This window comes from Lutra lutra, chromosome X, assembly GCF_902655055.1.
Source record: "Lutra lutra chromosome X, mLutLut1.2, whole genome shotgun sequence".
Taxonomy (NCBI): domain Eukaryota; kingdom Metazoa; phylum Chordata; class Mammalia; order Carnivora; family Mustelidae; genus Lutra; species Lutra lutra.
The window spans coordinates 65,411,146-65,660,980 of record NC_062296.1 but is presented as its reverse complement, the minus strand read 5'-3'; the positions used below and the strand labels follow the sequence as shown (position 1 = coordinate 65,660,980).

The following is a 249,835-nucleotide window of genomic DNA, read 5'->3' as shown; positions in this document are numbered from 1 at the left end:
AAGTATATATAATATGTATATGTGTACATATATATATAATGGCATATTACTCAGCTATCAAGGAAGAATGAAATCTTGTTATTTGCAATGACATGGATGGAACTAGAGTGTATTATGCTAGGTGAAATAAGTCAGTCAGGGAAAGACAAATACCGTATGACCTCACTCATTTGTGGAATTTAAGAAAGAAGACAGGTGAATATATGGGAAGGGGGAAAAGAAAAAAGGGAGAGAGGGAAACAAACCATAAGAGACTCTTAATGGTAGAGAACAAACTGAGGGTTGATGTATACGGGATGGGCTAGATGGGTGATGGGTATTAAAGAGGGCACTTGTGAGGAGCACTGGGTAGTGTATGTAAGTGATGAATCACTGAATTCTACACCAGGAACCAATATTGCACTGTATGTTAACTCAAATTAAAAAAAAAAGAGGGGTACCTGGGTAGCTCAGTCGTTTAAGCATCTGCCTTCAGCTCAAGTCATGATCACAGGGTCCTGCTTAGCAAGGAGTCTTCTTCTCCCTTTCCCTCTGACACCTGCCCCACTCATGCTCTCTCTCTCAAATAAACAAGTAAATAAAATCTTTTTTAGAAAAAGAATCTTGATGTCCATCAACAGGTGAATGGATAAAGAAGATGTGGTATATATATACAATGAAATACTATGCAGCCATCAAAAGAAACGAAATCTTGCCATTTGCGACGATGTGGATGGAACTAGGGGGTATTATGCTTAGTGAAATAAGTCAACCAGAGAAAGACAATTATCATATGATCTCCCTGATTTGAGGAAGTTGAGAGGCAATATAGGGGGCTTGGGGGTAGGAAAAGAATAAATGAAACAAGATGGGATCAGGAGGGAGACAAACCATAAGAGACTCTTAATCTCACAAAATAAACTGAGGGTTGCTGGGGGAGGGTGGTGGGGAGAGGGTGGTTGGGTTATGGACATTGGGGAAGGTATGTGCTATGGTGAGTGCTATAAAGTGTGTAAACCTGGCGATTCACAGACCTGTACCCCTGGGGCTAATAATACATTATATCTTAATAAAAAATTTAAAAAAATTTTTAAAAAGAATCTTGATCAGAGCAAATGGAAGTGAATTCCTGATATGGATGAAATCTTTTCAGTTTCAATAATGCCTGAGTTCTATCAATGACACCAGACTTAATTTCTAATCAATGCTTTTGTAAAGCTTGTTCCCAAAGAATGCAAGCATAACAATTGCCTTGTGGAGCAAAATCATTAGCCAAATGAATTTTTAAATTGGAATGAAGTTTAGAAATAAGCCAGACTATCCTTTCATTTTGCAGAAACAGGAAATAGGAAATAAGAACAAAATGTTCCTGGGGTAGAAATATATTCTATAAGAAGGGATAATGCCTATGTTTAATACCCTCTGCAAACTATCTGGGATCCTATAAATGTAGCCACTTGAGCTGATTTACCTTAGAGACTGAGTGGAGAACAGAAAGCTGGCTAGTCCAAGATTATTGTTCTGTAAGGCCAAGGGATAGAGAGGAGAAATCATACCCGAGGCAAGCATGGATATAGATACCCAGTGATATGAACAGAGATCCAAAAAATATTGAGGTAGTAGATACTGTTGGTGCCCCATCCAGATCCCTTTTATCTAGGTTTGCCCATCCCCCATCTGCTGTCAGGGTTGTCTTCTAATAGCTCAGAGCTGCCTTGAAGTGCTACCCTCAGCTATCAGGAGCCACTTGGCCCAAGAGATTAGACTCTCACCCTCATCCCACTACCAGTAGCCCACAGTCAATAAGAGACTGGGAGAGCGGTATATAAAGACTTGGCTCCCTTCCCTCCAGGTAGGATCAACTGTGGTAAAACTCATGCTCCAGACCTCCGCATAGGATCAGGTTGAAGTTAGGATCTGTTTAAGAATATGTCCTTTACGACTGCCTTCGGCTCAGGTCATGATCCCGGAGTCCCGGGATCGAGTCCCACATCGGGCTCCCAGCTCCACGGGGAATCTGCTTCTCCCTCTGACTTTCTCTTCGCTCATGCTCTCTCTCACTGCCTTTCTCTCAATAAATAAATAAAAATCTTTATTAAAAAAAAAGAATATGTCCTTTAAAAAAAAGAAGAATATGTCCTTGGTTAGTGTCCCCTACTGCTTAACCTGTGCCCTTTCTCCTGAGAATGCTTTGTCAATAGATTACTTGGACAAGAATCCCCATCTTGGGCTCTGCTTGTAGGGAATCTGATCTAAGATAATCCCTAAATAAGATATTTTAGAGGTCTATACTGTACTGATCATCCCTCAGACATCAAGGGAGGAGCAGGGAGTTAAGAAGCCATTAGAAAATGGTAAAGAGAGGCGCCTGGGTGGCTCAGTAGGTTGAGCCTCTGCCTTCAGCTCAGGTCATGGTCTCAGGGTCCTGGGATCGAGCCCCACATTGGACTCCCTGCTCAGTGGGGAGCCTGCTTCCCCCTTTCTCTCTGCCTGCCTCTCTGCCTGCTTGTGATCTCTGTCTGTCGAATAAATAAAATCTTAAAAAAAAAAAAAAGGAGGGGGCGCCTGGGTGGCTCAGTGGGTTAAGCCGCTGCCTTCGGCTCAGGTCATGATCTCAGGGTCCTGGGATCGAGTCCCGCATCGGGCTCTCTGCTCAGCGGGGAGCCTGCTTCCCTTCCTCTCTCTCTGCCTGCCTCTCTACCTACTTGTGATCTCTGTCTGTCAAATAAATAAATAAAATCTTTAAAAAACAAAAAAGGAAAGAAATGGTGAAGAGCTTGTGCTTAGCAAGCAAAAACTTCTCTGGTTACCAGGATCAGGCTTTCTTAGAAGGAAGCAGAACATTATACATAGCAAATAATATTTTCCTGCCCCATGTACAAATTCCTAATAAGGAATTTATTAGCCATATGGAATAGGAGACCAATTTGCTTTCCCCACAGTAGAGTAGAGCTAACTGGCACAATATTTCTGGTATATTTCTGTAACATTTTAGTATCTTTATAGACTTAGTTTAGTTAACCTGCCCTCTGTGTTTGCTTCTTGACTTCCCCCAAGGCTTCTTATTCAGCAGGTTTGGATTGGGACCTGAGAATCTATGTTTTTAACAAGTTCCCAGAAATGCTGATGCTGCTGGTCCAAGGACCACACTTTGAGAGTCATTGGTTTGAGGCGATTCTAAAGACTTAGTTGAAGTATTTTTATCCCTACATCCATAAGCAACCATAACCATTTTTATCCCCAGCACCATAAAGCATTTGACACAGCCCAGATACTCTATTAAATCTGACTTTGGAGCTACTGAGGCCTGGATTTCATATCTCCTCTGCTATGTAGCAGCTATCTCCCTGCTCTTCTTATCTGTAAAATGAGAATAATGATGCCCATCTCATTGTATGTTGGGAGGATTAAATGAAGTAACATATATAAGAGTATTTGACTTAGAGCAAGTGTTAAATAAATATTAGCCCCTTTTTATTTGGTCTATTATTTCTAATGCTTTATATTTGTCTTTGGCCCTTCATCACAAAATTATATTCCACCATCAGAAATATATCGAGTAGAATAGCTGGTGTCCAAAAAACAAAACAAAACAAAACAAAACAAAACAAAACAAAATGCAAGGAATGAGCTTGCCTTCTGAAGTTGGCAGAACCCAGATGATGCTTCAGTTGAGCTATGTCTCTCTAGGAGGTGGGTTGTGAATATGTTAACCCTGATGAGTGACCTGGCTCTTTACCATGACAAATCATTGATGCCAACAAGTTCAAAAATCTAATCAAAGTGACTAAATTCTTTGCTTAGGAAAGCATGATGGGAATGTACATTTGTGTGAAATAAACTAAAGGCTTTTGGCAATTGTTGGACTTGGGGTCTTGTCGATAAAAGGAGAAAGGGATTAGGAAGAACTCTTCAGGATTTCTCCATGTCTGAGGCTAGAGCTCCTCAAAGAAAGATGTTTTCAAACTGTTAAGGCAGCAGTTCTTGAACTTTTAGTCTCAGACCTCTTGACACTCTCATAAATTATGAAGATCTCAAAGAGCTTTTGTTTATGTGGGATAATATGTATCTCGTATACACAGTAGAAATTAAAACAGAAAGTTTAGAAATAATTATTTATCGATTCATTTAAAAATAACAATAGTGGGGCGCCTGGGTGGCTCAGTGGGTTAAGCCGCTGCCTTCGGCTCGGGTCGTGATCTCCGGGTCCTGGGATCGAGTCCCGCATCGGGCTCTCTGCTCGGCAAGAGGCCTGCTTCCCTCTCTCTCTCTGCCTGCCTCTCTGTCTACTTGTGATCTCTCTCTGTCAAATAAATAAAAAATCTTTAAAAAAAAATAACAATAGTAAACCCATTACAGGTTAACATAAATAATATATTTTTATTAAAAAAATTACTATGTTTTCCCCAAAAAAGTTAATGAATAGATTGGCTGACTCTATCTTATACTTCTGCACATGTCTTTGATGCCCACCTTAATAGAAGACAGCTGAATTCTCATATCTGCTTCTGCATTCCATTAGTAGTGCTATGTTGGTTTGAAGTATAGGAGGAACATCTAGCCCCACACAGATAAGTAGTTGAAAAGGGAGGGCTATTTTAACAGCATTTTCAAATAATCATGGATATTCTTTGATGCTACACTGAAACCCCTCAAGTGATAACTCCATGAAGATTAATTGCAATTTGGAATCTGAAACCACATTAATGAACCTGTCTACACTGTTACATTAAGCTTCCTGCCTGTATTGCACTTTGAATAGATTTTTATCCATGCGTGATTCTGCATTGGTCATTTGGAAAATATTAGTTCACTGAATTATGCAGATCTTCCCAAATGATGGCATATTACATTACATAAAATTTTAAATATCACATTTGTTAATATCACCACTGCTATGGTCTGAATGTGTCCCCCCAAATTTCATATATTGAAATCCTAACCCCCAAAGATTATGGTATTAGGAGGTGGGGCCTTTGGGAGGTGTTTCAGTCATGAGGGTTCTCCATTCATGAATGGAATTAGTGTCTTTTTTTTTAATATAAAGAGACCCCACAGAGCTCCCTCGCCTTTTCTACCACTAGGGCACAGCTAGAAGTCAGCTGTCTATGAATTGGGCAGTGGGCCCTCACCACACATTGAATCTGCCAGCACCTTAATCCTGTACATCCCAAGCTCCAGAATTGTTAGAAGTAAATTCCTACTGTTTATAAGCTACCCAGTGTGTAGTGGTTTGTTACAGCAGTCCAAATGGACTAAGATAACCCCCTCATCCATTAGAAAAATCTTTAAGTATTGCAAAGCAGACACAAGATTTACACACAAATCTAATTTTCTCTTGGAAGCTCAAATTTTATCTTTGGCAATAAATACTGTCAGTTTGTTTCCTTGAAGAAATAGGTTTACCTCATTCATTGTCAAGATATCTGCCAAATACCCAAGACCTAATGACCATAGTTTGTCAGTTGCTGAGTTTTTTTTTTTCCCCCAATTAAAACTGGTGTACCATGCAAAAGGCAGCTAGTTCAACACACAACTCAAGGAATTGCACAGGTGCTTTTCGTCAAGACCATTATAATATTTTGTAATGTTTATATCTCAGTCATTACACAGAATATTAAAGACGTGTATTCAAGGGTTGAAATTTAATATTAATGATATTTACTGCCTCATCAAGGATATTCATAAATGAATCTGGCTTTTAAGAATACTGCCTGAATGTGCTAGTGAAGAATAAAATGACTTTTGGTTCTACTGCTTTGATTTGTGCTAAGCTGTCAGCAGTTTTACCCGCCATTCCTTTTGTACCATCAATTGATACTGCTGGTCCAGAGACCAACCATTGTGAATCAAGGTCCTATACTGTGCTCAGGGATCCAAGGGAGTCATGTGGGAAGAACTCTGGAACGCTTATTCCTGATTAAATCACAGCAGCTGCTTGTACTCTGATTATATCTGTAATTAGTAGCATCCCTAAAAAGAATCTGGTGGAAAATAAAAAGTTTATGACTCACTTCTATAAAGCAAGTCTTAGCTAAACTAACTATGGATAAAATCCACATTGAAAATTTTTTTTATTTATCCTGTGCATAGCAAGCCATCTATTGTTTTGAGTGCCAGCTTTGTACCACGTGCTGTGTTGGGTACTGGAGATATAGTAACTGACAAGAAGGCCATGTCCCTCACCACATGGTGCTTATAGTCTAGCAGGGGACACAGACAACCAACCATGTGTAATTAGACATTGCAAGAGAGCTAAAGGAAACAAATGGGATGCTCTACTAGAGAAAAAAGGTATGAAAGGATGCATACACATTTGAATCAGTAGTTCTCAAGCTTTGGTGAGTATGAGAATGACCTGTAGAGCTAATACAGAATACAGAGGCCCTGACTTATTGAAGTAGGGAGGCCCTGAGCCTCTGTAGTTTTATCAAGTGATTTTCTAAAATTTGAGCAGTGCTGCTTTAAATACAGTGCCCAGAGCAAGCCTCTCAGAGAAGGTGATTGTAAAACTGAGTCCTGACTGATAAGAATAATTGGGGAGGTGGAAGTGGTGCGTTTTCAGTGGATTTGGGTCAGATTTGTCAGAGGTGATGCTAAATCTTCTACAGCTGTAGGCCAAGCTTTAGGGCTGGTAAGTTCATTTATTGCTTAAGTGAGCCCATTCCGTAACTTATTACAAAAATATTTTGTCTCTTTAGTGGACTACAAGTTTCTATAACATAGTTTTATGAGCATAAGTGGTTACCCTAGACATTTTGTATTTATAAGCCTTGTCATAGAACATATCTCTGAAGATCTTATCCCATTAACAAAGGACATAGCACATATCTTTATTTTTAAAAATTTATGTCCCTACTGGCTACTTTCCAACAGTGCCTTTTTACATGGTCACTGGAATGTAAATGTCCTCTGACTTCTCTTTGTTATCTTCCTGAGACTTGTACAGTCATCACGACAATTTGAATTAATTCTCAAAGTGCTTATGCTAATAAGATTAGCTCCCCTCAAGGCTTTTCATTAAATATAATTGTAAAAATTACATTTCTTTAACTAAAATCAGGAAAAGAAATTAAGGTATTTAATTTCCGATTCTCATATAATTAAGTGAAAAATGGAGGATAAAAGTATTTCAGCTAGAGGGAATAGTATACAGGTTCGGCCCTGAGGAGAAAAAGGGCTTGGCTTCTTCAAAGAACTGGAAGAAGATGGTTATAGCTAGCGTGTCATGAGTAAGGGAGAGAGGAGCACAAGACAAGTCTAGAAAGTTCAACTGGGGTTAGCCCATGTAGGTCTTTGAGGTCAACACAAGGATTTTGGTTTTTATTCTAAATGTAAAGAGAACCCAATGGTAGGACATATCCATTATGAGTGTTCTGTGATGACAGTTATGAGTTGAATGTATTATAAAGTAGGGTCATTATACACAAATATACTGTTATCTGGATTATCCATGAATCTCTTAGATATTTGGTAGGTACGAGTTAGTCCTGAAAGTCTACTCAACTATTGACAAACCAGTAAGATGGCATATCTAGAACTTGAAAGCTGCGAACTAAATATTGACTGAATTTGAGCCATTGAAGAATCTATAACAGATATGCTTCTAAAAGGAGGACCCTGGAAGACTGATGTTGACAGAACCAGCTCTAGAATCCTAAGCTGCATTTTATTGGCCCATGAGTCACTCCATCTTTTTATCTCTCCATTGTTAATTCTTGCCCACCCCTACTTCTTTGAATTCATGTTTTATTAGTCTTTCAATGGGTCACTTTCCCCAATCTCACTTTCTTCCTCCTTGAGAACACATCTTTTTTTTTTTTTTGAGAATACATCTTAAGTGCACTATAGCCTAATGATAAGAATATGGGCTTTTGAAATCCTACCTCTCTTCTTATTAGGTGGATGACCTTGTCTAAGTCCTATAACATCTCTAACCCTCATCTGTAAATAGAGGATAATAATAGTGCCTTGTTATAGATATAAATGTGCAAATTTATATAGATGTAAATGTGCAAATTTAGGTGTATGGCCTGCTGTATAGCACGTACTCAAACATGTTACTAATATATCTTTAATTTTCTAATTAAATTTTCCATTTATATCATCCTTTCACATTTTGAGCTCTTTCTGATCAAGAAGTATATATTTTCAAATCTACCATACCACCCTTCATTCTGTTGTTACTCTATAAATAATACACTGTATGTTTAATACAACTGTGAAATGCCACAAGACTTCAGAGAAGGGAGAAAATACCTCCCTTAGGGCTGATAAGAAAACCCTTAAGTCAGTAGATGGATATAACTTCATCACTGAAGGACTGACAACATTTGAATAGGCAAAAAAAAAAAAAAAAGGCACTCAAGTTGACAGGATTGTGATCAAATGTGTGAGATGGGAATGTGTAAGATAAGAATTCTTATTTGATGGTCAGTGAGTAGTCCAAATTATTAGAAATGGAGGATCTGTGTGTTGAAGTATTTGAAAAATTATGTTAGTGTAAAACTGAGGTCCACTTTCATCAATAAGGTACTAAGTTTAGAATTTTTCCATTGAACAGCTTGACATGAGAGAGGGACATAATGAAAAAGGTCCTTCATCAATATGGATCTGATGATACTGTGCAGATTTATTTGAGAAACTAATTTCATGGCTATATTATTGCCTGAATTGGGTAGCGGTTGGGGGAAACAGAAGATTTGATTCAGGAGAAATCGGATGGGATTTGACAATTGAATCTAAAAGTTAAGGAGAAGAATAAACACTTTGAACTTGAAATCATTACAAAACATATAAAAGCAGGTCACTTTGCCTCTTTGCCTCTGTAATTCTATCTTTAAAGCAGTGTTAATAACATATAATCTCTCAGCTACACAGGGATGAAAAGAACATAAACAAGATACTCAGTGTGAAGCATGACTATGATAATACATGTAAGGACCCCTAGCTCCTTACCAAGCACAGGGAAAGCAATGAATAAACACTTGTTAATTTTTAATTATTTTGATACCTTGGAAATAGAGCCTCACATTCAAATCAAGGCAGTTTTATACAGTAACACTAGATCAGGGAAAGGATTAAAGGAGGTGCTGGATCTATATTTCTTGACTTCAAATCCTGATTTACACATTAATAGATTAAATAAACATATTTCCTGCTCATGGGCCTAGGAGTAGAATAAAGCAGGGAAACTACTTAGTTATAATTATTAATGGTTTCCCCATCTTTCCTCTTTCATAAGTAAAAGCTCAGGACAGTGGAACCTCATGGATGTAAACATCTGTTTCTCTGATCTAACAAAGTCCAAGCTCTTTCATAATTAAATTATTAATCCTTTAATTGCCATTGAGAAGAAGTTATACATATTTAAGTAAAAGTGGACAGTTATTCTCAGTAATAAAATACAGGGTCCATTCTTTGAAGATGACTCCTTCTCTGACCCCTGAGGTGACCATTTCCCCCTTCATCCCACTACAATTTGGGCCAGAGACTTGTCTTTCAGTTTCCAGGAATACATTCCAGTGGCTTTTCTAAGGGCCTTTGGAATTGTAAATCTGTTACTTCTAGAGGTCTGTTTCCAAAGAACCAAGAATACTCCAATAAGTAGTCAATACAATAAGCCCACATCAAAACCCTGTGTATCTAGCATGGCAAAACCATGCCAAGCTCTCTAAGAGGTTCTGAGAGCATGGGCATGGCTTCTTCTTGCCAGATAATGGCCCAGTTAGTCTTACTTGAAAGTGGAGAATCTCCACCAGAATGGCTAAAATTTAAAGGAATTACAATACCTATTGTCCTTAAGGCTAGAATAGGATAAGGAATAAGGAATAGCTGGAACTCTCACATCTTGCTGATGGGAGGGTGAACGGATGCAACCACATTACAGAACTATTTGGCAATATCTAGCAAAGCCGAACATATGTACGTCCCATGACCCAGAAATTTCACTTCTGGATATGCACTCAAGAGATATGAGGGTTCATGTCTATCAAAAGACATGTTCAAGAATCCACAGAAGCTTTTTTCATAATAGCCCCAAACTGGCAATAACCCTAATACACATCAATAATAAAATGGGTCAGTAAATGATAGTATATTCATGCAATGTAATACTAAACAGCAATGAAAATAAATGAAACTCATGGACATAATGCAGAGTCAACCCAGGCACAAAGGAGCTCATGAAACTAAAGGACAGGCAAAGTTAATATATGGTTATAGAAGTCAGAAGAGTGGTTACTTTTACATAAATGGGTACTGACTGGAAAGGAGCATGAGGGAGTCTTGGGGTTTTTTTAAGTGATCTATATTTTAATCTGATTGGTGGTTCCATAGGTGTATGTGAAAGTTCACTGAACCATTCTTTTAACATTTTTGTACTTTGAAGCATATAAACTTTATCTCAATTACAATTATAAATTAATAAACAAATGTATTTATATTGTTGAACATTAAAAAAGGTAGGGGGATCCAAAGCACAGGAATTAAATGAGTTGCCCAAGATGATCCTTTGTCTGGATTTGGATATGTTTTCTACTGCATTGCTTTGACTATACTGCTTACCAAAGTGAAATTACATTTTGAAAACATTTCATTTGATTATAGAAACTGGGCATCTTCTTAATTAGAATGAAAGTCTGAACCTTCTGCAATTGGTAGATTGACCAACTTTCTCCTCTTCCAAACTATGAAACAAGAGAGGGCTTCAAGATTGAAAAGCCATTGCTGTTTCCCAATCCTAGTGCTAAAACTATCCCCAGAATGGGACTATTTTGGCTGTGATCTTATTGATTACCCATCAAACATATTTGTATTATTTATAATGTATTTGGTACTGTACCTTATATTATGAGGATATAGGCTCCTCCCTTTTTCTTAATAATTCTTTTTTTTTAATTTTATTTTTTTATAAACATATAATATATTTTTATCCCCAGGGGTACAGGTCTGTGAATCGCCAGGTTTACACACTTCACAGCACTCACCATAGCACATACCCCACCCCCCTTCTCCCAACCCCCTTCCCCCCAGCAACCCTCAGTTTGTTTTGTGAGATTAAGAGTCACTTATGTCCTAAGTGACTCTTAATCTCACAAAACAAACTGAGGGTTGATGGGGGGAGGGGGTTGGGAGAGGGGGTGGGGTTATGGATATCGGGGAGGGTATGTGCTGTGGTGAGTGTTGTGAAGTGTGTAAACCTGGCGATTCGCAGACCTGTACCCCTGGGGATAAAAATATATGTTTATAAAGCTGTAAAAAAAAAAAAAAAAGAAAGAAAGGATGAATCCCCAAGTTTTGTAGCAACATGGACGGGACTGGAAGAGATTATGCTGAGTGAAATAAGTCAAGCAGAGAGAGTCAATTATCATATGGTTTCACTTATTTGTGGAGCATAACAAATAGCATGGAGGACAAGGGGAGATGGAGAGGAGAAGGGAGTTGAGGGAAATTGGAAGGGGAGGTGAACCATGAGAGACTATGGACTCTGAAAAACGATCTGAGAATTTTGAAGGGGTGGGGGGTGGGAGGTTGGGGGCACCAGGTGGTGGGTATTGTAGAGGGCACGGATTGCATGGAGCACTGGGTGTGGTGCAAAAATAATGAATACTGTTATGCTGAAAAAAATAAAAAAAAAAAAAGTCACTTATGTCCATCAACAGATGAATGGATAGGCTCCTCCCTTTTTAATGAAGAGGCTATAATACATCCTTAAGAAAGTTAGTGTCTTTTGAAGATGTGTTGCTTGCCTTTCAGATAAAAGCCCACAGAAGTCTCTTGTTAAATGAGATCAGCAATAAATTCTATAAACTGGTGTTCTTAACCATCTATATGGTCCCATGAATGGACTTGAAGGGGTCCATGAATCCCATGAAATTACACACATTTTTCCATGTGTATATTAGTATTTTTCTGTGAAGGTAAAAAAGCTTTTGTGGTAGCCATGAAAATGGACGTCTCAAATCCACTGCAAGGACCATAAGTGACTAATGATCCCACCTGCTGCACTCCGAAATCCATCACTGTGTTGATGCCAAGGCCATGCTTCCCACAGCCTGCTCCAAGCCAATGATGTGGGACTTCTCTGGTGGTACCTCTAGTTCAAGGAATCCCTGACAGCTTTGCAGAATGCCTTCAGAACTGCATTACAGTCTTAGACCCAACCTTCCTACTTTCCTTCCTCCTCCTATCTCTTTCACCCAGAGTCAGATCTGCTTTGAGGGCTCCAGCCCCTCTGGGTTTGCTCGCTATTTCCTCTCATAGTCACAGACCCCAGTAAGTCTCATATGGCTAGTTCCATTATGGCATCTGCTTCTCATGAGGCCTGGACTACATAAATAGTACCAGGAGTCTGAGAATATAGGCACTAAGATATACAATTAAAACATGGTCATTCACTGCCCTGCCGGTGAACATGACATTGTCCTGGTTGGCAGGTGGGGCACAGACGGTCCCTGGCACAAAGTTGTGACTTAATTGTTAAAGATTTCACAGGTGATTATCCCAGCAGAGGAGTCCAGTGGTCACAGGCATGCTGGAATACTTTTTTCAAAGTATAAAATAGTGCTGTATCCTATATCTCCTATCACAGAAAAGCACAGCATCTGGGAGGCCTCTTGGGTTCTGGAGGTAGCACATTATACTCCTAGGAATATTCCTCCAACATGGAAGGCTGCCACCTTTCAGTAGGGTCCAGAGCAGGAAAATGTTCTGCAACAGGTCCAGGGTTTGTAACACCATATAGTCTGCTGGATTGTACCTCCCAAGTGGAAAGACTTTATGGTATTACAAATATCAGCAGTGGAAAATGATACGGTATGGAACTTATGGCAAGCTCCAGCAGAAGAAAAGCAATGCAGGCCCTGGGAATCAGAAGAAAGGGCCATCCACAGCAGAAAATGATATGCCTTTTGAGAAATGAGTTCTGATATGTTACTGGGCCTCAGGAGAGACAAAATGTTTGATTACAGGCACCGAGTGACCATGCAGCTGGAGCTACCCATTGGGATGAGTTTTTCTGAGCTGTCAAATTATAAAGATAGACTTTATAACCAAATAAGTTACATATTATAAAGACCTAACTTATAACCAAATAACTTACAAACTATAAAGGCCTAGTATCCATCCATAATAATATGGAAATGATGCATCCTGAATGGGACCTGGGCAAGATGAGAGAAAACAAGCAGACTGCATGAGCAGGCACCCCAGATGCCCATGTCACTCAAAGGAGTTGTACTAGTGCCCCACCAAGGCTTGAACCTATAATTATATGGGGGAGGGTTCTCATATGACCTGCTGAAGGAAGAGAATAAAGCTCTTGCTTGGTTTATAGTTTGTTTCAGTGTGTGAGTGAAAACTGAAAAGGGGTGGTGGCTATATTACACTACATTTAGGAGTATCCCTGAATAATAACGAGAGGAAAAATTTTCCCAATGGGTGGAAAATAAATGGTGCATCTGGTCATCCACTTTGTGTGGAAGAAATGATGGTCTGAGATGAGAATATTTGTATAAATATGAGAATATTTAGAATATTTAGATATTTAGAGAATTTTTAGATAAGTATCTAAATATCTAGAATATCTAGAATATTTAGAGAATATTTAGATATTTAGATGGGCAGTGACCAATGGCCTGGGAGGAAAGACTAAAAGATCAGATACAAGAAGTTCTGGGGTAGAGCAATGTGGATGGAAACATAGGAGTGGGTACAAAATGTGAAGATATTTGTATCACATGTAAATGTCCACCAGAAAGCATATACCACAAACAACCAAGGAGGCAAAATGACTCAGCTAGTTGACATCAGCCAGCCTCTACCATCAGCCACTTCAGAATTGGCATGATAGGCATATTCATGAAGTGGTCCTGGTGACCAAGATATAGGCCAGTTACATGGATTCCCACTTATCAAAGTTGATCTAGTTACTGCTGCCTCTGAATGTCCAATCTGTTGGCAACAGAAACCCATACTGAACTCCCAAGTATGGCACTTCCCTTGGTCATTTGGTGTTAAGTCAACCCATCCTGGAAGGGTCGGTATGGGTTCATCATTCCTGCCTATAGAGCCTCAGCCAATAGCACTATTCAGGGGATTTTGGAAGGCCTGATCCACAAGCATGCAACATAGCATCTGACCAGGGGACTCATTTTACAGTGAAGGTGGGGTTGAAGTGAGACCATGACCATGGGATCCACCAGTCATATCATACACCATATTATCTAGAAGCAGCCAGCCTCATAGAACACTGAAATGGATTTGGAAAGGAGTAACTAAAGTACCAGTTTTGAGGCAACACTAAAAGAAGGGGACCTTCGGATCACATTGTGCATATTAAATCAGAGACCTCTATCTGGTGCTATGTCCCCAATAGGAAGAATACATGGATCCAGTGGCACTTGAGTTGTGTATTTGGTTAAGCAACTGACCTGGTTTTGGCTCAGGCTGTGATCTCAGGATGGTGAGATCAAGCCCTGTGTCAGGTTCCACCCTCAGCGCACAGAATATACTTAGAGTTCCTCTCTTCTCCCTCTGCCCCTCCCCCACTCTAAAAATTAAAAAAAAATTAATAATTTAAAAAAAGAATACATGGATCCAGGGACTAAGGGGTGGAAGTATGAGTGGCTCCGCTTACCACTGAAGAACTCTGCTTTCAGTCCCATGGACTCTGGGCATGACAGAATTGGTGGTCATGGTCTTTAGCAAGGGTACAGTCTTGCCAGAGGATACAGAAAGGGTCCCACTGAACTCTAAGCTATGGCTACTACCAGGACACTTTGGACTTCTTGTGTCCAAAGATCAGAAGGCAAGAAGAGGAGTCACAGTCATGGCAAGAGTAAGTGACACTGATTATCAGGAGGAAGTAGGGCTGCTTTTACATAATGACAGTAGGGAGGAATATGTGTGTTAACTGGGTGATACAACTGGGTACCTCTTGGCATGCTTTTACCCAATTATGACTATGAATGGGCAAGTGTAGCGATTCTAGCTTCAGAAGAGTATGATTCCCAAAGGCTTAGATATCTCAGGAGTGAAATTTTTGGTTATACCATCAGGTAAAACCAGTAAGACCTACAGAGATGATACGTGAAGGTGAGAGAAATTTAGAATGGATAGTAGAGGAAAGAGATAATGAATTCTAACTGTAGCTCTAAGACCAACTGTAGTAACAGGGGTTACAGGTTGCCCCACTAGCCCTCCTTTTCTGAGATTCCCCCTCAGGAAAAGAGCCCCATGGTGGAGGACTGTTCTCTGAATTTGTGTGAGGTAGTTCTGTGCAGCACAAGAAATAGAATAAGAATCCCCTTTTCAGATCTCTGACTGTAGGGAGTAGAAGTGATACATAGCCCGTTGGCTCCCAGCCAGTGAGTGAGTATAGTAGGAATACTAAGGCAGGCATGTTCCTGGCAGACGAAGGATTCCTACGACAGGCCACCTTTGGCTCAAGGACTCCTGAAGGACCTTGTTGAACTTTCTGAAATGTTCAGTGAACTCTAAGACACTTCCACCTAACCTTCCTTCCCTTCCTTTCTCCTCTACAGGGGTCAGATCAGATATCCGCAGTCTGACAGCCCTCCTAGCCTTTCCTGTTCTGCCCTCCTCCCTCATATTTCCTCACAAGCCTTTCTCTCAAATATTTTGCACAACTAATCCCATTTTAGAGGACTTGACTCAACACAGCTTTCATCAGATACTCAAAAGTTCTGTGACCTAAAACAGGTTACGACCCAGATGCCAGATGCTGAGTTTGCACTCTTGTCTTGGAAGAACAAGGAACAGAAATTTGAAGAGTCCATGACTCAGATCAATGGTCTCATTCTTGCTATGTCAAGGTGAATAAGATTGTGCTGATACATCTTGGAAGATGAGTCAACATTGGGAATAAGTTTAGGCCAACAGTGATTTCTCTTCTCTCTGGCCAGACAGGTCACCCATCCAACAGAGTCAGCCTTATTATATAAATTATGGGAATTCAGTGGAATGTCACAAAAGCAATTAAGCTAGAGAAATTGTCTGCTTTAAATTTTTATTAAAATAATATATTAAAGAGAATAAAAATCCTTCCCAAATCATCCAAGTTGCAATGCTATCTGTCACTCCAAGAACTTGAAGTATACCACAAACACAATGGCTTTCTCCATCCTGAAAAATGCAGTGATAAGGGAAGATGATTGCAAACCACTTCTGGAGAAAATTAAATACATACATTTTAGGTTTTAGACAGTTAGCTTTTTTATAAAACGTGCACTCCCCAACCACACTTGAGCTTTCTCCATGACACTAATTGTGTTTTGCTGTCAGGGAGGGGGACAATATCTACCTAATAGCTCTATTATCCACGGGGGAGAGTCTCAGAGACTGGCAACATCCTCCTCTCTTATTAATGACAAGACTGATTCAGAGTACTCTTCCTTGACCCATTTATTATATTGGTATGTTATTAAGAATAATCTTAAGCTTTCTCTTTCACAGCATAATACAAAACAAATGGACTCAAGCAAAATTTGTACTCTGTCTGCTTTCTGTCCTACTCTTCTTCTGCTAAAGCTTCCTGGGTCTTTCCTCCTCAAAAGAGCAAAATAAAAACTTTTCTTTTTTTTTTTTCAAAAATTTTAGTGTCTGAAATCTCCTCAAGAGTCAGCCCAACTTAAAGTAGCTTTAAAGTACTTAAAGTATGACACATCTAGGGTAATGTGAGGGGAGAGGAGGGGCTGAAGTTGGGGTCCAGGATATAGGTGGAGTGAAGCCTTTTTCAAAGCACAAAAAGTCCCAAATGACCTTTCCTCAAAAGTGATGTCTCTGGGGGAGCATCCTGGTGTTCACAGCAGGATATCAGGATGACGAAACTGTAGATTGATTGGATGATTGGATCTTTTCCTCGTTTTTACATCCATAGCTGATCTAGTTGCCAAAATTATCCGGGCATTCTCTTACGGACCCACACACACAAATACTGGACGTACATGCCAGCTCTGCAATTTAATTAATCAGGAGACCCAATTCACCAAGTGACCCTAGTGGAAGCATTTAATTCCTTGCACCTAAACTTATCCATTTGTGGAACTGAGGTAATATTACTTATCTCTTCCTTATTCCATAGGTTCTTATGAAGGGGAAAGATACCTTGATTTTAATTTAATCAGGTTATAATGACCAAAATAAAGTATCAAGTATGATCCACAGGAATCTTTCAATATTAACCACGTTGGTTTTATCAAAAGAAAACTTAGTACCCTCATCAGAATGCCAATAGTTTTTGTCACAGAATTAGAATACTCCTAAAATTTGTACGAAATCACAAAAAAACCCAAATAGCCAAAGCAATCTTAAGAAAGAAGAATAAAACTGAAGGTATTACAATCTCAGATTTAAAACTATATTACAAGGCGACAGTAATCAAAATAGCATGATATTGGCACTAAAATAGGTGCATAGATCAATGGAACAGGATAGAGAACCCAGAAACAATCTCACGCTTATAATATCAATTAATCTGTGACAAAGGAGGTAAGAATATACAATGGGGGGAAGACAGTATCCTCAATAAACAGTGTTGGGAAAACTGGACAGCTACATGCAAAAGAAGAAAACTGGACCATTCTCTTACAACATACACAAAAATAAACTCAAAATGAATTAAAGATCTAAATGTAAAACCTGAAACCATAAGACTCCTCAAAGAAAATGTAGGCAGTAGTCTTTTTGATATCAGCCTTAACAACCGTTTTTTTGTTATGTCTCTTTAAGCAAGGGGAACAAAAGCAAAAATAAACTACTGGGACTACACCAAAGTAAAAAGCTTTGGCACAGCAAAGGAAACCATCAACAAAACAAAAAGGCAACCTACTGAATGGAAGAAGACATTTGCAAATGATACATCTGATAAGGCATTAACATCCAAAATATATAAAGAGCTAATGCAACTCAACACCAAAAAACCCTAATAATCTAACTTCAAAATGGGAAGGGGACCTGAAAAGATATTTTTCCAGACATACAGATGGTCGACAGACACATGAAAAGATGCTCAGCATCACTCATCATCAGGGAAATGCAAATCAGAACCACGATGAGCTCTGACCTCACACCTGTCAGAATGACTAGTACCAAAAGACAAAAAATAACAACTGTTGAAAAGGATATGGAAAATAGGGAACCTTGTACACTGTCGGTGGGAATGTAAATTGGTGCAGCCACTAAGGAAAACCGTATAGAGGTTCGCCCAAAACTCAGACATAGAAATGACATACTATCCAGTAATTCCACTAATTCAAAAAGATATCTGTACCCCTATGTTCACTGCAGCGCTATTTATAATAGTCAAGATGTAGAAGTAAGCTAAGTGTCTACTGATAGACAAATTAATAAAGCAAATGTGTACACACACACACATAAGTAATATCACTCAGTCATAAAAGAGAATGAAATCTTGCCATTTGTGACAACATGAACAGACCCAGAAGGTATTCTGCTAAATGAATTAAGTCAGACAGATAGAGACAAATACCATATGATTTTACTTATATGTGGAAGCTAAGAAAACAAACAAACAAAACACGAACAGAAATAGACTCATAAATACAGAGAACAAACTGGTGGTTGCCAGAGGGGAACAGGGTAGGGGGATGGGTGAAATAGGTAAAGGGGACTAAGAGGTACAAATTTCCAGTTATAAAATAAATAATCAAAATAAATAAATAATCACAAGGATGAACAGTACACAAAAAAAGGAAAGAATATAAAACGTGGTAGCTCTGACAGACTTAAAAGATGTAGCTTGAAATGTTCTTTGAGAACCCTGAGGCGGGGGGAAGGGACAAAATAAAATGCTACTACTTAGTTATTACTAGTTTATTTTATTTTTTTTTTAAAGATTTTATTTATTTATTTGACAGAGAGAAATCACAAGTAGGCAGAGAGGCAGGCAGAGAGAGAGAGGAGGAAGCAGGCTTCCTGCTGAGCAGAAAGCCCGATGTGGGGCTCGAACCCAGGACCTGGGATCATGACCTGAGCCGAAGGCAGCGGCTTAACCCACTGAGCCACACAGGTGCCCCACTAGTTTATTTTTTTAAAAGATTTTATTTATTTATTTGACAGAGAGAGACACAGCAGGAGATGGAATACAAGCAGGGGGAGTGGGATGGGGAGAAGCAGGATTCCCGCTGAGCAGTGAGCCAGATGCGGGGCTCAACAGACTCAATCCCAGGACCCTGGGATCATGACCTGAGCGGAAGGCAGACATTTAACGACTGAGCCACCCAAGTGCCTCTAATTATTACTCGTTTAAAGACAACAATGTTAGTGTTATAAAACTATTCCCCACATGGTGCTGTTCTCAAAAGTGCATATTTCATGCAACTGAAGGTAAATTTTGAATGGCTTAAAATATTTTTGCTTATATTTCAGCAACTCCATGAAGAGAAACACATAGTCCTCAGCAATGTCTTAAAATTCCTTTTTGTATTCCTTTCCCATACACTCCCATCACGCATCACAGGTGCTCCCTTATCTCTCTCCTTCCAACCAACATTTCGACATTAGCAACCAATGTTTACATGGATGACTAGTCCAAGTCTAGCAACTCATGATTCCACAAAACTCTTATCTACATACTCTGCTTCACCATTTCTTTCTGACTGCAGCACAGAAACTCTCAAACCTATTTGTCATTAGAAATCCTTCGCTGGAAGGCAGAAAAAGGAGTGAACAAGAAAAGAATTCATTTTAAAAGACATCAGGAGGGTAATGGCCATAAACTCTCAAATGTCAGGAATTTTTACTCTATTGCACTATAATCTGGCTTGCACCTACCACATTACATATTTAAAAATATTAAAATATTTCCTGAATGGTTTTTGCTACTAGCATATAAAGAGTAATTCTTCTCACTGGAGGGAGAAATGAGCCATTTGACATGGAAATAACAATAGCCTCTGTCTCTAGTTGGCCAGCTGCAGCTACACAAGTAATTGAGTTGAATGTTTTCCAAGGCTTCATTCACTAAGAATCGTTCTTAATGATGTCCAGGAAAGGAGTTTTTCCTTCTAAATTTCACAAGCACCTTTCAAAACAAAAAAAAAGAGAGAGAAATTTTGTATCATCTATCTATCTATATAGAGAGATGATTATTATCAATAGATGGTATACATTAAATAACTTCTTTGGATATGGCATGTGTGTGTGCGTACCTGTGTGTGTGTGTCTCATAATTGGCCATTTCAGATAGGTAGGTCAAGTTTGGGGAAAATATGTTCATGTGCTAGGAACTAGTTCTTATATTAGAGCACGTATTGTATTTTACCTTGTATTAATATTATTTGTTAACAGATGTGTCTCCATTAGCTCATAAATCTCTTAAATAGAACAGCAGAACCTTTTCTTTGTATTCTCTAGAACAGTGTTACACAAATGATAAAGGGAACAATCCAACAAAAAGATGTAATAATTATAAATATATATGCACCAAACATGGGCACACTCAAATACAATAAGCAACTATTAACAGAAATAAAGGAAGAAATTGATAGTAATTCAATAATACTATGGGACTTTAACACCACACTTATATCAATGGATAGATCTTCCAGACAGAAAATTGACAAAAAAAAAAAAAACAGTGGAATTAATGATACATTGGACTAGATGGACCTAATAGGTATATTCAGAACATTACATCCAACAACAGTGGAATACACAGTCTTCTAAAGTACACATGGAACATTGTCCAGAACAGATAACATGTTCAGCCACAAAACAAGTCTCAACAAATTAAAAAAGACTGAAATCATTATCATTTATCTTTTTCAACTACAATGGTATAAAACTAGAAGTCAATTATAAGAAAAAAATCTGAAAAGAACATAAATGCGTGGAGGTTAAATAAACAATGAATAGGCCAACCAAGAAATCAAAGAGAAAAATAAAAAAATACGTGGAGACAAATAAAAATGAAAGCACAAATGTCCTAAATCTTTGTGATACAACAAAAGCTATTTTTTTAAAGATTTTATTTATTTATCTGACAGAGAGAAATCACAAGTAGGCAGAGAGGCAGGCAGAGAGAGAGGAGGAAGCAGGCTCCCCGCTGAGCAGAGAGCCCAACGCGGGGCTCGATCCCAGGACCCTGAGATCATGACCTGAGCCGAAGGCAGCGGCTTAACCCACTGAGCCACCCAGGCACCCCAACAAAAGCTATTCTAAGAGGAAAGATTATAGCAATACAGGCCTACCTCAGGAAGGAAGAAGAATCTCAAAGTAATAGCCTAACCTTACACCTAAAGAAGCTTGAAAAAGAAGAACACACAAAGCCCAAAGCCAATAGAAGGAGGGAAATAAAAATCAGAGCAGAAATAAATGAAATAGAGACTTTAAAAATAGATGAATGAAACCAAGAGCTGGTTCTTTGAAAGAGTAATAAAATTGGTAATTCACTAGTCAGACTCTTAAGAAAAGAAAAAGAGAGAGACTCAAATAAAACCAGAAATTAAAGAGAAGAAATAACAAACAACACTACAGAAATACAAAGGATTTTTGTGAAATAAAAATCTATAATTATTTATAATCACTGAGAGAGATCTGCAATCTCTCTACAAAGAGAATATTATTAAAAAAAAATTATATGCCAATAAATTGGACAACCTAGAAAATGGATAAATTCCTAGAGACATACAACCTTCCAAAACTGAATCAAGAAGAAATAGAAAATCTGAACAGACCAATTAGAAGCAACGATATTGAGTCAGTACTTTAAAAAAACTCTCAACACAATTGATAATCCATTAGCCAGACTCATAAGAGAAAGAAAGAGACAGAGACTCAAATAAAATCAGATGGTGTCACAGGTGAATCCTACCAAACATTTAAAGAAGAGTAAATACATGTTCTTCTCAAAATATTTCAAAAAATAAGCGAGAGGAAGGAAAAGTTCCAAATTCAGTGAGGGCAGGATTATTCTGATACCAAAACCTGATAAAGACACCACTAAAAAGAGAACTACAGGCCAATATTCCTGATGAACATAGATGCAAAAATCCTTAACAATAAAAAAATAATTCACCATGATCAAGTGGAATTTATTTCTGGGATACAAGCGTGTTTCAGTATTTACAAATCAATCACCATGATCTATCACATCAACAAGAAAAAGGATAAAAACCACATGATCATTTCAATAGATTCAGAAAAAGCATTTGACAAAGTAAAACATCCATTCATGATAAAAAAAAAAAAACTCTGAACAAGTCAGGTTCAGAAGACACATACCTCAACATAATATAGGCCATATATGAAAAACCCACAGCTAACATCATACTCAATGGTGGAAAATGGAGAGCTTTTCTCCTAAGATCAGAAACAAGACAGGTGTGTCCACTCTCTCACCTCTTTATTCAACATAGTACTGGAAGTCCTAGCCACAGAAGTCAGACAACAAAAAAGAAATAAAAGGCATCTAAATTGGTAAGGAAGAAATAGAATTTTCACTATTTGCAGATGACATGATACTATATTTAGAAAATCTTAAACATCTCACCAAAAACTACTAGAACTGATAAATGAATTCAGTAAAATTTCAGGATACAAAATTAATGTACAGAAATCTCTTTCATTTCTATGCATGAATAATAAAGTAGCAGAAAGAGAATTTAGGAAAACAATTTCAATTACAACTGTATCAAAAAGTGTAAAATATGTAGGATTAAACTTAATCAAGGAGGTGAAAGACTTGTACTCTGAACATTAAAAAGCACTGATGAAAGAAATTGAAGATGACACAAACAAAAGGAAAGATGTTCCATGCACATGGATCAAAAATACCAATATTGTTGAAATGTGCATACCACCTAAAGAAATCTACAGATATAATGAAATCCTTATCAAAATACCAACAGTATTTTTCCACAGAAGTAGAACAAATAATCCTAAAATTCATATGGAATCACAAAAGACTCCAAATAGCCAAAGCAATCATGAGAAAGAACACAGCTGGAGGTATCATAATCCCAGATTTCATGATATACTACCAAGCTGAAGTAACCAAACAGTATGGTACTGGCACAAAAACAGACACATAGATCAATGGAACAGAATTGACAGCCCCAAAAGAAACTCCGGCTTTTATGGTTAATTACTCTGCAACAAATAAGGCAAGAATAACAATGGAAAAAAGACAGTCTCTTCAATAACTGGTGTTGGGAAAACTGGGCAGGTACTTGCAAAAGAATGAAACTGGACTACTTTCTTACACCATACACAAAAATAAACTCAAAATGGGCTAAAGACCTAAATATGAGACCTGAAATTATAAAATTCCTAGAAAAAAAACATAGGCAGTAAGCTCTTTGACATCATCCATAGAAATATTTTTCTAGTTATGTCTCCTTTGGCAAGGGAAACAAAAGTAAAATCAAACTATTAGGACTATACCAAAATAAAAAGGGTTTGTACAACAAAGGAAACCATCAATGGAACAAAAAGACAACCTACTGAATGGGCAAAGATATTTACAAATGACTTATCCAATAAAGGGCTAGTATCCAAAATATATGAAGAACTTATATAACTCAACACCAAAAAAACAAATAATCTAATTTTTTAAAAATAGGCAGAGGAACTGATTAGACATTTTTCCAAAGAAGATATCCAGATGGTCAACAAGCATATAAAAAGATGTTCAATGTCATTAATCATCAGTGAAATGCAAATAAAAACCACAATGAAATATCACTACACACCTGTCAGAATGGCAACAATAAGAAACACAAGAAATAACAAGCACTGGTGAGGATGTGGAAAAAACCCAAACCCTCATGCACAGTTATGGGATTGCAACTGGTGCAACCACTGTAGAAAACAATATGAAGTTTCCTCAAAAATTACTCAAAAAAAGTATGAAAATTCCTCAAAAGTTAAACATAGAATTACCATATTACTCAGTAATTTGACTAGCAGGTATTACCCAAATAAAATGAAAACATTAAATCAAAAAGATATATGCAACCCTTTGTTTACTGTAGCATTATTTTCAATAGCCAAGATATGGAAGCAATTCAAGTGTCCAGAGATAAATGAGTGGATTAAGAAGATATGGTATATATACACATATATACACAACAGAATATTACTCAGCCATAAAAAAGAATGAAATCTCGGAGAGCCTGGGTGGCTCAGTCGTTAGGAATCTGCCTTCAGCTCAGGTCGTGATGCCAGGGTCCTGGGATTGAGCCCCACATCGGGCTCCCTGCTCAACAGGGAGCCTGCTTCTCCCTCTCCAGCTCCCCTCTGCTTGTGTCCCCTCTCTTGCTATCTCTCTCTGTCATAAATAAATAAAATCTAAAAAAAAAAAAATGAAATCTTGCCATTTGCAACAACATGGGTAATCTAGAGGGTATAATGTTAAATGAAATAAGTAAGTCAGAGAAAGGCAAATACCATATGATTTCACTCAAAAGTGGAATTTAAGAAACAAATCCAATGAATAAAGTAAAAAAGAGACAAAAAAAAAAAGACTCTTGAGTATAGAGAATAAACTGGTAATTTCCAGAGAGGAGGTAGTAGAGAGGATGGATGAGATAGGTGAAGGAGATTAAGAGTACCCTTATCGTGATGAACACTAATGTAGAGAATTGTTGAATCATTATACTGTACACCTGAAATTAATATAATACTATATGTTGTAATATGTATATGTATATATATGTGTGTGTGTGTGTGTGTGTGTGTGTGTGTGTGTGTGTGTGTGTATACAGAGAGAGAGAGAGCAGTGCTACTCAAAATGTGGTTTATGGGGACGCCTGGGTGGCTCAGTTGGTTGGACGACTGCCTTCGGCTCAGGTCATGATCCCGGAGTCCCGGGATCGGGTCCCGCATCGGGCTCCCAGCTCCATGGGGAGTCTGCTTCTCCCTCTGACCTTCTCCTCGCTCATGCTCTCTCTCACTGTCTCTCTCTCAAATAAAAAAAAAAAAATCTTTAAAAAAAACATGTGGTTTATGGACCAGAGCTGGTCCCTGGCCTATGAACTCTTTGTTACCAGTCTGCAACAAGTACACAAACTGAGGGTATGTATTCACAAACTTTTCTAGAAATTTAAGATTTCCATATTGTTTAAGTGCATGATCATTGTAGTCATCTTGCTAAGCAAGGCATAGACTGGATTGGGTGTTAAGCTTGCTCAGATGAGTTGTATGTAGTAGGAGCTGTGTACTTGTCCTGGACAGTAATAAACAAAAAAAAAAGCTGTTTTTTTTTTTTTGTTTGCTTGTTTGTTTTTACCATAGAAAGTTTGAGAAGCACTGCTCTAAAAATGTAGTTGTCAAACTACGGTCTGTGAGACTAAAGCTACTGGTCAGCTATCTGGTTTTGTATAAGTTTTAGTGGAACAAGCTTTGTCCATTCATTTCCTTATTATCTATGCTGCTTCCACCCTACAGATACAGAGTTGAGTAGTTGTAGCACAGACACATGGCCCTCAAAGCTTAACATATGGGGCACCTGGGTGGTTCAGTGGGTTAAGCCTCTGCCTTCGGCTTGGGTCATGATCCCAGGGTCCTGGGATCGAGCCTCGCATCGGGCTCTCTGCTCAGCGGTGAGCCTGCTTCCTCCTCTCTCTCTGCCTGTCTCTCTGCCTACTTGTGATCTTTGTCTGTCAAATAAATAAATAAAATCTTTAAAAAAAAAAAAAAGCTTAACATATTTGCTACAGGATCCTCTAAAGAAAAGTTTTGTTGATCCTTGCTCTAAAGCTATGTGGATTTTTTTTGGACTATATTTGACTGTAATCCATAGTGAGAAGTACATTTTACTCTCGAAACAAGTAGACACAGATATATCTATGTATCTGAGACAAAAGTTTTACAAACAATATTTACTCACTCTACATTCAATGCACTCATATTTGTATTCTACTCAGCTTTGCTCTATTTTATTTAAAAAACACTGGACATACATAATAAATCAATATTACAACCTATTATAGATTTTTATCCATAATTAAAAAAATCACTGCTTGAAATCCTGTAGCATGTGCCTGGCACAAAGATGGCACATAGAAAACACTTATTGAACAGTTCACTGATGTTTATTCATATTGAGTTATTTTCCTTCCATGTCATATAGGGTTTACTGATATTGGGTATTATTTCCATCTTTCATGTTCTCCCTTGTACCACAAGGGCTGAAAGCCTGGAAACTGTATTTTCCAGATTCCTTTGTCATCAAGGTTCCAGTTAGATTTTGCTATGGCAGAATGAAGGAGGAGCTATTATTCCCTAATGGCAGGTACAGGGGGATCAATGGATGCAAGCAGTAAGCTTAGTGCTTTGCCACACTTCCAGTCATCCACCTGAGAATTGTTCTCTCCAGGGCTATAGGCAGCTGAAATAATTGGTGGCAGCTTCGCTGTGCTCTCTGTACTTCAACAAAAGGAATTTGAGGGGAAAATTATGCAAAGGAGGAGTTATAGTCAGGGGTATGCTGGTAAATGTTTAACACCTGACTGTCTTATTTGTAGGATGTGCCCATTTCCATGGTGTAAATACTATGCCACAATGGCCAATTTCATTGTGGAATCAATAAATGGTGGAGTTGGGAAGAGAGGCACATGATCAGGTCTATAAGCTAGTGGGAGCTGGCTACAACACACTAGGTATAGTGTTCCTAGTCCCAGTTTTCACCCACTGTCTAGGCATTCCATCTTTCACTTCCCAAAATATTTTATTATTCTTGTTATTCATAGTAATGTTCTATAAAGTCACTGCAAACATTGAATTAGCAAATACTGAACCAGTGCTCCTAAGGAGAATACAGGGTTAGGTTCCTGAAAGTCTTTAGTCACAACATTTTCCTCAACTGATCAGCACATAACTTTGTTTTATCTGTGTTTCTATTTAATGATACCTGATTTCATACACATTGTTGGTTCATTAACACTGAACTAGTAGCCAGAATATTATGTCTGAACGAAACATCCAACACACATATTTTCCTTATAAAGCACATCACAGCCTTCTTGCACTTAGGAACACTGGCCAGAACTTCAACACTTTGCTTGGCTGCCATTTTAAATAGCAAAATCACTAGCAGAAGCATGGAAATGGGGAAAACATGGCACTACATAGGCTGCAATAAGGACACTTGTTTATAGCATGAGATCTGAAGCAAGAAGGCAGAGCACTGCCATGTTCAATTTCGGCTAGGAACACGCACAATGAGCAAGCAACTCAAAATTTTTCACTGCTCTGCACAAGTCTGTGAATGACAGCAAAAGCACCACTAGCATTCATTTGGGTGTTACAAATAAATTTTAGTTAGTAGGCAGATTCATAAATAAAGAATCATGAATCCATTTGTGAATCATGAAGATCAACTATCTATTATGGTCACCCTAGTTATGAAGTGACAAAAATAATTAAGTCTTTTTTTTTTTAAGATTTTATTTATTTATTTGACAGAGAGAGATCACAAGTAGATGGAGAGGCAGGCAGAGAGAGAGAGAGGGAAGCAGGATCTCTGCCGAGCAGAGAACCCGATGCGGGACTCGATCCCAGGACCCTGAGATCATGACCTGAGCCGAAGGCAGCGGCTTAACCCACTGAGCCACCCAGGCGCCCAATAATTAAGTCTTTTCACGGATAGAAAGAATAGGAGTGCTGGAAGTGTTATTTGGAGAGGAGAAAAGATTTGGAATCTGGGTAAGATGTTGTTGAAGAAGATTGTTTAAAAATCAACTTAAAGGAATTGCAAGAGGCCAGACAAATTAGATTTGTTACAGGCTTTATCTTTCTCTAGAGCCCCAGGAGCTCAGAATTCTAATCAAATCTAGACTCTTACTATAGATGTTTTATTCTGCCAGTTGGCAAATGGGATGAACAACAGGGTCACTACCTTCATCCTGAAGACTTTATTGGAATTTATTGCAATACCAGTCTGCTTCTTATTGGTTTTCAAAATGAGGGACAAATTGAGAAATCCAGAATTTTGGGAGCATCCTTATGAAGTCTGATCTTGTGTTCAGGTCTATTAAAGAATTATACTTGTGCTGAAAGTGTTTATCACTTGTGCGTTAGATATTCCCTATTTATGCCTCTGGTTTTACTCTCCATTTTTCTCCATCTTGCTACCTGCCCTAGGAGCCAGCTTTTATAGACTGTATCAACAAACTTCTTTGTTCTCTGGCTCCTGGTTATCCAATGATAGACACCCATAAATCATAGAATGGTAAGAGAGTAAAGTCAAGGTATTCATTCCTCTGGTTGCTTCCCTGCTGGGTTGCCCAAGTGGGTAGTGGTTACATCTCTTTACCATAGGACATGGCTGCCATTGGGTGGCTTTCTCTTGCAGCTACAGCTCTCTTTTTAGATTCCAGGAGTGCTCTCTTTACCCCTCCAAGCCTAGGGTTAATGGTCCCTTCCCATATGAATTCTGGAGTACTTCATGTTTCCGTGTTGATTTCCCTTAACCATGCCTACACTTTGGTAAATAGTCTTTTCACTAAACTGCCTTATTATCTTTTCGGCTTGTATGACAATAGGGTCATAATGTTTCCTTCTGTGACTCAACTGATGACAGTGGGTTCAAGAGCTGTCAGCCTGATCCTTCCATTATAAAGTTCCCTACTGATGTCCACCTAATGATTTTTACAACTTTTGATGATTGCTGCTAGAATCTTCAACTATATAGTTAGCCTAAAATATAGCTTGTACAAGAAATAGAATAAGTATTTGATTCTTTCTCTTTATTAATCAATTTTTATTTAAAACTTTTTATTTATTCATTTGAGAGAGAGAGAGCACACAATAGCGAGCAGCAGGAGAGTCAGAGCGAGAAGCAGATTCCCTGCTGAGTAGGGAGCCCGACACAGGGCTCAATCCCAGGACCTGGAGATGATGACCTGAGCTGAAGGCAGATGCTTAACCATCTGAGCCACCCAGATGCCCCTTTATTAATCAATTTTTAAAACAGTGACTTGATGCTCTAGTAACTCCCAAACAAATTCATTTTTTTCAAAAATCATAAAATCAGAATTAGGAAATATATGCATTTTTAGAAAGTAAAAAACAAATCATGAGTTTATACTGATATTTCCAAGTCAAATTTAAAGTTAGAGTGTTCTTATTTGATTTTATTTTTGTATCCCTTTTCTCTTACAGTGAAACTCTTTGTTCCTAATTAAGTTAACATAATTAATAATTTGATTTATCTTTGCATACACTTGAGAACATTTGCATATCTATCTGTATGTACCTCTGTCTTTTTGAGAGAGGAGAGATTTGGATACTCTTCAAATTATGTAATATGAATGTGTTCTGTTAGGTTGCTAAGAAGCAGACCTTGAGACAAAGATTCATGTGTAAGTGAATTATTAGGAGGTATTTCCATTAGGCAAATGGTGAAATAGGACAAGGAAGGAAAAGAGGCCACGCTGGGGTGGGACAGCAAGCAAAATTCAAGGAATATTACTTTGGGTCAGTGTCATAGGGGTGTTACAGAGACAATGTAAAACACATCTAAGAATTGTCCTTATTAGAGGGAAAGGGAGCTATAATATTAATTTTCTTCACTGTCCATCACTGGTTAGGTGTTGTTCTCAGGGAATATCAATTCCCAGGTACTTCCAGGCTTCCATGTCTCCAGGCATATCAAGGTTCAGTTGCCTAAAGGTAGCCAACTAAGAGATTTAGGTGCTGACTACTGGGAGTGAAAGCCTGAATCAGGACAGAAAGCATGAAAATGTAAAGGGATTGGAGGAGTTAGGGTAGAGCATGGCAGCATCTGCTTCAATGAATAACTACCCATCCCATAATCATGAGGGGTGAGCACTGTACAAAAGAGACATTTATCAGACATGATTTCAAAATCAACACTGCTGTCTATGATAAATGAAAGAGCACCACTGGCATTTTATGTACTTGATTTGATTCCATAACTGTTTGCTAATAACATGTGTTAAAAGAAAAATAGGGTGTATTTTGTACACCCAGTTTTCCCTAGTCACACAATGTTGAGTCAGATGGCTCCTACGAGGCTGCCTTAGAACTTCCACAGACACCTAAGCTAATCCCTTTGTGTGAAATCAACACTTAGACGTGTGTTGGAATTAAACCAGGGTCCCCCTGACACTAGCATGAGAAATAAACAGAACCTTGTTTTCCCAGCTAATGAGAACAAACAGCTCTATCCCAGGTGGCCTTCCTTAGAGGTTTTGCAACTGTAAGATAATCACATGCAGGCCAGAGGTGCAGTTCAACAATCCTGAACGAGCAACCAGGAAAGGAATAAAACAAAATGCCTTGCTTGACACTATCTAGCGTATTAACCTGTGGCAAGAATTTTACTGGAAAAGCAACAGATTTTACCTGTTAGGCCTGTGACCCTGAACTCCATGTTTTGATTCACAAGAGGATCTAAAGAGCTGGAGAGCAGAGAGCAGTTCCTAATTTCAACTATTTTCTTTTTTTTTTTTAATTTATTTATTTAACAGACAGAGATCACAAGCTGGCAGAGAGGCAGGCAGAGAGAGAGGGGGAAGCAGGCTCCCTGCCCAGCAGAGAGCCCGACGCGGGGCTCGATCCCAAGACCCTGGGATCATGACCCGAGCCGAAGGCAGAGGCTCAACCCACTGAGCCACCCAGGCACCCCTCAACTATTTTCTTAAAGCTTAAAATTAGTGAGTGGAAACATAGACATTGAGCCAGAGCGTAATTTCCCCATATTCATATTTTTTCCTCCTCAGCTCTAAAGTTGAACATAGGCAAATTTTAGGGTGAGCCAATTTGTCTCAATTTTCCTGGACTGTCTTGGTTCTAGCACTGAAAGTCCTAAGTCCAGAGTAATCCCTTTGTACAGGGCAGACTGGGATACTTGGTTATCCTAGCAATTTCTTGAATAATTTTGGTTACATTAATGGTGTAGGACTGGGCTTCTCAAACTAAAGTACATCCAAATTCTCTGGATATCTTGTTAACACACTGATTCTGATTCAAGATGTCTGGGGTGGGGCTTATAAGGCTGCATTTCTAGTTCCCAGGTGATGCTGATGCTACTGGTCTACCCATGGACCACACTGAGGCTAGGGTCAAGGGCAAGCATAATACTGATGCTAAGGTTTTGCTACAAATCTCCAACATTTGAAATTTAATATTAGTTCATCCCTGCTTTTAACTAAATGAAAGAAAAGTCTTCGTGTGATAATATTATTTCTTTATGAATATTTGTAGTAAAGAGAAAGAAATTAATTTACTTGCCCATAGTGCAGTGGGTTTATGAAAAACAGTTTAAAGGAAGGGTATTCAAATTATAACTAAGCAAATTTTAATTGATAAGAAAATTATAGATGATGGTTGTTACTCTACTTTTTGTATTACACTAGTCACCTTCTATTTAGTTCTTTTTTTTGGATTTTGAACAAATTTTGAACATGGTATTTTTAGATAATTTTAATTTCATTAACAATTCTGTATTGCCCATTCCCATCACAACCACATTCAGGCAGCATATGTACCTTCTACTGGAGTTGTGTGTTTTTAAACTTACTTTCTTATTCTTACTTTACAGGGACATATTTCTTTATAAATCTTATATATTTCACATATAAGACAAGAAAGTGTTTAATAAGGATTACTCCTAGACTTATTTCTTCAACTTCCTATCCAAAAAACTTCATTGATTTACTTTTCTTTGGGTACACTTCCCAATGGCAAATCAGCTTTGTACAATACACTTCATCAATGCCATGAAACAGCTTTGATTCCAGGAAACAAAAGCTGAATTTGAGAATTCCTAAATACCACAGCAGCAGGGTTTCTTGTTATTAAACTCCATTGCTGTCATTAACATGATAAACAATATCAAAACCCACACCATACTTCTCCAATGAGTCGTCTAGCATTATTTTTTGCCAGATTTCTCAATTACAGGGTATCCACTATTAGTCATATTTGGTGAAGTTTCTATTTTAGAAGAGGATTCATAGAAAACAGCAAACATTTCATTTATTAGTCTTATCACAGTTAAAAGTTATCTTCTCAAATCCACCAACTTTATTGGACTTCTAAATCTATTAATGGTTAGTAATTTTGTGTGCATATGAACTAGTATGTGTGTAAGTATAGTAAAGTTAAAAGTATGTATTAACTTTGTCTATAATTTTAAAAAGCCCAAATAACTTAATTTACTTTTAATTTGAAAAATTAATACTCTACCTTGTACTAGAAATTATTTCACACATCTCAACATAAAAAAATAGCAAGCCTTAAAAATGAGGTGAAAAAATAAAGTGAAACTGGGAATAAATGCAGAAGTAGATACCATACTAATATTCACATCTAGAGTTTAAGTTTTTAAAATCGGATACAATAGTGTCCAAGAGATAAAAGCAAGCCAACTGATCTATATCTTGCAGGAGACTAGTTCCATATAATATTTCATCTGGTTCCACTGGCATCAGTGCCAAGAACAAACTGTTTGTCCTAAGAAAATGAAACTTTCAATCACCTAAATTGACATGTTGTTTACATACACTAAAATGTACCTATTTTAAGTGTATATTTTGATGAGATTTGACAAATTTACAAACCGGTATAAATACTACCATGAGTAATACGCAAACATTTCTAAAACCCCTAAACAATATTCTCATGTACCCCTTTCTAAAGAGCCTCCCCACCTCCAGCCCTGGGCAACTATTAATCTGCTTTCTGTTAATATGGATTAGATTTTTCTTTTTCTAAAATGTCATATAAACTAAAATCATAGAATATATGTTCTTTTATGTTGGGCTTCTTTCCTTCAGCATAGTATTACTGAGATTCAGCCAGGCTTGTGTGTATCAAAAGTCTATTTCTTTTTATTACTGAATAATATTCTGTTGTGTGGATATACAATTTGTTTAATAATTCACTGGCTGATGGACTAATGGACTAATATGAAATAAGCAAAACAAGACCATAGACCTGTCACTTTGGCTTTATGAATAACAGAAGATACAAAGAAAGTAGGATTCTTGCTTAAATATTCTTTAACTCAACAGCTAAACTTCTGGCTCCTTTTCTTTCTCTGGGCCGGTTGCTTTTCTAATAATCAGTAATAATGTTATTGTACAAACCTAAAATACTTTAGACTTATGTAAATTGTCATTGGTAGAAATCAAAGCATGCCATATTGATCAACTTTGGCTCACATATCATCCCTGAATGGCAGGCAGAAGGCAGAATCTATGATCCTCCCTCAATTGAAAAGGAGCCTTCTGGAAGTAAATATTTGGGGCTGTGGCAGAAATTTGGGATCAAAACCAGGAACAAAATACCGAGTTCCTAAGCCCCAAATTACTCTACTACTCTCTTCCCACACCTGAAATGTCAGCTGAGAAAAGAGGCAGAACGGAAATGAAACAAAAACACTTATTTGGGTTCTCATAATTATAATCAGGAGCACAGATTTGCATGGTACCCTAAATTGTGTCCCACTAGGGAACAAAATCAGTTTTTCTTTAAGATTTTATTTGCTTATTTGACAGAAAGAGAGAGAGAGACAGCAAGAGAGGAAACACAGGCAGGGGGAGTGGGAGAAGGAGAAGCAGGCTTCCCACCAAGCAGGGAGCCCGATACGGGGCTCAATCCCAGGACCCTGGGATCATGACCTGAGCCGAAGGCAGACTCTTTACTGACTGAGCCACCCAGGAGCCCCCAAAGTCCGTTTTTAAAGACAAAAGGAAATGCTTGTATATGCTGCTTACAAAGAATTGTGAATGGTGTTGGTGGCGCTAAACTAATCTCAGCTAAACATAATTGGTTGCTAAGGCTATCACTAAGCAAATATCTGTTACTATAGCAAGTTGCAGATGTTTATGCAGAGTCCTTGGAATAGCTGCAGCTTGGCCCAGTGCTGAAGTTCCTGGTTCCACCTAGTGAGAATGAGCAGAAGGCCCACCGCCTTAATGGCCTCCAAGCTTTATTTGAAAACACTGTTGACATAAGTGACTCCATTTTATTTCACCTGGTACATTATCCTGAAAAGGATGGAGGAGCAGACTGAAAAGGTAAGGCATGGCTCCCTTCCCCTCATCCTCCACCCAACCACCTCTTCTAACTTCAACCCAAGCAGCTGGTCTTTAACTTGTTTTATCTATTGAATTTCCATGTAAGATTTCATTTGCTAAAATGATTCTCAGGTTAAAAAAAAATTGAAAACCCACTGAACCAAATCATCCTAAGAAAATGAGGATTCTATTTTAAAATATAAACTTTAAGTAATATAATAATGCCTTCCACTTATATGATACTTCTACTTCTTTAAAGACTTCTCACACACATTTCATTTGGCTAGAAGAACAAAGTTAATCAATAAAGGCAATCAATTAAGAGTACACATTCACAAATGTGTTAAGTCCAGTTAACATTTAATTATCCTTGTTAATAAGAAATGAACCCTGTATGTGCATGCAAAATCCACACACAAACTAAAAACTTAATTAGAACAAGTAGTTTCTAACTTCTTTCTCATTAAACTTTGCCTGGAAGTCCTAAAAAAAAAAAAAAGGCAATGTGTGTGGGTTTCATTTCCTGTCTCTCCTATAGGAGTGTGGTGGTAGAGAAATGAAATAAGAATCTTGGGAAAGCAGAAATTTTTAAACCCTCAAAAATGACTTTCCAGGAGCGCCTGGATGGCTCAGTGGGCTAAGCCTCTGCCTTCAGCTCGGGTCATGATCTCAGGGTCCTGGGATTGAGCCCCGCATCGGGCTCTCTGCTCAGCGGGGAGCCTGCTTCCTCCTCTCTCTCTGCCTGCCTCTCTGCCTACTTGTGATATCACTCTCTGTCAAATAAATAAATAAAATCTTAAAAAAAAAGACTTTCTAAAAACCAATTGCCAAAATTTGACATGATAAAGACATATTTTTTAAAAGTGACTTTAAAGTCTTTCAACGGGCAAATATAAAAAGATCAACAAGAGCATGGCTTAACTTTGGGCCATTACTGCAACCAAGAGAAGAGGCAGGCCATAGGAGAGCAGACTAACAATTGATTCCACTTTGATTGGATAGTTACAGTTAACAACCATCAACCATTGCCCTGGCATAACTGTTTCTAGCACCCTCTTTCACTTTCACAAGTGTCCTGATTTGGATAATAAATTCTATAGTTATCCTATCCATGAAAAAAATGGTGCTAAGCACAAATGACCAAAAGTGGGGGCATTTCCTACATGTTTTCTATTTCTCCTTCCCCAAAAGAGGCTCAAACTAACATCTTGCATGACCTAAATTACAGATATAATGAGACTTCCGCTCCTCTTATTCATTTCCGCCATTGATTTGCAGCCCTGTGGGCTTATTCTAACAAAGAATAATTCAAAATACTGATGCCTTAGAAACATCTCAGTACAACTAAATCAGTGTTGCTAGAGGTTGGGCCTAGTCACTGATACTCTCTCAAAGCTTCCCGGATAATTCTAATGTGCAACCAGGGTTGAGAACGACTAATTCTAACAGATATCAAGCAATTATTTGTATTGTAATACAATAAGGCACCTGGTAATCTGAGTGATGTTTGAAACTTACTATCTCCTTGGGGAAGAAGCATACCCCTGTCTACCACCCTTAACCAAGGACCGTAGCTTACTCCCCTTGGCTCTGTACTCTGGGTGGCCAAAGGTCCTGCTCATTCTTGTTATTCTCTGTGAACACAAGAATAAATCATTCCACTTTTTCCTCTGAAATTTTCAATGCCCATAGTGACAGTACAACAAAGCTTGAATTGTATAAGCCCAATTGAAGAGCTGTTTTGCCCTGAGATAAAGCCTCTTGAAATAAGTGACAAAATCATTTGAAGGGACCTTCAAGTTGGCCACTCATTATTTGATGGAAGCTCTGACATTCTCAAAGTTCAGCAACTGAAGCTAGGTGGCAGTCCTGCTTAGGCAATTAAAGGAGACACCATTAAGACAATTACAAAGCTCCACACAGAAGAAAACTCAAAAGAAGTTATGATGTAACACCAGCATGGGATCAAGAGGGCACAACAAATTTGCTAACATCTTGCCTTTAAATATAATCTTCCTTATCAAAGTTGGAGAGTTTCCCTAAAATTATGACAACTCTTGAGTTGTCTGGATGCTTCTCAATATTTTTCATAACTCCTTCACTTTCCAGTTTTCTGAAGATTGCTGCTATCACCACCCCTCATCTATAAACGGGCACTAGCTAATTATTTATTTTCTATAAAATGAAATAATATGAAGGGAATATGGAGAATATTGAGAAACATTTAAAATAGTAATGTATAGTTGAAAAGTAGGCAAAGGTGATTCTTTTAAAAGAACATTACCTATATGTCTATAAGGATGTTTACCAAAATATGAATAGCATTTATCTCTAGGCGGGAGGAACTGTGGAGATTTTTATGTTCTGTCTTGTTCAACTTGTTTTATAATAACCCTATTTCCTCTTATTCTAAAATTTCACTATTTTTATGAGAGTTGTAATGTCCCTTAACTTACTAACGTCCATTAGTGATTAGATAATTAGCAGATCGTGACTGTTTTCTGTCATGTTTATTCTCAGCCCAAGGCCTGCTTTACTTTAATTGATGGGTCCCCTAATTAGAGTTGTTAATGGATGATGCCAGTGTGTGTTCATCCCAGACAATCAATAGATCGTGCTTGTACTCACTCTAATTTGGAAAGCTACCCAGAAGTTGATGTTTTTCTTTGTTTGCTCTTGTGTTGGGGACTACCCAGTATGAGGCTAGAGTATACTGAGTTGTGTAAATTTTATATATCCTAAAGTGTTTAACAAAGTATTTTTCAGAGCATATGTAATTTTAGAAATTAAAAGATAAATTGCTACATCAGAACTAAGATATCGAAAATATTTTGTGATTCTTCTAACCACATGTTTGTTTAGTTATTTGAGTTAAGCACAGTACATTGAGAAGAACAGTTGGGAATACAATTGACAGTAACAGTTGGGTAGCCCAATGCTTGATCAACCCTTCTCAAAAATAATGCTTTGATGTGTAACCAGATGTTGAGTGGGATTTTCCTGCTACACTTGCATTACAGCTAAGGCCCAAGTTTGATGATAGAAGATTATTTAGTACCCTCCTCTAAGTTCATTAAGCCATCTGTGGTTGGGGCTAGCCACACCCCTGCAAGAAATATAAACAAGAGATTAAAAAAAAAAAAAACAGACACTACATTTCCCACTCTACCTCATCCCTTTCCTAGGCAATATAAAAAGAAAACTGGGGGAAGAGCCCATGGGCTTTTAGTAAAGTAAGCTGTTTTGACCCTTCACCATTATCATACACCCTTTCTCTGGGTTGGGGGAGCATGCTTCCTGCATTCATTTTTCAAAGATGGGGGCTTTAAGAGACTCATAAAGTTATGGATGTTTTCACTCTCTCCTTGGATGTCTCCCTAGTCAGAAGACTTGTTAAACTGTCCCTGTACTATGGGGGGAGGGAAACAAGAATTAGGAGATGGCAAGGGGGAGGACTACCAAATAGAGACTATCAAGAAGGAAAAAACCCCATTTATGTTCATGTTTCCTGAGAGGTATAAAAGATGCATTCCACGTGGACGGAAAGAAGATGCAACTGGGAGTTCTAATCCTGCTCTACAACTACAGCATGGGAGGAGAGAGGCTTAGCCATCAGAAGAATGTGTTGTGGCAGTACCAACTTGAAGATCTAAGAACTATCTAGAATGTAGCCCAGAGACAAGAGATAAAATCTATAAAAGAGAGATTAAAAGACAAGAGGGAAAATAACCATTTAAAGAGATCATGGACGAGATTTTTTTTTTAAGATTTTATTTATTTATTTGACAGAGATCACAAGTAGGCAGAGAGGCAGGCAGAGAGAGAGAGGAAAGCAGGCTCCCTGCTAAGCAGAGAGCCTGATGCGGGGCTCGATCCCAGGACCCTGAAATCATGACCTGAGCTGAAGGCAGAGGCTTAACCCACTGAGCCACCCAGGTGCCCCCTGGATGAGATTTTTCCAAAATTGTTGACAGACACTAAATCTCATTATGAAATCTTAATAAATCCCAAACAGGATAAACAAGAAGAAATTCACATCTTAATATATCTTAAAGAAACTATGGATTAACAAAGAGAAAATATCAAAATCAGACTATCAAAAAGAGAAAAGACTAATAATCACTAATAAAGGAATGGCTATTAGATCATTAGCCACAATTGAAGCCAGAAGATGGTAGAATAATATCTTTAATATTCTGAGATTAAATAACTGTCAACTTAGAATTTTGTGCCCACAGAAACTATATTTCAAGGTTGAAAATAAAGTAGAAAACTTTTTTTAGAAAAAAATTACAAGGTCTTTATCAATAGATCCTTATTAAAGTAAATTCTAAAGGACTATCATTAAAGCAAAAAATAATCTCAGATGTAAGATCTAAAATGCAAGAAGGAAAGATAATGAATAAAATCCAAATTGAGTATATGAAATAATATAACAAGTGAATATACAGATAATAATATCTAATACTTAATCACATAAGGAAACTGAGAAAGAGGAGTTCGTTTGATGACATAGATGTAGTCAACATACAGTCATGATCATGATCATAACAGAAAACTAAAGATAAAAGGGACCTTCTCTAACCTGATAAAGGACATCTATGAATATTGATAGCAATTATTATACTTAATGGTGACAAAATGAAAGGATTACCATTAAGATCAGAAAAAAAGATAAGGAAGACTTCTATTACCACTTCTAGTCAACATTGTATGGGACATCATAGCCAGTGCAAGAAAAACAAGAAAAAAATTTAATATATAAGAAGTAAAAAGGAGGAAAAGCTGTTATTATGGTAGCTGACGTGATTATCTGTATAGAAAATCTGACAGAATTTATAACTTATTAGAGTTAAGAAGAGTTTAGCAGGTTTCCTGAATTTAATAAAAAAGTATGAGTCCATTGCATTTTTATAAACAATCAGCAATCTGTTAGAAAACGTATCTCCTCTGCTTCTTGAGTTTTATTAGTAATTTTATTGCTTCGTTTCTGTATTTTAGATTTGCAGTCTACCATTTACTTTAGTGTGAAGTTACTGCCTACTGCCTGTTCACTTGCCATGGAGTCTCCATTCACTTTTGAGAAAATTGATTTTAGTTTCATCAGGAAGATTTCAAAGGAATGTATGTCCTGAATTCTTGTGTGTATCTGAAAATATTAATCTGTTTGTTCTATACTTGAACAACATTTTAGATGTTTGTAATAGTCTTAGGATTCTTTTATCCTTAGACGTTTATAAGCATTACCGTACTTACTGTTTTCTAGGGTTGAATATTATTGTGTAAGAATCAGAAGTCAACCTGAATTTTCCCCTTGTAGATGGGTTTATCTTTTTTTTTTTTTAAGATTTATTTCGGACAGAGAGAGGTAACACAGGTGAGCAGGGGAAGGGGCAGAGGGAGAGAAAGAATCTCAAGCAGACTCCCTGCAGAGCATAGAGCACAATGTGGGGCTTGATCCCATGACCCTGAGATCATGACCTGAGCTGAAATCAAGAGTCAGATGCCCAACCAACTGTTTTAAGGCCAAAGGACACCCTCTTTATTTCTGAGGCCTAAAAATATTTGCTGAGATAGGTTTTGTTCTTGCTCACTCTATCAGCTAAGGTCCAGTCATTAAAAGAGACTTCATGCTAAGTATTTCAACAGAGGGAATTTAATACAGGAAAATCTTCACAGATGTGAGAGAACTGAAAGAACAAAAGGAGAACACGGGGAGGAGGGACCCGGAGATAATATCTGCAGGAAATAGCTATCCCTTGGAAGACTAGGAAAACAAAGGGAAGTGATGATCTGAACCTAGAACCTTAGAGAAGGGGACTCCAATCCCCAAGGAAAGGCAGCTGCCTGGCTGGTGCTGTCACTTAAGGAGTTTGAAGACATCAGGCAGAGCTGAATCTCAGACCTCTGAAGATTATGCACTTCTGACTGCTGCTGTTATCTTGAAGGAGCTAGATCAGTCAGTTATGGGAATGCCAAAAGAATCTGGAAACACGAACCATCAAAGTACCTTTGTTGGGTCTGTGCGAATGGGGAGTATCACGCAAACAAAAGGAAAGATGTTCTCTAGTCCTGCCTCCTATTGACAGAGGCTAACAAGGAACAAGCTGGCAAATGAAAAATGTAATTTGCAGAGTCTCGGCCCCAGCATCACCAAAGTGGAATAGAGAAGGGAATGTTTGGAGCTGAGGGACTAATAACCGGCATGCTCATTACATGTCAAATTTTCCCGGGATACAGTATGCCATTCCCCTCTGTATATACAAAGCTCCTTTTGTTTCAGCAATGTTTTCTTAATTTATATTTGTGATCTTTTTTCCCATTCCACTATTTGTTCCTTAGGTTTTCTTCTTGTGGGCTACAGATTGGTGAAAAGAAACCACGTCATGCACATACTGTTTGGCTAAATTAATTCCCAGTTTGTTATGCAGAGCGTGTGTAAATCTAGCAGGATATGGAAAGTGGCTACACAGTGCAGCATGGCTTTGCACACCTTTTGAGGTTACCACCACCGCCACCACAAATGCTAAGCCCTTAACAGGGAAACACAGGTGCCAATGTCACTATCTGCACAGCGTAGGGCCTTGTTGCTTCAAAGAAACTGAATTTCTTGTTTGTAATCCAGGATGACACTCTGGGAAAATTCTCATAATGTCACAGACATAGTCTTACTTTCCTCATTCCCAGCCCATTTTAGAACCACGAATCCCTTCTCCTGGGGTCTGAGAAAAGAAATCCAAACAATAAAACCCAAAATATAGTGAAGGTAAAAAAAATCATATAGTGACTAGTTTTAAGAGTCTTTCCTTTCTTGTTCTATTTACAGCTTTTGACTAAAAAACTTTCCCCAAATCCTTACCTTTAAAAGTTTCTGGAGTGGGGTGCTTAGGTGGCTCAGGGGGTCAAGGCCTCTGCCTTCGGCTCAGGTCATGGTCCTGGGGTCCTGGAATCGAGCCCCGCGTCGGGCTCTCTGCTCCAGGGCTCTCTGCTCCACAGGGAGCCTGCTTCCCTTCCTCTCTCTCTGCCTGCCTCTCTGCCTGCTTGTGATCTCTGTCAAATAAATAAATAAAATCTTTTTTAAAAAAAAGTTTCTGGAGTGACTAGCACATAAAGTTCAGTTGAAAGATATTTTATCTGTGTGAAGCGTAACCTTTAGTTAGCACAGAAACCAAAAATTAGACGTGGAAATTGCATTTTGTTTTAGGGTGATTGCTCTCCTGCAGAATGATGAGTGTGGTGGGTGGATCCATGAGCTCTCACTGCTATTCAAGCACCGCTATTCCTCACCCTGATACAGTCATCTTTTGCAAATTGCTCTTCCAAATGGCAAGCTTCATCTGCAATTAGACACTTTACTAGAGACATTATTTAAGTAACAAACGGAAAGATTCTAAGCTTAAAGAGAGTGGGGGAGGATGATCTCTACATCAACCACAGAAAGCTGTAATGAATGAGTTTATTTACCTGACCAGTGCCTGCGAAGACAGGAAGAATACTTATGTTCTCTTGACCTCAATCTCTTTTGGTGACACTTTAGATCTAGCCCCATCAGTTTATGTTTTTAATTACTTCCGTTTTACTCTTCCTTCCCTTTGCTTACATTTTTAGTTCTACCCAGTATTAAAAATATTTATATCCTACCTCCCAAATCTGCCAAAATCATTACAATCAAACTTCTTGAAAAAAACTATTCTCATAACCTGCTCATTGTTTATCCCCTTCACATGTGGATTCCAGTTTTGTAGCCCCACACAAACCACTCACCAAAGTCACAGATGACTTGCTAATTGTCAATCTCATTGCTGTCTCCTTTCCCCATGCCTCTGCATCTCTCTCTCTATCTTTTCATCTTGTTCTCTTTCGGTCTCTCTCTTCTCCTGACTTTTATGATACAGAGCCTCTTTGTTCCACTTCTGGATGCTCCTTCTCTGTCTTCTGCACTGATTTTATTCCTCTTTTTGCTCTTAAAGAGTTTCTAAGACTTGTCATTCTCACTCCTGCACCTTGATGAGTTCATCAATGTCTGTGGTTTCATCTTACCAAACCTAAGCCTCAATTCATTTATTTCCTGAAGCTCTATTCCTCTGTTCACAACTTCCGGATGGACGTCACTCCCGGGATAATTCAACAACATCTCAAACTCGACAGATCCAAAGGTAAATTCATTATGTTCTCTCTTGAATTATCTCCTTTCCCAAAGGCTGGAAGCCTGTTCTTTGTTCCTCACTATATCCAATCAATTAGGAAATCCGTGGCTCTCTGCTTTTGCCACATTTGCATCCATCCCTTATACTCCATTTTTTTTTTTTAGTTCTTCTCCATTTGCTTTTTTAAAAATTTGAGTATAGCTGACACACAATGTTACATTAATTTCATGTGTACAAATTAGTAATTTGACAAGTTTATATATTATGCTATGCTCACCACAAGTGTAGCTACCATCTGTCCTATTATATCGCTATTACAATATCATTGACTGTATTCCTCATGCTGTGCCTTTTTTCCCATGACTTATTCATTCCATAACTGGAGGCCTGTATCTCCCACTCCCCTCCACCCAACTCCCCACCCACTCCCCTCTGGTAACATCAGTGTGTTCTCTGTATTTATAGGTCTGATTCTGATTCTGCTTTTCCTTTATTATTATTATTATTTTTTTAGATTCCAAAGCTGTAGTATTCAAAACAGTATAATCCAGGCACAAAAACAAAACAAAACAAAAAAACCTCACATAGATCAACAGAAGAGAACAGAGAGCCCAAAGATAAACTTACACTTATAAGGTCAATTAACCTGGACAAAGTATATACAATGGGGGGAAAGACAGCCTTTTCAGTAAATGGTGCTAGGAAAACTGGACAGTTATATATAAAAGAATGAAATTGGACTACTTTCTAACACCCTACACTCCATTCTTAATACTACTGTCCTTACTCCCAATCCTCACAATCACTCATGTTGTCTTTTGTAATATGCTTTTAATTTCTCTTCCCCTATCCTTCTTTTCTCATTCCAATCCATCATATTCAGCAAGGTCAAATTAATTTCCAAAACTAGAGCAATGGTCATTTGCTTGTTCAGAAGCCTCCAATAGCTCCCTAGTTCCTTCTCAATTAAGTGCAAATTTATTATCCCTACATTCAGGCACCATTGTGATACATTCCCAACCTATCTATGCTTGGCTTTCCCCCCTCTACTCCTACTATAAATAAGAAAACTGAAATACTTGTTGTTCCTTATACTTATCCCTAGATTCTCTATGCCTTTGCTCATACCACTTCCCTCATCTCTACTTGTAAAATCCTAACCAATATTCAATATCATTTAGGATGCCTTCTCTTCTAGCTTCTCTTATAAAGACTTGGTTTGAAACTTTTTCCAAGACCCAATCTGAAACTTCAGTTATGTCAGTTGTTACATCTTGTATCTAATTACAGTTTTCTGTGAACTTGTTTTCTCCCCTTACTCAGACTGGAACCTCCATTTTTAAATTGAATAATATATTGGATAATATATCTATGCTCCACAGATCATTTTTTTGGCCTTTTTACTATTATGTGCCCTTCTTCCATCAACATCAGTGTTTTTGGAATTGCCAGGCCAGCACCTGGCAATTCCAACTCTCTTCGTCAGAGAGTTGCCTTCTGGCTATTAGAGCTATTTGCCCACAAGGTCAGACAGCTAGTGCTGGGAGTCTCCATCCTCCCCCTCTACCCTGAGGTGGATAGTTGTTAACCAGTGGATATAGATCATAGGATTATGAAAGCACAGCTGCCAGACCTCAAAATGATGCAACTTAGAAAGCTAGCTCACACTAAGAATCCCCTGCAGGATCAGGCTGAAGGTGATCCTTGTGTGATCTTTGCTGAGATCCTACCCTGCTTGCCTTCTTTTTCTTCCCTGATCCCTAACCCATCGGCCCATCTCTTACGGTGCTGCCAGGAAGCCCTGGCTAAGACAAGTAACATTTTCGAGTACCTACCACATGCCAGGAGCCATGCTAAATGTGCATGTAAATAATTGCATTTCAATTTAACCCTCACAACCACTCCGAGACTTAAGTACTATTATTCTTCTGAATTAACAGGTGAGGAAACTAAAGTTCAAGAAGTTACTTTTTCAAGGCTATATGGCTAGCCCGTGACAGTATCAGAAATACAAATAAGGATTCAGAAGCAGCTCAGTCAATCATTTTGCTATGCTCCTTCCAAAACTGCTCAATGGAAGGTATATATCTCAAGTGGATCCCCATGATTCCTCCCTCCTGGTATTCACACACATATCAATCCCTTCTCCTTCAGTGTGCACAGGACCTAGTGATTTGCCTCTAATAAATACAATATGGCATAAGTGATGAGATGATACTTCCGTGATTAGTTATTTTAGACTATGACTTCCCACTTGCTAACAGAACTTCTTCCTGGCTTTGATGAAGCATGCTTCCATGCTGGGGAGGCCCGTGTGGCGAGGAATTCAGGATGGCCTCCATCAAGAGCCAGCAAGGAACTGAGGCCTTCCATCCAAACTCCTGCAAGAAACTGCATCTTGCTGACAAGCACAAGAGTGAGCTTGGAAGTGAATCGTTTTCCAGTGAGACTACAGCGACAGTCTACATCTTTTTTTTTTTTTTTTAAGATTTTATTTATTTGACAGAGAGAGACACAGTGAGAGAGGGAACACAAGCAGAGGGGGTGGGAGAGGTTGAAACAGGCTTCCCGCCAAGCAAGGAGCCTGATGCAGGACTCGATCCCAGGACCCTGGGATCATGACCTGAGCCAAAGGCAGACACTTAAGGACTGAGCCACGCAGGCGCCCCGGCAGTCTACATCTTGATTGCAGTTCAGGAGAGATCCTGAGCTAGAGGGCTCAGCTAAGCTGTGCCTGGATTTCTGACTCCCAGAAACTGGGAAAAATGTTTTAAAAACCTGATGCCCGGAAAGCAGAAAAGGAGTCAGTCTTACTATTCTGTGTAACAATTGCAATTCCCTGCTCAGCAACTCACCGAAGGAAATGCTAACCGATAATCTATCACCTCAGGTGATTTTACAGTCCAGTAAACTTAGCTATGGGGCAAAGCTTAGGGCAGTGGCAATAAACTGCCTGAAAAGCATTACCTTTGCAGGGTGATTGGTACTTGGTATCCTTAGAACCAAGTAAACAGCAAATAAATCATGACTGAGGATTGGGTAAAGAATTTTTTAACGCATCCACAATAAGCGGTTTGGTGCTTGCTTCGATCAATTAATCCACCAAGAAGGGGCAATGGTGCTTGCTTCGATCAATTAATCCACCAAGAAGGGGCAATGCAAATCAGGCACCAGCTGGCTTACTGCACAATGATAAGCAAAGATATGTTCAGCGTCTCCCAGTCAACATCATGTTTCCCAACATGTGCCTGTCTCTGCCCCTGCATCTCCACCCACATATAGCACAGCTGTCACGGAAATGGATATCGGCCAAGGATGCTTTCTCCAACTCTTTATTCCTCTTGTTGCCATGGGATGACAGATTAAAATGCAGAAAAGATAGAAGTAAAATTTAAAAATATGCAGCCCTCGGGGTGTCTGGGTGGCTCAGTGGGTTAAGCCTCTGCTTTCGGCTCAGGTCATGATCTCAGGGTCCCGGGATCGAGCCCCACATCGGGCTTTCTGCTCAACAGGGAGCCTGCTTCCCCCTCTCTCTCTGCCTGTCTCTCTGCCTACTTGTGATCTCTCTTTCTCTGTCAAATAAATAAATAGAATCTTTAAAAAAATGCAGCCCTCCAACTTTCACAGCAAGAAGAGGTAATACAATGGGACGGACAACATTTAGGCACAGCCAGCCACGATGATAGTAACAGTAGAAATAGTCCAGAACATAAAGGCAATTGCATAATGACCCACGGGGAAAAATACACACCTTTTCCATCTTTTTCTTTATCCTTTCAGTGGCTGACAACAACTGTCCTGATTTGTCTGAGATTGTTCTCATTTTAGCACTGAATGTCCTGTGTCCCAGGAAACAGCTCAGTTACTGGCAAGCCAGAATGGTTGGTCACCCCTAGCAACAACCATTAATTCCCAAAGGGCTCTGTTCCCATTGACATTTGCTTTTTAATTGGGAGGGGGGGTCAATAGAAAGCAATTTTCTTCAACTTTCTCTGTGAAAGCTATAAATATTCTATTGGCAGGGCCTATTTTTTAAGGTGGTTCCACAAATTCTATTTCTTCCACTAAAGACTGATAAAGACGATGGAAAGATTTTACTGATCTAACTCAGGTGAAGTATTGGAGCTGAAAGGTGAGGGTGAGATAGGGGAGTGGGTTTGGGAGACAGAAAACTGCCAAAAATATGGACTAAGCACACATTTAAATTATCAGTATATTATTAATTGATGGAATCATTTGGATGGATACAAAGGCATGACTTAATTATGTGGGTAATCACTTTTCATCCCTAGAAACCTGTGCCTTAGAAACTGCAAATTTTACAGTCTGAAGATGTTTCAGAAATAGTGCAATTCAAAACGCGACTGTTTAGATAGCCTTCAGGGAAGCCTCAACTTGCATTGGGCAGTCTGTTACTAACACTGGTTTGGGTAGATCTAAACAGGTGTTATATGATCAAAGGGATCCTTGGTCATGTAACTTAAGGAAATATCAAGGTAAGCAATATCAAACAAGTTTTTTGATGGCAGAAGTTTTCTAGGCAATATATATATATACACACACACACACACATTAGAATCACCTGGGGAACTTTTAAAAACCACAGATGATTGGGCCCCACCCAGACCTAGAGAATCAGAAAAAAAAAATCACTCTCTGGATAGTTCTGATGTTCGCCTGATTAAGAATCAGTGGCTAATGCATACTGTGCATCTACAAGAGTAAGAAAATATGTGCAATATCGGCTGTCACAACAGTTTTCTAGCCACATCTCCTCAGGCAAGGGAAACAAAAGCAAAAATAGACTATTGGCACTATACCAAAATAAAAAGCTTTTGCGCAGCAGAGGAAACCACCAACAAAATGAAAAAGGAAATCTACTGACTGGAAGAAGATATTTGAAAATGATATTTATGAGAAGAGATTAATATCAAAAATATATAAAGAACTTATAATTCAACACCAAGAAAAACAAATAATCTGATTTAAAATGGGGAGAGGACCTGAATAGACTTTTTCCAAAGAAGACATACAGATGGCCAACAGACACAAGGAAACTGCTCAACATCACTCATTATCAGAGAAATGCAAATCAAAACCATAATGAGATCTCACCTTACACCTGTCAGAATTGCTAGAATCAAAAAGACAAGAAATATCAAGTGTTGGCAAGGATGTGGAGAAAAGGGAAACCTCGTGCACTGTTGGTAGGAATGTAAATTGGTGCAGCCATCATAGAAAACAGTATGGAGGTTCTTCTAAAAATTAAAAATGAAATACCATGTGATCCAGTAATTCTACTACTGGGCATGTATCCAAAGAAAATAAAAACACTAATTTGAAAAGCTTTATGAACCTCTGTTATTATAGTACTATTCACAATAAAGAAGATATGGAATCAATGCAAGCGTCCATTGATAGATGAATGAATACAGAAAATGTGATATATATATATATATATATATATATATATACACACACACATATATATATCTATATCTATATAAATATAAATTATACATATATATTAATATATAATTAAATATTACTTGGCCATAAAAAAGGAAAAGATCTTGCCATTTACAACAACATAGATGAAGCTAGAGTACTATGCTAAGTGGAATAAGTTAGAGAAAGATATCATATGATTTCACTTATATGTGGAATCTAAAAAACAAATGAACAAACAAACAAAAAAGCAGAAATAGTCTCTTAAATATAGAGAACAGACCGCTTGTTGCCAGAGGGGTGGGGGGTAGGGGGATAAACAAAATAGGTAAAGAGGAGTGGGGGGAATAGGCTTCCAGTTATGGAATAACTAAGTCATGGGGATAAAGGGTACAGCATAAGTAATAGTGACAGTAATGGTGACAGATGTAACTACACTCATGGAGAGCATAGCGTAACATACAGAGTTGTTGAACCACTCCACTACATTGTACACCTGAAACTAATGTAACACTGTGTGTCAACTATACTTCAATGAAAATAAAAATGACAATAAATAAAAACAGAAAAAATCTGCACTATATTCTACCTTTATTTAATCACACACACACACACACACACACACACACACACAGTTATATACCTATGTTTTTTCTTACCCCTCTCTGCCTCCTTCTGTCCCTCCATCTCCCCCTCCCTCCCTTTCTTTTTCCTTCCTCTCTTTCTTTTCATTTTGGTCTTGGGAAACACTGATTTATATTTTGATTATTCTAAAAGGAGAAATGGAAAATTATAATATCTGTAAATAGAACTTGATTTATTTAAAAACAGATTACATTACATGTTATTTAACTCTTTAATATGAAAATTTAAAAACATACAGGAAAGTAAGAACAGTAGTATAATGAACTCCCTTACACCATTACAACGTTTCAACAATTATCAACACATGGCCATTGTGATTCACATATATTCTAAACCACTTCTCCCCTCTCTCCACCACCAGAGTTTTTTTTAAAGCAAATCTCAGATAATCATATTATTTTATTCATAAATATCTCAAAATGGATCTCTAAAAAGTAAGAATTCTTTTTAATATAATTGCAATATCACTATCATTAAAAATTAACAATAATTCTTTAATACTATTAAATATTCAGTCAGTATGCGAACTTAGAAGTTAACTTAAGAGCAATTGATACCTTAGTGACAATAAGTTTTCCTAACTCAGAACATAGTATGTCTTTTTATTTTTTCATGTGTGTTTTTGTGTATTTCAGAAGTGTCTTATAATTTTTCCCATATAGGTTTTAGACTTTTAAAAATAAGTTTTCACCTAGGAATTATATTTTATTTATTTTGGATTATTCTCTGCTCTTTTCATTTATTTTTTTTTATTTGAGTAGTTAATACACATTACATTAATTTCAGGTGATACAGGCTTCCAGTTATTCTTTGCTGTTTTAAATGGGTCTTCACATACATTATATTTTCTAACACGTTACCATTGGTATATTTCAAGATGATTAATTTTAATCAACTTTATTAAGGTATAATTTATATGCAACAAAATGCACAGATTTTAAGTGTATAGTTCAATGAGTTTTAATAAACTATATACCCATTTAAAGAAAAGTATATATCCATTTACCACCAATCAAAATAGTGATTTTTATATGTTGATTTTATAATCTGCTAATTTGCTAAATTGTTTTTTTAATAAATACTTTAGAAGTTCTTCCTAGTTTTTGGCCAGTCATTTCAAAAGGCATCATATTCCAATTTGTTTTTTTTTTTTGGTTTTACTTCTCACTCTATCTCATCATGCCACAAAAGATTTTCCAGTCAATGCTGTTATAGGAACAGATTTAATGTCAAATTTTGACTGCTCACAGAGATTTAAATTGTTTTTACAGGCATAAAGAAACATGATCCTCTTTGCAGCAGGTGTCATGCTAAATACAATACAATGCTAATAATAATTGGAATATGAGCTGACTCAAGAATAGAAATCCGGTTCATTAATATTTGCTTCAGAGAAATAGGCACAAACGTTCTTCTCAAGTCTCAGTGTGTCCATGACCTGGATGTTTAGATGAATAAATCCGTAGTTGATTCCAGTACTAAGGCTGTCATTACTCAGAGAATTCCAAGTGACCACCATCTGGAAAAATGTGTTTACCAAGCCCCAGCTGTTGTACTTATGAATATTTAGAAGTTACAGTGGCTGGTAATGGTCTCAGTGGCCCCCCTAAATGTGACAATTTATTTGAAAGTTGAAAGGCAGCCAACTCACTTGCCTGGCTGAGAGCAGAGTAAGAACAGCAGTTTTGCATGGGAATCAGAGCTTTCGCCCAGAGCCATCAATACCATAAGTGTAGACTGTTATCTAGGGGCAAGGTGGGGGATGGGCAGAAGAGGGAGGCATACTGGTTAGAGGGTAAAAGTAGAAAATAATGGGGCTTTCCAGAACTTCCTAGAGCCAATAGAGACTATAACACATGAGTTATTCCTTCATTTTTGTCTTAGTTTGTGGTTGTGAAAATGCAGACCCCGAGCAAAGGTTTGGGTATAAGTAGTTTATTGGGAGAAAAAGTGTGATCTCCGGAAGCAAAGTGAAGGAAGGAAGGAAAGGGTTACTGCTGTGGGCAACCCAGTCTCCATCTCACTGAGTACTTCCTGAGATACTTTGTAAAACATGCTTCAGAATCGTCCTACTGAGAGCTGAGGACACTGAGATATTTAAATGCTAACTTCCATCCCTTATCAGTTCAAGGTCACTGTGAGGAAAGGGATGAGAGTTAACACTGGGCACTTCTCCACTCTCCCACATACAGACCAAGTGTACTCCCACGGCCAGAGTGCCCTTTGGCAAGGGGTTGTATGGGAACGATTTACAAACAATTTCCAGGGTAGATGAAGAGGACGTGGGTGCTCTTATTCTATATTGCTTGTGATTGTTTTTTATGTGTCAGTTTCATTCACTAACAGGAACAGAAACTCTGAATGCATGGGCCAAAGCTTGTATATGTATTGCTTCCTCCATAAATTCTGGCAAGCTCCTTGCTACTGCAAAATTAAATCCACTAAGTCCACCATGATGACCTAGGCCTTGCCCAGATGTTCTCTCCAGAATTCTCTCTGTGGCCCACTTTCTCATTTCAGGCACTTCAGTTATTCCATTTACCTCAAGTGCCTAGAATATCTTTTATTCCCTTGTCAACACCTATCATCTTTCAAGATGAGCTAAGTAACTCTTCTTTCACAAAGTGTTCCAGGTTCCACCCAAGTAGAGTAATCTTGTCCTCTTTTGCAAACCACTACCTGACTCTCACCTCTACTACACAATTTATCACATTGTACTGAAGCTATATTTTTATGTGTTAGTCTTGACTACCAGAATGTGAGCTCACTGAGAAAGTAAACCATATCATACATTTCTTTATCTGCAGCACTTAGTTCAGTGCCTGGTATAGAGCAAATGCTTAACAAATATTTTTTGAATGAGTAAATGAACATGACCAATAAATACTTCCTGATTATGTGAAACAAGAGGTTGGACATACCTGCTTTGGACACTTCTGATAATACCGCTCAAATACTTATAGTTTGAGTAGAGCATATTCCCCCAGAATAGGGTGTCATTGTCCTTCAGGCAAAGATGACCAAAAACACATCTATAGTGCTTGCACAAAAATAGACACATAGGTCAGTGGAACAGCATAGAGAACCCAGAAATAAACTGACACTTACATGGTCAATTAATCTATGATAGGAAGCAAGAATATGCAACAGGGAAAAGACGGTCTCTTCAATAAATGATGTTGGGAAAACTGGAGAGCTACATGTAAAAGAATGAAACTGGGCCACTTTTTTAAAACCATACACAAAAATAAATTCAAAATGAACTGAAGACCTAAATGTGAGACCTGAAACTTAAAACTCCTGAAAGAAAATATAAACAGTAGTCTCTTTGATGTTGGCCTTGGCAACATATTCGTGGATATGTCTCCTGAGACAAGAGAGAACAAAAGCAAAAATAAACTACTGGGACTACACCAAAATAAAAGGCTTTTGCACAGCAAAGGAAACGATCAGCAAAACGACAAGTCAGTCTACTGAATGAGGGAAGGTGACTGCAAATGATAAATCTGCTAATGGGTTAATATCGAAAATATATAAAGAACTTAAACAACTCAACACCAAAAAAAGAGAATAATCCAGCTTAAAAATGTGCAGAAGACCTGAATGGACATTTTTCCAGAGAAGACATCCAGATGGCCAACAGATACACGAAAAGTTGCTCACATCACTAGTCATCAGGGAAATGTCTATAAATCAGAAACACAATAAGATATCACTTTACACCTGTCAGAATGATGAGACTTAAAAAGACAGGATGTAAGTGTTGGCAAGGATGTGGAGAGAAAGGAACCCCTGTTGACTGTTGTGAACCCCCATTCACAATCCAAGTTGGTGCAACCAATGCGGAAGACAGTATGGAAGTTCCTCAAAACATTAAGAATAGAAAGACCATGGAAACACGGTTTGAAAAGCTATATGCACCGCTATGTTCATTGCAGCACTGTTTACAATTGCCAAGATATGGAAACAACCTAAGTGCCCATCTACAGATGTATGGAAAAAGAAGATGTGGTGTATACCTCCCCCCCCACACTGAAATATTACTCATTCATAAAAAGAACAAGATCTTGCCATTTAGAACAACAGGTGAACCTAGAGGGCATTATCCTAAGTGAAATAAGTCAGACAGAGAAGACAAATACCATAGGATTTCACTGTAGAACTTAAAAAACAAAACAAAGAAAAACAGAAACACCCATAAATAGAGAAGAAACTGAGGGATGCCAAAGGAGAAGGAGGTGAGGGATGCACAAAATAGGTCCAGGGGCTTAAGAGGTACAAACTTCCAGTTATAAAATAAGTAAGTCACAGGAGTGAAAAGTACAGCATAGGGAATATAGTCAATAATTTAATAACAGTGTTGTATCATGACGGGTGGTAACTCTACCTATTGTGGTGAGCACTGAATAACTTACAGAATTATTGAATCACTAGTGCACCTGAATCAAATACGACATTGTATATCAACTATACTTAAAAAATAAATTTTAAAAAATCAAAAAACACACCCATAATTAAACAAAGCAGAATTTTACTTATTGCAGAAAGAGAACACACACCATGAGGGACTTTGGGGTATCTCAACAAGGGTATGTTTGAAAGAGACTATGATAAGATTTGGGCTTTTGATAGATGATTTTGGGAGGGACAAAGGAAGCAGAGATTTGCTCGAGATTAGATGCTGTCAGAAAGCATGGGCAATGCTATTACTGGGTATTTTGTGAAGGTATGGTCACTGATTTTGTCTGTGCTTAGACAAAATTATGAAATGACCTCCTCATTTTGTTTCATTTTATCATGATTGCAGAGTAACTGTATCTGAGTTCGGTATTCTGTGAGACTGTTGATGTCCCACAGAACAAAATGGGCTGGCTATGAACACATTTGACAGGCTTATAATAATACTGGGGTCTAGTTATAAACCTCCAGTAAGTTTAGAACATCAGAGAATGCTCTTTGTAATGAGTGGAAAGGAAGGCCCAAAAGAAAGGTTCTAAGTACAGGAGCTGTTAGTATTCACAAGTGTGGAATGAGAATTGAAAAGAAGGGAATAAAAAGGAAAATCAAACTGAATCTTCCATCCTGCTCTATGACATTTCAGATTGATGGGAGTTTAAATCCTGAAGTTCTGCCTAGTACTAAAGGCATATAATAGAAGCAAGAAAGAATTTTTTCACTGGAAAAGCAAGTAGCCCAGATTCTCCTTGGAAGACAAAAAAAAACCTATAAGGTCTGAAAAAATTAAAATACTCAATCCAGCAGCACTATCATTCATGTAGTGATAAAATGATAAGATTTCCTTTTCCTCGCCTCTCTGTTCTGGCCACTCTTTTAAAAAAAAAGTTGTTGACATCCTTTTTGGGGATGAGAGATAAGAAATATGTAAGTATATAATTTATATTCAGGAAGAAAAATGATTTGGAATTTTCCAGTAGTTAAATTGTTTATGAAGCCCTGTGACTAGAAATTTAAGTTCACAGGGTCATCTGAAAGCTATTACAGATTTATTCAACGAATTACTTTTGAGCACTCAGTATAAGTTAGGTACTATGCTATATGCAGTAGTTAAAGGACTAAATTATCTGTGATTGACTTTTGTGGGACAATTTAATTAGATACAATTTCAAACTTACAGAAACATTGTAACATCAGTTTACCCCTCATACAGACTCCCAGATTTCTTTCTTAACTATATGCAACATGGACAAAGTGGACCCAGCCACCCCTAAATACTTTATAGTGTGTGTTTTCTACAAGGAAAAACATTCTGCCTCTTAACTACCATGCAATTACTCAAATCAGGAAATTTAATGTAGGTAAAATACCATATCAAATGAAAATATTATTCATTTTTTTTCTCGCCTACACAGATCCAACCCAGGCTCATGCATTTCATTGTTAATGCTTTGTAGTTCTTTAACTAGGGACAATTCCTCAGTCTTTCTCTGCCTTTCTTGACCTTCACGCTTTTGAGAATTACAGATAAGTTGTTTTGTAGAACACCCCTCCATTCGGATCTTTCTGATGTTCTCTCATTATTAGACTCAAGGTATGAATTTTTAGCAGGTGTCTGTGCTTGATTCTAAATCCCAGCGTAATCACCTCTACCCACATCTCCCACACTTCAACTGGACACCTTGTGCAGGTGGGGGTCTCTGAGGTCTCCCGGTGAAATGTAAACTTATCTCTGTTTCTTCTTATGATCCCTAATTTAACCATCAGAATTGCTAAAATCCCAAGGAAGATGTCTGCTTCCTAAAGAATTTATACTTAGCTGAAACCTTTTATTAATTCAAAACTCTTTCCTAATGTGTTGCCCCCTGACCCCATCAAATTCCCCATGTATTAGTGCCTGCTTCATTATTACTGTGAGGATTAAATTATTCATCAAGGTAGATAAATGGCTTAGGGAGATAAATGACATGACATGAATGTAGTAAAAATGTTTTCCTCTTCAAAATAAGTAGCATTTTTAGCCCAACCCTTTAAGAGTATACATCTCTGTGGACAGAAACAGTCAACTGCACAGTTTCCCCCCAAAACTAGAGTTTTCAACAGGCCCTAGAATAAAGAAGTTCAAGGCCTCAGTGATGCCTGGGGTTTTGACTGAGCCTATTCAGTCTCTGCTCCCTCATGCTGAATATCCAAGGCTACCATGAAGTGGAAGGAGGAGGATGTGTGGGTGAAGAGTGGGCAGAGAAGACTCCCAAGAATTGGAAACTATGCAAAGTGTAGCAGCCAGCAGCTAATTAGTTTCAGCTCTGAAATGACCCCTTTGTGTGGCTTGTCCTTCCTGAGAGAAAGGTTAAAATGCTGTCATGCCTGTTTTTAGCAGCATGGTAATTAAAACAATTAATCCCAGGTCCTCAATAAGGTGGCTTCACTTATCTGGCTGAAGAGAGAATGGTTGTCCTTCATTTTTTCCCCCTTCCTACTCATTGAACATCACATCTAAGAAATGAGAAAGTTCCTACATTTTACTTCTACACATAGGGCCTACTTAGAGAGAGGAATGACATTAAGGAAGATTCTAGAATCTACAGTTGTCTACTTTTCTAAAACCAAGAAGCAAACTTGAGATGTTGCTATCATAGCTCTTTACGAAGCTCTTTGGTTTACAAAGTCAGCGGATAAGAATAGCTAATAATTATTGTGTATTTAGCATGTGCTGAGCCACATCGTAGAGATTTTATTCTCTGTTTCTTAATCTTCCCTAAAATCTATGAGTTGGATAGTACTGTCCTTATCATAATCCTGTCCAGTTTGTCAGATGAGGAAGCTGGGACCAAGAAAGGTGAAGAGACTAGACTATAATGAGTGAGAGTAGAGGCAGGATTTGAACACCGGCAGTCTGGCCCAGAGCCCATTGGTCAACCACCATGCTACCTGTATTTCAGATCCCAACTTGCCTTTAATCTAGTGGGTATCATAACACAACTAAGAGAAGATGAATCCTTGCCAAAGGAGTGGATCAGGTTCATCAGGAAAGATTCCACAGAAGGTAAATTTAAACAAGGCTGAAAGGTAGACTGAGTTTGATTTGGTGAAGAGGGTTATGAAGGGCCTACCAGGGAACGGGAGCTACATGAAAACTCTAAGTACTGAGACAAGAAACTGAACACTTTAGATCTGGCAGAGTGTGCCTGCAGCCATTCTCAGAAGACCTTTATGTCCTAGGCCTCATACTTCTTCTTCTTCTTGAAGATGTTATTTATTTATTTGAGAGAGAAAGAAAGAGAGAGAGGGGACGAGCTGGGTGGGGGGGGGAGAAGGGGCAGAGGGAGAGGGAGAAGCAAACCCACCCCCCCCCGGGATCATGACCTGAGCCAAAGGCAGACGCTTAACCGACTGAGCCACCCACACCCCCCTGATATAAGGAATTTTGTCATAGCCTATAGGAATCATTTATTATAACTCTGTGCAAGTATGCACACACACACACACACACACACACACACACACTGTGTGGTTAGCCATAAAGGAAATCACTGTGGGACCTGTTTCCAAATTAATCTCTAGAGTTTTAATGTTATCCACTCCTCATTTTTCCACAAATAAACTTGCCAAGAACCTTGTCATTTTTAAAAGCAAAACTAATATGTTGTCCATATGTCTTTGAATCATTTATTGTCTGCCCTGCAAGTTGCTATTTTCCAAGAATTATGTGATGACCAAAGATAATTTCAGCCTATCTGGGAGACTTCATAAAGCTTCCTCTTATGGCCTCATTCTTGACATTGAAGGACACTAATAAGTAATGACAAATATAATGTGATTATTTGGAAATAAATGTTTGTATCTTTCTTCCTAAATAATCTACCTCAGATTATAGTCATTTAATTGATTTCACAATATTAGGTGTTTTTTTTCATTCTGATTAATGTGTTTAGTTTGATCACTAATTTCAAAATAATTTTAAGTGTATATTTTAAGTACAGAGATCCAAGCTTTAATTCAAATCTGAAAAATGTTAACTGCTTCCTTATATCTCTTACTGCCAACTACAAGCAAATGGGCAAAATTCCTTTCTTCAGGAATAACTTTTCCAGTATATTCTTTTTTATTATCAAAAAACTTTGCATGAAAACAGGAAGATAAGGTTTTCTCCTTAACTGAGCAGAAAAATTGTCCCAATCTCTGTAAAATATTCTTCGTATGCTTCTGACCCTTGTAAGATAAAAGAAATGATAGTATGCCTTTGGTCTTCCTGCTCCAGGAAGGAAAGGTGCTGTAGGAAAAGAATTGATTTTTTTCACTTCTGTGGTTTGAGAACAAGTTATAATTCCAGGTTTGCAAAGTGCAAGGAAAATAATACACAATTATTATATTGGTATCTGTGGGACACAAATGTACAGATTTCACAGAAAAGAACTCACCAGAAAAATGAAGAACGTTTTTTAAAAGAATGCCATATTGGGGTGCCTGGGTGGCTCAGTGGGTTAAAGCCTCTGCCTTCAGCTCGGGTCATGATCCCAGGGTCCTGGGATCGAGCCCCGCATCGGGCTCTCTGCTCAGCCGGAAGCCTGCTTCCTCCTCTCACTCTCTCTGCCTGCCTCACTGCCTACTGGTGATCTCTGTCTGTCAAATAAATAAACAAAATCTTTAAAAAAAAAAAAAAAGAATGCCACATTTTACTGCTTCTCTTTCTTTTGGCTTCTGGAATTTAACCTCCATCCGACCCACCTCCATTCTAATCACTTGGGCTCTGTTAGTGTTTCCTTAAAGTTATCTTCTCTTTTCTCTGAAATGAACTGCAGAGCCATTTTTTAATCAGCATATTTAAAGTTTATTTATCTATTTATACACAACCTTGTTCTAGAAAGGGCTTAAGATGACTTAAAAGGATCCATAACATACACCAAGAAATTAGTAACAGCAGAATCAGAGATGAAGCCTGTGTAAAAATGCTCATACAATCCTACTTTTTTACTCTGGGTGGACCACAAATTTCGCTCTAAGCTTTCTCACAGGCAGTCAGAAACGGAAACTTAATTAGTTACATCATTTACAGTGTCCATAAAACAAAAACAAACCAATTACCCAAGCAAAGAACTCTTATTCCTAATACTAAGGCCAGAAAGAAATTTCTCCTGAGAGGCTTCCTAAAGAGGTCAGTGCATGATGTAATAATCAGTGTTCTCAGTAGCAACCTAATTGGAGACACAAAGATGAATTTCGCAGGGCTTTTTCTTATTATATTCAATATACCAGATGGCATCACAGCAACTTAAAAACCAGGAAAATTGATTTTATCATGAGTTTGAGGGTTGGGGGTGGGCACAAGATGATATGGTCAAGGTACTCAGCTATCTCCTCTGCTAGGCAAAATCAAAGGTGAATTTTAAAACAATAAAGCTTAGTCTAGTACCGAGAATGGTTTCAGAGAAATTCTAAAACCTCTAAAATTGTATGCATCTTATGAATAGATAAGATAAAATAGATAATTTTTCTTGACACAGAAAACATAGATCCTCAACGTACACAGACAATTCACAAAAGTTAGGTACATTTTCTTTAGAAAATCTAGAGAATTAAACATACTACAAATCCTCCATCCTGTTCTGCATATCCCCCCACCCCCTGCAGCCTAGTTTTTTTTCCCCCTCAGCACAAAGAACTTTTTTGTTTCTATTTGATCTCACAACTTGGACAAGGGTTTCATCATGGTTAAAAAGTTGCCTCCTGGCTGGAGAAAGAGGCTCCAGCAGAAATCTCGACACCAGGGAAGGCAGGTGGACGGGTTGCTCAAAGGCTGCTGGGCTCTGGAGTCTCCTCGTTAGACTTCAAGGTAAGCTTTCCAAAGAGATACTCACTCAGCCCCCCTTGGGGGTTGGCCAGCCTGCAGAGGTTGGTTAGATGGTCACCCATCCTCTTGATGAGCTTCATCTCCTCTTCCAGGAAGTGGCTCTCCAGAAAATCACAGAGACGAGGATCTGCGTTGGCAGCACCCAGGGCATGCAGATCCAGAAGGGCCTGGTTCAGGCTCTTCTCCAAGACCATCGCGGCTTCCATCGCATCCACGCTGCTAAGCCACTCAACTTCGGACAGCTTCTGCTCATCCGGGAGGACGGGGAAGTCGCTCCACTGGTTTTGCATCTTCAAGAGGCACTGGGCACCTTCCTGCTTCTCCTCAGCCAACTCTTGGAAGAAGCGACCCATGCCCTTCAGAGCTACATCGTTACCTTCAAAATAAAAGCACAGAGAGAGGTAGGTGGAGGAGGCCTGCAGATGCAGGTTGACCAGGTGCTGGAGTGCGGCCTCCACCTTGGCAGAAAAATTCTGGCAGATATGGTCGCTCATGGTTGGTGTGCAGTGGGGAGCTAATTAAGCAGAGAACGTGATGTTTGCTGGTCCCAGAAATTGAAGTCTGGGTTAGCCAACAAGATGATTCCACCAGAAGTTGCTCATGGAAGGGGAGGGGCTTGAGGGTGGTGAGAGGTCCTCAGGGATACGAGGAGGTGGAGAAGGGGCAGGAGCATCCAGTCTGTTCAATCTAAGACACGGTTCTAGGGGGCCACTGTGTGCACTCTGAGTTTAGCTTTTGATAAGAATTGAATTCTTATTTCTTTCCTAATTATGAGAAACAAGTCTTTATCTCTCATTTTGCCCCAGTTCTTCCCATAATTCCAAGATGAGGTAAGAAGGTCCATGGTTAGAACATTAAATATTGATAGTGAAGCTCCTCCAAAATTCATTTCTTCATTTGTGATTTGAAACTCCTTTGTTTCTTATTTTAGAATCTATAGGAATATATTGTTTCCTGTTACTAATTCCTCATTGAAAGGGTGACTGTTAGTTCCAGTTTGCCCTGAGCAGTCTTGTCTTTGTGTTACCTAATAAAAAAATAAATAGTGCCCCCTTTCACACTCAAAAGCATTCTTGTTTGGAATATACATTACATGGTCATCTTACTTATTAAGAAGTTCAAGATCCACACTGTAGAATGAGAAATGGAGAGAGCTTGCAAGACATTGAGTTGGGACATAATTCATTTCCATTCTATTAATTGATCTCACACTAAGAATCCCATTAAATTTTCTACTATTCAGCCTTCATTTTTTTTTTCATGTGTTGATGCATTTGTTCCTTTTAATAGAAGTTCAGCTGAATACTATTTATGTGCCGGGTGTCTTGTTGGGTACTGGGGCTTCTTGTGATTACCCAGATACTCCACCATTAACTGAAACATGTCATGTGAAAGAGCACTAAAGGTGAAAATGTAGACTTATGAATCCTACCGGAATAGAAAATAACCCGTATAGGAAGAGTTAGCTATTCTCAGTCAGAAGATGAGGGCAGAACTAGATGTTCTCATAAGGTCTCTTCCAGGTTTGTGATTTCATGCTTAGCTTTTTATTTTCCTAAATACCACTTGCCTAAGGCTGTTTCACTATTAGAACACTTTCATGTGTTTTCTATCAAACAGGAAGGCATATTCTGTTCAGAGTAAACAATATTTGAACCCAGAGAAGAGAGTTTTGCTCTAAACCTTGGACCTACTTCTAAATGAAAATAAAAATTCATTCTTTTGAAGTTACTTTCAAATTTTATTTTCTATGTTGCTGGAAACCAACATTTTAAAATTTCAAAAAAGAGTTCTGCAGTCCCTGTTCACTGCTTAAGCTAAAATATGAGCACATATCCTATATCTACATACAGGATACATTGTAAATTTTTTTCATGGAGGGTTGTTGTCCAAAAATGTTCTCGTGTTGCATTTGAAGTTTGCAAAAACTGTTAGAATTCCGGAATAGCACATTTTTCAATCGTGGAGGGAACTGGGTAAAACAGCAGTAGTTCTGCAGCCTTTCTGGCCTTGGTTCTAGGGCAAAAAAGAGGCTGGGGGTGAAGAGTAGGGGGAAAAACAAAAACTCAAACCCAAGAACAATCCTCGCACCTACTCACATAGGAAATAAATTATACAAGATGGAATATCCTCCAAATGATTGCAAAGAGAATGTTCATTTTCTACCTTGTGCATAAACCATTAATCATCATACTGACCTTGTAATAAGAAAATGCTAAGCTTAGAGAAAACTTCACCATATAACATATTATCTGTATTATAGCATGTCGGGCTCATTGAATATATTTCAATTTCCTATATATTTCTTTATTTTTCTAGGAAGTGAAAAATGTCTATATACACCTTCTCAGATGAGATCGTTTTCTGCCTTGTGAAAATGTTAACAAACCCTTCTTCCCTCATCACTTTAGAGAGAAGAGAGTCAATGTACTCTGATGGGTGGTTAAACACGTAACTGTCAGAATCAGACCAATGTGGGTTCAAATCCCAGCTTTGCCACTTCCTGTGAGTCTTACCTTAGGTAGGTAGCATAAGCTCTTCAAGCCTCAGCTTTCTTGCCTGTAAAATGGGACTCTTACTATCTCATAAGTATACCACAAGGATTAAATGATGTAACACATGAGAAAAGACTGCTAAACAAGTAGAAAGCATTCAAAAATAGTGCTGTATCGTCAATGAATTTTGTAGTAAAATTGTGGGAATCCTCTCAAACCCTAGTATCAGATTCATCCCAACAGGTTTGTTTTTTTTTTTAAAGAAATTCAATTAGCCAACATATCATAATAGTTTTTTTTTAAAAGATTTTATTTATTTATTTGACAGAGAGAGATCACAAGTAGACAGAAAGGCAGGCAGAGAGAGAGAGAGAGGGAAGCAGGCTCCCTCCCTGCTGAGCAGAGAGCCCGATGCGGAACTCGATCCCAGGACCCTGAGATCATGACCTGAGCCGAAGGCAGCGGCTTAACCCACTGAGCCACCCAGGTGCCCTATCCTAATAGGTTTTTTTAATTAATTTTATTTTTTATAAACATATAATATATTTTTATCCCCAGGGGTACAGGTCTGTGAATCACCAGGTCCTAATAGGTTTTTGATCCAAGTTTCCTCACCACCAACTTGTTCGGTTGAATCACTATTCTCAACGGCAATGTCCTTTCAAGTATGAAAGCACCGAGGCATAACCTTGGGTGACAATGATCTAATTCATTTAAAACTTGAGGAAAAGAAGCTTCTCTTCTTTCCCTTGCCTGACTGAGATTTGACAACAGCTCCTGAGGTCCTCTGTGGCTTTCTCGGCTGTGGAGGCAAGGGGAGCAGTGCCTAGGCGGCAGAGGTCTATTTGTTTTCTCATCTCTCCAGCCCAAGGTTACCATCCACTACAGCAAGAAACATCTAGTGAACACCTACTTTATAGGTGAGGGTAAGATTATGGAATATCCCATGTGAATAATAAATTCATCTCCTCTCCCACTTAAATGTAGACTTTGGAATGCTTATGTCTTGGGTCAGATTCCCCAGAAGCAGACCTTGAAATGAAGATTTCTATGCAAGTGATTTATTGGGAAAGTGCTCCTGGGGGAGACCAAAAGAGAGTGGGGAGAGTAGCACAGAGAAAGAAAGGATAGCCAAGGAGCAAGGCTGCAATTTCAGGAAAAGTCTGAGCTTCCTAATAATCTCCTAATAGGTTTAGCTTTGGAGTATAAATTACAACCAGTGTTTATTTCAAGGGAACTGGATTTCCATAGTCCTGTCCATTCGCTATGGGTGTCCCCAGGGAAATATAAATTCCCATGGTCTTTATACAGGTGAGTAAACTCCAGTAACCCAAGGGAACGCCAAAGGTCACAGGTGCTAGTCATTAGCAGAAAAGCACACCGGAACTGGGTGCTGAGCACACCAAACTAGTTAAAGCGATCAGACAGGGTTCCGGCAGGGTCTGTATAGTATCCACCACCAGCCTGCTTCCTTACTTGACTTTGGAAGGCACAGTGGAATGAGAAATCCCAATTAACAGATTTTTATGATGAATCCAACTAATGAAATGAAGAGATGACCATAGGTATTAACTTATACATATATCTCTTTGCTACTTCTATTTATAGGGAATACAGGGGTTTTGGAGTCTACATCTGAAATCTCTTCTGCCATCACTGAAAATCTGGAACTCTTTTCAGGGGTCTCATTTCCCCTCCAGGGCCCACATATTCAAGGCCAAAGCAGACCCAAAGCTCCAGCTAAGAAAGTATTTGCATGTTTTATCAGATCCTCTGCTGTAACTGACAGCACTCCTTCTATTGGAACCACATACTGATTTGTTTAATAGCTGCACAGAAGTACTTACAAGTGAAAATGTCCCTAACAACCCAGAAACTGACAGGCTGTGAAATGGCTGCTTAAGAACCTGTCATCCAAACTGAACTCACCTGAAAACTGATGTTATACAAACAGCAAAATGGTCTCTGTGTGCTTGTCATTTTTTTTAAAAAGGACCAGTAAGGGGTACGATTTAGTTCCGGGCTGTTCATCTACTGTAGACAAGGGACAGCTTGACACGAGGCACAGTAGTAAAACAGAAAGAGTTCATCATTTTTCTCTCCCACAACACACACACACACACACACACACACACACACACACACACACACAGCCTCCTTCTCATTCCACTTGCAACCCCCAGGAAACTCTGAAGCACGCTGAGAAACTTGTCTACAGCCTAGTCCCGCATGCCCACGGTGCAAAACCTGTACTTCCCATGGGCACCTCAAACAAGCACCGATTCTCAACGAGGGATGATTTTTGTTCCCCAGAAGACATGTGGCAATGTCTGGAGACATTTTGATTGTAATAAGTAGGGGGAGGAGCCTCTTCTACTTAATAATGGCTGTGTAACTTTGGGCAAATTATTTAACCTCTCTGAGTCTTAATCCCTTTAACTATAAAATAACAGTAATATCATCTACCTCTTAAGATTACTCTAAAGATTACATAAGAGAATATAAGGAATTTAATACCACCTCTGACACATAGTAGCTGCTAAATAAACATTAGCTGCCTTTACTCCTTCTCCCTCTCCATCCTCTCAAATCTTTTATGTCAGCTCTCTGTCTCACAAGAAGTCTGATCCTTTCATTCAGGTTATAACTTTCAAAAGAATATGAGATTAGTTCATCCCACCTTTCCACTAACCTAAGACTCCCCTTCTCCACTGAAATGGGCCTGGCTTCTTCCACTCCTCCTTATGGCCTGACTCCATGAAGCTCTACTCCCTGGTCACTTTCCAAAAGGAAGTAGAGTTCCCCCAAGGAGACAACTTCAACCACATCCTTACCTGGGATGAAATATACTTGAAGAACACATCCTTTTAATTTTGATGCGTGTGGATCAAAATGAGTTCTTTATGGAATAGTGTTCTCTTTTAACATAAAGAACAAAATATGTCTAGTCAGGAAAGTGAGGCAGGAAATGATTTTGTCTTTTCTTATCATGCTCCATTTTAACTCTTGTGACCACTTCCTCTAACCTTTACTTGTCCTTTAGCCCTCCCTAAAGAAAAGCACTTTTTGTTACTTTTTAAAAGTGGAATTGTAATGTTTCATAGAAAGAAACAAGATTCACATTCCAAATGGAAGTGGTATCATATTTCAGGAGGGCTGGCAAATCTGCCCTTAGTGGTTGTCAAGAGGTGGGTTGGACAGACCTAGCTTGAGCTGGAAAGAACATCCAGCCTTGAAATCTGAAGTGGCAACTTTTGCAATGCTACCCTCCCTTCCCCTGCTTGAAGCCCCTCAATGTTCCTTCTGGTCCTGCTGACATCTGGCTGGAGAACGGAGTCACCCAGCAAGAGATTTTGCTTTTCATTACCTATAACACGATCTCATTTTTGTAAATATATGTGTGTATGTGTACGTGTGTGTGTGTAAAGACACATACTAAAATGTTAACAGTGGTCTGTATGTTTGGGTGACCAATTTGCTTTTCAATTTTGTATATCATCTGATTTGGGGGGCACTGAGCATATACTTAAAATCACTGCAGAAAAGTTAAAAAAAAAAAAGACGTTTCTATCTTCAAAGAAAAGGAAAAACTTGCTCTCCTGTCTCAAGTATATATCATATGATCTTGGTCCACAAAGCATTGAACGGGACTCAGTGTTGTCTGTGAAGCCAGAGCTGGCTTGATGAGTAGCAACCTCCAGCCTGCTGGGTACCATGGTATTTTATAAGCGAGAAACTAAAATTCAAGAGAATGAATGGCTTCTCTGTCCATGCTCCCTCCACTACTTTCTTGGGACTTCATGAGCAATCCTTCCACACCCTACTGGCCACCAATAATTCGAGGTGCAGCCTGAGGACTGGGAAGAAAGCAAAATCCCTCCTGGGACTGAGTTCGCTCATAGGGCAGGGATGCTGCCTTTTATTTCTTCCTTATTCCCTGCTGGGCCTGGCAATACGACTGATGGAAAGAATCACAGATTCTCAGGGATGATGAAATGACAAAGGTCATTTGATCCCAGTCCTTAGCCTCATAGTCAATGCTTAGTAATTACCTGATGAACAAATTAAATGTGGCTACTGGTCACTTTAGTTGCTCAAGAGATTTGAGCCACAGAGTCAGATATCCCCGTTCACTCAGACACCATCCGCGGCAAGTCCTCTCTGCCAGTGTTCCAGGAATACAGAGACACGACTGGGCATTTATGCCTCCGTGAGTGGGACAGGAGAAGGGGCCTCTGACCCGTGGTAGGAGCCACACCGACAACAGGTCCCATTTACAGCCTCTGGAACCCGTGATGGCTGCATGTTTGGCATCAGTACAAGTCTCCCCTCCCGTGGTCCCCCCACCCCCTCCTCAGGGTGCATGCACATGGCTGCAGGCCAAAACACAGCACTGCTTACCAGTTCGAGATAACGAAATATCTATCTGGGCCTGACTCTCTATATAAGCACCAGATGGTAATGATTAAAATGAAATTAAATTAATGTTTGACAGTCCGTGAAGGGCATAAATTGCATGGTGTGCTGGTTGTCCAATCTGTCATCTTGTTTCCCTTGGCTTTGGTCAACAAACAACAGCTGAAAACTCCCTCTCTGGGTCAAACAGTAGCTTACTTCTCTGCTGTGGAAATGGCTGCTCAGTTTACTAAGTTGAAGGCTCCTAGGTTGCCAAAATCGTAATTAAGATGCCTTAGAAGACAGAGAATTCTATCTTCTCCCCCACAATCTCCAGCAACCATCTCCTAAAACACACTGTAATGGCCACTACTGGTTAGAATTCAGAAATGGGGCATCTGAGCCTGGCCTGATCACAAACCACTGCCAAAATCACAAAGCAATTTTCAGCTCTAATGACAGCCTTCTTCACGCACGTGGTTTCTAGAGCATGTGGGCAGTGCTGATGTGTTATCCAGTTGCAAAAGAAACCATGGTATCACATTTTAAAATCCCCCATCTGCCAAGTACTCCCTTCCAAAGAACTTTCAGATTTCGACTTCTGCTCTTCCCCCCTACCCCCGTGTTATGCAGGAATCAAGGTTCCAATATTTACATTGTCTTTTGACCTACTTACATCCAAAGTCTCACTTCAACCTTTCTCCTTCAGCAAAAGAAGTTTAATGACATTTTCAAGCTGTTTAGCGTCCATTCTTTGGTGGCAAGTATCTGTTTCCCTATGTGTAAGCCAAATGGAACAAGCAAATGAAGCACATACAAGATGGTAGAAGCCGGCATGTACCACCAGACAGAGGGCCCTTCAGGAATGAAACACTCATTTCCCCAGTCGCCTGGAGGGCTGCCGGACGGTGGTCCTCAGCTGTCAGCCCACTTTGGAGAAGGCTTCTGTTGAAGAAAACTGCCTCACCCAAGATCTCCTCTCATTCTGAGGGTAGCCCACGTATCCCAACGGGGGACAACTCTGACGAGCCTGCTTTGCCCTCTCTTTTCTCTGACTGGGCTTGTCTTCCAGATTTTATATATATATATATATATATATATATATATATTTATTATTATTAATGATTTTATTTATTTGAGAGAGAGAGAGCGCGCTCAAGCAGGGGGAGGGGCAGAGGGAGAGGGAGAAGCAGACCCCCACTGAGCCAGGGAGTCCAACATGGGGCTCCATCCCAGGACCCCGAGATCATGACCTGAGCCGAAATCAAAAGTTGGACGCTTCACCGACTGAGCCCCCCAGGCGCCCCCATCTTCCTGATAGTTGCCTGACTCCTCCCACTTCATTCAGGTCTCTGCTCAAATGTCACTTCATCAGAAAGGCTTCTCCTGACCGTATTTCCTGAAGTAGTGCACACTCCCCACTTCCCTGCAGAGCCTTCTCCATCGCTTCCTGTGCCCTTGTCATGCTTTTGTTTTCTTCATAACTCTTACCACTACCTGACATTATTTAGGTATTTATTTATTATTTTGCTTATCACCTGTCTCCCCACTAGAATAGAAGCTCTATGATGGCTGGGACTTTGGCTGTTTGGTTCATTTTTTTAAAATCTCCACTACCTAGAAAAAATGCCTAGCACTTATAGAAAGGGTAAATATTTGTATTTTTTTTTTGGTTTGGTAAATATTTATGAATCAATGGAGGAATGATTGCTCTCCTAATATCTTAACTATTTGTTAGTATTTACACTGCCTAGCTCTCACCCTTCACATCCTGAAAATCAGAGTCCTGCCAGGGCAGTGTAATAGTCAAGAACATAGGCTTTGGAGTTAGGCTGACTGACTCACTTAGTTTATGCACAATTACATAGCTCTTAAGCTGTGTCAGGCATTGCTCTTGGCACTTTATTTTTTTTAGGATTTTTATTTATTTATTTATTTATTTATTTATTTATTCATTTGAGAGAGAGAACACGAGTGGGGGCAGGAGCAGAGAGAGAAGGAGAAGCAGACTCCCCGCTGAACAGGGAGCCTGACACAGGGATCAAACCCAGGACCCTGGGACCATGAGCAGAGCCAAAGTCAGACGCCCAACATTTGAGCCACCCAGGCACCCAACTCTTGGTTGGCACTTTAGTATAAATTCACTTAAGGCTCATAATAGCCCTAAGAAGTAGGTATTATTATTATTCCCTTTTTAAAAAAAGATTTATTTATTTGAGAGATAGGTAGAAAAGGGTGCAAGGGGCAGAGGGACAGAGAGAATCACAAGCCAACTTCCAGCTGATCATGAAGCCTGACATGGGGCTTGATCTCATGACCCTGAGATCATGACCTGAGCCAAAAACAAGAGTTGGATCCTCAGCTGACTGAGCCAGGTCCCTCTTAATATCGCCCTTTTAAAAAGGAATAGCCTGAGCAATAGAGAGGTTAAGTATTTGCCCCAGGTCACACATCTAGTAACAGTCAGAATTTGAGCCCAGAAAGCCTGACTTCAGAATGCCTGCCACTTACCAACTATATAATTTTGAGTAAGTTCCTCTCTGAATTGGTTTGTTTGTCCATGAAAATGGAGATAATAATGCCTGCCACAAGGAATTAAAAGCCAGAAATGAGATGATGTGTGTAGGGTATACAGCGAGGTCCCTGATCCACATACGTATTTAATAAAGGATAGTTGTCATTATTTTCCCCCTGCGTCCCAACAGACTGCATGAACTTCCAAGTCTCATCCCCACCTGACTTGTGTTTCATTCTGGACACCCTATATTGACTGCATGACCCTTGCTGAAGGCCTTGGATGTTATACAGCCACTCACCATTCTGATGCTCCATGGACAGCCCCAGCCTAGTGCACCCTCCCTGCAGGCCCGCGGTTTGCCTCCAGCCTGGCTTGCCTCACCCGCACAGACAGATGTAGGGCCACATCCAGAACACTTCGCTTACACCCTTCCTTGTCGGATCTCAGAATAAAGTGATCCTTAGAGGCAGAAGCAGCAAAATTCAGGTGGCAAAACTTGCCTTTGATAACTAGCCTTAGAGTTCTTTTGGGTTCCCACTACCTAGTATGATCGCTCAGATAAGCCATGGCCCAAATTCGACCAGGTGTGGTGGCCACTTTCATGCCCTGCCCAGATCCCCCTTCAGTGAAGTCCTTGTTGTCACAGCTGCTAGGAGTCCTAGTGGTAGACGACTGTCAGCTCTCAGCCCCCTCAAGGGTGGCTTCAGCTCCAGAGAGCCACCTGGACCAAAAGGCAGTTTCCTCGATGACCTTCGGAGGTTGTCCATATCCAATAACAAATCAATGCAGGAAGAGAAATTCCTACCATTCTGAAGACAACTCTGAAGGGCCCTTCTAGCTCCAGAGTGACTTGTGGGTCAGCTGAGGCTGTTGCTGGGCCTGCATCACAGCTCAGCTTCTCCCTGTGCCCACTCCTGCTTCCTTCTCCTGCTTTTCCCACGTGTTGATCCTGAGGGCATGCCCTAATAAGCATCCTGCCTCCTATGCTCTGTCTCAGAGTTGGCTTCCTAGAAAGGCCAGCCTGTATCACAAGACCTAGTTCAATTCACTCATACTCATTGTCATGGTCTCTGCACTCTTCCAGAAACTATAAAACAGCAGGCAAAATGGCCTCCCAGTATTACAGCTTGATGGCCAATTCCCCACCTCATCCCCAATCATTTTTTTTACTTTTTCTCAGAGGTATGTCTAGTCTAGCCTGCCTGCTTACACAAGCATATAAGTGAAGCCAGAAAAATGATCTTCCCTGATGTCTATTAATCAATTTTTTGCCTACTGTTCATAGCCTCAGCTCAGGGCTCTCTTTCCTCAAGGAAATGAGACGGATGATCGTGTGTTGCCACACAACACTGATTCTTTACTTTGACCTCATGAGTGTTAGGAGGTTTTATCAGCAAACAAGCTCATTTAACTATAAGTCAGAAGCAGAGAAAGAGTCAGTCATTAAGGGAATATAAACAACTAGGTGCTTTACCCATTCTGTAAAGCTGATATATTTATAAACATGCCCTTGGGCAAGGGTCAGCCCCAATGATAGCCCCTTTGGGAGTAACAAATCCCAAACCACTTATTTGTTATAACTATAAATGACATTTTGATCTGAGTAATCATTAAAATATCTGTACTTTTAATGGCCCATAAAATCTTAACATGCTTCCTTACATCAGATTTCCTACACTACAACTAGATGACCCTCATAGGTTGCATTTGATCTTCTAGATAAAATAACTGCTCTGTTTAAGTGTGCAGCACTGTGTGTTTGGTAAGTTTCATAAAGTATAAAAATGCAGCAGAGAATAAATGCATTTTTTAAAGATTTTCTGTGGGAAGATAATTCATCTCACTAAGCAGGTTTTCCTCAGTAAATCCTTTGCTCCTATAACATGCAGCCTAATTCTTAAAAGGGAATTAAAAGAATACTTGAGAGTCCATTGGTTTCTCATGTTAGTTTTTGTTTTATTATGTCCCTTTGGAAATACGGTTTCATTTTTGATCTTACTATGTCTAGATATCCAAGATGGAACTGGTATTGTTAGGCATGGACACTGATCAATATTCTGTCCTTTATAGTGAACAATGGTATGATTGATGCTGACCTCAATCTGTATGGACAATTACAGCTATAAAAACAGATGCTACTCTCCCAGGCCCATCCCAGCCATGTGTTTCAATTCATAGTTCTGGGCACTTGGCAGAGATGGGTATTTTGTGTAAGTCAGATTCTGAGACCCCTGGACTATCTGAAGATTATTTTTAAAAAGTTATGACTCACTGCTGGTGGGGCTAGCTGCCTCTGTTGTTTCCTAGGTTTCTACTCCTATGGGTCATGCTCTGAGATTTTGCTTTTGTGCCCCAGATACTTACAACCACCTTATTTCAGGCCTCCCATAAAGTAGTTACTTGGATCACTGGAACAGTGAATTAATAAAGACTTTTAAAAAATATTTGGTATTTTGGGGCACCTGGGGGGCTCCCTCAGTTAAGCGTTGTCTGCCTTCGGCTCAGGTCATGATCTTAGGGTCCTGTCCCCAGCCCGGGAGTCAGGTTGCCTTCTCAAGCAGGAAGCCTGCTTCTCCCTCTTCCTCTGCCCCTCCTCCTGGCCCCCCACTTGTGCGCACGGTCTCTCTCTCTCTCTCTCTCTGCTCTTTCTCTCAAAAATAATCTTTTTAAAAATATTTGGTATTTTAAAAACCATGTGCAATTTAACATCTTCCCATAGGAGCTTCAGATTCTTTGGGAGAGCCAAAATGAAAACAGAGTGATGTTTGCCATCATTGAAATGGGTTGAGTTGAATGATTACTCACACAACCGGAAAGTGAATCACGGGGGTCCTTGTTAAAAATGCAGTTCCTATGGGGCACCTGGGTGGCTCAGTGGGTTAAAGCCTCTGCCTTCGGCTCAGGTCATGATCCCAGGGTCCTGGGATCAAGCCCCACATCGGACTCTCTGCTCAGCGGGGAGACTGCTTCCTCCTCTCTCTCTCTCTGCCTGCCTCTCTGCCTACTTGTGATCTCTGTCTGCCAAATAAATAAATAAATAAATAAAATCTTAAAAAAAAAAATGCAGTTCCTATCACAGAGCTACCGAATAAGAATCTGGGGATTGGTATTGATATCTGCGTCTTTAACAAGCTCCCCAAGTGATTCTCATGCACACTAAATGTTAAGAACCATTGCCCCAGAGACAGATTTCAGCCTAAGCATGTTTCCTGCACTGCCACTAGTTAGTGACTCTCTGTGTTATGGAAGGAAATGGCAGCATTCAGTGATGATTACCACCGAAATATGCAATTAATCACCAAAATGATGACACTGATGCCCCACCTGGAGCCCCTTTACTAGTCAAGTGCACCCAGCCTCAGCTACTGCCTCCATCTTACCCAGAACCGAGACTGGCTCTATTTATTTGCTCTTTAGCAGCTGTGAGTGTTAGCTGCTAACAACTCACAGCTGCACCTTCTCTGGAGAGATGTTCTAAACTCATGGAAGCCACCTCATCTACAGATGAGGTGGGGGTTATATACCCATCAACACAGCAAATCACTAATATGAAGGAGCAAAAGAACTCCTTTGCCTCAATGGAGACAGCTCTGTGGTGCCATCTTTGCTCTAGAGCTCTCCATAAAATCAGGCTGATGCTAGACTTCTGTTGAATCCACCACTTTGCTTAGGTCCTTCTCCTGCCTTTCCTGCTTTCTTCATGTCCTTCTTTGGAAGTTTCTCCTGAGAACACTCCCTCAATAGCATCCCTGTATCAGTCTTTGCTTTTAGGTTATGCCACCTAAGGTAATACTGTTATTCAGAAGTTGAGGAGGATTTTTGAAGTGAGAAAGTGTTATAAAAATAACAAAAGAAATTCTGTGAATAAATACACATATTTGTAGAAAGATATAAAAGAAATAGGAGGTTCTGGTTCTAAGTAAAATGGGGTAACTACACTCTGTTTATCCAACTCAATGCAGCTATAAAACCTAGATAGAATGCATAAGGCAGCTGTCTGAGGACCCTGAAAAGTACACAGTAACATGCAGATTGGGAGAAAAGAAGAAAAAAAAAGAAAACAGACCAGAATCCAAAGTACTAACTGGTGATGAGTTTGTTATTTATTTTTCTTCTGCTATCCCTGGCTTAGATGTAAGGCAACCCAAAACCTGGAAGTGGGAACAAGGGCATGGATAAAGAGAGCTCCAGGAGAAGCATTCTTGTTTGTCTGGAAGGGGAGGAAAAAGATCTCTTGATGCTTAGAGAGAGTGGGAGAAATCTCCCAGGCTTTTTTTCCCTTTCTCTGTTCTCTCGCACGCCAGGAAATCCTGAAGTAGCAGCAGCAGCGACAACAACAAAGACAGCACCAGCAGTGGGGGCCTACAGGTGTCCAAAATTCTAAGGGAGGAGAACCATTATGTCTGATGAGAAGAGCTTGGTCCCAAGAGGATGTGGCAAATCCCCATTGCTGTTTTTCTCTCTCTTCCCTCCTACTGCTTGATCTCAGACATAGGTACAACTGTGGGAAGCACATAGCACAATATTGTAGCCAGAAATCCATCTTTCTGGGGTCAGAGACTGAAAAGTGAGCCCCAGGGAAGAAAAGGAATGGGGAAATGTTGAAGAGGGTAAAGCTTGGGAAAACAACCCCATAAAATTGTTTATGAATAAGCTCCATCTTTAGCTGTGCATAGGTGAATCTGACGCTAAACAATATAACAATTATTTTGAGAACTGATTTATGGGATAGAATACTACCCAGGTCCCAGATTGGCCACGGGATGGCACACACATGAGATAGAGTTGAATAGTGCTACAAAGGCTTTTAACTGAACTGACATTGGAAACACAATCCATAGAATGTTCTTTGGAATGTGTGGTCTGAACTCAAACCAATTGCCTGTTAATAATATCTACATTCCCCACAGGATTTAAATAAGACCCAGAAACTCACAACACAGAGTCTCCCAAAATATCCAGGATAAAATCTAAAATTACTCACCATATAAGGAACCAGGAACAATCTCAACTCACATGGGAAAACACAACCAACAGACACCAATGTCAAGATGACACATGTTGGAAACATCAGACAAAAGCTTTAAAGATACTATTATTAACATATTCCAAGAAGTAAAGGAGAACACTCCTGAAATAAATGGAAATGTAAAGTCTCAGCAGAAAAATAGAATATATAAAGATGTATCAAATGAAGATTTTGAATTGAAAAATGCAATAACCAAAATAAAAAGGAAAATAAAGATAATAAAGAAAACTGAATTTATTGGTATATTAACAGGAATCATCCAACCTAAACAACAGGGAGAAAAGTACTAAAAAAAAGAATGAACATAGCCTCAGGGACCTGTAGGACAATACTAAATATTTAACGTTGTGTCATTGGGCTCCCAAAAGGAAATGAGAGAGTATACCATAGAAAAATTCCTTGAGGAAATAGAGGTTAAAACCTTCCCAAGTGTGGCAAAAGACATAAACCTACAGATTTAAGAGGTTCAATGAATCTCAAATAGTATAAACCCAAAGAAATTCATGCCCAGACACATCATAATCAAACTGCAAAAAAATAAATACAAAGAAAAAGTGTGGAGAGCATCCTGAGGAAATGATTTTTGTGATGAGTATAAGATCCGTGTCTTTTTTTCCCCCCACATGCGGATGTCCAGTTGTTCTAGCACCATTTGTTAAATAGACTATCTTTGCTCCATTGTGTCACCTCTGTTCTTTTACCAAAGATTAGTGGTCTATATTCATGGGGGTCTATTTCTGAGCTCTTTATTCTGTTCAATTGATCTGTCTCCTTTTTCAACAAAACCAAACTGTCTTGATTACTGTAGCTTTAGAGTAAGTCTTTAAGTCAGGCAGCATCAGTCCCCCAAATTTGTTCTCCTTCAGTATTTATGCTGGCTATTCTGGGTCTTTTATCTCTCCATATAAATACTTAGAATCAGCTTGTCAATATCCATGAAATAACTTACTGCAATTTTGATTGCTACTGTGTTGAATCTATAGATCAACTTGGAAACAACTGATAACATGACATTATTGAGTCTTCTTATCATGAACATGGACTAAATCTCCATTTATTTAATTCTTCAATTTCATTCATCAGAGTTTTGTAGTTCTCCCCAGAAAGACCTTATATATATTTTGTTACATTTATACATGACTATTTCATTTTAGGTGTGCTAATGTAAGTGGTATTGTGTTTTTAATTTCAAATTCCACTTGTTCATTGCTGGTATATAGAAAAGTGAGTAACTTTTCTATATTTACCTGTGTCCTGCAACCTTCCTATAATTGGTTATAACTTCTAGGAGTTTTTTGTTGATTCTTTGGATTTTCTACATAGATGATCATGTCATCTATAAAGAGACACAATTTTATTTTTCTTCTTAATCTGTGTAACTTTTATTTCACTTTCTCGTCTTATTGCATTAGCTAGAACTTCAGACACAATGTTGAAAAGGGGTGGTAAGAGGGGGATATGCTTGCCTTGTACCTGATCTTAGAAACATTCAAGTTTCTCACCATTATGTTATCTGTAAATTTTTTGTATATAGTCTTTATCAAGTTGAGAAAGCTCCCCTCTCTTAATTTACTGAGAGTTTTGATCATAAATTGATACTGGACTTTGTCAAATATTTTTTCTATATCTACTGACACAATCATGTGATTTTTCTTTTACTAGTTTAGTCATGTAGTTGGTCACATTGAACCAACCTTATATAACTGAAATAAATTTCACTTAGTCCTAGTGTATAACCTTTTTATACTTTTTGGGATTTGATTTACTAATATTTTGTTGAGTGACTCTGAATCTATATTAATGAGAGATATTGTAGTATTCTTATAACTTCTTTGTCTAATTTGAATATTAGGGTAGTTCTGGCCTCATAGAATGAGTTAGGAAATATTCCCTCTGCTTCTATCCTATGAAAGAGATTATAGAGCATTGGTATAATTTCTTCTTTAAGTGTTTGGTATAATTCACCACTAATCCCATCTGGGTCTGGTGTTTTCTGTCTTGAAAGGTTATTAATAATTGACACAATTTCTTTAATAGATATAGGCCTATTCAGATCATCTATTTTTTGTGTGTGTGAGTTTTGGTAGATTGTGTAATGGGATCTATAGTAATGTCTGTGTTTTCATTTCTGATATTAATCATTTGTATCTTCTCCCTTTTTCCCTTAGTTAGCCTGGCTAGGGGCTTATTGATTTTATTGATCTTGTCAGAGATTCAGCTTTGGCTTTTGCTGATTTTTCTCTATTGATTTCCTATTTTCAATTTCTTTGATTTCTGCTTTAATTATTAATATTTCTTTTATTCTGCTTACTTTGTATTTAATTTTTTCTTCTCTTTCTAGTTTCCTAAGGTAGAAATATAGAAGATTGATTTTAGATCCTTTTTTAAAAAAGATTTTTATTTATTTATTTGAGAGAGAGACTGAGTGAGAGAGAAAGAGTTATCACCAGCGGGAGAGGGTAGAGGCAGAGGGAAAAGCTGACTCCCTGTTGAGCAGGGAGCCCAATACAGGGCTTGATTCCAGAACTCTGGGATCATGACCTGAGCAAAAAGAAGCCACTTAACCAACTGAGCCACCCAGGTGCCCCTAGATCTTTCTTTTTTTCTGATTTATGTATTCGATGTTATAAATTTCCCTATAAGCACTGCTCTCAATGCAGCTCACAATCTTTGATAAATTGTGTTTTCATTGTATTTAGTTTAAAATATTTGTTAATTTCTTTTGAGATTTCTACCATGGTGCATGTGTTATTTAGAAGTGTGTTGTTTAATATCTATATATTTGGAGATTTTCTAATTATCTGTTATTGATTTCCAGTTTAATTCCATTGTGGTCTAAAAACAGACACTGTATGGTTTCTATTCTTCTTAATTTGTTAAGGTATGTTTTATGGTCCAGAATGTGGTATATTTTGGTGACTGTTCCATGTGAGCTTGACAAAAATGTGTATTCTAATATTGTTGGATGAAGTGATCTATAAATATCAATAATATCCAGTTTATTGCTAGTGTCGTTGAGTTCAACTATGTCCTTACTGCTTTTCTGCCTGCTGGATCTGTACATTTCTGATTAGGGAGGTGTTGAAGTCTACAACATGATAGTGGATTCATCTATTTCTCATTGCAGTTCTATTCGTTTTTACTTCATGGTAAAAGAAACTGCACTTCACAGCATAGTTTGATGCTCTATTGTTAAGCACATACATGTTAAGAACTGTTATGTCTTCTTGGAGAATTGACCACCTTATCATTTATATAACGCCTGACTTTACTCCTGATAATTTTCATTACTTAGTAGTTTGCTCTGTCTGAAATTTATATAACTACTCCTGCTTTCTTTTGATTAGTGTTAGTATGGTATATTTTTCTCCACCATTTACATTTTTTCTTATTGAAGTATAATTGTTATACAGTGTTACATTAGTTTCAGATGTACAACATAGTGATTTGACAATTCTATACATTATTTTACACTCTCCACAATAAATGTTGTTACCATCTGTCACCATACAATGCTGTTGCATATTGTTGACTATATTCCCTATGCTGTACTTGTCACCTCTGTGAATTATTTATAAGTAGAACTTTGTACCTCTTAATCCCCTTCACTTATTTCATCCATTCCCCCTAACCATCTCCCTCCTGGCAACCAACAATTTGTTCTCTGTATTTATGAGTGTGTTTCTGGTTTGTTTGTTTTGCCTTTTAGATTCCATATATAAGTGAAATCATCTGGTATTTGTCTTTCTCTGACTTGTTTCACTTAGCACAATACCTCTTAAGTCCATCCACATCGTCACAAATGGCGAGATTTTTTTTATAGCTAAGTAGTATTTCATTTCACACACATTTCACACACACATTTATATATCTGAAATGTTTTTATATATATATAAAACTCATATATATGAAAAGTTTTATAAAACATTCATTCATCTATTGATGGACACTTAGGCTGCTTCCATAACTTGGCTATAGTACATAGTGCTACAGTAAGTGTAGGGGTGCATATATATCTTCAAATTAGTGTTTTCATTTTCTTTGGGTAAATACCCAGTAGTGGAATTACTGGATCATATGGTAATTCTATTTTTAATTTTCTGAGCAACCTCCATAGTATTTTCCACAGTAGCTGCACCAATTTATATTCCCTTCAACAGTGTAGGAGTTTCCCTTTATTTCACATCCTCACCAACATGTGTTATTTCTTATCTTTTTGATTCTAGCCATTCTAACAAGTGTGAGGTGGTATCTCATTGTGGTCTTGCTTTGCATTTCCATGATGATTAGTGATTTTGAGCACATTTTCATAAGTTTGTTGGCCATCTGTATATTTTCTTTGGAAAAATGTCTATTTAGGTCCTCTGCCCATGTTTTAATTGGATTATTCTTTTTGTGTGTAGGTTGAGTTGTGTAAGTTCTTCATATATTTTGGATATTAACTCCTTAACAGATGTATCATTTGCAAATATTTTCTCCCATTCAGTAATTTCCTTTTTGTTATGTTGATGGCTTTCTTCAACGTGCAGAAGCTTTTTATTTTCATGTGTATTCCCAATAATTTTTGTTTTTGCTTCCCTTGCCTGAGGAGACATATCCATAAATAAGTTGTTAAGGTCAATGTCAAAGAGATTATTGCCTATATTTTCTTTTTTTAAAATTTTTTTATTTTTTATTTTTTTATTTTTTTTAATTATTTTTATTTTTATTTTTATTTATTTTTTTATTGCCTATATTTTCTTTTAGGAGTTTTGTGGATTCAGTTCATCACATTTAGGTCCTTAATCCATTTTGAGTTGTGTATGGTGTAAGAAAGTGGCCCTATTTCATTCTTTTGCATGTAGGTGTCCAGTTTTATCAATACCATTTATCAATACCATTCTCTGAAGAGAATGTCTTTTTCCCATTGTATATTCTTGCATCCTTTGTCATTGATAATTGCCCAAAAAAGTGTGGGTTTATTTCTGGCCTCTCTATTCTGTTCCATTGACCTATGTGTCTATTTTATGCCAGTACCATATTTTTCTTACTATAGCTTTGTAACATATCTTGAAATTTGAGACTGTGATGCCTCTAGCTTTGTTCATCTTTCTTATTATAGTTTTGGTTATTCAGGGTTTTTTTTTGTGTGTGTGTGTGTGGTTCCATATACATTTTAGGATTATCTGTCCTATTTCTGTAAAAAATACTATTGGTATAGAAAGTGTATGGAATCTGTAGATTACTTTGGGTAGTATGGACATTTTAATAATATTAATTCTTCTAATCCATGAGCATGGAATATCTTTCCATTTGTTGCATCATCTTCAATTTCTTTAATGTTTTATAGTTTTCAGAGCACAGGTCTTTCACTCCCTTGGTTAAATTTATCTCTAGGTATTTTATTCTTTTTGGTACAATTATAAATGGGATTGTTTTATCAGACCTAATAAATGAATTGGGTAAAATTGCAGAATACAAAATTTATATATAGAAATCTGTTGCATTTCTATATACTAACAATGGAGTAGCAAAAAAATTAAGAAAACATTCTCTTTACTTTTTAATCTAGATATGTCTTTATATTTAAAGTGGGTAGATTGTAGAAAACATAGAGTTGTTATGTTTTTGATCCTCTCTTAAATCTCTGTTAATTGGTACATTAAGACCACTGAATTTAAAATGATTATTAGCATAGTTGGATTAATGTTAATCACATGCAATACTGTTTTCTATTTGTTGCCACTGTTCCTCTGATTTTTTTCCACTCTTTTTCTGTGGTATATGGTTTTAATTGAGCATTTCATATGATTCCATTTTCTCTCCTTTCTTAGCACATGTTATGCCTCTTTTTTAAAAAAACTTTTTTTAGTAGTTGTTCTAGAGTTTGCAATATGCATTTACATCTAATCTAATTCCTCTTTCAAATAACACTGTACCAATACACTGGTAGTGTGAGTACCTTATAATAACAAAATAATCCTAATTCCTTCCTCCCATATCTTGTAGTATTGCTGTCATTAATTTCACTTACATTTAAGCATACATAAGCATATATATAAAGAGTTATATATATGCATACACGTACTTAAACATACACAATTGAATACACTGAATTCGTTATATTGAACAAACTGTTATCTGTTAGATGAATTAAGAATAAGAAAAATTAAAAACAAATTATTTTACCTTCACTTATTCCTTCTTTGACGCTCTTCCTATCTTTATATAGATCTGAGTTTCTGACCCATGCTATTTTCCTTATTTCGAAGAACTTCTTTAACATTTCTTGCAAGGCAGGTTTACTGGCAACAAATTCCTTCAATTTTTGTTTGTCTGAGAAAGGCTTTCTTTCTCCTTCACTTTTGAAAGATAAATTTACATGGTATAAAACCCTGGATCAGTGTTTTTCTCTTCTCTCAACACTTGAAATATTTTATTGCACTCTCTTCTTGCTTGCACAGCTTCTGAGAAGTTGTATGTAATTCTTAACTTTGTTCCTCTTTAGGTAAGGTGTTTTGTACCTCTGGCTTCTCCAGGACTTTATCTTTTATATTTTTTGCAATTTGAAAATGATATGCCAAGTTGTAGGGTATTTATTTTTATCCCGCTTGATGTTCTCTCAGCTTCCCAGATCTATGGTTTGATGTCTGACATTAATTTGGAAAAATTCTAGATCAAATTGTTTCAAATATTTTTTTCTGTTCTTTTTTCTTCTTTTTCTGGCATTACCATTACTGGTATGTTACTTTTTTTTGTAGTTGTCCCACATTCTCTGGATATTCTGTTCTGTTTTTAGTCTTCTTCTCTTTGATTTTTAGTCTTCAAGCATTCTATTGATCTATCGCCTGGCTCACAGATTTTTTTCCTCAGTTGGGTCCAGTCTACTAATAGGCCCATCAAAGGCATTCTTCATTTCTGTTACAGTATCTTTTATCTCTTGCATTTCTTCTTGGTTCTTTTTTAGGATTTTCATTTCTCTGCTTATAATGCTCATCTGTTCTTACATGCCATCTACCTTATCCACTAGGGCCCTTAGCATATTAATCAGAGTTGTTTTAAATTCTCAGTCTGATAATTCCAAAATCTCTGTCATGTCTGGTTCTGATTCTTGCTATGTCTCTTTGAATTTCTTGTGTTGTCTTTTGGTGTGCCTTGTAAGGGGTGTGTGTGTGTGTATGTGTATGTGTTTGTGTGTGTGTGTTTGATAGCCAGATATGATATCTGGCTATCAAACACAGGCTGTAGGGAATGATACACTGGCATACCTGTCATATAGTACACTTGTCATATAGGGGTGTGTGTGTGTGTGTGTGTGTGTGTTTGATAGCTGGCTATCAAACACAGGCTGTAGGGAATGATACGCTGGCACACCTGTCATATAGTACCAGGTAAAAGGAACTGCTGTAAATAGGCCTTTAGTAATGTAGTGGTGAGGTGCGGGGAAAGGGAAAGCATTCTGTAATCCTATGATTGGGTCAGTCTTTTAGTGAACGTATGCCTCTGGACTATAAACTTCACAAGTGTTTCTCAATTTTTTTTTCCTCTCCCCTCTTGGGTGGGACAGGATGGCTAGAGTGTGTTGGGATTCGGTATTCCACTTCTCTCAATCATTTAGGGTCTGAAAATACCTCTAGCATGTTAGACTGTGGTTAACTAGTTTCCTTTGAGAACAGGCCTTGTTAAGAACAGTGTTCTAGCATATTTCAAAATGGTTCCTTTTCTCCATCCCCTGCTGGAAGCCTGAGAGGATTTTTCTCTGGTATTTACTGTGGGAACTTGGCTGAGCTTCTGGAGGTAAATCTCACAATATTGTAGGGGTTCCCCTATGAGTGCATCCCCTAGGGTTTTTAACTCTCAGAGTTTTCAACACTCATCTTCTAGCAATTTGTCAATTACAACTCAGATTTCCTTACCCCAGCACTGGTTACCACAGTGGCTTCTGCTAGTGAGTCTCTGCTCCAATAAGCTACAAATCCCTTTATTTGCCTTTCTGTCTCCAATCTTGGGGGCAGTGGCTTGCCCTGTGCCCTTCCTTTTCTTATGGATCTAAGAAGAGCTGATTTTCAGTCTGTTCAGCTTTTCACTTGTTAAAACAGAGTAGCGACTTCTAAGCTCCTTACCTGTGGAACTGGAAACTGGAAGTCCCTTGCCAGCAGAACTTTCTGAAAGAATTGCTCAAAGAAGTTCTTCAGACAGAAAGAAACTTGGAACATTAGAAATGAAAGAAGAGCAACAAAATGGTAAATATCTGGGTAAACAGAATATCTTCTCCTGTTGAGTTCTTTAAAACATGTTCGATAACTGAATGCAAAATGTATCACATTTTCTGATGCGTTTTTGATGAAAGTTTTCTGATTTTTTTGGATGAAGTTTTTGATATATGTAGATATACTACAAAAAAGGCAACCACAATATAAATGGTAAAAGGACCTGTATGGTTCATGTAAGGACCTATTTAGCCAGAGGCTGCCATCCAGGTTAAACAATAACCCTGTTGTTTAACCCTTAAGCTGTCCCTGCCCCCCTTCCCCCAAGGGACTTACTTAAAAACAAGTCCGGAAACCAGCCCCAGGTAACAAAGCCCAAATACAAGGGTGGGTCAGGCCAGGTGGAGACATCAGATCCGTGGGCGCATGCATACTGTCTCCCTAGTTACCAAGGAGTATGGGCCCCGCCCTTTGGGCACCTTTTGGGTGCCAATTCTGACCAAGGTGATAGGCTGGTTCAAATATCTACTAGGGTAAATTGTAATTCAGTTGGTCACTGTCCAACTTTCTCTGTGTGTTACAATTTCATTGGCCACCTGTGCGTGGCCAGGCCCAACTGCATGGCCTTAGCCCTTAAAAGCTAGTCTGTGAAACAGAGAGAGGTCGCCCTCTCTTGTAAGAGGTGCGGCCCCGAACGTTCGGTCTGATTCTTGATGCTTGGCACGAAATAAAGCTTTGCTTGACCTTCGCTTTGTATCAGTCTCACTCCTTTAATCACGGACCCATTATTGGGGGACCTAACAGTGCTAATATTTTTCCACTTAAAATAGTAAAATATTGATTCTGAGCAGACTGTGAAAAGTTGAGTATGTATATTATAACCTCTAGAACAAATATTAAAAATACTATATAGACAGTAAAAAACACAATAGAAAAAAATTAAATGGAATATTAAAACATGTTCAAATAATTGAAAAGGAAGCAGAAAAAGGGAAACAGAAATAAAAACACTGAGGGGACAACCACAAAATAATAAAATAGCCTAAATCCAAACATCAATAATTATATTAAATTTAAATGTAAAACAGATTGTCAGAATGGATTAAAAAATAACAAGATCCAACTATATGTTATCAACAAGAGATTCACTTCAAATAGAATGATATAAGTATATTAAAAGTAAAATATATATACTTTTATGCAAATATGCAAATACTAATAAAAGGAAAGTTGGAGTGACTAGTGAAAAAATATAATAGACACTTTGGCAAAGTGGCACAATGCTGAACCAAAGGTACTTGGCACCAATAATTCCTTAATAAATTATTTCCATTCTTTTCTCAGGAAAATTTTACTTCATCTCACCCACAGACCTTCCAAGCCTCTAGATACTAAAAAAACTGTTGAGCTCTGGCTGGTCTGGAATTAGACTCTTGCAGATTCCCCTAATCTGATGGCTTCCTTTAAAAACACAAGACATAACATCTTTCTCCTTCACTTTCCCCATTAGGCAAAGGACAATTTTCCAGACAGATCTCTGTTTCCTTTAAACTGAATAGATCTTTTTGTTTTCCATTTTCCATTTTCATCTTACCTCCTCTGTAGTACAAAGCCTTGTGCTTCAAGAAAACTAGGTGGCCAAATAACTAACATTATTTGCCTTGTGTCTCATTTGTCAGCTAAGAAAGCTATGCATGACCACAAGTAAGGAGATACCACTCTGAAAGCTTTCTTTGTAAGAATAGTTCTTTAGAAGGATAGTTTTCTACCATTTCTATATTATATCACACATCAAAAGTGATAATAATATTTGTGACATTCTGGGACAAGTTGGAGGAGAGTGCCATGGCCAGCAATCGGCTCGGGGCATTGAGTTCCTCTAAGCTGCACTGGCCTGTCCTGAAGGCTGTAGGGAATAATACACTGGAACACCTGTCATCCATTTGTGGGAGCTGCAATCGGAAGGATGGGCACTATTTTAGCATGAAATATAGGATCGTGCTATAGCAATCCCTGTGGATTTCTCTTTTGAGTTTCCATAATCCTCAGCTTAATTGTACTTAATCTCTTTCACTTTTTAAATACTTCAAAAATTTTTAAGTAAAAGAGAGCATTAAATCATGTTATATAGTGGTTTCCTCACACATTAAAAAAATCAGTACAAAGCTATGTATGCTAACTTCCCACAGAAATGATAGGCAGAGAAATGATAGAGATTTGGGACCTGGTTTCCTAAATTCTGGAATGTTACAGATCCTTTCTCATTTTTGTTTTCCGCTATATAATGGAGATAATCACACTTGTATGTTAGGATTGTTGTGAGTGTTAAGATGAGATACCTTCTTAAATGTGCTTAGCAGAGTGCCTGGCACATAGTGGGTACTCAATGAACACAGTTAGCTTCCTCTTCATTTTCATTCCCTAGAGTAATTTTTTCTAAAGAAATTGAGAGTAAAGAGATATATTAGCTTTGAAGTCTCATGGAAGTCTTTATGGAGGGTATGTAATGATCTTGACCTTGAGGGGAAGCTGAGATTTGATGGACAGTGAAAAAGAAGAAAGGCCTCCTAGGTCCTGGAAATAAGATGGCATGAAGATAACCTTTGAAGTCTCAGGCAGCCAAAGGTAGGACTAATGAATAAAGAACACTCGCTAAGTAGAAGAGATATTGATTTTTAACCTAGCCTTAAGGAAACACAATGAAAAAGTCTTACTTGTATGGGTCTGAGAGTTGATTCAGATTAGCCCATGACCACATGGTGAAGTAGGGAAAATCTTCGTTCAGTGTTTTTCCAAAATGACTGTGCTGTCTTTTCTTCCCTTTCAGCATCACTTCTCCCAAGGACTCCATTATACTACTTACGCTCAACTACCACCTACTTGGGAAGGAAATGAGCTAAAAATATCTAATTCATACTAAAGAGTTTTTGACCTAATGAGTTAACCCTTCTACTTCATCAGCATTTTAAAAGAGAATCTTGGAATGCCTTGTGATTAATCAAGAGAAAAGCTCTCCAGTGATTGAATTTCCAGCACTTCTTCTGAGTAGGGAAGCTATTTCTGATTATAGAGGATACCCACTCAAATCACACCACAAAGATAACTTCCCACTCCATCTATGGGTGATAAGGACCCTAATTAGTAGACCTGGGTATGCACAGTCGAGACATAATCATGCCTTAATATCAACATTCTAAATGAGGCTCTAGAAGAATTTGTCTGAATCACCCCCATGTGAGTGTCAGTGTTGAATAGTCGGAAGAAACACTACAGGGATTCCTGGCTGAACCAGCCCACAGTACAAAGAAATGGAGGATCAAGCAAGTGAGAAAAGCCAAGACCAGAGTGATAGTATTAAATCCAAAGGGACAGATGTCTGATTAACAAGCGTCCTCCATGCTTTTGGAGTTAGGGAAGGTGGGGTTCTAAAAAGAACTAGTCAGGAATAACTGTTAAGTCCAAGGGGGTTACAGTGACCAGTCTATCCATAACATCCATGGCTCATGTTTCTTACTCAGCGACTGCCAGCTGTGACTGCCCACTGGATTAGTTTGAAAGGTTAAAGGCAGAGTGAGCATAAAGGATGCAGCAAAGGACTTGTGATGCTATGGGAAATTTTTAAATAAATATTAGAGAGTAATTGGTAGCTATTAGAATACAGAAGCTATGAAGCTATTAGAAAACAGAGGTTACGCACATGCATCCAAAGGAGATAGTAAAATCACAATTTAAAGACTCATTAAACACCCATTCATTTTTAAGACAGGATTTAAGAAAAATAATGAGATCTATCTTGTGGTAGTGCTGAGATATGAGCTAAATGACCCACGAGAGGTCTCTTCAAACCCAAGAGATTCTGTTTAAACGTTAGAATCCATCTGCTGTAATGGAAATTAAATCCAATAAGCATTCTCCTCGGAAAAACATTGCTTCATATGTGCAATGCTCTATTTGCTCTTCTATTTCTTTCTTTTCATCCCTTCCAAATTAAAAACTGGCTCAAACCTATCTCCAAAGTAATTTTCTTGATATTAACCCCTAAGAACAGGATTCATAGCCTAAAATACCAAGAATGGAAAACAGGCTTCATCTTGATAGAGGTTTCCTGAACTTTGTGTTGAGAAGTATTTTGAAGCTGCACTCAGAGGGCTGTGCCTGAGTAGCGATGCCGCCCTGCAGGAAGGAGGGATTACAGTGTGCTTAGCAGTGTTTGCTACTCCTGTAATATAACAACGTGAGGAGTATTTATAACTAAAAGCAATAAAAAGATAATCTAATATTTTAATGTTCTGAAGCATATATGATCTCACAGGTATCAACGAGATTTGATGCAATGTTTAATGGAGTCTTTCCAAATATATGGAAATAAGGGGCTAATTATTGTTCAAAAGAAAAAGATCCAGTAAAGGAGGAAAAGGCATAATACTGGCACACTACGAATAGATAAACTTTTTTACAAATCCACTAGCCTAAGGTTGGAACCCTAAGAAAAACATTTAGGTATGATTTAAAGAAGAGAGGAAGCAGAAACTGGTATTTTTATGGCCATATACCACACAGTTTGGCCTAACGGAGGACACAGATAATATTCTCCTAATATTGATCACAAAGCTAATTTTATAGGCATAGAGTGAACTGCAACTGTCATCCATTTCCAAAGCCATCTTGTTAACCAGAAAACTATACTGCCTAAATCTCAGCTGAAACTCCAACCCCCTGAAATGCTTAATAATTTTTATTTCTTTAGACAGCCAGCCCTACTCAGCTGCCTACTGGCCTTCAGGGTCCAGAAGGTAAGTCCTGTTGGTAAAATCACTTTGGTTTCCTGAAGAGCTCTTCCAGGGGATTCAACCCCGAATTTCTCAATCCTGGAGTTAAGCCCCAGATTCCCTCTGTACCCCCTAACGTTGTGGAGATTGCATGTGCTTCTGGTGGCTGTGGTCACATGGACCATTCCAGCCCAGCACAGGGCTTACATTCCTCCATCCTCCTACCTGCTTTACCTGAGATGAATCAAAGGAGTGTCTGTGGGAGTTGAGGGTGAGGTGGAAGGAGGAAATGAGGGGATATTGCTTGACATATTGTTGGAACTCAAAGATTTATCAAATGAATAGTTGAATGAATGAATGAATGAATGAATAAATGAATGGAATCTGAGGAACCACCTTAAATAATGGGAGGAAAAGTGTCTTCTAGCCTTGGAAAAATAGATATATATAGCAATTCAGAAAAATAAAGCCAGGCCACTTTAGATAAGATCAGTACTTTCCTATCTTACTATCACCAACCATCCTCCACCTAAGACAGGAAAACTGAGATAGCTTTGCACAGGAGACTTATCTGTCAATGGGAGAATCCCAAGACAGGCAGGTTAACCCTCAAGTTAGCAGGGGGAAGTGTTTGTTTTGTTGTTGTTGTTGTTTATTTATTTATTTATTTGAGATAGAGACAGTGAGAGAGAGCATGAGAGAGGAGAAGGTGAGAGGGAGAAGCAGGCTCTCCGTGCAGCTGGGAGCCTGATGTGGGACTCGATTCCAGGTCTCTGGGATCATGACCTGAACCAAAGGCAGAGGCTTAACCCACTGAGCCACCCAGGCACCTAGCAGGGGGAAGTTTATACAGACATGAAATTTGGCAACACTTAATCTGGGAGTTTTCTAGCATGTACAGTATGAAATAAGAAGGTAATGTACAGGATCACTGAAGTATACACTGTGTTCTACCTTTGAACCCGGGCTTTGACAAATAGACTTTTTTCTCTTTAACAATATCCTGGTATGTTAGGAGATAACAATATCAAAAATCCAGAGACTTTAACAACTTTATTTGAGGACACAACTGTGTTTAGTTTTAGTGACTAGAGATGAACCTAAAATCATTTCTGAATAAGAAGCTGATTTTGTTTTCAGTTTAATCTTTTCTGAATTGTTCATTTTGGATTCTAAGCTGTGTTGCTATTGTCACTTTTAAAGAAATAGAGAGTTTGGTGGTATTTGGCCATCTAAGTAAATTAGTGCCTAAGGCTGTATGAAATTGGCTATGTACTGGCTTCATTTAAAACCACCTATGCAGAGGATATACAGTTTTGAGAGCAAGGGGTATTTATAATCTGGTACCAGAACAAGATTTGCCTCAGCAAAAGCCAATTTTGTTTTAGAATTACTTGGTCAATGCTTCTGTCTTTTGTTTCAATTTCAGCTATTTACAGGCAAAATATTGTTATTTATGAAATTAAATATGTAACTTAACCTCCACTTAGGTTTTCATACTATGCTAAGTGGCTACTTGGTGAAGTTATATGGAAGAGGACATGCTCAGCCTTGACTTACTCATTATCATGGACTGCTGTCAATGGAAAAAACATACTTCACACCACCAGCCCTGCTCCTCAGAGTTAGCATGTTTTGCATCTAATGCCCTTCTGTGTAACTTGTTAGACTGCTTAATTCAATCTATGACTGGAACACAGGAAAGAACATTTAATTCGTTCTGTGCTGTTGGGATCAGAATAGGACTGAGTTTTCTTGGGGATTGAGAAGACCAGGAATTTACAAAATGTCTATTTTCATGTTTAGTTAGGGAAAATATGAAATTATGCCATCTGGAGTTGAGAATTCAGAATTCCTGGATGTTCTGTAGGGCAAGCTATATGAGCACTAGGAAATGAAAGCCCTCCCAGGAGCACTTGTGTGCTGATGGATGGGAACCGGATGAGGACACCAGCTCTCAAACCTCCCTGGTGGGATAACCCTGAAGTGTGTGTCTACATCACAGGTAGCACACTACTTCTGCAGAGGGCTGGAGAGTAAATATTCTAGACTCTGCAGCCACGGGGTCTGTGTCGCAGCTCTTCAATTGTGCTGTTGTGGAGTGAAAGCACCCATAAACAATTCACAAATGAGTGCATGTGGTGATGTTCTGATACAATTTTATTTATGGACGCTGAAATTTGAATTTTGCATAATTTTTACATGGCATGAAATATTAGTCTTCTGATTTTTGTGACTATTAATAAACATACAAGCCATTCTCAGGTTGTGGACTGTATAAAACCAGGCCGGATTTTGCCCACAGGCTGTAGTGTGTGAATTCCTGTCCTACATTATCTTTCGAAGTTTCCCGTGGGATTCCACAGTGGTATCTTGCTGGAAAATTCACCCTTTATTGCTTTCCTTATTTTCCCCGTCTTGGTCCCTGAGTCACCTAACGGTATTCTCAGGAATCACCTCTCAAACAAGCTGCTCGCACTTGGATACTTGTCTCTGGGTCTGCTTCTGGGGGAGACACAACTAAGACAACCAGCTTGGCTGATTAATCACTGAATTCAGCCTTCATTGCTTTGGCACCATGAAGACCCCCAGAAAGACTCCTGCCCATGAGTAGATTTCATAAAGGCCTACTTTTGGGGCACCTGGGTGGCTCAGTGGGTTAAAGCCTCTGCCTTCGGCTCAGGTCATGATCTCAGGGTACTGGGATCGAGCCCCACATCGGGCTCTCTGCTCAGCGGGGAGCCTGCTTCCTCCCCTCTCTCTCTCTGCCTGCCTCTCTGCCTACTTGTGATCTCTCTCTCTCTGTCAAATAAATAAAATCTTTAAAAAAAAAAAAAGGCCTACTTTCATTTCATTTTCAGACTGACAGCATTAAAAAGGCATAGCCTTTACCATTCCAGTCTTCTGACTTGTCCCTGAGATAAAACTGAGAGTGTGAACACCTGGAATGAGCCCAAGATAGCATCTCATCTTGCGTGCATGGCTCTCAAACCCTCGTGCTGGGCTTCTCAGCAGTGAGGACATCAAGGTGCTTCTCAGCAGCCTGTGTCTGTGAGTCAGAGGTAGCTGAGCCACGAAACAGCCCCTAGGAATCCAGGGGCCTTAGGAGGTATGATAATCACTGCAGCAATCTCTGTAGCGGGGGCTTAGGAAATGGGTCTCCTTCCCAAAACTCCTTGAAAATAACCAAAGGACTGAATTATTTTCAGATTAAGGATAGCAGGGGGATAGACGGGGCATTCATTTTTTTGGTCGCACATGGCTCCTTTTATGTAGTAATTTCTTTCTTTGCAAATTGAAAAAGCTTTCCTCACCCTGTTCTATGCTGTTCCAGATGGTTATACCCTCTCAACCTGGCAGGTGCCTGCCTGTTGGCAATGAGGCTGTGAACTTACTAAGTACAGAATTTTCAGATCTGCAGACACAAATGAAGCAATGTAGATTCTTTTATTAATGACAGGCTTCTCTGATGAAAGGATGGGCCATGACATATGACATATGAACTACAAGCAGATTATGAAACCATATCTGGCTCTGACGTGCTAGGGACCTGTGCATTGCCTAAAAACTGATTAACAGACACTGGTTTCCTCTACTCCTAATTGGTATGCAACATACAACACAAATATCATTGTAAACGTGAAAGAAAAAAAAAAGCGGACATTCTAGAACTAGCTCTGGGGTGTTTACCAGTCCTAACAAAACCCTTCAAAAATGTGTTTTAATTGGGTTTCCATTAGTAAGTCTAATCCACTGGGACTCCCTAATTACTGAGGTAGGTCTTAATTCCCTTTCATCATTATGTTCTCTCTTTTAGTCCAAAATAGAAAGAAAGAAGTTCTCTTTATTAAGATGTGAATTTTAAATTGAGCTTCAGTCCAGTAAAGTAAGCTACTACTGGTCCTTTCTGAGCCTAACCCTCTGGAGGGCTTCATTTTAAAATTCAAATACAGGGAGATTATTTATCAGTGTAGTTTTGGCAGTGACATAATTGCCCCTTGAAGAAAACAAATTGGCAGCCTTGCAAAAGAGGAAGTGATTTTTATTTATTTATTTATTTTGTATGGGAATTAGGTTCTGCAAACAAATGCCTCTGATTACTGGGGCTTAAAAAATGGTGTTCAAATGAGAAAGCAACATGAAGCCAGTGAATGCCCAGGGTCACAGAGTGCGGGAAGCGTGGCCATGGTAATAAAAGCCAAAGTTCCAGGGATTAGGACACCAATGCCCAGAGCCATAGGCTAGCTGAAATTTCTACCCTAGACCCCGCATTCCTCCTGGAAAAACACCTCCTTCTTGATCAGATGCAGAAAGACCTATGTTTCTGTGGTGTAGGAGGGTGCAGCTAGGGTACAGTAGGGAGGGAACTGGCTCAGGTATGCAGCTTCCAGGTTATCTCCCTGCTTGTAAAGGTCTCTGGGTCTGTAGGCTGCAGGCTGAGGAGGAGCTATTTCTTACCATCAGCCAGCATCACAGCTCTGGCATGTTTTCATCAATTTGCATACCCAGGAGCAGCAGGTGTCTTTCGGAAGCATGTGGATCACTGCCCCACCTCCCCAACGCACACATACCTTCACCTACGTCTCCCTCCAGGGCCACTCTATCATATACACTCCCATCTGCTTTTGAATGCTGAAAGATTCACAACTAGGGATTTATTCCTTGGATATAAGGCCTTGTTTCTTAGTAATGTGCACATAATTCTGGCATATATAACACCCTAACCCCTTAGCTTCTGAATTTAAACAAACCCATCACATTCGTTGAAATTAACTCCCTGAAAACAGAAAGTTGAAATGAATAAGCTCTATTAATCACTTATACTTCACTGAATACAGGTAGGGAAAGGATTAGGCAAAGAAGGATTACATAAAGGGGGAGACTGTGTGATCTCTATAATGATGAGGTCAATGGAAATGAAAGCTGCCATTATTCTGTTCAATCCAACCTCTCATTGTCACAAAGAAAGAAGATTCTACACAGGTGTTTACTCTTTATATTTGCTAAGGTATAATTTTCTGTGAATGAAATACATAATAAAGTACTTTTTAAAATAAGATTCATATTAAATACCCTGTTTGGGAATGTGAAAATGAAATTCATCAGAAAATTCTTCATAATTTAATCTATTTGGCCGGTAGAGATATCGTTACATGGCATTTCTCCAAGTCCCCAAGCTTATTTATATCACTTTGCTATCCTCATAACATCTGTGCTCTTAGGAGAGTAGAAATATATTTCACTGAATACTTTTCTATTTAGCTGGGAAAAGATGCATAAAAGCATGGGATTGTAAGAACTGTCATACTGTGATAGTGTAGGGAATGTAAAACATTCATAAACAATTGGTTAGAGTCCCGGCCGGTTAGCTCAGTTGGTTAGAGCGTGGTGCTAACAATTGGTTAGAGTAGAATTTGGAGGACAAATTTGGTCACTTTATCAAAATGTATCATGTGACATAATTTAATATATCAGTACTTTTTGCAGAAAGTTCTGGCATAGGAGCAGCCCAACAAACAAGTGAACCAAGGTGTAAGATATATGGGAGATACCAAGATACTCGTCGTAACATTGCAAATGTGTCAAATGATGGAAAAACATAAATATTTGTCAGTAGGTTAAATGAATTATGACTTATTCACACAATGGAATGATAACACAACCACTAAAAAGAATTAAGTAAATTTAAATGTACTGATACAGAAAATTGCCCAAGATACTCCATGAAGTAAACTGTAATGCATACAATCGTCCGTATTTTTTTCACAAGGAGAAATAGACAGGCACCTATTCATGTGGTTACCTCTGAGGAGAAGTGTGTTGTCAGGGGAAAGTTTTACTTTTCATTTCATAGTCTTCTGAACTGTCTGAATTTTCTTTTTGGAAGTGTCCATTCATGACATTTATACAATATTAATAACAAGGAAAAAGAAAAAGGGCAAAATGATAAAAGCGAATTGTCCTTTTGGAAGCATACCTAGGTATCATTTCGGCCTACATTCTTTCTTTGATAGCGGCCATACTAGACTAGAGAAAGGTCAGAATCGCCTTCCCTGATGTGCCCTGAGCATCGGTGTTCCTGCATAGGTTATAGATTTGCCAGCATGAAATAACACCTATCCTATTAGAATCAGTGTACATTGATCATAGTATTTCTTGGGGATAACGAGTTTCATAAACTTATCAGCCCTCCTTCATACCCTGATCAGGGGTACAGAGGGGAGAGGCCTCTAAATTTAGTCCTTTCAATCTTCAAGAGCTGTTTATAAGGTTTGATGAATAAGTTGATGTTTGTCCCTCCATGTCTTTCACAAATGTATAGTCTTTGACTCTACCTCTTATGCAACCTTGCCTTTCTGGTGGAAGAATAAGAAATCTTTTCATCTGCCTTCAGTAGAGGGACCCCCTGCTTTCCCAGTCATTTTAGCTCCCCTTCTCCGGGTACTGTTCAGCTCTGATATGAATTTTTTGGAGAAGTTTCAGAATCAGAATTGCAAATGGTTTTCTCAGCATGGTTGTGCAGGGAGTTCATGCAATGTTCCCGGTTTTGTTTCCACGGCCTTCTTTCCTGGCAACTGCACTGTGTAGCCAGCCTTTTGGAACAAGCTCTCCCAACTCCTTTTAGCCATTCTTTTCCTCTACAAGAAATCAAACCTCCAAGGTGAAAATGGAAAAAGTTCAGATGTTTCTAAATCATGAAATCCCAGAAGAGAACTCAAAAGGTCATTAGAATTAATCTTGTCCAAACCTCCCATTTTATAAGTGGGGGAAACTGAGGCCCAGGGAAGTTAAGCAAGGACTCCAACTTAAATTTCCCAACTTACCATGCCAGCCCTCTCTCTGTATCATCTGTGTACAGAAGAGATATTAGAAATATTTAATATCTGTATACACCTAAGGCACCAGACCACGGACCCTCCTGAGTGCCTGGGTTAGGGTCCTGAAGACACCCTGCTGTGGAGGACAATAGCTTTTCATTTGCTGGATCAAGGAATGGGGTGTCCATTCTGAGAGGATGGACAGAGATTACTTGGTGGGGGGGATTGTGGAGCTCACAGCAACACTTCTTCACCCACCTATAAAGAAGTATTTCAATATATTAACTGAGACAGTCATCCAAGTGTGTCTCAGTTGTGTAGCATTTGTGTCTATATAGTTCGTTGGTCTAATTTAGATAAAACTTAGGTATATGTTTCTCTTAATTGCAATGCTTTGATGTGTAAAAACTCAAAAAGAGTCTCTGCAAAGTGATATGCTGTAAATCTTTCAAAACATAGGCATCATGAAAGCAACTTCTAGCACTCTGAACATTACATGTAATTAACCAAAACCTAGGGGTCTCACACATCCAGTGGCATCAGAATCCTGCAGCATTTCGGTGTCACTCAAAGATGAGATATTTAAATTGCAAAACAGACACATCTACACAGATATGCGAGCTCTCTAAAAATGTATGAGCTGATGCTTATCTGTCTTCAAGGAAAAATGAGTCACAGTAATGTTTCCCTCTGTGCAACAGATTTTGAACTGTGATTTATGCAGTTTAAAAGCAGCTGAGGAGCCCTTGTCAGTAAGACTATCGCAAGATTGTTTGATGGTGACCACTTTGTACAAATTACCTAATCAATTCAATTCCCTATCCTCTGAGCAGAAGAACACCGAATACCAGCCCCAGGAATGGGTGGGGGTATGTGCATGAAGAGGCTCTTTGTTCTCTTGTTCTCTTTTCCACTCTCCAGCTCCTTAGGAGCTATGACATAAGACAGCATCCATGAAAGCTAAACAATAGGACATACCGAAATATTCCTGCTAAGGAACCTGCCTAAGACCCCCACCCCTAACATCTCTTCCATAGCTTGAAATCCCAACATATTTCTTGAAGAGTGGCCAAATGAACAAACTTATTCCTGATAAGCCATAGATGCTTTTATCTCTGGTAACATCTTCCCCCATGGAAAAATGGGGTCTAGGTTTTCCTCCAAATTTATTTTCTCATCTATGTACTTAACAGGTTTCAAAAATATCAAAAGTTAATCATACTTAGTCATCCTTTTAAAGAAATAGTCTGTATTGAAAATAAAAGACTAGATGAATAGAGGTATGGAAGAGACTCAATGTAAATGTGATGGATGTTGAATGAAAAATTAATCAATATGGATGTCAATTATACCTCAATACATGATTTACAGGTTAACTCACGGGAACTTGCATATTGGAACTGAGGACTTCTGATGCCAAATTTTGTATCCTATAGAGCTCAGTCAGAGAAACAAAACCACTACATGCTACACACACACACACACACACACACACACACACACACACGTTCGAGTGCATGCACAAAAGAGATTTGTTACAGGGATTTGACCTTACACAATTGTGGAAGCTAGTTAAGCAGTCTCTGTAAGATTGTTGTCTTTGCTTCTGATGCTGGAGCTTAAAGTTCACAGAGCAGGCAGTGGGGGAAGGGAAGATGTATTTACAGTGAAGGAAAGCTAGAATGAGCTGAAACCCACAAACGCAAGCTAAAGACCACAAGGAGGGGCTGAAAAACTGTCAGATTGTGTGTCTAACCTTTATGGAATGGTTGTTCTGTAGAAGCTGGGGATCCTTCATCCCAGAACTCAGCCCACACAGCTAGCCCAGGAATAGAAGCAGCTGAAGGAAGCATTAGGGGAGGGGGGAGCTACTGAGAGCCCAGCCGCTGTCTCACGCCAGCAAGGGAAATTAGCAGATCCGTGACAATACGCGTGGGCTCGAGGGTGGCTGCTGTTCCCTTCTTCCTTCCACATCTCATAGAAGAATCTCTCTTTTGGCCCACCATAACCAGGAACATATAGGAAAGGGATTTCTGAAATGTGTAGTGCAGCCTGGCAAAGTCGACAGTGCGAAGCCATCCTACTAGTGGCTATACTCGGGGAGAAGGCATAAGGGTTAATAGATTTCTGAGTCTCTAACAAATAGAAATGAAGGTCTCTGGCAGAGAAGAGGGCAAAGGTACTGCAGGGACAGAAAAGACAGTGCACATTTCTCCTCTCATTCATTAAAAATGTATACTGAGCATTTACTCTGTGTCAGGCCCCATATTAAATTGCATTTTTCAAAGATGGCCACACCAGTACACCCCTTCCATCATGTTCATCTTATACTGTGATACTGAAGCTCCTCTATCATGAGGTGTGATTTACATTCACTCCCCTTAAATCTGGACAGGACTGTGACTATGGCAGAAGTGATACTGCATAGCTTCTGAAGCTAGATCGTAAAGGTTTTTGAATTTCCACCAAGCTCTCCATCTCTCTGGATATTCTCTCTCTCTCTCTCTCTCTTTTTGAAAGATTTATTTATCTATTTTAGAGAGAAAAAGAGAGCATGAGCAGGGGGAGGGGCAGAGGGAGAGAGAGAGAATCCTTAAGCAGACTCCCCACTGAGCAGGGCTTGATCCCAGGACCCTGAGATCATGACCTGGGCCAAAATGAAGAGTCAGATGCTTAACCAACTGAACCACCCAGGTGCCCCTCTCTGGAGATTCTTATCATCAATTCAGTCTCCATGACGAGGAAGCCCAACTGACATGGACAGGTCACATGTAGATGTTCTAGTTGATACTTCCAGCTATGATCTCAACACCAACCAACTAGCATCAATCACTAAAAATATGAGTGAGTTTTCAAATGATTCCTGTCCAGTCAGCAAGTATTGCCCTCAAAATTGATGTCAAAATGAGGAAGATGAGCTGTCCCCACTGAGTCTTGCTCAAACTACAGATTTGTGAACAAAATAAATGTCATTATTTCAAGGCACCCAGTCTTGGGGTAATTTGTTACACAGCCACGATAACTGAAACAGGTTCTTTGTCAGACTGATAGGGGGTATAAGGACTGATATATAGGTATATGGAATCATACATAATTACCTAAATCCTTTTTTCTATAGTATTAAATGCACTGGCTTGAAGCTAAGTTTTTAATGAATGATTGTGTATAAATAATGGTATATTTTTAACTTTTTATTCTGAAGTAATTATAGATTTGCATGAAATTGTAAGAAATAATACAGAAAGATCACATACATATACTCTTCATCTAGTTTCCCCTAGTGGTGGTGACATCTTACATAACAAGTAAAAATATTACAACCAGGAAATTGATATTGATACAATTTATCAATTTTATTCAGGTTTCACCAGTTTTATACACAGTTATCTGTGTGTTTAGTTCTAGGCAATTTTATCCCATGTAGTGTCATGTGATGACCATCACAGACAAGATCCAGAAAAATTCCATCACAAGGATCTCTGGAGAACCCTTCACAGCTAGAGTCATCCCATCACATTCCCTCCCACCACTACCACAACCCCCAATTCCTGGCAACCATTAATCTGTTTTCTGTCTCTATGACTTTTGCATTTCAAGAATGTTATATAAATGAAATCATACACTATGTAAACTTTTGAGACTACCATTTTTTTTTACTCAGCATAATTCCCTGGAAATCCATCCAAGTTGTTGTGCATATCAGTAGCTCAGTCCTTTTTATAGCTGAGTGGTATTTCATGATATGGATGATGTCCCAGAGCTGTTTAAGCATCCACTCAAAAAGGAACAATTGGGTTGCTTTCTGCTTAGAGATACTACGAACAAAGCCAGATGAACATTCATGTATACTGTTTGAGTGAAAATGAATTCTTATTTCTCTGGGATAAACATACAAAAGTAAAATTGGTGGGCTGTACGGTAAGCATAATGTTTAGTTTTGTAAGAAACTATCATGGTTTTTCTGAAGCAGCTGTACCATACATTTCTATCAGCGATGTGTAGGTGACCCAGTTTCCTCTGTATCCTCACTAGCATTTGGTGATATCACTATTTTGAATTTCAGCCATTCTGATATGTGTATAGTGATAGAAGGGTATATTTTGTAATATGAGTAGACCAGATGTGCATAAATTCTGTGCACATCTAAACTCTTGTTTACCTCAAGGGTCTTATTTTCTTTAGGGTCTCTAGGCTTAGGGCCTGAAGAGCAACTTCTCACCCATGTCAAATGTTAAGAAGACCTTTTTTTTCACTACCTCCTCTATCCCCTTAACCATATCCTCTGAAATGAAGAAGAGAACGAGTTACTTAAGGTCTACAGCTAGTGGCTGGCTTTACTTCCTTAGAAATCATTCCTAATAGATATGCAGATGCAAAATACATTGCTTTGCTCCAAAAAAAAAATTAAATAAATTTTCTACAAGATACTTTAATGAGGAATGAGGAATTCAAGATAAAGAAAGATAAGGATAGGGAAAAGATTAAATCTGGAATAAAATTAAATATATAAAATGCATACGGTCTCTTGCCATTGAGTCATAAATCTGTGCATTTATAGAGTTAAGAGAGCCATGTAGTGAGTTATCTAATTTATAATACTTATTAGGAAATACTCAAGAGTTGCAAGGGAAGCAGTTTGGGAATAAGTCAATAAGGAGTGGGGGGTTGAAGCCATGCTAAACTGAGATCCGCATGCATAGTCTAAGAAGATAACCACTACTCAGCTTTAGCTGATGCTGCCAAAAGGAAAAAGTACACCCAGTGTCTCCAGATTTTCCAATTTTTTAAGAGGCTACAAAGTCAGGCTTGTAGGGAGTTATCTCCTGATTTTTAATATATTAACAACTATATCAGTTAAAATACTAGCTGAACAAAATACTTTTGTGAGCCAGAGTTGGCCTACCACTGCCAGTTGGAAACCTCTGGCCTGGAAAAGTAGACGGGAACATCTTATGCAAGGCAATCCTTATAAATATGACCTCTCTCAACTTAGCTTTGTGTAAATATTGAACATCACTGAGTTGATAGTTATGCTGACATGTGTACAAAATACAGATTGTCTTTGTTTTTGGTCAAGTGTGGGGTCATATGCTTTTGTGGTTGGTTAGCAATAATAAAAAAAAAATGTAACCAAAGACTTGAACGGGCACTTAACAAAAGATATCCAAATTGCCAGTAAGCATAGTAAAAGGTGCTCAACATCATTAGCCATTAGGGAAATAGAAATTGAAACCATAATGAGATACAACTATATAACCATCAGGAAAAAAAATATCAAAAACACTGAGTGTGGGTAAAGATGTGGAGCAACTGAAACTCTCTAACATTGCTGATAGGAATGCAGAATTTTACATCCTGGTTGTTTCTTTTGAAATGTATTTTAGTCCTTCTTCATGATCAGCGATTCCATTTCTGAATCTATATTAGCTAAAAGAAATAAATGCATAAATTCATAGAAAGACTTATACAAGAACAGTCAGAGCAGCTTTATTCAGACTAACCATCCACTGAAAATATCCCAAATGTCCATCAACAGGCAAATGAATAAACAAAAAACTCCATGGTACATTCATACAACTACTGAGCAATGAAAGGAACTCATTAGGATGCATCTAACACTATGGATTGATCTTTAAAAACCACATTAGGTTGAGTGCAAGGAGCCTTACATAAAACACTAGATAGGGGCGCCTGGGTGGCTCAGTGGCTTAAGCCTCTGCCTTCGTCTCGGGTCATGATCCTGGGGTCCTGGGATCGAGCCCCACATCGGGCTCTCTGCTCAGCAGGGAGCCTGCTTCCTCCTCTCTCTCTCTCTCTCTCTGCCTACTTGTGATCTCTGTCTGTCAAATAAATAAAAATCTTTTAAAAAAACCACTAGATATAGGATTCTATATGGCATTCAAGAACAAGAAAACTGATGGTAATTTGAAAATTGGTTGTCTCTATGGGGGCGGAATTGACTAGAAAGAAGAGTAAAATATGCTTCTGGGAGATAGATTTCTATCTCTGCATCTGTCTTCTGCATCTTGAGCTGGGTGATAGTTACATGATATATACATTTGTTAAAGTTCTCTAAACTATATATATAAGACCCTAGTGTTTTGCTGTATGTAAATTACACTTTAGTAATGTACTAAGGTAATAGCTCAGTCCTAATAGAAACCACTACAGAAGGACACTGCTGGCCTGGTCCAACTAACCTTCGCAGCTTCACACAGGGAAAAAATGTCCGTGTCCATGTTGGCACATTATACTTGGGTGCATGTGCTGGGCCAGTTCCACCCAGAGGTGGTAAAGCACACATAGAGAATGACTGAAAGAGAAAAATCCTTCTTTCCCAAGACAATACCCATCCTACAGAGAGGCAGTACATGCTAGCAGTTAAGAAAATGACACTGGAGTTAAATTGCATAGATTCAAATTCTGGATCCCCCAAATATTAGCTGGATAATCTTGAACATATTCTTTTACTGTTCTAAGCCACTATATTCACATCTATAAAATGGATATAACAATACCTTCTTCGAAGTGTTGCTGTGGGGATTTTTTCAAAAGTGCTTACCTAGTACAATGACACGCATAGCCAAGTAGGTAATAAATGGCAGCATTTCATACTGTCTTATGAAAACCAAATGTCTGAACATCCAATCTTCAAAGCTTGTCTACTGCCTTCTCCCTGAGATGCTTCACCATCCTAAGACTCTTAAGAAGAGTAACACACAAAGTCCTTAACACCTTTGTGCAAATTACCTTTAAAAGAAATGACTTCCTCACAGTAAAGAATGGTGGGTAAGTTGTAGAGTAATTTGCTTGGGGTAGACGTAGAAGACAACATGGCTAAAGGAGGAAGTGCCATTTAGGGTTCCCTGTTTGCAAGTAACTAAAACAAGTTCTACTTAACCGAAGGCAGAAGTTTAAAAAGTCATGCTTGGGATCTGCGGAACTCAAGGTCAACCTACAGGCCTAAGGCACAGAATCAAAAACCACCAACTCCAAGCAAGAAGGGACTAATTAGTGCATGACCTCTAATGTTCTTGTGCCTCAAATGCCTAAGATTCAAAGTCTTAGGAGAGACAATATATTAACCAAGTTCAGGTCAACTTCTCCATCCTGGCTCTTAAGATGGGCAAGGCAAGTAAGGACTGAATGCCTTTGGTTTCCAAATGGGGAGGCAAGAATCTGGCATTATGATACACCAAGACCACCCTAATGGAACAGAAGTATTCCTCCAAATAAAATTGGAGAACTCTTGGAAAATGGCAGCTGATACTGAGTGGCTGAAAACAACAAACATCTATCAGAACACAGGGAAGAGCAGTAGAAGGCAGAGAAGGCCCCTTTCCCCTTCTCACCTGCTTAACAGGCTGTATTTGAAGCTTAATGACCTTTTCAGTGATTCCTTTATTAAATTCATCTCAACAATAGTTCTGAGCAGCAGAGAGAGATCATCCATTTATCTCATTAGTCACCTGTTTTGTATCTCACTGTATTTCTTAAAAGTCTAAGTGCTTTCTGAGAAGGTCAGCAAGAAGCCTAGAATAAATATAGAAGACTGTCATTTTGAGGTACATTTTTTTTAAAGATTTTATTTATTTATTTGACAGACAGAGATCACAAGTAGGCAGAGAGGCAGACAGAGAGAGAGGGGGAAGCAGGCTCCTTGCTGAGCAGAGAACCTGATGTGGGGCTCGATCCCAGGACCCTGAGATCATGACCTGAGCTGAAGGCAGAGGCTTAACCCACTGAGCCACTGAGCCAGTGGGTTAAGACAGGCGCCCCTGTGGTACATATTTTACACATATAAAGCTAAAAGATTAGGGTGACTTCTGGCACAAATCAAAGAAAAGCAACTGTACTAGCAAGATATACAGTAGTTGTCAGAAGATGGAAAGGCAGAGAAATTGACTTTTCAGTTTGCGTAACTGTTGCCAGAACAGACATTTCACTCTCACAGAAATATTATTTTGGTATTGCCCACTATGACCTTCTAGGGAAGAAGGCCAAAATATAAATTTGAATAGTAATATAACTAAATCTTATTTTAATTAAAAATTTTTTTCTCAGTCTTTCCTATATACATTTTCCTCAGTTTGAGAGAAACCATGTATTGCCATGCTAAAATATTTTGTTGAACAACTTTATCACCAAAGTTTTTTAATTCAGTTAGTGTGTGTGTATTGTAAGATTTTATTTATTTGACAGAGATCACAAGTAGGCAGAGAGGCAGGCAGAGAGAGAGGGGGGGGGGAAATAGGCTCCCCGCTGAGCAGAGCGCCTGATGCGGGGCTCGATCCCAGAACCCTGAGATCATGCCCTGAGCTGAAAGCAGAGGCTTAACCCACTGAGCCACCCAGGCGCCTGTGTGTGTGTGTTTTAAAGATTTTATATATTTGAGAGACAGAGAGCATGCAGGAGTTGGGGGGAAGGGGCAAAGGAGAGAGACAACCAGACTCCACACTGAGCATGGAGCCTGATATAGGGTTCGATCCCCAGGACCCTGAGATCGTGACCTGAGTCAAAGGCAGAAGCTTAACCCACTGAAAGCACCCAGGTGCCTCAACATATATATGTGTTATAGTCTTTGTAAATCTTGACAACTGACTTTTTAATTTCGTTTGTTATAATAGCATAGCTTTTTTACATAGTTTGGAATCATGTGCACATGTCAACCAATTCCAAATACACTTCTGCTCCCTAGGCATCTTCAAGTAGTAAAACCTTGTTTTTACTATGATGCAGAACTTCACAAAATATTATTTCCATATTGTATCATAAGACAACTGTATCTTCAAAGTTGAACTTTTTCACTGAATTTTTAATTTAATTAGTAATAACCTCATACTTATCCTTGTGATAGAATGAACTTCTAAAAACTTTACTTTGATTCCATGAATTTTGTGAAAATAAAATTAAACCATCATTGTTATGAACAGGTTTTCCATTTGAAGATTCCACTATCACTGGTGTAAAACTAACCTCACGTAATTCCTTTTGCAGTTCTTCTACTAATGGAACTAACACAATAACATGTATCATTTCTTTTTTTTTTTTAAAGATTTTATTTATTTATTTGACAGAGAGAGATCACAAGTAGGCAGAGAGGCAGGCAGAGAGAGGGGAAGGGAAGCAGGCTCCCTGCTGAGCAGAGAGCCCGACGTGGGACTCGATCCCAGGACCCTGAGATCATGACCTGAGCTGAAGGCAGCGGCTTAACCCACTGAGCCACCCAGGTGCCCAACATGTATCATTTCATTTTTAATATGTGCACATGAAAACTTAGATTAAAAATGACACTAATTTAGTAAAATGGTTATTTGATCTAAATGAAAATTCATGTCTTACAGAGTGATATATAAATACATCTTCTGAAGATCCACACGTTAAACTGATATCCTCAGACCCAGGCTTCTTAAAGTACTAAGATTCAAAACAGATATTTATGTATCCCACAGATTTATGTCCCTGGATTTTATACAGTCAATTATATTATTTTGTCTTCCAAGGTGAATGGTAAATGTCTCCAGAAATTTTGTGCAAATTATATGCCCATGATCAACTTTCTTGACAAATGAATATTCAGTAGTTCGTTTGCCATTAATAATCATGTGTTTCATGTTTTTAATTAAAATTGGAACTAAAAGGGCTTATTGCAAAATAAAAAGTATTATTAAACAGTAAAATAGTTGTTTATTAGCATCATACAATAAATGAGAAAAGTACTGTGTAATATTCCAGCTAATCTATCAGGGGTTGGCAAACCACTACCTGTGGGCCAAATCCAGCTCATGATCTGCTTGGGTAAATGAAGTTTTATTGGAACACAGACTCTTTCATTTATGAGTGTTGTCTATGGTTAAAACAGACACCAGATGATCCACAAAGCCTAAAGCATTTTCTCTCTGGCCTTTTAAAGAAAATATTTGCCAATGTCTGCTCGAGCTGGATAATTCTTTGTTGGGGAAGAGGGGGCTATTCTGGGCATTGCAGCATGTTAAGCAGCATCCTTGGTCTCCAATCTCTAGGTGCCAGTAGCACCCTCCCATTTGCAACAACCAGAAAGGTCTATAAGGCATTGCCAAGTATCTTCTGCTGGGCAAAATCATCCTCCACTGAAAATCTCTGACTTATGCTCTAATTTCCCTTTGATCCCACCAACTGGGACCTGACAATTTTGTGCATCCTGCAGTCTGTGGCTTAACACGCAGCCACAACTGGCTGGTACTTCACGTGGCCAGCAAGGGCAAAGTAGTGTCAAATACTTTTCCCAGCACCTTCCAAGGCCAGTGGGCATTAAGTTGTCTCTAGTCACAGACGAAGCACACTTCATCAAATCATTGAGCACCCTGCATTCTGTCTTTGGAAAGAGTGTGTCAGTTATTTTGTGTCTGGAAAGGGTCAGGAAATGAGCACTGGATCATTACTAATCATTTTCAGCTTTGAATACATGTTAAACTGAGCACTTGGTTCACAGCCTGTATATCTCACACACTACGAGAGATTATGGCACAGGCTCTTAGTATCAAACCGTGAACTGAATGAAAGAATGGGTAATGCATAACAAACCCGCTATAAAATTTCTATCTTCTTTTTTACTCCTTCACCTGTATCATACCAAGAAACTTAGCATCTCAACCTCTTTTACCCTGGCCCCCTTACTGAGTTCAGCTGAACAAAGCATTGGAATCACTTCTAGCATCTTGAGCTAGCACAATGAATTCAGAACCTCCTTCTAAGTGCTTCCTCAGTAATGATTTCGAACTGATCCAGTGTTTTGTTCTGCTTTCCTTGGTATAGCACTCACTGAATCTATTGTGATAAATTGCCGACATACATTAGTAAATTCACAACTTGCCAACTGGAGCCTGCCAAGACCTAATTCTAGTTTAGGTGTGGCAACAATCAGAGGCAGTTAGCTAAGAAGCCAAAAGGAATTTTCTCTCCTTTTAAAGTTAACACTCTCAGTAAGGTTGTTACAGAGTCTTTAAGGAATGAACAGCTTCATCAACCAGGAGAGGAAGGAAGGCTCTGCGGGGTTTGCGGGGCTGAGTTATCTGTATCCCACATGACTCCGTTCCAATTCTGGGGATCCTACTCCCACCCAAGCCAAAAATAACTTTTATGTAAAATATCTGGTAAACCACTGTTTTTTTATACATTAGCCTAAGAATCAAATTTTGAGTTTTGTTTTATCTATCTCAGCTCAGTACCAGCAAGTGATAAGATTCTTTGTATAAAATCATAAAAATTCCACACATTTCTGCTTTTGCCTTGATACAGGCTCTTCTCTTTCTTTAAACTATCAAGTTCTTGGGGCGTCTGGGTGGCTCAGTGGGTTAAAGACTCTGCCTTTGGCTCAGGTCATGATCCCAGGGTTCTGGGATAGAGCCCCACATCGGGTTCTCTGCTCCGCAGGGAGCCTGCTTCTTCCTCTGTCTCTGCTTGCCTCTCTGCCTACTTGTGATCTCTGTCTGTCAAATAAATAAATAAATAATCTTAAAAAAATAAAATCAGCTAAAAGAAACTTACACTATACATTTGGAATTCCTTAGGCCTTTTGTATTATTCTGACTTCCCTTATATCCCTCAGAACCTTACCCAAAATGAGCATGTAATTCCTAGTAAGCAAAGATAATAATTTAATTGGGTTATTTGTGTTTTGTCTTTTTTTTTTTTTGAGGGGGTTTAGGGGGAGCAGCAGCAGAAGAAGCAGAACGAATCTTAAGTAGGCTCCATGTCCAGCATGGAGCCTGGCTCGAGGCTCAATCTCACAACCCTGAGATCATGATCGGGGCAGAAATCAAGAGACAGATGCTCAACTGACAGCCACTCAGGTGCCCCTGATAGCTTGTAAACCATCATATTCCCCAACTATGGAAAAACTATCCAAAAGCTAATGGGAAGCTATGAATATGTGGACTAAGATGGATACCCTCTACAAAAGGTATCCACCAAAATATGGACAGTGTTTAGGTTAGGGAATAGAATTATATATTTTCTGTATATGTTTTCTGAATTTTCATTAACACACACATATTCCTTAATTTAAAAATAAGATATGCGATGTGGCTGGGCAGCTCAGTCAGTTAAACATCTGCCTTCGGCTCAGGTCATGATCTCAAGGTCCTGGGATTGAGTCCTGCATCAGGCTCCCTGCTCAGCGGGGAGTCTGCTTCTCTCTCTGCCAGCAGCTCCTCCTGTTTGGGCGCTCTCTCGCTCTCGCTCTCTCTTTGGCAAATAAGTAAATAAAATCTTTAAAAAAATAAAAATAAATAAAAATAAGATATGCAAACACACCCTCAAATTTAAGTTTGAAAATCAAGGAAGAAAAAAATTCAGGATGAAATATCAGAAAGAACACCTATAACCTAAATTTCTAAAACATTTTTAACAGCTTCATTGAGAGATGATTTTATATCACAAATTCACTTCTTTAGGTATGCAATTAAATGTTTTTTTAGTAAATGTACAGTGTGTAACCATCACCAAAATCCAACTTTAGGAAGTTCCCACCACCCTAAAGGGACAGCTCCTTTCAGGTAATCCCACTTTTAGTCAATCTCCATCCCTACTCCTAGGTCTCTACAGATTTGCCAATTTTCTTGCACAATGTGTAGTCTTCTCTGTCTGGCTTCTTTCCCTTTGCAAAGTGTTTTTGAGGTTCATCAACGTTGTAGCATCTATCAGTCTTTTGTTCCTTTTTATTCCTGAATAAAATTGCATTGTATGACTATGCCACAATCTGTTCATTTGTTCTACAGGTGAAGGGCATTTGGATTGTTTCTGGTTTTTAACTGTTATAAGTAATTCTGCTATTAACATTCACATAGAAGTCTTTGTGTGAATACTGGCTTCATTTTTCTTGGGTAGATACCCAGGGGAATTGCAGCATCATATGGAAAATACATGTTCACCTTTTAAGATACTGCCAAACTTCTTCCAAAATTGCTGTACCATTTAATCTGCTCCTCTGTATTAGGTTATCATTTCTCTGTATCAGTCCTAATGTTTTTTAACGTCTGTTGCTGACTGTAGCCATTCTTGTAGATGCAGGGTGATGTCTCATTTTGCTTTTTGTTTACATTACCCTAATGACTGATGGTATTGAGCACATTTTCATATACTTATAAGCCATTTATATGTCCTCTTTGGTAAAATATCCTAATCTTTTCCTTTTTAATTATTTGTCTTATTATTGAGTTGTAAAAGTTCTTTATACAGTTTAGATATAAGACTTTCACAGCTATGTAATTTGCAAATACTTCCTTCTAGTATATAAACATTCTCCCAGTCAGGAACCTAGATTTTATGCTTTCAATAGTATAAATATCGCCAATTATTTGATTCTCATCATGGAACACACCAAATTTGAAGCAAATCGAGTTAATGAGAAGGCGTGCTCTGGAAAAGCTCTGTTTCTAAGTTTTGAAAATGAAAAGGCAATCACAGTTGTCTAGTAGCAAGCAATAATTTAGTCACTTTAGAAAGCTTGTACAATTATATCTTGACTACCAACTTGGATTGGGAGAAAAAAAAAAAAGAAAAAACACACAAGATGACTAAACATTTCCTGAAAAACCAAATCAATACTCTTATTTGTTTTTGAAGATTTATTTATTTGAGAGAATGAGTGAGCAGGCACAAGTGGTGGGGAGGAGGAGGGAGAGGGAGAAGCAGACTCCCTGCTGAGCAGAGAGCCAGAGGTGGGGCTCGATCCCAGGGCCCTAAGAACATGACCTGAACTAAAGTCAGAGGCTTAATGGACTGTGCCACCCAGGCTCCCCCCAAATCGATACATTTAATACATGTTCCTGACACTGGTTTACATTCTAGTAGCATTGCAAATTGTTTTGCTTTTTATGTAGGGGTTGAGAATCAAAGCATAAGAGCACATTTTCTAAAATGATAAACTAAGGGGTCTTTTGAAATAAGCATTTCTTATTTCAAAAGGAAAACAGTAGTTCTGGATTTTAATTTCACAATTGAAATGTAAATCATTTTAACATTTTATCTGCATCTGGCTGGTTCTGTCAATGTAAAATAAAGCAGGTGGCTCAATTCAGCAAACACTTATTGAGCATCTGTTAAATGAGGCCCTGTGCTAGGTGCGGCAGGGAATATCGGGACAAGAATAATTGCTTAATTGTGGTTTACTAAATGAGGTAACCTCTAACCTAAGTAGCGAGATGTGCAGGACAATTTTATGATATGCTTAATCCTGTATTCTGCTAGTGAAAAGTAAAATTGTATAAGGGGATATAAGAGTGAAAGTCTTTCTGCCTCACTTTGGCTGAGTCCCCAAAGGAGGAGAAAAACCAGTAAATTCTAAATACGTTCACGTGCCTGAGGACTTGCAAAAAGAATGGAATAAAAGTAATGTTTTTCAATCCTTAGCACATCATCTATCTTGAAGACACATAATTGGCTTCAAGGGGGCCACACAGCTTTGCAAGTGCCTCTGGGTTTGGGAGACTGATGTCTGACACTCTCAGAGACAAATCCAAATGTTGGGAAGCAGTTTTTTTTTTCAATTATTCATATATTTCCTTATACAAAGGGGTGAACTGAAGATGTGCATTTTATTGTTTTACCTCCAGTTTTGACAAAGTGGGTATTTTGTTTGATTGCTTGTTTGTTTATCCTACCAGTATTTCAACAAAAATATTTGTATTTTCTCCTTTTTCACACCAAAGTTGGCATATGCACTGTACTGAATCTTGCCAGTTTTACTTAATAATATATTTCAGGGGGGTGCCTGTGTGGATCAGTCCATTAAGCGTCTGCCTTTGGCTCAGGTCATGATCTCAGGGTCCTGTAATGGAGCCCCACCTTGGACTCCCTACTCAGTGGAGAGTCTGCTTCTCCTTCTTCTCCCCTCTCCCCACTCCCCGCTCATGCTCTCTCTCTCACAATAAACAAAGTCTTTTAAAAGGAATAATATATTTTAGAATTTGTAACATGTCAACACATAAAAGCATCCTCAATTTTTTCATATATGCATAGCATTTTATTGTAAGGATACATCATAATTTCTTAAACCAATTCTAACTTAATGGACATTGGATGGCTTCCAAACTTTTAAATATTACCAAAATAAAAAAGCAACAATGAACAACTTTGCATATCCACCCTCAGATACATGTGTACGTGTGCACGTGTAAGAGTTGAATGGGCATTTTGATGCCTGTGAAAGGTGTCCCAGTCTCCCCAACTGCGTAGAGAGCCTATAGTACCTATATAATCTATTTAGCTATGAAGGAAACCCTTGACAGTATAAGTGACAAGTGCAAGCACACATGTACACATTCAGAAGTGTAATTCCTGGGCCCAAAACTGCCTGTGTCATTTTGATGAATATTGCCAAATTGCCCTTCGTAAGAGATATATACTCTTTTCTACCAGAAATGTATATGGGTGCTTCTTTCTTTACATAGCTTTCAATGATCTCAGCTTTTTAATTAAAAAAAAAAAAAACACAAAGAAACAAAACTACTTTTATAGTCCCTTAGCCAGAATCATGCTTTATTTCTATCCCTGTGTAGGCAAGTTCATTCTTCTAATTTGCAGACAGTCTAACCCAAGTGCAAATAGGTTCTTTCTAAACACGGGCCTCAAGTTATTACATTTCCAAGCATCTTTTCTTCCAGTTTCTGCTATAATTTATGTTACACTGTACATTTCCTTTTAATTATTTCTTCTGAAAAATGTGAAACATTTAACTCATCAGGACAGGGTGGTGGTAGCTCTAAATGGAGAGATAAGCTCATATTAATACATACTATAAAATCATTCCACTTCTTTACTCAAAGAAGAAAGATCCCTTAAGGCTGAACATTATCAAATTCTACCTTATTTTCAGAAATATTACCAGTTTGTGAAATACAAAGAACTTAAAGCCCTCAAACATTTATAATTTATCTTTTTATGCTTGCTGCATATCTAAAAATTACTTAAAATATAAAATCACTCATTTAGAAAAAGTTTTTTTTCAGATAGTTTTCCCATAAAGAAAAATTGATTTGCTTATTTTTCCAAAGAAAAATCGGAAAACAAGCTTGGTGATACTATTAACATAGTTTGTGTTTAAGTAATGACATGAGGTTGATCAAAAATTTATAATGCTTTGATACATAACCCCAGATGAATAAGTAGAATTTGGCCTCCTATTTAGGTGTAGTGTTATAATAATAACCATAATACACATTCGTATGGTGCTTTATAATTTACAAAGCTCTTCCATGTACATGATAGTACATGATAGCTACCAGGTATTTTGATAAGCTGTACACTAGAAAGTATTAGTCTATTTTTACCCAAGATAAAGAGAATGAAAATACATTATTTGTTTAAGGTCAAAAAGCCAATGAATTATAAGTCATAGAGACAAGAAGTAAAATGGTAGTTGCCAGGGGCTAGGGAGGGGGAAATGGGGAGTTAGCATTTAATGGGTAGAGAGTTTTAGTTATGCAAGATGAAAGAGTTCTGGATACAGTGGTGGTGATGATTGCTCAAGATTCACTGAACTGTATACTTAAAAATGGCTATGCTGGTAAATTTTATCTTATGTGTATTTTAATAACCTTTATTATTTTTCTTTAAAGGTTTTATTTATTTATTTGTCAGAGAGAGCACAAGCAGGCAGAGTGGTAGGCAGAGGCAGAGAGAGAAGCAGGCTCCCCGCTGAGCAAGGAGCCCAATGTGGGACTTGATTCCAGGATCCTGGGACCATGACCCAAACGGAAGGCAGTGGCTTAACTGACTGAGCCACCCAGGTGTCCCAATAATCTTTATGGGGAAGAGAGAGAGAAAGCAAGGACGAGCAGGGGGAGGGGCAGAGGGAGAAACAGACTTCCCGCTGAGCAGGAAGCCTGATGTGGAGCTCAATCTCAGGACTCTGGGATCATGACCTGAGCCAAAGGCAGACAGCTAACCGACTGAGCCACCCAGGCACCCCTGTTATGTGTATTTTATTACAATTTTAAAAATTGGGGGGGGGGGCAGTGAATAGGAAGCTTGAATTTGATTGCATTTCTTTTTGTTTTAAAAGATTTATTTACTTATTTTAGAGAGAGTGAGAGAAAGGGAGACAATCTCCAGCAGACTCCCTACTGAGCAGAGAGCACATGACCCTGAGATCATGATCTGAGCCAAAATCAAAAGTCAGACACTTAACCAAGTGAGCCACCCAGGCACCTCTGATTTCATTTCTGTCCACCTTCTTTCTATTCAGAGCAATTATTATTCCCATGTTATAAATCAGGGGACTAAGGCCCAGAAGGACTGAATTCACTCAAGTCACATAACCAGCAAGTGTCTGAGTTGGAATTCAATCCAATGGAAATAATTTTACAACCAGACGTTAAGCACAGGAAGTCAAAATAAAATCAAGGGCTCATCTAACCACTCAGGGTTGGGCAATCTTTAGTTAATCATTTTACCTGTTTGGGCAGTTGTTCATGCAGTTGTAAAATAAAAGTATTTACATAGATCAGAGTTGGGTTTCTTTTTCTTTTTTTTTTTTAAGGTTTTATGTATTTATTAGACAAAGATCACAAGTAGGCAGAGAGGCAGGCAGACAGAGAGAAGAGGAAGCAGGCTCCCCACTGAGCCGAGAGCCCGATGCGGGACCTGATCCCAGGATCCTTAGATCATGACCTGAGCTGAAGGCAGAGGCTTAACCCACTGAGCCACCCAGGCGCCCCTTGGGTTTCTTTTTTTAATTCAATGCTTTGACCACAACTTACAGCAAGAAATGTGTACACGCGCACATGTGCATGTGCACACATACATAACCCACATTACCCTAGGCTGGATTTCCCAGAAGCAGACCTTGAGATAAGCATCTGAGTGCAAGTGATTTATCAAGGATGTGCTTCCAGGAGCAACTGGTAACTGGTATGCGAGTAGAAGATGCACAGGAGGAAAAGGACAGAAATCAATGAAGGGTAAGATTTTAGGTGAAGTCTCAGCCTCATCCTGATCCCAAGGGGACCTCTGGAGCACAAAATACACCAAGGAGTTTGACTTGCCTTGAAGCAAGAGAGCTGGGCTTTGGCATTTCATTCCTAGTCAGTCACTGGTTACAGGTCACCAGGAAGTTGTAACCTCCAGGACTTTCTGCCCACAGTACCTGTTGTAGCCAGTCCCCAAAGGTGGCCCCTGGTGATTCCTGTCTTGTGGTATTCACACTTTTGTGTAGTTCCCTCCTAATACTGTTTCATGGTTGGTCTGTGTAGCCAATAAAATACAGCAGAAGTATATGTCACTTCTGAGATTAAGGTATAAAAGACTGGGGCTTCCATCCTGGATTCTCTTTTTCTTGGATCACTGCCTCTGGGGGAAGCAAGATCTCATTTTACGAGCAGTCCTATGAAGAAGCCCATGACACAGATTCTCATGACAAGGAACTAAGGCCTCCAGCCCACAGGCAGCCAGCCGCATGAGTAAGTTTGAAGGCAGAGTCTCCAGCCCCACTCAAGCCTTGAGAGGACTGCAGCCCCAGCTGAACAGTTTTACTGTACTCCATGAGACACCCTGGGCCAGAACCACCTAGCTACTTTGCTCTTGGGATTCCTGACCCTCAGAAATTATGTAGGATAATAAATGCTTGCCATTTTGGGGCTCCTGGGTGGCTTAGTCAGGTACACATCTGTGTTCAGCTCAGGTCCTCATCTTCAGGTCCTGCAATCAAGCCCGGCCTTGGGCTCCTTGCTCAGCAGGGAGTCTGCTTGTCCCTCTGCCCCTCCCCCCTGCTCCTGCTCTTTCTCTCTGGCTCTCTCTCTCAAATAAATAAATAAAATCTTAAAAAATAGTAAGTAAATGTTTGCATTTAAGCCACCAAGTTTTTGAAAAATTTGTTATGCAGCAACAGATAAATAATAGAGATATATTAGACTAATGTATCTCTAGTAGCTGAAACGTAGTTTTCTAAAGAAGCACAGGGAAAATTCTTTAAGAGAAAAGCACAAAGACACTGAGGAATGGGCAGAACCAGCAAAAGAGACCTGAGGGGATGTGGGCAGAGCATCAGTCAAGTCTGCTATCACTCTAAAACAAATGTTTCATGAGACAACACTTATCCTTATTACAAGTAATGTACTTTGATAATCTCTATTTTATTATATTCTTATGTGCTTTATTAAATGACAGAAGTAAGCCCTTAAACTGATTTCAAAATCCACTAAGAGTCTGTGAACTGCCATTGAAAAACAGTGAACTTAATCATCTTTGAGGTCTCTTTTAGATCTAAACTTTCATAATTAGAAGGCACCGCAATGTTCTCACAATGACGACAAACATTTATTGAGCACCCACCACGCCAGAACTATTTAAGACACTTCCCATACACTGCTTCATGTAAGACAGCAAGGGAGGTACTATTAATACCCCCATTTTACAAATGTGAAGACTGGTAAATTGCAGAGGCCAGAAGGAAACCCAGGCAGCCTGAGTTCACAAGTTTGGGCTCCTATACCAGACTGCTTGGGTTCAAGTCCTGATGCCAACAGTTGATTAGTAAATGTTTCTAATAATGATCATGAAATAAGTCAGTTATAAGAAGTCAGCAGCTTACTGATGGGAATGATTCTAACAAAAAATGTTCAGAGCCATGGTTATGCATGTCAACTGAATTCAGAGGTTAACTCCTTGATAACCAGCTCAATGTTCTGCTCTGCTTTGGCCATGATGGCCCAGTCTTCACTTTAAACATTGCCATTTGTCCATTTAAATAAGATAGGGCTCTGGCCTGGGCTATACAACATCTGCACGCTTGACTATCTAAAGTACAGATCTGGGCGCCTGGGTGGCTCAGTCATTAAGCCTCTGCCTTCGACTCAGATCATGATCTCAGGGTCCTGGGATCAAGCCCCACATCAGGCTCCCTGCTCAGTGGAAAGCCTGCTTCTCCCTCTCCTCTGCTGCTCTCTCTGCTTGTGCTCTCTTTCTGTCTCACTCTGTCAAATAAATAAATATTTAATAAAATAAAAAATAAAGTATATTTCACTATAACTAGATAGAAGGAATTTCAAATGACTCATTTTTATATATTGGTTTATTAAGGTGCAATCAAAGATAATTCTCTAATAAATGAACCTACATTAAAGTAGATTAATCACCACTGTGTAGAAAATAGTCCTACAAGAGTCAATGAACACTAATCTTTGGATTCAAAAATAGCATCCAATAAACATTATGATATACATGAATAAAAATGGTAAACAACTACACAGAACCTGGATACCTGCGATGATCATCTTTTTGGCTGAATTCTTCTGAGCCAAGTGTCCATCAGTTATATCTTTTATGTTATAGGAACACAGTATTTATCACAGGTATTGGGGTCAGTGTAGGAGCATGCATTCCTTTTAATAAGAGATTATCAGTAACCAAAGATTCCTATATCTGCTGAGTGAATTATCTAGAGCTGGACACCTCTAGGGGATACATGTCAAGAGGATGTTTCAGGAGCAACTATGTGGTGAGGTGACAGAATATTTAGGAATAGGACAGAAGGAAAAAAAATGGTTTATGTCCCACTTCAGAAACTGCTGTAGGATTATGGATTATAGGGCAACAGGAGTAACGTAACCTAGCTTGGAATACTGCTATCAGAGGTAAGACACTAGTTTCTTGTCACCTATTTAAAAAAAGTCATTTACAATATATTGCTAAAGAGGGAGTTACAGAAGGTATCACGGCTTCCCCAAGCCAAATATCTATGTAGATGTCCTGAAAAATTAACAATGTGAATTTTTTTCTAATTACAAAAGAAATACATGCTTTCACAGAACATTTAGTAAATGCAGAAATTTTTTAAAAACTCACAGAATGTAAAGATATCAGTTCATGAGGTAAAAATTATCACTGTGTGTTTGTGTGTGTGTATGTCTCCAATTTGGCATCATACTATACATCTTTTTGATAATTTCTTCTTTTTTCACTGAAAACATACTGTGATAATTTCCCTATATCCATGTACTCTACTACAACATTAATTTGATGGCTGAATAGAATTCTATTCTACAGACATGTAGCATATGTAACAGTATCCAGTCAAGCAAACAGAAATTACTCTATACATTCAATGCAGAAACAACTTATTGCTAATGATTTGCCACAAAGTTACAAAAAGTGCTAACAAAAGGGGAAAGGTGCTATTGCTGTGTAACCATTGCAAATATGCAGGTGTAAAACCAGTTATTTAAGAAAAAGTTCTACGCTCACCCATTTAGGTTGGGCAGTTCTCTGGTCTCACTTGGGGTCCCTAAAACATTTGTGGTTGGTTTTGGATTGGCTTTGCTGATCTTGGCTGGGCTCTCTTACAGATTTGAGACCTCAGCTGGGACAGGAGGGCTGGCTAAACTGATACACATGGTTTCTAGCATGGGCTTATTCCATTAGCAGTCATGAGGCTCCAGAGAGTGAGCAGAAGGATAAGCTCCCCTGAGGCCCAGGCTTGGGACCATCATAATGCTATTTCCTTGGCATTCTATTGTTCAAAGTAAGGAACAAGGCCAACCCAGATTCAAAGAATGGAGAAAAAGATTCCACTTTTTATGGGAAGAGCTTCAAAATCACATGGCAAAAGGGCATGGAAATAGGAAGAGAAAGAATTCTGTCCAGTTTTACAAATGATCACAGTGTGTCTTACGTAGGAACCAGAGACCTGCTACCACGCTTCAGTTGGAGGCCAGAAGCTCAAACTTGATGCTTCCTGTGTGAGGAATTGCTGCTACCACTTTTGGAGGTCCTGCTACCACTGAATAGAAACCCAGCAGTCCATAACCTTACTAATGCCTTAAAAGACCACATGAAACATTCTCCAGGATGGATCATATGTGAGGCCATAGAACAAGTCTCAATAAATTTAGGAAGACTGAAATCACATCACACATTTTTTCCAACCACAATATGAAACTAGAAATCAATTACAAAGAAAAAAAAAGCTGGAAGAAACACAAACGTGTGAAGGCCAAACAACATGCTACTAAGCAACCAATGGGTCAATGAAGAAATCAAAGAGGAAATTAATAAAACACATGGAAACAAATGAAAATGAAAACACAATAGTCAAAAATTTTTGGCATGCAGTGAAAGCAGTTCTAAGAGGGAAACTTATAGCAAAAAAATTTATAAACAATACAGGCTTAACTCAAGAAACAAGAAAAATTTCAAACAATGTAACCTTACACTAAAAGGAACTAGAAAAAGGAGAATAAAGCCCAAAGTTAACAGAAGGAAGAAGGAATAAAGACCAGAAAATGAAATAGAGACTTTAAAAATAAAAATGATCAATGAAACAAAGAGCTGGTTCTCTGAATAAACAAAACTGATAAACCTTAAAGCTGATTTGTCAAGCAAAAAGAGAGGACCCAAATAAAATCAGAAATGAAAGAGAACTAATGACTGATACCATACCACAAAAATACAAAGGATTATAAGAAACTACTATGAAAATCAATATGCCAATAAATTGGACAAACTAGAAAGAAGGGATAAATTCCTAGAACCATACAGTCTTTGAAAACTGAATCAGAAGGAAATAGAAAATCTGAAGAGATCAATGTCTAACAGCAAAATTGAATCAGTAATCAAAAACTCCCAACAGAATTCCGAGGCAGAAGGATTCACAGGTGAATTCTATAAAACATCTAAAAAAGAGATACTACCTATTCTCCTCAAACTACTCCACAAAATAGAAGAGGAAAGAAGCTTCCAAATACATTCTACAAGGCCAGCATTACCTTGATACCAAAATCAAAGACAATACAAAAAAAGAAAATATTTCTGATGAACACAGACACAAAAATCCTCAGCAAAATATTAGTATACTGTATTCAACAATACATTAAAAGGATCATTTACTACAATCAAGTGGAATTTATTCCAGGGATACAAGGATGGTTGCATATCTGCAAATCAATCAATGTGAATATCACATTAACTAAATGAAGAATAAAAATTATATGATCATCTTAATAGATGCAGAGAACACATTTGATAAAATTCAACATCCATTCATGATAAAAACCCTCAACAACGTGGGTTTACAAGGAATATACCTCAGCTTTCTGAAGGCCATATATGAGACACCCACAGGTAGCATCATGTACAATGATCAAAAAACTGGGAGCTTTTCCTCTAAGATCAGGAACAAAACAAGGATGTCCACGCTCACCACTTTTATTCAACATAGTACTGGAATTCCTAGTCACAGCATTCAGGTGAGAAAAAATAAATAAAAGGCATCCAAATTGGTAAGGAAGAAATAAAATTATCACTATTTGCAGATGACAAAGAAAACCCTAAAGACTCCACCAAAAACCCATTAGAATAATTCAGTAAAGATTCAGTATACAAAATTAATATACAGAAATCTTTTGCATTTCTATACACTAATAATGAAGCAGCAGAAAGAGAAATTAAGAAAATAATTCCATTTACAATTTTACCAAAAAGAATAAAATAACCATGAATAAGTTTAACCAAGGTGGTGAAAGGCCTGTGCTCTAAAAACTGTAAAACACTGATGAAAGAAATTGAGGTTGTACAAACAAATGGAAAACCAAATCATACTCATGGATTGGAAGAATTAATATTGTTAAAATGTCCATACTACCCAAAGCAATCTACAGATTCAATGCAACCCCTATGAAAATACAAATAGCATTTTTCCATGGAAATAGAATAACCCCCAAATTTGTATAGAACCACAAAAAAACCCCAAACCTAAATAGCCAAACCAATCTTGAGGAAGAAGAACAAATCTGAAGGTATCACCATCCTAGATTTTAAAATATATTACAAAGTTATAGTAAAACAATATTGTACTGGCACAAAAATAGACACATAGATCCATAGAACAACATAGAGATCCCAAAGGAAACCCACATCTCTATGTTCTACTAGTCTACAATGAAGGAGATAAAAATATACAATGGGAAAAAGACATTCTTCTCAATAAATTGTGCTGGGAAAACTGGACAGCGACATGCAGATCAATGAAACTGGATCAATTCCTTACACCAGACACACAAAAAAACCCCATTATATCTTGAAGGACCTTTGTTTTAATACAATTAAATGTATCTAATATTAAAATGCACTAAACCCCTAAATGTGTGATCTGAAACCATAAAACTCATAAAAGAAAACATAGATAATAATGTCTTTAACATTGGCTTTAGTAACATTTTTCTAGATATATCTCCTCAGGCAAGGGAAACAAAAAGAAAAATAGACTACTAGGACTACAGCAGAATAAAAAGGTTTTGTATATGAAGGAAACCACCAACAAAATGAAAAGGCAACCTACTAAATGGGAGAAGATATCTGCAAATGATAGATCTGATAAGTGTTTAATATCCAAAATACATAAAGAACTTCTACAACTCAACACCAAAAACCCCCAAACAATCCAGTTTAAAAAAATTGGCAGAAGACCTAAATAGACATTTTTACAAAAAAGACATGCAGATGGTCAACAGACATGTGAAAAAATGCCCAACATCACTCATCATCAGGGAAATGCAAATCAAAACTACAATGAGCTATCATCTCACACCAGTCTAAATGGCTAAAAAGACAAGATATAACAAGTTTGAGCAAGGATATGGAGAAAAAAGAATTCTTGTGCACTCTTGGTAGGAAAGCAAATTGGTACAGCCACTGTGGAAAACAGTATAAAGGCTCCCCTCAAAATTAAAGAGAATTACCATATAATCCAGTAATTCCATTACTGAATATTTACCTGAAGAATATGAAAACACTAATTCAAAAAGCTATATGCACCCCCATCTTTATTGCAACATTATTTACAATAGCCAAAATATGGAAGCAACCCAAGTGTCCATCTATAGATGGATGAAGAAGATGTGATATATATTCCCATTTGGTTGAGATCTGAAGGATTAATCTTGAGTCATAATTATACATTTTTGTATTGTATCCCCAAATACACAAAAGTTTTATCTGCATTTCCCTATGTCCAATAGCTGCAGAATAAATAGGAGATCCCAATAACAATTTTTATTTTTTTTTATTTTTATTTTTTTTTTAAAGATTTTTATTTATTTATTTGACAGAGAGAGATCACAAGTAGATGGAGAGGCAGGCAGAGAGAGAGAGGGAAGCAGGATCTCTGCCGAGCAGAGAACCCGATGCGGGACTCGATCCCAGGACCCTGAGATCATGACCTGAGCCGAAGGCAGCGGCTTAACCCACTGAGCCACCCAGGCGCCCCCAATAACAATTTTTAAAAAAAATGTTTCTAGGGTTTAACCTCTATACACAGTGTTTCTTTTTAATGGCTTATTTTTCACTATAAATATAATATTGCTTGTAAAAAAATCAAATGAACATTTTCAGTGGTGAAATTCCACTGTAATACAATCCACTGCTCAAAGATTGTCATATATATTCATCCTGATATTTTCATATCAATACTCTAATACACTTTCTTTTTATACTTATAGAGGATTATAACTCTCTTCTATAACTTTTTTATAAGTAAAAAATTATATGTTATGTATTATATCTTGAAGGACCTTTTGTTTTAATACAGCTAAATGTATCTAATATTAAAAACCTCTATCATAGAATTCTATAGTATAGATATGCTAAAGAAAATTTTTTATGTTCATCTTCCCCAGTAGAGTGCACACTCCTTGAGGACAGGAACCTGGTTTGGTTTGGTCATAGCTATATTTCCAGTGGTTAGAAAAGTGCCTGGCAGATAGCAGATGCTCAACAATTTTGGAGAATAAATGACTAAATGGCAAAACACTATTGATGAATATTTGTACTGTTTCCATTTTTTACTCTTCCAATAATGAATTTTGTAGTTAGTAATCTTATAGGTATATTTTGTACACTTGTTTATTTTTGTAGGGCAAAATCCTAGAGAAGGAATTGCTAGGTCAAACAAACAAACAAACAAACCCCAAAACCGAAGAACTTCAACACCTCTCAAATTCCTCCCAACATGTTCAGGAAGTCCCCAAGTGTAAAGGGAGGTGGCACTTGAATTTATACATCTGGTCTTCCTATCACCTAGTGCTGCTACTACAGTCTCACAAATGTAGTCCTGTTACTAAGGGGCATTGACCTTTTCCCTCGTTTTAGCTTGTGCCATTTGAGGAAGTTGTCTGAATGTCTTAGGGTTCTACCCCATGTTCTGAGACATTCAACTGCTTGTCTGTTGATAGGAGAACAGTACCCTTTGTCCCTGCTAATTTTTTGTTCAGCAGACTATATTTGGCTACAAAACTTTATTGTCCCAGTATCTTTATGAAATTTTTTTCTCATTTAGTTTTTTTTTTTTTTTTTTTTTTTAACATGTGCTTTTCCCCGAGGCTCAGGGGTAAATCCGTATGAGGTTTTCCTGAGGCATCATTCATTCCACATCCTCATCCAGGTCCTGTGGACTTGTCCTCAGAACAAACCTAAGCCTCTGATGCTTATGAAGGCTCCTCAAACCAAATTTGCAAACTGCAGTTCTCTCCTCTCTTTGGCCACGTGCTTTCCCGGGTGGCTTTTGCAAACATACCTTTAGCGGGTGCGGAGTCAGTCTTGCAGATGTTTCTGATACCCAGGGTAAAAGTCATCTTTGTGTTAAGGTAGGGAGGGACCCTGGAAACGCACAGACGGAGAAATTGAGATGAATGCACGTACACTCAAATTTCATCTTGGTAAGTTTTTCAAGAGTTCAAGATCCTCCCCGCCATTAAGTCCTACAAACTTTAGTGTTTTAATCTTTTGGGAGGACTTCCTTTATAAACAGTCTCGTTTTTTGTTATAAATGTTATATATGCTCACTTCAAAATTCTAGGAAAGAGAGTAAATATAAAAAAAAAAAGGGGGGGGAAACAAAATCATTCATAACCCCCCCACCCCGAGCTACTGTTGCGAAAATTTTATACATATTTTTAAAATGTTATCTCTATGCCCAATACGGGGCTTGAGCTCACAACCTGAGATCAAGGGTCACGTGCTCTACCTACCTACTGAGCCAGCTAGGTGCCCCAATTTTATACACATTTTCTTCTAATTTCTTTTCTCTATGTTCTTACATAGTTGAGGTTATATTGCATATTTTCCTATGACTTTTTTCTTATTAGAACAAAAATTTCCCAGGGTGCCTGGTTGGCTCAGTGGGTTAAGCATCTCCCTTCAGCTCAGGTCATGATCCCAGGGTCCTGCAGCCCCCCAACTAGCTCCCTGCTCAGCAGGGAATCTGCTTCTCCCTCTCCCCCTACCCCTCACCCTGCTCGTGCTCATGCACACTCTCTCACAAATAAATAAAATCTTTTAAAAAAGATAAAAATTTCCTTTTGTGAGCAAAAAGATCTTCCTACACATGCTCTGTAATAACTATAAGCCAATCCCTTGCTTGGATGTACCATATTTTGGGATTATGCATTTTCAAAGCTGCCCTCCAAGTTTACTCAAACTAAAAGTCATATTCATTTCCTCCTTTTCCTTCCTTACCCAAATCCACACAGTCCTGAGGGCTGGTCCATTTTTTTAGGCAGAGGAGGGACAGAGAGAGAGGGAGAGAGTCTTAGGCAGGTTCCACACGCAGCTCGGAGTCTGACATAGGGCCCAATCTCAGGACCCTGAGATCATGACTTGAGCTGAAATTAAGAGTTGGATACTTCACTGACTGAGACACCCAGGTGCATTTTGTCTATTGTATTTCAAAACAATTTATTTTATCTGCCCCTGGGGCTTTTGATCCAGCTAGGGCATCTGGAAGCTTTTAAAAATTACTGATTCCTCTGGCCTCACCACAGACCCAGTCAAACAGAATCTCTGGGGGAAGGAGTCCAGGCATCTGTGAGCGCATGAGCTCTTTAGTGGATTTTTATGTAGCTGGAGTTGAGATGCACCACTCCTCCAGCCTCACTGCCACTTCTGAGGTCTGGCCCTCATCAATGCCCAGGTAGGTGACTGCAGTTACCTCCTAACTCCAAAATTACCTCCCAGGAAACACAAGTCAGATCATGTCACTCCTACTGAAAAACCCTTCACTGCTCTCTATGGCCTACACAAGAAAACGTTACCTGGCCTGAGCAAAGAGGGCCATCACAGTCCCGCATTTCTGCATCCTTTCCCACTCTAGGGCCTCTGGTGCACCTCACCACTCTTGTGAGGAAGCATTCTGCTTTTGTTCAGGCTGCGCCCTAGCCTATAATGATGCCCTTCTCCTTTCTCCAAACTACACCATTACCTTATTCATACTTCATGGTCCATTTCAAATATCCCACCCTTCTTCAATCAGTCAACAGTCATCTACTGAGTGACTACTACGTACCATCCATTTGGTCAACATTTTCTGATTTGCTACTGCATCTAGGTGGGGGATAGAACAGTGAATACAGTAGACGAAAACACCTACCATGTGGAGCCTGGTGGGAGAGGTAGACAACAAAACAAAAGCACGAATAAGAAAATGGTAGGTAAGAGCAACGTAGGGAATTAGAGCATGTAGTGACTATATTGGCTGTTTTGGACTAGATGGCTATTTTCGTCTGAAATGGTCTTTCTGAGGTGGTGATGACTATATTGAGATCTGAATGGCAGGAAGGAAGGGAGCAAGCATTCTAATGATAGGACCAGCCAGCATGAAGGCTTTCAGGTGGAACAAAGTCTGATTGAAGAACAGAGAGAAGGCCAGAGCAGCTGAAGCACAGGGGTGAAGGGAGAATAATGGGAGAGGACACGGGAGCCAGCTCCTGGATGCTTGCTAAGTCAGGGTAGAGGGTTGAAATTTGATTCTTTGTGCAATGATGGGAAGCCACGAGAGGGTTTTAAGCAAGAGAGAGCCACGCCATGGTTTGTGTTTGAACAAGATCACTCTGGTGGCTGTGTGAACAACAGATTGAGGAGTGATGGTAGCAGGGACCAGGTAGGTGCTTTGGTGGCACTTCAGTTCTCCTTGAAGTACTGAATTTAAGGCAAATAAAAATCAAAAGCCCCCCTTATTTTAAGCAAAATACCAAAATTCTTATTATTATCTAATAGGACCTGGATGGGCTGACCTCCCTCTAGCCTCCTGCATACCATCTTTGCCCCAGCTATCGAGCCTTGCTGACTTTGTCAGCTCCCCAAATGCAGCATTCCTTCAGGCCTCAGGGCCTTTGGATTTGCTGTGGTTAAGTTATTTGTGTGATAAAATACAAAGTTTCCGGGGCACCTGGGTGGCTCAGTGGGTTAAAGCCTCTGCTTTCGGCTCAGGTCATGATCCCAGAGTCCTGGGATCGAGCTCCACATCGGGCTCCCTGCTCAGCAGAGAGTCTGCTTCCTCCTCTCTCTCTGCCTACTTGTGATCTCTGTCAAATGAATAAATAAAATCTTTAAAAAAATACGAAGTTTCCTATTTCAACCATTTTCAAGTGTACGATTCAGTGGCATTAAGTACATTCACAATGTTGTACAACTGTCACCACTGTCCAGCTCCAGAAATTTTTCACCACCTTGAGGGAAATCCCTGGGAATTACCAAGCAGTCATTTCCCATTACCCCTCTCCGCTGCCCGAGGAAACCACTAATCTGCTTCCAGTCTCTATGGACTTGCCTGTTCTGGATGGTTCATACAAAGGTAGTAATACAGTATGTGGGCTGTGTGTCTGGCTTCTTTCCCTCAGTATGTGTTCAAGATTCACCCATGTTGTAGCATGTGTTGGCACTATATTCCTTTTTATGACTGGGTAATATTCCATTGTATGGAGGGACCACGTTTTGTTGATCTGTTCATCAGCTGGTAGATACTGAGGTTGTTTCCACCATTCAGCTTCTGTGACTAGTGCTGCTGTGGACATTCATGTACAAGCTTTTGTTTGTATACTGGTTTGCAATTCATTTGGGTATCTACCTGGCCGTGGGATTGCTGGGTGATATGGCCGCTGTGGTTATATTTTGAGCAACCGGACATCAGTGACTCTTAGGCATGTTATTAGTCGCCTGTGGCCGCTCTAACAAAGTACCACAAAATGGCTGGCTTGCATGACAGAAATTTATTCTCTCATAGTTCCAGAGGCCAGAAGTCTGAAATCAAAGCATCAGCAGGGCCATGGTGCCTCTGAGACTGGGGAGAATTATTTCTTGCCTCTTCCTCTCCTTGGTGTTCCTCAGCTTGCTTGCAGCTGTGTCATTCCGATTGGCCACATGCCCTTCCCCTGTGTGTCTCTGTGTCTTCCCATGGATCCCTCCTGTCTCTTCTTCTTTTAAGAACATCAGTCATACTGGATTAAGGGCCCAACCTCCTCCAGTATGGCCTCATCTTAACTTAAATAATTGCATCTGCGACAACCCTATTTCCAAGTAGGGTCACATTCTGAGGTACTGAAGGTAGGATTTCAACAGATCTTTTGAGCGGACACAATTCAATCCATGACAAACTGACAGACATTACTGTGCATCTGAATCCCATAAGGATCTTGTTAACATGGGCTTGGAGAGGAGCCCAAGGTTCTGTATTTTCAACAAGCTCTCCCAGTAGATGCCAGGTTCAAGGACTTGTTCTGGTTTGTCAAGGACTTGGTTTGGCTTTAGCAATGAAAATCTAGAGTGCAATGAAACCCCTCATCCCTGGGAAAATTGGGACGGTTTGTCACCCCATGGAATTACCCAGATCACAATTTGAGTAGCAAGGATTTAATGGGCTATGTAAATTTACCCATTAATTACATTATTGAATATTCATATTTATCTTTTCATTTAAATAATCTATTTTGCTAGAACAGGCCAAGTTTTCAAGAATCTGGACCTAAAACTTATCCCCCAGAAAGCTCCAAACTGTGAAACAGTTGAGCTGATGGGCACCATCTGTGAGTATCATGTGTTAACTCGTAAAATTATCCATGACACTCAGCAGTGTCCTTGTTTGTTTGAAAATGGAGATTTCTGACTCCTTTATGGGGTAATTATGCATGGGCAAGACCTTGAGGCTAAGCGTAGCCACTGGATTTGAAGTGCTCAGTATACTTTTCCTGCTGCTTCCTGGGGACTAGAAAAATATAGGAGAAAGCTCCTTTCTGAAGTTGGGTTTAAGCTCATTGCAATAGGGACAGTATCCTTCAACTCTTGATTCCTATTGGACCACCTAAAGAACTTAGAAACTGCTGAGACCAAATGATTCAGGCTACCTGAGACTGGCCACAGGCAGTCATGGTTTTTTGCTTTTTTTAATATACTCTCCAGGTGATCCAAATGAATAACCAGAGCTGAGAATAATTGTGTGGGAACTTCCTTTAAAACAGAAATCTTGCCAATCCGTTCTTAATCTTTTTTTCACCTGCACCCATATTCCTCTCCACTTCCTCTATGCCCACATAACCTTTTGTTATGGCTGATCATTTCCTTAAGCAAGTTCTCTTCTTCCTCCTGTTTGTGTCCTGTTTATACAATGACCTCACTGACCTGGGACCACATACAACTTACTGGAGGTAATAATTACTCCTGCAACAACTGCCCTTGGCAGGCTTTCCTCAAGACTATTGGCTGTTTTTTTTTACTCTTTCACAAAAGGTGTCCTTAACATCATCCACGATAGAGTTAGCCTGTGATAGTGTTGCTATTTTGACAGCAGAAACTCTCAGGAATCAAGCTAAATATCTCAGAGAATCTGTACTGTGTGTTCCTCTACAAACCAGCCACAGGAAATCTGGGTGGAGTGTACATTATTCTTTTATTGGGATATAATTCACATGTCATAAGAGCCGCCCTTCTAAAGTGTCCAATTCAGTGGTTTTTAGTAGGTTCACAAAACTGTGCAACCATTACCACATCAGATTCCAGAATATTTTTGTCACTCCAAAAAGAAACCCCCTACTCATTAACAGTCACTCCTAACAGTCATTCCTGCCACCCCTTCCCCTGTAACCTCAATTTCTGTCTCTGTGGATCTCTCTATTCTGGATGTTGCTTATAAATGGATCATTCAACACTGGTCTTTTGTGTCTAGGTCACTTCATTCACTCAGATTTTCAAGGTTCGTACATGCAGCATGTATAAATACTTCATTCCTTTCTGTGGCCAAATAATTTTCCTTTGTAGGGATTTACTACATTAGGTTTATCCATGCATAACTGATGGAACATTAAAGTTGTTCCTGCTTTTGGGCTACGATAAATAATGCTATGGACATTCCTGTACAAGCTTTTGTGTGAACATGTTTTCAAATCTCTTGGGAGTACGTCTAGGAGAATTGCTGGGTCATATGGTATCTGTTTGGCTTCTTGAGGAACTTCCGAAATGTTTTTGAACATTATTTTTTGGCCTCCATACAGCTCGCTCTTTCCTGGCTGTGAGGTGGTTTGAACTTGTTAGGTTGGGAGAAATGGGTCTCAGGCACTCTAAACATTTTTTCTGTTATCTGCTAAACATTTTACGTGCAGAAAGAATGGTACCTTCATACAGAAACAGGTCGTTCGGCATCATTTCAAAATGTGAGGACCTCTAAAAAAATGGCGTTCCTCCCGTGGCAAGGGTTTGGGGTGTCTGAGCTCCCAGGTTCCTGACCATCCCTCCAGCTGTGTCGCCGGCCACCTGTCACAGTCTGTTCCTGGCACAGACAAGGCCGGCTGGTTCCAAGGACACGACTACTGGGCCACTTCCATCTGAGAAGGCCTGGTGGGACGCCTAAATGCAGAAACGTGACTGCTTTTCGGGGATACCAATTAAAGCTCCTGTCGCCAGGCGCAGACAGCCCTGCAAATGTAAAGCCCTACTGTGCATCAAGCAGAAACTTACGTGCCAAGGGCCGCCTGGAAGAGGCTGAGCTGACCTCCGACCCCGCCCCAGGCTCTTCCACTCCCTCCCCGCGGCCCTGCCCGGCTGTTGGCCTGGGGGTCTGAGCCTGCGCGGGCGTGCCGGCGCGGGCGGCCTTCTCAGCATGCGCAGTCGCTGCCCGCCCGACTCCTTAAATCGGTGCCCTGCGGAGTGCGCGCTCACGCACGCGCACCGCCTCGTCTGCGCGCGCACGGGGCCTCTCGCGGCACGCGCTCCCGCCCCGCCCCGCCCCGCCTCCTCCCCCCCCCCGCGCGCCCGCCCGCCGCCCGCCGCCGCCGCCGCCGCCGCCGGAGCTCTGTAGTATGGCATCGAGGAGAATGGAGACCAAACCTGTGATAACCTGTCTCAAAACCCTCCTCATCATCTACTCCTTCGTCTTCTGGGTGAGTGGCCACGCCGGGCGGGTGGCCGGGCCTCCAGCCGTCAGTCCCTTAGTGATGCTCGGAGAAAGGAAGAAGGGGCAAAAAACCCAAACCAAAAATCTCATCTCGGTTCCCTCCTTAAGGAGATAGGCTCAGGGGGCTGGGCTGGGGCTGCAGGATGGCGGGGTGCAAGCTTGGGGTTGCTCAGACTCTAGACCCCACCCGGTGCAGCCTGCAAGGGGCTGCATGGTGGCGGTGACTGCAGGATGTCGACCTTTCCCAAATTTGTTTTAATGCACTGATTTATTTTTTTTAAGCTCGCGGGATAGGGTCAGCCTCTAGGGAAAGTTGCGGGTTTATTCCTCTGTTTCACTCTCTGGACACCCCTCCCCGACCTCCCTTACCAGCCTGTTCGCGGTGCCTCTAGGAGCTAACCCGGCTGGGAGAAGGGCGCGGGAGCACTGGGTTTGATCCCAGATTCCCGGTTATTCCCAACCCCGCGGGGCTGCGAGAGGGAGGTGCCAGGAGCCCTGTGCCTGCCTGCCTGGCTGGGCAAGGGCGACCAGAGCCTCCCAAGCGCACTGATGGGGGGGGGGGGGTGGGGGGGAGGGAGCTGCCGTCGCGCGGAGACGCACTGGAGGGAAAGGGTCTTACATAAACTAGGGGCATCTTTGAGCTTCCCCAGGGACCCAGGTGGTGGGTCTTATGACCCTTTTCCCACTCCCCTCCACCCCTTGGCTCTTCATCTGGTCTGTTATTGCACGAACCCAATCCGCAGAGTCCTGGGGGAAGACCCCCGCCACTTGGTGACAGCAATAGCGCCCCAACTCTACTCCCCATCTAACCAGTGCTGTTCCCAGTCCTTGAAGCTCAATGCAGAAGGGTGACGTCAACCCCTCAGCTGAGGCCTCGGGGGGCTGCGTGGTGCACCTCGCGGAGGGATGCGCCCTTCTGTGCGCGGGGGTAGCTGGAGGGGGGGGGCAAGGCTTGTGCCTTACCTCATCCTGTTTGGCAATTCGTGGAATCAGTGCAGGGCTGACACTGCAGTGATTCACTTGGAGGGATGGGTGATACCTAAAGACTGTTTCCTGTTGTTTCTCTTTCCATGTAGAAACCCCCTACCCAAGTTCCCCATTTCCACACCAAGCCACAGCTACCTTGCAGGAGAATGTCTGTTATCAACCCCCCCCCCCCCCCCCCATCACACACACAATAATTTGGGTCATTTCACCTTTCAAGGCAGTCATTTTGAAACCTGAGGCTCTGTAGAAAAAGCGAATCCCTCCTTTGGTTGTTTTTGTCTGTGCCACCCCCCCCCCATGAGGCCTAATTTTGGCTTGAAACCGAGCACAGCACTGTGTGAGGAACCCAGACCTGGGTTGATGGTGAACTAGGCTGTTTGAAATGATGACCAGCTGTTTGTAATGACCAAGACAGGAGCTGAGATTGATTAAGGATGAAAAAAAAATCTCTACTGCACGCACACCCCCCCCTCACTGGCATTTCCTTGTCACTGGTGTTGGTGATTCTTCAGGTCGGGGGGGACTGTGGGCTCTGGGGACCAGATATTCCAAGAGCTCTGCAGTGAGATAGGATTAGATTAATTGAGTATATCACCCAAGGCAGACACAGAAACGGACTTTATTTGGATTGAAAACGACACAGGTTGAACATTTTTTGCCGAAACTTTCCAGTAGCCATTCTTGGGAACTGGTTGAGTTTTTTTTAATTTATTTCCTTAAATCTCTGTATGGCATTTTAGTATTTACTTGACTTCCTATTTGTTACTGGAGTAAATCATATGGGTGATTATTTTTAGCTTCCTGAAAAATAAGATTTACAGTATATGTGGAGTGTTGTTCTTATAGCATCACTGCAGGCTGGTGAAGAAGGGAGTCTTCAGGCAGAGGCTTTTCATCTCATCTCTTTAGCTCTTCTTGCTTACCTCCGCCCTCACCCGGTGCATATAATTACTTAATGTCCCCTAATACATCTTAAACAAGCACTGCATTTTATGTCCTCTGAAGTTCTTGATGCCTGTGTTCTAAGCTTTTTATAATTTAAATAAAATGTTGACCTGGAGCATTTTCAGCAGTTTAGCATTCAATAATCATTTCACAACCAAAGGAATGAGATCTCTCCAGATTCGAGGGTATTTTAAATAAGATATTCTCATTAATAAAGTGTTGTCCAAATGTCCTGTTTTCCATTGTACTTTAAAAAAAAAGATTTTATTTATTTGACAGAGACAGCAAGAGAGGGAACACAAGCAGGGAGAAGCAGGCTTCCTGCTGAGCACAGGCTGAGGCTGTGCTGCGTCCCAGGATCCTGGGATCAAGACCTGAGCCCCCCAGGCGCCCCTCTATTGTACTTTAAATGCTGGTTGCTTTTTTCTTTTTTTAACAACTTCACTGAAATATAATTCATATACCATATAATTCATACTTTGAAGAATGTACTATTCAGTGGTTTTTAGTATATTCACAGATACGAGCAACCGTCACCCTCGTCAATTTTAGAATATTTTCATTACCTAAAAAGGAAACTCCATACCATTTAGCTATCATACCCCACTCTCCACTCCCTAAGCAATCACTAATCTACTTTCTGTCTCTGTAGATTTCCCTGTTCTGGACATTTCATATAAATCATGTAGTATGTGGTCTTTTGTGAATGGTTTCTTCCACTTAATGTAATATTTTCAAGACCCCTCCATGTTCCTTTTTATTGCCAAATAATACTCTGTTGTATGACTGTATCACATTTCCTTCATCTGTTTGTCCATTGATGGGCATTAGAGTTGTTCCTACCTTTTGGATATTGTGAATAATGCTGCTATAAATGTTCGTGTACAAGTGCTTGTGTGAAAGTGTATTTTCAGTTTGCAGGGAATTGCTGGGGCATATATTAACTCTATGTTTAATTTTTTGAAGACCTGCCATAGTGTTTTCCATAGTGACTGCACCATCTTTTATTACCTCCCCCAACCCAGCCGTGTATGGGGGTTTTGATTTTCCCACATTGTTGCCAACATTTGTTAGTATATGACTGTGATTCTGATCATCCGCATAGGTGTCTTATTGTGGTTTTGAGTTGAATTTTCCTGGTGATTAATGATGTTGAGCATCTTTTTATGTGCTTCTTGGTCATTTGTATATCTTTCTTGTAGAAATGTTTATTGATAGCCTTTGCTCATTTTTTACTTGGGTTATTTATTATTGAGTTGCAAGTGTCCTTTATATATTCTTGATTCAAGATTCTTATTGGATATATCATTTGCAAATATTTTCTCCTGTGTGTTGCCTTTTCACTTTCTTGATGTTGTCTTTTGAAGTATAAAAGTTTATTTTGATAAAGTCCAGTTTACCTATTTTTCTTGTGTTGCTTATGTTTTTAGTGTCATATCTAGGAATCTGTTGCCAAACCCAGGATCATGAAGAAAATGCCATTTATTAGAGTGATTTATCAATTCAGTAAATACAGTTGAGGAATTTCTTTTTCTAGCACCTAGAACTATGTCTGGCACATAGGTACTCTAATATCTGTCAAAACTTCTGGGGTTAAGTTAGGTAATTAACAAAAAAGGTGACCTTGGTGTTATTTTAAGTGGAAGATGGAGGGAAAATTAAACAGAATTGTTTCCTTTGCGTTCTTCGTGCATTGTTTTAACAGGACTACCTCTCTTCCCTTCCTTCAGTTTAGACTTAGGACCAGAAGACATTTGAGCTTAAAATGGTGGTAGACCAGTAACATCAAGAGGTGGATGTACCTGAGCATTGGCTAAAGCAGAAGCCTAATGTTAGCGAATAGACCTTTGTTTTATCTGGTCTCCTCTTCTGTCTACAATCACTCTCCCCTTCCCAGGTGTTCAGCTAAAGCAGTGGTTCTCAACAGGTGACCTTATTGCCTACCCATCTCCTGACATTTGGTGATGTCTGGAGACCTTTTGAGTCCCAGCTGGGGATAGAGTGCTATTGGCATCTAGGTGGTAGAGGCCACAGGTGCTGCTAAACGACCTATAAAGCATAGGACAGGTCCTCACAGCAAAGATTTTCTGGCTCCTTATGTCAACAGTGCCAGCAACGTCTACACTATCAGACTTGACATAATCTTATGAAGAAAAATAGAGTCTTTTTTTTTTTTTAAAGATTTTATTTATTTATTTAACAGAGAGAAATCACAAGTAGGCAGAGAGGCAGGCAGAGAGAGAGGAGGAAGCAGGCTCCCCGCTGAGCAGAAAGCCTAGGCTTGAACCTAGGACCTGGGATCGTGACCTGAGCCGAAGGCAGCGGCTTAACCCACTGAGCCACCCAGGCGCCCCAGAAAAATAGAGTCTTATGCAAAACTAAGTGTTTTAAAAACCATGTTTACTGGTGTTTGCAACCACCATACCAGAGAATACTGAACACAATCCCAAGTGAGAAGAAAAACAATCTCTGTGGTGTACTGTAATTCTTCTTTGAAGATGAAAGGTAGGTAGTTCTTTATATAATCGTGTCTAAATGGATAAGATGATTTGTCTTCCAGTACGTGACATTGCCTGAATGCTAGGTAAATGGATCCTTTGTTTTCCCTGATTTATGTGTTTCATTTTCAGATTTATAGAAGAGGAGAAAAAAAAAACACACACCTAGGAGTAAGATATCCTATGCTTCAAAGACTAGCAAACAGTGCCTGGCACTTAATAGGTTTACCCAGGAAGTATTTACTAATGAATGAATGAATAAAGGAAATTTTATTGACTACTCTTGGGCTCATTTATTTATTTCAATTTACCTTAATCGGGAGGCTTTTAAAAACAGTGTTCTTTTCAGTCTATTTGTGGTGACTAATATATGTGTTCCTGACATTGGTGTATACAAACGTGGGATAGAGGACTTTATAAAGAATTGCTTATCCTAATGGTAGTTCAGTTACTATATTTTTATGATCAGCTAGTTTGCCAGACTTTTTAGTTATCTAAAATCTAAAGCTGGAATTGGAATTTAATTTGTTAAACTTGAATAAAAAAGATATCTATTTTATCCTAATACAAAGCAAAATATCTGTTCTTCACAACAAATATAATTATTTCAACAACAAGCAGGACAGCTTTATAAATATGCCACTTATTAGGTAAATTCTGTTTTGATTTGTAATTTGTAATGGATTTTAGACACTCATGTGAATTCTAAATTAATTGCATCTAAATCCACTAAATAATGTGTGAAGAGAAATATCCTTTGCTTCATTCCAGCATATATTGGATTTGATTTCTTCTTTGAATATCCAAGAACCTAATTAGATCATCACTAGTGCTATCAAATTCTATTGCAAAATATGAGTGATTGTTTTTTTCATTTAGTAAGCATCATCAGCCTTTCTTGGGGAGGATTTAAAAGAATAATAGTCAAAATGTTTTTCTTTTTTCTTTTGTTATCCAGAAAGTTTAGTTCCTTGGGTTAAATAGAGAAGACAAATATCTTAAAGAGCATTCCCCAACATTTACCAAGTGTTTGAATCTTGGCACACACTAAAGCTTAGGCTAACTATTTTACATATCATGGTAACTCAGTAAACATTCATTAAATGGTTTTTATATGCCAGGTGTCTCAATAGAATGTTTACCAACTTTTGCTAGGTACTGCTTCATTTTTAAGTAATGCCCTCATTCTACTACTTCTCAGCTTTTTGGTATTAGGTATTATATATTGTCTTCCCCCTATGGAAGATGAAGATTTAGCTCTCTCACATCCTTTCCATATTGGGGTAGACCCCAATATATCATTGATTATTACCATATATCATTCTGGTTAGAGCACCAGTGGTTACATTACTATAAGCCTACTCACTAGGTAAGCCTACTCACAGCTGAGCCACTTAGTGTGTATATTATGATTGCTTGCACAGCTTTTTGTTTTCCCTGGAGTTAAAAATTGCCTCGTTTTATATCCTTTGCTTATGTCCTTTTCCATGTTTGCCCCTAATTTATCCTCCCACTTTCCCCAAGAGCTGTGTATCTTCATTTCGTATATTCAAACACTTCATGAATCCTATCTGTTCCCATTGGAGACATTTTCTTCTAGAGCATTCTGTCCTTCAATTTGGACTAGTGTTCCCTGGCCCTTTGAAAGAGCCAACATCATTTTAATCTCTACCATCATCCTGGGGAATCCGGTCTCCTTTTATGTTGGATCCTTAATTTCCTATATATCCTGTTTTTCTCTTTCTTGGTTTGTTCTTTCATTTTGGTGGAGCAAATCTTCTAGTAACTTACTGGAAAAGAATGCATGGTAGGTTAATATTTTGAGGTCTTGCAGGTGTGAAAATCTTATGTTGCTCTTGTACTTAATTTGATAGTTTGGCTGAGTATAGAATTCTAGCTGTAAATCATTTACCCTCAAAATGTTGCTGTCTTCTCCCCTCCTCCCAGTGTTCTTGCTCTTGTTACCGCTGAGAAATCAAATCTTATTCTAATTCTACTTAAATTCTGCTTTTCCTTCTCTGAAAGCTTTTGGAAACTCGTTGTTGGTGCTCTGAAATTGCATCAGAATATGTCTTGTTATATGTTTATTTGTATTTCTTTCCTGTAGAGCCTTTCAATCTGGTACTGAGGTCTTTCAGTTTGGGCAAGTTTTCTTGAAATTTTTTTTATTACTTTCCTTTCATTTTTCCTATTCTCCCTTTCAATATTTCACCTCTTAGATTCTCTAATTTTCTTTCCTATTTTTTACCTCTTTGTCTTTTACTTAAAATTTTATTTTTAAGTAATCTCTATACCCACCATGGGGCTCAGACTCACAACCCCAACATCAAGGATCATGTAGTCCACCGACTGAGCCAGCCAGGTGCCCCTACCTCTTCATATTTTTGGCTCTACTTTATGGGACATCTCTCACACTTGATTTTGCCTGGTCTTGCATTTGTCATTTGTTTCATATGTTGATTTCTAGGAGCTCCTCCTTGAGTTCTGGATATTCCTTTTCCTAGCCTCTTGTTTGAAAAATGTTATTTCTTTTTATAATCCATCTGGCAATATTAATGATTTTAAGTTTGCTTTTTCTGTATTGTTTCCTTCAAACATCTCTGTTTTCTGGAGTATTACTTCCAATTTCTGATCAACTTTTGGTCTTTGTTCTGTACTTGTTTAAGAGTAGAGCATGAAAAGGCTGATTGGAAGCTCCTAGCATATGAAGTGGGAGTTTGTTGAATTTAAGTTGGGTAATTTGGCTTGACAATTGAGTTTTGGAACCAAGGTCAGTATTTTTAAGTCTTTTCCCTTGGTCTGATCAGATTTCCTACAAAAGCATCTTCTAATCCTCTCTTTGAACAAAAACATTTAGGAATTTGGATGTCTTCACGTGCAATATATAAACCTTTGTTAAGCTTCTATTTGAGTTATAGAATCTATGTCCACTGTGCTTTTGTTTCTTAGTTCCACCCTAGAAAATAAATCCAAGCCTATGCTGGAATGGGGAAAGGCCAGAGACAGAAGATGGAGGGGATCTAATTACTTGTCTAAAAAATATATATTTTTTTAAACCAGCTCCTCCTTATTTTAGTCTTTTTTCCATCCCCAGTTCCAGGTGTGCATGAAGCTGCCTTTTGAGAGTGCTTGCATGCAAATATTTCATTCTTGGCTTTTCTCATAGCTGCCTTAAGATCTGGCTCAGCTTCCAAAGTGTCACTGCATTTGTCTCCTCTTCCATTCTGTTATTGTGGGTTTTAAAGATCCTTTTAGTGTCATTTCAGTGGAGTTTTGGGAGATAGCCAAGGTAAATGGATGTGTTCAATCCATCATCTTTAACTGAAAGTCCTTTATATTTGTATCTTTTCATTGCATGCAACTAATTAAATACATAGTTGTTTGTGAGTGATTGACTAGAGCACCTACAATGGCAATAGCTGGGTTGTTGTAATAGATATTGGTGTCTACTTTTCAATTTTTAAAAAGCTTTTGGATGTCAAGGGGAGTGTTCTAGGTTGGAGCAGTCTAACTAAGGCACAGCCTCTTTAAGGCCACATGGCCATCAGGGACCAGAGTTGGATAAATGAGAATGAAGCTCTGAAGGTTGCTGCTGCTTTTTTTGCTCTTCTAATTTCTTCCCACCAGGTGAAGGCCCATGTGCCTTCTGACCTAATTCAGACCTTGCTGTATTAATTTAATGTGGAAGCACCAGAGTTCAAAGTAGGATGTTAAACGGGTTATTGCTCTGCTCTTTTTGTGTTTCTACAATGATAACCCTTCATGTTTATTATAGGACTTGTACATTGTAATCTGAACAGTCTTTTTTTAATCAACTTTACTTCCCATATGCAATATGTAGTTAGGATATGTGCACTACCTTTTATAGCATTTGGGGAACATTAAGTCTTTTCTACTTAGTAGTTGCTTGGAAACTAGCTGAATTTTTGTCCAATTAGAATGAAATACTTTCCTCAATTTTAATTATAGCTAGAGTTCTTGATTTGACCCTACCATGAGCTACGTTGCTTATGATTCATTGACTGTTCAGCATTATATACTCTTTGAAGTAAGCACCTCAGAAGGGGCTGAGAATTGAAAATCATCTCTGACTGCATTTCTTTGTTCAAATGTATTAAACCCTTGACATGAGTGACTAATGCACTGCTAAACCAATCTGAAGCACATTTTAAAATATATTCATTTGTCTTTTCCTTCCTTGTTCCCATTACAGCAGCCTCTGATTTGGGTTCTCTCCTCATGGCAAGAAGATCGTTGGATTACTGCTCTTAAATTTCTTTTTGGGGGCAGGGGTGCTTGGGTGACACAGACGCTTAAGTGTTTGACTCTTGGTTTTGGCTCAGGTCATGATCTTGGGGTTGAGATTGAGCCCCAACCCAAGCTCCTTGCTCAGCATGGAGTCAGCTTAAGATGCTCCCCTCACCTCTAAAATAAATAAATATTTTTAAAAAATTTCCTTTTTTGGCGATTATTCCCTCTTGCTGCAACAGAAGTCTTTTCATTCTTGTCTCAACATTTTTGGCCTCTTTTATATAGAGCTCCAATATTCATCAAGAAAAAGACATAAGGGGAAAAGATAGAGGGTTTTTCTTTGTTTTCCCTTTTCATTATTTGATCAGTTGAACATAAAAGCAGGTTATATGGTTTGGTGGTAGAATCGAGAATCACAGTTCTATTGTGGAAGATTTTTCTTAGTGTGTTCTGTAAGACATAGGGGGTGTTTTCACCATCTCTTTTAGGAGAAACTCCAGGTGCCTTTTACTGGAAGATGGAATAGATCAGGTACAGGTACTTATTGAGCAGTCTAGTGATTCTCAGCCCTGTGTGCCTGGCAGGATTGCCTAAGGAGACCTAAAATACATGCTTAGGCTCCACTCTAAGAGATTCTGAATCAGTTGGTCTGGAGTTGGGTACCAGCATTTCTGTCTTTTAAATGATCTCCCAGGGGCTTCAGCTAATCAAGCAAGACTGAGAACCATTGATTCCAAGAGAACTCAGTATATCATAGTAGGCCTGGTTCACCTTGAGTCTCCTGGGTCTGGAGATTGCTAGGCAATAGATATCTAGCTGCTGAGTATCTAGTGTTGGCTTATTGATTTGTTCTGCTTTGCTCCAAATCTGAAGCTAGGTTTCCAATGTCTCTTAGTAAATCAAAGTGTCCTTGTCACTCGTGGGAGACCTTGCTGTATTAATTAGCAAAAAGACTTGCTAGTCATTTCTAACTATAGGCATACTCATCAGAATCACTAAGGGACTTTTAAAAGATGTGTGGTCCTATCTCCTGAAGTTTTTATTTTAATTGATCTGGAGAACAGCCTGGGTACGTATTTTTTTTTTTTTTTAAACCGTTCACAAGGTGATTCTGATTCCTGGGCTGTGATTCTGTGGTCTGTGTTGCAGTTTGTTTTAAATAAATTCTTACCATATGAATGCTTTCCTGTGATGTGATCTGTGGTACCATAAAGCTAGTTTGAGAAGATTCCACAAGCAAGATGTAGCCCATCTAGTGTTTTTCTTACCCACTGAACTGGTCTCTTGTAAGTGTCTCCAACTGAACTCTTGGAGTTTGGCGCAGTTTCTTTTCTCCAGGGTGAATCTATTTCTGCTCACGGTTGCACTTAAAAGAAGTTAAGAAGAGTCATGGTTTGCCCTCTGTCAAAAGATTCAACTATTATCCAATATATAAAACAAAAAGCAAAATAGGAGAGAGAGAAATTTATGAGTAAAGTAGATTTCTGATCTTTTTGGGAAGTGTGGTCCTGTTTGGAGGTTGCTTTGATTATAGAGGCATGAGTGGTTGACCTTGGCCTTAGAACCATTTGGGTGAGACTGTTGTTGATTGACTCTCAAAAGTGTGTTCACTGCAGTGCGTCTGCTGCTGCTTGGTTGACCTTGGATTTGTGAGACTGTCATTGTAATTGGCTTTCTGAAGTATGTTCCCCGAAGCAAGTTGAGTTGTCATTGACAATTAGACTGAGGTGAATTGCCATTGATCAAATAGGTTTGAAAGTGCGTGCTGGTGGTTTACTAGTTACCATGCCTATTGAATAATCAATTTTCCTTTCCCCAGAAATACAGAGACTTTTATTCTTGCCTGAGACTACCAATTCTTGCTTCTCCGTGAAATGAAGTTGCTTCTGCACTTCAGTTCCCATTCTCCAAACCTCATCGTGGTGATATACAGAATTCCTGGGTCAGTTAATTGTTCTAATCATTCCACAACAATTATTTGAGAATTTCTGATTTCTGGGGATTGTTCCAGGACTTCCCAAAGGTAGACCGCATTGCATTGAAAAGGAACCTAAAGCTCAATAATAGGGATCTGTGTGGTACATGTTCCTTGCACCTCCTCATCGCTTCTTCTGTTCATTTTCTATTTCTGATGAAACTTTTGAGGATTTCTCGCTTTACTTGATTTCTGTTTCACATTCTAAACTGTATCAGTCACTTGGTATTCTTTTAACTATTGCCCTCTCTTGTAGGGGATCCAAAATCAGTCCTGTGTTAAGTCTTGATTTGGACCATTTGCTGTGTGACCTTTGGCAAGTTACCTAAGTGTCTCTGAACCTCTGTTCCCTCTCCAGAATTGAGATCCATGCTTACCCGCTTAGTCAGGTGTTTGAAAGTTAAATGACATTCAAGTGCTTCGTAGAGTGTGACACACGCATGTTTTGGCAACATTATTCCTTATGGTGTAGAGTGTTGCTTTTTTTCTTAATATTTTGCACATGGGAGGTACTATGTCTATTTGTTAAATGAGTAAATTGATCACAATACTTTCTATTCTGAAAATCAAGGCTTAACATTTTGGATTTTATAGTTTGCTATGAAAGAGAGCTGGGATTGCAAAAGGGTTTGAATAAGAACCAAAGATAAAATGAGTTTGGTCACTGAGTTTAGCTCTGTCATTGAAATAAGAGTATTCTTAAGTAGGATAAAAATAAATATAAATCCGTCACTTAAAATGAAATGGAGTATCGATGACTTGCCTTATTATATTTCAATAAACTTTTAATTTTAGAACAGTTTTAAATTTACAGAAAAATTGTGGAGATAGTACATAGTTTCCATATACCATGTAACCAGTTTTTCTCCCATTATTAACATCTTATATTACTATCATACATTTGTTACAGTTAGTGAAACAGGATTGATACATGATGAACTAAAGTCCACACTTCATTCAGATTTGTCTGAGTTTTTACCTAATATCCAATTTAGGCTACTGTATTACATTTAGTAGTATTACATTTAGACTTCTTTTGGCTGTGACAGTTTCTCAGACTTTCCTTATTTTTGATGACTGACAATTTTGAAGAATAGGGGTCATATACTTTGTACAGTGGCCCTCTCTTGGGATTTGTCTGTTATTTTTCTCATGGTTACTAGGGTTATGTGTTTTGGGAAAGAAGACCACACAGGTTAAGTGCCATTTTCATGACATCATATGAAGGGTACATACTATCAAGATGACTTATTGCTGTTGATATTGACCTTGATTACCTGGCTGAGATAATAAAATTAGTCTCTTTCCGTCTTCCCATACTGTACTTTTTGGAAGAAAGTCACTATGCCTAGCTCACACTTGTGGAGTGGGGAGTTATGCGCCACTTCCTTGAGCATAGAGTATCTACCATTATTCTTTTATTAGAAGAGATGATTTCCACTCAACAAATGTTAAAACCAACAGTAAATATTTGTTTTAAAAATAGTAAAATATTAAAAACATTTGAGTCAGTTGGGGACTAGACAAGGATTCTTTTTTACCATGATTATTTATGATTTTGGTTTATCTAGCCAATGTAATAAAAGAAAAAAAACACCCTTTATGTTGGATCTTTTCGTGGATACAATTGTATCCACTAAGAAACCCAATAGATTCTAGATTAAAAAAAAATAAATAAAAACAAAACAAACAAAAAACCTACTAAAAGAATTTGGTAAAATGGCCAATTGGATACAAGATAAAAATACAAAAATTACTTGCTTTTCATTATTTTAGCACAAGTCTTAGAAAAGGAGAGAGAGGAAAAATTCCATTCTTAGTAGCAACAGATACCATAACTACTTTAGAAAAATGTTAACAGGAAAGATAAGCCTCTTATATGAAGAAAATGAAAGTTTTATTGAAGGTCATAAAATAAGATCTAACCAGATTAAAGGACACTGTGTACTTGAGTGGGGGAGATTTTATATCCTAAAAATACCAGATTTTCTAAAAATGTGTTTAGTGCCATTCCATATAGAATCCCAACGGGATGTTTTTTGAGGGGTAGGGGTGATACTTGATAAAATAATAATGTTTTTTATAGAAGAACAAATGCCTGAAAAATCCAGAGAAATTGGGGGGGGAGGAAGTACGTGCCCCACCAGTTATCAGAATGTGCTCTTGTGGCAGACAGACCATGCGATGGCTGCCATGACCCCCACTTCCTGGTACTCATGTTCTTGTGTAACCTCGTCTGCTTGGGTCTGAGCAGGACCTATGACTTGCTTCTAATTGAGTACAACAAAGATGTTCAGACACATGTGAATACATGTTCACGATTAATCAGATATGACTGTAATGTTTGCCTTCCTGAGAGACTCCTTCCCTGGCTGGCTTTGAAGAAGTAAGTTTCCATATTGTGATCTGCCCTATGGAGCGGGCCACATGGCAAGGGACTAAGGGCAGCTCTGGCTGCAAGAAACTGGGGCCCCCAGTTTGACAGCCTGCAAGCAACAGAATGACACCAATGATCAAGTGATCTTGGAAGCAGATCCTTCCCCATGTAGGCCTTGGATGAAACTACAGCCACCTGACCCCTTGGAAGCTTTGTGAGACTCTGAAACAGAAGACCCAGTTAAGCTGTGCCCAGACTCCTGACACTGCAGAAACCATGAGGTAATAATTGTATGCTGTTTGACGCCTCTATATTTGTGGTAATACATAACTAATACAGCTAGGAAGTCACTAATTGATTCAATCTCCTATTGACTTAGAAATAGACAAATAGGTTAGTGGAACAATAGCAAATCCAAAAATAAATTCTAGTGCATATGGTTTACGATATGAAAAAGAACATTCATCGCAGTGAGAGGATGGATATACAGAAGAAAGTAAAGCTGGAGCCCTTACGTAAATAATATTAAAACTTCTAGTTGGTGTAAATGCATAAATACAAAACCAAAGCCCTATCCTGTAAGAAAATACAGAGATAATATGCACGACATGAATTAGACTGCCTTAACCCAGCTGGGGACTCAGAAGCAATTAAAAAAAAGATTGTCTTTGCTTATAAACGTTTTTAAATTATATGGCAAAAGGTACAATAAAGTCAATTAAAATGGTTGTGGTGAGATAAGGGGATAGTGTCAGACTGTTAACTAATATACTATTTTCTTCATAAAGAAAGTCCTATTACAAAAGAAAATTATTTATATTCTGATGCAAGCTTCTTCTTATCTTGGACTGAAAATAGTTTGCTGACCAGCGCTGGCCCATTGACCACACTTTGGAAATCACTGCTCTAGGAAAGAGATCAGCAAACCATTTCTGTAAAGAACAGATAATAAATATTTTAGGCTTTGTGGGCCTTATGGTCCCACTTGCAACTACTCAGCTTTGCCATGTCATGTGAAATCAGCATAGGCAAATGTAAATAAAGAAGCGAAGCTATCTTCAAACGCAACTGTATTTACAAAAAGAGGTGGGCAGCCCAATTTGACCCATGGGCTATTGTTTTCAGACTCCTGCTCTAGGGGATACCTGTATAAGGAATAATCCTTAGCCTCAAGAATTAAAGTTTTTATTTATTTATTTATTTTTTTTTTTTTTAGATTTTTATTTATTTGTCAGAGAGAGAGGAGAGCGAGCGAGCACAGGCAGACAGAATGGCAGGCAGAGGCAGAGGGAGAAGCAGGCTCCCTGCCAAGCAAGGAGCCTGATGCGGGACTCGATCCCAGGACGCTGGGATCATGACCTGAGCCGAAGGCAGCTGCTTAACCAACTGAGCCACCCAGGCGTCCCAAGAATTAAAGTTTAAATAGGAGGAGTGCCTGGGTGGCTCAGTGGGTTAAGCCTTTGCCTTCGGCTCAGGTCATGATCTCAGGGTCCTGGGATCAAGCCCTGCATCGGGCTCCCTGCTCCTTGGAGAGCCTGCTGCTCCCCCTAGTTGTGTTCATTCTCTCTCTCTGTCAAATAAATAAGTAAAATTTTAAAGGAAATAAAGTTTAAACGGGCATATAGGAGTGGGAGTAAAGCAAGCCTCCCAATTTGGGGCTTGAAAGAGCTAGCCATGCGCTATCCAATAAAGCAGCTGCTTGAGCACTTCAGTTGTAGATAGTCCAAATGGACACCTAGTATAAAATACGTAGATGTTGAGTATTTAATATGAACAAATATCTGTTTTTATATTATGTATTGAAATGTTAATATTTTGGACACACTAAGTTAAATAAAATATTATTAAAATCAATTTCACCAGTTTCTTTTTAATTTCATTGTGGCTACTAGAGAATTTAAAGTTAAGTATGCAGTTCACAATAGATCTCTATTGGACAGCACTGAATGAGAAGTTCTAGAAGTTTAAATGAAGTGCTGTGGAGCCAAGGGAGAGAGCTCATCTAGCTGGGGAATTTGGGAAAGTCAAAGGAACAGAATCCACCTTGGAGAATGATGGAATTTTGACAAGTAGTGCCCTGGGAGGATCATGAAGGCTCTCAGATGGCAGAAGTGGAGTAAGTACAGGTCTATAGAAAGCAGAATGGGTTCTGTGTTTGGGGCAGAATGAGTCCATCTATAATAAGGGATCAAACGTGGTGCATCTAGGTAAGCAGGCCTAGGCCTTCTGGTGGGTTGACTGCATGGGTTAGGGCTTTGGACATATTTTTGCTTGGGAGGGGTAGGAAGACTAGACCATACTTTCAAGCACGGAGTGGTAGCTCTGGAAGCTGTTTACAGGTCTAGTCTAGAAACAGTAAGTTGGTTGGGTTGGAATAAGAAAGGCAAGAAGTGGTGAAACCTGGTGAACCAGGAAAGCATAGGGTCTTCTCTAGGGTGACAATGAAAATGGAGAATAGAGGATAGTAGACAGCCACTTTATGATGTGGCAAGGATATTTGTGAATGAGGGAGAACCCCAGGGTTATGTGCTTGAAGAACCTGGATGATGGTGATGCCCTCGTGAAAATGCAGACCTTAGAAGTTGGTTTGAGATTAATAGGATGGGTTCCATTTTGGACGTGTTCAGTTGGAAATGCCCACAGATTTAAGAGCTAGGCCAGCTCTCAGAAGCTTGCTCGCTTGTGTTCTTTGCTGACAAAAGTGGCCCTATGCACTTCTTTACATTTGGCCATCTCTGTACTTCCCGGCCCTTCCCACTGTCCACCATGAGCACAGTGAGTTGTGCGGGAGAACAGTTCTGACCCTTGACTATTTGCTTGTTGGCTGGTCAGTGGAACTTAAGATGACCTGGCTTCTGAGATATGGATGGAGCCTTCTTTCAGAGGTACCGGAACTCAAGATACAAGAGACACAGCTGGTGTAGGGACAGAAGGAGAAAGAGACAAAGCAACAAGTAGCAGAGAAAGGAAAAACTTCAGAGTGGGCCCAGTGGACTCCTGGCCGCTAGACTCTGCAGGCTCCCACCTGAGTAGCTCAGTAGCAACCCCCACTTTTTCCTGTAACCTGGAAGAATGGCTTTTCATGGTTGTGGTGAGGTATGGCAGAGCAGGTGTCATTCCTACACTCCTTATTCTCTCCATTCTCCTAGCAGTAAAGCTCCTTGGCTATCAAGAAGGGTGATTCGGTGCATGTTTAAAGTTGTTCAACAGGCAGGTTCAGAATTAAAAGAGGAGGTTGGTGTGGAGATGCAAAATTGAGGAAAGTCCATTTTTTCCTGTAGGAAGCATGAGATCATAAACAGGATTCTTTTCAACTGCATGGTAAGCCCCGAGTTCTACATACGGTCAGTGCTGAGTTGTGTGCTGGTAGTAGATAAGGTGGAACCAAGCGTTCGGCCAGCACTCAGCACTAATGGAAGACCGAGTTTCAGTAAATCTCGCTTAAGGGATGAAGGTTCTGCTGCAGGATAGAAGCAAGTTATTGGAGCAAGTTACTTATTAATCTCCATAACAGCAGCTGCTCTATTTGTGACGTGAAGCTGGCCATTGTTTATATCCTTCAGAGATGTTTTGAGAACAAACAAGTCACTGCTTTGTATGTTTTATTTCTCATAAGATCATCCTGGTCTGCAGAGGTAGCTAGCCTTACGGCTTTTGTAAATAGCTTAGAACAGGTAGCTCTGAAGGGTGGCTCAGTGAGTGCTTTAGGGGCCTTTGATTTGGTCTAGATGACACATGGAGGTGAAATGCCTTTCTCTACATAGTTGGAAACTCAGATCAAAGTCTTTTAAACCAAGATGTCAGGAGCCAACTCTGTCTAGCGTGTGAATTCTTTTGTGATAAATCCAGGAAAAGAGAGGTACATAAATCAATAAATATTCTAATGAAAAGCTGTTTAAATAAGCTGTCTACAAAACAATCTGTATACCTGGTGTACCATTTTTGTAAAGAAGAAAATGCATGTTACAAATCCTGGAGGGGGACCCACATCAGAATGGTATTAGTTATAGCTGGGTGTGAAGATAAGTCATGGGTTACTTTTTTTCTCTATGCTTTTCTTTTCTTTATTTTCTCAGGCTCCTTTCCTGCCCTCACATAGAGCATGAGTTACATTGGCAATTAAGAAATCAGTAAATGCTGTTTTATTTTTTTTTAAGATTTTATTTATTTATTTGACAGAGAGAGATTACAAGTAGGCAGAGAGGCAGGCAGAGAGAGAGGGAAAGCAGGCTCCCCGCTGAGCAGAGAGCCCGATGTGGGGCTGGATGCCAGGACCCTGGGATCATGACCTGAGCCCAAGGCTTAACCCACTGAGCCACCCAGATGCCCCTAAATGCTGTTTTTTTTTTTTAAAGATTTTATTTATTTATTTGTCAGAGAGAGAGGGAGAGAGAGCGAGCACAGGCAGACAGAAGCAGAGGCAGAGGGAGAAGCAGGCTCCCTGCCAAGCAAGGAGCCCGATGTGGGACTTGATCCCAGGACGCTGGGATCATGACCTGAGCCGAAGGCAGCTGCTTAACCAACTGAGCCACCCAGGCGCCCCTAAATGCTGTTTTAAAAACAAAAATTTGGGGGCACCTGCCTGGCTCAGTCAATAGAGCATGCAACTCTTGATCTTAGGGTTGTGAGTTCAAGCCCCACGTGTGGTGTAAAGTTTAATTAAAATAATATATATATGTATAAATATGGATATGTATATGTATACACACACACACATATATATATATATATACACATATATATAAAATTTTCTGGATCATTTTATAGTCTGGTTTTCCTTTGTTTCTCAAGGATAGAGTGCCTATTTTTACATCATCAGGTCATTTATAATGCAGCAGGTTTTCAACCCAGTCCATTTTAGCCGCTGGATTATGTTAATGCAGAGCAAAAACACATTTAACTTGATTTTTAAGTCTTATCTCTTCAAAATAAAAGAAAATGCCTGCTTCTGTTAAACAATAAAAAAAATCATAATATATTTTAAATATATATATATATATAATATTTAAGATTTTATTTATTTATCTGACAGAGAGAGATCACAAGTAGAGAGGCAGGCAGAGAGAGAGGGGAAACAGGCTCCCTGCTGAGCAGAAAGCCCGATTCGGGGCTCGATCCCAGGACCCTGAGATCATGACCTGAGCTGAAGGCAGAGGCTTTAACCCACTGAGCCATCCAGGTGACCATCAAATATAATATTAAGACCAGGCATAATATGATAATTATCTTAGTATCTGACACCCAAGTTTATCAGATATTCGTATTATGCCTTATTTGCTTTGGATATTTAATTTTTAAAGAAAAATGAAAAAATTACCATTGATTCCTCTACATTGCTCTGTCATAAATTGAGAGTTCATAAGTTGAGTAAATATAAATTTTGTACATTAACTAATACATGCTTATCTCTAATGATTATAAAGTATCACTTTCAGATTTCTAAATTTTGTATAAATGAACCACACTACGGATCTTATTTTGAAATTTGCATTTTTTTTGCTCAATCATTGTTTGACATGTTTCCACACTGATAAATGCAGCTCAAGTTTAGAGGCTGACGAAGTATGGTCCATGGGCCTAATCTAGCCAGCCACCACTTTTTGTGCCTAAACTAGGGCTGCATTCACACCAAAACAGCAGAGTTGAGTAGTTGCACCAGAGACTGGATAGCCCAGAAAGCCCATAATATTTACTGTCTATGGAAAATATTTTACAGGAAATGGTGAATATTTACTATTTACAGAAAGTTTGCTGACCTCTGATCTGGCTCATTCTTTGTGTGGATATATCATTATTTATCTGTTTTCTTGCCCAGTGAGGGCACTTATTAACTGTTTCTTTCTAAGAAGTGATGCTTTGATGAACATTGGTGTGTGTGTGTGTATGTATACACATACACATATCTTCTTACCGGATGAGTGAGAACATTTCCAGTGTAGTGTGTTGATCATGAAGCAATTAAGCTTTTTATATTTTTTTGGTCCTGTTTTCCATACTTAGCAAAAAAAAAAAAAAAATCTGAAGCAGACAATGGCCCTGCTGGCCAATAGGTGTGTTATTTAGTGGTTTGAGATAGAGAAGATATTTTTATTGTTGACTTAACTGCTTTTTCATGGATTTTTCTTGCTGAAGAGGGAAAAGTGTAGAGTGATGCATATGGAGCAAAGGGAGAGTTAAAAATGGTACTGTCAGCAGCAAGGAGGTCCCCTCTGTACTCAGTTAACTCTATTAGGTCACAGTGATGTTGTTATGATTTAGAACTGCTACTTGATTACTGAGCATTTACTGAAGGACAAGGATAGTAATTTTTTAAAAGATTTTTATTATTTTTATTTAGTTGAAAGGGAGTGAGAGAGGAAGAGAGCAGAGCAGGGGCAGGGGCAGGCAGAAGGAGAAGGAGAAGCAGGTTTCCTGCTGAGCTGGGAGCCCGATGTGGGGCTCGATCCTGGGACCCTGGGATCGTGACCTGAGCCGAAGGCAGATGCTTAGCCAACTGAGCCACACAGGCGCCCTGGACAAGGATAGTATTAAACACTTCATGTGCATTATCTTATTGAATTCCCATAACAGCCTGTTGAGGTGGTTAATTACTGTTCTGTATTTTGAGAAGATGCAGCTTGGGTCCAGAGTTTGGCCCAAGGTCATGTATAAGTGAGGCTTCACTTTGGACCTCTCCACTAGCACTGGGCCTGGTGCTCAAGCATCAGGGTCCGGTTCTCCATGGCGGACCTTTGAAGATGGGTTAGAGGGTGCTCTGAGTGTCCACACTGCTCTGAGGCACAAGTGCTCATCAGCGCCAGCCTTGGCTCCCATAAGCTAGCCATGGCTTCATGCACAAGGAAGCAGCCTTGGTTTTCCAGAAAGGTCAATGTTTACAACTTCAGTGGGAGTCATTACCACCTATGGTTCTTTTGTAGAAAACTGAGGCCAGGGCCATCTTTTCTCCTGTTTTCTTGTCCTCTCAGCTCAGAACTCCCATTTTCTCAAGTGGGCATTCTGCTGGTCCATAGGTAAGCGGTGGAAGCCCAAGACCATCTAAGGGATCCTAATGTCAGGCACAGAGCTCTTCGTGAACAGCTGGGCAGCTGCCCATTCATTTCCCAAGGTCTGAGTCTCTAAATGTCTTTGTCCCTCTTCAGTTATGGCCCCGGTGGGCAAGACATAAGAGATCCTGAAAACTTTCATGGGGATAGTCTTGCTACTCTCGTTAAACAAACAAACAAACATATGCCTACAATACTAAATATCTGTCCCAAACTGCATGGGTAGTATTTGTCTCACTGCTGTGAAATATGGTAAGGATGTGAGTTGGTCTTTTATGGCTGGAAGCTCCCAACCACTTTGAACAAGACAGAAGCCAAGTCGTGAAAAGCTGCTGGAGATGCAGTTTTTTTTTCTTTGCTTTAAAGAAACAAAGCTGAGAGCAGTGGGAATCATCAGGCATTTTCCTTTGGAGAGGACACTAGCTTAAATACAGTTATCTAATCCACAAGTTAAGGTCGTTGGGACAATTGCCAAGTCAAAGTTGGTCAGCTGCAGTGAACTTGCTTCCTCCCTTGAACTTGCTTTCAAGCAATAATCTGACCAGTCATTTATACCCGCAATGAATGGCAAGAAGACAACAGTATCCTGCTTTATAATGACAATAAAAACTTTTTTGCCGTGAAATTTAATTGTCAACCCAACATTTTCCATGGCTGATGAATATACGTTGTGCCATCCACCGATGTGTAGACTTGTGTACACAATCTTAAGTCTCTCAAATCTGCCCCTTGTGTTTGCCTGCAGAAGATGCCTATCGAACATCAATTCCAGGGACCTGTTGCTATTCTAAACTCATTGTCAATTGGACTTGTTTGTCCATATTGATTTTTTGACAGCACCAGCTCTAAACTTAATCCGTTGTGTGACAGCAATCAAATAGTTTTGAAGTTATGAACCTGAGCACGCCACCAGGAAAAGCCCCTGTTGCACATCACTTCCAATTAGCCTGTGGGCTTTGTCACTGTATCTTCACATCTGTGCAATTGTAATCAGCCTAAATACGCAGTTCTGCTTTTTCCAGTTAATGTGATTCACATGTGGACTGCATCTGCATGTGTTGAAATGGTTGTATTACATTGTGTTTGAAAAATTAAGTCTTGGGGCACCTGGGTGTCTCAGTGGTTTAAAGCCTCTGCCTTCGACTTGGGTCATGATCTCAGGGTCCTGGGATCGAGCCCCACATCGGGCTCTCTGCTCATCGGGGAGCCTGCATCCCCCCCCCCCCCCGCCTGCCTTGCTGCCTACTCATGATCTCTGTCAAATAAATAAATAAAAATCTTAAAAAAAAAAAGTCTTTCTGGTATGAGAAAACCATAAAGGAGTGGAAAAACACATATAGCTTAAAGAATAATTAAAAAGCAAACACTCATCTAGTTAACCCCAAGGTTAAGAAATAGAATATTGTCAGTACCCCTCCGTAGTCTCCTGGGTGACCTTCTCTATCCTATTTTCGTCTGTAGGAAAACTATACAGACTTATTTATCATCCATCCCCTTGCTTTGGTAGGTACACCACATATGAATGCACCCGTCAATAGCCTAGTAGTTCTCTGTCTTTTGTTTTTTGTCTATCTTTGAACATTAGGTACATTGAATAATACTCCATATGTACTGTGACTTCTTTCACTTAACGTATAAGACCCATCTATGTTGCTACTTGGGGCTCAGTTTATCCTTTTTCGTTGCTTTATAATATTTCAGTATATGACTGTACCACAAATTATTCTGTTATTGGACATTTGGGTGGTCCTCCATTTGCTTTTATGAATAAGGCTGCTACGAATATTCTTTTGTTTCCTGTTAAACATCTGTGAAGATGTGGGTGCATCTTTAATTTAACAGATGCTGCTAAACCCTTTTCTCTAGTGGTTATGGATTGGTGAGAATTCTGTTTGTTTCACATCTTCTCCAGTACTTGGTCTTGGTAAACTTCTCAATGTTTCTCCGATTCAGTGGATGTTTAATAGTATTAAGGTGCTTTTAATTTGTGTTCCTCTGATTAATAACAGGGAAGTACATATTTTCATTTACTTGTTGCCCATTCTTATAATCAATTTGGGGGCCATATTTCATTGTCCCATGAAAAGACCTCTTATTTGTTTCCCTAGCTCCTATGATTTGAAAGATTTAATTAAAAAAAATTTTTTTTGAGTATAGCTGGCACACAATGTTACATTAGTCTCAGGTGTACAACATAGTGGTTCACCTTCTTTATATGTCATGCTATGCTCTCCATAAGTGTAGCTACCTTTGGACACCATACAAAACCCTCCTCGATGCCGAGAAAAGGGAACATTCCTGCGGTGTTGGTGAGAATGCAAATTGGCGCAGCCACTGTGGAAAACAGTATGGAAGTCCCTCCAAAAATTAAAAATAGAACTTCCATATGATCCAGTAAATCTCCTACTGGGTATTTACCCAAAGAAAATGAAAACACTAATTCAAAAGATTTTTGATTAATTGCATTTTAAAAATGTAATTGCTTATATTTGATTGTAATATATTTGTATATGATTTTAGAATACAAATAATTTATATACAGTACAAACATATGTAATTATTAATTGGGTCATTTATTCATCTGACTGTTCTTGTTCCTTTGTTTTTCCAAACCTTGTAGCTGAGCACCACTACCTGGAGCCTTGACCTAGGCACTTTTTTAAAAAAGTTCTGAAAATGCCCAGTGGGCCCTTTTTACTACCTTCAGTTCCCCTTAGTGTCTGGAAACCAGGCCTTAGACTAGAAACTTAGGTTTCTTTCAGCCATCATCTGTGTGTCTGATAAAGCACAAATGTCCATTTCTTTGCCTCCATTTGCAGATTTGGGAGCTGTGGAGAATGTTCTGAATATTTTTAAAGATTTTGTATTTATGTATTTGCCAGAGATCACAAGTAGGCAGAGAGGCGGGAGGGGGGTTGGCGGGGAGGAGGAGCAGGCTCCCTGCCTATCAGAGAGCAGGATGCGGGGCTTGATCCCAGGACCCTGAGATCATGACATGCGCCAAAGGCAGAGGCTTAATCCACTGAGCCACCCAAGTGCCCCCTTTGAATATTTTATTTTTTATTTTTTTATTTTTTTTATTTTTTTTTAAAGATTTTATTTATTTATTTGACAGAGAGAGATCACAAGTAGACGGAGAGGCAGGCAGAGAGAGAGAGAGAGGGAAGCAGGCTTCTTGCTGAGCAGAGAGCCCGATGTGGGACTCGATCCCAGGACCCTGAGATCATGACCTGAGCCGAAGGCAGCGGCTTAACCCACTGAGCCACCCAGGCGCCCCCCCCTTTGAATATTTTTAATCTAATTTCTTTTGGGGCTTATTTCCTTGGAATATATTTCCAAATGTGGAATTAGTAGTAAACATCTTTTTTTGTTTAACCTGGTATCTCATACGTTAGGAGATAAACAGATCACACTAGCCATTGACCCACAGTGTGTCTCACAGCCTTATTTCATATGCATGTTGTTAGTTTAGTCGGTAAACAGACATGGTATAGATTTCTCTTTTAATTTGACTAAACACTGAACTTAGGGACTTGATTTTTGAAAAGCTGATTCCTTGACAAATCATTTATTGAAAGTCCAATGTATATTTGCATTCTGTCCTCAGAGTAAATGATCAGTGCTTTAATTCCTTTATGTTCTACTAGAACAGATGACCAATTAGTAATGCTATTGAGTTGGTCAGTGGGGATGATTTATGGCTATGAAACCTAACATATAAGTAAAGGACGACTCTTAGAAAAATATGCTTGAGATGTTTCCGGATTTATCTGTGCTTATGAGCTGTGGAGGAAGTCATTGATAACATTGACCGCCTGTATTTAAAAGTGTCCTAAACAGTGATGAATGACTATATTTTACACCCAAAACAAATAGAACATTGTATGTTAACTAATGGGAATTAAAAGAAAACTTAAAAGATATGTAAATAAATGTTTGGTAGAGTTTACCTATTTAAAAAAAAAAGAAGAAGAAGAAAGTGTCCAAAATAACTGGGAAGTCTTTAACATTCTCCATTTTTTTTTTCTTTCTCTGGGACCCTTATCTTTCACGACTGGCTTTTACTGAATTTCCATAAAAAATCCTTATGTAGTAGATCCTTGTTATAGGGATGTCATGTAGAGGTTCTCAGAGGGTAGGGGAGGTTTGCCCCCAGGAGAACATTTGGCAGTGTCTGTAAACATTTTTGGTTGTCACAACTAAAAGGGAAGGTGAGGCTGAGAAACCCCTGCTCTAGGCTAAGCAAGTTTCTTTCCCTCGGTTTCCTCCCCAGTCACTCTTGGCTCCATGTTTTATGAGTGAATCATCCGTTCTCAGTTATGTTTCATTTACATGCAGTGCAATTTGCCAATTTTAAGTGTGTGATTTGATGAATTTTGACAAAAGCATACCATTGTGCAACCACCATTGTATTCATGTTTAATATGTTTAAATTTTAATTCTGTAGCACCAAATATGTATTCATTAAATAATACTATATTATGGGGCAGAAGGAAACTTTAAAGTAATTCAAGGAATGATGGGTAGCTTGTGACTAATAGGTAGAACATATATGGTAATCCATGAAGGATACTACCGTTGAGCTGAGTTCGGAGTTCTCCATTTTAATGTGAATCTGTGGGAGTTTCATTTTCCTAGGAGGGTCACGTTTAGTCCTCTGAATGATTGGCTTAGGGGAGAGTTGCTACGGTGTAACATCGGGAACATGTATTAACCTCTGTCATAAGCTATCAAGTTTTAAGCCCATGAATTTCTGGATTCCTTTGTGTTTTCTAGGTTTGTTTTTTTGTTTGTTTTGTTTTTGTTTGTTTGTTTTGGTCCAGGTTAAAATAAAACTGGGTGTTTGAAAGCAAACGCAGAATATATACTACTGTCCTAAAGGATAATTTCCAGAATGTTGGCTACTTTGGTGGTTAAATTTAACCTCGGTAAGTAGTAGCAGTTGTCTGCGGTAAAGTGAATGGAAACCCTTGGTTACATTGCTGAACCACATTCTTAGAGGGGGAGCTTTGCCTTGACCACAAACCGCTGTAATTGGAGCTTGGGAGACGATTTGAGAGGAGAATTGGATTTATATGTGAGTCTGAGTGCTTGGCAGGTGCTTTCTCTTTTCCCCTTTAGTTCCCTTTCCAGGCAAGGTGGTATTCATATTCCGGGTCTCGTAGGGAGTTTGTTAGTGTGTCTCAAGAAGAAATACAGAAAAGTTAGGTGGGGAGGTGGTCAGCAGTTACTCTCGATTTGTGTTCATATTACTACGTTATAATGAGAATATAACAAATCTTACATAATAGCAAAAAAATAAGGTAAGTTTTGGACCATTGCAACATTTTAGAGGCATTTAACTACATTTTAATACTATAGGTTATGGCTCAGAATAACCATAGAAATCTTGCTGGTTTTATTTGTGGGTTTAATTTAGGCAAGCTATCAATAGTACCAAAATGATACTCTGTGAAAAGGAAAAAAAATGTACCCACAAATTTAAAATGCTGTGTCTGCTGGTTTTCATTTCTTGGCCTTATGCACTGTTCAAGAATTGCTGGAGAAAGAAGTCATGTTGAACCATTCTGCCAATTCCACCATGTAATCTTGGGATGATTTGTGTCACCCTTCATGGTAACCTGAGTATTTCGGAACACTCATGATGAATAGAATCTTCCAACTTAAGAAAATCAGGACTCTTTTGGACCAACATTTCAAATGCTAAGAAAATATTTTTCTATATGGATGTTTGTCCTCAGTCCCTTCTTCCATGGCCTCTTAACCCTGGGACGCCATCTTACTCACTGGTAATCGAGTTCCAAGAGTGAGTGTCTTGTCCAAAAGAAGTGATATTTTGGAGTAGCCTTATCTTTGTTTTGAAAGAAGGCATTCATAGAACAATCCCAGTTTATTTTTGATAATGGGCTAGAAAGGGGACAAAAATCTCAGGCATTTAAATTCCCCATTTATCCCTACTTCTCTTCACTGCTTACTTACCCTTCTCTACCACCTACTTTCAGTAGCTCTCTTGACAGGGAGGGTGTTTTGCTAATGGATGTGTGGTTATTTAACTCCCAGGCTGAGGCTAGGTTAGCATTAGAAGGGTGGATTGGAGTCTCAGAGTTTAGAATTTCTGTTTGATGGTGCTCAAGCCTTTTAGTTGGTTAGCTTCATGATTGGCACTGAGCCACTAAGAGATAACAATTTGGTGAAAGTGCTTAAAGAGCAGTGTAAAACTTTTATTTATTTATTTTTAATCTGGAGGAGTTCAACAGATTTGGAACCCTGCTGTACTAAACAGATTGTGTCCTGATGTTTTTCATTCAACGAGAATTTTCCCATGTCTTTAAAAATTCTTTAAAAATAACATTAAACAGTCATGTAGTTTTCTATCCTGAGGTTCATTTATTTAGCAGTTTTTCTGCTATACCATATATAGGTTGTTTCTAGTTTTTCACTAATACAAGATTGTGATTAGTAGTTTGAACGCAGTCTTTGGCTTTGCATTTCATTATTTGCTTAAGCTAACTTACTTATGGAAGGATTAACTATGAATGTTTTTAGATATTGAAAATTTTTGCCAGAAAAAAGCTTTCAGCAAGGATGTTTGCCAATATCTTCCTGCTAATTGCCTAAGAAAATGTTAATTAGAGCGTACTCCTGCCATTGACAAAGATTTAAAGACATTTTGGAATTCATAGTTTTAAAAGATGAGTAAAATATATCTCTGTGTGTGTGATTATAAGGTGAAATTTAAAAATCTGTTTGTATTTTATGAATTGTCTTTTCTTTTACTCTGGCCATTTTTCTATTAGTAGTGTTTTACTGTTTTGAAAGAGTATTTATACATGAGAGCAATCTATCCATTTTTGTGTGTGTGTTGCACATTATCTAATATGTCCTTCCACTTGTAATTTATGAGATAAGAGCTATATAAATTGCAAATTTGATCAAATAAAAAGTAAACTTATATATAGCTGTAATGCTATAGAAAAGGTTGGTATTAATGCCTCTTTACTTCTCTATAAGGACCTGACTGGGCATAATCCTAAAGGCATTTTTGTGGCTGAGAATTTGTCATCTGATCTGGATTCAGTTTCTCTCTAGCACTTTTATGACCCCTCTGCCTTTTTATTCTTAATTGCCTTACACCTCATGGGCTGGGTTGGTGTGTTACTTAATTGTACTAAGGTCATCACTCCTAATTGCAGGAAGTTGTTAGTCTTTGCGACTTAAAACCTTGAGCAATGTTTCCCAATACTTTGGATGGGTGTTGTTCTCAAGGAGTTTAGTCTCTGGTGGTGGGGAACATGCAGTGAACATGGAAAGAAAAGGTAGTATTTTGCCACACATATTTGTATGCTTGCTTGATGATTTTTAACAACTTTATGGAGGCATAATTGACATACCGTAAACTGAACCTATTTAAAGTGTACAACTACCGATCTGCTTTCCATCAGCACGGTTTGGATTTTCCAAATTTTATAGAGATGCAATCATATAGTACATACTTTTTTGGTCTGACTTTTTTCGCTCAGCACCATTATTTTGAGATTCATCCATGTTGTAATGTATATTTATTTCATTTCCTTTTTTCATTTCAAATGTCTTCATTTTTATTCCTGAGTAGATTTTCATTAAATGGATGTATCTCAGTGTGTTTACCCATTGATTGGCTGATGGACAGAGATTTGTGTTTTTTCCAATTTCCGGCAATTAGCAATGAAGCTGTTATGTATAATTATATACAAGTGTTTCTATGTACATATGCTTTCATTTCTCTTGGACAAATACCTGCAATGGCTGAATCATATGGTAGGTATCTGTTTAACTTTTCTAGAAACTGCCAAACTGGTCTTCAAAGTGGTTGTACTGTTTTACATTCATATCCACAGTTCCAGTTTCTCCATATCCTCACCAACACTTGGCATGGTAAGTTTTTGAAATTTTACTTATTTTCATAGATGTGCAGAAGTATCTTGCAGTTTTAAATTTGTATTTCCTCGATGATTAATGATGTTGGGCGTTTTTTGTTCTTATCCATTAATTTACTGTGATAAAATACATATCATATGAAATTTACCATCTTAATCATTGTTAAGGGTTCCTGTTAGTGACATGAAGTACATTATCACATAATCATCACCACTGTCTATCTGTAGAGCTCTTCCTATGTTGCAGGGTGGAAACTCTCTACCCATTAAACTATAACTCCCTCTTCCTCTTCCCCAACTCCTGGCAACCACCATTTTACTTTTTCTCCATGTATTGGACTACTCTAGGGACCTCATATAAGTGGAATCCTATGTCCTATTGTTCATTTCACTTAACACAGTGTTCTCAAGGTTCATCCATGCTGTAGCATTTGTCAGGATTTCCTTCTGTTTTAAGGCTGAATAACATTCCATTGTACGTATAGAACACATTTTTTCATGTGCTTATTTGCATCTGCATGTGTTCTTTGGCAAAGCGTCTGTTCAAATCTTTTGCCCATTATTTTTTGGAGGGTTATTTTATTATAATTTTGTGTTGAGAGGTCTTTATGTTTTTTGGATATAAGTCCTTTATCAGATACATGAATTACAAGTATTTTCTTCCAGTCTGTGTCTTGCTTTTCATTCTCTTAACAGTGTCTTTAAAAGAGCTAATGTTTTTAATCTTGATAAAGTCCAATTTATCAATTTCTTCCTCTAAGTATCATGCTTGTGGTTTCATATCTAAGAAATCTTTGCTTAACTAAAGGTCACAAATGTTTCCTCCTATGTTTTCTTCTAAAAGTCTTATGGTTTTATGTCTACATTCAGGTCTAAAATCCATTTTCATTTGATTTTTGGGTAAAAGTTTTTTTTTTTCAGAATGGACATCCATTTGTTCCAGCACCATTTGTTAAAAAGACTTTTCTGCTAAATTGCCTTTGCAGCCTTGTTGAAAATCAGTTGCCTGTATTCGTGTGAATCTGTGTCTACAATCTCTGTTTTGGTCTATTTATACTTTAGTACCACACTGCCTTGACTGCAGAAGCTTTATAATAATTCTTGAAATCAAGCAGTGTTAATACTCCAACTTTGTTCTTCACTTTTTTCCATTTTCTGGAAGTGATTCATAGAATTAGCATTAATTCCCTCTTAAATATTTAGTTGATTTCACCAGTGCAGCCATCTGGAGCTGGAGTTTTCTTTGTGGAAAGGTTTTTAACTATAAATTTAGTTTCTTTAATAGACATTTATCTATTTCAGCTTTTTGAATTTTTGAGTGAGCTGTGGTAGTATGTATCATTCAAAGAATTAGTCCGTTTGTTTTAGGTTATCAAATTTATTGGCATAAAGTTTTTAGTAATATTCCTTGATTATGCTTTCAATATTTGTAGAATCTGTAGTGATTTTTCCCCCTCAAACTTCTTGTTGTAATTTGTGTTTTCCCTCTGTTTTTCCAGATCAGTCCACCCAGAGGCCAACAAATTTATTGATCTTTTCAATGAGCAAATTTTTGGTTCTGTTGATTTTTCTGTTGGCCTTTTTTTTTTTTTTTTTTAAATCTTAGTGATTTTGTCTCTAATCTTATTTCCTTTCTCCTACTGACTTTGGGTATAATTTTCTCTTGCTTTACCAGTTTCTTAAAGAAGAAGCTGAAGTCATGGATTTGAGACCTTTCTTCTTTTCTAATACAAACATTCAGTGCTATACATTATCCCCTAAATACTGTTTTAGCTGCCTTTAAATTTTTAGTATGTTGTCATTTCATTTTCATTCAGTTCAAAATTCTTGCCAGGATGTGGTCTTGGCAAATCTTCTACATGTGCTAGAAAAGAATATATATTTGCTCTTGTTGGGTAGAATGTTCTATGTATATCAATACTAATAATGTTCAAAATTTCTATATCCTTAACTAATTTTATCAATACTTACTTTATCAATTGAAAGAGTCTTTTTGAAATCTTCAGCTAAAGTTCTAGACTGGTCAAATTCTCCTTGAAGTTCTATCAGTTTTGTTTCATGTATTTTGAAGCTCTGTTCTTAAGTGCCCTTGTGATGAACTGATGAAATGATCCTCTTTATCCCTATTATCCTATTGCTCTGAAATGTACTTTGCTTAATGTTAGTATAGCTACTCCAAGTCTCTTTTGACTAGTGTTAGTGTGATATATTTTTTTCTATCCTTTTAACATATTTGTGTCTTTATATGTAAAGTGTGTTTCTTATATTCAGGATATAGGTGGGTTCTGTTTTATTTTTTTCAATTTGACAATCTTCGCCTTTTAAGTGGGGTGTTTAGACCACTTATATTTATTTATTTTTTAAAGATTCTATTTATTTATTTGAGAGAGAGTAGAACACACACACGCATGAGCACGGGGAGGGGCAGAGGGAGAAGCAGGACCCAGATGCTGGCTGAACTGACTGAGCCACCCAGGTGTCCCTAGACCACTTATATTTAATATGACTATTCATATGGTTGGGTTTAAATCTATTGTTTTGCATTATTTTCTACTAGTCCCACCTCTCCTTTATTCCTTTTTTGTGCCTTATTTTTTATGATTTTTATGTTATCCTTTAAGTTATAAATTCTTTGTTTTGTGATTTTATTGGTTGCTTTAGCGTTAATAGCATACATTTTTTTTAGATTTTATTTATTTATTTGACAGAGACACAGTGAGAGAGGGAACACAAGCAGGGGGAGTGGGAGACAGAGGATCAGTCTTCCCTCCAAGCAGGGAGCCTGATGCGGGGCTCCATCCCAGGACTCTGGGATCATGACCTGAGCCAAAGGCAGATGCTTAATGACTGAGCCACCCAGGTGCCCCAATACTATACATTTTTAACTAATTTCAAGGTTGGCCAGGATAATATACCACCTCTCTATTGTTATAAGAATCTTATAATAGTATACAGTACTTCTGTTTCTCCATTTCTAGCCTTTCTTCTTTTGTTTTATACATTTTATTTTTTGTATGCTTTAAACACCACACTACATTGTTACTTTTGTTAAACAGTCCTATTTTTTTTTTAAAGATTTTATTTATTTATTTGACAGACAGAGATCACAAGTAGGCAGAGAGGCAGCAGAGAGAGAGAAAGGAGGAAGCAGGCTCCCCGCTGAGCAGAGAGCCCGATATGGGGCTCGATCCCAGGACCCTGGGATCATGACCTGAGCCGAAGGCAGAGGCTTTAACCCACTGAGCCACCCAGACGCCCCTAAACAGTCCTATTTTAAAGGCTTCAAAGAATAAGAAGAAATCTTATATTTATCCAGTATTTATTTCTAGTACCCTTCATTCTTTTATGCAGATCCATATTTCCATCTGGTATCATTTTATTTCTTTCTAAAGTACTTATTTCTACATTTTTCTTGGTATAATTTTGCTGGTAATGAATTCTTCCAGCTTTTATGTGTCTGAAAAATTATTTCACCTTTGTTTTGAAAGAAATCTTTGCTGCTATAGAATTCTAGGTTGATAGTTTTTAAATTCCTGTTTTTTAAAGATGTTGCTCCTTTGTCTTCTTGCTTGTATTGTTTCTAATGAGAAATAGGTCATTTTTTTTAATTTTATTTTTTATAAACATATATTTTTATCCCCAGGGGTATAGGTCTGTGAATCGCCAGGTTTACACATTTCACAGCACTCACCATAGCACATACCCAACCCCAATGTCCATAACCACACCCCCCCCTCCCAAACCCCCTCCCCCCATCAACCCTCAGTTTGTTTTGTGAGATTAAGAGTCACTTATGGTTTGTCTCCCTCCCAATCCCATCTTGTTCCATTTACTCTGAGAAATAGGTCATTTTTACCTTTATTCCTCTATATGTAATATTCATGTTTTCTCTGACAGCTTTAATTTTGAGCATTTTAATTATGATATGCTTTAGTGTACTTTTCTTCATGTTTTGCTTGGGGTTTATTGAACTTCTTGAATGTGTAGGCTTAATGATTGCACAAAATTTGGGAAATTCAAGCTAATATTTCTACAAATCTTTTTTCTGCCCTACCCTTTCTTCATTTCTTTTATTGCAGAATGGCATTTAGAAATTAGGGCCTGTGCCTTAGGGGTGCTTATTGGGTACTGGGATGTCATTGTTTCTAGGCCTTCCCAGTGGTTAGGACATACGTGTAAACATATACTAACTATGCAAGCACATATATCAATATCTTGTCTTTTTTCATTCTTTGATCTTTCTGTCTTCCTTTTTCCATTTCTGTCTTTCTGCCATCTATCTATCTTTCAAGTCATGAGCTCCTACTGAACCTCCGATTCTAATTCAACACCACATGGTTCATTCCAGTCTTCTTTCCCTAATGGTGAGAAACCTGGCTCTCATTATCTATAATATGTGTAAATATATTATCTTCTTTAATCTTAGTGTACATTAAAGTGGAATTAAGATTGCTAACCCAAGCCCTTGTGAGAAACACATTGACTGGCTAGAATACAGTTCTTGGTATGGTTCTTTTTTGTCTTTTTTTTTTTAAGATTTTATTTATTTATTTGAGAGAGAGGGAGTGCAAGCAAGTGCAAGAGCAGGGTGAAGGGCTGAGCAGGGAGCCCGGTTTGGGGCTCCATGTTGGTCTCAATCCCAGGACTCCGGGATCATGACCTAAGCCAAAGGCAGACAGTTAACTGACTGAGCCACCTAGGCACCCCAGGTTTTTAAATTTTTTTTTATGTCTTAAATCAAGATATTGTTTTCCACAATTACTAAGATCTTGTGACTGTGTCAGTCCAGGTCTACATCCTGTATTTCCTGGATCCTAGACTAATGTTCCAACTATTTTTATCTCCACCCCACCCTCCAATATAGCCCACCTTCTAGGATAGCAAATCTGATTCTATCCCTCCACTATGTGAAATTGCTCAGTGGCTCCTAGTTACCTTGGGATGAAGTTCCCAATATTCTGAGATCTGACCTCTGACTTCCTTGCCACTGCACAGATCCCTAACCTCTTAAAGTTCTTCCATCCCTGTGCCTTTGAGTGATCAGTCCCTCTGCTTCCCTTTCTTCATCTACTAAGCAGTTGCCTCTAGGTCTAAGATGCTAAAAATTACTTTTTTTATTGGGACTGTAGATTTAAAAATTTTTTTTTTCTCCCTCCATTAGGCAGTGAGAACCTTGATGGAAAGGAATGATTTTGTTCAGTTCGGTGTGACTAGTGCATTTTATAGAAGTGTGTGGCCATGAGGTCACTGGAAGTGTTGAGTAAATGAGAATTTAGGACTGAGTCTGATCTGATTAGTGTCATAATAGACTAGTTTTGTATCAATAGCCCTGATCTTTGCCCGTTCTGAAATCACTAATCTTCAGGAAAATCCAGTGTAGAATACATAATGAGTATTTAATCCTGGAAAATACCAAAAAAATTGAGGGTGAAGAATTAGCTATGAAGCACAATAGCAACTTGTTTTATGTGGTCAGTTGTTTTAAAACAAGTTAGTGATGCTTAGTGCATCATTTGTTAAGAAATAGAGAACATAAAATGAATTAATGCAATAAAATATTGATACCCTAGATTTTAATTTCTCCTTCTCTTGATTCATACAGTAAGTCATATGTAGTGGTCAAAATAAATGAACTATTGCAATGAGGAACACTGAGTGAATCTTACTAATATAACAAATGAAAGTGGGTCGCTCAAGATTATATGATAGGTATATATCAATGTTTGGTGCAAGATTCCAGATAGTGGTTACCTTGGGAGGAAGGAGGCAGGGGAAGGGGATTGGGATAACCACATTAATTACATAGAGTGATTGTTCATATTCTAGTCTCTGTGGTAAGTTTTGTGTGTGTGTGTGTGTGTGTGTGTATTTCCACAAACAAGGCTGTGAAGAGTAGTCATGAACCAAAGATTTTGATTAATATGACTTACCCAATTCTCTTTACCTGAGTTCTACACTTTAAAAAAAAATCCTTTGTTAAGAAATGTTAGGGGAATCTCTACCTCGTTATCCTTTCTTGAAGTGAACCAAGCACATATGTAAGAATTCTTATGTATTCCATAGGGGGAAGAAAGTGAACAAAATGACCAAACATAAAACGTAATATTAATGGTAAATTCAAAGACAAGAGGCATTATGAAAATGAGAAAATAATGGGAACAATGCACAAATGGTCCATCTTGTTTGAGTCAATCGCGTACTGGAGATGTGGAGATGAATTGCAATCAGCTTTAATGGAGTCCCCCATTTTGTGGTGCTTGTATTAGCTTGTCCTACATTTTCTTGGAAGCAGGAAGAAAGCACAGGGCATTATTGAAAGAAAAACAACTCTGCAAGACCCGTGAGAAAAATATGCATCCTATCTCTTCCCTGTGGCACACCACAGAAAAAGACCCTTGTCTTCCAGTTTTATGAGAAACACCCTCTGTTGGAAAATGATTTTGTTTTACATTTCTCCCAAGAGCAGTCCCTCTCATGCTTGATTTCTCGTCAATCACGCCTTCCTTTTCTGCTAGAATCCTTGAGATCACTTTCTAGTAGCAGTTGGTGCAAGACAATGTGCATTTATTTTGGTGGCAGCTTTTTCTCGTTTTCATGCCAGAATGTCTGCCTTCACAATGAGCTAGTTTCAAGGCACTTCAGATTTCAGCTGATTCCCAGTATCAGATGTGAACAGACCAAATTCCATGTGAATTCTCTCTTTTGGCACGAGCTTCAGTTACCCTCTTGGTGGAGTACCGAGAAAGGAGTCGAGGGTTGCTTGGATTCCTAAGTCTTTAACAAACAAACAAAAAAAAGACAAAAACACAAAAAACAAAACTCTATCATGAGGGTCTCCTGGTCTCCTTGGTGATGTGTGACCATTTTCCTCCTGGAAGAGAATTCCATGTATTTCTATTAACAGCACGAAAGGATAGATATTTGGTTGAGCTGTGTACCCAGCTGGAAAGCTTAAGTACACAAAGGCTCTTAAACTTCCCTTGATCTAGTTTTTTTTTTTCTCCCCAACCCCCTACTTTCTTGTTTTGTAAAGCAGAGAAATGGAAGACCCACTTGTGAAAAGCACCTTGCTTAAGGCTCAAGCCCGCTCCCCACGTCTGTGGCTCTTTTTTTCTGTTTCTTCCAACAGCAAGAGATACTCTTTTCTTTCTTTTTTTTTAAGATTTTATTTATTTGACAGACAGGAAGGGAGGGAACACAAGCAGGGGGAGTGGGAGAGGGAGACGCAGGCTTCCTACCAAGCAGGGAGCCCCACGCAGGGCTGGATCCCAGGGTCCTGGGTCATGACCTGAGCCAGTGGCAGATGCTTAATGACTGAGCCACCCAGGCACCCCTGCAAGGGAATCTCTTTTTTTTTTTTTTTTTAAGATTTTATTTATTTGACAGAGAGAGATCACAAGTGGGCAGAGAGGCAGGCAGAGAGAGAGAGGAGGAAGCAGGCTCCCTGCAGAGCAGAGAGCCCGATGTGGGACTCGATCACCAGGACCCTGAGATCATGACCTGAGCTGAAGGCAGAGGCTTAACCGCTGAGCCACCCAGGTGCCCCCCCTGCAAGGGAATCTCTTAAGCTCTGCCCACGGTTTGTCACTTCTAGAGATACGATGCTGTTTCTGTCACTTCTGTCCAGCCTCGCATCTTACTGTTTGATAACCTATATACAGGAGGCCCAAGTACAATTTAACCATGTTTGTGTGTTTCCCCAGCCCTGTTCCTTTTGTTTCTGCAGCTAGCAAGTGTCAGATACCTCTCACCTGAATGAATCTGGGGAATTTGGGGCTAAAAGTGATGTTCTTTTTGCCCAATTAGCAGGGAAGCTAATTATGCTTTGTGTGCTTTCTAATAACAAAGTATCACCTCCGCATTGTCTCCCATCTTCCAGGCCAGCCTGGGTTTTTCATGTCTTAGCAGCAGTGTTCCCAGGAGGGGCCCATGTGCGTGCCTCATGCCTCTGCCGACAAGGTGTTTGCCAGAGTCCCACTAGTCAAAAGCAGTGACCTCACCAAGCCCAGAGTCATTGTGAGACAGGACACAACACAAGGGCTTGGGGAGGAGGTGTGACTTTACTGGGACTGTCACTGTAATAGTCTCTCACAGTGGACTTTTGAGTTGCCAGATGCTTTCAGTAAAATGGAAGTAGAGCTGCTCATTGCTGGGATGAAGGAGGAGAGCTGAGGGTGGAGGAAAACCCAGTTTCTGTAGTGGTGCAATGAATGAGCTTTGTGAATGAGAGATTGTAACACAGACCAGCAAAGGGATTTTTATGAAAAGTGTCTTTAGTATTAAAGCCCATTCACTTTTGTGAATCCTCGAGCAGAGAAGTCACCAAAGGCAGTGAATAAATGTAAAGACTAATAGATCAGTCTCCATAAAAATGAAGAACTCTTACATGGCAAACACTGTGAATGAACAAGGAAAACCCAGCTGGGGAAGTTATTGATAATACACAAAGGGGAAATATTCCTAAAAATTAACAAAGACAAATATGCCAATGGGAGCATCAGCAAGGGTCACAAAGGGGATATTTACAAAAGAAGAAATATCAATATCCACATGGCTGCCAGTAAACATTTAAGAAAGCATTCATTTTATCCAGTTATCCAAAAAAAAGGCAAACAAATATAAATTTCTGACTAACATCAAGTGCTGTTATATTTTCACAGCCCTTCTAGAAGAGAAGGGTAAGGGAATGGAGAGACAGGCAAAGGGAGTTGCAGTTCTAGAGAGGGCCTCTCTGGGGTGGTGCCATTGGAGCAGAAGCCAAATGAAGTGAGGCCACAGGCCACATGCTCTAGAAGTATTCCAGGCTGAGGTAAGGGCGACGGTGAGGTCTTGAGGTGGAAGGAAGCAGTGGGAAAGGCAGCTGGTGTGTGGCTGCCGCCACCTGAGTTGGGGAGTAGTAGAGAATATGTTGATATATAGGTCGACATATATAGATAGATATAGATATATAATGATGCAATCAGACAACGTTTTGTGATAAATTTTTGAAAAATGAATGTCAGAGCCTACAAAATGGAAGAAATGTTTGCAAATCGTGTATCTGAAAAGGGACTTGTATCAAGAATATATGAATAGCTCTTAGAAGTCAATAGTAAAAAGGCAAATAATACAATTAAAAAGTAGGCAAATGGTCTGAATAGACATTTCTCCAAAGCAGATACCCAAAAGGTCAATAAGTCCATGAAAAAGGCTTGATATCATTATCCAGTAAGAAAATACAAATCAAAATAACACTGAGATACCACTTTCCAACCACTAGAATGTCTATAATAAAAACGATAGAAATACCAAATGTTGGCAAGGATGTAGAGAAATTGGAATCCTCCTATATTGCTGGTAAAAATGTAAAATGGGGCAGCCACTGTGGAAAACAGTCTGGCAGTTCCTCCAACACTTAAACATGGAGTTACCATGTGATCAGGCAATTCCACTCATATACATACACCCAAGAGAAATCAAAATGTACTTCCAAGTCACCTGGGAACCTCAGTTGGTTAAGTGTCTGACTCTTATTTTCAGCTGAGGTCATGATCTCATGGGTTGTGGGATCAAGCCCCATGTGGGGCTCCTCTCTCAGTAGGGAGTCTGCTTGAAAGATTCTCTCCCTCTGTCTCTCCCCCTGCTCATGCTCCCTCCTCTCTCTCTCTCTCTCTCTCTCTCTCAAAATAAATAAATCTTTTTTAAAAAGAAAGCATACTTCCACACAAAAACTTGTGTAAGAATACTCACAGTGGCATCATGCATAATATCCAAATAGTGGAAACAACCCCATGTTTATCCACTGATGGATGGATAAATCATATATGATATATGCATGCAATGGAATATTAGTTGGCAATTAAAAAGAATGAAGTACTGATTCATGGTATAACACAGATGAACCTTGAAAACATTATGCTAAGAGAAGAAAGCCATAAAAGACCATATATTGTATGATTCCATTTATTTAAAATGTCCCAAATACGCAAATCTACAGAGACAGAATGTTTGCCTAGAGTTGGGAGGATGGGGAGATTGGGAGCAACAGCTAAAGATCATGAGGGTTCTTTAATGTTGCTTTAAAAATATCCATATCTTATTATGCATTTAATGAATCTTTTTAAAAAGGAAACATAGGGGCGCCTGGGTGGCTCAGTGGGTTAAAGCCTCTGCCTTCGGCTCAGGTCATGATCCCAGGGTCCTGGGATCGAGCCCTGCATCAGGCTCTCTGCTCAGGGGGGAGCCTGCTTCCTCCTCTCTCTCTGCCTGCTTCTCTGTCTACTCTCTCTCTCTGTCAAATAAATAAAATCTTAAAAAAAAGGAAACATAAACAGGAATATTTTTAAAAATAATAATAATAGGAATGATTTTTAGAAAAATCAGTGTTAAATGGAAAATAGAATTCCAAAGAGGCAGCATCTAGCTCAGCTGAAGAGGGGCAGGGGTAGTAGGGAAATGTGCAAGATAAAACATTAATTGACTTTGGTCTTGGTACCTATAAGAGCCAGAGTTACAGCCTTCTGCAAGATATTAGTTCAGAATTTTTAGGTAGGTCTTTTGGACCAGGAATCTTGAATCCAAAGTCCATGATATTGATAGTCTACAACCTAAAGATAATGCAGAAAAAGACATCTGCCCCCCACATTTCTCTGTCACAAGAGAAGACCCCTTTATGAAGATACAACTAAATTAGAGATTGGAATATGTTTTTTGCTAGTGGAAGACTTTATTTTTTATATTTTATTGAAGTTCAATTGAGTTAACATATAGTGTATTATTAGTTTCAAGGGGTAGAATTTAGTGATTCATCAGTTGCATACAACACCCGGTGCTCATTACTTCAAGTGTCCTACTTAATGTCCATCACCCACTTATCCTATCTCTCCACCCACCACCCCTCCAGCAACCCTCAGTTTGTTCTCTATAGTTAAGAGTCTCTTATGGTTTGCCTCCCTCTCTGTTTTTATTTTTCCTTCTCTTACCCTATGTTCATCTGTTTTGTTTCCTAAATTCCACATTTGAGTGAAAATTTTAAATTATTAAGTTTTTCATACTACCAACTTTATTGCAAATCTATTGTGATTAGAGATCTAAGACCATTCATAACATTGTATGAGGAAATGTGTCCAGGTTTCAAATAAGTGATTTGGAAGTGATCTTCTGGGAAGCTAGCTATTTTTGTGAGATAGAACTACCTACAGTTCAGAGCTCCTCTCTGAGTCTTGGTGTGGATATAGGTAAGAACAGCCTGAGAAAATAAGATAAGGAGCTCCAGCTCTTCTTGTAGATTCATGCATAGTCAAATTCCTATTCTAGTGTTTGCCGTTCCAGTGTTCTGGGAGCTAAGGTTGAAGCCTGCACTTTAGCTTGTTAAATGTGATTTGCATGCAGTCGACCTCTCAGGACTCTCGTGTATGATGAATTTCATTAATCCAGTGATTTGTAAAAAGAGTCTGAATTAAACCCTTCTTCATGCTCCAGAGACCGTGTTGGGCTGTTCTGTATTGGTTGCCACAGTTTCTCCAAGTGTAGCCATGTAAAAAGGAAAAGACAGCTAGGAATGAAAGATAATCCAGAGACCTGAAGGTACATTTTTGCAGATGTTGAAACAGGGAGAAAATAAGGTTGCTTTGTTTCTATGTCTCACTTAGAATAACTGCTTTTCCCTTCTAGTTTTGTGAAGACAGACTGACTCTCACGCACTTCCGTTTCTTACTGTGTAATAGTAGTTTTCACTTAGATTGTTGGCCTTACATGTCTAGAGAGCTCATGAAACTGCGGATACCTGGACCTCACTGCTAGAGCTTCTGGGTCAGTATGTGCAGGCTGGGGCCAGAGAATTTGCATTTCTAGCAAGCACCCATGCAATGCCGCCGAGCAACCACACCATTAGTAGCATTCATCTTTAACACCACCGAGCAACCACACCATTAGTAGCATTCATCTTTAACACTTAGCGCTTTCAACTCTAATATTCTGCAACTCTGTGATTTCATGTTCCGGGATCTGAGGCATATGCTTGGGGCCAGAAGTGAGCACTCGCTGATCCTTGAACTGCAAGGCTTTAGGGACTCCTTTTCTTCATGACCCTCTCTGCAGAAACCATATCTGAGCTGTGCTTAGTGTCTACAAAAGGACTGGGTTTTGCTCTAATTTTAGTTTTGAGAGAAAAAGGTGGGGAAGAGAAGCCAATTCTGAATTGTAACTAAAATCATCAAGTAAGTCTCGAATGGCTTCAAAGTTCCATCTTCTTGCTTCCTAAGTATCACCAGCCTCTGGCACTCCCTGAATCTTCACTGACTTATCCTGCCTGTCCCTGGTGGGGAAGGATCCCAACCTTTAGGAAATTCAGGAGAACTAAAGGAATAAAGCAAAGGGAGGAAAGACAAAGAGGCTAGAGGGTTGTAAGAAAGAAGTCAAATAAATTGGAGACACTAAGCTCTTAGTTCCTTTAAACATTTGTTCCTTACAGGCAATTCACATTTTCAGGAAAGTTCTAGAGATGCCATTTAGAGAGAATAAATAGGGTCTCAAGAATTTACCATTGCAAAATAACTTGACTGCCGGCCACAGTGACAGCAGGATCCATTGCAGGCAGCCCTTACTTGAGAAGACAGTATTTGGTATTAAAATGTTCAGTCCTATGGCCCTTGTCTTCTGGCCATTTCTTAGTGGATAAAGAGCTGTGTGATAGTTTCCTTTCCTAGGTGTTACTCCTGAAGCTTGTTATATACAGCTCTCAAGGAAAGGGGGAAAAGTTAAAAAGGGATCTACTCTCTTTTTTATGATATATATTTTATTATTTACCGTGTCTTTATTGGATTTTAGTTTTGAATTTTTTCATATTTTATTCATTCATTTGATTGTAGCAGCCATACATAATTAAATAATTAGAAATTACTCCCCCAGAGAAAAAACCCTACAATCCCATTAATCAGAGATAACTTTCTTTAACTTGATATAGCCTTCCATGCATTTTTCTAATATTAGTATCCTTATATTCCATACTGATGGAGTCCCACTACCCAAATAACTCAACGACCCTTTTCCCCCACTAGCTTTATTGCAGACATTTTTCCATTTCACTTGATACATGCCATAGGACTCCATTGCGTGAATATACCATCCTCTAGCTAACCAGTGGTCCATGATACTTTTGTTCCCCTTTTCTGCCTTTAAACAATGTGACGACCTTTCTTGTGTTCACGTTTTTGCCCGTGTGTACAGTTAATTTCCAAGAATAAATCCTTAGAAGTGGAATCTTGGGTCAGAGGATATATACTCGGTGAATGCTTTTGATCCCCATGGAGAAGTGTGGGGCTTGTGTACACAGTCTCTCAGCAGTGTCTGATTAGTAATCTGCATGTTTCAAAATGAGTTTTTATTCTTTTTAAGAGGCTACTTCATGGCATTAGAGAATTTAAGTGTGAGTTTTTGAATGAAAGCATTAGCAAGCTGAACATATTTGAAGTGTTGTTGGTGAATATTATTTAGAGCTCTCTCGACACAACTGTATTTAGGAATTGCACGTATGAAAATATCTTTCCTCAAATACTAGTTAATGTTTATTCTTGCACTTGAAAAGCTCACGCAGCCAAATATCTGTTCACACATATATTTCAAGACTGTATTCAGTTTTGATCTCCCGCTTTAAACATCTTCTAGAATTAATGGATTTCTGTGCGTGGTGCTTGGCGTACAGCTTTTTTTTTTTTTTTAATTAGAAAAAAATTCAGGGACCTCTGTTTCCTACAACAGGACAGAGAACCTTTTGAAAAAATACTGCTTTATCCTCTGAGTGGAGGCAGGGACATGAAATTCTAAAGCCAATTCCTGCAAATTCAGCTCTCAGACTCACACCAGGTTATTAACAGAGACACGGATGTCTGAAATGATGGAGAGAAGGGTGGACACAGCAAGAAAGAATGTTGCTGTGTTATGTTAAATTTCCCTCTCGGACCTCAAAATGCCCCTCTTGCCAGAACTGGATAAAGTTCCGTTATAAAAATAAGAGGTAGCACAGAAAATCTGAGGGATGTGTGTCTCCAAAAATATGCAACTGGCATCCTAAAGAAAGTTTTATCTGATTCTGAATTATTTTAGTTCATACAATTGCCAGTTTCTTTTTTAGCTTCTCTTTGGAGCTTTTATAGAAACTGGTTCAGTGTTATATTTAACAAACATTTCTGAGGCATGTTCTGTGTCATAGACATTGTTGTGAGCATCCTATAAATATCAACTGGTTTAATACCCGCCATCCTATCCTGTAAGGTATGGGTACTAATATGAGCCCATTTCACAAATGAGCAAACTGGGGCACAGCTCAGGTATATAAATCGTCCAATACTCAGCCAGCCAGTGACAAAGCTGGTGGTCAAAGTCAGGCAGCCTGTCTCGAGATTCTGTGCTCTTAATCCCTTAGCTGTGCTGCCTGGTGTCTGGAAGCATACACACTTTGTTATAGCAGAGATGGGTTTTAGGAAACATTCACTTTTTTATTTTTGACAGGAAGGAACCGGTCACCATTATTCTCTGATACACCATAGTTCTCACCCTTGGCTGCACATCAGAACCACCCGGGGAAGATCTTTAAGCTCATGTAGGCTCTGACCCACTAAATCAGTGAACCCCGGGCATCAACAGTTTTGAAAGCTGTCCAGGTGATTCCAGCGTGCGGCCAAGGTCGAGAAGTTCGGGTCCAGGAGAAATACATTACTGACAGCTGTTACTTGATCAGGAACATTAATGAAAAAGAGCACTGTGACCATGTCTTGCTTCACTTCACTGAGCCTTCTAACAGGTGAACTTACAAAGGGGCCCTCTTGTCTCAAGTGGGAGCAGTTGAAGTGGGGGGAAGAAGGATTCCTTCAGAAGATTCTGGTTCTGACAATGCTTTAGGAACATCGGGGGTTTGTATCCATTTGTGTTCATATCATTTCACCAGCTGTTTCACTTTATTGCTTGGATGAGTGGAATAGATACCCTCGCTCAAAGCCTGAACACCTGCTCCTCCAGGTGAACCCCAAAAGAGGTGAAGTGAGGATGTGTCTCAGCTGGATGGCTGGGCAGTGGCCAGAGGTTTGGGCTCTGGTGTCCTGAGTCTTACGTGAGAGCTGCAGTACTCTTGCTCTATTTTTCTTTCTTTGACTGGACAGAGAAGGGGAATATAGAGCAACAGGAGAACCTCCAGAGACTTTTTCTGGTAGAGCAGCTTTGTGAAACTGAACAGCAAAACGCCTTTCCTGGAAAAACGATTTGCAGCCACAGTGCCCTGAGCACAGCATACATAGCGTTTAAGGAAATCTTAAACAGGGTCAGCAGCTAATGGTAAACATTTCTCCTGTTTTCTTCGGCATCATGCTGGGAAAGTGAATCAGTTGTTGAGGGTACTTATCTTGAGATTGCCCGTTCTGTCTGAAGAAGAGTGAACCAGGCCGGGGAGATGGTGAACACAATGTCTCCCGACTAGCCCCTTCAGTTTGTCTCAGAAGCCTGGAAGTGGGGGGAATCCCACTGGTAGAGGAGTATGAGATGTTTCTCATCATGGCTATACAGGAAAGCTAATTATAGAGGGGCCCGTTTCTGCTTTTCCCTATTGTAAAGTGTCTCGTAGAATTGCATTCCTGTGACTGCTGTCTTGGGCCACATAAAAAGGAATGTGATGACTGGAATAGAGTCTGTCTACTGCCGTTTGGGTTGGGGGGGGGCAACAGAGACGAATGGTACAGAGTCTATGGAATGTGTGATGTAATACGTGACCCAAATAATTCTTTTCTCTGCGGAACGTGTCCGAAATACAGAAGAATGTTTCGTAGCTATAATGTAGCACAAAGGATATTAAAACAAACACCTATGTGTCCACCTTACAATTTAAGAAATAGGACATTAGCTCCAGAACCACCTTTGCCCCTGCCCCTGCCTCTGCATGGAACTCCTTCCCCCACCCCAGGGACAACCACTACTTTACCTTCTGTTGCCCATTTTCTCTTCTTTTTCATGCCCACATGTACGTGGGTCTCCCTAAACAATATGTTGCATTCCAAACAATCTAGCAGTAAGTGCAAACCTCGCTGCGTAAGGAAGGGGAAGCTGTGGCTTCTACTCGAGGAAGGTGCCAAGAGAAGGTAATCCGAGTCCAGTCTCTGGGAGAAGTGCGGCTTCAGGTCCCATGAGGTTGTTCTGGGGAAGTGCGTGGGCAAGGGCACGAGTGGAGCTACAAGAAAACGGGGCTGTCCACTCCCAGGGTGCAGGATGGTGCTGTAGGGTGGTACCATGTATTAGGGGCCCACCAGGAAGACCGTCAGGGGGCAGCGGCAGCTCTGCATTTCCTGCTTCTCGGCTCCCCAGGGCCTGCCTCCCCTCTCGGAAATAGGTCAAGGCAGAATGCCGCTATGCAGTGAACTGTGGGTCCTCTGCCCATGTAGGCAGCGGAGTGTGCTAAGGTTGGGCATTTTCAGGAAGACCCCAATGCCTGAGACATTGACCTCAGTGTGTTAAGGAGAACTGCCAGTGGCCCACGGTCAGGAAAAGCAGCACAGGAAGGACGTGGGCCTTGCTCACCTGTTTGTTCTGTCTGCCAGGTCGGTGGCAGCAGGCATCTTGTGATGACAGCCCACAGCATGTCCATCCCTGCAGACTCCCCTCGCTCCAGCCTGGATTGGCTGTCCTCTTCTTTCGGTGCCCAGCCCTCATCCCAGGGCTGCCTTTTAGCCTCCTCCAGGCTGTTCCTTGACCTCTCTCCTGTGTCTTCCTCTTGACCTGTTTTGGTGAAGCCCATCGTCCTCCAGAATCTTTCTAGGAAAGGCTACACGGGAAGTAAATTGTTCTAGGCCTTATCTGCCGGAAAATGTCTGTTCTCCTGTCACCTTGATTGGCAGTTGGGGCATGAAATGCCAAGTTCAAAATCAAAGTTCTGAATTAACACATTGCTTCCTTGTCCTCAATTTCTACTCTTGCTATCGAGAAGTGTGAAGCCATTGCGATTCCTGATAGGCTGCTTCTGACCTGATTTTTTTTTTTTTTCTCTCTCTCTGGAAGCTTATAAAGTCTTTTTTTTTTTTTGTCCCCGGGGATCTAAAATGTGCCACTAACGGGCTGGGGCATGGATTTGTTTTCCTCCCCTGTGCCGGGTGGAGCGTGCCACGACACGTGCCATTCCGCCCTGACATCCCGACTCCTTCAGTTTGGGAAATGTTTCTGAATATTCCTTTCATTTTTCCATTTTCCCCTTCTCCTCCCACAGCTTACTTTTGTGGATGATACCTTCTAACACTTCTGTTGTTCTTCATGTCTCCTCAATGTTTTTTGGATTCTGAGAATGTTGCTTTTGGCTTCTTCATTGGGAGGGGGGTTTTTGCCTTTTCTGATTTCTTCGTAGATATAGTGTGTTACCTCTCCAAGGATATCACTGACACGTATTTGCCTAAGTTTCCTGTGAACTCAAGAAGTCTCTGTTCCCACCAAGTTATGCTTGCTTGTTTTCATCTCTGTTCCCTTTGGGTAGAGGCTTTGTACAGATGTCTGGTAATCCTGGGTTGCGTGATGGACTAGAAAGCTGTGGGAAGTACTGATTAGGTGGGTAGAGATCTGGGTTGGGCATTTTCGGGAAGACCCCAACGTCTGATATCTTTAAGTCTTTCTCCTTGAGTTGCTTAGATGTTCCCCCACCCCAGAAGACTTCTGGTCTCCTGCTGGAAGGAGTGGGTCTGCTGTTCAGCCTGGCAACTCCTGGGGGGGAGAGCACCAGGTGGAGGCTGTCTCTGCTTTCAGGGCTCAGCGCCCCTTTAATGTCACTTAATGTCCCTGCCTGCCCCCAGAGAATGCATGGACCACCTATGGCTCCCAAGCCACATGCTATGTTTTCCCATCTTCAGGAACTAGTCCTCTGGATGTTTGCCAGAGTGGGGAAGACACAGTGGGATGGAGCAAGCAGCCAGTAGGAACAGCTTCTAAGGCTGTTTTCTTTCCACTGTCATCCTTATCCGTCCCCCAACCCCAACTCCATCTTGCAGAGGAGCCTGAGGCCCCTTGCCAGCTTTTTTCCTTGCTGGTTTGAGATCAGGTCCCCCCCTCCTCGCCTGCCACCCACTGAGTTGATTACCACTCTCATCTGTTTTGCAGCTTCCAAATCGTTCTTCCTGTTAGCCTCTCTCCTTTTCTCCTGGATTTGTCTTTTACAAAACCAACTTCTTTCTGTGGTCTTCATGGCTTACAAGACCATGGAATGGGATGCATATATTTAGTCTACCAGCTTAACCTAGAAGCTGGAATTTTTCCTTTTCTTTTTTTCTTTCTTTCTTTTTTTTTTTTTTTACATTATTGGATCCAGCACATTTTTTTTTTTTTTTTTTTTTTTTACGATTTAAAGCCAAAGGCCAAGTCCAGTAATACGTGGGAAGTTTCCAAAAGGACTTTCATATGCTAAAGATGACTCTGGGGATATTGGAGGCCTTGCTATTATCAAGCTAAGGATTTTGGGTTTTTGTTTTGTTTTGTTTTGTTTTTCCTCTACTAAGGCATTAACATTAAGATTGGGAGCTCTGGGAGGAGGGAGAAGGGAGGAGCGTTCTCCTTTGCCTGCCTCAAGTAGTTGTCAGTGGGCTACAGTTCTTAAGGACAGTTAATTTTATCGACATTTCTTCTGCCTTTGTCCCCCACATCAAAGTTTTCTGGCCATTTATGGAACACCTTTGTGCCAGGTGCTGGTAAGCCCTTCGCCTGCACAAAAGACAAAACTGACACTCAGATTAAGCAGTGCACCCAAGGTCACTGCTCAAAAGCGGCAGCGCTGGCATCTGAATCCAGTCCAAGATCTGGGTTTTGAAACCCTGTGAAAGTTTCTAACGCACCCAGTGCTTCCCTTTAGACCAGGCGCTGATTTGAACTAATGCCTCTGAATTCTATGAGGATCTCTGAGTTAATTGGACTTTGAAGGAGAAAAAAATCTTCTGGCATGTATTGGGTTGAGTAACCTTGCCTGGGCTTTTGAAAAGTGAATGGGGTCCCCACAAAGCGTGAGAAGCACCTGCTTTCCCCAGCTGCAGTGCCTCCCGCCTCCCTGCTAGCGTGCTGTGTGGCGGAAGGTCATTCACAGACGCCCTTGTGCCGGCTGTCCCTAGAACAAAGCATGCATGGTTCTCTAGCCCACCCAGGAGAATGTGTGCCTTACTGGGGAGATGGTGCTGTAATGAAGGCCTTATTTTCTGTGTAGCCACAAAGCTAGGTAACTCATTGCCCATTCACTATCATGAGCAGCAGCATTTCATTTTCCTGTTGACAGTTTTGCCTTTTGCTGCAATCATATGAAGCCGTTGAGTTGCAAAATAAATACAGCCATAAATGGGAGCTTTATAGTCTTGACAGATTTGATGATGATGACATTTTTGCAAACCTTTTTCAGACCGTCTTATGTATCCAAAAAAAAAAAAAATAACAACAACAACAAAAACTATGCTTCAAACCTAAAACGTTGTCTGTAGCTCTAAGTATGCACGAGGTAGATTTGAATATTTGAGGACTGGAAATATTGGTAAACAAGGAGACCTTTTCTCCTGAATGTTGAGAGTGTTATCACTCTTATAATAGGTTTCAGCTTCAGCGAGCTTTCTAAGCATGGCTGCTGGCTTGTTAAGAATAAGGTTCTGTTTCTATTCTTACCCATAGCTGTAGCTCATCCTTTGCTTAGAAGAATGGAATATAAACCACTTACGAATAACTGAAAATAAGATTTCTAAAAGTGCAAAGTAGCAGCAACCTGCCGGTGTATGGACCCTTGAAATTAGCGAGGCTTCCATTTGAATACAGTGTTTTGAGCCAAATTATTTTTACTCTCTCCAGAGAGAACCCTTTTCATTTAATGGCATTTAAAAAGTGCTGGAGCTATTTCAACTGTTTTAAAATGCACATTCGGGACCCTCTTGTGTTCCCTCCAGTTCTAAAGAAAAGACTATGCTAAGGACACTTTGGAAACTGCTTACAGTATCGGCTTTCATATTTAATTGGACTTTTGCCTAGGACAGAAAAGGATGTGTAACATACGCCTTGCGTTGCAGTGGTCAACTTGGGCACCGGAGCACTGGTTTCCCCACTTTGCCTAGTGCTGAGGAACCACCTGGGGTATACCTTTTTAAATAAAGATCCCGGTCGCTACCCCTGTTAAAAGATGATACTCAAAAAAAGGCAACGTCGTTTCTTCCATGCACAGATAAAAATGAACATGCCTTGGCGATTTTGGTGACTCCTGTGAGGGAACGCGACAGATGCTATTAGCAGTTCAAAGGGGAAAAGGCAGAAAGCATAAATTTATCTGGAGTAAAGGAATTGAATTGCAAATGGGGGCCAACCTGATTTTATTCAGCAGGGAGGAGGGAGATCCATCCAGCTTGGACAGTGACAGAGTTGTTTTTTATTTTTTTTAAGATTTTATTTATTTGACAGAGAGAGAGTAGGCAGAGAGGCAGGCAGAGAGAGAGGAGGAAGCAGGCTTCCTGCCGAGCAGAGAGCCCGATGTGGGGCTCGATCCCAGGACCCTGAGATCATGACCTGAGCCGAAGGCAGAGGCTTAACCCACTGAGCCACCCAGGTGCCCCAAGTGACAGAGTTTTTTTATGTCAATCAGTCACCTACAACTCAGGGGCAACATAGCTCCAAGGCGATGAAAGCCAGGAGGCTGGTAACGTGGAGGGACATGCTCTGTGGAGATAGAGACAAGGCAGAGTTTTCCTCTGAAACACGGATTTTATGTGCCCCTGGGACCCCGGTTCCGCAGGTCTGATGTTATACTCTATATTGAATAGCTCTCCAAAGCTTCTGTCAAGCAAGAAGGCTTTGGCACACCACACGCAAGTCCGTTAGTCAGTGAGGTCTTCTTTTTCCTGGGATTCTCCTTTCTGCTCAGCCCTCCTCTCCCGATTTAGAGAAGCCCACCCTCGCCTCATGAGGTTCACCCATCCATTTCACCAGCTGGGCGACAAGGAATCTCTCTGTTGTCGGGAGTGATGTGGGTACAGGGAGAGCTTGCATATTGGGAAAAACTCATCCCCGTCTTCTAGTTTTGCCATTAGGTTTGCTTATGTTGGGGAGAAGGATCAAAGGGATGGTGAGCATAAAAGTAGTGCACATGGACTAAAGAAAGGGTGTCTGCAGCAGAGGATAAAGGAACTTTGAAAGCTTTCCGTGCAGTCCCAGGAAGGGGGAGGAAGGGAGACCGGGAGAATGTAGCCAACCCTGGAGGGCCCAGTTGGGTGGGCCCAGGAAACCCGACAATCAGGAGCACAGAGACCCCAGTAAGCACCTTAGGAGAGTCAGAACTCATTAAGTTGGCAGTCCATTATGCACTGACCTTTTTTTGCAGATCTTTAACTGTCAACAGCTGTTCTGCTCTATCAAATGCTTTTCCTCCCTGGACAGAATAGCAAAGCTGGCCTGTGCATTTCCGGAGGATGGGGAAGTTCAGAAAAGCCCCAGACTGTCAGCCAGTTGACTTCCTTTTTACTAGGTTTTTTGTCTTTGTGAAAAAATAAAGGGGACAGATAGGTGGGTGTCCTTGATACAAGGTTTCTGGAAATTACCTTCAAGTCAGGGCAGTTGGGACATAATTTCCCTCTGACTCACTATCCAGTGGACGCTGTCCCCTGTGAGGGTTCAGAAGGGTACAGTCCCCCCAAGCCTTTCACTCCAACAGTTCCAGCTTTTCCAACTATAACCCTAGTCACAGAAACGCCTTAGAAATGGTACTATTTCATGCTCCTGGGAGAATGTCCCGTCAATTCCTGCAAATTACCCCTGCTCTGCTAGTTCCGCCATTTAAAGGGAAGACATGTTTCCATCACATAATTCCCTACAGGATGCTTTGTGAGGTCCAGGGGCCTTGGGAGACAATGGACACAGATCTGGCTGTGTGGAGTTGGGAGTGGGGAGCTCGTCATCTCTCTGTGGACGGTGGTAGGTGGGGAGGTGTGCCTGGTGGCTCAGACTTTACCAGTCAGTTGTGTCCTAGGAGCTGGGGGGCTTCGCTTCCTGGCATTGAAACATTGGTCCCGAGCGTGTCATGCTCCCTTGACATCTTACTGAAGATTCTATCCCTATTTTGTCTTTGCTCTGAGGTTCTATCTCAGAACTTGCCGGGTTGGCCAACACGGTCAAGTTACCACTCATTTCGAAATCTTAGCCATCCCAGAAATGCAGTTTTCTGCCAGGGCCAAGAGCCTTAAGTGATAAGAAGGTCCTGGTGGCGGCCAGTGCTGCCCCAGCAATCTCCCAGGTGTCCTGCTTGAGCCGGAGGCAGAGGTGGCAGCAGCCATGGCAGCTGTTGGGGTCCCACCATCACCAGGAATGTAACACTGGAGTCTGCCCTGCTGGAACTTGGCACTGCCCTGGCGAACGTGAACCTCACACGGCAGCCTGGCCCCTGCCGTGTTCCCTCTGCTTGGAATGCTCGATGCCTCCCCAAAGCACCCAGCAACAGTGCCCTCTTCTTGCAGGAGACCGTCTTCCTGCCCGCACCTCGTGTGCACTCTCAAGGGCACCTGCGATGGGAAATGTCCCCGGCATTAATTCGCTAAGGCGGAGCCTCAGGCCTGAGTCCCTCTCAGAACGCTACCTAAAGAGATCTTCATGTTGTTTCTGAAACAACCCTTTGCCACATGTTTTTTTAGAGGTTACCCCCAGCGGCCTTAAGGGGGCTGAGAGCTGGGTAACAGGCGGGAGCCTGTTTTTAGATATAGCATATTGTCATTTCAGATTCATAAGCCCGAGTTCCTGATTTAGACTGGAAAGCTGAGCAGCTCTGTGACTTTGACAATATCGTCATGCTCTATTTTGTCGTCGTAGGCTGCCAACTGCAAAATTCAGTACAACTGAAGAATGGAATTTTAGGATTGCTTGGCATGCTTTCCTGCATTGTATGCATGGTTTTATTTGGGGGGGGGGTGGGCATTGTAGATAGTCATAAATACAGAAGTTTTAAAAAGCTACACTGGGAGAGGACATGACAAAGAAAATTCTCTAAAGCAGCGAGCTCTCCAAAGCAAACATGAGGCCATTCAGACTTTCCTAATTTAAAGATAATGTTTTTTCCATTCTTTTCTCTGAGATTGCTGTGATCTTCTGTGCTACACAAATGAGCGTGATGTATTTACTGTTCTGCAGACCCATGTGGAAGTTCCCGAGGGACAGGGCAGGGGTGGATGGACCTGTCTGCCTGTGTAGAAAGGGTGGGAGTCATGTTTTAGGAGAGAAAGGGTGGGACATGGAGGAAAGGCAGGTAGGGGAATCCTGAGTGGGGTGGGCTAACTTCAGCAAGAACCGTTCTGACTTTCTCCATACCGTTCGGTTGCAACTCAAGCCCATCAGTGATGGCAGGCCACCAGGAAAACCCTCTTGCTGGGTCTCACTACCCTGAGCACCACCAACTAAAGAATCCTCCTTTCCATGGAAACACATGGGAACAGGCAGACCTCGCTCTTGTCTTTTGTTGCCAAGCAAGGCCCTGCTTCAGTCTTCAAGTCCCTTTCTGGGAGCTAGGCCCTGACTCTGCAACACAGGGTAATAATGTGGCATTTCAGAGGCCCCTCTTGGAGTCCATGGCTTAGAAATTGCTTGCCTTTTTTGTTTGGCCTTGACAACCAGTTTTGTCTTAATCCTGTGTCCCCAGTGAAGCAAGGAAGTTGTCCCCATGGACCTACAGAAAAGTTATGAAAAGGATCAGATGCCTTTCTCCACCCCAGCTCTCCCAGTGGCGTGTAGAGACTTGGCTCTGATGTGTGGGCCATTCCTCGCTGTCCTTTGTCAGCCCTTCAAGGAGCCACCCCAGGTCTGGAATGCACAAGCTCTCAGGGCAGAGGGAACCCACCATCACCAGGCAGAGCACCAGACAGAGGGGCATGTGGGTCTGAGCATGTCTTGCCCTGACATTTGGTGAGCACTGAAGAGTGTGGGACAGGGCACGTGCTTTTCGTCACTCTCTTGCCGACACTGAGCATGATGCCTGGCCCAGAGAAGCCCCATAGATAGGTACATAAAGCCTGCCAGCACGAGGGAGGCTTTCTTTCTGGATAGACTGGGACGGCCCCTAGATCTTGGAGGCAGGATATGGGCCACCAAAGGTGTTGGACTCTGTGGCAGTTCCTCACCAAAAAGTTTCTGGCTATATTCTAAGCAACAGCCAAGTCTTGCCAGAAGGCTTAAGATGAAAGGATTGGCTATCAGCAAGGATGGCAAAGGTTTCCAAAGACATCGAGATGTTTTAATTTACCCTTAGAACTACTTCACTGGTTTTAAAGCAAGATCAACCCATCCTATAGAATTTTACTCTTCATGTTTAAACATAACACTTTTCTTTAAACCTTCATTTGACAACAGATTTTTATAACAATCCTGGCAGATATACCTGGTTATTCTGTCATTGGTAGTCTTTTTTAAGTTTTACGATGTCATCCCAGCATGCCAAACCTGAGCCTCTGAATAAGATACTGTCTGCCATTACAGCTATATGGGAAAAATTGGTAGACCCTAGCTTTCCATGTGGTTTTTTTGAATGGTATATCTTAAATGAACCACACAATAGAAACGCAGCTAGAGAAAGGACAGAAATATTAAAGAAATAAGATCTAAGACTGTAAGGAAAAGAGTAGAAGGCCAGATGAATTCTCATAAAAATATTTCAAACAGGGGCGGGTGCTGAGGGGCCCAGTCTGTTAAGCGACTGCCTTCAGCTCAGGTCATGATCCCAGGGTCCTGGAATCGAACCCTATCTCTGGCTAAGGACAGTCTGTTTCTGCCCCTCCCTCTGGCCCTCCCTCTGCTCCCACATTCTCTCTCTTTCTCAAATAAATAACAAAATCTTTAAAGTATACATACTTCAAACTGTTCCCCTGAGCACCAGCTAGTAATGATGGTCGGCTCCAGAAAAGGGAGCAAGGAGCTTAAGGGTGGGTTCTGGGCAAAAGGCAGATTCTCTTCACCATAGAATCCTTTTGTATTCTTTAAATTTTGTATGACATTCATTTATGAACTTTCAGAAATTAATTAGTTAAAAACAAAACACGGCAGCTTCCTGTTGAGAAAAAGGGAATAATTGCTAGGTCATTTGGCTTTCCAAAACCTAGCAGCCCAGCTCTGCTGGCCCATCCCACTCGATTTTGCTGATGTAATTACTTTCCAACCACGCTGGCTTCACAAACAGATGCACATACAGAATTTTAATCCTGGTTATGCTGTACAAATAAGTAACCTCTACATTTCCAGTCTACCCTGTGGCTCTGTATAGCCAATAGTCCACACGTTTGTAATTTATAAAGGCAAAAAGAATCAATTTAATCATAGTGCCCTGCTTTTGGATCCCTGAAGTGAGTCTCAAAATTTTCAGGTAGCCAGGTCTTGGCAAGAACTCAGTGTATTGATGACTGGTCTTGAGATTCATTCTTTAAAAGATTTGAAATTTTTCATGCTTAGATCCAGGATCCAGGATCTAAGCTTCCTTTGATTTGCCTGGGGCCGAAGTGCTCTAAGTCACTGCATTTCCTGGGTTCTAAAACAAAAGCTATAATGTTGCTTAAGACTCTGACTGGTATGTGGTATCTGGCATTAGATCAGGTCCCAATGCTCCTTGGACAGATGGATGAATCGAGAACCATGTTGGCAAGTTCGCCTTCAGTGGGGAAGGTAGCACAGTAGTGAGGCGAAGAAAAACAGGCCTGTTTCACTGGCCTGGGATTTGGGGGCCCGTAACTCGTTCAGCTCAGAACGGGTTCTTTCTTTCCCCAATGAAGAGTGTGCAATGGTGTGATCCCCAAAGCGGCGTGCAGATCTCAGTTGTGTGGCTATTTCTCTGTGTTTGGAACAGGACACCCTTGTCTGCTGAGGGTAAGAAGCTGGCTTTCTCCTCATTCATCATAACAAGTGATAGGGCGATAGGGCGTGGAAGACAGAAGCAAAGATTCGAGGTCCAAAGAGCCAAATCCTCAGCTAGCTCCTCCACAACCTCCGGTGGCCACCAGCAAGTCCCAGTTGAGCTGTAGGGTCTTTGAATCTGAGTTGTTGAGGCCACCCCCTCCTCCCGTCATGGGGAGGCTATAGGGTTCTATGGAAGGAGAGCCCGTGTGTGAGGCAGCACTTGGTAAACAGGGAAGTGTGATCATAGTCAGTTTTATTTATTCCCACTCGGAAGTGGTCCTGGCAGACCCTGTCATTGTTGAGAAACTTGGCTTTCCCTGGAGTGAGGAGACAAGCTGCTGAAGCTAATGCCATGTGGGAAGTAGGATCAAACACCTTTCTGGAACTCGGCTTCCATTCTTCCAGTTAAACAAGAAGAGTATCGAATTTCCGTCTCTGAGAATTTTGAAGCTTCCCATAAGTTCTGGGGATTTTTCTTGATCTGGCTTTCAGAAAACCCATTCTCTTGGTTTTCCTTACAACTCGCTGGGTTTCTCAGCTCCCTTTACTAGTTCTTCCTCTTTCTCTGTACTCACTCTCTTAATGACCTCATCGCATCTCCTGACTTTTTAAATACCACCAAAATCCCAAAATCTCCCTGAGTCTCTCCTGATGTCCAGACTCCTCTCCCACAGTCTTGGCTGCTTAGATATCTCCAATCAGTGTGTCCCCAATGTGAACTAATCTCCTCCTCTCACAGAAAACAAAGAACCAATTCCACCTACAGTCATACTCATCCTTAAGCTCCCACCCACTCCTTTCTTTCCCAAATTATCTTCTAGATACATCTCCGAGCTCTTTCCCCTCCCCACCAAGTGCCTGTGGTAGAGTCACACAGAGGAGAAATAAGTATCTATTGGCACTGAATTATGTCGTCATCCACGTGATTTATTTTCAAGCTGAGGGTACAGGTCCAAGGTATCAACAGCCAAGTTTCATGGATTCTTGTTCTCTTGGCAAACAGGTGAATGAGTTTTGGGGTGTGTTTGGTTTGGGTTTTGTTGTTGTTGTTGTTTGGTTGGTTGGTTTTTGAGAGCCCTGCAGCATAGTTCTTTATAAAGATGGGATAGCCCAGGCTGGCTGTAGGCTAGAGGTATGACCAAATAATATATTAGCCATAATTTTCCATTCAGCATTTCTGGTTTCTACCCAGGAAGCCACAATACTCAGCCCTCAAGAGTGCTGTTATTAAAAATGTTGAGTCATAAGGCTGTATGAAACCCACCAACTAGAGGAAATGTTGCTGCCAGATTGGTTCTGACCATGCACATCTCTTGAGACCCTTAAAGCCAGATTCATGATGAAATGTGTCATGGAAAGGCAAATTATTGTATTTATTTTTAGGTTATTAAATTATTTATGCTAGTAATGGAGTAACTTCTCTGCTTTTTGACTGATAAATGTTGACTTAGTAGGGTCTTAATAGGGCTTAGGAAGCTCCAGGTCCTTAGAAATAGGTCTCAGTTTTAGTTGATCTTTACATTAAGAAATGTTGCTTAGAAATAGTTCTCAGAGCCTATAAGATTAAGGCAAGAAACAAAGCTGGGGGCACCACGTTGCCTGATTTCAAGCTAAATTACAAAGCTGTGATCACGAAGATAGCATGATACTGGCACAAAAACAGACACATAGACCAAGGGAATAGAGTAGAGAGGCCAGGTATGAGCCCTCAACTCTATGGTCAATTCATTCTTGACAAAGCAGGACAGAAGATCCAACAGAAATAGGACAGTCTCTTCAATAAGTTGTTCTGGGAAAATTGGACAGCTATAGAAGAATGAAACTGGACCATTCTCTTACACCATACACAAAGATAAACTCTAAATTGTTGAAAAATCCCAAATGTGAGACAGGAATCCATGAAAATCCTAGATGAGAGCATAGGCAGTAACCTCTTCAACCTCAGCCACAGTAATTTCTTTCAAAACACATCTCCAAAGGCAAGGGAAACAAAAGCAAAAATGAACTTTTGGGACATCATCAAGATAAAAAGCTTCTGCACAGCAAAAGAAATAGTCAACAAAGAGGCAACCCACGGAATAGGAGAAGATATTCACAAATGACACTATAGATAAAGGGCAGGTATCCAAATCTATAAAGAAATTCTCACACTCAGCACTCAAAAAACAACTAAATAAAAAAATGGACAGAAGACATGAACAGACACTTCTCCAAAGAAGACATACAAATGGCTAACAGACACATGAAAAAAATGTTCAACATCATTAGCCATCAGAGAAATTAAAATCAAAACCACATTGAGATAGCACTTTACACCAGTTAGAATGGCAAAGATTGATAAGGCAAGAAACTACAAATGTTGGAGAGGATGTGGAGAAAGAGGAACCCTCTTACACTGTTGGTGGGAATGCAAGTCGGTGCAGCCCCTTCGGAAAACAGTGTGGTCCTCAAAACATTAAAAATAGAACTACCCTATGGCCCAGCAATTGCACTACTGGGTATTTACCCCAAAGATACAAATGTAGTGAAAAGAAGGGCCACATACACCCCAATGTTCATAGCAGCAATGTCCACAATAGCCAGACTGTGGAAAGAGCCGAGATGCCCTTCAGTGGAAGAATAAAGAAAATGTGGTCCTTATATACAACGGAATATCACTCAGCTTTCAGGAAGGATGAATACCCACCATTTGCATCAACATGGATGGGACTGGAGGAGATTATGCTGAGTGAAATAAGTCAAGCAGAGAAAGACAATTATCAAATGGTTTGACTTATATGTGGAACATAAGGAATAGCATGGAGGACATTAGGAGAAGGAAGGGGAAAATGAAATGGAGAAAACAGAGTGGGAGACGAACAATGAGAGACTATGGACTCCAGGAAACAAACTGAAGGTTTTGGAGTGGAATGGGGTGGGGATGGGTGAGCCCAGTGATGGGTATTAAGGAGGGCATGTAATGCTTGGAGCACTGAGTGTTATACGCAAACAATGAACCATGGAACACTACATCAAAAACTAATGATGTACTGTATGGTGACTAATGTCACATAAAAAACAAAGCAAAACAAAACAAAATAATCAAGGCAGAATGCTCTTGATCGACCGTAAGCAGTATATTTAATATTTCTGTTTCTTGCTCAAATTAAAAAGAAAAAATAGAATATTAATGCCCATTCTTCTAAGGCAGTGGTTCTCAACCTTGGCTGCACATTATTATCACCTGGAGTACTTAGAAAACATTGATGCTTGGCCCCACCCCCAGAGATTCTAATTTAATTGGTTCTGGGTGTGGCCCAGTCATCAGGATTTTGCAAAGCTCCCCAGATGATTCTAATGTGCAGCCAAGGGTTGAGAATTCTTACAGTAGGGACTTAAATACTTTGCAGACACCTCTCCTAATTTTTTTGTTTTCTGGAAGAGACAAGAACCTTCTTGGAATTTTCCCTTTTATTTATTTGTGGAAGACATGAAAATGAACAACAGTTCCCCTTCGCCTTTAAACTTTATATTTTTCCAGAATCGGGAGCACTAGCTACATGTAGCTAGTCCACAAGGCATGGGGCAGATACATTTCATACCCTGTTCAGTGTAGGAGACTCATTAGGGTCTCTCTCAATGTGTCTAAACCCTGAGACCAGCTTACCATCACCTAGCCAGTAAGTCGCAGGCCTGAGATTTGAACTCTGATCTTTCTGGCCCCCAAATTCCTGTGTTTCAGGAGAAAGGACAAAGCTTACTAGAATCCACCAAAACCCATTTCATCTTCTTGTGAGGCACACAGCTAGACTACCTTTCCTGGCCTCCCTCAAAGTTAAGGTGTGGCCGTATGACCGGGTTCTAGTCCGTGCAGTGAGAGCAGAAGTAACCTCAATGCCTGGCCTCCTCAGATCATCCTCCATTCTTTCCCCATTGTCTGGCTATGACTGGGGACCACCTTTGGAAGGCCACCTGCCACATAGCCACAGTATCATTCTACATGAACAAGAAAAATTGCGTGAAGGGAGAGATCTGGTATGTGTTCGAGCAGCTAGTCCGTCCTACCCAAAGAAAACTACTGTGCATTCATGACTGAGTAGAAAGGGAAAGGCTGAAGATTAAGTGGAGAGGGGAGTAAATAATGGAGTAGAGATCCCGGGATATGGGGTCCTGGGCACAAGTGGGAGCATTAGGCTTGAACAAATGAAAAGACACATCTTTGATGTTGACAGCTGGGAAAGAGGAAGAAGCAAGTGTAGGGGGCAGGTGCATTTTGAGGTATGGTGGGAAATTAAGGTGATTTTTTTTTTCCTGATGGCTTCAATTTTCTTTATGATGTATAAGAGATAAATCATCTATGGGAACTTCATGAGGCAGGGTAGGTGGTTCAAGGAGATAATGTTTGAAAAAGCCCTGTGGAGAGTGGGAAAGAGATACGAGGGAAGAAGTAGCAGTTAGTGTCCAGAATTCATTAAGGATGGAAATCAGGTGAATTTGTCACTTCAAACACTATGTTTCTCGTTCACTGCCATTTCTTCAGTATTTAGCATTATGCCTGGGACATAGCAGGTTTTAAATAATCGAATAATAAATATAGTGACAGTAAAGAAGTGAGAGCTGGAAAAAATGAGAGGGTATGGGCAGAGAGTGGGATTTTTAATTTACTCTTCCGGAGGTAGAGTGTTTACAGGTACCAACACATTTTATGTGGTGGCCAGGGGAGTAGGTGGCAGCCATGGAATGAAGGTGAATCTCACTGACATTGGGGGAACCTCAAGACTGAGACGTTAAAGGCAGGAAGTCACTCTGGACGATAGGGCGTGGTGTAGAGTAAAACTGTCAACCAGCTGTCAATCTTCAAAACTACAAAGGGATCGGGGCTTTAAGAGGAAGAGGTAGAGTGCAGTATATGGCATAGCCAGTTAGTCTGAGCAGCAGGGGAGAAGGGATGACCATTTGTGAGTGGAAGGGCAGTGGTCTGGAAGTGGGATTGGGTTATGAGAGAAGTTCTAACAAGCTTGGTGGCCATGAGTGGTAAGTAGTTACCATGCATGTTTCTAGAGTTAGATGGTGATCACCGAAGTGGCTGTGATGATCTTGGTGGAGCTTATTTGTATGTCTGGGGGTTAGCTAGCTAATCAGCTGATCTATGCTGGGATTACTTGGCTGTGTTCTGTGTACCTCTCTTCTTCTTCCCGGGACCAGTAGACTACCCTGGGCATAGCCTGATCATCGTGATGACAGCAGACACGAACATGAGCAAGCACAACTGTTCAAGTGTTTTTCAAGTTTCTGCTTGGGTCATGTTTGCCAACATCTTTTTGGTCCAAGCAAGTCACAGAGGTAAGAAAAAGAGAAAGTCATAAAGTCAGAGGGTGAAGGGTAAGGATTTGAAGAGAGATAGAAGAGAGATAGAAAACCAGGGCTGTTTTTGCAATTTGCCACACTTTAGGAAAGTGGGTAAAGAGAGGAACTGAAGAGCCTGACAGAAGGGTTTACATCCAGGGGTGAGCAGGGAGGACTTGTAGGTAAAGCAGGTGTGGCGTATGGCTAGTAGAAGCATTGGTTCCAGTAGATCTATGATGGATTGAGGTGGGAAATAGGGGCTCTCTCAGGAAGAGCTTGATCTGCTTACCCTCTTAGTCTTGTATAAATGGGGATGTTAACATTTTTCAGAGTAAGATTACAATGAGGTAATACATTTGAAAACATTTCGTAAATGATGAACTTAAGATTGGGGGGGGTCGGTGTGTATAGATCAGCTGAAAGCTAGTTAACCCCCAGCCTGTGCATACACCCAGCCTAGATCATCCAAGCCACAGAGGAATGTCGAGACCAGATTACCACATCAAGTCTATACAAATGTCTCAAACCCCCACCAATGCTTCAGTGCCCCCAACCACAGTTCTGCTTTAAAAAAAAAAAAAAAAAGTTTTTTTTTTCTTTATCATTAGGAGACTATCAAACCAAGTACCTTTGCCCTTGGGATGGATAGTGGGGATGACTGATACCAGGTGGCACAGAAGAATACAGACCCTGAATCAGTAAAAAGCATGGCTCCTCTAGAAGGTGGTGCCCTCCGCTCAGCACCTGCTACGGCCTCTGGGGGCACAGTAGGACATTCTAGCTCTTTCAGAGGCCCTGCTCAGAGTCCTCTGGGCTGGAATCTAGGCAAACAAGCCTGCCTCACCCCCAGAGTGGCTTGCTCTAGGCTAGCTTTCTGACCCCCCTTGACTAAAGGTGCACTTCCCTACTGGTTAGGGAAGTGTTCTCAGATTAGGGGGTCTAGACCCTGATTGCCTCCTCCTGGGCAGTGTCCAGAACCATGGGTCCATTGGCATTAATCCCAAGTTCTTTTCTTCCTGTGCCCATCCCTGGTGCCCACCATGGGTCAGGGGGACTGTGCTGTTAAGTGTCCTTTGGGTCCCAAGCCTGGTATGCCAATAACTCTGGCGTGATCCTGGTCAAATCCACAGGGCCCATCTGTTACTCCATAGGGACCGCACCAAACATGATCTTTTCATCCTGGGAGCACTTGCACTTGAATGAGCACTTGAATTAGCAATTTTGTTTAAAAAAAAATCTTAAAAAAAATCTTCAGTCTTTTACTCAATAGTGAAATAGCCCTTACCTGTATGTGGTATGGCCCAGGTACATCATGCCTGCCTGGGGAAGCTTCCAGATGAATGTCCTGCGTCTTGACTTCAGTAGCACAATAAAAATCTTGGCATGCAAGGTTTTATTATCTGCCATATTGCTCTGTGTTTCAGCTCAGATCAGTATTAGAGCTGAACCTCAAAGCTTCTCGTTTTAAATTCAGCTGCCAACTAACTGTTCTCATTGTTTTTTAACACCTCTGCCCTCTTGACCATTCCTTGGTGGTTCTGGAAAGCCGGATGATTTCAAGCATTTCTATTTGTCAGTGTATTGACTTGATTCTCACTTCACATTTATGAGTATTTGGTTTTCATTTACTTTTTTTTTTTTGTGGATTTGATGGCATCATCATTAAAGATAGCTCCTTTCCCCAGGGTGTATTTGTTTGTTTTGTAAAACTGACATATTGGGAAATGTCAAAAAAGTGGGATCTGTAATAAGAAATTACTGCCGATTTATTTTAGAAATCTGTTATGTGGCTTAGTACTGGCCTGGCCCTGACAAGGTAGGTTCCTACTGTGAGGTTTTAAATTTTGACCAGAGGCCAACTTGTTTACAGATTTACATGAACACAGATACATTACAGAAACTTCGCAGTTCCAGAAGCTCAAAAAGTATAACTAGCCAGTCGGCTCTTTTCCTGTTTGTTTAAAGAAATGCCTCTGCCACTGAGCTTTGGTGCCTGGAGCAGGATTTATCAGAATCAGTGTGGGGACTGTCATTGCAGTGTCCCCAGGGGCTGGGAACAATGATCAGAGCTCTAGTGAGACACTGAAGCCTTGTCCCTGGCTCCTGTGGTTGGGGCTCTTTCAGAGCTCAAAATGGGGAGTCAGTCCCTCTCTTTCTCTCAGCCGCCATCCTCTGCTGAGAAGGCTGGCTCTGACTTAGGCCCAGCCTTTCTTCCCCTTCCTGGGGAACCATGGTACCCCACTGCTGCCTCTGCCGGCCTTTTTAGACCACCTGCCTAGTGGCTTTCTTGGGATGTGGGACTAGCAGCAGGCGAGGAGAGTTAGACGGAGAGAGATCAAGCCTACCTCCTGCCTGTCACCAACTAAAGACAGGAACCTCTGACCTAAGGAAATGAGTACAATGCAGGATGTTTTGGATTTTTACAGCTATTTTTAATGGCCAATAGGTTTTAGGGCTTTAGATAGTCCCTGGGTTTGGGCTAGAGTAGCATAGATCTAGCAAAGAACTAGGTCACGTGTTTCAAATGCTTTTTCCTTTTTTAAAGAACGTCGGCAACAGTTTTATTCAATAGAAATATAATGTGAGCCTGATAGGTCATTTTAATTTTCCAGAGCCCACATTAAAAAGTAAAATGAGGTAAAAAGGAATGAAATATTTTGCATTTCTTTATGTTTCACACCTTGAAAGTCCTTGAAATCCAGTGTGCGCTTTACACTCAACAGCACAGCTCAGTTTGCAGTAGCCAAGTTCAAGTGCTCAGTGGCCACTGTGACTAGTGGTTACTGTAATGGAGAGCACAGACCTATAGCATTAAGGAGGTGATATGATATGGTGTGGAGAATCTTCTACTACAGTTCCTATATTGTTAACAGCAACATTTTTGGAAAAATTTTTAAAGATTACTATTTATTTGAGAGAGAGAGAGTGCATGCACACAAGTGGAGGGAGGGGCAGAGGGAGAGGGGCTCAACCCCAGGACCCAATATCATGACCTGAGCAGAAGTCAAAAGCTTAACCGACTGAGCCAGCCCGGCACCCCTTTAGCAGCATTCTGCTTAAACTGGGGGCGATGCCCTTGAAGGGCTTAAATTGCATCCACGATGATCATGTCATTCACTTTATCACCCTTCAGCACCTTGTGTTTTAATTAGTATTGGAAGAGAACTTGTGGAAAACCGCTGCTGTTTCTGGAAGAACCTGGAAATAGCACAGCTGAGCAGAAATATTCAGCCCGATTGCGACGTAGGACAGTGTCCGTGTAGCAGCAGATGCACCATTCAAACTCGCCGCTTCCTTCTTTCCCTCCTGGAAAAGGACAGGAGGTGTGATACTCAGGGCTCAAATCTCGAAGAGCTTTAGAGCTTGGTTGCAGCTTAATGCTGTCTGACTTGAGGGTCTCCAGTGCCCCAAAGTGTGGCTAGTATGGCACATGTTTGTAGGGCTTTGAGAAAGGTGGCCTTCTCACCGTCTTGTCTCCCCTAGACTTATTTCATCTTTAGGTCCTTACTCAATTTAGCATTTGCCATTCTACAGTGATAGAGTGTTTTTACCTCCTTATCTACAAGCTCCGGAAACTAGGCCATGCTCATCTAAATGGAATTGGCTTGCTTTTTTTTTTCTTTTTTTTGCACAGAGATGGGGAGGAGTGACTCTGGAAATTGGCCTGGTTGTCTAGTTGTAGCCGGAATGAGTTTGCTTTCCAGCTCACAATATTGTACCGTGGAAGGTTTAGGATTCTTGTGGTCATGCTGGAGAAGAAAAATGGGGCATTTTCAAAATTCAGAACACTGCAAAAGAAGAAGGAGCACCCAAACGATCATTTTCATTTACCCTTTCCCATGTAGTTATTTTACGCTTATTTACAATCCAAAATGTCTGAGTCAGTTTAGAAGATGGTTGTGTCCTTTATGTAGTCTCAAAAGAGTCGGTATGCACTATTTTGTTTATGATTTTGATATATTGTCAAATAGCTATTCATTTTGAGGAGAAAATAGGCAATGAGTATGCCTGTCTGGTCTGTAGCTATCTTTATATGAATGATTTTTGAAAATAAGCCAAGAGTTTCAAGAATGGCAAAAACACATGCCTCCTAATAAATATTACGCTAAATGGGTTTGGTTTTGGGGGGTTCTTTGTTTGTTTTTTAGTTTCTATTCCCCATGGTAGTACCAGATTTACTTCCACCTAGACTCAAAGTTGGGCCTAATGGTGAGGACCACGCCATCTTGGTATGCCCAGGTAAAGACGGTTGATGGATATAGCACTGTCCTCCATATATTATGATTCAAAATCCAAACAGGTTTACAAATGGGGACCAAACATATACAGGGCAGTTTTTGCGTGTATCTCTCCTATTCTGATACAATGATATGCTATGTGTATGGTATATATACTTTTGGGGGGGCACCAGTATATCTTTCTCTTTGTATAAGATTTTATTTCTTTGAGAGAGGGAAGAAGTTGGCAGAAGAGGAGCAGGGGGAGAGAGAGAGAAGAAGACTTCTCGCTGAGCAGGGAGCCCAACACGGCGCTCGATCCCAGGACTGACCTGAGCTGAAGGCAGAGGCTTAACTGGCTGAGCCAAACAGGCGCCCCCATATCTTTTTAGTCCCTTTTATCTCTTCTTTCAACTTTTACAGCTGTCTTTTTGGTGTGGTCTCACATAGATTCTAGATGCTCTGTTTTTACTCTCCAGTGACCTAGAGAATACTCCTGCACAGTTCTGCCAGAAATGCCCCATCAGGGATGGCAAGTGAGCTTCACTCACATTCACATCTACACAGCGCAAGGGCAGGAATCCGGTACAAAGAACTGGAATCGAACCCTCCTCTTGTAGCCTGTGTTGCCCATTCACACATTTCTCTGGGGACAAAATGGGGCAACGGGTAGGTTTTTTTTCCCCCTTTAATTTCCCTTTAAGTTGGATCATAAATGACTGGTTTGCTAGAATTCTTCATTATTCAGAGGTACAGTAAGTTCTGGAATGCGAACTGCTCTTATTTTAAAATTTTTTTAATCCACCAGGCTTAAGAGTAAGTATGTCCTATCCAATTCTTTGAACATCAGTTATGGATTCCCTTTTTATTCTGGCATCCTAATGGTGGTGGTCTCAGTGCATTTTATGGCAGGGAGTTGGGGAGCAACTTAAAGGAAAATGGGCGATGATTGGTGTGGATGTGTGTTTTTGTATTGAAATGCAGTGAACATACAATGTTATAGTAGTTTCAGGTACACTACATGGTGATTCAACAAGTTTATACATTATGCAGTGTTCACAATAGTTACCACACAAAATAGTCAGCACACAAAGTGACTACAGTATTATTAACTACATTCCTTATGCTGTACCTTACAACCCCGTGACTTCTTTTACAACTGGAAGTTTGCACCTCTTAATTTCTTTCGCCTATTTTACCCATGCCAGAACCCTGTAGTGTATGTACGGATGCATGTATGTATGTGTGTACACACATGGTCACACACACCCACACACACACACATAGGAATATTACTCAGCCAAAAAAAAAAAGGATGCAATCTTGCCATTTGCGACAACATGGATGGACCTAGAGGGTATTATGCTAAGTGAAATCAGTCAAAGAAAGACAAATACCATACAATTTCACTTATATGTGGAATCTGAAAAACAAAACAAATGAACAGACAAAAACAGCTCCTAAGTACAGAGGACAAACTGGTGGGAGGGACATGACGTTGAAAGGCCATAGTCCTTTTGGGAATTTCAGTTCCTCACCTATTTGCACAGGGACCATTCGAATCAGCATTATCTCACTCTGTTTTGATGTGTTTCCAGAATCCCAGGTTTAAAGTGGAGTAATTGCTGCAGTTTCAGGACATCATTGCTCCCCTAATTTGGGAGATACGGATTGAAGAAAGAGCAGTTGCTTCCTTCCTCTATAATCTATTATGCCTTAGTGTAAGACTGAGTGTAATTACTACAATTCTCAGCTTCCATGCTGTGACATTACTTCTCCCAGAAAGTATTTTCAACAGGTATAAAACCTGCAAAGGTTTTTTTGACTCGGGTAAATCTTTGATATATCTTGTGCACTTATATTTGTAGGTCTTGTGACTGTGTTAAACTCCAGAAAAGACACACCACTTAGAGAACATTCTCTAGTGGATTGGTTCTAAAATTACATTTGGTTTAATTGGTATAAACTGCTCACCTTCTAACTGTGCTAATACCATTAAAGTTTCAACAGTGTGGCACTCTGAAGTTGCCGCAGATAGTTGGGCTTCATCTTGTATCTCTAGCAATCACGACGCCAGTTGGAAAAATTCCGCTGGACAGAGTTGTAGGATTCCAAGTTAGTATTTATTTGCTTGGGTTGCATAAAACTCTCTTGCACCCACTGGCAAAATCAGTGTCTATTAACCTTTTTTAGAAAATTTCATTTCTGAGCAAAGATACTCTAAAAAGGAGAATCGTTAAAATAGTAAGTTTGAGCTGGGGGCAAAGAGAATTGTGTTAATGAGCGGAACCAGTTAATTTCAGCTTCTAAATCTGTTGAGCTACTACTGTACCATCAGGAGTTCCTTTCTGGCTGCCAGCAGATAAATGGAAGTGAAGGTTGGAAATGGTTGGCCTTCTGGCATTTAATTAATCTCGGAAAAAGTTGAAGTCCAGTTAGATATCTTGACTTAATGCTGTAATATTCATTGACTATCATTCGTCAGCATTATAATTGTCAGGAAGGTATCTCTTTCAAGTGTTACATAGGTGACTATCTAAAAATGGCTTTTATCATAGAGGAACACTTTAAGGCTTGAATACGGAATGGTGATTTCATTGTTGTCATCACTATTAATGAGAAAAGTTTTTTTCTTCTAGTACTCAGGAATATAAACCAGAGCATTAACTGATAAAGAGGAAGAAAGATGATCCGTAGGAGAGTAAACCTTGGGAGGGTATGCAGCCGTATAGGGAAAGAAGACTAGAGGTCATTTGGTCCAGTTTTTGTTTTTTGTTTTTGTTTTTTGTTTTTTTGACTGCAGAAGCCTCTGTTGCCATTCCCCAGATCAAGGAGTACCCAACCTCTAGAAATGGGGAGCATACCAGCCCACCAAGTAGTCTAAGGCAATGTGGTACAGGTTTATGCAGCGTTTTCTTTAAATATGCCTTCTTTTTTTGTTTAAGATTTTATTATATATATATAGAGAGAGCCCAAGCACATAAGCACGGGGAGTGGCAGGCAGAGGAAGAGGGAGAAACAGGCTCCCCGCTGAGCAGAGAGCCCAACTCGGGGCTCAATCCCAGACTCTGTGCTCATGAGCTGAGCCAAAAGCAAACACTTAACTGACTGAGCCACCCAGGCACCCTTTAAATATGCCTTCTTAAAACATATCGTTTTAGTCATGGTTTTGCTTTGGGGAACAAAGCAGAATAAGTCTACTTATGATAACCCTTAAGATTTTTAAAAGCATTTATCATGTTTTCCTGATGTGAAAGTCAACTTGATTTAAGCCATTTGTCAAGCAGAAGATTCTAGGGTTTTTTTTGTTTTGTTTTGTTTTGTTTTTAACTAAGAAGCTGGTCTTCCTAAGTCATTCAACCATCAGATAGTTACTGTTTAGTTTGAATAAGCTCTTGTAAGTTAGGTAATGCCTGAATTTGGCCTTAAGAGAAGTAGTCCTGGGCTCTTGGACATGTAGCTCAGTCAGTTAAGTGTCCGATTCTGGATTTCAGCTCAGGTCATGATCTCAGGGTCGTGAGATCGAGCCCCATGTTGGACTTTCAGCTAGGTGTGGAGCCTGCCTAAGATTCTCTTTCCCAGGTGCCTGGGTGGTTCAGTGGGTTAAAACCTCTGCCTTTGGCTCAGGTCATGATCCCAGGGTCCTGGGTTCTAGCGCCACATTGGGCTCTCTGCTCAGCAGGGAGCCTGCTTCCTCCTCTCTCTCTCTGCCTGCCTCTCTGCCTACTTGTGATCTCTGTCTGTCAAATAAATAAATAAAATCTTTAAAAAAAAAAGATGTTCTTTCCCTCTCCCTCTGCCCCTCCCCCCCCAATTAAAAAAAGAGAAGTGGGGCTCCTGGGTGGCTCAGTGGGTTAAGTGTCAGCCTTTGGCTCAGGTCATGATCCCGGAGTATCGGGATCGAGTCCCACATTGGGCTCCTTGCTCAGCACGGAGTCTCCCATCTCCCTCTATCCCTCTCCTTCCTCATGTTCTCTGTCTCTGTCTCAAATAAGTAAAATCTTAAAAAAAACAGAGAGAAGTAATCCAGTAATAGAAACTCTGTACACAAATGATGGTTACAAGTGATGGACCACAAAACCAGTACACTTACAGATGTTAATAAATTTAATTTTTAAAGGTATTTCACCTCTTTTTCAGCCAAATAATCATTACACCAGAAATATTTACAGTGTTGATCGAGGCTGAGCTCTAGCTACTTTTCCAGGTAAATCTAACTGGATAATTTAATCATGAGAATTTTCTTCAACACACGCATTCAGAGAGAAAGCACTTTCTTTGACTTTTATCCATTTGTTATAAAATTTGACATGTTAATATTGTGTTCATGTCAATGTAAACTACTTATTGGGTTAATCAAACATTTCTTATTTGTGGATTAATGCCATTTGGTCTCTTAATTTTTATTTTCCTTTTACATGTCTTTAAAAGTTTTATTTATTTTAGCGAGAGAGACAGTGGGGGGGCGGGAGCAGAAGTAAAGAGAGAATCTTAAGCAGACTCCATGCTGAGTGTGGGGTTCAATGCAGGGCTCAATCTCACAACCCCAAGACCATAACCTGAGTGGAAACCAAGAGTCAGACGCTTAACAGACTACACCACCCAGGCACCCCTTTCTGTTTACATTTCTAAATGCTTTCTCAATTTGAATAAAGTAGATCATAGAAGGACTAATATTTTTAATACCTATAGATTGTATTACTGGTCTGTTTTAAAGATGCTTATCACTTTAATGATCTTTTATATTGGGTTCTTGGATGATATCTATTAATTTGCTAATTTAATTTTCTTGAACATTGTGTTAACTAAGTTTAAAATTCTATTATATTTGAGGTGATTGAGAGATGCCTTTGTCAGAACTAGCTCCATTGTATTAGTGAAAGATTGATGCAAGATATGCTATTATCCTAGTTCCTCGTCGTTACTACTTGAAAGTATACAAGTGAAAATCTTAAGGATCAGTCATTCCCACTTTTAATCTGAATCGATTTGCCTATTAAATATGCATAGAGGGGCGCGTGGGTGGCTCAGTGGGTTAAAGCCTCTGCCTTCGGCTCAGGTCATGATCTCAGAGTCCTGGGATCGAGCCCCGCATCGGGCTCTCTGCTCAGCAGGGAGGCTGCTTCCTCCTCTCTCTGCCTGCCTCTCTGCCTGCTTGTGATCTCTCTGTCAAATAAATAAATAAAATCTTAAAAAAAAATAAATATGCATAGAAATGGTTCTTAATTCAAAGAAGTAACTGACAGAAAACTCCTTGAAACCAGGGAGCTGACAGCAAAGGCTCCTGGGGTTTGTGAAGAGTTGGGGGCAAGGAAAAGGTAAATTGGCCCATGCCCTTAGAATCCAAAAGCTCCAGTAGACACGTATAAGGCTTTAGAAAATAACCACCATCAAAGGACCCCTCAACTCACATACAGTTATTCATATGTGATTAAGTGTAGGAGTTTGGAAATGATTTGTCCGTATCAGTTTGAAGATCTGTCTTGAAGATGATTGAAGACAAAAGCGATGTTTTTGGGAGTTGGACTCACCTTGTTCCCCTGTTAGGGCTCTGACTCCCCCGTTTCTGTGTTTCACCCAGCAGATCCCTATCCAGTCCATGTGACACAGCCCTAGGCTCTATTCCTTCTCTCTCTGAGATCGGCTGAGTTCTAGAAGTGGGCAAGGGAGAGCTGCCATGGTAGCGACGCTACCAATTCTTCTGTCTTCTTAAGGACTTGGTTCTCAGCATGCAGACTTCTTTCCCTGCCTGCCCCTTTTCCCTCATGAGGGACCTCTTTAAAACTTCTCTCTAGAAGGCCAGGGACACGAGACAATTGAGAGTCAGAGGTGCCAGAACTAGCACTTGAACCTCCGCTGACCAGTGTTGCTAAGCCTCTCTGCTGCCTGCGTGTGGAAGTTGATAAGAAGCCATGGTCAGGAGGGATCCAGGAAATGAGCCCTTCCCCATGAACAGACGTGAGGACACTTATCTAGGACAAAGGCCGTGAGCAAAGCAGCATGTGGCCCACCCAGCAGGGGGGTGAGCCCTGGTCCTGACTCCATGGTCAACTTCCAGGCGGTGACCTCTGCCTCCTCCCGGGACCTCAGTATCTGCTGACTATACTCTACGCAGGCTCTTACTACTGCCATTTCAGACCCTCCTCCCTCTCCTTGTTTGCCAGCAGCCTGACACGGACATGCTTCCAACTGGGGGCGCTTCTAGGCCTCGTGATTAATTCGGTCAATGAAATCAATTTTAAATTAATTTTAAAGGAAAAACACCTGAAGACCTAGTTTGAATTTTCTACTTTAATTTGAGTGGAGGGGTTTTCTAGTAGAGGCTGAGATACCCCCGAAGGAAGAAATATGTTATGGGATGACTCTTTCCTGATATTTTGCCAAGACTTTGAGGGGCAGAGGCAGTGTCCTAAAAGGGTTTTCTACACTATTTCCATTTCCTGTGGAAGTTGATAGAAGCATTTGGTTAAATTCCTTATGAAATAGACACCATTTCCCATTCTCTCCTGATGAAGTCTAACGGTATTTCGTTTCTAGAAATGTCCTTGCCAGAAAGAGAAGAAAAAGAAAGCAAGCTTTGAAATAATCTAAAACACTGCTGCTGATACTTGAATGCTTATCAGACACTTACTATATGGCCCACACTGTGTGTTTCTTCATTTAGTCCTTAGTACAGTCTTGGGGAAAAGGTAGTAACATTCTCTTCATTTACCAGATAAGGAAACGGACACAGAGGAAAAGTAAGTTGCCCAAAGTCCCACATCAGGAAATCACAGAGTGAAACTCAAACCCATTTTCTTTTTTTTTTAAGATTTTTATTTATTTGAGACACAGAGAGAAAAATCACAAGTAGGCAGAGAGGCAGGCAGAGAGGGGAGGAAGCAGGTTCTCCACTGAGCAGAGAGCCCGATGTGGGGCTCGATCCCAGGGGTATCCTGACCTGAGCTGAAGGCAGAGGCTTTAACCCACTGAGCCACCCAGGTGCCCCTAACCCATTTTCTAAAACTTAGCGTAGCTGTGTGGTCCTTTCCAGGCGAGGTGGGCTGTGGATCAGTCAGTGTGCCCCCCCCCATTGCAAACTCCAGGGGGTGCCACGCAGGCCTTGGTTTATGAATAGTACCCTATGAAGTTCACTACAGACTTCCTATTTCTGGTAGAGTATTCAATTACTCCTTTTCAGACCAAACTTTTGAAATTCCTTACTGGCAGCCCCACTCATTCATATACACTTGCTAATTCGGGGAAAATATTTTTGCAAAACTTAAATGTGCTGTACCCCAGCTTCAAGACAGGCCACATTGAGCCAAAGAGTGCAAAAACTTCTTGATACTTATGATTAGAATAGCTAAGTATCCCTACCCTCTCCACTCTTTAGTGAGACAAACCACTTAGAAGTAGGACTAAAGAGGTTTCTTTTATTATTTTCCTTTTCCTTTGCTCAAATTGCTTCTTAACCATTACCCTGACTTTGGGCAAATGACCCTTATTCGTTCTTTTCTCCTAGAGAAACATTTAAAATTGCATATTACTCTCTGTTCCAAACAGTTGTCCCTGTTTACAAATTTTTTGTACTCTGGAGCAGTAAGGCAAAAGGCAAGTCTCCGAAGTAGTTTCTGGAGGAGAGTCAGCACAAAAAGTAGATCAGAGAAAAAAGTTGGATCTCGGCCCCAGTGCCATCCTGTTGGGCAGAAGTGAAAGTTGACACCCACGACAGAAAGCAGTTCGGAGGCACCTGGGAGATGGGCTGAGCCAGCGAACCGAAGACCTTTGCCCCTTGTTCCTAGCAGTCCGTATGAGGACCAGACGGATTTTTTTCCCCTGTACTTCCTCTAATAAAACTATTGTCCTCTTGAAGCAACATCACAAGGCAAATTGCCAAGTGTCACAAAGCGTGGGGGCTGTAAGAAATGACCCCTTCATGGGCTAGGTTTATCATCGTATCCTGACTTTCTGGGGGACTTTGCCTTCTCTGGCCACCCTGTAAGTTCCCATGTCCTTGTAGGATCTCAGCTTACTGCTGCTTTTGGTGTCCTGCAAGTTGGCCTTTGGGTATTCCCACGAGCAGATTTCCTTCCTGTAACATTCCAAAAGCGCTGTTTTTAATTCATATGACCTGTGAATTCCTGTGAATACAGTTATTCTGATGTTGCTTTAGCCTTGTGTGCCACGGCCCATTATTTACTTCCTGTAAGAATCCTTCCCCAGTTGACTTCCGTTTTACACATTCAAGGTCATGTACATATCTAGGAGAGAGAGAATCTCGCGTCTTTGGTCCTAGACGTAGAAATGTCATGGCAATCACTGCTTCATTCCATGCTAGGTCCCTGGAGCGGGCTGGTTCAGCAGAGCTTGTTTTCCTTCCTGTGCTGCTTAGTTATTGTTGGGGATGCTGAACTCAGTTTTTCCTTCCCGGTACCTCTTGAAACGCAGCCATCTTTTCTCACGGGAGAGCAAGCCCCTGCTCATAGGAAATCTTTCCATGTGCACACGCACACAGCAGTCTGCAGCATGGCTGGCTGCCAGTGGTTTTTCCTAGTTGCAAGGAGTTTATTTTCCCTGGGTGACACTGCTGTGCCATCCAGGTGGCCTGCGACATAGTAGGTTCCTCATTGATAGAAGCTTCTTTGTGGAGAGGCACCTCTGGCGTGCTTGGGGTTCCCATAGACATCTGTGGTGTTTGAGTAATGCAAAAACAAAATGGTTTTATGTTGCATGGAGTTTTGACTCATTGTGAAGCACAGGGTGTGTCAAGATTACAGTACACTGTAGGCCCCTCAAGAGGTAACGGGTTGCCTCAGCCCCGGGAGGGCTGGCTGCCTGTTACCTCAGACCCGGAGCCCACAGAGAGTCCATCAGAGCCACTCACCCTTGATTGGCTTGTTGAAGGGAAGTGTTAAGGATTCCCCCCTGTGTGCCCTGACTTCACTGGTCATGTCATGGGTCCCTGGCTAACTCTGAGAGGGGATCAGAGGCGGGGAGGAGAAAAGGCAACTTTCTAGAGCTGCGAGCTATACACCCCCCACTAACTCCCCAATTCTGACAAAATGCTGTAGCCTTTAACCTGCTGTCCATTTTTTTTCTTTTGAGTTTATTTATTATTTTTATTTTTAAGGAGGGGATGTGGTGTGAGGAGCACCTTCCATTTTTTTTCATTGAACTTATATTGACTTATCTCCTTCTCTGTGTGTGTGGTGCTCTCCAGAAGTGGAAAGCAGACTCTCTCTAGGTGCAGTGTCAGTGCTACCTATAAAAAGGGTTTTCACATGAGGAGAAAATACCAGCCAGTGTGCTCATAGTGAGGGTGGGTCATTTCAGTTGTGTCTATGGGGTTTCAATAGAAACCTTATTTCTTAGGTAGATGGATTGTGTTCAAGTCCGAAGCCCCTGGCTTAGGGGGTCCCATCTTCTATCTTAGTCTCACATCGCCTCCCACTCCCCTCAACTTGCTTTTGCCGTTGGTCCGACCCCTGCTCTGCCAAGCCTTAGTTGCAGGGATCCCTCCTTAATTATATGGTGGACCTGCGGCCCTGGTAGGTCTTTAATCACCAAAGATGGATTTAATTATGACCACACTGCACTTTCTGAAGCAAAGGATATACTTATGGACTTATGATTTCCTTGTGAGTTAAAACAAATGTGTTTTGTATTCTCAGTTAATAAGAAAACTCACTGAACCCCAGCATGACCCTTGGTAAGCATTTGGTTCCTCGATGCTTCTCCCTAGATCCAGGAGTTCAGAGTGGACAGCAAGCAGAGGCCTTCTGTGGGGAAAGGGCAGGCTTGGGTAGCTAGTATTTTCATGCTTTAATAGGTGGGGGCCCATGATATGCGTGGAGAATGCATTTGGCTATCTACATGACACTCTTTGCCTCTGACCTATGGCATGGGAAATGAATTGTTCCAGCAAGCTCTTCTAAGCCACATATACTAAGTCTTCTTAAAGGCATATTCATGTAGTCTTCAGAAGGGGAATGATCAGAGAATGGTTGCATCTTCAGTTTATTGGGCACTGATTGTAAGACATGGGCCTAACGGAGAGAAAGAATATCAAATAGACGCCACACTGAGCATGGAGCCCAACATGAGGCTCAATCTCACGACCCTGAGATCACAACCTTAGCCAAAACCCAGAGCAGGATGCTCAACTGACTGAGCCACCCAGGTGCCCCTCTCTTGCTCCATCTTTGGGTTTGGTGAGGGGGTATCTGCTGTCTTCATTAGTGGGGTCTACTTCGGCAATTTCAAGTTCAGGCTCGACCTTTCCTTCCTCTCTGAGCAACGAATCTTGTCCTTAAGGGACGAAAATATTTCCCTTCACCCTCCGTAGTCTCTGAGAAGTAATCTTAAACGAGGGTCACTTATTTTCTGATTGTGACAGTATTTGCCAGCGGGACTCTTTCAGAACTTTCAGCCATGGGGCGCCTGGGTGGCTCAGTGGGTTAAGCCTCTGCCTTCGGCTTGGGTCATGATCCCAGGGTCCTGGGATCGAGCCCCGCATCGGGCTCTCTGCTCAGTGGGGAGCCTGCTTCCCCCTCTCTCTGCCTGCCTCTCTGCCTACTTGTGATCTCTGTCTGTCAAATAAATAAATAAAATCTTAAAAAATAAAACAACTTTCAGCCATGAACAGGATAGACTTTTTGAAGATATGTACACAAGCAAAAATGACAGCTGCTTTTTAAACAAAAGATCTGTTCCATGTTTTGCTGTAACATGACTTCATGAGTTTTAAAAGGAGACAGAGAGGAAGCCAGGAGGAATAGAAGTAGGTTTAGAATACACTAGTACCAAAATTGGGTTTTCGTTGCATTTTAAAAATCTGAAGATAATCAACACTTGGTTTTATCAGGGTTGGATGTCTAGGGGATCTTCCTTGCAGAGGAAAGAAAGAGCAATTTCTCGAACCCCTGCACTATGCCGGGCTCCGCATTCAACATGCTTCTACTCCTGATTTCCTCCCCAACCCCTGTGAAAGCTCATAAATAGCCTGATGGCAAAAGGTGGGAACAAATGGGCAATTCCCAAGATTGAGGCTCATGACCATTATTACAGATAGGGAAACAGGCTCAGGGAGGTGGTGCTTGAAGTTACAGCACTCCAGCACTCCTATCTGATAAAAAGCTTGACTCAAAACCCAGCCCACCATGCCCCAAAGCTCTGTGTCCACAGCTGTTGTTCAAGGAGAAGCCCTGGAATTTTCTAGGTGGGGTAAGAGAGCTACTCTTTCAATTAGCGTTTCCTGAACAAGCTCACCCCTCCTTTTGCAGAGGCTGACTTGATTAAATCACTGACACTTTGAGATGAATTGCTATTTTATTGCTGGCTAAGGGCATTTTTCTCTCCTAAAATGTTAAAAATTTAACTATAAAATATGCCTTTAAAAGTGAAATTTCAGGGAGTCTGACATTTATATGGGAAGGAAAGATGGGAGCCAGATCACACCTCACGCTTCTCTAATTACTTGAAGCAGGAGACGTGCCCATGAGTTGAGGCTGGACCCACTTTGGACGTTAAGTAGCAGCGGCAAGTGATACACTTATCAGACACTTTCCAAGTTTGAGGCACTAAAACTATCCCCTTAGTGATGTTTTGTCTAATCCTGACCATACCTGCGGGAGGTGAGTATATTATCCCCATTTGACACATGAGATAAGGGAGGCTTTACCCAAGGTCACAGCCCAGGTGAGGCAGTCCAGGGAGCTGGCTTCTGTGTATTCGTCTTGGTGCTAGAGGATTCGTGTGTGATGTCTTGGTCTCGGAGACTGAGCGCAAGCTCTCGGAGAGAGGACGCAAATGTGTTCACATATTGTGAAAGCACGTGCTTCCTTCTCAACTTGCCGGACCCAGGTCCTGGCTGATTTTTATCTTCAGGGTGATGTTGGCAGTTAGTGAGGGGAAACAGAGGCTGAAACCCCTCTTTGAGGGAGGCAGCAGCCCACTTTTTTCCAAAGTGTTTGCCATTTTGTCCCCAAAGCTCAGATACTGTCTTCCATTTCTCAGGTCAAGATCAAGGCTCAGACCCAAAGTGGCAGAAGTAGGTTGTAAAAGGGGGGACTAGAAAGGGTATAGGCAAAAAAGAAATGCCTTTTTCCCTAGATGATCTCCTTCTGGTCTTTTTGTCTCTTACCCTTTTATCCTGGGATTTGTAAGGTCTGGCCCAGTTAGCCACCATCTATCGCTGCTGGTACCACTTAATTTTTCTCACAAAGTGGAAAATACTGATTTCCATTAGGTTTGAAGAGTCCTCCACCTGGGAAATAGAAAGCTGTCACATTTTTTTTTCTTCCCCCTGAAAGCCATGAGCCATTTCTTTTGTTCCGTCTCGGTCCTGATCTGGTACATGTGTGTGTTTTGCAAGAGTGACTTTATAACTTATCTTCAACCCTGCCTGCAGTGATTCCTGGGGCTTAAAGAAACAACATGCCAAAGTTAAAGGGACCATTAAATTGGACAGCTGTGGCTAGGCCATCTCAGGACTAAACTGAGGATTCAGGGTGACCACAGCTAATAGAAGAAGTCAGCAGCATGATGTGGAATAAGGCAGGGCAAGTGGACAGTACGAGCAACGCAGAGCAAGCCATCCCATCTTCTAGTGGACAGGCATATGACTCTTCGCTGGGCTTGTCGCTGTGCTGAGGACTCTGGCAGACCCAAAATAGGCCAGGAGGTCTCCTCCACCTTCCAGCTATGGTCTCTTTGGAGAGCTAAGACCTAAAACATGAAACAAATAGGGAAAGCGTAAGCATCTGACTGGGTCAGGGCAGGGTGGCCTTTGTAAGGTAGGGTGCTAGAGGGCAGTGGTTAAAAGCACAGACCTGGGGCTCCTGAGTGGCTCAGTGGGTTGGGCTGCTGCCTTCGGCTCGGGTCATGATCTCGGGGTCCTGGGATCGAGTCCCGCGTCGGGCTCTCTGCTCAGTGGGGAGCCCGCTTCTCTCTCTCTCTCTCTCTCTCTCTCTCTGCCTGCCTCTCCGTCTACTTGTGATCTCTCTGTCAAATAAATAAATAAATAAAAATCTTAAAAAAAAATAAAAGCACAGACCTGCAACGATGGTTCTTGTGTTCAGATCTTGCCTCCTCCACTTACTGATGCTGTGACCTTTGGTGGCTTATTGTACCACTGTGTACCTCCTTTTCCTTATCTGCAAAGAGGGAGGAATGACTGTGTCTACCTCATGGGAAGGGAGATGGCTCTGAGGGTGAACTGAGTTCACACACACGTACATGCGAGTTCTGGCGCATTGGCAATGCTCTGTAAGGGGCACGAAGGAAACCTCTGTTGGGAAAGGAGGTCAGTGCCAAGCTGGACAATGGGTCCTCACCAACAGGGTTTGAAGATGTCCATGAGATGTCCTGGCAGACGATGAGGAGAGACACAATAGGGGCTGTAGGGAGCCACAGGAAAGACACAACATGATGGGCTGTAGGGAGCCACAGGAAAGACACAACATGATGGGCTGTAGGGAGCTATAGCTTCGTGGGGGTCAGAGCACAGCAGATTTGGGTATAGGGGATTGCAGTCCCAGAAGACTAGATGACCTGAGTTGGGCAGTAAGGGATGATGGAGAGACCCCGCGTAGGCTCTGAGGGAGTGCTTTTTCAGGTTGGAGAGAATTATCGCTATGCCTTTGCTCAGACAAGTGTGTTTGTTCAGATAAATATAAAAGAGTAGATTAAAAAAAAAAAAAGGTCATGCTAGGGACATTTTTAGCAATGGGGTTGGTGTCTAAGCCTTGGAAGAAAGGGCCTAATACTGAAACATGGAATTGAGTGTTAGCCTTTCAAAAACTGGAGTTTCCCCGATTTTACCAAGGAAAACGAAAATGCTGGGACTGGAGCGGGGCAAGATAGGAAAGAAATCAGTCACAAGGAGACAAAGCAAAGCAGAGCTTAAGGAGGGAAACTGGGGAACGGAAGCCAGTTTCACTTTGGTGGTAGTGAATGCAAGATGATAAGGACAGGCAGAAAGGCTGGGATCTTTGCTCTTAAAAACAAACAAACCAGTAAGCTGACCCACTGGAGTTCACGGCACCCCACGAATGCTCTGTGCTGCTCTGACTCCTGTAGGATGAACCGTGCTCTCACCATAGGATGGATGGCTCCAGTGAGTGTGAGAAAATTAATGGAGCCCAAAGTCCCATCCTTCCCAAACTCTGCTGACCTCAGTGAACTATGCACAGGAGAGACATTTTGATTCAAGAGGGTGATGTATAGGCTAAAATTATTCCGAGTCACCTATTTCGGGGACCATTTCGCTGAGAAGTGCTGATGCTTCTGACCTTGAGTTTAAGAAATAGCAGCACTGTTGTTCTGGTGGCCTTCTGTGGTGTTAACTCTTTATTCCAACCTTGTGTGACCAGACAGTAGTTGAGAATGGGGAGAAGGCACACAAATATCCAAATAAATTTTTTTTTGGATGATTTTATTCTTTAAGTCATCTCTACATCCAGCATGTAGCTCAAACTTATATCCCCTGAGATCAAGAGTCACATGCTCTACTGACTGAGCCAGCCGGGCTCCCCTCCCCAATACATCTTTATACAGTATAAAACCATAACATGGTTTTTTAGTAATTTAATAAGTGTCCTTTTTGATGTGTGTCTTTTGCATTTCTTTAATAATTTTCAAATTTCAGAAAAATTGACAAATTGCCACTATAAGCAGTCCTGATAAATCTATCCGTGTCCCCCAGAAACTCTCTTACAGCCTCCTCTAATAGAAATTGTTTGGAGGCCTTTCAAGGGGACACTTGGAGTCTGTGTGGACCAATGAGTGAATGACACAGATTGTAGTGCCAGCTCAGCCTCTAACCAGCTGTGTGCTCTCGGGCAAATATTCCGCTTCCCTGGGCCTCGGTCTTCTCATGTGTAAAATTATATAGAAAAGTTTCTTTTGCCAGGTTGAAATATTCATTTGAAAAACTGAAAACACAGGTGTAATGTATTCTACAAAGAAAGGACTTAATACCGTAATGAATGTATCGTTGGAAGGGAGCAAAACCAGTGGCTACCTGTCCTGGGAAGGTAGGCACTCAGTGCAAAATGAAATTCATTTACAGGGACTGTCCTAATGGGAAATGGGGGGAAAGGTTAAAAGCAGAACAGCAGAAAAACAACCCCAACCTATCCCTGCGAACCTAAATGTGAGAGTTTGTCATAAGTTATCAGCAAGATTTACTTGAGCCCCCTGGGTTTGTCCCTAGGAGTAGTAATCAGCTTCTTAGGGCTGATTAGTTGAGGGTCACCCGAAAGACACGTCTGGACATGATTTGCTCTCAGAACAGGACTCAGTGGCATCTAACCAACTGCTTCCCCTTTGCTTTGGCTCCTGGGGGCGAGAGGTTGCGTCACCGCTGTGGGTTGCTGATCCTGCATTTGGCCTAACCCTGAGGGATGAAAGCAGCGTAAGCAGCAGGCAGCCGGCCCGGTTCGCTGTGGTGAAGGCTGGCAGGCCCGTGGTGGTAGTTGTCTAGGCCACAGAGAGTGAGGTCTCTGGAGGTCTGTGGATGGCAGAGAGAGGCCAGAGCTGGTCTAGTGGAAAGGCCAGTGCCGGGATCCAAGGCTTTCATTGGCAGGAGGGATTTCTGGGGACTTGCAATGGTGGTGGAAGGGCCAGTTCTTAAAGACCAGGGTAAATGGTGGCAGTAGACGCCTTGGGATTAAAGAGGTGGCCGAGAAGTGAGCATTTCTCAGGCACTAGCTCCGAACCAGCTCCTCATTGAGAGGCCAACGCAAACCAACCTGACTAAGGGAACGACATGCATGGTGCCCCCGAAGTACCTGGTAAACCTTGGTGTTGACTTAGCTCCAACATTTCCAAGAAAGAATGTTCTAGAGGCAGGTAACGATGCCAGTGATGAGAGTAGCTAATATGGACTGAATGCTTCTCAGGCATCAGGCAGCCTTCCAAGTACTTCACCCATATTCACTCCAGTAGCCCTCCCACAAGCCCTGTCAGGAAGGTACTGTCATCACTGAGCCCATTTTCAACTGAGGGAAGGCACACACACAGGTAGCCTGCCAAAGGTCTCCCAGGTGGTAAGCGGTGTAGGAACCACTATTCTAACCCAGGAGCACTTCCCCCAAGCCAGTTCTCGTGGCCTCCACTGACTCCCGCCTCTCACTCTTTCCCTGCTGACAGTGGTGACTTCTGATGTGCTATCCAGTGACACTTTATCCATGTCAAGAACCCAGAGTTTCCAGTGAAGTCACTGCACTGATCTATACTCATACTGTGACAATAGCTAGGTCGAGCCCACTCAGGCCTCTCATCGCTCCTGTGATGTGTGGGACGTCCTGAGGTGGCTGGGAGTTGGGAGGGCACATGCTAGAGCCCTCCTTGGCTCCCAGGAGCTTCTAGTCCTGCTGCTCTGAGCCCATGGCTGCCCGCTAGGTCTCACCTCCTGAAGCAGAGCTACCCAGGAAGGAGCCGAGAAACTCCACATCTCTTTTAAGAGTTCCATTTAAAACAACTTGTTATGGATTCGAACATGGATGAAAACAAGCTTTTTCTCAAGAAGGCAGAAATGGCTGTGCAGATGGGTATCCTCTAGCTGCAAAACATGTTTTTTTTTTTTCTAAAAGCCAGAGCATACCTCTGGATTCAGAACTGTCTAGATGCTTAACAGAATCAAAAGACTCTCCCAAGAGGCAATTCCAAACATAAAAGGATTGTAGGCAGTGCAGACTCTTGCTAGCATTCATGTGTGTGGAAATATTTGGAAGGGCTTAATAATAACAGTATTAATCATAAAATAGCAGTGGGATAACCACAGTTTTTGTTTAACATTTATGGCTTCCCAGGCCTGAATGACTGCTGAGAACGTTGACATATTATCTAAACCACTCATCAACCCTATGAAGTGGAAAGCAGAGCCACGGTGCACATGAAGAACTTGGAAGTGTACATTTGTTTTCTTGGTGTCTGCCCAGCCTACGTGAAACTTAGAGTAATTCTTGTCAATCACTTGGCATTGAGTTACTGGCAAGATGAGTTACTGGCAACTTCCAGATTTTTATTGGTCAAACAGACTTAAAACTCTGGTTTTTAATCTAGTAATAGTACCCTTTTTTCTTTCTTTCTTTCTTTCTTTCTTTCTTTCTTTCTTCCTTTCTTCCTTTCTTCCTTTCTTCCTTTCTTCCTTTCTTTCTTCTTTTGTTAAAGAGAGCAAGCAAGTGAGGGTGGGGGGAGGGGTAGAGAGAGAGAGAGAGGAAAAGAGAATCCTAAGCTGGCTTCCTGCCCAGCAGGTAACGCAATTTGGGGCTTGAGCTCACGACCCTGAGATCATGATCAGAGCCAAAATCAAGAGTCGGACGTTCAACACACTGAGCCACCCAGGCACCCCTAGTTGGTGCACTTTCTAATGGAGCCTTTAAAGATATTAGAACCTTTGGGGAAGTCTTCTTGTAAAGAGTACAGATGGTACCGCAAAGCTTTTGCTCTAAGATCATTTGTATCACGCGTTCACTAAAGAAAGGAAAAGCTGCAGGGTCTGGGAGCCAGTGCGTCATGGCTACGGCTTCGTATCGTAAATTTTGTTTGGCAATTTGGCTCCCACGTATTGATACGGCCAGCCACGGGAACCTGTAGAGATGGCATTTGCTTCTATTCTGTCCCTGAAGGTGATGATGGAATCGGGTCGCCATATTGGGAGGGTTGGGTACATGTGGCACAGGGGTTCTCCACGGGGGATGTCAGACACGAGATGAGAGAGGTGGCTGTAGCTGGAGAAAGCGTGTTCACAGCCACTATGGCTTGAAAGAATTTCTGCAATTCCATATCACCTGAAAGGAGGGCATGAGCTTTTCTTTGCTGACCGAGAGGGGTACAAGTTTAAGAGCAAGGAGCTCCAAGGGCTTGACAGTTGTAGTGCGTCACAATACACAAGCTCTGTGCTGTCATTATAGGTATGCGTGTGAAGTGAAATGTTTCTAAATTTTTAAAAATTGTGGTAAAGCGATAGGGTGTCAATGCAATTTGTGAAGTTCTGCCTTTGGGAGAGACCCAAAGCACATGCGCCGTAGAGCAACTTGGTGGCTCTTGTCTTCACTCCTGCAATGTATTTGTACCTTCGGATCGCCCGTCATTGGTGGCCATGGGAGAGCAGATTGTTTCTTTTCATGGTCCTTTGCTGAGGTCGGTGCTTACATGCCCCCGTGCTCCACTAAGCAAGATCAGTGCTGAGGTGTATCCCCAAAACTGTCTGGCCTTTGGGGAGAATTAAGGGTGCTCTGGGGGCAGAAGGTAGACATCCAACTTTGGAAAGGGCTGGCTTCTAGATTTTCTTCTAAGTACCCCCAGCTAGAAATGCAACCACTTAGAAAAATCACCCTCGCTGCACTAGTCTCACAGAAGTTGCTGTGGGTCAGTTTTGCTAGCTGGTGGCCTTTAGTGAAGCTCTGTGAATTACTTCCCCACTTGGATTAAGGAGAAGGGAACACATGCAGTTAATACACCAACTCATCACAGTACATTTGTCCTGCAGAGTACAAGACAGATGGAAACCACAGCCTGCCAAGTGATCCAAGTGTAACAGTATTGATGGCTTGGTTTTATTTTCACTCTTTGATTTTTCACTCTTTACTCTCAGAGTTTGAATCCCAAAGAGCTCTAGACACTGGCTGTTAGGTGTGCATGGAGTCCTGGGGTTTGTGGCAGATTGGATGGTCTGCTCTGATTCCCCTACATTTGGATGATATTAATAAAATCAGTTTTCAGGGGAACTTCACAGTTTGGAATATCAGGTCAGGCCCAAATCGGATACACAAAATAAAATGAATTAAGGAAAGTTGCATCGTGCAAGGGGACATACTGATCATGGGGCCCTACTGGGGTTCTTACCAATATTCGGTGGAGTCTATGAATGGAAATACTTATAAAAAAAAAAGCTGTAAAGCACATTACAGATGTGATGATATTTTAATCTTCCCTGTTACATAAAATTCAGGCACCATTTTCTTCCTCCTGCTGTCTCCAATGGTTATGTAATAACATTTCTTCATTCTTTTCTGCTTGTGTTTTGAGGCCCTCTCTGAAAACACATTCGGTGAAAGACAAGAGTCACCCCTGTTACCACTCGTTCCCCTCTTGTCAGTCTTGTCCTCTCCATGGATAGTTACTCGTCATTTCTCTCATTGTCGGTTAGTTGAGGTTTTTGCAATTTGAGTGAAGAAGCAACACTTGCCAATATTACATTATCCCCGTTGTGTAAGGAGGGACCCTGGTGCGATGTCAGACTGGGTTTTTTATTTACTATGCCATTTAACTTAAAAAAAGGTTTTATGACTACCCTCTAGCCTTGTGGAACGTGTCTGTTTCACGTGCCTTTGATCCTCACCCTCTTTGTCCGCCCCAAAAGAATATGCTGGCAAGCGGACACAATGTGACAGCTCTTCCTCTGTTGTGTTGTCCACATTTTCTCATTTCTCTCCCAACAGCCAAGCCCCCGTTCTCGGGTTTGTGGTGTCCCAGCGTCAGGACCAGAAGCCACCACTGGCCGAGCTGGCAGGTCGGAAGAGGGGTGGTAGTAAACCAGATTGGCAGATGCTCAGTGTAGGCATGAGGGTATTCCAAGGATCCAAGCAACCGCATCGGATTTGAAGAGAAAACTGCTTTGAACGGTCCTCAGAGTAGAGTGAGTTCTGCAACAGGCGGATTGCTTGAGGAGAATGTCCTCATTTACTTGAGGTCACATGGCATTGAGCCTCACCCGTGGTCCAGAACCTGAGCCATGTCTCGGGGAGAAGCTGAGGGAAGGATCTGGCCTCCCAGGGGTTGCCCAGTGCTGTCCACTCCTGGGTTACCCCAATTAGGTGGCTCGGACTTCGTCGTGTAAGCTGGTTCTGGCTCCTCGAGTGGGGTCTCTCCAAGGCCCCTCCTGGGCAAAGGGTTGTGCTGGTGACAGGGCTGTCTCCAGAGGCAGTGACTTGGTCTTCCAGTAGAACCTTCTGGTGCTGCATAGACTGGAGTGTTGAACTGAGGCTTCACAATCCCTCCCTTGTCCCAGGAGGAAAAGGACGGCCAAGCCTCTCCACAGCAGGCGTGGTAATTGGCGAGTTGCTCTGCTCCCAGCTTTTTCTGAGCATCTCTCCTCCTAGCTCTTGTTGACAAGATGGGGCAGAGGGACGTCGTCAGGGCCCCATCACCATGGATTGCATCAGAGAGGTCACCTGACCTGAGGTTGGCCCCTCAGGTACAGTCCTGCTTGAATCGGCAGCCGGTATCCAGGGCGCCCTGTCACTCTCGGCTGGGTGTGTGAATTGGGAGGTGCGCTGATGGGAGGCTCTCGTCACTGAGACAGCTACTCTGCACAGAGAGAGGGAAGTGAGAAGCACACCCCAGAGCCCTTGCTGTGGGGGCGCGAGAGGGTAGTTCTGGCTCCCATCTTCCGAGTTACCAGTCACCCGTGCCATCCCTTAAGATGCCTGCAGCCCTCCAAGAAATGCCGCTGTTTGCTCCAGGCGGCTTGTATGGCTTTTCCCGGAAGCCACAGGGCCCATGGTTATACTTTCTGATCAAACAACCCAAGGCAAAATGAGTTAGAAGAATAGTTGAGCAAAAATGACCATGCCCATTGATTTCCGGGGCCAGAATATATCCTGCTGCCTGCTGGTCCATGCAGTCCTGTGGCCACGGTCGGTCACTCCCAGGACATGCCAGGACTTAGGATGACTCTTGGCTTGGAGTGCAAACGTGGGGTAAGATCCGGTGGCTTCTGCCATGCCTGGAAAGACTGTCCTTGGTCATTAGCTGGTGGGCGGGCCAGGGAGGGCTCAGCAGATCTGGCCCTTTATAGGTTCCTTAAGGGGAGTGGTCAGCAGACCCGTCATGTGACACAAACACCATCCACCAGTGGGCAAGGAGTGCTGCTTTTCGCTGAGAAGCCTAGGTTTCTAAAATAAGGTGCTGATGGCAACTTTCAGGGAAAGCGGGGGGGCTTCCATCTCTGGCCTCTGAGTTGGGGGCACCAATGCCCAGCTTGTACTTTCTGAGGTGCTGATCTGCTTCAGACCACAGCAGTCCTATTCATTTCTCAGCACAAACTGGAAGCAGTGCAACAGCCCATCATGCCCCTGCTGCCCTCGACTAGCGGTTTGTCTCCGTTTCTGTGTGCCTCTCCTGTCCCGTGCCGTCTCTACAACCCCAGTATCCAAAGTGCAGATTCCCAGTGATGCGTCCGAGATGAGACCTCTTTGCTCTGAAAGGACTCCGTTTGAGCACATGTAGATATCCAGACCAAGTGCTAGGTGCCCCAGGACATGCATAGGTAATAACACAGTCCCACGCGGGACCCATCTGTTGGTGGGGCGTGGGTTATGGGGATGCCATAAGGTGTCCACAGAGGCTTAGAATGCAAAGGAAAATGCTACTCCTAAGAGCTATGCAGAAAATCTAAAGCATGTTCAGAGGAAGATGAAATCCTTCCTGTCTTGGGGTGTCAGGAAAGGCCTTTTGGTGTGGAAAGGGCATTTTAGTTACACTTGCAAGGGCAAGTAGGACCCGGCTGGGCGGCCATGGGACGGGGGCGGAAGGGAGCAGGTAGAACCAGCGTGGGCCATGCAGGAGCGTGCTTGTCAGTGGCAGCTTTGTCACCTCAAGGGCAAAAAGATGGAGCTGTATTTGCCCCCATGACCATGACCAAGAGCTAATTACATAGCTTTTCTAAGGAGCTGTGTCGTTGTTTTCTAGGGAACAGATTGCCGGTGCAATGTAGCATTCCTAACAATACCTTTTTAGCTACTTTTCTTTTTTACTGCCAATGTATGTCAGGTTTTTGACAGAATTTTTGTCTCTATGTGGAAAAGTATGAAGGTCACCTCTACAGCTTTTATAAATTTATCTTTAACCAGCTTCACTGATTCTTAAAATCAGCCAGTATTTGTGACTCTCAGGCAAGACAAGGTCGAGCGTGTGTTTGCCTCGGGAAAATAAAGAAATAAACACAGTTCCTCTTAGTTGCAACCTCATTATGCTGAACTGGTATTTCTGTTGCTCTTCATGTGGCAAGATTATGTGACCTATCTGTTCCTTTTGGAGATCAAAGGAAACGTAACTCGGAGTCTGGGAAAATGGTTTCCATGGTCCGTGTGTTGCTAATGCGCCTATTCGTTCACGTATGAACATCCAGGGAGATAATTGGCTGGGAAATGCGCAAAGCTTCCAGGACAATGGTCAGGGTCAGAATGACTTTTCAGGCGATTCTGCCTTTCCTGCTGGCTTCCCATCCATAGGACTTCTGTCCCACGGTTGCCTCTGGAGACACTGTGGGAGTGCCCAGAAAGCTGTTTACCTTCTGCTGTCACACTTCCTGAAGTAGCCCAGTCCATTTCAGGCAATGCCTATTATTAGAAAGTTCTTCCCTGTATTGAGACAGAAATCTGTTTCTCTATAACTTTCCCCAATACTGGCTTAAATATAGACTTTTGAGGACTGACCTAGAAACACAGGCACCACATCTAACACTGCTTCCAAAGAAAAATGCCCTCACAGTTCCAAACAAGTAATGTATAAAAAATAATCTTCTGGAGCACAGCCCCATTCATAAGCGGGTGCGTGTCCAGTAACGCACATGGGCGGCACGGGCCGGGAAAGGGGAAGGGAGGAGACCAGTGCTCACAGGGTCCATCTGTAGGGTCCATCTCTTCACACCCCTGCCCTTCCCCACGTTTCCTGCATGTTGACAACTAGAAAGTACATACAGAGTTTCTGGAAATCTTCAGAATTCTGGTTTCCTCACAACCCATCCTTCAAAAGCACCTAAGACATGTAAAGAAAACCAGGCTTCTCTCTACGTTGCTCCCCTTCCTGGACCTCAGCCCTTGGGAGGTGGCTGGCATTGCTGACACTGCCTTGGGATGCAGACAGTTGTGGTGGCAGGGGAAGCTGCCTTTGAGTTGGACAGAAGTGAATTTAATGCTGGGCTGTAACCCTTATTCCCATGCTTTCTTTTTTTTTTTTTTAAGATTTTTATTTATTTATTTGACAGAGAGAGATCACAAGTAGACGGAGAGGCAGGCAGAGAGAGAGAGAGAGAGGGAAGCAGGCTCCCTGCTGAGCAGAGAGCCCGATGCGGGACTCGATCCCAGGACCCTGAGATCATGACCTGAGCCGAAGGCAGCGGCTTAACCCACTGAGCCACCCAGGCGCCCCCCCCCTTTTTTTTTTAAGATTTTTATTTATTCCCATGCTTTCTTATTAGCTTTGTGACTTGGAGCAAATTGGCAAACCTTTCAAAGACTTGGTTTTTATTTTACTTTATTTTAGTTTATCAATTAGAGAAACCGGAAGGAGGGGCAGCAAGAAAGGGAGAGAGAGAACCCCAAGCAGACTCCCCACTGAGCGCACAGCCCCGCGTGGGGCTCAATCTCATGACCCTGAGATCACGATCTGAGCCGACACCAAGAGTCATTCTCTTCACTGATTGAACCACCCAGGCTCCCTACAAAGCCCCGGGTTTTAAAGGCCATCTTTCATCCGCAGAGCAGAGATTAAGGACAAATGTGGTGAAGCATGTAAGGAGTGCAGTACTGCTCAGGAAATGCCATTTACTACAGGCGTATACCCGGGTAACTGTGGACTCTGTCCTTAGTTTGTGAAGGACAGATCACCTCCCCCTGGCAGGCTATGGGGCGGGCGGATATGTCACCACCGCCGTGGCTGGCAGCTCAGCCCATCGCTTTGACAGAGCTACTTTGACAGGGCTTCAGAGCAGGTTCCCCTCGTGTATATTTCAGCCACAGAATTTGTGGGGTTTTTTTTTTCCCTCAGGGTGAGACCCAGAGTACTTCATTCTCCTAAACTTTTCCCAGAAGGTGCTGCGGTTTTCCGTGTGCATGCCAAGCTCTCCCGAGTCTTCAGATTGGTCCTCGTGTCGACTTGTGTGTGAAGTTCGTGACACTTGGCATTCCTGGCTCATCCCATCGCATTCATCAGAGTATCTCTTCCCCAGCCTGGCTCCTTTCGAGTATCAATCTATTGCTTGGAGAAGAACATGTTTCCATTTCTATAGATTTGCCTGCTCAAAAGGGGAGAAATAATGGACAACATTTTTAAATAAGTCATTTAGTGACTATGCCCACGGTTTTGTTTTGTTTTGTTTTGTTTTGTTTTGTTTTTTTTAAACATGGCAGCCGAATTCTCAGGGTTGAGCATCAACCCGACGTCATTGCCAGGATGCATGACTCCGGCTTCTGGGCTTTTCTTACAGAGGCAGCAGGGGCAGAGGGCTGGGGAGAAAGAACCTTCTCCTAGGCAGGCTACCTAGCAAGACATTAAGGGAAGGCAGTGGTGGAGGGCGGGCCTTTCAACATCTATTCTGCCACTTAGGGCTGATGACCTCAGACAAGTGTGATGGGATTATTAGGAGACTGAGCTGGACAAAGCAGTAAAGCACTTAGCATAGTGCCTGGCTGGCCGTAAGCTCCCCGTCCAGGCCTCCCCGCCCCCTCCCACACACGGTTGTACATATTTTAAGAGAGAGAGAGCTTGCTGATAGAAGCACTCCTCATTCTCTCAACTCCTGACCTTCAATTATTGACCTCACAGAGCTCTAGGATGTAGGAGTTTCGAATTACATCTCCATTAGTGGATGAGACCTAGCCCTTCCCGTGCTTGCTCACGCAGGCCCCCTGGTGGTCAGAGGCAGACATTCATGAAGCATTGTGCTGCGTTAGAAGCAAAGTGGCCAGAGAATAGGTTTTTATTTTTTATTTTTATTTTTTTATTTTATTTTTTTTATTTTTAAATTTTTTAATAAACATATAATGTGTTTTTGTCCCCAGGGGTACAGGTCTGTGACTCGCCAGGTTTACACATTTCACAGCACTCATCATAGCACATTGGGGAGGGTATGTGCTATGCAGAGAATTGGTTTTTAATCTGAGTGCCAGCGCCTGGCCCTGTGAGAGCCAAGTCCCCTACCTGGCTTCCTTAGTCCAGGGCTAGTAACTGTTGATGTCCTGGCCTCCAAAGCTTGCTCTTGCCCACCAGCCTGTCCTCTTGTATTCAGTCACATAACATGTATTTACTGAGCCCCTGCTGTGGGGCAGTCATTTGTCTTGGCTTTGGGGGTTCATCAGTAAACCAGGCAAAATCCCCTGACCTCAAGGAGCTTAAGATTTGTCCGGGGAGACAGATGAAGCAAGTAAATCCAGTCATGTTCGGAGATCGTAAGTGTAGTGAGAAAAACAACAGGAAAGGGAGCAAGGCATGCTGGAGAGACAGGGTTCTAGTTTGAAGCCAGGTCATGAGAGAAGGGCTCACTGAAGAGCAGAGACTCGAAGAAATGAGGGCTCTCGGAAGCCCAGGCAGAGAGAAGAGCAAGTGCAAAGTCCCTGCGGCAGGAACCAGGCTGGGAGTACTTGGGGCGCAGCCAGCCTGTGAGGGCTGGAGCCAAAGCAGGGAGGGAGCCCCTGGAGGTCACATCAGAAGAACCAGAGGGGGGTGCAGGTGGAATGTGGAGAAGGGTTTCGAGCAAACGACTCATATTTTCGGACTCTCGTTTGAGCACGATCGCCCTGGCTGTGGTGTTGAGAACAGAGCCATGGGAGCAAAGGTAGAGGCAGGGACAGATGCCCCGGACAGCGACTTGACCCAAGTGGTGTTGGTAGAGAGGGCGAAGTATCCTCTTTGTGCTTTTCTGAAATAACTGATTTTGGGGGTTTTGTTTTGTTTTGGCCAAGAACCTGTGTTACATAAAGTTAATTTTTTTCCCTGCGGTTTCACATAGGTGTGTGGTGTACATATTCAAATACTGAGAGGAAAGTTCATTAAATCAGGAATAGACGGGGGGTGGCTTTTCTTTTCTTCCCTTAAATCATCTCAGGAGAAAGTTAGGACAACTGAAAGAAGACCGCCTTACTATTTGTGTAACAATCTTGGTCTTCGATGCTGCCTACGTGTTTCTTCCACACATTGTTTAACTCATCTCATAATAGGCCCTCTTCTGGCATTATGTGTCATCTGTGCCAAGCTCATCTGGAGAGGCCTGAGCTCCCCCAGACACCCCACCCTCTGAGTCCCCATCCACACATAGCCAGATCAAGCACAGGCCTTCAAGGATCACCTCTCTATGTTCTAGCATCTTCCTGTTGCCTTTACACATGTATGTAGGAGGTGTACATATCCATGGAAGACTGTGGGTTTGTCTTTGGTATTTTGGAGATGATAATCATATATAGAAATGCTGCAAAGAAAGTTTTCCCTTTTGCAAATAATGGAACTGCTGGAAAGCTCAACCTGTTCAGCAGCCTAATCATGAGAGAGACATGTGCTTGTCAGATGTATGGACTCGCCTATAGGACTGGTTTATCCATGTCCGTTCCCATCCGGTAACCCCCAAGGACACAGCCCCGGGAAGGGAGCTGAATTTGAAGATGAGAGATTGCCACTAAGATTCATTTATTGAACTCCCACCCTGTGCTCATCATGGGCCCAGTGGCTGGCTTTCGAATTAAAAATTGGGAATCAGGGGCACCTGGGTGGCTCATGGGTTAAAGCCTCTGCCTTCGGCTCAGGTCATGGTCCCAGTGTCCTGGGATCGAGCCCCACATCGGGCTCTGTGCTCTGCAGGGAGCCTGCTTCCCCGTCTCTCTCTGTCTGCCTCTCTGCCTACTTGTGATCTCCGTCTGTCAAATAAATAAATAAAATCTTTTAAAAAAAATTGGGAATCACACTCAGACAAGCAGTGATTCTATTACATGCGCATTAGGACAGAATGTCTGAATGACCCGTTTTCTTGGGAGATTGGACACAGGATGTGGGTGAGCGAGGCTTTGGCGGATACAGAGGAGATAACGGAACTTAGTTCTTCCCACGAGACTCTTCAGATCTTGACACACACACAATTAGCAATGCAGGACAGGGTAAATGTGCAGTCAGCAGAAACTACCTGTCCACAGGCACTAATAACACAGGTGTAGCTCTTGTTTATAAGCTTATGCTGACATGATCTTCTCTTAAAATCTGTCTTCTTATTAGTGTGGAATTTGATCCATCTTTTCACAGCGCTGCTCCGGTCCCAGGTCGGGGACCCAAGGAAGGGAAGCAAAGGAAGGGGTTTCTCCCCACAGTATTTCCTTCAGTTGCTGGGCCAGCCACCTGCTAATGCCGCTGATAAGGCTGGTCCTTGGTGCTCCCGCTCTCACCTGCCGCTGCGTGTGTGTCTGCGGGGCCAATGGCTTTTAAACATGAGTGACAGCAACTTGGGGGTTCCGCAGAGGCAGAGTGGCATAGAGGGAATCCCCCAGACATTAAACTTCTGTCAGTTTAGCCACTACAGCCGGTCCTGACTCCTAAGTACACAGATCTCCCCATAAGGGGCTTTGCGGCCCCAGTTCTTTGTAGGCATTCACCTGTGTGCCCTGTTTATACACCTGGGCCATCCGAGACACCAGAGATGTGAGCTTTGTGCACTTGTTTCTTTTCCATGCTCTTAGAGGCTGGAGGGTGGGGTAAGACACCCTGCAGTGGTGTAAATCACACTTCCTGTTTTGAACATTGGCAGGGAGAACTCAGCAATACTTACAAATGAAGAGTAACACTGAGAAGCTGCTCTTAAAATTTCTCCCAGGTACAGTGGAACATTTCTCAATGTGCTCATAAGCACGGAGCGAAATTCTCTTTCGCTTCTGGGCCCTTTCTTGGTGGATTTTTTTTTTTTTTTTTTAAGAGGGAGGCAACCTAAAGTCCAGAATCTTTTAGGGTAATATACAGGAATTGCAAAATCAATTCAGGGCTGCCCATTCTTTCTCATTTCCTAGTAGGATATACAGAGTCACTAATAACGTGTATGGGAATTTCCCGTGACCCTTTGTTGGATAAGAATTAAGTAGAAAGTGGAACAGGTTGGGCTCACTTGAAGGGGTTTAGTAAGTCAAGTAGTGAAAGGCTCTTTGAATAAGTGGTCTTGAGTATTATTTTAGCAGCTGTGTAGCCCTGCCTTTTCCGTGCGAGGTCCATTTCCAATGTCTCCCAGTTCAAAGATGTTCAAAGCCAGTTCTTAACTCACAAAGTGCCGCCAACATATTGGTCAATTGCCACCACTTCCTGGGCCTCTAGGACATTAGAGATCATTCCATGTCCAACCAGTCACCTGCAGGAGCCCCTCTCCAGCTAGCTTCCCCCAGGCGGAGTATGAAGCCCAGCCAGCAGAGGCCCTTGGGGAACACACTTGACCACTGTGGTCTGCATCCTAGGGACCAGGAGGGCTAGATCTCGCCCCTCTGGGGACCTCTGGGCAACTGAAAGCAACACAGGAAACTTACACCCTGGAAGGGCTCCTGTAGACGTTTGCCAGGAGCAGTCCTGTCCTTTCACAGATGGAGAACTAAGGTACAGATCTGCAACATGACTGACGCAAGCTGGTGGTTGCATATATTTTTTTTTTTACTTGACAGATAGAGATCACAGGTAGGCAGCGAGGCAGGCAGAGAGAGAGAGGAGGAAGCGGGCTCCCTGCCGAGCAGAGAGCCCGATGCGGGGCGCGATCCCAGGACCCTGGAATCATGACCTGAGCTGAAGGCAGAGGCTTTAAACCACTGAGCCACCCAGGCGCCCCTGGTGGTTGCATATTTAAGACATCTGGGAGAAGGACGGAAGCAATGTTTGATAGACTTAAAGCATTCCTGGAGCCGTTGCCCATGACACACTTCGCTGCTTTTCTACGCACGTGAAGAAAGGCCTGTGGTAAGCCCACAGCAGGAGCCGGAATTCCTGACTTTTCTTAGTGCTGTTCAAAGCCCTTTTCATATTTTCAGAAGCATCTATGTATGATCTGTTTGACAGTGTGTATATCAGACCCTGGGCGCTCACTGATAAAGTCCAAACAGAAGCTCAAGATTTTGACAAATCACTCTGGGCTCATGCCATAGCTCCTATCATTTGAATTCTAGGAATTGGCTACAGGATGAAGTAATATTTAAATATAAAGTACAATTGTAGTGGGCGTGGCTGGCTGTATAAATGAAGAGTACCGGGTCAGCCCGTGGGCATCCCTGGAGCCCATGAACTGCGCTGACCTTTTGTTTGCATCTTGAGGGGAATAAAAAAGTCTCTTTCTTCCATGTCTTCTGTTTCTTCTGTCGGCAGCCACTTTCGCAGACTTGTCCATTCGCTTGGGCGTCTCCTCACTGTTCCCCCCCAATTCTGGCATCATCCCCCAACATTCTAGTGACTCTCTTCTTCCAGGCCCGTCCTTCCCACCATCCTCTGCTTCTGTTTCCTGAGACACATCTTTCCCTCGGCTTCACTTCCGGCCTCAGCCCCTACCTGCATCTCTGACTCGCTCCCAAACTGCAGTCTCCCCTCCACAAGGGCCTTCGGAATGCTCCCCGGATGGCCTTCAGTCACATGAAACCCAACCAAAAACAGGGCCAGGACCAGACAGTCTCTGGGTTCCCTAACAGTTCTCAAACTCAGTTTAAACAATCAGTGTTTAAGATCATCTCAGTTCTCTCCCTCTTCTCAACTTCCCCTTTCCTTTTTAATGCTCGCACTCATCTCCCTCTCTTCCACACATACCACAGCCTTAAAAGTGAGGGAGCAAAAGGGTTGAGTTGGCTAACGTACCTGCCTAGAAAGAAGCAGCCCAAAGCATAGGTTTTCTTGCTCTTAAGACGACCTGTCATCTTCATATAAAAGGGAAAGCTTGTTGTCATGCGAGTGACTTTAGGAATGTTTGAGCGTCAGTGTAAAACTGCAATGGCTGCTCCCCTGGGCATTTTTCTTTCCTTCTCTTTCCCGGCAACCACTTGTCACCTCTGAAAGCTGGCAGAACAGTGGGCATTCTGTCCAGAGAGGAGCCGACTTTCCTACTCCCACTGCTGACAGTTTGTCAGTCATAGGGAGGCCCTGATAAACTTTCTGGTGCTTATTTTCCCAGTGGGCATGTCCCTAAATAGATTTGCAAGTGAATAAGCATGTTGAGTTGCAGATCCTGTTTTGGTGTCTCAATGTTAGAGCTCAAGGGGAGCACTGGAAATCAGCTTTTTCCACCTCCTGAGCTGCCAGAAGAGGGAACCGAGGCCCAGAAAATTTAGGTGATCTGCCCCAAGTCACACAGCTAATTTGTCATAAACTGCAACTAAAGACCCAGAATCTTGACTCCCAGCCCAGAACTCTTCCCTTCACCTACCTTTTAAATAAATGCACGGGCTCGCCTTCTACCCCTCAAGGTTCTCAAGCCCACTGGAAAGCTCCAATCAATTCTGCCTCTTAGCCCAGCCCCGGATTTTCACAAATAACTTGTAATAAAATCCTAAGTTGTAAATATGACAGACTCACACTGTTACTTCTTCAAGTTTGAAGAGAAAACCACGATGTGGTAGGAACTGCTGGTTTGTCTGCTTTTCTGGTTGCTTTATCTCCCCATGTACAAAATCAGGTTGGAACACCGGGCAGAGCGCCCTGCCCCGCCGTCTCCTCTCAGCATCGTGCTTCAAGTAAGAGGGGGCGGAAAGCACAGTTTGCTTGGCTGCTCCTTCAAAATCTATCTTCTGAAGACCCTGTCTCTAATGATTTAATTACTGTTTAATCGTTATTGAATTATATTTGTTTTAATTATGATATGGCTGGAGTTTCTGTGTCATGTGGTTTTTCCAAGTTAGAGAATCCTCTGGAGTCGGGGCAGAACATTTCACAGTGCCTCTGCGTGGAGTCGCCAGGGGCGAATTCACTGGGAAGCTTCTGGGGTGACGGATCTGTGACCTTCACCCACCATGCTGTCTAGCTGAGCTTTCGGCCTGCGATTTCTTCTGTGTGTTTCTTTAGGCTGATTTTTTGTTCCTGCGCTTTCTATTCCAGATGGCTTCTTAGGATGGGGTGTCTTCGAGAGAGCCAGTGCTTCTCTAATTCAGTTTTTGATGGTCCTTTTTTTTTTCTTTCATTGCATAATACATGGGTTCATGAGCCCCACCTACAAGAACAGATACACATTATGCCAACAGTGACCCAAGTGCCTGTTTTGTATTTCATGCAATTAAGGAAATAAAGAGGGGAGGGACTTGGCTCCATCAGCCCCAAACCTGGCTCAGCCTTTCATGGGCGTGAGAGACGCTGCTGCCGCTGCTCAGTCAGAAGGCTGTGGTCCGTGTGCAGGGGAGGCGGTGGGCTCCAGTGAGATGCCTGTGGGCATGTTGGCCTGGTGGGAGGCAAAGGACTGCATGGATCTCTGCCATCGCTCCCCCAGTATCTGCTTCCAAATGAGAATGGACCTTGGGAAATCTCTTCCACAGCATTTTGGACACCCTATGCAATATTGGCCAACCTACCCATAGTATCCTTTCAGTGAAATTTTAAGGTAATGTGAGCCATCACATTTTCTAGTTCTGATCTACATTTTCTGGTGCTACCATTGTAGCTTTCGTGGCCTCTTCACTAAGCCTAAATTACAGGTAGTCACAAGTACTCTACTACCCACATACTCTGAGCTGCACCAGAAGTACACAGAATGTCAAGCCGCCATGACAGGCTAAGAATGAAAGGAGACCCTGAGCCTCAGCCTGGCTACTACTCCTGGTGGGCTCCAGGCCTGCCCTTCTGACTCGTGGTTGACATGGGCATGTGTGAGGTGGGGGCGGTACCTTCCCCAGGGCACTTGTGTAGGCTCTGACATGTAGGCTCTGATCTGTCCCCTCTCGAGGCGCCGTGTTGGCTGCTTGCTCATGGAGTCTTCTGAGAAAGAAGCAAAGCTTCAGTAAAAAGCTAAATCAGTGACGCACTGATGGGTTTAGAAATTGCAGGGATCTGAGGAGCTCAGACCCAAAATTGCTTCGGTGAGCCCTGAGCCTGTTCATGGTGACCAAAAGTGGAAGAGGTGTGTCAGAGGAGCCTGAACATTGCTTTTCACCCTGTGGGTGCTTATACAGGTGCACGTCGTGGGGAGCATGCACGTGCATGTGTGTGTTGACAAGAACAGGAAGAAAATCACACACTGTATAACAATAACTTTTTTTTTAAAGATTTTATTTATTTATTTGAAAGACAGAGATCACAAGTAGAGAGGCAGGCAGAGAGAGAGAGGGAAGCAGGCTCCCTGCTGAGCAGAGAGCCCGATGCGGGACTCGATCCCAGGACCCTGAGATCATGACCTGAGCCGAAGGCAGTGGCTTAACCCACTGAGCCACCCAGGCACCCTAACAATGACTTTTGACTTAGGCTCGTCCTTGTAGGTTTCTTATCCTTGGTGAGAAGTGTTATTATAGTAGACAAAATGAAAGAAAGTACGAGTTTGTGTTTCAGCCCTTGGCTTGTCTTTTTTTCCTTCAACTGCCTGGCACTTTTGTCCCATACTTGTAGATGATAATGCTTGTACCAATTCTGAGGGCTCTCTTTCAGAGAGATTCAGAGTATAGCAAGTCAATGGTTAGCAGGAAACTTCTTATCCCTTCTCACATCCACCATTGCCTGTCCATTCATTCATTCGTTCATTCAGCAGACATGTACTGGCCACTGGTCATGTGCAAGACACATTTCCTGCCCTCAAATGGGGTGGGGGCATGTCATGGTCCTGGATGTGTATGGGGGGATGGTAGGGCAGCACATGACAGTGGCGTAGTACAGAGTAAGTTCTGTGTAAGGAGACCGGGAGGAGTGGGTACAGTACGCCGTACGAGTTAAAGAGGTAGACTGGTGGTGATAAGAATGGGAAGAATTCTCACTGAGAGGATTGTCATGAGCAAAGGTTGAGAAGTAGAAAAGCACAGGAAATACAGAGAGAACAGCTAAGGTTTACCGGAGCGCACAGAGCACCTGAGGAGGAGGGAGGGAGATGCGGTACACAGGTGGTTTCGATGTGTGCAGAAGGCCTTGTGTGTTTGTGGGGTTCGGCTTTCCAAACACAGAGTTGGGCCATCGGGGATGTCTGAGTGTGAGAAGAGCAACACTGGAGAACGCCTTTTCTCTCTGGGCTGTTCTTCAATTCCTAGCAGACAGGTGACGGATGGGGCCCATCTGTGCCAGTCTCCACGTCATTAGGAGAAAGAGCTCCTTAGAGGATGACTGGCTTGGTCTAGGTCAAGATACGGATGGCTTTTCTCCCACACAATGTGGTGCCCACAGCGTTGTGTTTCTTTGCTCCCATGGGCAATCTTTAAGAGGCACCTCTGAGGTGTGCAAAGATAGCTCTTTAATTTTAATGTAATTGACATTTTATGAACATTTTAACGAAGTTGATGTTATAGGTTTTGTAATTTACCAGAGAGCACTGTCTTACACGAAGCATTGGGGGCCTTCGGAGAAATTACTTTTTGAAAGGAGAAAAGAGATCAAAATGTTAATACCGTTACCCTTAAAATCTGGATTTAGATTAACTTTGATATACCGCATATACTATTTGTTGTGGTAGCAAATGCACTGTATAAAGTGGTCACAGAAATCTAAGCCATTTGACTTCTCTTCGGTCACTAAAGCCACCGCATCCCAACGACGTGTGTCTGAAGCATGATGAATCCCAGTCACATGAAAGAGCAAGTATGTAGAGGAGGCATGTCTTCAGCCTAAACAGTGCCCGGCTGAACTGAATTCTTGGTTTTGATTAGTACCTCGGCACCGTGACATTTACAGCACTAGGCAGATAATGGTAGAAGTGGGAAGTAGGGGAGTAGGTTTTTCTCTGGTTCCATTTTAAGGTCCCTCACAATATCTACCTGATGGAGAAGTTTTGTCAGTGTGTGACGTTTGAAGGACTCTTATGAGGCAGAGGTGATAAGACTCAGAGAACTGAAATGGCCGTGTTTGACACAGGGACATAAAAGATAGCCCAGGCACTCTCCCTTCTCCCTAATGGTCACTGCGTTCTCACCCCTAATGAGCGGAGAGTTGATTCTCAAATTTTGCTTCTGGTGCATTAAAAGCATTTTACGTTTCCATTTTATGCTTCCCTGTGGCAGAAGAGGCTGTTCAAGGCAGCTACTTTCTTTAGCAACCACCAGGTGTCAGCAGAGGACTTGAAACGCGGGGCAGGCTCCATCCTGGGTTTTCTTAATTAACGGAAGCATCCCCCATTGGAACTTTGCAAGGGCGGTAGACCTCCGCTGGGCCACCCTCTTCCAAGTATTAGTGTCAAATGCTTTCTCCACGTTCATCCACCTTCCCCTTATAAAACTAGCACCAGTCCCTCAATCCTTTCCTGATTGGAAGCTTTTAATTCTTTCATGGTGATGGTTCTAGAGAGTAGAGAGGCGACTGGGGTGGAGATAGGGGAATATCACCAAGCTCGTTTTTCCCCCGCTGATCCCTTCCTCTAAATGGGTGGAGCGCGCCGCAAAGAGAAACAGTCTGATAGTGGATCTCGGTGGCTCCAGACTGCGGGGCTTTTCGGAGTGTACAGGAAAGAGGCACGGGCATCTTTACTGGCCCCGCTGTTTGCTTCCTCTTGTAGCACATACTTGGGACAGTGTGTGGATGGACAGGGGAGACCTTGGCAAAGTGGGTGTTGATTTGTACCCTACTGCTTTGCTCCTGTTTCCCACCACGCCTCCTCCCTCGGACGGCCAGGCTGGACAGGAAGCTGAGGCATTTGCTACAGGACATTGGGCGATAGAGTGGGACAGAATTTGGGAAAGGGCTCCCTTGGATACCCAGGCTTCTTTTGAGCCTTACAAGGTGTCAGAAGAGGTGGCATTTAGAGGGCTGTCTGTGTGAATGAGTGCCTATTGGCTAAGCTATTGGAAAACTGAAGTCGAGACTGGCTAGGGGATAGAGACACAAGGTCAACCTCTGGCTTTAGCCGCTGAAGCCGCTGGGTCGTGCGGCCTGCTACAGGTAGAGGGTAAGGTGTGACGTGGCCCAAAGTCTGTTCCCTAAAGTGAGGTCCTGACTGATGCAAGGTCCGGCAGTTCAGACATGCTGTGGCAATTTCCTTTGGATCAATCAGTGGGATTTGCCAAATCACATTAAAGCTAATTCCAGGAACAATTCAGATTTTTCTGTTATTTTATGTTGAATAAAGCACTGGAAAAAAGGCAGTGTGTTGAGAGGGATTCAAAAATACTTTGGATGTTTTGCTTTTGTAAAGATCTTTGTTCTAACAGGACAAGAAAATCATCTTGCTCCTTAAAACATCATGCAAAATGTCCTTAAAACGTACCATATCCACATGCGCCGTTGAAGAGGGCAGCCAACATTCTTATTGGCCTTAATGCCCAGCTCAGCATTGGGTGGTGGCTCTCTGACCAGGCCTGGGAGGGCTCTCAGATCAGTATTGGCATGACCATGCATTTTTCACAAGCAGCTTTCAAAAAAGGTTTCTTGTTGTCGGCTAGACTTCCAATCCATGTGGTAACCGCATATGGCTTTGTGTAAGGGCCAGATCTAATTGTACAAAACCCAGTGTCTTCACTCTGGGGTGGCTTGAGCAACACTTCCCACTGCTTCAGGGGGTCCTGCGGCAAAGCCACTTGCCCACGGAAATGTGAGTCTTCACATCCAGGCCACATCACGGCGATGATTGTCATCTTCACAGTTTCATAGTCCCTTCTCTCCTCTCCCCTCCCCCCACCGCCTTTTCAGATCACTGGGGTGATCCTGTTGGCTGTTGGAGTCTGGGGCAAACTCACTCTGGGCACCTACATCTCCCTGATCGCTGAGAACTCCACAAATGCTCCCTATGTGCTCATCGGAACTGGCACCACTATCGTGGTTTTTGGCCTGTTTGGATGCTTCGCGACCTGCCGTGGTAGCCCGTGGATGCTGAAACTGGTGAGTGTGTCACAACATAATGCTGCTCTTTCAACAACTTTGTGAAAAAATTTAAATCTCATGGAAGCGACATGGCCCTTCTTAAAGCCACCCACAAGCCAATACGCATGGACGCTAATTTTAGTCCAGACTCTTACCTAATCCACCCTTTACTCCCTTAGAGGACAAAACAACTGCAAACACAGCCTGGCACCAAAAATTCTGGTTCTGGTCCCTCAACCTGTGATTTCCAGAAGCCATTTATATCCTCATGGCGAGATGCCTTGGTCTAGTTCTGAACTGCTTCTTAGAAATCTCTTCAGGTGTGTGACGCGCAGCTTTGGTGGGCAGGGCAGCCTCTGGAACATCAGCAGCCTTTCGGCTTTAGGTTCCCACTGGAGAGATACCTTCTGCCTCCTTGAACTTGGCCATGCTTGGCTGCATGGGCACGCTCTTCTCTCAACCTGTGTACTCCGGCTCAGAGCTATGAGTGCAGCTCAGCCAGAGCTCCCCCCCTCAACAGAGGGTTGATGCTGTGCCAACTGTTGGCTACCAGGCCCAGGGCTGGGCACCTTTACCGCAATAGGACACACACAGCGTGATATTTCCCAAAGGGTAAGGGGCAGGCTGTCACAAGGCTGTTACCATGATTCTTAATTTTTTTGGTAGACTCCTTGCCTAATTGTCCACTCACCGCCCGTGCTCTTCATCGATGAGTGTTAACGTTAAAGGATTTTATAGATCAAATGTAGCAAGGGCCTCTCCTCCAAAGAACATTTTGTTCAAAGACATTTCTTTCAGATGCCTCATTTTGTGAAAGGGGAGAATGGAGAGTCCCTCAGGGCTGTGGTGAGCCCTAGGTTAGGGTGACATTGAATACCCTCTAGTGACAGATATGGGGGAGAGGGTGACTCACTGCAAAGGAACCACTTTCCCAAGTGGCACTGAGCAGTTTCCCTCGATAACCTCATGGAGGTAGCGGTTGCTCTGGCCCCTTCCGTTCTGCAGACCAGGCAGGAGGCCGATGGCCCGGCCAGCATGGATTCTTCCAGGTTGGTGGAAGAACCACAGTGAGGCCATACAGAGGCATTTCTGCTGCTGTCACCTGCCACTCCATGTTAGTGCCCTGGGTCCACCTTCTAGAGCTTCTTCCGAGCACCGGTATCTCTTTTGGTCTAGTCCTCAACTCTGCATGCCTTCTTCCATCACCTGGACAGCTGTTCAAAAACACCTTTGCGAGGGGTCCCACCTCCAGCCAGCTGAACCAGAATGTTTGGGGGGGGGGGCCTGGCACCACATTCTCCAAAAGCTCTCCAGGCGATTTGATGCTACAGCAGGGGCGGAGAGCCTCCCATTTAGTGCAATGCGTAGCAAGGAGAGAATTCACCTCAGAGGCATAGAAAAGAAAGATGGCTAAGAATCCATCTGTCCAAACAAGAAGGGAGGAGACCTGGCTTAGATCTTTAGTGGCAGGGATGTAACCTCTTTGGGCCTCTGTCCCTATGTATGAAAGAGTGTGTTGGACTCTGCTGAAGGACGTTCCAAACCACTCTGCCTTTTTCTCCTACCACTTATGAGCTCCCTGAGCCTTTGGGGAGAAGTTTTGGGGGTTTCATTTAGTTTTTGTCTTTGGTCTTTGAAAAAACCATCAGTTCCTTTTCTCTGCTAGATGCCATACTGAGTGCCTAACCTGCCCAGCTTCACCCAGCTAGTGTGGGTACAGCTGGGACTGGAACCCACACATATTGCCTTCCAAAGCCAGAACTCTGTCTACTATAGTATTTTCACATGGAGAAAACCCGACCCCTACCACTTGTACTTAGTACAAGCTTTACCCAGTAGGCTTTTGGCCAAGGTCTTCTGAAGGAGAAGCAGCTGTTCTCTGGAAGCTTCTGGAAATAGGGAACTTCCCAGAGACAGGAAACCGCTAACCTGGCAGACAAGAGCAGAGATCACTTGATTAACTGTCAGTCTAGAATTTTATGGTCCTCATTTAACCTCATTAATTGCAAACCAACTGAAAATAACTGTTTCCACTTTATGGAGGCCCAGTGTGGCTGCCTCTTTCCTAAGAGTTAGCCCACAACAAAGCTAGGACCTAAACCATAAACTTCTGACCATGTAGTCAATTGTCCTTTGTCCCCCCTGCCTCCTGATGGTTACTTTCCCACAGGACTTTCTGGTGGGTTGTAGGCCTGGTGTGAGACTCTCTGCGGAGTCGCATCTGCTTCTCACTGCATTGTGTACTAAGTTGAGAGACCAAGGTCATGTACATAGAGCATTCTACTCAGAACTATGTTTGCTGTTTTACTGGCTGTGCTATAAGTGTGTGTAGAGACTTTTGTTAAGATTTCGAACAAAACTGGCCTTTTAAGTCAGTCTTTCCTCCTTTTAACATATGTGCCACTAGCCAAGAAAAATAATTTATGATCCTGTGCACATATGTACACTCTAAAGTAAGTAATGTGACCATGTCGAGTCTATCCAAATTCTACAGCATCACCTAGGACCATTCAAAACATTCAGGACTGTTGTATTTCATTTTGAGATGAGAAGAAACAGATTGTAAGACATATGCCTTATAGGAAAAGAATCCCTTCTCTTTCCTTTTATCTGCTTTTCAAAGGCACAAAAATGGAAACCCTTAATGTCTCATAAGTACCATGTAATTTATCCCTGAAGTGCATGTGCATGCACGCGCGTGCGCATGCAAACACACACACACACACACACAAACACACAATTAACTTGGAAAGTATGGGAAGCATGAAATGAATAAGAAGCACTAAGGGTTTCAGATACTTACAAACAGTCATGTAGCTTACTAGCTTTTTAAACGCTATCAACCCCACGTGCTGTGCAGAGCTGGAGAGGAAAGTAGGCCCCTGGCCCCGGCTCTAAGTGCTGCACTCAAGCCCGATTACCACATCGAGGAAGAACGTGGACCTGTGTGCATTCAGGTCTCTCTGTCAGCAGGAGCTCCATACGGTTGCAAACAAAGGGGGTCTGAAGCCATTTTAGGAGACGTGCTGAAGAAAACTGCAGGAATTCACCCAAACAAAGAGAAGCAGTAGGTTCACGTCAGGGCTGTGGTCACACACCTAGGAGCAAGGCTGGGCTGGTTCTCCGATCTCCTGAAAGCCGTTCTAGCATTAGGGAGTGGAAGTTACAAGTACTGTGGCCAAGAGAAAGGACGTCTTTCCAGCGATGGAAAAGCTGGGAAACGAAATGGGCTCCTAGGGGTCCGCGGGTGGAGGGCCTACACTCAGCTTGCAGAACCCAGGTGGAGGGTGCCTGCCATGGGGCAGGTGGTCGGAAGGACCCCGTAGACAGGGCAGAACAGTGACCTCCAGAGCGCTTATCTTTTCCCCCCAGCGTACCTTCTCGCTCCACGCTTCTAACATCAAAAACAGTAGCTACCTGAGTTATATAAAGCCCTTCCACATTTCTCCTGGTTGAGCTGAGTCTGCGGATGAGCTCTTCTCAGTGTGTGTGGCCCACAACACTTATGCATATTAAACAGACACATTTCTATATTGAGGCTCATGTAGGGAAATCTGGACAAGAGTATTTTTAAACTTTTTCTCCGCTTTGGCTGGGGGAGGTGAGGATCTGTGTGGTTCCCTGAGATGGCGAAGTCACCTAACCCCAAAGGAGCCCTCACCCCAATCCTGACGTGTCTGCCTTTGTCCCCGTGTGCTTGATTTTCAGTATGCCATGTTTCTGTCGCTGGTGTTCCTGGCTGAGCTGGTTGCTGGCATTTCTGGATTCGTGTTCCGCCATGAGGTAAGTATACAGCAGAGAACGCAGTTAGAGGGTCTTCTGGGAAGAGGACTTTTAAAGCCTCTTGTAATGTGTGAGGGGCACACAGAGGTTAGCTGTGTCTCCAGCGGTCTCACTTCATAGGGGCTGAAATGCCAATAAAAATCTAAATGCAGGAATTTCACCAGACTCGAAACCTTAGGTGTGGATCCTCACTCCATTCTGTGAAAGAGCTCCTGCAGGAAGTGATTCTCCACCTTGTTTTAAAGCAGTGACCTTCGCTGTCAATCAAACATACTCTTTTTAAAACAGCAGCTTCGGCAAAAGGCCCAAGTGGGTGTCTATATAACGAGATTTCTGTGACTGCTTGATTTCCCCCAAACAGCCTGCACTCCCCTCTTCCCTCCCCAGAGCCCTGGCGGCCGCCCCTTGCCAGCTGGGGGTAGAAGCCAAGCCCAGGAGTGAGGAGCCCTGCTACTCTGTGTGGTGGCGAGGGGAAGAGAGGAAAGGGCCATCATGATCTGACACCCCTGCGTGGCTTTGTTTCGAAGTGACATGTAATAGGTTTAGACTTCAGAGGCTGGAGGAAAAGAATTCTGAATACTGTTTTGTGATCGTTAACTGTGGTTTCAAGGACATTGCTGGCTGTTTTGCATCCTGCGTGGCCCTCCTCCCATGGACTGTCGCTGGGGCTGCTCTATTGAGACAATGGGTAGACACTCGGGCAGAGACAAAATGCCCTCATGCTGTCTGTAGCCACCACGGTGTCCCCTGTCAGACATGTAGAGTGGTGACAGGTCAGACAGGGTACGTGCTACAGTCAAGCCCTGACGCTAACTCCCCCCATGGTCTGGTATTGTGTCCTGTAAATAGCAGTAAAGCCAGAAGTCAGGATGCTGTGTTAGAAAGCGGGGCGGGGGATAGCAAGATAAAGGTGGAAAACGCACCGAGGCTGTTGAAAGTCTGGCATGATCTGTCCTAGAACCTGTTTCTGTGCTTGGCCAAGTTCGGTTCCCAGTGAGCTAGCTCGTGGCGCCTTCTGCCCCTTTCCCCATTGCTCTGGTTTTCCTCTCACCAGAGGTGAGATCTCGGGTGTCGAGGCTGACTTCTAGAACCCATTTTGTATGGGTGTTGCATCTGGAATTAGACTCCCCATTTTTATTGTCAGGCGAGGTGAAACCTGATGAGGTCCTGGCCTCCACAGCCCCAGAGGTGCCCCTGACGCATGTGTGAACTCCAGACACAGCTGAGCCCCTGCCCGTTCTCCTCCCACATGCTGCCGTGACTGGGCTCCCCAGGGGGCAGGAGGAGGGATACCCAGGGCCTGGACACCCTCATCCAGCTTGCCCCCATGCCTCTGACACCCTGAGGGGAGTGGGAGGTAGGGATGTGATGCCACCCTTCGACGAGGGGCAAAGGGTTTGTTTCTCCAGTGGAAGTCTTCACAGTGGCCCGCTGTGGTACAGGGAAATGTGGACACAGCCAGGTGCAGTATCCACCTTGGCTTAGAAGCTCCGTGGGACTAGTGTCCACTGGTCCACGGGCAGAGCGCCCGGTATTTCCGCAAGGTGCCTGCCTCTGTGAGACCGGTGCCGTACTCAGTCCACTGCTTCCCACCAGGCCATTACTGTCATCTGCCGTCCTCCCCCTCCAGGGTCATTTTGGCAGTCAGGGGCAGTCTCACCAGACATGGGGAGCTGCGTGGTAACACACCTGACACGCCCCTTTCAGTGGGTTTCCAGGGGAACAGAGCTTGAGAGTTAACCCTCGGCCAAATGTGCTCCCAGAGGAGGAGGAAGGGTTTTGTGAACTACCTCGTAACAAGAAAAGTTCACGTCCTTCAGCCTCTCTTTTTGGCCTCGATAAAGACAGGTTAAGTGCAGGCTGGTTTTGCCCCACTCCTGTATGCTAGAACAGCGATCCGTGTCTGGTCACAGCGCCATCAGTCTTCCCACCCCTAGTGGCCTGCCCTTTGTTATTCTCCTGAGCGAGGGCAGGAAAAGTTACAGACAGAACGATGGCCATCAATCAATTTGAAGAAAATCAGGAGAAAAGCCAGGCCTGAGGTTGGGGCTCACTCTCACGGCTCTTTCAGAAGCTGGCCACGAGGCAGGCTTCTTTGTTTGGATTACAGATGAGGAAAACAGTTTTTAAAAAAAAAAAAAAAATTCCCGAGCTAATAAATCCCTCAGCGAATTTCCTGAGATCTTTTGTCTCAGAAAACAGGGCATTCCACCCCTACCCCCTGGCCTACATTGATTCAGAGATTTTTCAGAAGAGGCCATTTTGGGGTAGAATCCGGTACAAATCTGAGTCCGTTTGGGTGGCGGTGGACCAGAACCATATTCCTCCCTGCCTTCTGCAGATCAAGGACACCTTCCTGAGGACTTACACGGACGCCATGCAGAATTACAACGGCAATGACGAGAGGAGCCGGGCGGTGGATCACGTGCAGCGCAGCGTAAGTGACGTCAGGCCTCAGACTTGGGGGGTGCTGGGGGCGTGGGGCCATCGGCACTTGCTACTGACTACTGTCCTCCACTTCCATTGCCAAGAGTTCACACCCAGTCCTTGTCCAGGGTCCAGTTATCCGGGTAATTAGCATCAAGGAGACCAGTGCCTGTGGCTGGCCTTTTATCAGTATGAATTAGGAGCCTCCCAAGGAAAGCTAGCTTTGCCCTTAACACCCAAAGCCTTGGAAAGGAGGTGCTCAAGGTACAGCAGCCTTGCTTAGCACTGGCGCCCAAGGGCTGGCATTCTGGAAGTGGTTTCTTCAGGCTGAGTGGAGCACTCCGGTGAGCTGTGTTTACTGGCTTGGGCAGTGTGGTGGCGGTGAATGGTGGGCCTAGGAGAAGCCAAGGCAGGAGTGGGAGTGCCCCCAGGCTGCCTGGTGCTTTGCCGAGGAGCTGAGGGAAGTAGCTGTCCCCTGCCCAGAGGTGCTCAGGGGGACAGATGCTGGTGCCGAATCCTCCCGCTTCAGCTGGATCACCTAGGGAGCTCTTTGGGTGGGGCGCGGGTTCTGTGTTTTCCTTTGTCTTTTACTTCAGCATCAGTGTTTTTATTTTATTTTTTTGTTGTTGTTGGCATTTTGAGAACATTCCAAACTCAGCAGAAAACTTGACAGCAGAGTATAAGGAACCATATACACTTTACCCAGATTCAGTAATTCATTTCTACTTTTGCCCCATTTCCTTTGACATTCTCTACGTCAGAGGCTGGCACACTTTTCCTGGAAAGGGTCCTGTGGTCACTGTTTTAGGCTTTGAGGGCCATGCTGTCAGTCTGTGTCACGACTACACAGCTCTGTTCTGGAGGCACACAGGCAGCCATAGTCTGTGAAGGGCTAGGCATGGCCATGTCCCCCAAAGTTCTCACTGGGAAAAGCAGAGGGCAACACATAGTTTACCAACACCAGCACTCTCTTCCTCTTTTCTCCTTTCTCTTCCTCCCCACCCTTAACCATTTGCTTATTGGCATAGATCCTATGATCTATAAGCCTTAAAAAGAGCTTTTTAAAGCCTTTCTTATCTTGGCTTCCCCACCAACAAGCCTGGTTTAGTTGCTCCGTACCTGGAACAGCAGCCAGTCCACACAAGTGATTTCCGTGCAGAGCCGGGCCAGAGAACCCGGCTTTACTTTGTGGACGTGGTAAGAAAGCCAACACAACATGCAGTCTGGGGCTGGCTTCCTTCTCTCAGTTCAGGCAGGCTTCCCAGTGAGTACGAGCGTTCGTGGAGCCTCAGCTCACCTTTCCTCACCAAAGCTGTGCCTGTTGACTTAGGGTCTTGGCCCGAGTTCCTCGTCGAATTGGCGCACGCAGGGTGGTGGGGCGGGAGAGCACGGTGTCTGTGATCTGCACGCGTGGATTCACTCCCTTGCCCCCTCGACAGCTGAGCTGCTGCGGCGTGCAGAACTACACCAACTGGAGCACCAGCCCCTACTTCCTGGAGCATGGCATCCCCCCGAGCTGCTGCATGAACGAAACCGACTGCAACCCCCAGGACCTGCACAATCTGACCGTGGCTGCCACCAAAGTGAACCAGAAGGTAGGCTTGCTCTCAGCCCTGATGGGATCCGTGGTGAAGGCTGGGGGGGCTGGGGCTGGGGGGCTTTTGGTGGGTGTGCTTCTGTGAAACTGTGCCAAATGGATCAGAAATGGTAGTCTGGGCTAGAGGGCGGAGTCTTTCCCCGTGGCCCTTCCCTGTCTGGGACGAGGCACCCGAGGCCGTCCACTGCTGAAGGAGCTCCTGTGACTCAGCAGGAAGCGACCAGGCACCAGAAGGGAGGTTGAGCAACGGTTCCTGCTCACCTGGGCTGATGTCAGACAGGGAATGTGGCCTTTCTTCTTCCTGGCTGTCTTTCTCCTGCTCAATCTACCTTCTAAACATGGAATTCTTCACAGCTGGGTGCCAGTCCTTAGCAGGAAGGGGGATGAGAGTTGACAGACAACATCTGCTTCTGCCAGGATGGTGGCCTTTATTTTAAGGTATTCTCTGCTTGAGGAAAAGAAATCAGCAACTCCGCTTCAACTCACTGTCAACATCCTGACTCCCAAAGAAATCAGAGAGAGAGAGAGAGAGAACTGGCTAAAAGACATTGGAAAGGTAGTAGGTACTGAAAATGAGGGAAATAGAATTTCAGTCATCAGAAGGAAGACCAATTCTGTCTTCCACTTCACAGAGAATAGGGCGAAGGCACGATAAGACATGTTTGAAGACTGTGTCCGTAGTCTGAAAGATTTAGAGAAATGCCACATAGAAAATATGTTTTGGTAGAACAGAAGGGAGGAAAACACCAACGTTCTGTTGACTTCACCTGCTGTTATGCAGCCATCGGGTCAGTTTTCTTTTCTTACTCAGATAAAATTCTATTCTTCCAAGGTCTTCAACACTTGACGCGATCTGGGCCAACTGCTGAATAATTCATAGACAGTAGCCATCCTCTCAAGATGAGAACGTTAAGAGATGGCTTCTGTATTTTACCCATTTAATGTTGGTATTTGCAGCATAAATGCTGCAGAGCATTGTTGCCGTTCTAGAAATTCATTGTGTCTTTCTGGGCTTATGACCTGTTATGGACGCGATGCGGTCAGATGTTCCATGCTGACTGCTTCTTGTCTTAGCTAAGAAGACATCTGTTCCTCTTGGAATTTTCTTATGAACCCAAAGATTGAGCCTTCCTCTGTGTCTCATCGGTAAGATGACTTCTGGTCTCTTCATGGGCATCCCTACTGAGCCCCCAGAGATGTCCTCATTCTGCCATTTTACGAAGCTCTGAGCATACCCAGCTCCAATGTAGTGAGGTCTGAGCATGACAGAGCCCCAGGAGGTTGTTTGTGGATGCAGCACCCATCAAACTGGGTCGTCTTTTTTTACCCCCAAACTTCCTTTCCCTTTGTGAAAGTTGGGGATCTAAAAGTCAGGGACACGGGCTATGGCGTCCAACTCCAGTTTCAATTCTGGCTTAGCCACCTACTAGAGGTGACCTTTCTCATATTTTCTTATTTTTTCTCAACTGCAAAAGGGGGATGATTGTTCCTGCCTCTTAGGATCAGCAGGAGGACAGAACAAGATAGTCGCTACAGCACAGGGCCTGGCCCTGAGTAAGGACCAGAGAAACGTTAAGTGTGATGTTCAATGTCAGCTACAGTGCAAACAGCACCAGGGAGGTGGTGAAGTTTGTCTCCCTCTCTACCACACTGTCCTTCATCAGGAATGATGTAGCACGTCCTCAGAGGGAAGATCTTTGTTACTCTTCAAAGGCATGTTCGGAATCCTATCCTATAGTGCATCTCTATGATCTTTAGAATTCTTTCCAGAAAGAAAGATAGGGCACCATTTTTTTTCCCATTTCATTCATTGATAACCTGCAAACTGACCTCACTCCCTGTCTCCCCCCACCCCCCGACACACACACCCATCCTGCTTGATTTACATTTTCCGGGGCAACTCAGATACCTGGAAAGGGGGTTTAACTTCAACCTGGCTTTCTCTGTGGAGAAGTGAGGAGAGAGTGAAATTTGCCTACTGAGTCTCATTTCATGCCCACGGGGACCTCTGAGACAAATGAAGGCCCAGGTCTAAGTCTCAGAGGCCTCACCTGTAAAACACAGGAGATAGGGCTGGGGTGAATACCTAGTAGGAAACGCTCATAAACGTTAGCCCCCCTCTTCTGACTCCCTCCCCCAGGAGGCTTAAGCACCACCCCTGTAGTTCCACGGAATCGTGCTGCCTAGAATACACGCATTCTTAATCCCTGTGGATCCTTTCATGTCTTGAACCCTACGATTGAACAGCACTGAAAGGTGACTCTTGGCTCTCACCTGGCAGCCTGTGCAACCTGCCCTGTTCAAGTCCCTGGGAGAGAGCAGGGGGGAGGTGAGACTAGCTAAACAGGGTACTTATTGTTTTGTGTAGGGGACGGGATTTATTTTGGTTTTGCCAGCAGGATGTTGAAATGTCTACAGTTCGCGTGGCTGACAGCACTGACTCGGCCCCTGCTCCCTCGAATTCTTGACATTTTTTTTTAAGAGTGAGGGCAAGAGAGAGATTTCCCATCCGTGACTGTGTTGGTTTCGACATGCAGAGAGGGCAAGCAAAGGACCTGTTCTGTTTCTGAATGTTTCCTAGGACACTTAGCAGGTCTCCGTAGGTTTCTCTCATGCCTGACCACCAGGCTTTTATTTGAAGAAATGAAAAGAGATTGTTGTGGGCAGATAAGATCACAGTGTAGTAGGGAACATGAGGTAGAATGTAAACATGGCCTTGCCGTCTGCAGATCTGAGCTGAGATCTGGAGAATGGGCTCATGGGTCCCACCTCGTGAGTAACAGAGGAATCCAGAGGTGGAAAGTATTGATTTCAACCTTGATCTTATGCTGTTTACACAGTGACAAAGAAGTGAAATCACTTTCATCTCTTCATTTTAAGGAACCCTCCTACTGATAGGATTCATTAATTTGCTGTCTTCTTTAGAATGAAAAGCCATGGGAGAACTTTTCTTCTAGAAGAGTGTTCCGCAAGCTTTAATGGGCAGCTGAAACTCTAGAGATAGTGGTCACATTCATTAAAATTCATTAAAAATGAATAACCCAGGGATTTGGCAGATTCTGATGGAGGAAGTCTGGAGGGAGGCCTCAGATTCTGCATTTCTAGCAAATTCAGCAAATTCTGCTGCCCCTGGAAGATCCCCACTTTGAGGAGCAAGGTTGAGGGAGAACGATTTTGTCACAGTTGCAGTAATGGCAGAGACGCATGTTTCCAGTTGCTCTTGCTGGTTGGAGTGGGTTTACCAAAAATGTGATTGACTCTGCTCCGAGTCTCCTACAAATGGAACAGAAATCATGTCAGAAAAATATATTCCGCTTACATGCAGAATCGAAGTTCATAGGAAAAATACCTATGCCAAGGTATATTATAGAGTGAGAAAATCACCTGCCTCGCTTTTCTCTGGTCTTTATTGTTGGGTTTGGGTTTCCGTATCTTGAGGTGACCTACCACTGGCGTTGGACTGAATGAACTTCATCTCTCAACCTGACCATCACTGGGGGGAGAAGATAAGGTCATGATGGCCACCTGGGCAAAACACGGCCCTAGCCACTACCATCCGGGAAAGTGTTCCAATACCCATGTCTCTTCTTGCATTGAGTTCTTCCTAACCCAACCTGCTCTCCCTTCCACTACCTTTCGAAAAGTAGTGTGACAGATACTTTCACTAGTAAAAATGAAATCAGCAAGCAGTCTTCTACTACAAAGGGAGAATCAAATTTCAAAATTTCTCATGAGTAGAAGCAGATTTCCTTTCCCACCCGCCTCCAGGCTTCACATTTGCATCAGCTAACCAAGGAGTATAGTCGGCCCATTGCACTGAAAGCACGTGTCAGAGCGCTGCTGCTAAGTCAACACACTTCTCTGCAGACAGACTGCAGATGCATAAAATATCACTTATTAGAAGCTACAGCACTGGTAGAATTTTCCTAAGCTCTGAGAAATGTTAAATTGGTAATTTTGAATTCCAGTGTGGGAGACAGGGTTTTTTTGTGGTCTTCAGATATCATTGCAATTTAGTGTGCCTTTCTTGATAAACAAGAATCCTTTTTACCCTGTTTATGAAATTAATGTCTTGATTTCTGCAGACTTATATATTCAAGTAGAAGCCGTTTTTCAGAAAACTAGAAAAAAAAAACATGTCTTCTGAGACTATATAAGTCAGTTCAGAAATCTAGGCTGACTTGGCCCAGTTTCAAATAAATATACATATAAACACACAGACACACAGACACACACACACACACACACACACACACAGAATTCAACCTGTCAGGCATTTAACAGGAAGAGTCAGCTTGTGCCTTTGCACTATGGGCGATACACAAAATTTGGTGTTTCCTACTTGGACCAGGTAATCCCGAATAACAACAGCAAACAAACTTGTTTAGCAACCTGGTTGAACTCCAGCCAGATCATTTATTTTTAAGAAAGGTGATTGACTTTATCAGTATTACACTAACATCGAAATTGATAAAACGGGTGTTGGTTTTAATCACAGCATTTGGAGATTTCATTGTATGTGAATGGAAAATTCACTTCATTTTATGGACGAAGTTATTGACACCTAGAAAGGAGAAGTGAGGGAGCGCCTTGGTGACTCAGCCGGTTAGGCATCCGACTCTTGGTTTCGGCTCAGGTCCTGATCTCAGAGAATCTGCTTGAGATTCTCTCTCTCTCCTCCTCTCCCTCTGCCACTCCCTGAACTCTCTCCCTCTCTCAAAATAAATAAATCTTTAAAAAAAAAAAAAAGGAGATGTTACTTGTTCAAGGTCCCATAGTAAATTTATGGAAAGGAAGACTATAAAACATAGCTTTTTCCCTGTTAAAAAAAAAAAAAAAAGCTTAAGGGTCTTCTTAGGAAGAACCCCAAAACACAATAAAGATGGCAGGCATTCACCACCCCACAACCTGATGATTTCACTTTATTTTTCTAAGATTGTGTCACTTGTTATCAAAATGCTAGTATCCGTGTTTATTATGCTGAGTCTTCCTGTGCAAGGATGTGGAATGCCTCTGTACGGTCGGAGTCTGCGGGATTGTTTCGTAGGTCTGACAGATGTCCTGCTACACTTCATCCTACCGCTGAAACATTTCTGGATGAAACGACATATCTGGGACTTGTTTTAAAATAGTCCAGCCAGGGGAGGTGATTTAAATGAAACCAGATTGGCTACATGTTCATTGTAAGGTTAGAGAAAGGGTCACTTGGGAGGTCACCGTACTACTCTCTGTACCTTTACTTATGTTCGAAATTTTCCTTTTTTTGAGTTTGGACAGAATGCTAGTGAGTTCCTAGGGTGAGAGGCAGCTGGATTTGCCGACTACGGGTCGGAGCATAGTTGACCCGTAGGTTAACACAGCTCAGTCTGGCCTGGGTGTGAAATGTGTCTCTGAGGCCCCGACACGCTCTCTCTCTCTCTGTTTGCAGGGTTGTTATGATCTGGTGACCAGTTTCATGGAGACCAACATGGGAATCATCGCCGGAGTGGCTTTTGGAATTGCGTTCTCCCAGGTAGGCTGTGTAATTGTGCGGTCAGGCCTGGCCTTCCCCAGCCTTCTGCCCTGGCTTCCTTCCCCAGGCTCCCGATTCCCTGCCTGGCCCCCCTGGGCCTTGGGAGAGGCTGATAGATGGGGTTGGAGCTCCTTGCTCATTAGTCCTCAGGTCATCTGTTTATTGATTTTTCTTCTTCAACTTAAATGAAGTTTTGCCATCAAGGGAATATCGGTTACAGTTCAACTAATGACTAGCTCCAGAAAACAACTTGCTGCTTCTGTAGGTCAAATGGAGGTTAACTGAACCAAGCGCTGGCTTAATTGGAGCATAAACAACTCGAAACGTCAAATGGCTGATCTGGGTTTGGGGGGGAGGCTCTTTTTTCCTGGTTGACCTGTCCCTGTTTTGTTCTTCATTCCTGTTGATTATGCATGAGCCGTCTCCTTTTATAGAAAGCCTACAGTTAGCGAACTTTGTCTGGCAATCATTACTTTCATCCTAAGTTTGACTACAGTTCCTTATGATGGAAGCGGAATTCTTGTCTTTTAAATTGTGCAGCCCTTTATCTCCATCCAGCCTCTCTAAAATAACAGGAGAAGTCATTCTTCCATTGAAGTGTGCCACGCAGACTCATGGATAGAACACGATTAAGCGGACTCTAAACTTTGGCCCACCTCAACCCAGCAGCACAGTACCCCACAGGCGTCTGATCTCCCGGCCAAATGATCACATTACTGCGACGACAGAGCTCTGGGTGGGAGGACTGGCATGTATACTTAACAACCAAATGAAAACTTGGTGTATGTTTAACTCCAAATTTTTTCAGACCAACAGATCATTTTTCCAACAAAGCCCAATTAACGTTCTCTCGGTAATGTTTCCACCACTCTAATTTCCCCTGCCTGAATTCCATCTTTGCTCTCTCGGACTATACTTACCTTTTCCCTGCCCCCCCCACCTCCTTCCTTCCTGCCTAGCAGTGTAGGCGCACGTTCGTTCTAGCCAAGTTCGTTCTTCAAACGTTTTAATTGAAATACACATAGACGGAAAAGTACGTAAATTATAAATGCACAGCTTAACAAACCAGCACAATGTGAACATACGTGCGTCACCCTCACTTAGATCAAGGATTAGAACATGGCCCTAGTCGTTTTTGCAGAGAAAGGGTTTCACCGCAGGTCAGTTGACAAACTTCTTCCTCAGCAGGGACGAAAACCTAGGTGACATTTCATCTCACAAGAGCATGTGGACTCATCCCACGGGAGTGTGTGCTCCTTGTGGTCTTTTACCATGCTTCTTCGTTGTTGGCAGCCCATGAAGGGAATTACACCCTCAACACGCCAACACGCAAACCAAGATGGCACCACAAACCACGCCATTTCGTCTCCAGAGATGTTTCCCAAAGAGTTGCTGCCCCAGACTTTCTTCCGACGGCTATTGCGTTTCAGGGAGGCATCTGTAAAGGCCAAGGGATGTGTCAGGGGATCCGGGACCCACATCTGAGCCAGATGTGCAAGGTGCACTGGGGAGCTTGCATATTCATCTGTGCGTGTATATGCAGGGTCACGTTGATGTCACCGACAGGCCAGACGCGTGCTTGGTGGCTGGGGACGACTGTCCCCTCGGAGGAAAGAATACAGGTGAAGTCTCCCCTAATGGCTCTCCTAGAACCACAAAGGGACCTGATGCCAGTACTCTCTCCATGAGGAGAAGAGAACCTCACAGAGCCTGGAATCTCATGGATAAAAAGTTATATGATCTAAGAATATTCCCGCACGGCCATAAGGGGCATGGGTGATTCTCCCGTTTTCATTAGTGAAGTGAGCCAAGTCATGAAGATTGCGATGAAGACCTCTCTTCCTCTCTCTCATGCTTCACTGGGAAGGGGAGGGGAGGTATTTCTGCTTTAGACAAATCGCCTGATGAGCATGAATCTGTCTGTCTTAACCTTGAAGAAATCCCCGACGTGGGGATTGTGGAGTTTGCTCTGTGGCCTTCTGGGGCAGTGAGAGAGGGGCCAGCGTCCCTGAGGGAACCCCCACACAGAAACTCTGCAGAGATTTTAGGGCTCATCAAGGTACCACATCGTTGCTGGGTTAAGACAACAGAACACAAAGCCCAGGGGCATCGCCTAGCCAATCCCATTCACTCGCAAGACCGGACAGGGGCAGTGAGGCGGAGACTTGAGACCTGCCATGCTCAGCTGGAAGCAGGCGAAGAAGAGCCGTAGCTGCCTTTCCCTAGCGGGATGTGCTAGGAGCCTCGGGGTTCCTGGCAGCTGAGGTTGGCTTCCAGATACCAGTAGATCCAAGGCCTTTCTGGGACAGCGGTGGCCACTTACCAGCTGCCAATTCAGGAAGAACCAGCCACACTGGTCCTGGTCAATGACCCAGAACCAAAGCTTTAGCCACATGTGCTCAGAATTTTTAGGACTAGTATCAGAGCAAAACCTAGTGAATGTTGGCTGATTTAGGTGAATCAGTCATGTTGGCTGACGTCTTGGCCTTCCTGTACTAAAGGAGGTTCTACTGAGGAGATGCCAAAGTAGGTAGGAAAGAACAGAGCTCTGTCACACATCCTCCCTCTCTCTCTCTCTGCCCTCTCCCTCTCCTCTCCCTTCCTCCTCCCCTTTCCTCACCCACCTCCACCCGCTCCTTGCCCTTCCCCTCACCTGCTCTGCTGACATCCACATCCACACTATCATCTGTGGAAAAGAACTGGCCTTGCTCATCTGTCATGTCAGAAAGGAAAGGTGCTATAGAGTACAAGGCAGACGAGCCGAGTCGAGCCTTTCCACAGACTGCGCAAAAACTCTGTCCCTGGTTAGCTCCTTTAGCCAACTGAAAGCCCTTGAGTTCTGTTCTGGGCACCATGATTTGCGTAGACATTCAATGTTTCTCCTACAGGCTCCCATGGCCTGAGCCCTATCAAGGGAAAACCCATTTGTCTACACTCGATGGGCAGGTCCTGCTCCCTCTGAATTAATTCCTAGCAGGAAGTTGAGTGTTTTGATAGGCTGCCTCTTCCCTAAATCTTCTGCAGGTACTCTCACTCAAGACAGCTTGGAGAGGGAGACACACACAAGCAGAGTGTGAGTGCGTGCGCGTGTGCCCATGTGGAGGGAGAGGGAGAGAGTGGAGGAAAATGGGAATATCACCACCCTCACCCCACCCCCCACCCTTAACATGACCCAGTGCCAAAGCTGAGGGTGTCTGACACTTACCCCATTTGTGATGCTGCCCCTGACCTTGGTTGGCTTCTGCTGTGGGTTGCAAATGGGGAGTGGCAACGCTCCCACATCCAGTGTAGACAGACACACGGCCTTGCTGGATGTGGAACGTGTTAGGCTGGATTAATCCTCCACATCACAGAATAATCCTGAATGGGGACAGTAGAGCTATTTTCCAGAAGTGGACGGTTGAGTGGCTTGCTTGAGTCTGGGCTCAAGATCCAAGCTTACAATTCTGACCTCTCCACCCGGCCGGCTCTATTAAACTTTGGCACCAGGGATCACCCTTGTTCTTGTCTCAGGAAGCACCTAAAGGGAACTTGTTCTGTGCTTTTATAATGAAAGGGGGGAGTCTGTGAAATTGAAAGGAAAAAGGTACTCATCAAAAAATACAGATCCTCCTCCTATCTATCCATCCCCTGACCCGCACCCCTTCGGGGCCTCCCCCAGGTCCCACAGGCTGCTGGGATGATTCATTATGAGTGAGGAACTCTCTTCTGGAACTTGTTGACCTTTTCCATGTAGAGGTCTGGACGAAGCTGTTCACAGACTTGATGAGATGTGGCCAAAGAAGGCTAACGGGGATCTTTACTTATTTCCCTTCTATCTTCAGAGCCCGAGATGGTCCCGAATAGCATTTATACAGTTTTATGTCAAACCAGATTCCTTGGCGCATGCCCATGACACGGAACCCCCACCTCGGTCATCCGCACACTACCCCCGACCCCCCGGCATTACAAGGATCTAAGCTTTTGACCTATTGCTTGTCACTTGCTTGTTCAGAAAGTGGCCTTTACAACTTTGCTGTCCTCTCTGTGGACAGGAATCAGGAATTGGGCCACCTTTGCCTCCCATGGCGATGGCAGGGGCAATGCCCTCGGCCCATCGCCCCTTACCTCTCTAGTTTTTGCTGACCTGAGGCCCCACCTCTCTCGCGCTCCTCTCTCCCACCTCTTGGCATCTGCCGGGTCCCTGGTGACTTGCAGAGCCCCTGTGAGGCAACCCATGTCGCTCGAGCTTCACGGCGTTCAGACCTCACAGGCTGTCTCTGTGGGAGGGCCTTTACGAAGTCTGGAGTCAGCCTTCTGTTAAGTAGAGGTCCTTTCTTCTCTCTCCGCCTCTCTGGCTTCTCAGTTCTTGAAGCGGCAAAATGTCCTAGAGGTCCCCATGACGCAAAAGGAAGCAGAATATAGTACTAACAAGGCAGAGAGTGGTAAAAATAAAATGTAACCTCAAAAAAACTAGATGAAGATGAATTATAAAGTCTTTGTCAACCAAGTATAAATAATCTGATCTAAAACTCTGGAGGCCGTCAGACAGCAGGCCTTTCACCGGCCACAGGAATGGCAAGGGGTGGCTCTGGGGTCTCCGTCCTGAGGGGTTCCAGCGTGAGAGACCAGCCCCCTTTTCCTCTTTCTATCCGGGGCTTAAAGCGGGAGTCTGGCCCAGTGCCTACTTCCTGCAGCCTTGCTACACACCAGCAAGACACTTCTTGGGGCACACAGTGTACCTCTACTCTTTGAGGGGCTTTACCCATACAGTTAGCGTGAAACAAGGTTTTGTCAAAATAAGGCTGGGCTTTTCTGGCTACAGAGGAACTGGGTCTAGTGTCACGCAGGTGTTTGTCCTGACTCACACTGAGGCAGAGGCCCTGACTTTGGCTAAACAGCTTCCCGTCACGTACCCTGAAATCACCCGGTAACAGCTGCTATGAAGTATGGGACCCTCCCCCAGCTCCTGACTTTCCATTAACTTGGTACTTATGGAGGTGGGAGGGCGAGGTTTCTCTCAAATATGGTAAAAACATGAGAGCAAATTTGAAATCCACAGCCCTGTGAAGAATCCAAAATGCCTACTACACCCCAAATCCTAGTTTTTATTACACTAGAATTAAATAAAATAAAAGCCAGTGTGTGAAAAATACTGTTTTCAAATAGCTTCTATGATCCTCAGTTCAGGATGCTTTTTTTTTTTTTAAAGGAAAACAAATTTCTTAGTAGATGTTAAAAAATAACTTTAAAAATTCTATCTTCTTCCGTGGGCAAACAGAAGGTATGTTCTTGCCCGAGAAATAGAAAACACAGTAAGGTTTTTGTTTTGGTTTGGTTTGGTCTGGTTTGATTTTTTGTTTTTTGAAAAACATCTTTTTAAAAAATTTTTTATTTTCATTCAATTTAGTTAACACTATGTTATTAGTTTCAGGGTAAAATACAGTAAGTTTAAAACCAAGTCGCTTTCATTTGTAGCCATATTTTTAGAAGTTCTTGTTTCTGTGACAAAGTATGTCCAGTGCTTAAGAATGATGCTATTCCAAAAAAAAAAAAAAAAAGGGCACCTGGGTGGCTCAGTGGGTTAAGCCGCTGCCTTCGGCTCAGGTCATGATCCCAGAGTCCTGGGATCGAGTCCCGCATCGGGCTCGCTGCTCAGCAGGAAGCCTGCTTCCCTTCCTCTCTCTCTGCCTGCCTCTCTGCCTACTTGTGATCTCTCTCTGTCAAATAAATAAATAAAATCTTAAAAAAAAAAAAAAAAGAATGATGCTATTCCTGTTTGGAGAGGGGGAAGTGGAGGCACATGCAAACCTTCCCTGAAAGCAGAGATTTTAAATACAAGACATAGGTAAGCATCCTAAGGAGTCTTCTGGCTGTGTGGCTCAAGCATCGCCATGGAGGCCAGGAGCATCGGAAAGCACTGAATTACGGGAGCACTGCTAGCCTCTTAGTGGCGTGGTAACTCTCCGAAGTGCCTCCGGCACACGTATGAGCTCAACAGGGAAACACGAAATGGATCACCTTTATAACGAAAAAGAGTTTAGGAACTTGAAATCAAATAAAGAGATGCCCACCGAAACCCCTCCGTCCAGAGTTTGCAGGGCAAGGCAGGAGGGAGCCCTCATAGCGTGAAACCGAGGAGCGATTCTAGAAAGGGCAAGGTCTAGGCTGACCTATAGGAGTGGGTTGCGAGCGAAGGGGCTGTCCTCTGATGGGAAAGAGGGTGGAACCTTAAGCTCTATGTGAGCTACCAGTGTGGTTTGGGGGAAAATCATTTAACGTCCCCTGAGCCCGTTTTCTTATCTGGAAGGTTGGGATGATAATATTATACGAAGATATGGTGCGGGTTAAATAGCTTAATACACTTGAAAATGCTGTACCTCTCATGCTTGTTTTTTTGGCCCAAATCTGATTTTTAGGAGAATCAAGTGTGTTAGGGGCGCCTGGGTGGCTGAGTTGGTTAAGCGTGTTAAGCGTGGTTAAGCGTGTGACTCGGTTTCGGCTTTGGTCATGATCTCAGGGTCATGAGATTAACCCCCAAGTGGGGCTCTGTGCTGGGTGTGGAGCCTGCTTGAGATTCTCTCTCTCCCTCTCCCTTTACCCCTCCCCACCTGTACTTTCTCTCCTTCCCCACCCCTCCCCTCTTAAAAAGTATCAAGTGTGTTCTGGTGTATGTTGGCCCCAGAAATTAGCAGTTCTAATAAAAAGAGAGAAACTATAAGGTTCAAAGTCCTTACAGTCATTGGGTGGGGGTTAATTTGTGTCATGTGGCCCAGAATTCTGGAGGTTACAGCCATGGTTCCTGTGGTGATTTGCTGGTTTGGGCAGGATACTATATGTTTTATGGCACAAAAATGATGGTGGACCAAGCCTTGGTAAGAGATAGGGTAAATCCAATAAGGTGGTGATTTTTCCTCACCTGATGGAACTTATGGTTTTTATATTTCACATCATAGTTTTACTTTTAAAAATGAAGATAAGAATCTGGAATTTCAGCAAGAGAGGTAGCCGTGTTTCAGGAGTTGCCCTGAGCCACAGTGGGACCTGCTGTGGCTGCATGTGTCCCACCTGTAAAATAAGGGTGACCACGTGGCCTGGATGAATTGCTTCTCTCACCTGTAAGGCTTGTTGATGCACCAGCATTGGGCGCCAGCCCCCCAGAGCATCAGAGTCCGCAGGTCTGAGTGGAAACCAAGATGTAGGCCAAAAATATCTACATGGTTAGAGACAAAGAGAAGTTTAAGCCTTGATGTCCCTTTTCCCCTAATCCAACACCTACAGCTCTCAAGCCATGGCTTTCTTACCTCAACTGGCAAACTCGGTCAAGAATAGCGTCTCGTTGCCTCAAGGAAAGAGTGATGATCCTGTTGGCCATGAATGCCTGAGGGATCACACCGTGTTGAAATATCTTCTGAATGGGTGTGTTTGGCCTTTTTGGGCATACCTTGCTGATTCTGTGGTCCTTCCATTTTTTCCCCCTACTCTCTTTACATATGAACCAATCGTCATACTGCTTATGTGTCAAAAGTTGTTTTTAAGCAGCCAGAGCATGCTGGACTGGAACCTTATGGCCAGTTCTGGAAACTCCAGTTGTCCTGCCCTAGTGGTCAGACTCTCTAAGTCCTGGATCTCACCAGTGAAATCACGTTTGATCTTTTTCGTTAGTGCCCTTTTCCTTATTCGCATACAAAAGCACTTGGTTGTTAAAAATGACATCTGGGGGGTCAAAGAAGTGTGCAGTTCAGGGACTTGAGACTGTGGTCTTCCTTTCTCTCCTGGCAACAGCTGATTGGCATGCTGCTGGCCTGCTGTCTGTCCCGGTTCATCACGGCCAACCAGTATGAGATGGTGTAAGGAGAAGGTGAGTGCATGCGGAAGTGTTTAATTTCAGGGTTTTCCCTCTGGGGCACACGCTGCCCTGCAAAGGGACAAGGGTACCGCCCAGCCACTTAGCTACTTGAGCTCGGCGCCATCTGCGCATGCGCTGAAACCTCGTTTCTGTGGCTTGGGGGCGGGAGAAGGGGGCGGGGTATGAAACGTCTGAATGCTCCCTGTAGCTTATTCCCTTCTTTTAAGTCCCTGTTAAGTCACTCACATGTTTTCGTTTCTCCCGCAGTCTTTCAAGCACGATGGAATGAGAGACCTCTCTTAAAAACGAACCATAGCACTCTCCGAAAGAATTCCAGAGGATGTTAGAGCACAGCACCTAACACACCCACCCCGCACTCCCTAATCCCCCAGCCAGTGCCCCAGTGACCTGCCCACGCGGTCTCCACTCCGCCTTCCAGACCGCATCCCGTGTAGCGTTCCATTTTGTGAAGCCCCGTCGTGCCAGAGTGTAGCCAGGTTCCCTGCATCCAGTCCTAGTGGACCCCACCTGAGGCCCCCTGTGTGCCAGCTCCTCCATCTGTACTTGGTCCGACTGTAGCTCATTGTAGGTGACTGGTTATCACACCACCCCTGGCCCCGCCGGGCCCTGCATGGAGTGTGGAAGGTTCCCGCTCACCCTTCATCATGAGTGATAAACCCCATACCCCTTGATGTAGATAGGCTGATAGCGCTCTGTTCTTTTGGCTTAATCTCCTTTTGGTTTGGTTTTCCCTTTACTAAGACTCTGTTCCTACCTTCTTCAGGCTGCCTAGGATATGTAGAGAGACATCAGTAACCATCCGTGAGGAGAAAAAAGCCTGCATCATGCATAAGGACACAGTTGAGCGTTAGGTGGCCTCCTGACTCATTATTGTTACATGCCTGGGCACATGTGGACGGTTTAGTGACCCCCATGACTTTTGGATGAAACCTATATAATCCTTTTACCAAGCTGTATTGTCGCCTCCTGTGAAGGAAATAGTATCACTTCTGTTCTTCCCCAATTAATTGCTCTTGTGTTCTTTTACTTCTTTCTGTATTTTTTTCTTTGCATCAACATTTCGGACATTGAGGACCTCAGCAAATCAGTTTAAAAATGAGTGTGAAGGGGGAACTAAAGTCAAAATATTTTTAGAAGATCTTAAACAATGCCTCTGTCTAGCATGCCAACAAGAATGCATTGATATTGTGAACATTTGTGATACATGTATTAATAAATAGAATCATTACAAATTGCTGTGTTTTGTTCTTTGCTTATCGTGTAAGCTTCTACGCACGAATTTCTACTTCGCCTTGCTCCATGGGTGATTGGGAGTGGATCATCTTACGCGCTGCCACACCCCTCCACGCATGGGCCCACACCGCCATGCGCACGCCCACCCTTCTACGCATGCGCCCACCCTTCCACGCATGTGCCCACCCCACCGAAATAACCTTGGGCAGTGCAAAAGCCAAAGGGTCAGGCTTCTTTATGGACGTTTCAGAAGCTTGAGTCATTTATCATGAGGAGGATATATTGTTGGCTGTGAAAATAGAAGCTTCATACTTTTGCAGACTAGAGGCAGAAAGATTTCAGCAGAGCTTTCAAAACTCAACGTCATTTGCAAGGAAAAAAAAGGAAATGGACATCTATTCTCTCCTTCCTTGTTTCGAATGAGCATTCTTCCTTTCCTTCTTTCTTGTCTGGATTGAAGAAACTCAGTCTGGAGAAGAGATGACATCAGACCATGCAGTCGTCCCCATGCCCTGGTTTGTACTGAAGTATGGAATCCATACGCTTGATTTAAGCATTTTAGCAATAGGTGGAGTATAGATTATCTGTGATCTGTATTTTCCTTCTTAATGAGTCACCTTAAAAAAAAAAAAAACTGGGGCGCCTGGGTGGCTCAGTGGGTTAAAGCCTCTGCCTTCGGCTCAGGTCATGATCCCAGGGTCCTGGGATCAAGCCCCACATCGGGTTTCCTGCTCAGCAGGAAGCCTGCTACCCCCCCCCCCCCTGCCTGCCTCTCTGCCTACTTGTGATCTCTGTCAAATAAATAAATAAAATCTTTAAAGAAAAAAAAAACTAATGAAAGCATATATTGATCTGTCCCAAAAAAAGTGGATCTAAAAACTCCCTCTTCACTGTAGAACAGATAGTTCTTCTTCAAAGGGTCAACATTTTTAGAGAATTAAGGAGATCTTTCTTGGAGTTTCCATGGGTTTTTCTTTAACTTCTTGTGTTGCATTGTTAGCTCATTAATTTGTGCTTAAAAAAAAAAAAGGTGTTGATTTAGCTGCATTTCAGTTTTGGTTTGCAATTTTTGTTGTCTTTTATTCCAGACATTTTGCAGTTTTCTTTAGGATTTATGCACTGAACCAGATAGGAATTTTTTTTTTTAATTCTTAATTTCCAAATGTGTACAGTTTGAGGCTGCGTTTTTGTTCCAACAAACTTGTTTTGTAAGATAAAGATTATTTTTGTTGAGGCTTGCTTTGTGTCCTAGCATATGGTCCATGTTTGTTCTGTATGTGTTTGAAAGCTTTGTGTATTTTCTAATTATAGGTTCAGGGTTAGAAAAAGGTTGTAAATGTATTCAAATAGTCAATTTTAGGACTATTGTTGAAGTTGTATGTTCTTAGGAATATTTTATCCGTTTGACCTATCAGGTTCTGAGAAACATACTTAAAATCCCCTGCTGGGGCTGTGGATTGATTCTGTCAGTTTTTGCTTCGTGTATTTTTAAAAAATATTTATTTATTTGGGGCGCCTGGGTGGCCCAGTGGGTTAAGCATTTGCCTTCTGCTCAGGTCACAATCCCAGGGTCCTGGGATCAAGCCCCACATCTGGCTCTCTGCCTGCTTCTCCCTCTCCCTCCACTGCTCCCCCTGCTGGCACGCTCGCTCTCTCTCTCTCTCTCTCTCTGTCAAATAAATAAATAAATACTTTAAAAAAATGCATTTATTTATTCCTCAGAGAGGAAACACAGAAGCAGGGGGAGCGGCAGGCAGAGGGAGAAACAGGCTCCCCCATGCAGGACTTGATCCTAGGACCTTGGGATCATGACCTGAGCTGAACGCAGACACTTAACCTACTGAGCCACCCAGGTGTCCCTTGCTTTGTTTATTTTAAAGCTATATTGTTAAGGACATGCAAATTCAAGATTATGTTTCATTGATTAATTACTTCCTTTGTTATTGTGGGCCGACCCTCTTTATCCCTAATTATGATTTTTCTTTTAAAGTTCATTTTGTCTGATACTATAGTTGTTATAATTACTTTTCTTTTGACAAATTTTTGTGAAGGATATTTTTCCAGATCCCTCTGCTTTCAGCCTCTCTGTGTAATATTTTAGATGTGTCCCTTAAACAGCATATAGTTGCATTTTTTTTAGCTCAGTCTGAGAAAGTCTTAACTGAAAAGCTTAATCCCGTTATATATTGCTATTACTGATATATTTGGTTTTATTTCTAGCACATTTTTTCTGTGTCTACTCTTCATTTCTTTCTCATTTTTCTTCCCTGCCTCTTTGTTTTATTTTGAATTTATGCATTATATGTTTATGCTTTTAGTGGTTAATCTTAATTTCTGATTGTGCATACTTGAAATGGAAAGATAATCAGAATCTCCATCTTCTTCCAAAATAACACAAG

At 41.4% G+C, this 249,835-nt stretch overlaps 2 protein-coding genes and 1 long non-coding RNA gene across 4 annotated transcripts; 1 reads left to right on the top strand and 2 right to left on the bottom strand.

Moving 5' to 3' along the window:
* Window positions 1-57,532: 57,532 nt before the first annotated feature.
* On the bottom strand, window positions 57,533-125,677 carry LOC125092050 (ferritin light chain-like). Its single transcript, XM_047716301.1, has 3 exons — window positions 125,524-125,677; window positions 119,318-119,400; window positions 57,533-58,935 (listed from the first exon to the last, which is right to left on the bottom strand). Exons 2-3 carry the CDS (start codon window positions 119,373-119,375, stop codon window positions 58,499-58,501), a joined length of 495 nt encoding a protein of 164 aa, XP_047572257.1. The 5' UTR covers window positions 119,376-119,400; window positions 125,524-125,677; the 3' UTR covers window positions 57,533-58,498.
* Window positions 125,678-125,800: 123 nt separating this feature from the next.
* Window positions 125,801-247,435, top strand: TSPAN7 (tetraspanin 7). The gene is made up of 8 exons (XM_047716300.1): window positions 125,801-125,945; window positions 224,865-225,053; window positions 228,744-228,818; window positions 231,160-231,255; window positions 232,685-232,840; window positions 238,271-238,354; window positions 246,119-246,194; window positions 246,450-247,435. Exons 1-7 carry the CDS (start codon window positions 125,865-125,867, stop codon window positions 246,185-246,187), a joined length of 750 nt encoding a protein of 249 aa, XP_047572256.1. The 5' UTR covers window positions 125,801-125,864; the 3' UTR covers window positions 246,188-246,194; window positions 246,450-247,435.
* Window positions 239,688-242,613, bottom strand: LOC125092051 (uncharacterized). Of its 2 annotated transcripts, none has more exons than XR_007124814.1 (3): window positions 242,517-242,613; window positions 241,560-241,714; window positions 239,688-239,792 (listed from the first exon to the last, which is right to left on the bottom strand). It is a non-coding gene; the product is annotated as an uncharacterized LOC125092051 (long non-coding RNA). The 2 variants fall into 2 exon arrangements; XR_007124813.1 differs by having other exon boundaries at window positions 242,462-242,608.
* Window positions 247,436-249,835: the final 2,400 nt, after the last annotated feature.

Excerpts from the sequence above, each read along its gene's own strand:
- LOC125092050 (XM_047716301.1), bottom strand. The coding sequence starts at position 119,375 with ATGACTTTTACCCTGGGTATCAGAAACATCTGCAAGACTGACTCCGCA. Across the intron at positions 58,936-119,317 it reads TGACTCCGCACCCGCTAAAG|GTAACGATGTAGCTCTGAAG; the intron begins GTATGTTTGCAA and ends TTTATTTTGAAG.
- TSPAN7 (XM_047716300.1), top strand. The coding sequence starts at position 125,865 with ATGGCATCGAGGAGAATGGAGACCAAACCTGTGATAACCTGTCTCAAA. Across the intron at positions 225,054-228,743 it reads GCCCGTGGATGCTGAAACTG|TATGCCATGTTTCTGTCGCT; the intron begins GTGAGTGTGTCA and ends CTTGATTTTCAG. Across the intron at positions 228,819-231,159 it reads GATTCGTGTTCCGCCATGAG|ATCAAGGACACCTTCCTGAG; the intron begins GTAAGTATACAG and ends TGCCTTCTGCAG.